Raw genomic sequence first — 288,358 nt, 5'->3', positions numbered from 1 at the left:
CCTGAGGCGAAGACCGGCGTTCCGCTTGGTCTAATGTGGGATCTCCCAGATTTTCCCCTCCGCGGGGACTTGGGAGCGCACCACCGGGCCCCCGCGCTGGAAACGGCCGGAGGCAAAGAGCGCATTAGAGGTGTCACGGATCGGTCTTTTTAAACGGACCGCGGCTGGAAGTTCGCAGGGGAAGAGGCGCTCGGTCTACGGTTCCCGGGCCCGACCCCCTTCGTCTTCTTAAATTGAGAAAACTAACCGTAGGCTCCGGGGGGCGAATCGTAAAACCTTTGCCGACCTCCTCGCACTGCGAGGGGGCCAGGATTTGCGGCTTGTCCGCGTATCGGTCCTACCAAGGACCGCGGCTGGAAGTTCGGTGGTGAGCCCTCGACCTTACGAGATTGGGGGCAAAACCCTTCGTCTTCTGAACATCAGACGGCTCCGGGGGGACGTACCGTAAAACCTATGCCGACCTCCTCGCGCTTTGAGGGGGCCAGGAAATTCTCTTCCATTCTCTTCCCTTAAACGGACGTCCTTTACGCCCGTTCGAAATGCGGCATACCCGGAGCACCAGGGGCAGGCTTCTAATCCGAAATATACCGGCTTTTAGAACGATCCTCCCCGCCACGTGCTCCAGCCTCTATGGCTCGGGGACCCCCCGTAATAGGGGGTCCGCTTGTCCCAGAATCGTTCCGAGGGAGACTTAGCCGATCCGTCGGTCTAATTTCCACCACAGTTTGGGTCCGTTAAAAGGTCCGAGTCGGTGGTGCCTTAGGGTCGGGATCCTATTGAGGGAAGGAACCGGCCCCTAGCCTGCACCGTCCGGGCCTTGAATCGTACATTTTCCAAGTTGTCAAACCCCCGATTGCAGACCCACCTCCGGGGGGTCTCATTCGAAAAGCCTTTCCGCGGTGCGTGTCTCTTCCTCCTTCGTGGGGGTCGAGTTCCACGCGCCACCGACTCTCTCTCTTTCCCCAAGCCGGGTTTGAGTACCAGAGGATCGGCCTGGTTGATCCTGCCAGTATCATATGCTTGTCTCAAAGATTAAGCCATGCAAGTCTAAGTACACACGGGCGTTGGTACAGTGAAACTGCGAATGGCTCATTAAATCAGTTATGGTTCCTTTGATCGCTCCACACGTTACTTGGTATAACTGTGGTAATTCCAGAGCTAATACATGCAAACGAAGCGTTGGAAGTGGGGGTGCCGTTTCGAGGTGGTCGGTGACTGGTTCACCTTCCCCTCGGCGCCCCCCACGGATACGTGCATTTATCAGAACCAAAAAACCCCCTCCCGACTCCGGTCGGGTCCGCTTTGGTGACTCTAGATAACCTTTGGCCGATCGCAGAGCCCTTCGGGGCGGCGACGTCTCATTCGAGTGTCTGCCCTATCAACTTTCGACGGTAGTCTACGGGACTACGTGTGGTGACCACGGGTAACGGGGAATCTGGGTTCGATTCCGGAGAGGGAGCCTGAGAAACGGCTACCACATCCAAGGAAGGCAGCAGGCGCGCAAATTACCCATTCCCGACACGGGGAGGTAGTGACGAAAAATATCGGTGCGAGGCCCCGTTTGAAGGTTTCGGGACCGAAATGAACTCAATCTACGTCCGTGGGTGAGGACCCATTGGAGGGCAAGTCTGGTGCCAGCAGCCGCGGTAATTCCAGCTCCAATAGCGTATGTTAACGTTGCTGCAGTTAAAAAGCTCGTAGTTGGATCCGGGGACGGGTCCCGGCTGCCGGGCCTCTGCCCGTCCGGACTTCGCGGTGGGAAGCTGCCCCTCTCCGGGGTGGGGACCCCCCGCGGGTCTCTGGGTGGAGGTCGCGGGACCTTGTCCCTACTCATCCGGTGTCCTCTGCTCCCTTCCTCCGCGGAGAGGCCCTTAGCTGGGTCGTCCGCCGCGGTGAATACGTGGGGGGCGGAAGGGTCCGGTGCGTTTACTTTGAACAAAACAGAGTGCTCAAAGCAGGCCGAAGCGTGCCTTGAATGGACTGAGCTAGGAATAATGGAATAAGGCCTTCCCATGGGGGGCGAGTCGGAGCTCTTCGGCGAGGCGGCCGGGTGGGGCCGGGGGCGCCCGGGTGTGACGCCCGGCGTTTCTGGCCGCCGCACGGTTCCCCGAGCCGGGGGGGTATCCGACCGCTCTCTTGGTCCTATTTCGTGGGTTTGACGGACCAAAGGTCATGATTAAGAGGGACGGCCGGGGGCATTCGTACCGCACCGAGAGAGGTGAAATTCGTAGACCGGTGCGGGACGGACAAAAGCGAAGGCATTTGCCAAGAATGTTTTCATTAATCAAGAACGAAAGTCGGAGGATCGAAGACGATCAGGTACCGTCGTAGTTCCGACCGTAAACTATGCCGACCCGCGATCCGGCGGCGTTGGGTTAACGACTATGACCCGCCGGGCAGCGTCCGGGAAACCACGAGTCTTTGGGCTCTGGGGGGAGTACGGTTGCAAAGCTGAAACTTAAAGGAATTGACGGAAGGGCACCACCAGGAGTGGAGCTTGCGGCTTAATTTGACTCAACGCGGGGAACCTAACCCGGCCCGGACACGGTAAGGATTGACAGATTGACGGCTCTTTCTCGATTCTGTGGGTGGTGGTGCATGGCCGTTGGTAGTTCGTGGAGCGATTCGTCTGGTCAATTCCGGTAACGAACGAGATCCCATCCTTTAAGTAGTTACACGGCCCCTCTCCTGGGTCGGACTCTATCCCCGAAGGTCCCCGTTCGCGGGGGGTCCCCATCGGGGTGGGGGTGTGGGGGTTTTGGCGGGGGTCCGGTTCTACCCCGGATCGGTTCGGGGGGTGATGCGGTTGACGGGGGTTCAGTTCTGCGTCGAGTGGGTGGCTCCGGCCTCTCCCCTTCGCGTTCGGTTCCCTCCCCGATGCCGTCCGCACCTCGTTCCGCTCTCCGGGTGTGGGTTGTCCGTCCTTCGCCTTCCCTCTCCCCTCCCCGGTGCCCTCCCGCTTACCGCGGGCCTGAAGGTTGGGGTTCGCCCGGTGGGAATCAGCGGTCGGTGGCTAAACTTCTTAGAGCGATTTGTGGCACAGAAGCCACTTGAGAAATGGAGCAATAACAGGTCTGTGATGCCCTTAGAAGTCCGGGGTCGCACGTGAGCTACAATGGCTGGTTCAACATGTAAGTTACCCTACGCCGAGAGGTGCGGGCAATCCTATGAACGCCATTCCCCGCTGGGGACAGGGGATTGCAACTATTCCCCTCGAACGAGGAATTCCAAGTAGGCGCGGGTCACCAGCCCGCGTCGATTAAGTCCCTGCCCTTTGTACACACCGCCCGTCGCTACTACCGATCGGATGCCTCGGTGAGGTCCTCGGACCGTCCCCGGGGCGGCCCTCGAACGGGGGTCGCCTCCGGGCGATGGGAAGTCGATCGAACCCGGACATCTAGAGGGAGTAAAAGTCGTAACAAGGTTTTCGTAGGGGAACCTGCGGAAGGATCAATAACGGTGACCTGGCCGCGGTCGGCGCCCGCCGTCCGTGCCGGTTGTCGAGTCGGACTCGAGAGGCCGAACCTCCCCCCCGGCGGGTACCTTCAAGGTATGGACCGCAGAAGCCTCGTACCTTTCGTTGTCGGCCGACGTGAGTCTCTCCCCCCTCCGGGTGGGTGGACGTAGCGAGCCGGCTTCGGAACTCGGGGTTATGCGAGGACCGCCTTAGGTGCATAGGTACCCCGGTCCGCCCCTCCCGTTCGCGGGGGGAAGAGTGGCGCCGGAGCCGCCCGCCGGGTAGTTAAACCCAAAAAACCATTGATCGTTGAAGGCTTGATTGTGCGTGCGCGAGTCAAAGGGGCTTACTCACCCCCAGGGCGTTGGCCGGTGCTCGCCGGCCTCGCTGGGATCTCCCTGAACCCATCCCCCCGGCACAGGGGGTGGTGGTGGACGGGAGCGTACCGCCGGGCGAAACTCTTTCCCCTCACGGGGTTAGAGCGGAGCTTAAGAGCGCATGCAATACCCCGATGTTGGCTTCGCAGAGACGGACCGTATAATAGTCTAAGGCCGGTGCGCGAGTTGAAGGGGCCTCACGAACCCCGGATGCGTTTAAACACCCGAAGGAGACGGCCGGTGCCCGCCGGTCCTGACTAGGTGGGATCTACCCAGCGCTTCCCCTAAGCGGGGACTTGGGAGCGTACCACCGGGCCTCGCTCATACCCTCCGGGGTGGAGAGCTTGGCTTTGAGCGCACGCCTGAATGCCTTAGACCGGGACCCGTAACGCAGCGAACCAAACCCTGGGCCTCGCCGGGAACGGCGGGTGCCTAGACCCGGTCTCCTAAACCACGTAAGTCTCGGGCACCTACTCGGGCGATCGTCCCGGGCCGTAACTCCTCGGTCCGGTGGTGACGCCCAGGTTCAATGACCTTCCCCCTCCACGGGGGGGAAGGCACCCGGCTTGAAATATTGTCAAACATTGTCTCGTGTTCGAATGGCTTCCTTCGCCCGGCCTGTAACGGGCCGGGCACAAACCCGATACGACTCTTAGCGGTGGATCACTCGGCTCGTGCTTCGATGAAGAACGCAGCCATCTGCGTTAACTAATGTGAATTGCAGGACACAGATCATCGAAATTTCGAACGCATATTGCGGCCGCGGGGGTCCATCCCGCGGCCACGCCTGTCTGAGGGTCGCTTTACCCATCGATCGGTCTCCGCGCCCCCGCTGAGAGAGAGAGACCGCGGCTGGAAGCTCGCAGGGCCTGAAAACGGCCCTTCGTCTTCCCAAACGAAGACTCGGTTCCGAGCCAGTCCACGCGGCCCGTGTTGCGAGAGAGCTCCGTACAGGGAACGGAGGGAGAGCCGAGTAGGTCCGGGTCCACGTCCGTTACGGTCTCTCCCCGAGTCCCGAGCGGGGCTCCGCGCAGTCGGACGCGGGGGTGGCGAGTGCCGATTAAACCCAGCGAGCGGGCGAGTGAGCGGGCGGGCGAGCGGCCGGGGTGGGGGGAGGGTGTCGCGGAGTTCGGCCTCAGGCCGGGCTCTCGCCCCTCGCCCCTAGCCTTCGGCCCTCCGCCTCCGCCCTCGCCCCCGCATAAGAAACCTCTGTGTGCGGCCTCAGATCAGACGAGACGACCCGCTGAACTTAAGCATATCAGTAAGCGGAGGAAAAGAAACTAACAAGGATTCCCTTAGTAGCGGCGAGCGAACAGGGAAGAGCCCAGCGCTGAATCCCACTTTCCCCTGACCGGGGTTGGCCGGGAAATGTAGCGTACGGAAGTCCGTAAGATCCGTCTCGGTGCGGACGCGGGACCAAGTCCTCGCGAACGTGGCTTCTTCCCATAGACGGTGAAAGCCCGGTAGCGAGTCCCGCGTTCCCGCCCGGGTAGGTCGGGCTTCTCGGAGTCGGGTTGCTTGGGAATGCAGCCCAAAGCGGGTGGTAAACTCCATCTAAGGCTAAATACCGGCACGAGACCGATAGCGAACCGAGTACCGTGAGGGAAAGTTGAAACAGGACTTTGAAGAGAGAGTTCAACAGAGCGTGAAACCGTTGAGAGGTAAACGTACGGGGACCGAGAAGACTGCCCCGGGGGATTCAGCCGGGCGGACGGCCCCGCGCTCGTCGGGTTCCGAGGCCGGGGGTGCGAGCGTATCCGGGCGAGAGGGGTGGGGTGCCGACTCCACCGCTCCCCGCTTCGGCTCTGCGCTTCGCCTCTGGACTTCGGGCCTGTCGGGCGTACGGAGGTCCGGCCCCGCCCGGTGTACTTTCCCCGCGTGGTGGTGAGTCGCGACCGGCTCCGGTTAGGCTTGGAAGGGCCCGAGGGTGAAGGTAGGTCCGTCCGGAGAAGGGAGCCCCACGCGGCCCCCGGACACGGGCGTTCCGCTACAGCCCCTCGCTCCGACTTCGCCGATAACGCCGGGGCCGTGGAGCAATGTCCTTTCCGCGTTCTCCCCTCCACCGGGATGGGGATGGGGGCCCCCCCCGATCGTTCGGTCGAAGCGGGCCGGCTGGGCTGTCCTCAGCCCCGGGCTAGGCCCGCTACGGCGATGCGGGGGGTGATCCAGGCCCACAGCACCCGAACGCCTAAGGTCAGCGGCTAAGTTCGGACCCCGAACGACCCGTCTTGAAACACGGACCAAGGAGTCTAACGCGTATGCGAGTCGAAGGGGCCCAGAACCCCGGAGGCGCAACGAAGGTGAAGGCCGGCGCGCGTCGGCTGAGGTGGGATCCGTCCTAACCCTTCGAGGGGGCGGGCGGCGCACCACCGGCCTGCTCTTCCCACGTGCGGAGAGCGGAGCCAGAGCATACGCGGTGGTACCCGAAAGATGGTGAACTATGCCTGGGCAGGGCGAAGCCAGGGGAAACCCTGAGTGGAGGCCCGCAGCGGTCCTGACGTGCAAATCGGTCGTCCGACCTGGGTATAGGGGCGAAAGACTAATCGAACCATCTAGTAGCTGGTTCCCTCCGAAGTTTCCCTCAGGATAGCCGGCGCCGAAACTTCAAGTTTTATCCGGTAAAGAAATGACTGGAGGCCGCGGGGCCGAAACGGGCCTCGCCCTACTCTCAAACTTTAAATGGGTAAGAGGCCCGGCTCGCAGGCTTGGAGCCGGGCATGGAATTGACGGTGCCGAGTGGGCCACTTTTGGTAAGCAGAACTGGTGCTGCGGGATGAACCGAACGCGCGGGTTAAGGCGCCCGACGCAGACGCTCATCAGACCCCAAGAAAGGTGTCGGTTGATATAGACAGCGGGGCGGTGGCCATGGAAGTCGGCATCCGCTAAGGAGTGTGTAACAACTCACCTGCCGAATCAACTGGCCCTGAAAATGGATGGCGCTGGAGCGTCGGGCCCATACCCGGCCGTCGCTGGCGGTACTTGTCTCCCACCCCCCCAAAAGCCAGCGAGAATGAGAGAGAACCGAGACTCATGGGACCGTATGCCGCGACGAGTAGGAGGGGCGCCGCGGTGGCGCAGAAGCCTTTGGCGCGAGCCTGGGTCGAGCCGCCGCGGGTGCAGATCTTGGTGGTAGTAGCAAATATTCAGATGAGAACTTTGAAGGCCGAAGTGGAGAAGGGTTCCACGCCGACAGCGCTTGGCCGTGGGTTAGTCGGTCCTAAGGGATAGGCGAGCGCCGTTCGGAAAATGCTGGGGCGATGGTCTCGTCTGCCTCGCGCTGACCGAAAGGGGATCGGGCCAATATCCCCGTACCTGGGATTGGTGGAGATCGAGCCGCCGAGAGGCGCTCCCGTGGCGGTAACGCAAACGAACCCGGAGACGCCGGTGGGGACCCCGGGGAGGATTCTCTCTCCTTGCTAAAGAGCTGGAGCGCCCTGGAATGGGTTCGACCCCGAGATAGGGGCTCAACGCTCTGAAAGGCGTCGCATGCACTATGCGACGGCCGGGACGTTTCCCATCGGCCCTTGAAAATCCGGGGGAGGTATAGTGAATTTCCCCCCAGGCCGTACCCATATCCGCATCAGGTCTCCAAGGTGAACAGCCTCTGGCGTGTTGGAACAATGTAGGTAAGGGAAGTCGGCAAGACGGATCCGTAACTTCGGGATAAGGATTGGCTCTAATGGCTGAGCTCGGTCGGGCCCGTGTCTGCTGATGCGGGGTCCGAAAGCCCGGTGCTGCCCGTGCGACGGGGAGCTGTTCCCGGTCCACCTTCGGGCCCCCCCCACTGGGTCCTGCGCGCGAGGAAGCGCACGGCGAGAGATTGCCCCCCAGTATCCAAACCCCCGTGAACAAGGCTCCGTCTGTCTGTCGGGGTCGATGAGAGTGGGTCGCGGCGAGCGAGACCTTAAGCCCCGGTGCGTGTCCCCCCTCGGCGGCGGCGCTTAGGGGGCCTCGGTCAGGTCGACGGTAGGGAGCCGGTCGTCGGTGGGATGCCGGCGGGGGAGCGTCCTTCGGGACTAACCTCCGTCGGATGACCGCCTTCGGCCTCCTCTCCCTACCTAAGCCGGGCCGGGCTCCCGACGCCCGTCGCCGGGTGGGCCGCCCCCGGCTAAGCTCGAGCGTCCGGCCCTTCGCTCTCCCCCGATGGGACGCGGAGGGACGCAATGGAACGTAGGTCCGCGTGGGGGGTGCGGTCTCTCGTGCGTGTGTGGACTCGTAGCAGGCCGCCGGTGGTGGGGCTTCGGTGGGTCGGGGCGGTGTCCCTGGAGCCTCGCGCGCCGAGCCTAGGCTCCGTGGATCTCTCGGGCTTATGAGTCTCGCCTCGGGGGGAGACCTCCGGGGCCGGGTCTCTCGGCCGGCACCTAACAGCCGAATTAGAACTGCTGCGGACAAGGGGAATCCGACTGTTTAATTAAAACACAGCATCGTGAAGGCTCTTGGACCGGGTGTTGACACGATGTGAATTCTGCCCAGTGCTCTGAATGTCAAAGTGAAGAAATTCATCGAAGCGCGGGTTAACGGCGGGAGTAACTATGACTCTCTTAAGTTATAGTACGACATACCCTCGGATGTTTCCAAGTGGAGACCTCCGTAGACCCCGGTGATGCGAAGTGACATGCCCGAAGAGTGGTGCCTTCTGGGCTAAGTGAAAATCGAAAGAGGTACTTGGAACCGAGATGGGGGTATGGGACGGAACGATCTTACATCTGAAGCCCGAAGGAAGTGGCGATCCTTCGGGTGAAATTTTGTAAGTTATAGTACGACATACCCTCGGATGTTTCCAAGTGGAGACCTCCGTAGACCCCGGTGATGCGAAGTGACATGCCCGAAGAGTGGTGCCTTCTGGGCTAAGTGAAAATCGAAAGAGGTACTTGGAACCGAGATGGGGGTATGGGACGGAACGATCTTACATCTGAAGCCCGAAGGAAGTGGCGATCCTTCGGGTGAAATTTTGTAAGTTATAGTACGACATACCCTCGGATGTTTCCAAGTGGAGACCTCCGTAGACCCCGGTGATGCGAAGTGACATGCCCGAAGAGTGGTGCCTTCTGGGCTAAGTGAAAATCGAAAGAGGTACTTGGAACCGAGATGGGGGTATGGGACGGAACGATCTTACATCTGAAGCCCGAAGGAAGTGGCGATCCTTCGGGTGAAATTTTGTAAGTTATAGTACGACTTACCCTCGGATGTTTCCAAGTGGAGACCTCCGTAGACCCCGGTGCGATGCGAAATTCATGCCGAAAGAGTGACACCTTGTTGGGCTAAGTGAAAATCGAAACCGGTTCTTGGAACCGAGATGGGGGTATGGGACGGAACGATCTTACATCTGAAGCCCGAAGGAAGTGGCGATCCTTCGGGTGAAATTTTGTAAGTTATAGTACGACTTACCCCTCGTAGACCCCGGTGCGAGGCGAAATTCATGCCCAATGAGAGTGGTTCATTCCTAGGCAATGGATTGATACATTTCTGCGGTAAAGAATGAATGAATACACAATTTGGTTAAACGGCATTTTATTGAAAATGATTGCGGTTCAATGGGGTGTCAAGTCCGGCTTGAATCGAGTGCAGACAGCCGGTTCATCCGTGCTTCCAACAGTTGAGAGCCGGTCAATCCATCGCGGTAGAACCTTTGGGCCGTTGCGGGATCATGGCACATGGCAGTGGTGATATTGGTCCGTTGGTCTAGCGGTAGTGACGAAATCTGTGGGGGAAATATAAGCAAATTTAGCCCCAGGAACTGAAACTGAGATTCGAATAGCCATTTAAGATACATTACCTGATTCGAAACGGCGGTCCTAATCAAATTGAAACCAATTGGGCCATTGAGCCTTGCCCTCCGCCAGGCTGCTCTCAGCATGGTGTTCGGTCGTCGTATTTGCCGCCCCCGGGTTTCGAAAACGTAGCGAGGCTTGACCTCGTAGGCTTGTACCAAACAGTTCAACCAGGAAATCTCCTTAGGCGACAGAGCCACAGGTGCATCCCCGAATGCAGCGTTAGTTTTGTGGGTCCTTACATAAATGATGCACCCCGAATCCAACATTTCCACATTTTCCAGTTCTTCCACTAACATGTTGGTAATCACAACCGATCTGTGGCCGCTAATAACGGCTATGGTTCCCATCAGAAAGCCCTGCAATAGGTTCATGGTGGAATGGCGTAGCGGCGTTTCCTTAGCCAATAGTCTTGGTATAATCTTGTCGGCCTTCGCTAAGAAAATTCTGAAATGATCGCAGGGCGGAATGATTCCCAATTTGAACCGCTTAAAGCGCTGCCGATGGCCGGTTATGTTCCTAGCTATGTCACGGTTCGCCTTGGTGAAACTTAACTTAATGCGTTCAAATTCCTTGGCCGTCAGTCCGGCACTGTTGGGTTTAAATGCGGACAGATACCCCATGTACGCCTTCGCGTCGTATAGCAGCATTTTAATCGAGGTGTCAGCGTAACCGAGAGAGGTTAATTGTTCCAGCCAGCTCCGAACCTTACGGTGGTTCACAAAACTAACGTCCGAATATGCGCACAGTTTTGGGGCACAGTGAATTAGGAACCTGACCGCATGCGACTCCCGTTGCTTTCCGTTCACAATGTCCTTAGCGGTCGGATTGGCCCTAAGGTGATATGAAGCAAACTCAGCGATTGACTTACCGACAAAGGTGTCCTTAAATCGGCTTGGGAGTATCAATCGCCCCTTAGGGGGAACATTGGTTAGCAGCGGTGCGTCCGTGGCGGATTTGGAAGACACTTGGGTCGGGGTCGCAATGCGGCGATCACCGGTGTCGAGGCCAGAGGTGGATGGGTGTTCGTCAGTATCGGTAGGGCCAGTCCCCCGAAATGTGTCCAAGAGAGACAGAGTTCTGGTGCGTTTTGCCGCAGATAAAGCCACATTCAAGGCCAGGCCTTCGAGCGAGTGCTTAGAGCGTAGGTGAGCCGCTAAGCTAACCGGCATTTTTTCGTTGCATATCGGACAGTCCGTGCCTTTCCGACCGTCCCCGGAACGATCAAGAGCAGTAATAAACTGTACCTCATCCGCAGTTAGTCGATGGAACGATCGTAAATGATCCCGGTAGCCATAAACCGCCTGTTCGCAGAGAGAGCAACGCCGCCGAGCCATTGTTGTTTACCCCCGGGGTGAGAGTAATGAACCTAGCCGGTCTTCCGTCTTTTAAACTCCCCGGATCTTTACGTCATCCTAGATAGGGTTAGGACCAATTAATTGGATTTACTTTATTTTATATGGGGAAAATTCGTTCGAGATATGAGTAGATCGACTTACGAGCTCGGGTCTGGAACGAATTAAACTCGTATCTCGAGGTTCCACTGTATTTTGGGGCATATATTTATGGCATGTATTTCCACTAGGCTAGGCTTATGTGTAAGTTTGTCTTATGTCTGGGAATGGAGGTTGACTTCCCTTGACTGTGGAGATAAATGGAATTCAGCTTCACTAACTTCTTCAAGTGAAGGTTAATTTGCTCAGTAAGGATTTTATCATGTGGGCCATGTCTGAAACAAATGAAATGTTTGCCGACATGTCTGAGCAAATGTGCTGTATTGTCATGTCTGTCTCTTAAAAACACTCAACCGTTACACTGCCAGGACTTAGCAGACTCTATCACACTTGCTAACTCTGTCCTCTATCAGTATCTGTTTCTTTCTTTCTTTCTGCTCCTCTCCTACTGTTCTCTCTCTTTCCATGTTTCCTGTTATTTCTTTTTCTTTCGATTGTCTAATTCGCTACTTTTTTTCCACATACCTCTCCCTTTTTTCCTTATCTCTCCTTCTCTATCTCATTGTCTTTTTCTGCTCCTCTCATACTGTTCTGTTTCTTTCCATTTTCCCTATTATTGTTTTGCTTTTTTATTTTCTATTTCTCTCGTCAGTGTCACATCCTCCTAATTTCTTTCTAAATTTTAAATAGTTTTTGTAATTTCTGAATTTCATAATTCTGTACTTTACAATTATAATAGCATGCTGATGCCTTAAATTACTGTAAGCTAGTGTATTTTGCAGTGAATTCTAAAATAAGTAAAACTAACAGAATCTTTTCAAAATCTACATTATTACAAAAAAATTTCCTTAAAATTAAAGACCTTAAACGTGTAAGCAATAATTGAAGTTATACTATAACAGAATTTTCCTCCCCCCAGGTCTATTTATACCCTTCAACCTCACGTAATCTCCGTGACAATCAAGTCGCTAGTCTTGCACTTCCTGCTTGCGTCACTGAGTTGCCAACTGCTACCATGGATCTCGACCTGCTCCCTTCTGACTACGAGCTCTTCTCTCCTTCCCCTACTTGATCGCCCAAACGCCACCCCTGTCATCAGCACTAAGAGACTGCGTTCGGCAGTCGTCGTGCCTGCCTCACTTCAGCTGCTCCTCCGCACACTCTCGTCATTCCCGCTCCACACTCGCAGGTTCTGCGCGCGGACGCCGCTCCTCTCCGATTTTTCCTCCTCCCCAGCGACCTCATCGCCACGACCATCGAGCTTGGCAGCCCTCCTTCACCGTCGGACGAGTACGGCCCGATCCGGCTTCTCCCACTTCTCCGTCCATCTCCGACTGGACCGTGGCGGGCTTCCAGAGAGTGCTCCAAGAGCGCGGTATCCCCTTCGCTCGTTCAGCCAACAAGAGGACCCCCTTTTTTCCCTGTTTTTGGCTTCTACCCCAGAGGATGGGGTCTTTCCCGTTCAACCTACGCCATCGCGCCATGACGTCACTGCACCTGCGACGTGGCGCCGAGGACGCCCCGCAAGGGCCCCCCCTCACCAGCTCAGTGCCACAGATCTGGCTACTGTCTGCACTACTGGGCCCGACCCTGCCCCGACTTCCGTTTTTTCTCGTTTGTCTCCCCTTTTACGTGCTTCTGATCTTCCTGCTCTCTCTCTCCCTGCTACTACTTCTTCCACCTACCCTGTTTTTCCCTTATCATCCCAACCCCCTACCCTTATCATCCCAACCCCCTTCCCCTCACGGGCATGCAGTATCCCGTTGTTTATCATAATGATTCTCTCTCCACAGGTTTTGCAAGTCAACCTCTCGCTCAGGTGCCCCGAGCTCCTGACGTCACATTCTCTCTCTTCACAACTGCTCCAGCTCCTCCTCCTCCCAATGCTCGTGTCTTCAATCCACCCCTGGTGCAGCCTACCTTTCGTCAGCGGATTCTCCAAGGTGCGGACGTTGACCTGTCCTCTCTATTGCTTCCCTCAGCTTCCTGTACAGCACCCCACTCCATTGACATGGGGGATGTGACCCTTTCATTGAAGACTTCAGAGCACAGAGCTTCCAAGCTCCTCACAACTTCCGAATTCACACTCGCATTTTCCATCTATTGCGACGTAGTGTGCTTCTCCTTCCCTGCCCGCAGGCAGGAATTCGACGATTACCTCTCCAACATCCTCGACCTCGCAGTCCGGTTCGGAGGCTCTGGTTTTTACGACTACCATCGGCTCTTCTCCGCACAGGCCACCGCCCGCTTGCAACAGTGGAAAATTCCATCCTACTGGGGTGCACTCGATTTGGAGCTCCACTGCCGCATTTTCGCTGGCTGAACTGCACTTTCCTGCGGGTTGTGCGGCAACCCTTCTCATCCCACTTCTGCGTGCTCCCAGGTCACCCCGGCACCCACTCCGGGCCCTAATTTTTCTTTCATCCCTGACCAGGCCCCCAATCAGCGTATCACCTGTTCTAGCTCCCGTGATGCCCGCGGTAGACGCTTGTTCTTTCTTAATGGCTCCATGATCTGCAATAATTTCAATTCCACTGGCTGCTTTGTATCTTCCTGCAGGTTCCTTCATGTATGCACCTCCTGCGCTCAAGCGCACGCTCGGCCAAGCTGAATCAAGCGGCCGCCTAAGTTCGGTAACAGCTGACTGATCCGTTTTCTCTCCACCCCTGTCAACGTTCCTGAGTTCACAAGCTGCCTCTCGTGCCACCCTGACCCCGCATTTGTATGTTATCTCCTTGATGGTCTATTGTTTGTTTTCTCCCCAGGTTTGGTGGTTCTGCCCGTCTCCTTGTTCCATGCCTCCAACCTTCTCTCTGCTGAATCAGAGCCTGATGTGGTTACGCTTTCCATCGCCTGGGCATTCCCTTGTCTTCCGAGAAAACTATTGACCCCGCTACCTCACTTGAGTTCTTGGGCATCTTTCTGGATTCAGTTTCTTTTCGTGCTTCACTCCCACACGACAAGCTGGCCCGCATTACTGAATTCCTCCCTGAATTTCTTACTTTTCAACGTGTCACCAAATGACAACTCCTCTCCCTTTTGGGGCATCTTAATTTCACCATGAGTGTTGTCCCACAAGGTCGTTCCTTCATCTCTCATTTGCTGCACCTAGCCTTCTCGGCCTCTTCTCTCTCTCAGTTAATCTCCCTGGACCAAGCCTGCGCTTCAGAGCTACAATTCTGGTTGCTCCTCCTCCACAGATGGAATGGCATCTCTTTCTTTTATAATGACGCACTAGCTAACCCAGAGGACGTTTATTAGTTCGTCAACGCAGCCCCGTCCGTGGGGTGTGGAGGTTTTTACAAGGGACACTGGTTCGCATCTGCCTGGCCTGATCAATTCACCCGTCTAGCGCTAGACTGCGGTGACTCCATTGCGCTCCGCAAACTCTTTCCCGCTGTCATTGCTGCAGTTCTTTGGAGACATGAATGGACTGGCCAAGTCATCCTTCTCCATCCAGATAATGAATCAGTCGTTCATATTATTAATAAAGGACGCTCCAGTTCACTCAGTCTCATGCCATTCGTCCGCCGCCTCACTTGGCACTCAGTCATCCATCAATTTCTATTAAAAGCAGTTTACATTCCTGGTCACATTAACCCTATTGCTGACTCTCTGTCTAGATTCCAATTTCACAATTCTTCTCAAATATTTCTCTTTAAACTCCCTTCCCCTATAAGCCCCTATGAACCTCTTACACGCTACCTCTAACACGCTACCTCAACTTAGATTATCTCAAGGTACCTCCCAATCCGATCCATTGTTTACAACTGAATCAGGTTCGGTCGCCACTCGCCACTGGTTTCAGTCCCACTTACGACCAATCAATCAATCAATCAAATTTTATTTATATAGCGCTTTTCACAACAAAAAGTTGTCACAAAGCAGCTTTACAGAGATCCGGGTCCAAGCCTCCTATGAGCAAGCCAGGGGCAACAGTGGCAAGGAAAAACTCCCTCAGCACACGAGGAAGAAACCTTGGAAGGAACCAAGACTCATACGGGGAACCCATCCTCCTCGGGTCGACACCGGAGACACAACAGAGAACAGAAGTAAAAGTGAAATGACCAATGAAGGGGTTATAGTAATATAAATGTAGTATATTAGTGATGATGGAGAAGCAGAAATGAAAATGGTGAGGATGATGATATTAGTGATGTATGAGTCTGATGAAGGAGGAGGTGATCAGGGATTCAGTGTGAGTTAAAATTAGGTGCAGAGTTAATCTGAGATACAACAGCATGGCCAAGCATGATAGTGTAGATGAGACAAGGCCAGGATCTTGTACAGGACACAGGGGCTGGATCAGGGCAACACCTGGAGAGCAGCAGGACATCTCAAAGCATGAGAGAGAGACAGGAGAACGAAAGCCAGACAAAGGGAACAAATAAAAACACAGAGGTTATTAGGGTCATGGTAAAGAACGGGGAAATTTGTCCTGCGAAAAAAGCTTCCACTGGTCAGGCAAGAGAACCCAGCGACAGACAGCGTGTTGGCGGTTACTACAAAGCTAACTAAGAATGCTGTAGCTATGGTGATATGACAGGGTTAACACAGAACAGTGATAATATGAAAACCAGCCCGAACACCAATATAGAAGGAGTAACCTGAAGGTGAGTGATTAACCAAAAGCTTGTTTGAAAAGGTAGGTTTTTAATCTAGATTTAAAGATTGAGAGTGTGTCTGAGCCCCGAACAGTAACCGGAAGGCTATTCCAGAGTTGAGGAGCTTTGTGAGAAAAGGCTCTTCCTCCTGCTGTGTTTTTCTTAATGCGAGGAACAAAGAGTAGATGGGCATCCTGTGAACGAAGTGTACGTGACGGGCGATAAGGTATGAGAAGTTCAGTAAGATACTGCGGGCCTAAACCATTTAGAGATTTATAAGCTAAGAGGAGTATTTTATAGTCAATGCGAAATTTTACAGGTAGCCAGTGTAGGGATGAGAGAACTGGGGTGATATGTTCGAATTTTCTAGCTCTAGTGAGCACCCTGGCTGCTGCATTTTGAACTAACTGAAGCTTGTGTAACGCTTTGCACGAGCTCCCTGCCAGGAGCGCATTGCAGTAGTCTAGACGTGAAGTTATAAAAGCATGCACTAGTTTCTCTGCATCTTTTAATGATAAAATATGCCGAATTTTGGCAATATTGCGTAGGTGGAAGAAGGCGGTTTTGACTGTATTGGATATGTGGGTATCAAATGTGAGAGTCGAATCAAAGGCTACCCCTAAGTTTTTAATGATGGCATTGTGTTTTACTGTTGAATTGTCAATAGCAGCATTTCTGAGTGAATGTATCTGAGTATCTTTACCTAGTAACAAGACCTCAGTTTGATCAGAATTTAACATGAGAAAGTTTTGCATCATCCAGTCTTTAATTTCAGTTAGACATTCTGTTATTTTATGTAGACAAGCAACATCATTGGGTTTGGCTGATATATACAGTTGTGTGTCATCAGCATAACAGTGGAATTGAATCCCATGCTTACGTAGAGTGTGAACATTACAGGGCCAAGCACTGATCCTTGTGGAACACCATATTTAACTAAAGTATGATTAGAGGATTTATTATTCAGATAAACAAATTGGTAACAATCAGATAAATAAGATCTGAACCAAGAGAGGGCAGATCCTTTTATTCCTACCAGATTTTCCAGCCTTTCAAGAAGCATCACATGATCTATAGTATCAAATGCTGCACTAAGGTCAAGCAGCACCAGAATAGATATATAGCCCTTATCATGTGAAAGGAGTAAGTCATTAGTTACTCTTGTTAGAGCCGTTTCTGTGCTGTGATTTGGTCTAAATCCAGACTGAAAAATGTCATGAATGTCATTGTTTTGTAGATAAGAGCACAACTGCTGTGACACGACTTTTTCTAGAATCTTAGCAATAAAAGGGAGGTTTGATATTGGCCTGTAGTTTGCGAGTACGAGAGGGTCAAGATTGGGTTTTTTAATAATTGGTTTGATTACCGCTAGTTTCAGAGGTTTTGGTACATATCCAATGTTGAGTGATGAGTTTATTATTGTGAGCAATGGTCTAATGACTTTAGGTAAAATTTGTTTAAATAATTGTGTTGGTACAGGATCCAGTAAACATGTAGTTGATTTAGATGAGCTAATTAAACTAAGCAAGTCATTTTCATCGACAGAATTCAAGTAGTCTAAGTGCACCTCAGAGCTGGCGGGGGGTTCATCTACGGGAGCCGATGTGACTTTGGACTGATTTTGGATTTTGAGGCGAATGCAATCAATTTTATCATTAAAAAACATCATAAAGTCATTGCTACAGAAATCAGAGGGAACAATGGGGTTGATTTCCTTTTTGTTTCCAATTAGATTTGATACAGTGCTAAAAAGGAATCTAGGGTTGTCTTTGTTGTTTTCTATAAGGGAAGAGATGTACTGTGATTTGGCTTTAGATAAGGCATGTTTGTAGTCGGTGAGGCTGTGCTGCCATGCAATTCGGAAACATTATAGTTTTGTGTGTCTCCATTTACGTTCATGGTTACGAGCAGCTAGTTTTAATGCACGCGTGCTGTCACTGTACCATGGAGCAAGCCTTTTCTCTCTAAATTGTTTGGTCTTGACTGGTGCAACACTATCTAGGTTTGTACACAATAAGTGTTGTAGGTTGTTTGTAATGAGCTCAAGGTCATTTGGGTGAGTTGGAGAAGAAATGGTGGTAAGGTCTGGAAGGTTGTTGATAAAATCACTAACTGTTGAGGATGTTATAGTGCGCTTTCTAATATAGCGTGGTTGTGGACAAATATCAAAGTTTAACGCAATTTCATATGTGATTAGATGGTGATCAGAGATGGTCTCATGTAGCGAGAGATTGGATAGATTCTTTATCTCAATGCCCCGTGTTAACACTAGGTCCAATGTGTGTTTGCATTGATGAGTGGGCCCAGTAACATTCTGAGTGAACCCTAGCGCATCCAAAATTGATTCAAATGCAATTTTAAGTGGATCATGGTCCTTCTCAAAGTGAATATTGAAATCACCAACAATTAAGGCCTTTTCTGATACGATAACTACACTTGAGAGAAAATCAGCAAATTCACAAAGAAATTCTGTATAAGGGCCAGGAGGACGATAGATTGTGATGAGCATAAATGAGTGCTGCCTTTTTGATGCAGTGACTTTAAGAGTAAGTACTTCAAAGGATTTAGTATCATAACTAGATTTTTGTGTTGTGTCAATGGTAGGGTCATAGATTGTGGCTACACCACCACCACGACCAGATGTTCGTGGGCAACTGTAATAGCTGAAGCCAGGGGGAGTGGACTCATTTAGGGCAATGTATTCATTGGCTTTAGCCCATGTTTCGCAGAGACATAATGCATTGAGTTTGTTATCAGTAATAATATCACAGACAGTGAGTGCTTTGGATGTTAGAGATCGTATATTTAAAAGCCCTAATTTAATGCTGGAAGTGCTGAAATATTGCGTTCGCTGCAGTGCCTTGGTGTTAATTCTAATTAGGTTGTTAAAACTGATTTTTGGGCGTTTGTGATAACAAGCTTTGCGGGGAACAGTCTCAATGCTGAAAAATTTATTAGCGTTAATCAGAGTGGGTGATATGGACATGCTACTCATCATACTAGCAGTAGAGAGATGGTCAGGAGGAACATTAGGAATTTTAATATTACTTACCTGCTCGCTATCCATTCCACCTACCTGACTGATGTGACTGGGAATGACCAGTCAGTTCCGGCGCAGAACCACCTTCAAGTTTCTCAGAGAGAACTGCGGATCCTAGACGGCTCGGATGAAGCCCATCCCAACGATACAGGGCCGGATGCTCACGAAAGCACTCCCAGTTGTCGACGTAGTCCACGCCAACAGTGCCGCACCAATCCAGGAGCCAGGAGTGGAGCCCGAAGAGCCTGCTAAATGCCTCGCATCCTCGACGGTAGGTGGGCAGGGGGCCAGAGACGATGATCCTAGCATCCGTCTTCTTCCGAGCGGTATCCAGAAGCGAATGGTAGTGCTCCTTCAGGACCTCGCTGCGGCGGGCGGAGATGTCGTTCGTTCCCACGTGGAGAACGACGGTGCCGAAGTCCTCACGCTGCTGAAGCCCTCACGCTGCCGAAGCGCCGACGGAACATCCAGGACACGTGCGCCTGGGAGACAAGACACGGTTGCATTACTCTTTATCCCCGGCACTTTTAAATGTCTAACTATTGAATCACCAATAATAAGAACACCGTCCTGTTTAGTCTTCGGCGCTGGAGCAGGTGAAGGCCAGGAGCTGAGCACCTCAAACCGGTTGGCAGAAGTGAAGACTGGCTGCGGTGGAGGGGGGGACGGCCTCGGCTTCCCACGCCCACGCTGGCGCTCCCATCCCGGTGCAGGCGTGTAGATGGGTACCCCCGCAAACCGCTGCGGCAGAGGAGCCGGAGAGGCGACGGCCACGTAGGAGGCGTCGCGGGCTGCCTCGAGTCTCATCTTCTCCCGCTGGAGCTCCGTCTGCTTCTCCAAGAGACGCTGAATCCGGCGACCGAGCTGCTCGAGCTCCGCGCCGAGCTCAGAAAGGGCTCGTTCCTCGGCAGGCGCCATGAAGAGAAAAAAATAAATAATGAGAAATAATATGTACGAAAAAAAAATGAAGTTAAGAAGCACGGTGGGTAGGAATGATGAAGACAGCACACTAGGATAAGCAATGCCAAAGAATATGCAATAGAGATTGTAAATAAACGTCTAGAGGACTAAAACAGTGACAAACGGCAAACAATTTCAAATCAAGCACGCGAGTAGTCAACCGGAAGTGACGTCATCCTTCCACGTAGTAATCACATCATTTATACATCCGCACCCATATCCGTGATCTTTTCAAAGCTCACCAACGTATCGCTTCCCTGTAACTTTTGGGGGCCTGGTTCTACACACGCTCAAAACCACTCCGAACTCCATCCCAAATTCCTCTGAGTTCGCCCCCCGTTCCAAACTATAGCCCATGGCCTCCAACTATAGTATGGCCCATACTAGCAAATTGAAGTTATACTATAACAGAATTTTGGGAGTTGGGCCACGCCCACGCTCCTCTCCCCAGGCCTATTTATACCCTTCAACCTCACGTAATCTCTGTGACAATCAAGTCGCTCCCACCTCCTCCCTCTTCTAAATTTAATCTTCTGACGGGGGGCCTGGTTCTACACACGCTCAAAACCGCTCTGAACTCCATCCCAAATTACTCTCAGTTCGCCCCATCCCCCCCCAGGTTCCAAACTATAGGCCGTGGCCCATATTAGCAAATAGAAATGTAAAACTTTAAATAATCAGTTGTTGAGGGTGGTTCTATAGCTACAGTATCTTACAGTTTTTTTCGATTGTTTACACACATTTTCTGAAAGCATGCTGCAAATTCTCAGAACTCTGCACACAAATCAAAAAACACATACAAATTCTGTAAAAACCCTGCAATTCTCCTGAAAAATGAAAATTTACATTCAAAACAATGTTATATCTTCTCAACATGGTATTTTGTTTTCAGATGACACAAACTGTCATATAAATAGACATTAATAAGAACCAGTTGAACATTAATGTGCTCAATGTAAAACACTTTGATGATGCATAATGACTTAGGCCTTTTTTTTTTGTTCAGTGTTACACTTACTGCATACAGTACATAAGTATGTTGTAAAATATTTTAGAATATTGTTTTTATGCTCAGAACACACAAATACACTGTAACAAATATATTATATTTTTCCCACAAATACAATGTACACAGTGTACATCCCAACCAAAACAAAGTTACACATACTGTGGTTTACATACAAAACAAGTAGGAATACATTTCCCAGTCCACCGGCAATACTGTAATACTGTACTCATTGAGTACCTTATTGATATGATATACTATTTTCTAGTGAGAGTAGATTTCTTACCTATTCTCATTTCGGAAAGTCCGGATGATGGACTGCAGTGTACCTGCTCAAATTTGGCTGTACTCTTTGCCCAGCCTCCCTCATTGCTAGACCATGGTTTACCACATAGTCAACCAAAATGGCTCGGATCTCATCAGAGATTACAGTCTTTGGCCTTCCTCATCCTCCCCGTCCTCCTCCTCTTACTCTCACTCCTCTGGCTCTGGCTCTGCCTCTGTTTCCAATGTTGGCATCCATTGCTCCAAAACAGAAGAGCTCACCTGTTGACTTTTCACGCTAAAGCTCTGATTGCTACTTGTAAAACTGTGTTACAGGTGTTTGCCCATGTGAGGAGTCAGTGTGCTTATTAATACAATTAACTTTAGAATTTTGAATAACAGTGTGTTCCTTGTGAAAACAAGATTTTCTTCATGAAAATTTTGCCAAATGCAGAAAATGTATTTATTTATTTATTTTATTTAACGTTACACTGATATTGCACCTTTCTAGAACCCAAGGACGCTTTACAATGAACACTCAACATTCAATCCACACACAAACACACACACACACACACACTGGTGAGAAGTTTTCAGAAAATTGTGTGTAGTGTTTTGAAAATGTTTTTAGAACTGCTATTTTAATATTTTAGTGCTTGTAGTTTAGCAAAATTGTTTCAGATGTTTGGTGCATGAGTTACATGTTCTGGTTATTGTGTCCTAATTAACAGTATTTGTGTGCAAACAGTTGAGAAAAACTGTAACAGTGGATTATTGTGCCTCTGATAGTGTTTATGAAGAATAGGTGGAGTCAGGGACAACTGTAATTGTTGTTGTGATTGACGTAGAAACTTTAGTATCTATAGAGTGAAGCTGAATTTGGCTGTGTTGCTAAGTTAACTTTGAATACTACTAGCCTAACCTTATTCCTGACTTTGCCTGAACACCAACCTGATATCATGGCTGAAACGTACCTATGCTACTAAAAGACCACACCAGCTAAAACGTACATTTAACTACGTTTAACTTGATATGCGCCCCCTAACCTCTAAGGCCGCTTGGAAAACGGCATGCTGAACGAAAACATTCAAGTAGAAGATTATTCAAATTTTTTTAGTGGAAAAATGTCTTTAGAAAATTTTTGCAATCAACTGATATGCCACGTGTATATAAACACAAATAAATGCAGTATACAAAAGCACACACACACACACACACACACACATATATATATATATATATATATATATATATATATATATATATATATATATATATATAATATATAAATATCCCAGTAAACAAGGAACGTCCCTGGACGTTCAAAATAGGTCTAAAAGGAGTCTGTCCATCAAGGACATATTTTAAACGTCAATGGACGTCCAAAATACGCCTAATAGCCGTTTTTTCAATGTCTGTGTTTGGACGTCTTTTCAACTTTCATTTTCAACCTTAAGAGAACATTGATTAGACGACAGTCATTACGCAACGTTGAATCAAAGGCTAAATGTTTACTGGGATATATATATATATATATACTGTTATGAAGGCTGAGGATTCCATATCTGTTTCTACTCGGACCGAATTAGTTGCCGGACCGCAGCGCGCAGAGAGAGACAGAGAGAGAGAGAAAGCACGAGGCAAAGAGAGAGCGCGAAGACGCGAGAGAACGAGCACGTTGGAGGAAAAGAGCACGGCCGCGCTAACATCTGACTGAACCTAGTTATTATCACTGATATGCGTGCCTGACATTATGTGAGTTAGTCGTTATGTTGTTATGTAGTAATCGTTAACTTGTGAAAGGAATAACACATTGTTAAGTCGAGTGAAGTAAGGTTCACCAGGAACCAGTTATGTTTAGCCTGCAGTATATTTTCATGTTAGACATGAGTGTTTACGAGTTCATGGAATGTATTTGGTTAGCATGGGATTTAGTTAATTAATTGTGTGTATTAATGTGGTAGTTATGAACAATCTCTTTTCTCTTTATTTGTTTCTGTAGACCATATCAGAATATCCTCAAATCAGCTACTTATTACCCTCATATCTGCCTCCCATATTCCACCTGCCATATCAATAGACATGTTCATATTAAGTCACCTGTTGACATACTCTCCTGTAAACATTCTGAGTCAGCCTAAGAGGGTGTGAGACTGTATCAAAGGAACAATAATAGTTGTGTGGATGAACTGCCGTTATTCAGTAAACCATCCTAACTTTACACTGACTCTGGTGTCTTCCTGGGCTCTAATAGGCCTTCCCAGTCTGATGTCTATCTATGATTAAGCTAAACCAGTTTGTGGAGTGGGATTGAGATAATCACATCGAAACCTTCACCACACTTGATGGTCCTTCGAGCCGGATAGGCATTACCTGGTATCGTTAACCTCCAATCAGTGTAAAGCACCATGCAGTCAGTCCGCCCTAAACGTCGTCCAGCTTATTTACAAGATTATGGAGTAAATATGGCAGGCTTCAGGGAAAAAACCTCAGTCACTGATGTCATACAGCAGGTGCCGTATGAGTTCTCAGAGCAGCCACTAGTCAACGCTGTCATAAGCCCAGCTTCTGCTACAGATATGAGTCATCTTGCATGCTCCCTGCAATCGAGACGGAACACAACTGTTGATGAATGGCACCTCTCCCCTGAACAGTCCATACGTGAAGCTGACAGTAACTTAAGCCTCCAGTCCCAGCCTCTAGCATATAGTGGTCCCTTCCAAACGATGCATAGGAAGCAAATGGATGAAATTTATCGGGAAAATGCAAAATTGTATGAAACTCAGTGTGCAGTACGAGCCAACATAGCCCGTCTCCAAGCAGCTAGAGAGGACTTAGTAATGCTGATGGAAAGGGCATGCAGTCTTTCAACCAATGTCCAACAGCAGGAGCCCTTGCCAGAAGATGAGGAGTGGCCAGCTCCACCTCCATGGGTTGTCCCTGATGCCGAACCATTTCCTACCCCTACCCTTGACTCCATGGCTCCTTCCCACCAGAATGTTAACCTGGCTACTTCAACTCCTAAAGCAGTTAACAGTGACCGTCACCCAAGACACGTAGAAATAACAGCACCATCTGAAAACAAACGTGCTCCATCCACAACAGATCGTCCCATTTCTGAGGCCCCCCATTTGAGCTCTGAACTTACAACCCGTACTCTCCGTCAACGCATGTTGCCAGCTCCAAATCCCTCTGGAATAGAGCGATATTACAGAGGACCTCAACCAACTATTCCCTACTTTCGTAGTCGAGACCCCAGTGAGTTTGCCCGCCTCAAAATGGCATTAGATAACCTCCTACCACCAGACAGTACAGAGCTTTTCAGTTATCAAGTGTTAGTTGACCATCTAAAGACAGAAGAGGCCTGCCTCATAGCTGACTCCTACCTTCATTCGCCTTCTCCCTATAGTGATACAATCTTAGCCCTTAATGAAAGATTTGGTCAGCCTCACCAGATCGCCCTCAAGAGAATAGCATACATCATGGACTTACCTGATGTGCATGAGGGTTATCCCTCAGCTTTCGAGAAATTCTCCCTCCAGGTTCAATCACTAGTTGGTATGCTTCGAACTTTGGGACCAGAAGGTAGTGTAGAGCTACGGTGCGGGTCTCATGTAGCTAGACTTCTCAATAAGCTTCCATCTAATCGAAGAGCAGATTTCCGCCGCCACCTCCTGCAACATCCAAGCACTCCATACACACTGGAAGGGCTAGCAGAATGGCTGAAGCATGAAGCATGGTGTCAGGATTATGATAGTGAACCTACTAGGAGGGAAAAGCGGACCAGGCCAGTTCTACAGTGAAGTCAATGTCATAAATATAATAGTGCAACCATTCTAATCGGTGTGGAAAATAAAGACTGTCAGTCCAACACTGATGCAAGAGCTCCACCTATGGGCCGAACTAAGTCACATTGTTTCTACTGCCAGAGTACAGAACACCCTTTCAGTCAATGCCTTCATTCTTCAGGGGCCTACTAGTTTGGTGGAGCATGGGTTAACTCCACAACAGTGTCTGCACACTTCAGTTGTCCCAGATGCTGCGGAGCTATTCCAGTGTGTGGAGAAGCTCTGGCGGGTCGACACTGTGCCATTCCAGAAGGAACAAGATTACACCCGTTCCAGACAAGACAATGAAGCCATGGCAATCCTAGAGACAAAGACAATCCGTATCAAGGAAGGTGATATCTACCATTATGCTACACCTCTACTACAAAAACGAAATATGCCTATGCTGCGTTCTTCAGTAGCTGCAGTCTTGCCACGGCTCAGAAGCACAGAGAGGAAGCTCTCTAGAGACCCCCAGTGTGCTGCAGCTTATAACGCTGAAATCCAGAAGCTCCTCCTATCAGGTTCAGTGGTAAAGCTAAAGGACAAGCCTTCTGATGATGAAGAATCATGGTTCATTCCTCATCATGTGGTCTCGCACAACAGCAAGAATCGTATAGTATTTGATTGCTCTTTCCAGACAGGTGGGATTAGCTTAAATGATTCTCTTCTCCCTGGGCCCAGTTTGGGCTCATCACTCCTTGGAGTTCTACTCCGTTTTAGAGAACATGCGGTGGCTATCAGTGGAGATGTACGAGCTATGTTCCATCAAGTCCGTCTCCTTCCAGAGGACAGCACACTCTTGAGGTTCATATGGCGCGACATGAGACGAGAAGATCCGCCTGATATTTATGAATGGAAGGTGTTACCATTTGGAACAACATGTAGCCCATGTTGTGCCATATACGCCATGCAACGTCATGTGCGGGAGAATAGTCAACCGGAAGATGATGTAATGTTTTCCATAGAACGAAGTTTTTACGTTGATAACTGCCTTCAGAGCGTTCCGTCAGCAGTGGAGGCCAAACTGCTGATTGACAAGCTGAGATATTTACTAGCGAGAGGAGGTTTCGAGTTGAGACAGTGGACAAGCAATATGCCATCAGTCATTGGTCACCTACCAACAGAGGCCAGATCGAGTAGCAGTGAGCAGTGGTTGGCACATGGGAAGTCTGAGAGTGAAGAAGGGGCCCTAGGTCTTATTTGGAACTGTCCATCGGACACGCTGATGTACAAGCATCGAGAAAAGCCCCATGGTCCAACTACTATGAGAATCATATATAAAATACTGGCAAGCCAGTACGACCCTTTAGGCTACATTCTTCCATTTGTAACCCGTGCCAAGATCCTAGTGCAACGTTTGTGGGAGAAACATTGCGGGTGGGATGACCCTCTTCTCCCTGGTGATTTGCTGCAGAGTTGGAACCAATGGGAAGAAGAACTCTCTCTTTTACCTAAAATACACCTGCCAAGACCTTATGTGCCACTTGATGTTAAACAGGCAGAAGCCATTAGAGAACTCCACATTTTCTGTGACGCATCAGAGAGAGCATATGGAGCAGTGGCCTATCTCCGTACTGTAGAGTTATCAGGTGCCACACATCTCTCATTTGTGATGGCGCGATCCAGAGTAGCGCCTAAGAGAACACTGTCTATCCCTCGGTTAGAGCTGTGCGCTGGAGTTCAGCTAGCTCGATTGTTACAGGCAGAGTTGACTCTGAAGATACATAGCCGAATATTTTGGTCAGATTCGACTACTGTGTTAGCATGGATCAGTTCTGAATCATGCAGATATAAGGGTTTTGTCGGCACGAGAATAGCTGAGATTCGTGAATTCACAGAAGTTCCAGACTGGAGATACGTACACTCAGAATTGAACCCAGCTGACGATCTCACTAGAGGGAAGGCTTTGATGGAATTGAGTAAACCCAGTAGATGGACCCAAGGACCTCCATTTCTCCTCCAAGGTCCAGATAAATGGCCAGATCCACCAAATGCACCACATGAACTGGACTCCTCAGAACTTTGCCATTCTATGTTTTGTGGTGTTATAATGCCTGCAGCGTTGAGTTATCAGCAGTTCAGGTCCTGGGAGGAACTTATAGAGTCTGTTGTGCAAGAGCAACACGGGGCGGCCAGTGCTGATGGCACCCCCACTGCAGAAGATTATAAGAATGCTGAGATTTCTATTCTGAGGCGGATTCAGAGAGAATGTTTTGGAGAGGAGTTGAGCAGATTGGAGGCTGATAAACCCTTACCTTCTGATAGTCGTTTGCTCACATTATCGCCAGGTCTAGACGGTGCCAGTGGATTAATTAGAGTAGGTGGTCGTCTGAGAAGAGCTATAGAATTAGATGCAACCACTGCGCACCCCATAGTGCTGGACTCAAAACACCCAGCAGTTAAGCTGCTCATTCAGGATTATGATAGTAGACTTCGCCATCCAGGGTCCGAGAGAGTGTATGCAGAGATTAGGCGACGATTTTGGATTCTACGCAGCCGAGAGGCCATTCGTCGTCACCAGCGTGCCTGTGCTGAGTGTCAAAGGTGGAGGGCTAAACCAGCAGTTCCCAGGATGGCGGATTTACCTAAATCCAGGCTACGTTTGTTTAAGCCAGCATTTTATTCCACTGGTACAGACTGCTTTGGACCCCTAATGGTGAAAGTGGGTAGGCGCTTGGAGAAAAGGTGGGGAATCCTTTTTAAGTGTTTGACTACCAAGGCACTACATATTGAGATACTCCACAGCTTGAGTACTGATTCATTTCTGATGTCCCTAAGGAGGTTCATAGCATGGCGTGGGACTCCCATGGAGCTGTGGTCTGATCAAGGCACTAACTTTAAGGGAGGAGAGAAGGAGATAGAGGAGGCGTTTAAATCAATGTCTCCAGAATTACAACGTCTGCTGGCCAAGCAACAGATTGTTTTTAACTTCAACCCCCCTGCGGCGCCTCATTTCGGAGGTGTATGGGAACGGGAGGTTAGATCGATCAAGGAAGCGCTTTACAAGACTATCGGGGCGCAGCCAGTTCAAGAGGAGATTTTGCAAACTGCTCTTCTGGAAGTAGAGGGCATTCTGAATTCCAGACCTTTGGGCTATGTGTCTTCGGATATAGCAGATGCAGACCCGGTAACTCCCAATCTCTTACTAATGGGACGGCTTGATAGTGCTCTGCCACAGGTGATATATCCTGAAACAGCTAATCTCAGTCAACGAAAATGGAGACACGCTCAGGTCCTAGCCGACCATTTCTGGTCCGCCTTCATTCGGCATTACCTTCCCAACCTGCAAGTTCGAGCTAAGTGGTTTAAAGCCTTACCTGGAATACCAGTAGGAGCGGTTGTTCTGATGGTTGATCCTCAACAACCGAGAGCGCAGTGGCCTATGGGTACGGTGGTGAAGGTACACCCTAGCAGAGAGGGTCAAGTGAGGTCTGTGGATGTTCTTATCCGAGGGAAGACCTTTACTAGACCTACAGCCAGACTCATTCCACTTCCTGCAATAACTGATGGAGATAACACTCATAGTACATCCTCTAACCCAGACAGCCTTCCCAGAGAAACAAATCGCAAAGGCGATTTGGGGGCGGCTGTTATGAAGGCTGAGGATTCCGTATCTGTTTCTACTCGGACCGAATTAGTTGCCGGACCGCAGCGCGCAGAGAGACAGAGAGAGAGAGAAAGCACGAGGCAAAGAGAGAGCGCGAAGACGCGAGAGAACGAGCACGTTGGAGGAAAAGAACACGGCTGCGCTAACATCTGACTGAACCTAGTTATTATCACTGATATGCGTGCCTGACATTATGTGAGTTAGTCGTTATGTTGTAATCGTTAACTTGTGAAAGGAATAACACATTGTTAAGTCGAGTGAAGTAAGGTTCACCAGGAACCAGTTATGTTTAGCCTGCAGTATATTTTCATGTTAGACATGAGTGTGTACGAGTTCATGGAATGTATTTGGTTAGCATGGGATTTAGTCAATTAATTGTGTGTATTAATGTGGTAGTTATGAACAATCTCTTTTCTCTTTATTTGTTTCTGTAGACCATATCAGAATATCCTCAAATCAGCTACTTATTACCCTCATATCTGCCTCCCATATTCCACCTGCCATATCAATAGACATGTTCATATTAAGTCACCTGTTGACATACTCTCCTGTAAACATTCTGAGTCAGCCTAAGAGGGTGTGAGACTGTATCAAAGGAACAATAATAGTTGTGTGGATGAACTGCCGTTATTCAGTAAACCATCCTAACTTTACACTGACTCTGGTGTCTTCCTGGGCTCTAATAGGCCTTCCCAGTCTGATGTCTATCTATGATTAAGCTAAACCAGTTTGTGGAGTGGGATTGAGATAATCACATCGAAACCTTCACCACATATACATATATAAAATGTCCTACACAGACAGATGGGAAATGTAGTTTAGTTTCGCGCGCGAGTAAGAGCAACCTGCCGAGTGAATAGATATAGATATATATATGTATGTATACATTCATTCATTATCAGTAACCGCTTATCCAATTCAGGGTCGTGGTGGGTCTAGAGCCTACCTGGAATCATTGGGCATAACTCCTTACAGACAGTCACCCGGAGCGGGAATCAAACCCACAACCTCCAGGTCCCTGGAGCTGTGTGACGGCGACACTACCTGCTGCGCCACCGTGCCGCCCTACACATTTTTCCACTAAAAAAAAGTTAAACAATCTTCTACTTGAATGCTTTGGTTCAGCATGCCGTTTTCCAAGCGGCCTTAGAGGCTAGGGGGCGCATATCAAGTTAAACGTAGTTAAATGTACGTTTTAGCTGGTGTGGTCTTTTAGTAGCATAGGTACATTTCAGCCATGATATCAGGTTGACAGTTTCACATACTGTATATCAGGACCATACATTTTTTCCACCCAGAGAAACATTCTGCTGGGTGATCAGTGTGTCTTTTATTTCACCTTCTCTCTTTCACACACACACAATCTCACAGTGGAATAAAATAGACTAAACAATAGGAGGGAGATACAGAAGGTTGGAGTGAAGACAGGCAAAGTGGCTTTTGAAGCAAAATGGAGCTGAACAGTGACACCCCTCTCACACCCACCCCTCTCTCATATTTTATCTCTGGCTTTCTCGCTCACTCACTTACTCACTCTCTTCTCCCTCTTGATCCTTAATGTACACAATTTCTTATCTCTGCCTTCTGATCTTGTTTTCAGCATGCTGTTCTCTCACCCTCATGATGATTCTGCCTGCTCTAATGCAGTCAGTGTAACACGGCTCTCTGTCCCTGCCCCTTTCCATCTGAATAAAATCCAGAATTTGCAGAGAGACAAAGAGAGAAAAGGCATCTTAATTAACATCACCATAATTATCTCACACTTTCTCCTGAATGCCTTATTAAAAGTACCAGCACACACCCAAGCTAATCACTTGCTTAAGAGACAAGCCTCAATACACTCACTCAGTACACATCGTTCAGCCACTAGTACACTCTGTTCAGTATGGAATAGGCATGGGAATTTTAATGGGAATTATTTTGAATATCCTCATTTTAAAACCAATACCATTCAGCATTTCACTCTCATTCATTCATTCGTTCATTATCTGTAACCGCTAATCCAGTTCAGGGTCACGGTGGGCCCAGAGCCCACCTGGAATCACTGGGCGTAAGGCTCTTGACTCTCATAATAAATCATATTAGTTTAATACCAGATAGAGAGCAATTCAGAGTAGTTACTAGACATTTTAAAGTAGTTACTGACAAGTTCAGAGTGGTTACTAAACATTACACAATAGCTCATTTTTACAGACCAATTCAAGGTAGACCTTGAAAAAATCATAGTAGTTACTGACCAATACACAGTTGTTAAAACTGCTAAAAGAAAGAAAGAATTTTGTATTGGTGATGCAGAGCCTTTTTCTTTTTTCTCTGACCTTTATACTGTCCTTAGTTGTTAACATGTGTGTGTGAAGGAAAACATTTACCTGACCTGAAGTGGAACCAATGGGGGTTTTAAGCACACTGGGGCCTCTGAGATGTTTAAAATAAGTGTGGGTCAGGAGAGGATGAGTCACACTAGTATCTTATCTAATATCAGTTCACTTCTCTTTCTGTCTCTTCATAACGCTATCTTTATCCTGCTCAGCCTTCCTCGCCAGGTATACACCTGCTCTCACCACTGATGTCGGCTGTGTGTGTTGACTGGGCAAGCCTAACTTTGCCACTGCTACTCGTCCACACTCTGTTGGCTTGCTTGCTTTCACTGCTCCTACTACTCCTGTCCACTCTCAGGGAGTGTGACTTATTGCCACTGTTCTTTGCCCTGCATGCCAACAGATGCTTTCCCTACATGTCTTCAGAGAGTGCCCATTTTTCACATTATTGTTAGCTCCTCTTTTTCCTGTCTGACTTACTATACTCATGACAGTCCAGTATTATTTGATGTTATCTTCCAATGCCTATTTGGTTAACCAATATTTATTTATGTAAAATCAAGTGTGTTGGTGATTTTACAAATCCATACGATCAAGAAGAATATCTGGAAACAAACTTTGCACTTCACACACCCTAACAACAAATTTTCACAAGATAAAAAAATATTTTACTGTATTTTTGGATGTGTTAATATTTTTGTATTTATTCTAATTATTTGTACACAGAAGAACCACAATATAAATTATAATTTATAAAAAATCTTAGGCGTCTAAGACTTCTGTGTTTGTGTGTGTAAAAATCTACTCTGAATAATTCTGTTTACACCGGAACCCAGAACCCCATTAGCTTACAGCAACAAATCTATACACCTGCACACTTGTGCACCACACTCACATTGCATGTCACATTATATTTACCCCAATTTACCAGCATGAAATTTGGTAAATTTAAACACATCTAAACATACAAATGCATACAAAGTGAATTTAAGAGCAATTTTACTTAAAAAACAGAGGAGGAACATGACAACTCTATGTATAAAATTTACTACAATAGAATTAAATATCAAAACTGCACAAAATTAGATATGTCACTTTTCTGCCTGTCTCTGCATTACAGTAAATTAGTAAGAAACTGAGGAGGACCATGCCAGCTGCATGTATAAAAGTTACTACAATAGATTTAAATATCAAAACTGCATAAAATAAACATGGCTTCATGTGCTCATGTGGCAGCACTTCATTACAAATAACACACTGGGGTTTACTTAATGCAATAAAAGTAGTGCTTATAACACATCATACTGTGTCAATCAGTCAACATACATTAATGAAACTGCTTTCATATGTATGCGATGACTTTCAGCTGATAGCATGAGGAAATAAACTGTCTGGTAGTTTTTGTGTACATTGTTCTGTAATGCCTACCAGAGGGAAGGAGCTGGAATAAATTGTGTCCAGGGTATGAGGACTCTGTGATGATGTGCACAAGTCCTGAAAGTTTGGCAGAGGAGCACCAATTGTTCTTATTGTTCTCTGCAGTCTGTTCCTGACTTGTTTTGTAGCTGCTCCAAACCAGGTTGTGATAGAAGTGCACAAAGTTCTGTGATCGCAGAGTAAAACTGGGAAGCAGTGGTGAGGGTGTGTCTCCTGAAATCCACTGTCCCTATGGTCTTAAGCATATTCAGTTGTATATTGTTCTGTCCGCATTAATGCACCGTCCATTGATATACAGACTCATCGCTGTCTTGTATGAGTCGGATGACCGTTGTGTCGTCTGCAAACTTAAGTTTAACAGTTGGGTCATTTGATATACAGTCATTGGGGTAGAGGGTGAAGAGCAATGGGGACAGGACACATCCTTGTGCAGCTCCAGTGTTGATTGACTGTATTATGTGGGGCAGTTGACATCTGGCTGGAGTGAGTGAGAGTTCTGAATTGGTCCCTTTCAAAACTGCAGTAGAATGTGTTTAGATTATCAGCCAGGTCTTTGTTTGCCTCAGCAGGGGGTGGTGGTCTCCTGTAATTTGTGATATCTTGCAGGCCTTTCCATACTGATGCAGGATCATTGGCTTAAAACCTGTTTTTCAGATTCTGAGTGTATCTTCTTTTTGCCCGTCTGATGTATTTTGTCAGTGTGTTCCTGGCCTGCTTGTACAAGTCTCTGTGACCACTTCTGTAGGCATCCTCTTTGGCCTGACGAAGCTGCCTTAACTTAGCAGTGAACCATGTCTTTTGTTACTGTATGTGTGGAAGGTCTTGGTTGGCACACACATCTTCACAAATGCTGATTTAAGATGTCACAGTGTCAGTCAGTTTGTCCAGATTTCAGTAGCAGCTTCAAAGACACACCAACTTTCATTAATGTAAAAGCAAATTCCTACCCCTTTAGTTTTTCCTGAAAGCTCCGCTTCACAATCCGTGTGGCAAAAACTGAAAACTGGCAGATTATTCCGCTGTCCAGGATGGATTTGTTAAGCCAAGTTCCAGTGAAATAGAGAGCAGCAGAATGCAGTGTCCTTATTTGTCCTGTTGAGGAGATGTAGCTCATCCATTTTGTTGGATAATAAGCAGAGATTTGCAATTTGAATTGATGTCAGCACAGTTTGGAATTCCCTTTACAAGTGCCTCGGCGTGCTTCTCTCTTTTGCGTCTTTTCCATGTCCTGTAAAGGACCGCTGCAGCTCGTCTCAAGTAGTCTGTGCACTGTACCAAGTCTGCCGGTCGAAGTGCCATCTCATGTAAGTGAGATGTCAAGGACAATATCCTCCTCAGTCCCGAGAGAGGACACGTCAAAAACAAATGATGACACGTTTTTGACGTGTCCTCTCTCGGGACTGAGGAGGATATTGTCCTTGACATCTAAGAAATATGTTTACTACAGCCATTTAAAAGTCACAGTACAATTTTTTTTTAATTGCATGGAGACTTTAAGATATTCAGTGTCCAGTATACTGGACATTTGGAATTAAGGGCATAGACTCCGCATGAGTTTGAAAATTTCAAATATTTATTACTACTAACACAGTATCCAAAGCAAGTGTATTTTCTATGTTAAGTGTTAGGGGAATCATGTAATACATTTTTACAGTAAAAATTACATACTAATATGGAAGTACATATAAACATTTTGCAGTAGATTTCCATTAGTTTAAAACAACTTAATTATCTTATTCATGTTCCTCATTTATCATTATTCAAGTCAACACATTAAGCATCTTGCTTCTATTTTTTTCTTTGATTTCTCTTAGATTTATTTTCATATAATCCATGTAGTATGCACTAAATGTATTTCATAAAAATTTGTTAATAAAAATAGAATTACTAAAACCTCCGGTCAAAATATTCAGCATGTCAGTTTTGCTACATCCAAATTGTTGACAAAATGCAAATTGTTTCTCAATTTGTAGAACCTGTCCCTTGGGATCTGAGTAATGGCTGGAATTTGTACTACTGGTTTGTAACACAATCTAATGCGTGGTAAACGCAAGCATCCCATCACAATGTGTGATTTCAGACTGTGATGTTTTGAGCCCAGGCGGCACGGTGGTGTAGCAGGTAGTGTCGCAGTCACACAGCTCCGGGTGACTGTGAGGAGTGTGGTGTGTTCTCCCTGTGTCTGCGTGGGTTTCGGTGTGTTCTCCCCTTGTCTGCATGGGTTTCCTCCGGGTGACTGTCTGTGAGGAGTTGGTGTGTTCTCCCCTTGTCTGCGTGGGTTTCCTCCGGGTGACTGTCTGTGAGGAGTTGGTGTGTTCTCCCCGTGTCTGCGTGGGTTCCCCCCGGGTGCTCCGGTTTCCTCCCACAGTCCAAAAACACATGTTGATAGGTGGATTAGCGACTCAAACGTGTCCGTAGGTGTGAGTGAATGTGTGTGTCTGTGTTGCTCTGTGAAGGACTGGCGCCCCCTCCAGGGTGTATTCCCGCCTTGCGCCCAATGATTCCAGGTAGGCTCTGGACCCACCGCAACCCTGAATTGGATAAGCGGTTACAGATAATGAATGAATGAATGAATGAATGAATGAATGTTTTGAGCCGTGTACCATTTTGCAAAGCTCGTATGTTAGTTTGGTCACTAACTAGACCCCAAAATTCATCATCAAAGTACTGTTGAAAGTAGTTCTAAAGTGTCCAGTGTTCTCTGTCTGCATCAGGTGTGTACTGTGGATCCACATATGCTGGAACATCAAAAGGTTTGAATGCTGCATGCTTGAATAAGAGCCGTGATTGTCCAGACTGTTCAGCTTCCTGTAAAATATTTCATAAGGACCACCTTAATTTAAAAACAATATTTACAATTACAAATATACAGTGTACATACCCATTTGTTTCTCATGCTTTAAGTGCAGTCTTAGGTTAAATAAAAATGTCCATTAAAATGTATTTTAGACCAGGCTTGGTAATCTGGAGCTGATACCCCCTACTACATAATATGCTTACAATTAACAAAATTGAACAATATTTAAAATTACAATGCCTTTTATTTTAACATTAAGCTAAGTTTGATTTAAGTTACCTCTTCCTTTTCATCTGGCATGTCCTCAGAATCACTGGAGTCCCTATCACTTTCCCTGTCCTGTGTATATTCATCCTCAATACTCTCAACGCTGCAGTCACTATCATCTAGTAACTGAAGAACATCTTCTACTGTTAGGCCTAAACAGACATGAGAAGATAAGCATACCAGGAAATCTATGAACAATAATGTAATATCGATCATAAGATGCACGTACTCGCTATACATAGAATGTTAAAGTCAGCAACATTCCATAGACTAATTCCAAATGTCCATATAGCTGGACATAAATGTTTCGCTCGAAATTTGGGACTGTGAAAATAACTTTCCATTGTTGGTATAATTATTTTTCGTATCAGTATACGTCTAAAATAACATATGTACAAAGACTTTTCAGTTAACAATATGGAATAATGAAGAAAAACTTACGTTTTGTTCGGTCACGAAGGCGGGGTGCGTCTTTCTTAGGTGCTGCCATTTCCAGGACTATTTTCGACAACCAATCAAAAAAACCTAAACGTACTTGACCAACCAATAGAAAGCCGTAGTTGGGCAGAAACACGTAAATGTGGGTGGGACGTTGAAAAACTTGCTGTCGAGTTAAAAAAGCCAGAAAAAAAATGTCCAGCATACTGGACGTTTGGAATGAGGAGGATAAAACAAACTGCAAATTAGCATGTCAAGCTTCACTGTGTGAAAATGCTTTGAATCTTTGGGAACTTTCTGGAGCTTCTTTAGCTTGATGAATGTCATCTTGGTTCATATTCTTTGATATTCTTTCATATTCATTTTCTATATTCTTTGGCTCTTTGAAATCATTGTGGAGAGGCAGGATGAGGGGTGCTGTCCTACCCCTTCCAGTGTGTGTTCCTGCACCCAGTGATTCTGGGTAGGCTCCGGACACACCGCGACCCTGAACTGGATAAACACTTACAGAATATGAATGAATGAAGGAATGGATTAATAATTTAAATGTAAAATATTAGGTAGTGTTCTTACACACAGGATTATTACATAAACTAGTAGATTATTAGAATAAACTTTGCTTTGCTTACAAGGAGCATACAAATAAATATATAAAAATAGAGGTGCTTCAAAAGATTCTTTGAGTAATGCCATAGAGAAACGACAAGTTAACATATTTGGAACTGTTTCTATCTCTGAATTAACAGATTTAGTACAGAAAGTCAGTAAGGCAACAACCTCTCTGCTTGATGTTATGCTCCATAGCTATTTAGAAAGACATTTGATATTTCTGTCCTAAACATCATTAATACTTCCCTAGTCACTGGTACTGTTCTGGGCCTGTTTTAAGCATGCTGTAGTTACACCTCTGCTGAAAAATCATAATATTGATGCTACAGTGGTTAGTAACTATAGGCCAGTTTGTAAATGACCATTTTTAAATTCAATCTGATTTTATCCCTCTGGAGTCTAAGACCTTTCAGCCACTTCTGAGGCTCAAATTCAAATTTCACCTACGTAAAAATTTTGCTCCCAAAAAGCTTTACATGCTTCAGCACAAACCCAGCAACAATAATGTGAGAGAAGTATGTATGTCATTCAACTACTTTTGTTTAAATTAACTTTAAAGATTGACTTCCCAAAAGTCTATTTTCAAAGGTGCTGATATACAGTGAAAAAACACATTGTGAACATTTATTAAGTTTTTTTTAAAGTTCTGAACTTTGTAGACCTGTGTGTTGGCTATATGCAGATGTTTACAGCTTTTTGATATTTTAATTTGTTTTTGTTCTATATTGCTATAAATCTGATGTGACACTGTTTTTCTCAATATCTGTGGCTCACACATTGACTATTCCTGAGATAAGCTCACACCCCCACATTAATCACACATATTTACAAATATTTCAGTCATACGTATCACAATAACTTACACACACTCTACAGGAGAATAATACAATGGTGGCATATTGATAGAGCATTCTTTGAATGTGATGTCCAATGGCTATTTGGACATTTCAGATGGAGTCTGTTCCTCTGCGCAATTACAAAACATTTACCATCAGCTTCAGTAATTCCATCAGTGGAATAGAAGCTAATTGGCGCCAAACATGCGGCAGAAAAACAATTTAAACATATTTCACTTACTAATGTTTACAGCATTAATGTAACAAACAACTATTTTATTCTTTTTATTATGGTTCTGAGCACAGTTCTTTATTCTTTTTCTTCCTTCTTTTTCAGCCATAAAATGAACACAGCCCAAACCGTAAGACCAACAGTGCTAGATGTGCTAGACTGGATGACTGAAATTTGAAGAAACAAGACATTTTGGCAACTTAACAATTTATTAATTTAACAAACAGGAGCCTCAGTAGCGTGTGGAAGAAGCATACACAGCCATGACAGCCTGGCACCTCCTCCTCATGCTGGTCACCAGCCTGGTCACACTGTTGTGGGATGGCATCCCATTCTTCAACCAGCATTTGTTGCATTTGGTGACACTGGCACGAACAGCACGCCCAAGCTGATCCCACAAGTGTTTAATGGGGTTGAGGTCAGGACACTGGCAGGCCATTCTATCCTTTCCACTCCCAAATTCTGGAAGGAGTCTCTGATAAACCCTGCTCTGTGGGGGTGAGCTTTGTCATTTTGGAGGATAGAGTTTGGTCCCAGACTGTGGAGATATGGGATTGCCACTGATTGCAGAATTTCCTCTCTATATCTCTCTGCATTGAGATTGCTTCCAATGATGACAAACCTCGTTTTTCCAGTGAGAGAGATGCCGTCCCCCACCATCACACAAAATATACTGTGTGGCATTGGCAGAGGGGATTTGGCAAATATACAGCTCTACTGCTCCTCCCACAAATGAATGTTCCTTTACAAATGTGGCTTTCCAAGGGTATAAGATTTATTGCCAAGGAGCATTTTTACAACAACAACAACAAAAAAATAACCTACCTAACAAATTTCCTTACTTTTTGTGATATATATATATATATATATTGTGACACTCCAGACGGTGGCGAGGGACCACAGGAGATCAGCACTGAGTTCAGCACTCAGCCATTACTTTTAATGCTAAATAACATAAAGGGTTAACAACGAAAATCTCAGGCGTTCAAAAAAAAAAAAAACACGTGCAACGAGCGCCGACGCCAGTGAATATGCATAAGCTTCTCCTTCTCGAGGACAGCGGGGCGGCGTCCAGGGCGGCGGCCGGCTGCACGTCCACGACAGATCAGTCTGCTCCAGAGAAGAGAAACAGAAAAACAACAGGGGGGAAGAGAGAAAGACGAGAGGGAAATGATTAGATGGATCAGCACAACTCAATCTCCCGTGTCGACCAGTAGTTACCCCTTTTCTTTCTCTCTCTCTCTCTGAGGTCCCTCGGCGACCTTTTATGTCGTCGCTTCCGCCCTGGGAAGTAGGAGGAGCTGGGCCACGTAACCGCCAGGCGCGGGTGGTTTCTCACCCCGCCCTGAGAGGCCGATGGCTGGCGTGGCATGGAGCTGCTGGATTGATGAGACGACCCTTGTCCACAATATATATAGTGTTAATAATCTAATGTCTTCACTCTACTACACTCTACTACTATCTCTGTTATGCCTGGTCCTGACAACCAGTTTGTCTTTAATATCACACCACAAATGTATCTCCCTCACAAAAATACAAGGATTTGCATTTTAATTTATTGATTCAATTTTTACATCCATAAAAACTACTAATAAATATAATTCTATATTGATTTTAATTAATCCATCATTAATTGTAAATCCATTATTAAAAGCTTCAATCTTAAGAATGTACAATGTGGTTAATCACGATTAATTTCAACAAATTGTGTGATGGGTTAATTTTATTAATGATCAACAAATCTAATTATAATACATCCACGGATCATTTGAAATATGACTTTAGTGTGTGAAGATATATTAACGCATATGTTGCTTCTGTCTTATTAACTGTAGTCTAGAGTGCCACACCTGCTTAAGCCTCAGCAACATCATTCACTAAAAAGAATTACACTTTTTTACACAATTTCTTAATATTTTTATGTCAAAGGGTTGCATGAAATTAAATAATCTACATCCAGATATAAAGTGTGAATAAATTATATTTCTGGGTTTAGATTATTCAACGTCATGCATCTCTTTGATATAAAAATAAATAAATAAATATTAGTAAATTAAAAGAGTAATATTTTTTCCAGTGTTGAAATATAGCGTGTTTGATCCCTGATCATGCTTCGGTTATTTGGACTTAAGTTCAATCCAACATAACTCTATGGTTGCTTTGGATAGTTCTGCCTCTCCCACTATTGAAAATGGCAATGACGTTTGGGATCAAATTAAAGGAAACATTTGAAATATGAAAGTTCACAAAATGCTTCTAAATGCTTGTTGTTTTATAAAATCCTCCAATCTCTTTGTATGTCTTGGTCCAAACAGGCTCAGGAGACATTTCTGTATATTGCCCGCTTAGCCATGCCTGATAAATGGCATCTGGAGGACTTTGAATGGTTGAGAGACCTCAAAATGTTAAAAAGTATTAGAAAAGTTGAGGATGTTGCACTTAGATCTTGCTCCTTCAGATGTATTACTTAAGGTGGAAGTCGCCCACTAACTTTAGGATGTAAACAGAAAGTTACTGAAAGTGCTACAAAACAAACAGCTTGAGTTATAAATGAGTTTCTGTCATAATTCAAGTACTGAATAAAAACTAACAGAAAAGTTTGAATTTAACCACGTACTTCTTACTCAAATTACCCTTCTACCTTAAAGGATGCAGAGCTTTTGAATGAAAACAAACAAGTGAGAGTTTGTTTTCCTGTAAGAACATTAGTTTTCCAGAATTATCTATATTGCTTTTAATGTCAGGGATAAATAGCTTCAAACTTTACATTTGAATATACTGGATTTTAATTGAAGTCTTCGTTGTCTTTAAATCAATAGGATAGCTGTTAAACAGAGTCAAATGAAGGTGAATATAATTCCCCAATAAATATAAGTAATATGAGTAAATATAATTTCACTCATGAGTCAATGTCACCACACACACACACACACACATTACCTGTACATGACTGTAATGTTGTACTATTATAAAAATACTCAATTCACCTGGCCTTTACACGCTTACAAGCTGTGGTGAGTGAGTAACCTTTGAATGCCCTTCATTCTGATTTGGGGCATGATCTGTTCAGGACAAGTGAGTAGGGGCAGACAGAGCTGGGCTAGAAGTGAGTAAATGGAATAGAAATGAAAGGAGAAATTGATTTAATATCAGTGTGCTCACGCCACTGCTGCACAGACAGAATACACAAGCTTCAGCCTCTCTCTGTTCTCCTGTTCTTTCCTGGGATTCATATTTGTGTGTGTGTGTATTGACAGCTTCTCTTTGATAGTGAGGAGATCAAGTAATCTTAACACGGTTTATTGATGAGCAGAGTCAAGGATTTCACTTCATGCAGAGAAATAGGTGGACTGAGAAAAGAAAGTAGAGAGAGAGGCAGGGAGGAACATTAAGAGAGACATAAAGAGAGACAGAGAAAGACTGTGAGAAAGAGAGTGAGAAGAGATAAACAAAAACTGATAAAGGGAGAGAAAGAGAACAGGAAAGAATGAGAAGAGGCCAAGTATGAAAACTAGACATTATGACAAACAGATATATGAAGATGGAGAGGAAAGTAAAGAGAAAAGCGTAGTATGAGAAAGACTTTGTCTCAATGAGAATTTGTAAATTTTTGAATAAAAGCATATTTCCAGGATTCATATATTCATTCAGCACACCCTGGACAGAGTGAGGGTAACAAAGTTTATTACACACTCAAATCACTGGATAATTCACAGTCAATCCACCATCATGTAACCATTTTTGGATTATGGGAGAAAATGTGCCTGTGAATATAGTACATGGACTAATATGTGGAGAACATTTTCACAGACTAACTTTTCATAACCAACTTTTCATAGCGATCTAGTGTTTTATATATAAGTATAAAGTAGCAAACAACATTACATTTTTTAATACATTTTTTGGATAAAATGCAGCTCATATACTGGTAACAAGGAAAAAAATATATATACAAAATTTTACTAAAATATTCCCAGGATTCATAATTTTCTAGGAATAAGAAGTGAAAATCAGGCAACCAAGCATGGAACCCTTAAAACTTTCCTTAAACCTAACTTGTAAACCTAAACTTAGCCCTAGACATCAATGTGTAGCTGCCATATTGGGGACCTACAGAGCAAATTCACCAGTGTTAAATCAACACTATTAGTGTTAAATTAACAGTGCTAGTGTAATAATTTAACACTCTCAGGGTTAACACTAATAGTGCTGATTTAACACTGGAGAATTTGCTGTGTAGTTATTACTCAAATACACAATACACTTTAATCCTCGTGTAGATGTTAAAATGAAAGAAATAAAAGTATGGATTCCTGCATACTTGTGTGCACATTTATCTGCACCACGTTTTTAAACAGCTTTATTCTTCAGTCAGTCAGCAGTGGCACTACGACTGCATCTCAAATAGTGCCAAGCTGCTTACATAGTGCACATAGAGCTTAAAACACTAATAAATATTAAACCCAGACAGTAATTAGACAGGCAAACATGAAACTTATATTTATTCATTCATTATCTGTAACCGCTTATCCAATTCAGGGTCGCGGTGGGTCCAGAGCCTACCTGGAATCATTGGGCGCAAGGCGGGAATACACACTACAGGGGCGCCAGTCCTTCACAGGGCAACACAGACACACATTCGCTCACACCTACGGACACTTTTGAGTCGCCAATCCACCTACCAACGTGTGTTTTTGGACTGTGGGAGGAAACCGGAGGAAACCCACGCGGACACGGGGAGAACACACCAACTCCTCACAGACAGTCACCCAGAGCGGGAATCGAACCCACAACCTCCAGGTCCCTGGAGCTGTGTGGCTGCGCCACCGTGCCGCCCCTATGAAACTTATAGATGACCAAAAATTATTTTTTGACATACAATGAAACCATTATTTTGTGACCAACACAGTGCTCTAAGGAGGGTGTAGAGAGACATTTGGGATTTGGACTTAACTTCGTTGTGGCACCACAATGTCACTCACAAGCTGAACTATTTTATTAAGCTTTAAGGCAAACCAGACAAATACATTAGGCAGACAGTGATGATAAAATATTATCCTCCAATAATATATTGACATTTTAGGCATTATACCAAGTCAGATTCACAAGAGATGAAGAAACAAAATACTTGAGAAAACCCTGAATTAAATAATTTATGCTCCATAAAGCAGGTCACACACATGATGGCCCTTTTTGTTTGTTTGTTTTTTTATGGGTTTACATTTAGGTACATCCAGGCCATGAGGAGTTCCTGGAACAAAATGACACTTTAAAAACGTTATTGCCTTCTCTGGATTCCTCCCACGGTCCAAAAACACATGTTGGTGGATTGGTGAGTCAAAATTGTCCATAGGTGTGAGTGGGTGTGTGAGTGTGTTTTCACCCTGTGTAGGACTGGCACCCCCTTAGGGGTGTGTTCCTGCCTTGCACCCAATGGTTCCAGGTTAGCTCCAGACCCACTGTGACCCTGAACTGGAGCGGTTGCAGACTATGAATGAATGAATTATCACTGAAACTCATTTGTAACTTGAGTTGCTTAGTTTTGTAGCATTTTAGGTCTGTGTTTACTTTCGTGCAGTAAGTTGTCTCCCAGATTTTGAGACATTTCCACATTTAGTAATCAGAAACAGCAAAAATAAGTCAATATTACCCACCTATGGGGCAGGAATATAGCAATATCCTCATCACTGTTTGTGCCTTTCAACATTTGGAGTTCTTTCCATTATCTAAAAACTCCAGATGCATTATTTTGCAGTGAGCAGTGAGTGAGAAAGCCTACTAGACTAAGACACTTTTTTTTCCATTTACTGACACTGGGGCATCGTAAACAGCCTGGTTTCAAGCATGGAAACAGACTGGAGAGCAGCAAATGGTCAGAAAACCTCCTCAGAATTTTATATAAAAGTGTTTTTTTATTATTAAAATCTTGAATCTCGCCTTTAAGTGTTTCATGAAGCATCCTTTACACACATACCAGAGTTTCATAAATTCTCAATACCATACATTTATAAATGTTCCTGTCAACAACAGCAGGCCTGAGACTCTGTCCCTACATAAATGTATTTCTTAAATGAATGTTTCATTAATTCCAAGTGCAGCACAGAGTGGTAATTTCACTTAACAACAAAGTACAGATTTATCCCTGGAGCTGATTTCCCCTCCCGCTTTCTTCATTGTGAGTTATCATCGAGCTGAAATAGTTCCACATGCATATATCATTGCACAGTGTGCATTTTCACACACTTCCCATCAATCTTTGTGTCACAATTCCTAGTAAGCTGCCTTCCTGCCCATTGTCTACACATGCAGCTGTCTCAGTAGTCAATGCTCCAAATCCCATCCAGCCCCATAAGACAGATGACTGAGACAATTTAGTTAGTCATGACGTCACTGCTCCTTCTCTCACTTAGCCCTCAGAATCACCTCAGACATCATATTCACTATGGAGGACTAGAGATGGAGACAACTTTTAGGAGTGTTGAAATCAGACTGAAATTTAAATTACAAATATGAACTTTACTTGGTCAGTGAGATTTAAAAACTAATTAGATATTCATAAAATGTGTACCTTATGATTTCTAAATATTCATGGCTATTTCTTTAAGAGAGCTTCCATTCATCTGTGGCACTGTTTTGCTAAATCCACTTAAACTGTCTTTTAGGTACCTGAAAAAAAATTACACTATAAAGTTTTGTGGGAAAAATTTACACAGGAGGATTGCAAGAGAAAATGTACATGTACGTCCATGAAGCGCAAACTTTTTATATGCACTGTAAGAGGGGGAACCATATTGGATACAGGGATTTCCACTGCATAGCACCTACTTTACTCTACTGTACTCTTTGGGGACCTGGTACCTGGTTAATATTCCACTGGAATGTTACCCCACACCTGAAATGTAGCCTGTGACTTTGATCTTTGGAAACCACAACAACAACAGTAGTATATTTAAGCGTTGTTTACTCATAGTGTCTTTGTGTGTTGTTTTTGTTTTTTTGGACTGAACACAGCTCCTTGTCCCAGTTCAGACAGTTCAGTAGAGTTCTCCATTCCTTGTAGCACTGTTCAGCCCTACTGGATTCGTTTGTCAGCCACCAATCCAAAGAACATTTGAACCTCTTCAAAAGACCACAGTGTAATTTTGGAAAGTTCTCAATGAGTATCTGGAAAAAATGAATTGTGATATGTATTGTAACTCACAAATGGCTAGTTTGTGCTGGATGTCTGAACTTCCATGTGATTGGCAAGTCTCACTGACCTGTCAGCACTCTTCAATGTTTACCCATCACAGTTTAGTCCCTACTCGGTTAGCTTGAAGTAGGGATTTAAAAAAGTGGTTTCAGGTGGAAACAAAAAGGTACCATAAAGTGCATAAATACCAATTGTATGGGGGGTGAACAAATTTTTTATTCACATTGTAGGGCTCTTGGGAATGGTCTGTTAGCAAAATTTTTAGTAATTTATATTAAGACCAGGCTGCTTTGTAATCAACGTAAAGCCCACAGTTCAAAGTGGGTTTTTTGTATTTCATGTCACCTGGTGAAATGTGCATGGCTGCAAGCAGGGCTAGAAATTGGTGGTGTAAACGGTCCTCCATTTTGGTTCAGCAATCACATATCTGAAGAGCGTTGGTATTTCAGCAACAGCACATCAGAGGTCACACAGCCAGAGCAGCAGTCCTATTTGTTGGGATGTGAATTCATGTCAAAATTCATCAAAGTTGAATTTGACGTGAAACTTTGCAGTTGAAGTTTGTCTGTCACTGTGAATCTCATTGAAATAAAAGAACATTTGCATGCAAGAATTAAAGGATCCAGTGTGACTATAGCTTAATACATCTTAAAATTTAAAATGACTGTTGATTAAAAAAAGATTTAATCCTCCTCATATTTTCATGGAAAGAGATTTCATTTCCATTTATTGTGAAGCTTCGGGACAGTGTAAATGGCAGTTGACGTGTTCCAATGAACAATATAAGGTCATAGACATATTGTTTACAGATTTACATCTGCATAAGATCCAAAGGCTTTTGAATTAAGTAAGAACTACGAAATACAGGGCCTGAGAAGCAGCTGTACGAGTCATCAGTGTGTGTTATGCTTAAGAAAGCTGGTAGCATTTTAATTCTCATTCTTTATAGTGAACAAGCCACTGCATGATTGTGTAGTATTCTCCTCTTGGGTGCTATATGAAGCACAATGAACAGCCTGTGGGCTGGTGGGCTGACAGGCTATGTGTATGTTAAAGGAAATGCGTCTTGGTGGGGATTATTGTGTTCTGTATATGTGTGCTGAGCAGTGCAATTTATGAGCATCCATTAAGAGCACCCAGTGTTTTTGTCCATTTGCTGCTAATTGAGAAACACTCAAGCCCAGAGCCTGCTTTGTGACTCCCAACTTTAATATACACAAATCTCCCACTGTTTTCTCCATCTCATTACCTGTGTTTGTGTGGAATTGTGTGTTGAAAATTGTGTTTGAAAAGAAGCATGTTGTTAATACACAGATAACATACATTCTATCATAATACCCGCTCTCCTCTCCCTTCTCCCTCATTCTCACTTTCTAATTCTGCCCCTCCCCCTCCTCCCTTTCTTTCCTTCTTCATTTTCTCTCTTTCTTTCTCTCTCTCAATAAATTCCTTGCTCATTTTTCCATATTCCCTTCACCCCTCTCTTGTATTCTCTTGGAGTATGGCCTTGCTTAACATTTTTGCCTCTGATAACAGACAATGGAGCATATGTAAATAGCTGCAAGCAATGAGTGGTCAGAAACAATGGAATTTTTCTTTGTTTGTCTCTCTTAGTTTAATTAGCTCCCTGGCTGTATTGTGGGGATGCAGTTGCTCTATATGTTTCACAGCAATTGGACTCTGAGCATGACAGCATACAGACCTAACGCATCAATATACATCCACAGCCTAACTCAGCTCTGCTCTGTTTTAATTGACAGTGGCGATTTATTCTCTTCCTCTAGAGCCCTGTTCCAATTTTACTACGACACAGCCCCCCAATAATGACACAAAATAAGCTATGGAGTTTTTCTCAGAGAGAGAGAGAGAGAGCCTAGCATGCCGGACCAAGACAGTTTGTTTTGTTGCTCATTTACAGACACTGGGGTTCCATAAACACATTAGGCCAGTTTCCAACACAAAAACAAACTGGAGACAGAGCTGCACTTTATTAGAGTGTGATAAATACAAAAAATTAAGAGAAATTTATTTCACAGAATTTGAGAAAATTCTTCCACAGTTCTACAGCTTCTCTAATGAAGCCGAGTGTCCTCCTCAGAGACACGGGGGAGAGCAGCACTCTGGCAGCAAAGTATATATCTGCCTGCCACACACTCAGGGACAGTGAGTGACCAACACACACACACACACACACACACACACACACAAATGCCCTGTCTGTTTCCATCCTTACACTTCATTTAAGTTGTATTATAATCATTGTTCATTTATTTATTACATTTATTGTTTTAACTGTTTCCTTTATTTTTACAATTATACTAGACTGGTGTTCATTATCATTATTAATAACTATTAACGTCCCATGTTGTTGTATTAATGCTTTGACAACACTGTGTCTGAATATGGTCATGCCAATAAAGCTTATTGAATTGAATTGAGAGAGAGAGCGAGAGAGAGAGAGAGAGAGAGAGAGAGAGACTTACAGACACTTTAAAATATACTGTAAATGTTTCATTTTAAATATTTTCCTTAACCTGTTCACCACTGTTGAATTGTACTGTTATTTTGTAATTATAACACACACACACACACACATATATATATATATATATATATAATTTGGATTTTTTGTCGTTATGCTTGTTCTTGTACTGTTTTGGCACTATTTTTTAACAGTCATGCTAATAGTATTTTGAATCTAGAGAGAGAGAGAGAGAGAGAGAGAGAGAGAGAGAGAGAATTACTCCCAGTAGATGTCAGTAGAACTCTCCAATCGTCCAGGTCTTCTCAGGTATTTCTCTTCACGAAGTGCTCCTTTAACGAGCAGAGGCACCACTGTAACGGCTCGATGTGCAGCTCCTTCACCGGGAGTAACGCCTGCTCTAACCTAGTCTAACTTGTCGTGTTGACAGAGCACGTGATCGGGCGCTCTTTGGAGCTCGTGTTGCTTCGTTTACAAGCAGGGCTAAAACAAGCCCACCAGCATACGCGGCACGCGCCACACTCGTGCCGAGCCCAAACAGTTTGAAATCCCACTCTCAGTCCCAGAAGGAAGATCATCAGCCTCCATTCACTGCTATTTCTTTCCGCTTGTTGATTGACTGTGGAACACTGTCCGTAGTGCTGAAACCAGAGACAATGCATTTTAAACTGGGAACAAGCCAAATATTTTCTGGTCTTAAAGGGGGGTTCAACCAAAATTTAGCCGGCGCGTCCAACTTGGGCTAATTAATCAATTAATTAATTTATTTATTCTTATTAAACAACTGCCAGTAGATGACCACTCCAGCGCGCGTGCACGACAGCACTCGAAACCAACCCTTCGGCCAGTTGCCATTGGCTGACTTTAGAAAGACTGTGTTACGTGTTTGGATTTTAAGATGTCGGGCAGGGAAGGGAATCGCGCCTTTTTTTTTTTTTTTGAAAGGTGGGCTGGCTGTACTATCGTGCGTCTGCGCGCATCGCTCCTTCCCTTCCCCCATCCACCACCCCTCTCCCTCACTCTTCTCTCCAAACTCACGAGGAGCCAGAAGAGCTCAGCCTTCCCGCCACGCAGCCTCTCGAGCAAAATGTCCTCAGACGTGCAGCTGCGTGTCCGAGCGGAGCCACTGACCAGCGGTCAGAGAGAAGCCACAGAGCGCGCGAGGTGCCCCACTGCTTGAGAACGACACCGAGAGAGAGTGAAAGACATAAAGAGCACGTAGGTCAAAACCTGGTTATACCCTTCAACGTTGGTTGTTTGTTGTTTTTTTTTTTTTTTTATAATATACGTGTTGCTGTAGTGTGTACTGATTTACAATCGAAACACAACAGTTTCCGGAGATAGGGCAGAAGCTGCACAGGACGTCTCAGTTCATGTCAATGGCGAAAGACAGACAGACACACACACACACACACACACAGAGAGAGAGAGAGAGAGAGAGAGAGAGAGAGGAATTCTCCGCTTATTCTTCAGAGCTTGTATATGTTGCAGTTGTGTTATTTTATCGTCATTGTTGCTCTGTAGCTTCTGGCTAACAACAATGTCCCCAGTGTAGTAGCAATAAAAGAGGAAACATTCTAGGGAAAGGAGTGTTTAGAGAGAGAGAGAAAGAAAAGAAAGAAGGAAAGAAAGCATGGATCTCATGTCTGTAAACATTTGGCACTAAGGATTTTTTATGAGGGATGGATAGAAGGATATGAAAGAAGTGAATGAGAGAGAGAGAGACGGTCAGAGTAATCGAGGCAAAATAAAGTCGTTGTTTACGGATCAAATTGATGCATTATTATGAAGTGTTTGCTTGGTTTAAATTAATTTTATTGACGTTTCTACTTAGTTCAAAATACTTCACATTACAGTACTAATGAAGTTATAGTATATGAATTAATGGTGCAGCTGGAGAATAGATTTTAATGTTGAATACCGGAGACGATCACGTAAGTTCAGTAATTTGCAAGATCGGAGCACTATAGATGTAAGTTGGCTCAATATTTGGCAATGAATGTGTCTACTGTTGCTTTTACTGATATGCATATTAATGTGAATAACCTAATCTACCTGTTAGAAAGTGCTTAGCATTCAGGTGTGCTTATTACATTTAAGGGGATTATGACTTGACTAATACACATTAATAAAGTAGTAGTAAATTAGCCTATAAACTATAAAATACTATAAACTCATCATGGGAAATGATGAGGAAAACATGAACCGAGCAGTGTGCCTGTATGTGTGTGTGTGTGTTTGTGTGTGTGTAGAATTAACAGTGAAGAGTCCGGTGCGAGCGACGCTCCGTCCAATTCTGACTTTCGCGCAACTTAAAAAGTGAATAGCGTTCAGGTGTCCCACTAGCGCGCTTGTATACACAAACATACACACACACACACACACACACACACACACACACACACACAGTAAGCAGTCCCTCTGCCCGTTAGTGCGTAGTGTGCTGTTGTATGCTGTAAAGGTTCCTAACCCTCCAGAGCTGTTGGTAATCTCTGCCTGACACGGGAAATAACTCTGAAGCATGTTTTAAGCAGGATTTTAGAATGGTGCAGACATCAGCTTCATCACTGGTTGTGTCTGTACTGAGTACGGAGCGGTTGGAAGCCGAGTTCTTGTGTATACGGTGCCACTGGTGTCTCTATGTTACATACATGGAGCTAAGAGTCATCCACACAGACAGCGCAGTGTCCTTGGAACCCCTCTGAGGAGCAGACCTTGAAGATATAAGGAATGATGCCCCTATTTGCATCAGCGTAAAGCCGCACTTTGCCCAATTCTGCGCTGATCAGAGCTGGAGCTTGAGCTCCTCTAAAGGTCTGGAGGAAATATCAGCTTATTGAAGCTTTATTCATATTTAATCCCGGGCTCTCTCACAGAGAGGGTCTCACTTCGATCTGTTAAAAATGATCCATGGGGATGTTGAGGGAAAACACACAATCACTAAGATATGGACAGGTCTATTTGAAACTAACTGTCTTTCTATCTATCTATCTATCTATCTATCTATCTATCTATCTATCTATCTCTATGTGTGTCTGATATATATTTCAGTCGTGACGTCTGGCCATTTTTTGGAGTTGGTCAAACGTTCAGTTTATGTTGATCGTAAACTCCCACAAATACAGGTTCGTGCTTTTGCGCGGTGAGCGTGCTCGCACAGGCACCTCAAACACGTGGCCGCGTTAAGAGCGGGAAATCGTACACATCTAAAGAGGTTGAAAAAGCAGCTCAGACAGATGAGGGGTACTAGAGGAGCTCGCGCACTTCTGCGTTTTTTTGGCCTTAAGTGCTGAAACTGCTTTGCGCGCGTGCCAAGACAGAGTCATCGCTCACAGCTGCTATTCGGAGTGACCCGCCATCCACAGTGGCCAACGTGTGCCTCATTACCTCATTACAGCGGTTAACACCCGCGCTCTGGAGCTCACCGCAGTGAAATTAAACCAAGACTGAGCTAAAAAGCAAGGCGAGTCTGACCACTGCTGATCCGCTTAAAGCCCCATTCTGTTAGGACACAGGGCCACTGACTTGTGTTTGTGTGTGTGTCGTTGTGGGGACCAGAACCAGTTTGCACGTTGACCCAGGGAGGACTTCTTTTTGGGGACCCCATGATGGAAATCAATACTTTTAAAAGGGACTGCATATTTTAATGTTAGTATACATTTAAGTCTGGAGTTAGGTTTAGGGCAACAATATATATGGTTAATGTTTGGGTCTATAAGTCTATACAAATTGAATGGGAGTCCATGTACTGCTCCCATAAATGCATGGAAACAAACATGTGTGCGTATATGTTTCTACTGCAGAGCCCTTAATGCTGTAAGATTTGCATCATTTGGAAGATTTGCACTGAAAAAAAAGCTTAGCCTCGTCAGTAAATGAGAGAGCTGTCTGCCTCCTCCCCTTCCTCCAGAGACGTGAAGCTCGAACAGGTTGCCAGTTTGAGGAGAACTGAATGAACAAGCAAGTGATGAGTTTAAGAACTTGGGTCATAGCTAAGAAGAATGTGCAATAATCAACATATTTACACAGAAAAGTGTTCATCATTTCACTAAAACATCTGTCTACACAAGAAAGGACAAAAAAGTGAACGAGTGGCCGGCGTTTCCCTGCTTTTAAAGCCTGTAGCGTCCAAACCCACCTTAAATATTACGAGTAGACAAGGCTGGTGATACTTATTGATTTTCCCCTCCACCATAAATGTCATTTAGGAGGCAGAACTTCTTATCCATATATTTCGTAGTCAAACATTTCATTCCACCTTACATGTATCCATCTACGAATCTTAATTGGCGTTTTTTGCCAGTTTCTTGAATTCTCTGTTCCATCTTAAGAGCTGATGCAATATGCACATTTTTATAACACACACACCACGGAGAAACACACATGAATCTGTCTCATTTTTTTTTAAACAAACAAAAAATGGTATTTACACCTTTCAATCATGTTGTTATTCACCTTCATATAAAACAAACGTAACACAAAAAACAGTCCTGACACTTTTCAAATGTCACTATGCCTCATTTTCTTTATATAAAGCACAGAACCTATGGCCTTTACTCCTTTTAATCTAATCACAGGCATCTGTACTTCTATATATTTTCAGGAATTATTTGCTGTTACCTGTTCAGGAGGAAATTAGCCAGCTCTGGCTCTGTTCTGTAGTGTTGCTGCTTGTAAACTTCCTCCACTTTTCAAACATAAGGCCGATATTTCCTCTCATTTTACTTCATCTTTGGTCATGGAAATTTTTAGACGGGCTGTGGAGCTTTTGGGTCAGCTAAAATATAACATTAACTGTGTTTGTTCAAGGGTCGCACGGTGGCGCAGCAGGTAGTGTCACAGTCACACAGCTCCAGGTTGTGGGGTTGTGGGTTTGATTCCTGCTCCTGATTACTGTCTGTGAGGAGTTGGTGTGTTCTCCCTTTGACGGTTTGGGTTTCCTCCGGGTGCTCCAGTTTCCTCCCACAGTCCAAAAACACACTTTGGTAGGTGGATTGGCGACTCAAAAAGTGTCTGTAGGTGTGAATGTGTCTGTGTTGCCCTGTGAAGGACTGGCGCCCCCTCCAGGGTGTATTCCCGCCTTGCGCCCAATGGTTCCAGGTAGGCTCTGGACACACCATGACCCTGAATTGGATAAGCGGTTACAGATAATGAATGAATGTGTTTGTTCACTTGGTCATTTCAGGGCTGCAAGACACTATGTTTCTAGAACTGACCACATAGTGGACTGTAAAATGATTGGACAGAGGGTGGAATGAGAGGCAGGGCTTTGGAGGGTGGGATTATAGGAGTTCCCCAACTGATTGCCTTAATTTTTTGAGTTCTGCTAACTTATTTAGGTTTACAATATATTGGAGTTTCATTTCAAGACTAAATCCCTGTAAGAGGATCTCAGGTTTTAGGGAGTCTTTCCTTTTGAGTTTTGGCCCTGTTCAGTGGTTCACAACAGAGAGATTAATATATTCTTTTAGGCTCAATTCCCATAGTTTTTTTTACTGATGTATATATAGAGAGTTTATTTTAAATGTGTCAAGTCCATTTACTGGTTTTCTTTCTGGGTTTGAATCTGGGTTTCTCTCCCGGACATTACACCATCATTTGGAGACAGCAGCTGTGTGAAAATTTCTTAATGAATGGACCAGTAGAAATGCTCCAAAGCTACTTGGAATAAAATCTTTTTATAAATCTCCAGTAAGCATTGTTTATTTCACACATTTTAATACTGACTAATGTATGGTGAGGTGTACATGCAGTTTTTATGAATATGAAGAATAGCATGGTGACTTGATGAGTGATTTTTTTTCCTCCTTCATCCTGTCTGTTTAGAAAGCGTGGCCCATGTTGGAGAGGACACTAAGCTTGTCAAAGCTGATCTCGGCAGTATTTTTGTGATGGTGTAACAGAAGGGGCTTAGCTCCAAATACTGGGGGAGATTCTGTGAACTAGGCTACATGTTTAAGTTCAGCACAATGCCCTTTGGAAAATAAGACCCCTAATATAGCTGGATACCAGTTCACCTCTGGTTATTAAACTTAGAGAAACCATTAATGAGATAAATCCCTCCTGAAATTTCAAATTATAAATGCAAATTCAGGACAAGGACAATGGTGACAGGTAGTGTCCTAGTAGGCTCTGGACCCATTGAGGGTTCTGTATAGAGTGGTTACAGGAGATGAATGAATGAATTCAGGATTAGTTTCAGTCAACAGCCCCCCATTTCATTAATGAGCCTATGAAGAACCCTGTTTTTTAAGAGTGTAGAACTACTGAACAGAACAGGTTTTTCAGTGTTGAAGTTCAGACAAAACTACAGCAAAAGACAATGTTAAACAACATTTACTCTACACTGAAATCACCTTGAGGACAATAGGCAATAGGAGCAAGAGGAAATTGTCTTAGGTTTAAATCAATGGCATGATTTTGCAGCTCCGCTTTTGGAGCTCTATGCAACCCTGCAGTGTTTGGCACGAAATCCCAATCCAACACCTGATCTGGAGTAGATTTGAAGCCTGCAGGTGTCATGTTTACAAAGAAAGTTCCTTGCTCATATGGTACTGTGCATAAATGAAAACCACCTATTTTTATTTAAAAAATGTATTTTATCCAATATGTTTTAAGTAGTTTTTCAGGCTTCTTTGTGTGTGTGTGTGTACTTTTCCTTTGATCACTAAAAAAATTAATGGTTTGTGAATTGGTGGATTGAATCGGAAATTAAATAAATAAGTATTGTTCTCAATCTTTTGAACAGTATGTTCACCTCTCAATCAAATTCAACCTAAACAACAGACACAGTAACAAGATATGGAGGGCCATGGAGAACAATTATTCTTCCCTAAAAGCCTTGTAACATGTGGAATGAGACGTATGAATGGGTCATTATGCTTCAGTACAGACAGGGAGCAGGACTGCTGTCATGTCTCCTGGGCTGTTGCTGGCAGTAGGAGATAATGAAGAGAGTAGTTGTTTGGTATAAGTTAAACTCTGAAGGAAGGTTTAGCTTAAGAGCCATGTGAGCAGATCAAATAGCAAGAAGAAAAACTGCAAAACAACCATGAAACAGGTTTATGTGATGAGGAAAAAAAAATGGGATGAGGTGTATGAAGGATCAGGATTCATTGCCAGAAGCTACTGGGTGTGAAACCTTGACTATAAATAATGTCCTTATATTTATACTCTTTTATCAGCCTGTAGTCTAACAGTTGTCTGCATAAAAGTGGATAAGTTTTTCAACATTCTGACCCACATACTCTCCACTTTGTTAGATACACCTACTTTGTTTGTCCACCTTGTAGATGTAATGTCAGAGACATTAGCTCATCTTTTCCTTCACTGTTTGTATTTGTCATCCTCTAGTCCTTCATCAGTGGACACATGACACTGCTGGCTAGATATTTTTGGTTGGTGGAATATCAGCAGCAGTGACACTGAGGGCTTAAAAAAATCTACCAGCCCTGTTGTGTCTGAGCCACTCGTATTAGCACAACGCACACTAATACCATCACGACCATGTTAGTGTCACTGCAGCTCTGAGTATAATTGATGTATCAACCAAATAATACCAGCTCTGTGATGGTCCTGTGCTTGTCTTGACCATTAAAGAACAATGGGAAAGGAGGCTAACAAAGTATGCAGAGCAATCGGTTCCCTACAGGCGTACATTATATATTGGACCATTTCTATGATGATTTGACAGCATTCAGTGCCAAGCATTAGTAAGGTTTGGGAATACAAGTCATATCAAATGTATGAAATAGGTATGGTGACCTTAATCAAATTTTGGAATGGACAGATAGGCTTTGAGCAGCTAAAAAGGGGGTTTAATGATCAGATTTTCAGCCTCCCACTGACACATTCCTCTGAGCTCTCTGTGTTTCACATCATTACACTCGTCTTTGTTTTATTCTTCTCATATAATTAAAATCGCAGTCTGTCTGCTTGCCTGAGGTAAGGTCACAGTACTATCAATACTGAACAAAAGAGGAGGAAAAAAGAATCTCATTAAGCTTCAACTGAGTGTAGAGCATTGCATGCTGCACTTATCTGTACACATCTGTCACTCAGCATCTTTCTTTTCTGTTATTTTCTTTTTGGCTCTGTATTTAGCTCAACAAAACATGGAGCAGATAAATGGAGATAAAGTGGCATGCACAGGGGAGACTGAAGCCCAAATGGCTTACAGTAGCTCCCCTCTCAGTGCTCCAATATCACGATAAAGATGATAAGCATTAAACCCGAGCACTGCTGAATAAGAAACAATGACATTCAAAATCCTATGACAAAGATAACTTTACACTGACAAATATGGGAGAACCAGCATGCTTAAAGAGCAAAATATACATGATTAGACCTACAGTAAGTGAGAGGGATTATAAGACTAACTCCTGGGCTAGAAAAATAGAAAGGAATTTGAAGTGAAATTATTTAAAGCTCAAGAATATGTGACCAAGAACACAATGTAAGTATAATAAACATTAAAAAAAACCATATTTGAGGTTCAGCTACTTTGGACAAAATTGTGTATGAACAGCAATGTTAATTTTGTCAATGATAACTAGTAATCATCAATTTATTTTTCACAACAAAAACTACAGGACAACCAAATAAAAATAACCATTTGAAGATAAGAACTACGACTAAATATTTTGCACTTTTTAACAAGAAAGGAAAACTAAAAAAAAAATATGACTTACTTTATCAAAAACTGATAAATAACCCATTATTTCTAATTTAGAAACAGAAAATTGCAAGAATGTAAAACGGGAACAGGCTCAGTCTTTTAGCTGTTGCCAGGGCAACAAGAGGGCCGAGTGGTATAGTAAAGAGGAGTCGACTCTCAAAGAATAATTTTTTTGAGTGTCTCACAGGAATTGCTCATATCCACTTTTGGCCAGTGGTTCATAGAATCTAGTCTTTGTCAGTGACATGTGATTTTTGTCTGTGACGTTAAAAGCATGCCATTAGTGCAGTATAGTCACAATGAAAACTGTAAAGAACATAAATTATTTTTAAACAGGCAGCAGTGAGAGCACTATAACTGGAGTATGAACAAAGTGAGAGGACTCCAAACAAAAACAAACTCAGCAAGGATAGAAGGGATTGTTTTTCAAATGTATTTATTTTTATAACAATATTTCTTAAATCTGGAGTGCTGAAATTGCATTGAGTATGTTCGATTAAAAAAGCACATGTTTTAATACCACAGGAATTCATCTGTAAGATGTTTAATTTTGTAGCACTTTTTGTAACCATATTCCTTTCATGCATTTAGCGCTATTATGTAATGTAACTGTAACAGGAATAATAAAAAATACCCATCCCTTTAGAAGGAATAGAGCAACATCTTCCTCGCTTTTCATGCTTTTCAACATTCAGAGGTGTCTCCACCATCCAAACCTCTCCTGATATCATTTGGCCATGGCCAAGAGAAAGAGAAAATATCTGAACCCGTTTGTTTTCCCATTTACTCAGTATAAACAAGAAATCCAGCGCGGTAATAAACAGGAAATGGTGAGGCAACATTCTCTGATTTTTACAAACTTAAAATTTTGAACATGATCTGAGGTTTACTACACTCTAAAAAAAAATTCTACAAAGGGTTATTTGAGCGATGACATAGAAAATACTTTTGGATCTATAAAGAACCATGTTTGTTAAAGAGACCTGTCAGTGTGAAGAATATTTTAAATTTAAAAAAAGAACTTGCTGCATATATTGGCTGACATATTTAATAATAAAAAAAGCTTTAAAAATTCATCATAGCAAAAATGATTCTTCTAATGGTTCTATGACATCGCACATCGCATCTTTTTTGCTTTATTTTAAAGAGTGCAGTTTAGATGGATGTGGGATCACTATTTGGAAACACAAACTATTTGGCCTATGTGTAACAACTGATTTTTAATCATTTTTAAAATGTTTACAACCTAATTAATAACCATTAACAAACAGCTTTTAAACCATTCAAACATTTACAATTAGCAGGTGCTGGTACTGTATAAAATGAAAACTGCAAACCCAGTAAACCCAAACAAACATGGAAAAATAAAGAAGAAAGTCCATCAAGTCAAATAAAACCTGAGTAAATGTACTTTGAACTGGATCGTCTGTCCAATTCAAACCATGAGACAGTTTGGGTTTTCCTCTCAGCAGCTCTCATTCAGGTGAGTAGAGAATGGAATTGTTTAAATATTTTTTTTAAAGCTTTAACTTTTTCTCTATTGATGCAACATTACTGACCCCATTTTAAACCTATTAACTTTCTACACAAACCTAATGTATATGATCTAAGAAGTGAATTAACTTCAGTTTCAGTGTGTGTGTGTGTTTGTCTGTGTGTGTGTGGACCCAGACAGTCTCAGGTGGGTCTATGTTCTATCACTCATCCAGTAATAATGCACCCCGCCAATCCACACACACACACACACACACACACTCACACACACATTATTATACAGGCACTCACAAGCAATCACAGACACAGCAGAGAGCTCCTCTGAAGAACACTTTGACAATCACCCATAAAATGAGAGAAAGTAATTGATGCAGGTTTCAGAGGCACTGTGCTAATGTCTAGTTACATTAAGCACCATATATAACTGCTTAATTGCATTCCTCATATCAAAACATTCATGAGAAGATGTTTATTTAATTATATATTTAGGTTCAATCTTTCGAAAAAAATGATTTCAAGGAGATCTTTCTGAGGAGATAAATTCAAGATAGTGAATGAACATGATGAAACATTCAAATAATAAAAAAAGCATGGGGTTCCCGGTGTTATAAAAATTAATTAATTAATTAATTAAATGTTGCATCGGGTGCTCACCAACTTCAAATTCTACCAAGGGCTATCATAACAACCCCAACCCTTTAACCTAAATAGCACCACAATGACTCAAAATTCTAATTTTCTCCCATCCCCGAAAGAGCCTCACTGAATGAGGGGAGACAGCACAGAAGTAGGAGCAAGATTTATATACTTTATTAAATAATAAAAAAAATCTAAGAAGTTTGTTAGCAGATAGCATCGATAAATAATCCACAAGAGAAAAAAACAAAAAAATAAATACATTCAAATCACAATGGCAATTATACGGGTTGGATCCAATCCCACAATAATGAATAAAGATATTAAAAAATAAATAAATGATAATCACCCCACAACAAACGCACACACACACACACACACACACACACACACATATATATATATATATATATGCCAATATAACCCAATAAAGCAAACAAACAAAAAAAAAAAACACTTCACACTAATTACCACGGTTCAGCTCAAAAACTGCCACAATGATTAAAGTGATAAAACAACAACAAAAAAAATACCCAATAAGGAAAATACAAGAATCAAAAAAAAAACAAAAAAAACCTTGTGAATATTTTGGCCAATACCACCCACTAATCGACTTTCTAGCAATATACTGTTAAATCACAATAGATCTATAAATACTCCTAAAAGACAAGAAATAACTATTCCAATGGCAAGGGAGACGTTAAGCTTTTAGTCAAATAACCCAGAATTAAAAAAAAAACTACAGAAAAAAAAAAAAAATATATATATATAGCTACTGTTGGTATAATATATACCAGCTACTGTTTTCCTTCCTCAAATATATATATATATATATATATATATATATATATATATATATATATATATATATATATATTTGAGGAAGGAAAACAGTAGCTGGTACAGCCACACAGTGACCTGCACACGCTTCGGTACCCACAACTAGGCAATCCTCCACTGGTTATGAGCTTCCATCTGGTACAACGGTCTTTTAGCTGCGTCCCGTGTACACGTTCCAATCACGTCCTTCCCAATGTAATCCGCTGACTGCAGTATGTTTGTTGCATCCCATAATAGCGTGCACACGTAGTGATTTCCAACACACCTCACACCTTTATGGCTCTCGAGGGGTACTCAGCCTACAATATCACGTCCCCAACCAGCAGTAAAAGTTTGCTGCAAGCATCCACCACGCCAGACAAACGCTACTGCGCAGGACATTACCTATAGGCACCTCCCCCGCAAATTAACACACGTCATCCGACATCTGCCTCCACCTTGCAGGCCCAGGCACCAAAAAAAAAAAAAACACAGCACACCCAGAGCCCCCCCAACAGGAGGGAAAATTCCAAGGTTTTCCTTCTGGTGCAACGCTACAGGTCCTACCTGTTACATCCACCCCCCCACAAGTGACCACGTCCCGTGGGCAGACCCTACAGCCAAGGCCTAAAAACATCCTGTATGGACACTACTGCCACATGGGGTGCAGTCTCCAACTCTCCTCCGTTACTGGAACTGAATGTTGCCCTGCTGTGCCCCGAGAAGATCGTCTAACAGGTTCAGAAGAACACCCTTCTCCAGGTGTCTGTTGTAACCCCATATTTTGCTACTACTGGCATATTTGAATCATGAATAATTATTCATAGTATAGGAGAAAACTACAACCTGTGAACCCTGAAGTTTGCTAACTCCATGTGTCAACAGATGTGTCAAATGGTTGCATATCGTCACTGTCTAAAAAAATAAAATAATGTATAATTTTATTTATTTATTTAAATTTATTTATAATAATGATCCCTCTAGGGTGTGTTCCCTGAATTGGATATGGGGTTACAGACAAGGAATTAATGAAAGAATGATTTGAACATGTGCGTGTTCTTTTACAGTGGTCTAAGATTCATGATGAATGAACACAATACAAATGCTCCAAATGAAGAATGGATATCCCTTAAAGTTTTCTCCCACTATAAGCTATTTTTCTTACATAAATGATACTGTAAATTTTATGGTGAACTAACTGTATTAAGTTTTTGACTTGGCAGGAGAAAATCTTGTTTCTCTGATTTTGTTTCTTTGATTCTATGACATAATTTGGAAACTCCAACTGGTTTTTTTTTGTATTAACCAAATGAATCTGGTGCACAACAGTGTGTATTTTGACTTAAAAATTAAGGAATGGTTGAACTTACATAAATAATAAATACAACAAACTTCATAACTACAGAACTAATCTATCCAAATCTGACAATGCATAATATAATAATGCTTAACAAACAACAGCTAAAATGACTATAAACCTTTCAAAGAAAGATAATTTTTGTGAAAATGATATATTAGAACTATACTTAGGACCTGTCCAACCACTGAGGAATCCAGCTCCAGAAATTCCTAAAAATCATACTATCGTAAAAATAAGAAACATAGAGTTGTGCACAACTGTAAACAATATTGCAGTAAATATTGGAACTGAATAGGAACATAAAAAGTACTGTAAATCATTCTTGCACATCCATACATTCCTGTCTGTCTGGCCACATGTTTGCATCGACATCACAGCGAATATCATCCCTTGCAATGCAGCAAGGAAAGTATCTCCTCGAGTGGTGAATCCACCCTCTGCAGGATGCTGCTGTGATGTGATCAAATGCTGCATCCATGGCAACTAACAGGGCCATTTGGGTCTGTGAATGCTGGTCATATACCTTCCACCTCCAGGCAGAGAAAAACTCCTCTATTGCATTAAGGAATGGGGAGTAGGGAGGGAGATATTCCACCAGCAGCCTTTCATATGCTGCAAACCACTGTCTGACCAAATCTGAGTGGTGAAAACGCACATTATCCCAACAAAGTTGTTCAGATGGTCTCCATTTAGACCCCTCTCATTCTCAGGGATTATGTCTCTGTAAAGAGTGTCTAAAAAGTCAGCAAATGTTGTGTGTTGTATGGACCATGATGTGGGATATGGGTGAGGACACTGTTTTCTGTAGCCCTAATTTCATCAGGAATCTGCCTATGTACTTGGCCACTTCTTCCTCTTCCCCTGGTTTGTCCCCTTCCCCTTCCTCCACACATTCTCACCCCTCTTCCATGATGCTGACCTTTCATTTCTGGGTCACTGTATTGACAAAATGGTACACACTATGTCCTGCTTGGTTCGTATATGCTTGCCAGTTGAGGGTTCATGGGATTCAGCTTTGAGGGACTGTGGAGATGTGGCTTATTATTGGTTGCAAACACTCCTCATCAGTGAAAGCTGAGGTTCACCTGAGAGGAATTGATCAATTTAGGAGACATTTTCAGAAAAAAATGATAAAGAAATGCATAAGATTTTCTTGACTGCTTTTGACAACTAGTTCAACATTTTTGTATGTAATGATTCAAACAATTAAATGAGGACTATTAGTGTCACAGGGAAAGACTATTCAGCATTCATAAATATAGTTCATTTTGACTGACATGACATAAGCAAATGATAATGATATAAAACAGCAGAGAATTGTCTGGAAGCAATTGATGCATGTCCAAAAGTATTTGCAATATGTTGGACGGAATGAGAAACTGCTACTATGATGTGCACAAATCAGTCTATCCTGTGGAGGTTGAACTAACAGTTATGAGAATTTTGATCAGAGAAATGCACCAAAGCAACTGAGAAAAACTGTAAATTATATTGTTAGCAGACCTGTAGCTGTTTCAGTAGCAGCTGTTGAGAGAAGATGTGACTCTGGCCTAATTTGATGATTTGCTGCAAAGAAAAGCGTCTTCCAAGCACAGGGAGAATAGATGAGACTTGGTAAATGTCAGTGGTGTTCGAGGAGTGGAAATTGTATGTATAGATGAGTCAAATTTTGAAATACTTGAGTCTAGCCACTACAGACAGTTTATTAGTTTTGCATGAGCGCTTACCCCTGTCAAACACTGAGAACTCATGTCACGGCCTGGAGCTGTTTTGATGGTGGCAAGAGTTAGGAACGTTTACCTAAGTCCAAAGTAATCTCAGAAAAGTCATCATAGAAAACCTCAGAGATACTCTCAGAACTTTGCATCTGCCTTTTATTGCCACAACTTTTGTGTATGCCTAACATTTATAGATCTTTTTTGGGGGGCACTTGTTTCTTAAACAAAACAATATAACAATATTCTTAAATTCCTTTTATTATTTTATTTTTATTAGGAATTAAATGCTATCTAGAAATGATTTAATGTATATGGGAGAATGTTAAAAAACGTTTAATATCTTTCTTGTAAGACTTAATGCCAGTCCAGTAGGGCCATAGCACCTCTTAAAGAGAGACATCAAAACACTAGGAAGAATGAAAGAAAAACATGTTTAATGTCAAATCACTCCATTCTCCCTATGTAGTGCACAACGCTAGTCATGATCGCAGTATAGATTTATAATACATAATCATTTATATCCTTCCTCTGCTATAACTTTCTATGAGGCTAACCAACATCAATGGACAGTTTGTGATCTCCTCCAAGCTTATTGAGCTGTCCAACAACATTGCATTAACAGCACTTTGAAAAGATGGAGTGGTACATTACATGTCTTGGAAGCAACCTTCACTTTTCCAGTTTGTGAGCACTGACTAAAAAAGGAGATCTAGCTAATAGGTTGCAATTGGCTCTCAGAAATAATAATAAAAAAAAATAAACAGAAAAACAGTGCTGTCGCTTTTAAAATCTGCTTTTGTTTGTTTTATATACAAGCTGAATTCCCCTAGCACAAATGTTTGAGCCTGTATGATTACCCTTGTTCATCTGTTCACTGCTTTTGTAAATAAACAACACCATATTGTTTTCATTAATGTGAACTTGGAAATGAACAGAGGACAGGACAGAAGCATATGTCGATCAAAGCTTCTAATTCATTATTGGCAAACAATATGAGTAGCAAGCCAAAAATAATTAGATTAATTAGTACTAATAAAGCTTACAGACTTAGGTCCACTAGTGCAACTGATCTAGAAGTATGCAAGAAAAAAAATCAATCATCCAGTTATTTCTGATATTAAAACTTCTAACCAAGTAAAACCCACTATGTATGCTTATTTATTCATGTAATTATTTATTATATATTTTTATTTTCCTATGTTCAGGATTTCCTAGTGTTCCAGGATTGCACCCAGCAATTCTGACTAGGGTCCAGACCCACCGTGACCTTGAACAGGATAAAGAGATTACAGAGAATGAAAGAACAAACAAATGATGTAATAACTCTTAACTCCAGTTTGCTAGTTATAACAAATTAGCAGTTCAATTCCCTAAAAAATATTTTGTTGTCTCAAAAACATTATCATTTAGATTTTTGAGATGTTTCTTCAGATTTAGGAAGGTGCAAAAATCACTCGAAGCTAAGTACATGTTATATGGTAGAGGAATAAAATCTTGGAGTACAAGGTTGTATTGCTCATTGCGTATAATGGTTTAGTTTTTGTAGTTACTGTAACACTTGTAAAGATCAAAATTAGGTAACGTTTTATTTATGTATTCTCAGAAAGTGTCACTGTCTGTAATCATTAAAACATTTAACAAAGTTTAATAAGTTATCTGTATGGATAAATCTACTAAATATATTTTGTATGTTTAAAATGTGCAACCACATTCTTAAACCACCATTTTCAAAGAACTTTGATGTAACAGAGGCCTCAAAAATCTTACATTTGGCAAGAAATATGATATATTTTTCATTCCAGTTTCTGACACCACATCTTTGTTACCAAGATTGTTTAAGCTCTAACAGTGCTGTGAATCATCCTTCAGCAGCTGGGAAACTTCTGCTGTCCAGTATAGGAATTGCAAAATCTTGTCCCAGGATAAGTGAACTTCAGTGACTTTGATGTTGCCATAGTAACAACATTCAGTCAACTATATCAAGAGAAAGAAATTCCAGAATTTTCATACTGCTAGCTAGAAATGAGAGAAAAAGTTAAGGATTTAAATGAACTTTTACTGCAAAATCCACAGGGCTGTAGTTACTGCTAATATGGCAAGTGATTCCAAATAATTAAGTAATAGTCCAGATTAATGATCTATGCTTCTTTTACATGGTGAAAGGGAAAGAACTGTTTTCAGTATCTCTATTAAAATTTTTCAAAATGTAGCTGAAAAGTCTAGACAGTGGTTTTGTATAAGGAGAGCACAGACTAGTCTGGGAAATACATTGTATATTTGAGGTTAGTGGAGGACAGGGCAGATGAGTGGGAAAACATGTTGTGTTATTGCAGTTGCTGGTGATATATCATGCAAAATTCACAAGGTGGCACTAAGCATGCATTAACAGTGCCAATGGGGCTTGGAATCAAACCAAATCAAATCCAATCAAAATTTATTTATATAGCGCTTTTTACAGTTGATGTTGTCACTGAACAGATAATTTGAATCAAAGCCCAATGCAAGCAAGCCGAAGGCGACAGTGGCAAGGAAAAACTCCCTCAAGGCTGAAGGAAGAAACCTTGTGAGGAACCAAGACTCACAAAAAGGGATCCATCCTCTTTTGATCACACTATTGATAGAAATTTACAGTATCACCACTTAAGTGTCAGTATGCTACAATGTAGCAGTAATAATAATAATAGTGGCATCAATCTGGGGCCACAATAACAGTGCATCAGACTGGAAGCATCAGTCAGAGTGTTGCTAATCTGAGTCCATTTCTACTTGTTGATGGTGGTGGGTAATGGTGAGTGGCTGGCAGCAGTAGATGGAGGTGAGCAGCTGGTCTGGTGTGGACCGCAGGAGAATATGACTTGGTACAGCCTGAGCCACCAGGGAGGCCAGAGTGGAGTTATAGTTAAATGGGCTGTAAAGCATAATTGGAGGGTGGTGGGTCTAGGATGTCTGATTTGATGTTTAGCATACCTAAGGTATCGTGGGCTTAATTCAGTGAGACACTGATAAGGGGTGGTGCCCACCTGATGACCCCTGTGAAGAGCTATGGACTGGGCCCAATGATTAACCTTATCTGTTACGTGTAGCTTGTTGCTGATCGGATCATAAACAGCCACAACAACCCTAGTGGTCTGGGATAGGATTTAAATGGTAAATGATAGATGCTTATGGCCCTGTGTGAAGTTCTAATGGACAGGCACAGAATAATTTACATCTTATCCTGTTAATAATTATAAGAAAAGGCTTCGCTACATTTTAATGTGAGGCTGGCTAGTTCATAGCCTACCCATAATCATTAGATGCGAGGCAGGAACACACTTTGCATCCTTAAAAATACAAGTGCTCCAAAGGGTCCTTTGAGTGATGCCATAGAAGAACCACTTTTGATTCCATACAGAAACATTTTTGCTAATAAATATATATTGGTGAAGAACCTTTAAATCAAGTGTAGTTCCTTTAAACTTTTACAAGGTTCTTCAGGCTCACAAATCTTTTAAACTAACATGGATCTTGACAGAAGCAAAAGAGGTTCCTTTGTGGCATCACTGAAAAACACTTAACTTTCAAGAGTGTGAACCGGGCATCCGTCCACTGAAGACCAATACACTGTCATGCAATCATAGACACAACACACACAAATTCACACAGCTAATCCACCTACAATGTGAGTTTTTGGACTGTGGGAGGACACTAAAGTACATGGAGGAACCCTATAGAGACACAGGCAGAACATGCACAGACATTGTCCCGAAATGGTCAGGTTTCTTTCTTTTTTTCTATTGGTCCATTCATCATTAAAATGAAATGTTTTTTAAAGGCAATAAAGAAATGCTTATTCCACAAAGAGGAGATATGGTTCAGTAATTGTGGTCAAGCCCTTGTAATTAACATTAAATTAAAGCTCAGTTCAAACACCAGTAGATGCTATATAACAGCAATGGGGCCATAAAATGAACAAAAATGTTCATGGGTGACAAAAGACAACACACACACATATGCACAGAGAGAGAGGGGGAGAGAGAGATAGAGGGAGAGGGAGGGAAAGAGAGAGAGAGCTGTCAGTCTGAAGTTTAAACCATTTAGAAGCTCTAACAGGGCCGTCGAGACTGCCCATGAGTGTTTTTGTGAACAAAGATAGACAGCATTTCCCTCAGGAGTTTTTTTTTCTAGCTGTCATGAACACCCAAACACACACCATCTCTCCGGGTGTTACTGTGAAACATTGCAGCAAAAAGACTCTACAGGCTCCTTGATTGTTATTTACCAACCTGCTGCTGCTCAATAATATTGCATAATTAATGAATGTGTGACTTGGTGAGAGTGCATGTGTATGTGTGCGAGGTGACAGAGAAAGAGGAAAAATAATGGAGATAGAGAGAGAAAGGGTAAAATAGGTAGATAAACCACTATTCTTATTGACTGACAGTGAGTAAATGTGCTGGTAAATGATAAATGGAAGCTGCTGTAAATGACTAATTGAGCTGCGGGGTCAAGAGCTGTTGCTAACATAAGCCAGTGAGGTCACAGTGTGGAAGAAAGAAAGATCAGAGTGCAAATACAATTCTCAAGAGGCAAAACCAGAGGCGGGCAGAGTAACCAAAATCCATACTTAATTACAAGTGTAATTTACAAGTAATTACGACTAGGTTACTTGGGTAAAATTTTGAACACAGTGAAAGTAGAAGTTCCCTCCCAAACACTAAATTGTGTAGAAGTCCAAAAGTAGCAGCTCAAAATATTACTTAAATTCTAAGTAAATGTGCATCTTTCTTTATATTAGTGCTACATATTTATTCTTTTTATTTCTATCCATCAGCACCATATAAGAATATTGGAACTGTAATAGGAACTTAATTCTTAATGAAGATGTGAACGTACATGTTATGAATTATGCAATTAATTAATTATTTCATTCATTCATGCCTGTAACCGCTTATCCAATTCAGGATCACAGTGTGTTTGGAGCCTACTGGGCACAAGGCAGGAACACACCCTGGAGGGGGTGCCAGTCCCTCGCAGGGCAACACACACTCACACACATTAACTCACACACCCACACCTAAGGACACTTTTGAGACACCAATCCACCTACCAACATGTGTTTTTGGACTGTGGGAAGAAACTGGGGCACCAAGAGGAAACCCACACAGACACAGGGAGAACACACGAAACTCCTCACAGACAGTCACCCGTAGGAGTGATTGTCCTCCTGCATCAAAGTGTCAGACAGAGTACGCCAATCTCACAGAGGGATCAGAGTCAAATTAGAGAGAAGAGGCAGAGAGGCTAAAGAGGCAGAAAAGGGCTTTTTACTGTGACTGTACCATCCACACTGACAGCCACAGGCAGCATCTTTCAGCCACAACACACTAATTTCCTCAGCACCTAAAACACCCAGAAAGTTTATAATATACCTGACACTTAAATCAGTGTTGTCCTCCCACTCATACTTTAGATTTGTTGCTATTAGTAATTTGCATAGCGTGAAGGGCACCTGCTGTATTCAAATGATGTACTAAACTAAAAATCCATGAACATGGAGATACTTGTTTTTAACTGGACTGCGACGAGATTAGACTGAGACTCTACAGACCTAAACAATGAATTACTTTGTACTTGGTTTTATTTTGCTTGATTGCAAGTACATGCTATATTGTATATGTACATGATGTGAATCACTTTGAGGGAATCCTATACTAATTTAAACACTGATTTGTGAAGATCCCACACCTGTGACACTTGCAGCCTCATGGACCAGGATCAGACCATTAAAGCAGATAAAGCCTAAAGTGACATTAAAGCTCTGCGTTTTGAAACCATCACCTACCATGAACCTGCTGTTAAAACCTTCCTTTTTTTCTGTGGTCTATTTCCACGTCTCCCTCTCCATTCAAGGTTGTAATGGCTGCATCGTGACAGGAGTGTCAGAGATGCAGTAAACTGCACACTAAACTAAACATGGCAGATCAAAGCAATAAAGACATTTAACAACTGACAATTCCAACACCGTTCTTTTATTCCTCCTTGCAGCGGACGGGGATCTGAGAGCACACAGCCTGTGGGCCTGTAGTTTTTATAAAGATCTGCTTTAAAACAGCATCTAAGGAAAAACAGACGGAGAGAGCTGGAGAGAGAGAGAGAGAGAGAGAGAGAGAGAGAGAGAGAGAGAGAGAGAGAGAGAGAAGGATTTGAATAAGTCTGTTGGGTGATGGTTTTATGTTTGTATTTTCTCAAGATTGCAATGGAGGGCACTTTGTACATTATCAACACTACACTACATTACACACACACATTAATTTTTCAAGACATTCAAGACAACATGCCAACTGACTGGCATGTGTTGCCACAGAGGCTGTTTTTGTTCTTTATTTGTGTGTGTGTGTGTGTGTGTGTGTTAGAACATTTTTGGAGGGCACAGTGGTTTTGGGATGGATTTTTTTTTTATCTCATATTTACTGCAGAGAGCTGTTGAGTCATGTAGCCATGTCAGAGACACAGATGCAGCAGCTCCATTGAATGTGATCTGGGCAGAGACTCCAAAGGGCCACAAACAGGGGAAGTGTGTGTGTGTATGACTGGGTGTGTGTGTGTGTGAGAGAGAGAGAGAGAGAGAGAGAGAGAGAGAGAGAGAGAGAGAGAGAGAGGAAAGAAAGAAAGAAAGAAATAAAGAGAGTAGCCCTTCCTCACTCTGACAGCCTGAAATCTCACCACACACACAAACACACACATACATACGATCACTCACATATATTTCCAGAGCACACAGTATCACCTTGCATATGTACCACCCTAGTACACAATAATATAATTCACATACACTGCAATAGTTTACAATACCATCATCCACAGATACTTATGTAGTAGACAAACATTACATATAATACCACACACTCATGCAACAATGATCTACAACCCCAATTACAATGAAGTTGAGACATTGTGTAAAGCAGAAATAAAAGCAGAAAAGATTATTTGCAAATCCTTTTCAACTTATATTCAATTGAATACAATACAAAGACAAGATATTTAAAGTTCAAACTGATAAACTTTATTGTTTTTTTGCAAATATTCACATTTTGAATTTGAGGCCTGCAACACGTTTCAAAAAGTTGGCACAGGGGCAACAAAAGACTGGAAAAGTAGAGCAATGCTAAAAAAAACACCAGGTGAACAGGTTAATTGGAAAAAGGGGAGTGTCATGATTGGGTATAAAGGGAGCATCCCCGAAGGATGGTGTAATGTTCACTACTTTGTGAACAACTGCATGAGTAAATCATCCAACAATTTAAGAACAATGTTTTTCAATGTACAATTGCAAGCGATTTAGGGATTTCATCATCTACAGTCCATAATATCATCAAAAGGATCAGAGAATCTGGAGAAATCTCTGCAAGTATGCAGCAATGCTGAAAACCAACACTGAATTCCTGTGACCTTTGATCCCTTAGGTGGCACTGTATTAAAAACCAACATCATTCTGTAATGAATATTACCACATGGACTCAAGAACACTTCAAAAAACCATTGTGAACACAATTTGTCGCTTCATCTACAAGTACAAGTTAAAACTCTACCATGCAAAGCTAAAGCCATATATCAACAACAGTTGATATATGATGAACTTCCCAAATGATTAAAATGTGTAAAAAAAAAAAGAAAAAGGAAATAAATGTGCTGTAGAAAAGCCGCTCTTCCAGCTTTAAGTTTATTGTTAAATATACAGATGTTTATGTAGCTTTATATCACTTCTCATGAAAAGTTTACACATTTGTCATAAAGCTTTAAGAACACTTATCTACAGTGATTATATATATATATATATATATATATATTTTTATTTTTTTTTTTTACATATTTTAAACAGCACAAAACTCACTTTTTATAATATTAAAAATGCTCAAAATAAATAGTTTTATTTCAGATAGTGCCATTATATACCTTGTCTTATTATAATGTCCTCAAAGATAAGGCAACAGTACTCTGGACAGTGTGCAATTTTATTGTGGAGACTAGAGAACTGTACTCTGGAGAGCTGAATCTGTGTGTGTAGTAACCTCATGAGCTATGTTTGAAGGGGTAATAACCAGAGGTGGGCAGAGTAGCCAAAAATGTACTCAGGTAAGAGTACTGTTACTTTAGAATAATCAAATTCGTTCAAAGTAGTCACCTAATTCATTAACAAGAAGAAAAAGGCAGTCAACCATTGATGTTTTGAAGTGAAGTGCATATTCAGCTTTAACAGCTGGCTCTCACGTTTTGCACTGTGAAGCTGTGCTCTTTTCCACCTGTGTTTGTTGCTGGGATTTTGTGTGGCTCTGTTTGATTGGTGAAACAGAGTCAAACGTTGCTAGTGGCTATATTTGATTGGTGAGATGCAGTTATGTGACAGAGCTTCTGATTTGTTTTGTTATGTCAAGACTTCCAACAAAGATAAATAAGTAGTGTGTAGCGAGCAGAATGTAGTTCAATGTAACAGAGTAAAATTACCACTTGTTCTTGAATATACTCAAATAAAAATAAAAAATACGCTGCATAAAAACTACTCTTATAAGTTATTGTAAGTAGTTTATCCAAAAAGTTACTCAATTAAATGTAACGGTGTAAATGTAGAATGTTACTACCCACCTCTGGTAATAACCTGTGGCTGAATTTTAACTTTAAGTTATTATTCACTATTTGAATTACTACAGAAAATCATTTGATAGTAAAGTTGATTGGTCTTGTAGAACTTTTGGTCTGTGTTTACTTTTATGCAGTTATTTGTCTCCCGAATTTGGAGACATTCCACCTTAAGTAATCTAAAACAGCAAAAATAAGTAATTACCACCCACGTATGGAGCAGGAAATGGAGCAATATCCTCATCTCGATTCATGCCGTTTAACGTTTGGAGTCCTTTCCATTGTCTAAAAAACCAGATGCCTCTGCCATGAACAGAGAGAGAGAGAGAGAGGGAGCATCAGATTGAGGCACTTTGTTATTTTACATTTACAAGTTCTGGGAATTAATAACAACATTAAACCAGTGAGGAAACATCTGAATTAAAAGAAAAGGTATTTTTGATTACAATCGTGTATATCGCCGTGAATAGCCAAAAAATGAACCCTGATTCCCAAAGAGAGAGAGAGAGAGAGAGAGAGAGAGTTCGGGTAAAAGTGGATTTTGTGAGGACAGAATAAAGTATTAGTTAATAGTTTAGTTTAGTAATAGGTTAATCGGATCAAACTCCACTGACAACTATTGCAAAATCAAGTCTTAGACTCTTAAAAATTAAGATGCTACAAAGGGTTCTTTGAGTGATGCCATCAAAGAACCAATTTAGGTACCATAAAGAAGCATTTTTGCTAATACGCTTACATGGGTAAAGAACCTTAAGATCAAGTAATGGATATTTAAACTTTTAAAAGGTTTTTCACACTTCATGTCCCTTAAATTATGAAGGTTCTTTGAAATCCTATGGATTTTAAGAGTTATTTCTTAATTATTGCTTAATTGATTTTAAATGGATTTAAACACTTAAAGTCCCTGCACTGGGGAGGCTGAAACACAGATAGGAGCCTAACCAACCTTCACAGGAAATATGTAAAATATTTATGGCTCCTAAATTATAAACATTACGAGTGAACAATTCGTTGACTCGAAATAACTAAAACGTGCATACAAATTGCAATTTGTTCATTCAAATTAATTAAAACATGTGAATGAAATGTAAATCGTTCACTCAAATTAATTTTTTTTACCCACGTCCCCTACAGGGGTCCGTAGGAATTTCATTTAGTGCAAAGAAATTTTTTTATAAAAGTTTGCTACGGGCAAATGGAGCTGCTATGTATAATTAAGTAAACCAGGTGTTTTTAGTGTTAATTGTTGAGTCTCTGGAGTCTTGAGTATTTTGAAGTCCACATTGTGCCTCAAGTGTTGTCTTGAGCCCTTGGTGTAGAATTGTAGTAGAATTAAGTATTGTTATTCCTGCTAGAAAATAGTAACTAAAAAACATTTTTTTCCCTTATGTGAAATAGCTGTTTGCATAAAGCTGTTGTGTAGAATGTCTTTCTTTAGCATTGTTTTAATCCTGTTACCCGTGATGTAAGTTTACAGCAAACCTGGCTTAACCGTATAGAACAGCAGTGAAAACAAACCGGGGCTTCTCATTAATGTTACACTGACAGCAACATCATTTAGACTATTTAAACCTTTATCATAATCCATATGTTAAAGTGATTTAATGTAATTTATTTATTCAAATAAGTCATATTCGTCCAGAAAAATGTAATATGCCACTGGCCCAGCTTGCCCCCCTAACATTATAACATGTGGGAAATATTTTAATTTTTTTTTATATGCATTTATTTGTATGCTCTGTGACCCAAATCAAACTAAGTATTGGCCCAAGGCACATGATGCCAAACATTTAAATGTATTAGGCCTCCAAAAGGAATTCTAAGTGGAGCAATGCTCTAGGTGACTTTGGGTAAACTATTGTATAACTAACTAAAGTAGTACAGGAATAGCCTGCATATTTTATGGACATGTAGCCCCCTGCCAGTGGATATCCCACACTGATGAAGGCAGGAATATCTAATTATGCAATTAAACACCAAGACTACACTCTATAATAGGAAAAATGTACTTAAATGTGTGCATATACAAGCAGATACATATTGTTTTTTTTTTTTTTTACTGCATGGAAATTAGTGTGATCAGATTGTAATGACTTAACAATTTGAGACCAATCACATGCGTTTTTCATATCACGCATGAAGCTACTCTGCCAGTCAGATCTGTGCATTATTATAAGCACTCTGAGTGAAAAACAGAGGGCATGATCCTAGAGAAGCAAAACAGAAATGTTATAGTTAAGGAGACTGATCACAGGTTGTAATGTTAATGGGAGCTATTATTACCCTTAATATGAAGTCTATTTATGGATAAAGCCCCACCCTTTACCAAAAAAATCCAATTATGTGAAGTCACCACGTGACGTAGTTTTGGAAGCTAGACAACGCCCCAATTACCTCTCCACAGCTCTATTTATACACCTTCACTCTCACTCCATCCCCATGTCGAACAACATCGCATTGCGTTTTGTCTCTCACCCATCCGGCTTTTTCTGCCACCATGGACATCGCTCTCGTCGCCTCCGATGATGAATTATTTTCTGCATCCCCCGGTCCCTCATCTACCAGTTCGCAACCTTCCCCTAGGCTTTGCTCAGTGGTCGAGGTTCCAGCCACTCCTGCTTCGACCACCTTAGGCTCCTGATCCAGCCGCCTCCGAGCTCCGCACTCTGGCTCTAGGCGTTCCTGTCACTCCTTCCCAACCTCTCCTCCTCCTTCTCACCGCTCTCTTTGCTCCAGTCGCCGGACTACTCCTCCCGCCAATTCCGCCTCTCACGGCAGGCCCCGCGTTTCTCCTCCCACTGCTCATGCTGCCGCGGATTGGACAGTGGCCAGACTCCAGAAGGCCTTACGGGATCGCGGCATTTCGTTTTCCCGCTCAGCCAACAAGAAAACACTATTTTCGCTGCTCCAGGCTTCCTCCACCGGCCTCAGGCCCACTGCAGCCCAGCTCACCACTCTCGATCACGACACGCCGGTTCCGCCTCCTCGCCGCAGAGGCCGCCCTCGCCGGCCGCCCCCTGGAGCTTTCACTTTACCTCCCGATCCAGCGATCCTAGCCTCGGACCCTGCAGACGCCGCTGCAGGCCCCGCCCGTTCCCGGGTTTCCGCGTTTTCTCGACTTTCTTCTCCCCTCTCTGCTACCTTTGTTTCGGATTCTCTCTCTCTCCCTCCTTCTACTCTACCTGCCTCTGTCTCTTTTCTTCCTCTTCCGCTGCCCTCCTCTTCTGCCCTTCCCACTTTCTCGACATTTTGACCCCCTTCATCCCACCCCGTCCCTATTCATCCATCCCCTGCTCCCCATTCATCCCAACCCTACCCTATTTCGTCGTCCCAACCATTTACGTTTCCGGCTGCACCTTCTCAGGCCCCTCACCTTCGCTCACTCTCTCTGCCTACAGGTGCTGCTGCTGAACCGTGCCAGCTCCCGGTGCATCGGCCTCAGGACACGTCCTTCTCCTTGGCTTCAGCTCCCTCGGCTCCGCCCCCTCCCAACGCTTGGCTGTTCAATCCACCGCTCGTGCCCCCCAGTCTCAGAGAAAGGATCTTGCAAGGTGCAGACATTGACCTTTCAGGCTTACTATGCTCTTCTTCAGCCCCCGTGGCCCCTCTCACAATCGACATAGGGGTCCTTTCTTTTACACTCAAGGCTGCCGAACCGCAAGCATCAAAGATCCTGAATTCCAGATCAGTTCCAGAATTCGCGCTGGCTTTCTCCATTTACCGCGACATTCTCTGCTCTGCCGTTCCAACCTGTCAGCAGGAACTTGACGACTACTTATCCATCATCCTCGATCTCACCGTTCGCTTCGGGGGTTCTGCCTTTTATGAGTACCATCGGCTATTCTCTGCCCGGGCCGCTGCCCGCCTGCAGCAATGGAACATCGCTTGTTACTGGGGTGCTCTTGATCTAGAACTGTACTGCCGCATCTTTGCAGGTTGCATCACCCCTTCGTGCAATGTGTGCGGCAACCCATCCCATCCCGCCGCATCATGTTCACTTCTCTCATAAACTTCCATTGCTGCTACCCCCACTTCATCCATAGCCACCATCGCACCACGCGTTACAACTTCCAGCTCTCACGATAGATGCGAACGACACCTGTCCTACCTCAATGGCCAGATGATTTGCAACAACTTTAACTCAGGTGGATGTTTCACACCCTCATGCAGATTCCTGCACATCTGCACATACTATGGCCGGGCTCATGCCCGACCCAGCTGTCCCCTCAGGCCACCTAAATTCTAAACAAGGAGGTCTCAGACGGTTGCATGATCGGCCCCTTCTCCACGCCTCCCTTCTCTTCCTTCCACATCAACCTCCCACTTCACCCTGATTTCTGGCACCTTTTTGGCATGCACTTGTGAGGCTCATATTACTTTGCAGTCCGACTGACCTTCAGTTGTAAAAACCCTCGGTCCCACTACTTCACTCGTGTTCCTTGGCATCATCCTGGACTCTGTCCTATTCCAAGCATCCCTCCCACAGGAAAAACAAGACCGCATCATCCAGTTCCTCTCTGACTTTCTTACTCAAGCTAGTTGCAATAAGCATCAGCTCCTCTCTCTGTTGGGTCACCTCAACTTCGCCATGCAAATTATACCCCAAGGTCGTGCTTCCATTTCACACCTCCTTAATCTTGCCTCTTCTGTCTTCTCTCTGTTCCAGGTCGTTAACCTAGAACCCGCTTGTAAATCCGAGCTGAACTTCTGGCTCCTCCTCCTCCGCCACTGGAATGGCATCTCATTCTTCTATAATGATGCTCTTTCCAATCCCAAAGACCTCTCCATATTTACGGATGCCGCTCCATCTACAGGTTTCGGCGGCTACTACGATGGTCACTGGTTTGCATCCCAGTGGCCCTCAGAACTCTCCTCCTTCTCAATCGATGCAGGCGACTCGATCACGTTGAGTGAGTTGTACCCCATCGTGGCCGCTGCAATTCTTTGGGGGCACGAATGGGCATGTCGCGCCATTATCATTCATTCAGACAATGCATCAGTCGTAAATATAATTAACAAAGGGCGTTTGAAGTCACTGCCACTCATGTTCTTTCTCCGCTGTCTCGTTTGGCATTCAGTTATGCACCAATTCATTTTAAAGGCTACTCACATCCCTGGCCATTCCAATCCAATAGCTGATTCACTCTCTCATTTTCAATTTCAGAGATTCAGAGCATTGGCACCTCAATCGGACCTTCATCCCACGCAGAAATCATCTTCCCAATTCACCCCGGCTCCGCCATCTTTCAATCATCTCGCAAGACTTCATCCTCCAGGCCGTAGCACCCAACTCCCTCTCAACATACTGGACTGGCTGGCTAACCTTCAGACGTTTCCATCAACTTCATAACATTCCGTTTCCATGCTTTGATGTCCAAACTACAACCTCTTTCATCACTTTTGCCAGCTTACACTTCACTATCCGGTCATCAACCATCAAAGTCTACCTAGCAGCCATACATTTTTTTTCACAAATTCATCCACGGGTCTCCACATCCCTATTCCCAATACCATCAGGTCACCCTGCTCCTCCAAGGCATCAAAAGGAACGAGCCCAGTTTTCACCCCTGACGCCAGCCTATTACTTCATACATCTTAGAATGCTGTCTCTCCACGCTACGCTCAGGATGATATTTTCCCATTATCTCTCCAACACTTGAAGCCATGTTTATTCTAGCCTTCTTTGGCTTCCTCCGCTGCTCTGAATTCACGGCATCTTCTTCATCCTACAATCCTTCATGCAACCCCAGTCTTACAGATCTTCAAATCTTCAACGCCACTACATTGATCTTCACGATAAAACACAGCAAAACCGACCAATTTGGCAGAACCACCCCTGTATATCTGTTCTAACTGTCTTCCCTACTCAGTCCATTCGAACCACTCCTTCGCCACCTTCGGACCCGTCACACGCAAGCCTCATCTGGACACGAACCGCTTTTCACAACTGAACTTGGATCCATCGCCACTCGCCATTGGTTCCACCTCCATCTTCGTCGCATCCTTTCTCTCAGTGGTTTCAATCCCGCTTACTTCTCTGCTCACTCCTTTAGGATTGGTGCGGCTTCCTCAGCCTCCCACCAAGGAATCCCCGACCACACCGTCCAAGTCCCTGGCCGCTGGTACTCACAAGCCTACCACAGATACATCCGTACCCACGCCCACGATCTGCTCGCGGCCCATGAACGATTGGCAACCGTCTAATTTTGGGGGCACGGCTTTTACGCACACGCCTCCGAGCCACTTTGAACTCTAGCCCAAACCTTCTGAGTTCGCACCCCTCTCCGACGCTTCTCTGGGCGTGGTCTATGCTAAAGTGAAGTCACCACGTGACATAGTTTTGGGAGCTAGACCACGCCACAATTACCTCTCCACAGCTCTATTTATACCCTTCACTCTCACTCCATCCCCATGTCGAACAACATTGCACCCACCACCACCCCATCTCCCCCTTTTTTTCATTCTGACCACTTTAAGGCCAGGGGGGGTGCACGGCTAGTAAATTGTGGTTTATATTTTGTCCAATTTTCAGTGAAAACTGAAAATTGTTAAAATATATTGAATTGTAATTTTCAACATTCAGTTGTTGTTAACTACATAAAAAATATAATGACTACACACTTAAAAGAATGGTTTTCTAAGGACACTTTTTTGACACCAAATATTTTGTTAGTTTGTTACAGTAGAAGAACCGTTTTGGTGCCATATTGAACCCTTTTATAAAGAGTGCTATAAAGAATCATCTATAGCACATACTCCATCAAAGAGAATTCTCCAAAAGAAACCCTCTAGATAAAGAATACTTTAATCAAGCTATGGGTTGTCCAGGTGTTCAGTACAGAACCATTTTCTTGCTGAAGAACTCTTGTAGAACCATCATTTATAAGTGTGTAGGCTGCTTACAATTTAGACACTACACAAATTGGACACTAAATGATGCATTCCGTTTGGAAACGATACGGGAATCATTTGCTCCCTATTTTTTTAGGTCACACATTTATGGCGATGGTTTGGGACAGAAACACACAGTTCTGTATTAGCTGGAGCGAGGGACAGACTCTCCATGGCTCCTTTCATGGATCATCACCTTTATTTAGCCAATCAGGAGCCAGAAATATCTGTCCATCATTCAGTGCTGCATTCAATGGAGTCACAGTCCCTCCTACAGGATGTCCTATATGTTTTGCAGCGGCACTGAGAGCAGCAGGTCAGTGCTGAAAAACTGGGAGCTCTGCTTTTAGACAGAACTAAAGTTAGCACCGTGTCCTGGAGAAACTACATTTCATTCTCCCTCAGCACATCACAGATACATTTTTGAATCAAATAAGTCATTCATTATACATAAAAAAATCACATTTGATAATTTAGTATAGATTAGCAATAACATTACCAACTATTATTAGAGTGTAAGACAAATATGAGTCCTAAATAAGCAATTAATTCTATGACATTTTGACTGGACATATGTAATGAGGACATATATAATGTATTTTAGACTCTTAGACCAATACGATTCTTTTACTTCAAATCTTATTCAAATTAATGAACAATTTACCGTAATACAGTCATTTAAACTTTGCAAAATACATGGTGAGATTCTGCTTTGCCATTGTTCAAACTTACAGGCACTAACAGTCCTGTAGGCTTAATAAATGGCTGACAACAAAAATGTTTTATCAGATTTACTGCAGTCGAAAAAGATTTACAAGTGCATTCTGGTCTTCCGCCTCTGCGTTCCTTATTTTGATTTCAGAAAGTTGGCAACCCTATGGCAGACAGACGTAAGTTTCCCTGCCTGTCTCTTCACGCTTCGCCATCATGTAGAAAGCAGCCAACCATAACCTCAACTCTGACAGTGCCAAGAGAGTGAGAGAGAGAGAGCAAAAAAGAGAGAGTGACAAAGAGAGGAAGAGAAAGACAGAGAGAGAGAGAGACAGAGTGGGGAGAGAGAGAGAGAGAGAGTGGGGAGAGAGAGAGAGGAAGAGAGAGAGAGACTTTGTGTGTTCTCATGTGTGATACTCCTTAGGGTTGGCTCTCTCATCTCTCCTTTCTGAAAGGCAGGAAAGCCCTATTGGTCACACGTGTGTCCACTGGCCTGCTGCCTTTGAAGTGACTGCTCGGCTGTTAGCCAGGAGGACGGCTTCATCTGGACTGTTCTCCCCTTACTTTCAAACACAAACACACTCTCTGACATGTAATTTTGTTTTGGAACTTATTTTTAGTTTAGTCTGGGAGTTTTGAGGGCTTTTTCACTGTGGTAGCAAAGTTTCACTTGATGTAAGCCACAGACTTTCTCACTAGGAGTCAGGCTATTCTCACTGTGGCAGTTTAGACAGAGGAGATGACTAAACCTGAGTCAGCTGCCTTTTAACTGTGTTAGTTGAGATGACCCACACTAAACAGTCAGAGGCCTTCTCTGCATCAAATGTAAAGGTTAAACATTGACCTCCATTACTTTGGTAAATAGTTAGAAAGCTCATTTGCATATTACAGCCTTTTTGAGTATTACATAGCGTGCAAGCCCTATCAGAGGCTCTGTGGTTGCACTGACTGAGTAGGTGAAGAAATGGAGAGATGCAATTCAAGAGAGATAAATTCGATCCAAATATTTAAGGTGGAAATATTCCTGTAGACTGGTGCTCACGGTGTGGTCTATAACAAATAAATATACATAAATAAGGACATATTGTAAGTCGATTACTAAGAATACTAAGAACAGTTTACATCAATTGCTAAGTAACTAATTATGCTCACACACAACTGCTCTTACATCAGCGTACTTAAAGTGAAATAATTGTTAGCCTCTAAATATGCGCTACATTAACCGGCCCAATCACATTTTAGCTGAACAAACCACAATTTTCACCCCGAAATAAACATTATAAAACTCAACATTTAACATATAAAAGGAGTTAGAATGCCTTGTCTACTCACATCTGGATTAAACACACACACCAGCTTGCTTTCAACAGTTGTACCTCCCTAGTGAACACTGAACAGTATTCCTCCTGCACTAGAGTGGAAGCCAGGCTCATATCTTGCCAGCTGTGTATGATATCATGTCATGGTAGGGGGCTTTGGGACACACAGTTTTCTAACTCAAACGACATGAGTGATAACATAAAAACAGAATCCTGCCATTTACAATCAATACAGCTGTCTGCACTGGCCACATGCAGTCAGCCGGTTATGTGACACTCTGTTTCTATTGTTGTGGCACATGGCTGCTTGTATAAACAACTAGTCTAGGATACTTACTTTAGGAAAATTCTGGAGCCGTTTTCTAATTGGTCGGTAGTTGAACAGATTTGACCCTTGTGGTGTAGACACACTGTGCGTCCTGTTCACCCATTTGCTTGCATCACTTACCATTAAGACATAATGTTATCACAGTGGACCAGTTTTGTTAGTAGTACAAACCTAAGCGAAATGGTAAGGATTTTTGGGTAGTGAAGACACTGTGTTAAACAAAAAGATACATCATTTAAATAATCTAATTTTCTGGCATCTATACACAATACACAATGCTTAAATGCAAGGGTTTGTTTATTATTCAAACAATAATACACAAATGTTAGTGCTATAACCTGAAATAGAGGCACTGCCATGCTATAGTTGTAGTCATGATGTATATTGTGTTGATACACACAATATGATGATGAGTATTTGGAGAATGACTCCAGAGCTGTCATGCAGAGCTGGTGAATGAGAGCAGCAAAAATTTAAAAAAGAAAGAAAATGTCTCTGTGCTGACCACAAACCCTGAAAATACACAGAGAATTTTCCTGATTTTATTTCCTGCCAATTTTCTTTTGTTTACAAATGAGAAGGCAGAGAATGGGTTCACTGTTCTGTAACTCTTTCTTTCCTGTGTTCTTTCTTGCTTCTTTACCTCAACACATTAACAGACATCATCACGATTCATGCTGAAATACCTACTATTCTGTTCCAGCTTGGTACAAACCTTTTGGTTCTGGAACTTATTCTTTGCCCCATCCACCTGAATGTCTCTTTCATTCATTGCAAGGTTGGAACTAACTGCGGTATAACATAATATCTTAATAATATTTTTTCAATAAAAAAGTACAAAGGCTCATACAATTAATGTTGTATAATATTTAGCTAAAATGGCCATTGTTGCTACGTGGCTTGGAGACCTCAGGTACACAGGATTCACGCCAAGCTAATCGTTTTTCAATTACAGAGCCCTGCTGAAAGGAGCATGTGTGTACTGATTTGTTGGTGGGCACTGAGCGTGTTTAATATGCTGTTAGCCCTTGCTTCAGCTGATAAACTTTGAGCGGCAACAGAGAAATTAATAAGGGCCTGATAGGATTTGATAGACAAGGCTGATGTGAATTCCGTCAAAATTTTATTTTTATTAACTTGCTGCATATTAAAAGTGTGGCAATAGCAATAGCAATGCCTGGCCAAGTACATCATACAGAGAAGCACAAATGCTCAGGTTTCAACACTGCTGTGTATGGCTCAATCCTCACAAACCATAATCAGAGAGAGAAAGAGTGAGAACTATGCCATATATAGGGATCAATCCCCTATGCCATTTAGGCCACCTGCTTGGACAGTATGAGCTTCCTCCCTCCAGGGCATTACTTCTTTCAAATTATATCTCGTGTCTTCATTGAACTGCTCAGCACGCTTGGAGAACACTAACTGTCATTCCTATTACATAAGTTGACAACAGCAAAAGCTTTCATTACTCTGAGACATCATAACCACCTTGAGAGTAATGTCACTTTCCCACTGCGTTGTACCTACTCTACTCGACTTGGCAAGGTTCTAATCTGCACTTTTGTTTTTCGATTACACAGATTTAGTACCTGTAATCCTGGGGTGGCGCAAGGCAAATGAATGAGATACATAAAGCATGTCAATGTCAATAATTCCTCTTGAAATGTGATTGGACATTTTATTTTATTTTGTTCAAAGCAAGCAAAAAGCTTTATATGTTGGAGTGGGGTGTTGAAAATATTCTAATCTAAAAAAAGAGGGGATGGCAGAAAAGGTTTAGGACCCACAGGGCAAGCCTTGTTTAGTCCAAATAACAATGTGAATACATGATGGTAAAAAGTGCTTAATGTTACCGCTATCATTATTTTGGCTTCTAAAGTCCATGGTTCTCGTTAGAGGTAGTTTTGCGATGTTACCGGCTACATTTCAGGGAAGAGCTGTGCTAATGGAAAAGCGACCAGGTACCATGGACCAAAAAGTGAATAGAGCTAAACAGAGTCGAATAGAGTAGGGCAGTTATATTCCCAGCCACAGATGACAGTGGTATCCTCAGTGTCAGGGCTAAGAGTTAATGCTCTTGTAGTAAGTGAAACAGTCATGCTAATACTAATACTAATACATATACTAATACTAATATATATACCATGCGAATGGGAATTTTGCAAAACATTGCAGGACTGGTAAGGTGGAGACTTTTCATCTGATTTCCCACCTACAAATAACCAGGCCAATAATGATTGGACTACCAGCCACAAAATTTACAAAAACATTCTTAGAAGAATCCTTCGTCTTTGTATTTTGTTCTGAGCTTGTTCTTGGCTTCTACTCCAGTGAATGTCTTACACCCTGCTCCTTGGAAAATTGTAAGGAGGCAGACATCTTTTGCAAAGTTTGTGGTCCCCTGCACAGCCTTAGTAAATCAAATGATGATTTTAGATGCATATTTTAGTCACATCAAAGCACATTTCACACTGTGCCTGCATTTGTACATTCATCATGTCCAAAATCATCCTTCACCACTCTCTCAAAATCTGACAGTCTCTCTCTCTCTCTCTCTCTCTCTCTCTCACACACACAAACACACACACACACACAAGGTGGCAAAAAGATGGAATTGAGCTTAGGGGTCTGATTTGTTCCTTGCATTTTTAGCATGTGTGTGTGTGTGTGTGTGTGTGTGTGTGTGTGAGATGGGCAAGTTGATTGAAGATGTCTGCTTAGGGATCTGACTGCAGTCCTGTGTCTGGAGCATGCTGGGATTGATTAAGCTGTCCCTACTAGCATCCCCCACCACCACCTTCTTTACCCCCTGCTACTGCCCCCCTCCCCACACCCGCCTGTCAACCACTGGAGTTATGACATCATCAGCCCCCTCATAAGGCTCTCCATTGTTTTGAAATGAAAGAACATCAATTTCCTGAGCAGTGCTGCCAGCAGCATGATTTGTGGCTGCTATTATTCTCAGAAAGTGCTGTGGAAAACAGCCAAGGAATGAAGCCGATTCTGAGAGAGAGAGAGAGAGAGAGAGAGAGAGAGAGAGAGAGAGAGAGAGAGAGAGAATGTGTGTAGCACTGTGGCTTTTACCTACCCCCAGCCACTCGATAAACACACCATACCGTCGGCATTGGTCTGCTAATGATATTACACACCTGTGCTCTTGCTGCAGTGTGAGGAACCCTAATTTATAAGCTCTTAGACCTTGGACTTGAAATGAAAAATGTTGGGTCCCTGCTGAATGACTTCCCATAGCATTTTTCTCCAAATTACAAAGCCTTTAATTCTGGGGAATTCATTTCCATTACTTGAGGGCTGGCATCCAGCATAGTTTGGTGAGTTTCGTGCTAAAACTAAATATTAAAAAAAAAATATTCAAACCCTGCTGGACACCATTCCACAAGGACCATAATTGAATACCCTTGATATATTGGATCATGGCTGTGAATAAGCATCCCCTTGGGAAAAACAGAAAGTATACTTACCTTGCAGTAGTTTTAAAGTCCAGTTTTGTTCCCTAAAGGTACATTTTCTTTTCTCCAGAAGGAGAAGTGTATATTTAAGCATTCATTGTAGAGCTATGTTAAATAAAAATAATAAAATATAAGTACTGGAGATGATACAATTATATTCCCTAAATAAACATACTGACTTTGTACACTGGAGTGACAGTTTTGTTGAGTGTAATATGCCACCAACACTGGGAGGCTTAGAACAATTGTGTGATTTCTCTGGGACTTGTGATGTCAGCTAACACTTTTTTATGGACAGGCCATCTCCTTGAAGGAGAGCACTGACATCCCAGGTCTGTCACATCAGCTAGCACCGTGCTATATGATGAGGGTCCAGACTGTGCCATCCCACCCATACTGTGAAGCCAGTTGAGCTCTCTTAGGACTCCTAGCCTCAGAGAGCTGAGGCATCATCACAGATCAAAGTAGCTAAAGCTTAGATCGCTGCACCACTCAGGAGCCCCATTAACACTCACTTAACCAAAGAACCTTCTATACCACTTTTTTGGTAAGGCAACCCATGCACAAAATACTTTTTATCTTTTGCAAGTGCCTCTCTTCAAGATCTACTTTTTGTTCTTTCTTTAGTGAATATGATCTTCAGATAAGTAGAGAGAAGACAGAAATGCAGGTTGAGCTTAGAAGCAGAGGATGGGTTGCTTTGTATCTTTTGGGGTCATATTGTTGCAATCTGATGGCAGAGACAAACTGTATGTATCATGAGTGAGATCTTAGTATTGATTAGGTCACTTGGTAAGTTAAAGATCATGTAGTAATTTCTTTAAAATTTTCCCTCTCATTTGACAAAAGAACCATACACTGAAAGACCTTTGTGGAATATTAGGTGTACAAATACTTATATTTATAAATATTCACCTGCTCTTTTGTCATTTACAGTTTTAAAAATGACCACTGTCATTTTTGTCATTCGTTTCATTCATTCACTGTGTTCAGGGCCTAGGGCTGTGCCATACCGTATTGTTCACAATAATATCGTCATCATTTTTAAAATGATATAAAAAAAATCAATATCAAGATAATTGTGATATTCTGACTTGTTTATGTAATGACTCAGCACAGCAACAATTCTGTGTTTGCTTTGTTATTTACTGTAAAGTTTTAAGGTTACTTTTTGTATAATTGTTTACATTTACATGTACTCGATAAATTTTCTGCACATTGGTTGTGTGGTAGATTTATATGCTACAGTATTGTTTTATACAAAATCTGAATCTTGGCAAGTTACAGTTTACAAAATAAAGGTTTACAGATTTTTTAAAAAATGTTTATTACATTTATACTAAAATAAACCTCTTTTGAATAAATATAACCTTTTTATAACCATTAAATATAACCAGAATAACCCTTTGATATATATTAAATATATTTAATTTACTATAATTAATATTAGTATACCATCAATTTTGTTTCAATAATGTGTTCTTGATACACACTCATGGATATTTTTGAATAACCAATCCACCTACCATTTACACCATATGCAGCAAATTAATCAGAAAAATCAAAGTAAAGCCATATATGCTATACCATGCAAAACTTCTGCAATTGCTGCCCTCTGGGTTTCCCTTCTTCAGTTAGAAACATCTTCAAACAGAAGTGTGCTGACCTGGCAATGGGTGTATTTGTGTTTTGCATTTCCAGCAACTCTGAAGGACTTAAGTACCCAATCGCTTGAGTGATGGTGTTTCTATATTCTGAAAGGAGCTGGTGTTGTAGGTGGAGGTTTGAAGCTGCGGGTGGGGTGGCATTTGTCTGGTTTGGAGCTGCTTGCTTATTCCTGGCATCATGGGTGTTTAGCATAGCACAATGAGGCGTCCGAGTGCGCGAGTTATCAGCCAGACGCAGTCCTCCCTCACCTGAACTGAGGTATTCAATCCCCCTACCTCTGTCCCTTCTCCCCTCAGCCTTTTCTCCCCATCAGCCGTCCACTGGCTCCTCCAGATAAACATTACTCTTTTACGCGTCGGATGCTTGGATTAATGCAGGCCTGGGCTCAGAAGTGGAGGGAAGGCGAGAAGAATGAAGCATTGTGCCTCTAGTCACCACATACTGGTGCCACTGTTGTGTGACTTGATGAATTTTTGGGGTGTGTTTGGCAATAAATGTCAGTGCTAGTGCTAGCATCAAACTCCACCTTCCTTATGCATTCTCTCCTTGGTTCCCCTTGGTTTCAGCTTCACAACTGAGGCCAGAGATCATTAACAAACTAAATTACATTTCCCAGACTGAAGAAATAGCTCTCCCGCATGAACCAAAACATCAACTGTGGTGCTAACAATCGCCACCGGTACAACCAAAGCTTTGCTTGCCAAAGGGGAACAATTAGCATTGGTACATAAATAATTAAGTTCAAAGGCACAGGATGAACACATACTATGATTAGTACCATTAACTGCTATTAAACGCCCCAGACCTCATTCATTAAACAAGCCATAATTGCTCGCTAAATTCTGGTACACATGGAAATTACATGATTGCACTATGTAATACATTTATAGGATCACACTGTGTTGACACATGGCACAAACCAACTCATTATTTATCATTGCTGATAAATATGACTGATACTGGAGCTGTGTGAGAAAAGAATAAATGAGTAATTGTTACATCCAGTGAGTGATGTGACCAAAAGTTATTGTTATCCTATTGTTATGCATAGTAAATATTCTCTGCAATATATTACAAAAACATTGGGGCTCAGTGTTTTACTCTAACCACTTACATTGAATAAATAAGTCATTTTAATTCTTTAAATCAACAAAATGTTTTGTCTTTGTTCTTTGGTGGCAGATCGTGTAATTATTTTTAAATAAAATGAACAAGAAAATCACTGATGACTGTTATATTATGAACAAAATGTGTGCTTCTTTTTTAATTTCTGCATTTTTAGCCCTGCCCTCCATATTTTCTCTACAACACAATCACATGTAAACAAAGACAGTATTATGAAGAACCAAAGCTTCTCCAGACCTTCCAATGACAAGTGTATGTATTTTGGGCTTTCCTGTTTTTGAAATAACAGAAACAACTGGGACAATGGCTATATGGCTGATGGCAATCTGGCCAAAGTAGGCTTACCTAGTTTCTCTTTGCTCTTGTCTACTAGATGAAAATAGGCCTTTGGGAACAAACGTTTTTAGGTATCTGAAATTTGTTAAAATATAAAGGCATGTCAGATACAGTAGACATGGCTGAAAGGACTCAGACCCCAGGGAGTTAAGTCCAGCCTTGCTCTACTGCACTATTTGTTGCCGAAATATACGAATGCACTAATGAAATATAGAATGTAAATACAAAAGACTGGAAATATTCTTAGAGAGAGGGAACATGCCTACCTGGAATTAAGCTGTGAAGCAGTAAAACAGTGAAGATGCAAAGCACAGAGCAGCAACGATGCGAAGCAGAGAATGAATGAAGGCCTCAGACCACGGTACAACACCCACAGCAATCACTACTAAATACACACAAAAATCACCCCGTTACTCCACACATGGTAAACCCACACACATAGGGAAAAATATACTGACACCCATGGTCCTACCTAAAATAATTAACACACAAATCATTGCAGTTGTACCCGAATCCACCACTCCAAACCACACGCCAAGCCAACAACAGGAAGGTCAAGTTCACCCGAAAAGGGGGGGGGGGTGGGGTTGGGGGGCAAGCAGGTCAAACGAATCACTAAGTCCTCCTACTCCCCCTTCTTCTAGGGCTACAGTGACATCCCCCAATTAACCCTTGACATAACCCTTACATGAGTATCATATGGAAATAAATAAAACACAATCTGCCACAGCGGCACATATATTTCCTTATATTCGCAACTCTCCCCTATCTTGAGAGTCGACCTTCCTGCTGGGTCCTAATGCCCCTCCAACTCAACCTCCAGCTGGTTCCTAATATCCCACAGGCTACATTTTTATATGCTTAAAAATACATTATGCTTAATATGTGTAACATGTCCATTTCAGTTATTCCGTGAAATACATGAAAACCAATGGCCCTTCATCAAATTTGCTTAACATCTAAATGGATTGTTTACGGATTTCACTGATCTTTTAATCAGTGATCAAGTTAATCTCTGACATATCTAAACAGTCAAACACATGTCTGGTATAAGTGCATGTAAATGACCATTGTAGGCAGCACTGAAGCTGATTCATCAACTGCGCTCAAATATCCACTTGTTCCCAAATACAAATTAATATATATTTTTAATGTAATTTATAATCTGATGAGACAAAATTTTAAAGAGTAGCAAGACTGCATTAGGAAATAAAGTTCTTAAATTTGAAACCTTGATTTGACAAAGGTTTATGCTTTAATTTGATTACCCAAATGACCATTTTACCAATAAAGATTCTCTTTGTTGATAAGAAAACTGCAAAAATAGCTTACATTTTATTGCTGTGTTGCCAAGCAGCGGTAAAGGTTCATGTCTGTGTTTAGAAACAAATCTGATTACTCACTGACTCACATAGACTCTGAATTTTCTCATTATCAAGCTACTAACAGACTTTTAGGATCACCGCCGAGTTATCAGATTAGTTTGTGCTTATAGATGCACTCTCTATGACTTCAGTGTAATTTGCACATGATGTCATGAAGATCCTGGATTAGTTTTTGTTATAAGTATTAAAAACATTATTTTAAAAAAGTGCAGCTAAAATTTCAATAAAATAATCACATAATCACATGCAAAAATTGATGTAGATTCTGAGGGGCAGACCAGTGAATGCTGCATGGAAGCTGCTTATAAACACTGTCTCCTCTGTGAGACTCCTTCTTTTTCTGGTGTATGCACAATATAAATGAACCAATCTGTGCTGGTTAGAAAAGCTATCCTTGCGGGGAGAATTGGGGAGAAATGGCAGAAATGTAATTTCACCAGCAAGTCACTTACTTTCAGCTTCTCATTTAAAGCCTCTCCTGCGGCTTTGTTTTGCGAACACTGTTTTCTACGACCTTTTAGTACGTATTCCCAATGGCTTAGGAAAGATGTAATTTAACAGGCTTGACTGAGCGTGCTCTCGTTTTTTGGGAATGGTGACTGGAGACTGGGGATGACCCAGTTGTTTTTAGTTATTTGCTCTCATGTTTCCATTACAGAGGAGTACTTCAAGAAAAGGGTATTACAGTCATATACGCAGCTCTGATTGAAGACCAATGTACCTTCACTGTTCAGATCCCTGCCCCTACAACTAACCGTGCCATTATTAAATGTCAGGAAGCATAAATGGCCCTTAAGCTCATGCTTTTGGAACAGTGCTGAGACATCATAGGCTGTCCCATAGGGAATGGAGGCAGGGTAACAAAACTCCAAATAATCATAACTCAGCCATATAGTGCTTTATTTAATTAACAGAAATTTAAACAAACACATGACAAGATATTCGTGTTTCACATGTTTCACATATCCAAATTATGTTAAAGACAAAGGCTATATTTCTGGGGAACTACTGCTTTTTTGTTTGTTCACATTCAGAAACTCAGCATCTTTTAAAATGGAATGGTATTTAGAGAAATAAAACAGTTGTTTGTATGTGGCTAAAGTTAAACTTGTCTGTATATTTTTATTCAATTTTTGAATTACCACATAAACTAATTTGTAACTTTAGTTGTTTAATTTTGTAGCACTTTCAGTCTGTTTTTACTTCCATGCCATTAGCTGTCTCCTGAATTTGGAGTCAGTTCCACTTTAAGCAGTGTTAAGTCTTTGTGTGCAAGTCTCATAATTCAACATTCACCAGCATTTGTAACATAGTTGGAATTGCAAGCTGTTCTGGATAAGAGCAACTGCTATACGGCATAAATGAAAAATAAAATGTAACCCCAAGTTACCCTCTTGCCCTACCTAGAATGTGGGCAAGCTTTAAAATATTTCTCTTATAACTGTGTAGTTACACATCAACAAATCCTATAAAAACTGGTGATATAGTCACTGTTACAGATGGGTTACAGTTGTACAGCTTCTGAAAATGCACATTATGTACCAACATCAGTTTTTACTCATGTAATAATATAAATGTATCGTTGTAGTTACAATGTAATTTCATGAGTAAAAAAAAGTTTGCACTTACAGAAGCTGGACTACATTAATCTGTCTGTAACACTGAATATATAACCAGAAGACTGTACACAGTTGTAATTTATTGTTAATGTGTAACTACACCGCTATTAGAGACACTATATATATATATATATATATAAAGAGGGCCCAATAATGTTGTTACCTAGTGCACAGCAAATTCACCAGTGTTAAATCAACACTATTAGTGTTAACTTAACACTGCGAGTGTTAAATTATTACACTAACAGTGTTAATTTAACACTAATGGTGTTGATTTAACACTGGTAAATTTGCTGTGTGCTATGGCACCCTGTACTGCGTCTACATAAATTATGGCAGTACAAAACTACAGGGATGCCTTTCTACCCTTTTGCTACACCTTGTTTTTTTGGCTATAGATTGTTTTTCTCAATTTGCATTCCATTGTGTTCTTTTATTGATTAACCATTTCAGACAGTGGACTGCTGTAGGTTCGATACCTTATGGGAGCTGGAATGTTCCAGATACAATTGGAAAGCTGATGACCAGTGTAGCAGTACTCGGCACACACGGACCAGTGTGTCTGACACTTAACTACTATTCTACCACATTAAGAGGCACTTCAATCTCTTTTTTTCACACCCATTATCCTCACACATGCAATCAATGCCTCACTTATCTCAGGCTCAGCCTTCAAAAAATCTTTAACATACATACCTTGTTTACATACATACCGGTTTAAAGTTTACTGAAGGAGTAAAAATTGGCATGTGTGGCAAGGCTAGCGATTAAAATTGGTAAACTTCACAGGGATTTCCAATAAGAGTATGCTATTTGTGAAATGCATACTGGGAAATGTAGTGTAAGTAATGAACAACTGGTTGAAAATATATGTGAGAATAGACAAACTACCTTTGTGAAAAACTTTTGTGAAGTACTTTCACAAAATTGTGAAATAGATGTACTTCACAATAGTACTTTGGAATCACTCATTTGTACTAAATCACTACTAATATGTTATTTAAATTATGTTAGTTTACATTTAAAGTCTATTGAGTACACTAATGTAGAGTTACCAGATTGAACTCTAAAAACATGATAAAAGTGTGCTTAAATTATTAATACATTAATAATATCAAGTAAAGTAAAGCTTTTGGACACAAATATAAGCTGCTGTATTCTGCTAAACAAAAATAAAATAATGTTGATTTATAATATTAATTGATTAATTTCTAGTCTCTTTAAATGTATGATTTTAGCAAATATTTTGAAAAGTTTGCATGCATTGATTTTACATTTTGAAGTGGAGGGTAAGTTCCTTTAAACTTTATTTTCGCATTTATAGAATGACCCTTTAAAGAATCATCAGTGCAAATGTAATTTTCTACTAGAAATGTTTCATAAAATTTTTGTCTTTCAGTGTTCTATGTATTGAATATTGAAAGCATATTTGAGTTCTTGAAAAGCACTCGATAAATATAATGTATTATTGTTATTTTTATTATGTGAAGGCCTTACAAGTTCTGGCCATGATTCCTTCCTCTCAGAAGGGTCAAGTAATCATAAAAACTTGTGTGACTTTACATGTGATGTGACATGGACATATATAGACAAAAGTGGAACCCAACAAATCAGCTACTTGTTTAGACAGAGCAGCATTAAAATATGTTTGTTTGGCTGTTAGCTGTAATAATCATGTTTGTTTGTACTTGCTTGGGGATGGAAAGGATGGCAGTTTCCCAGTCCCTAACCTTTGTTTAACCCAGCTTTCTCTTCCTGCTGCTGTGTGGGATCTCCCCTGCTGGGGAACGGCTTGTAGAAGAAAATTAAATTTTAAAGGACTCCTCCCCGGAAATCTTTCATTGTTGATTTAATTATGTCTCCCAGAGCATTCCCCAGATCCTGGCCCTGACCTCTCTATCTCTCTGTAAAATGCATGCTTGCACACACACACACACACACACACACACACGCACACACACACACACACACACACACACAAAGGCTCCTCTGGGGATGCCCAAAATGATGGTTGTGATTTGTTCTAATGGTAGCAGGACTTGCCTCTCTTCTTATTAAAGAATTACTTCAAACAGGTCAATCACAAGTGACTGGCTGCCTGCAGCAGAAACCGAGTTCCAATCAAGTCCAACTGTGATCTATTCAGCAGTGCTATTATTGTTTGTGTAGTGAAATTGCCATTTTTTGTGCTTTCATCAAACTACTCTCTCTATGTGTCTGCTTTATAAATGGCATTTGTAGTTCTGCAAAGATTAAAATAGAATATAGTACAATAATATACCCTAACTAAAGGTACTGAAGACTATTAGGTACTAAAGGTACTATTGAATGTATCACCATAGTGAGTTTTTTTTTTTTGGGAGTGTTTTATAAAATAATCACAGCAGTAATCTTCACAAAATTCATCAAATTGACTAGAAGTACAAAAGAATACAGCTCCAAATTATCACTTAAAAACATCACAGATGATTCTGGGGAACTACTGTTCTCAGAGTAAAATATAATTCCCCTCGTGTTTTCATTCAGAAGCACCACATATTTTAAGGTGGAATGGTATTTTTGAGCAAGAAGCTGATTGTAGATTGTGCATGGCTGATGTTTAACTTGTCTGGAAGTATTAATTCGCTCTTTAAATTATTACAAAAACTCATTTGTAACTTTTGTAGACGTTTAGGTTTGTAGTAGGTCTGTGTTAACTTTCATGGTAAGTTAGCAGTCGGAGTTCCAAGTATAAAAAATGTATTGTATTAAAATCAAACTAAAAATTTGTAGGCTTGTTTAAAATCAAGGATATTAATCAGTATTTTTCGTCTTTAATGCAGTCTTAGGGGTGAGGCTATACACTAGATTTGATTGAATAAGTGAAGTCAGATACTGATGGTGCATGATTAATTTTGGATGTCAAACGCCACTCCAACTCACCCGAAAGTTTTGGAAAGCACTCCATCCCACTAGAGAACTGCTCCACTGCCCAGTGCTGTTGGGCTATATACCCCTACAGGGTCAGAAAAACTGTCACTGTGGTGGTACCTTTTGCTTTAACTGTAGTGAAACCCTCCAAGGTACATAATCAATACCTTTAACTAAAGAACATGGTCATACCTGTTGATTATGTTGATTTCATATGCCTCATTTAATCTCCAGGACTTATATTATGTTCTTTTATTTTACACAGTTCTATAATGAAGTCTTACAAATAATCACCTCTCCTTCTTTAGAAAAGAACGTAATGTATCTTTAAAGAACACACTTGGATTTTACAACCACTGCTGTACCTTTAAAGGTACATTTACACATTTCGTACTGTTTTTTCTGATAGTGTATGCCCATGCCTTATATTGGTCATAATGAACTAATTTGCAGCTGTTTCAAAGCACCCTGTTAAAATAGTCAAATTATTTATATGGAGATTAAACAAACTCTGTGCTTGTTTACTTAAAACATCATACATCAGCAGGAACTGATTACATTCATCTAACTAGCTCTTAATGGGATAAGGCGCTTTATTGAACAATGTATAGACTTGAGACAATCTTTAGTTCTTTAGCACTCTTTAGTGCTTGCCATAGGTACAAGACACAAAACTACTCTGTACACAAAGCAACACCTCCAATCCAAAGACATCTATGATTAAACTAACTAATATGCAACAACAAAGAAATCATTTACAAAGTCTGTCACTGGGGGATTAAAGGGAAAATGCTGGGAGCCATTTTGGTTGGCTATGCTGCCGCCTTATCCTTTAGTCACTGACATTTCAATATATATAAAAGCATTACAAAAATATTTAGATAAGCAAATGACACAGAACCAACATTTAATAGTCTCCTGATATTTTAATGTATTTGAAACAATGAAAAAAGAAGGTAATGAAAAATCACTTTGCCAGTAAAACCTTAATTGGTATTCTCACCCATTTAGTAATGCTAAAGACAGTGGCAACAGAGCTATATAAATTTGATACTGGATTATCCAAATAAAGGCACTAACATAGTTTATTAGGTTTTCATATTAAATTCACTAGAACATTTTATTAATAATAAGGTATGCATTTATTCATAGGAATGAGACTCCACTTTCTAGCTTTCAGTTTGTAGCTGAGAGCCTGTGCTGGTACAGACTGAGGAGTGCAATTTTGCAAATCTTTAGAAAGCAGAATGCCTGTAAGCCCACTGTTCAGTAGCTGGATTGGGAGAAGCTCTGTTGAGCTGTGCTTAAACCTGAATAAACTCACACAGGCTTGATAATGAAGCAGAGAAGAGCTCTTATCCTGCCAGCTCTCACTTTCATTATCATCACGCTTTAACACACTGGGCCAGCATGTCTGTGGGTTTTGTTCTATCTGTGTGTAGCACTGTCTTTTACACACTCACACAGATACACACAAGTGGAGGACAGGAGGGTAAGCACTGTTTAACATTCAGACATAAGTGTAGTGCCTTTTGTTTATCCCCCCAGTGACAAAGGTAGAACACCTGTGTGTGTTTCTGAATATGTTCGTTTGCAGCCTACTGCAGGGTCTTGCTCTCCTCTCTATCTGTGTTAGCTCATTTAGTTAGAGTACTGCACAGTGCTCAGCATACATTATGGCTGATAGCAGAGCAAACAACTGAACAAACAAACAAATCAGATACGCACCCTGACACACACACACATCATGTTTGTGATCCTTCCTTTGTGCTGTATACATCAACATACTCATTGTATAAACACACACACAATATGCTTCATATTAATATTGATATTTATAGTAATCTAGACCTCAGACATGCTCCTTAATTATAATCTGCAGTTTAGTAATGCAAAATAGGACTCTGTACATTCCCCATTATTGGGGTCAGTTATTAATTTGTGTATAAGATCTCCATTAATTCTAGTACTCTATACATTCTCAATCAAGTTCAATTCATTCATTTTCTATAACCGCTTATCCAGTTCAGAGATGCAGGGACACACCCTGGAGGGGGCACCAGTCTTTCACAGGGTGACACACACACACACACACACACACCTACAGACATTTTTGAGTCGCCAATCCACCTACCAGAGCTGGAAAAAAAATGATTAAATATTATAAACAAGACTTTTGACAGTGATTCGGAGGCCAGTGAAGCTGATGATTGGAGCAGCTTTATATTTGAACAGGTGCTTTAATGAAGGCTGAAAGAAGACCCACCTTGTCTGACTCGCTGCCAAAATGCATTAACCTTGGTGGTGCACTTTCAAAATAAAAGTTTGCACACACACACACACACACACACACAAACACAAACACACACATATTAGGGAAAATAATTATTTCATACACTGCTGATTTTGCAAGTTTTCCCACCTGCAAGGAATGGAGAAGTCTGTAATTTTTCACCGTAGGTACAATTGTGAGAGACAGAATCTAAAAAAAAAATTTGAGGCATGATTTTTAAATAATAATTTTGCATTTTATTGTACAAAATAAGTATTTGATACAATAGAAAAACAGAATTTGGTACAGAAACCTTTGTTTGCCATTGCAGAGGTCAGATGTTTCCTGTAGTTCTTGACCAAGTTTGCACACATTACAGCAGGGATTTTGGCCCAGTCCTCCATACAGATCTTTTAGGTTTTGGGGCTGTCACGGGGCAACACTGAGTTTCAGCTCCCTCCAAAGATTTTCTATTGGATTCTGGCCTGGAGACAGTTGGGACAGTGTTCTTGGGGTTGTACTCATCCTTCTTCCTCCAAACAGTCATCTTTTATTTCTTCCATTTTATAATAGTTGTGCCAACAGCTGTTGCCTTCTCACCAACTACTTGGACTGGTTCAGCTCAGCTCACTACAATATCACTAACCTAGCGAGTAAATTACACAGACCCCTAATCTGCTGAATAAACTACTCCAGATAAACTTCTGTCCAAAATAGTTTTCATCTAGTCCGGTCGACCTCTAAACATTTTGCGCTAGATTTTAAACCCACAGTTATGACTTATATGTGCACTGATGTGCTCCTCACTGATGCTAGAAACAGGACTGTTACAGCATTTGATGGGCTCTGATGGGTCACTGGTATATAAATATATATTCATCATTCATTCATTCATTCATTATCTGTAACCGCTTATCCAATTCAGGGTCGCGGTGGATCCAGAGCCAACCTGGAATCATTGGGCGCAAGGCGGGAATACACCCTGGAGGGGGCGCCAGTCCTTCATAGGGCAACACAGACACACACACATTCACTCACACACTCACACCTATGGACACTTTTGATATATATATATATATATATATATATATATATATATATATATATATATATATATATATATATATATATACAGGAGTTAGACAATGAAACTGAAACACCTGTCATTTTAGTGTGGGGGGTTTCATGGCTAAATTGGACCAGCCTGGTGGCCAATCTTCATTAATTGCACATTGCACCAGTAAGAACATGTGCATCCAATGGTTCAAACATTGTATCCTGAAGGCGGTGCTGTGTATCAGGATGACAATGCACCAATACACACAGCAAGACTGGTGAAAGATTGGTTTGATGAACATGAAAGTGAAGTTGAACATCTCCCATGGCCTGGACAGTCACCAGATCTATATATTATTGAGCCACTTTGGGGTGTTTTGGAGGAGCAAGTCAGGAAACGTTTTCCTCCATCAGCATCCTGGCCACTATACTGCAAGAGAATGATCCATTACCCAAATAAAATGTGCTCTGTGGAACAAAGTCAGATCAGCATTTTTGGAACCCCACTGTTCTTCAATGGGGTTTGTTTATAAATTCAACCACCAATTTATTCTTTGGGGTCAGTTTGGAAAGTTTTATTATAAGAAGACAGCTTTACTGGGGTTAATTTAATAATGTTTATAGTGGGACAGTATGCTTTCTTTGTGGGTATTGGTTGAATAACACTTGATTATAGAAAGAACTATATACATAACTCACAGATACCCAATGAAATATTTTTTTGGAGCAATGGGTTTATTATATTTGGTCAGGACAACACACATTCTTCATCAGGGTCAGTTTAGTCATGCTTTATTTTGCAAGTCTATTGAGGCTGTGGTGACCACGTTTTGAGTCTAATTCAGCCAATGGAATTTTATCATCTCTGTTTGGTGTAAACTAAAGATAAATTAAAACACACAGAGGCACATTTCTAAATCCACTGTCAACATGAGTTGGTGCCAGTAGCCACCCACCATAGAAATCAGTGGCGGATACTGGTCTTTGAAGGAGGGGAAGCTCTGAGCGTCCGATGGGCGGGACAAAGCCCAGCATTTATCCAATGACTCGTCTCGTTTCACTGCACTTCGCTGCTTCGCTATTGAACTCCATTTAAAGTACTGTGAAGCTGCGGGAATGATTGAGAGGAAAGTCGCATCTTTACCAGTGATAAGAAGCTGATTCTGAACAAAAGTTGAGCGCGTTGTAGTGCATATTTATTCAATAGAGATAGAAAACTGGGATAGAGAAAGAGACACTAAAACAGAGAGAAACAGAGAAAGCGAAACTAAACAGAAATAAATAAATTACTTAAAGAGAAATAGTGAAAAATACATAGAGACTAAAATAGAAATAGAGAGAAAGAATTAGTCACTGAGCGTAACAAAAAAAGAAGTGAGTAAGAAGTAGAGAGAGGGACAGACCGTGTTTAATATGAGGAAGACAGTGAAAATAGACCTGTGGGTAGACTGATGGATGGGACATCGAAACAAAATAATGGCATATTTAACCATCAGTATCTGAGGCTGGGGACCCTGCTGAGCTACGCTCTACACTGAGACAATGAGAAATAGAAGAAAGAGAGAGAGAGAAAGAGATAATCTCTGCAAAGAGTGATGAAGAACATTCAGGATGACAGGATTGCATTATAGTTCTTTCCTCCAGGGGGTTTACAATGGAGGACTGGGAACAGCAGCTAAAGCAGACTTGGTTCTGAACAGGATTTAAACAGCACTAAAGGGAGATCAACACATGACAAACACATAGAACCCGCTTACACAGTCCTCTCAAAATGGCTTGTGCAGAAATTAGCTGTAGATACATGTATGACGTAAATGACTGAGGACTTTATGATGGATTGTAAGCATAAGAATAGAGGTATATGTAGCTCTCTTATGAAAAATGTGGCAAATAATTACATTTCATTATTTACATTTGTGCTTTAAGTTTGTCCTTTTAGTTTTGCCTAGGGAACAAAAAAGCTCATTTACGGAATTGAAGCAACTAGTCTATAAATTAGCATCAGACCCTATATATTGCTTCCCTATAACACCTCAAATATAATATTATATTATTTTTAACACCTCAGATAGTATTTAATCACAGTTAGACTGGCTTATTTTATGACAAATTGATGAAAGTAACACATGCACTACTTTAGTTGAGTTTGTAGACAACACCCTGAATTACTGAATTCATTTACTTTATTCGAATTTGGAACCAATTAATAGCATTTCAGTTGGGGAATTTTAATTTGATATAAGAGCAAAAATCAGCCACAGAACAAATTCAATTCGTAAGTATTACTTTACATGTTAAATTGTATTAGAACGGCTTCTGCCACTGGCTGAAGTAGTACACTCTCAGAAAAAGGTAAGATGGAGGTAAATCTACTTTTTAAAAGTTTCAAACTGTGGTTTTAAAGTCCAGTTGTGTTCCCTAAAGGTACATTAAATTCTCTTCTCCAGAAGTAGAGGTGATTATTTGTAAAATTTCATTATAGATCTCTGTAAAATAAAATAACATAATATAAGTTCTGGATATAAAATGGGGCATATGAAATCAACACAAATTTTTTTAAAACAATTTTAATACAATAAGTTACAATTTTGTTACCTAACTAAAGGTGCAGAATATGTACTATTAGAAAAGGAGAAAGCATTCAATGTGATGAAGTATGTGATGAAGCTCTTCCAAGAAATGTTGGAACTAACAATGTCAAATGTATTGTGTGTGGGGAGGGAGAGGGAGAGAGAAGGAGAGAGAGAGAGAGAGAGAGAGAGAGAGAGAGAGAGAGAGAGAAATATATTCAATATCCTGATTCTTGTTGATGAATGAATGTGACTCTACAGTCACCCATATATTCCTTATTATATATTAACACGGAGACCCGTGTTAAATAAACTCTGCTGAACTGCATAAGCGGTTACAGATAATGAATGAATGAATGAATGAACGATATCCCATTCATTTTACTGCCTCTATCCAATGAAGATTACTGAGGGGACAGAGTTTTAATCCCCACCCCACCCCACCCCAAAAAAAAAAACAAACTGACATTGTTTAACTTACACACAGTGTACACAATTATTCACTATTCCTTATATTACTATACAGTGAACAGAATTCAGGAGCGTCCCCTCCAGGTAGGATCCGAACCCACCGCGACCCTGGATTGGATAAGTGGTTTCAGACAATGAATGTATGAATGAATGAATTCAGGAGGACATTGAACAATATTTAACATCACATCATACAGGTTTTTTTTTACCAAAGAAAGCAGTGGATTAAGGGTATCCGCTATCCACTAATGTACATGGGTGGTACTCAATGTTTTGGGTTCGTTTGAGTGCAATGATTTTTTTTAACCTCCACCAAAAATTACATAGTAACAGCACATAGCGTTGCTGAACCAGGACTACCAGTGAAAGGCCCTATTCTCCCTTTTACAGGTCAGTGAAGCATTACAAACCTTTTTTATAAATCTCTGAATTGTAGCCATTTTGGCTTTGATCTCTTTCTTCTCCATTCTCGTTTTCATCATTTTTAATCAATAATCTAATTTGTCCACACACACACAAAAAAAAAAAAAAAAAAAAAAAAAAAAAAATGCAAGCAGCAGGTTTGACCCATGTCATCCAGAAGGGAATGGCTGCAGGAAGAAGAGAAATTCAACAGAAACCAGAGTCAGTTTTGTTACAAAGACAACTCTGCCAAAGAGAGCTGGCATTGGGAGCATCAGTGGGGTCAAACACACTAACTGAGGCTCATGCCCACAGGCGAGAAATCAGGGACTAAACACTGTAAAATAATCCTCCGGTCTAAAGCCAAAAAAGGCAGCAGAACTGAAGGCTCTTGGGGGCTGAGCCCAGATTGAGCAAAACACATGTTTTTAATTGGTTTTATTTTGAATTATCCCCATTCCCATTATTAGATTATATTTATCCTCGGCACGCATGCTCTTACATCAGCCACTGGAAAGGGGATTAATGCTGAGATTTTTAAGTGTGGTTCCATCAGCTATGCTCCGCTTTAATATCCTACTCAGCTTATTACCGAGTCCACACACTCAACTCCATGCTAAAAGGATTTAGCGAAATTAAAGCTGCACACATACGCAAACATGCTTTGAGTCAACACACTGGAGCTCTTGGCACAACAGGGACAGGGATTCAGGGACAAGTTCACTATAACACAAGACTACACCTCCATTTAACTGGAAGGAAAACAGGCCCTCTGGTAGAGATATTGCAGAGAGGAAAACAATGATAAAATCTGTGTCACAAAACATAGATCTGTACAGTGAAACACCCTTCCAGATCTAATAAAATCACAAAGAACGTATGTGTACCTGGGGTACTTTAATTCAGGGCAATGGGAAATGCTACAGAAACGCTAAGTAAGATATTTTAATTACTGTATTTATTGGATCTCAAAAAAATCGGCTTGTTTAAAAATGGGTTAACACTTTACATAGATGGTCAGTCTTTGATAGTTATTAGACTATGCAGTAGCAATCAATTGAGATTAAACATGATAAAAACGCTTTTATTGTCACTGTACAAAGTACAGCAAAATTAATCTACGTTTAAACCTTCTGTGACACTAAAGACACATACACTCTAGTGCTCTAGGGGCAGTAAGCACACAAACCTGGAAATTTGGGCAGCCATCTTCAGTTCACAGGGGCTGGTGGAGTTTAGGTTCCTTGATCATGGGCACTTCAGCCGTGGATGTGGAAGGAGAAGACAGCTCTGTTTCTTCACCTCCATACATTTGTACTGTCATAAATGGGAACAATTTATATGTAAACAAGTTCAAGTTCAAAGAAGTTTATTGTCATTTCAGCAGTATACAGTGTTTACAGTACACAGTGAAACGAAATAGCGTTCCTCCAGGACCAAGTGTATTTGTGCTGTAAACGGTAACTGGATGTAACCATGTACCCTTGTTTTTCGTATAACATTTTCAGTCTAACAAACCAGTGTTTTGTGAAGTTGTGTGTGTGGGTGCTTCTTTAGTCCAGTCTCAGTCTCTAGGTGTTTAGGAGTCTGAGAGCATGTGGGAAGAAGCTGTTATGGAGTCTGGATGTGAGGGCTCGAATGCTTCGATACCTTTTTTCCAGACGGCAGTAGGTTGAAGAGTGTGTGTGAAGGGTGTGTGTGATCTCCCACAATGCTGAGTGCTTTGCGGGTGCAGCGAGTGGTGTAAATGTCTGTGATGGAGGGAAGAGACACACCGACAATTTTCTCAGCTGTCCTCACGATCCTCTGGAGGGACTTGCGATCTGCCACAGTGCAGTTCCCAAACCAGACAGTGATGCAGCTGGTCATGACGCTCTCGATGACTCCTCTGTAAAAAGTGGTGAGGATAGGAGGTGGGAGATAAACCTTCTTCAGCCTTCGCAGGAAGTAGAGGCCTTGCTGGGCTTTCTCCTCTCTGTATGCTGACTCGTCGTTCTTACTGATGACACCCACCACAGTCGTGTCATCAGCGAACTTGATGATATGATTTGAGCTGTGCATCGCTGCACAGTCATGGGTCAGCAGTGTGAACAGCAGTGGACTGAGCACGCAGCCCTGGGGGGCTCCAGTGTTCAGTGTGATGGTGCTGGAGGTGTTCCTACCGATCCGGACTGACTGAGGTCTCCCTGAGGTGTTCACGCGCGCACCCCCATCTCCCAGCAGGGCTGCAACTAATGATTATTTTGGTAATCAACAGTTTTTTTTGTTGTTGTTGTTGTTGTTTTTTTTTGATAGTCGCTTAGTTCATACTTTTGATAAATGATGAACAAAAATACTAAAGGGGAAGGGGGAGTTGATGTGCTGCAGCATTTAAAGTGGAATAAGTTGGTGAGTTTGTAATTCTGACTAGATATTTTTGCCTAGATATCTTGTTTTTCTTGAAAAATGAAATGTAATGACTTGACCACACTATTTCTACAGCATTCAGGAGTTAGACAGGCTTTCCGAAAGGTAGGCAATTTGTATACAAAAGTTCCCACAAAGTTTAAAATAGTTTGTCACAAAAAAAGATTGTTTTATTGATTGTTTATTGTGAAAAGTTTTTGCGTAAATAGTGTTCTATACTGCTGTTTTACAGAGGTGGCAATCACTTCTGACCCACAAATTAAAGCTGCTGATCCCCACTCCATGTAAAAGGACTGCTCACTTTCTCCGGAGCCCTGGTCAAAGCCAGTGGTACGCATTGGTCCAAAACAACCGGGGAAATGCCCCATGGTTTGAATTCATGAAGACTACATTAAAACTCTCTATTTGCCACTTTTACACAGAAAATAAACGTATGTTTACTATGGCATGGTGAGAGACTAAATACAGGGCTTTACCAATGTTTTAGGAGCATTTCACCATCCCAGTGGCTCTTCTGTGACTATAAGTGACTTTAAAAATAGAAAGTGAAGTTTAAAACAAGGTGATGTGCTCTAGGTGTAAACAGTAAGGACAGAGCAGCGTGTGTTTGGTTTGGTTGAGTGTAAATGGCTAAAAATAGTAGTTGTATTAGTTTAGAAAAGTAGGAGACTTTGATCTGGATTGTGTGATAAGAACATTTGGTGCTACCAATCATTCATTTTGATCAAATGGTTTTACAGGTGCATCCACAATGAAATTCAGAGTAGACAAATATTTATTATCAACACTGACAACAGCTTTTTGATATCTGTTTGAAATTTAGTGGAAAATATTAACATTTAAAACTCTTAATTATTAAACTTTAGCTAGCCTATAAGACATGTGCTAACTGTAACAAAAGTGATGGCCTTACCACACCCACTCATACTAAAGAATTTTGAGAACTGCCACTTTAAGCAATTATCTGTCTAAATGTAAGCAAAATGTCTGGTGAGACAAGTGATTGATTTACATTGGAAAGAATATTTACTACTGAACATGAAGAATCTCTGCATCCCACTGTATGTCCATCACTTTCTCTATGCATGTATGACTGATGTGGCTCTACAGTGGGAGATATGTAGTTTTATTAAATAAGAGTCAAGTTTGATTCATGAGCAGATAAATATAATGGCGAGCAGCTAGAGACAGCAGCTTCCAGTCCGACAAAAAAAAAAAAAACTTTACTGCTCTGCACTGTATTCCCTCACACACATGCATACACTCAGTGAAAGAGATGGCAAAGATCTTACAAATGTCCCAAAAATGTCAAAATGGAGGGATTAGGTCCCACCAAAGAGCTAAATACATAAAAAAAACATGCACATCAATATGCTCTCATAATAAGTATGAGGATATCTGTATTACTGTTGCCAAAATGAAAAATTTGAAGACACTTCTTATAATTCATTTCAAAATGCACATTTACTGTTAAACCAGATGTTCAGTGGCTCACACTGCTTGTTTTATTTTCCCAAAAAAGCATTTCCAATTGGACAATTAGTTTCAAATAGAACCCATTATTCATCTGTGGAGCAGTTAATGTGTATTCTTTGGTGTGATCGAGCAGCATCCAATACATTTGTGTGTTGAATGAACATGCACAATTACATAAATGTCCCATCTTAAGATACAATGACAAATTGTTCACACAGAACTACACAAGAACAAAAAATGACTCAAACATTTTACTTTCTCTCCATTTTAAATCTGTTTTCTCTTATTTTTTCTCACTCTTCATTCTCTCTGTATCACCTTTTCTCTCTCTCTCTCTCTCTCTCTCTCTCTCTCTCTCTCACTCACTCACTCACTCACACAGTCACTCACTCACTCACACACATACACAGAGTTTTCCAACTGCTCAGTTTGAATGTTTTTGAGTCAGAGCATTTTTTGAAAACCTCCATTTCCTGTGACCAAAATGTGGAATGGATCAGTGACCTGTCAAGTGACATTATGTTACAGCTGGTTATAACTATTAATAACATATTACAGCTATTACGTTTTGACTGGATCAGTAAGTGGATAGTCCATCTGTTATCTGATAAGTGAATGCCGTCATTATTGGACCTGATACAGATATAGGATCAGATCAGGCCCATCTCTAATTCCAGTGACAGACATCAACATGTGGCTTTGTCATACAGCATCAACAAAGGCACATTAAACACAATCACAGATCAAGAAGACATGCGTTTTGTGTGTGTGCATGTGTGGTCATATGAGCTGATCTGTGGAGTTTAATGAGGTTTGTGATTATAGTGATTAAAGCATTATTGCCTTTGGGAGAACCATTAGGCCATTTTCCATCAGAGCAAGTGTCTAAAATCTTCACCTGCTCTTCAGCCTACGTTCACTCCACCTGCTCCCCAGAGCTTCTAAAGCCACATTACATCACCCTCTCTCTCTCTCTCTCTCTCTCTCTCTCTCTCTCTCTGTGTGTGTACGTGTGTTTGTAATTAGCGCTCATACTTAGCCTCAGATAAACAGGCTTTATCAACAGAGCCCATCTCTATCTGCTGCAGATTACTCTCTGTATATATACCAGCTGAATGACCAACAACACCCAACACCCACTCCATTTACACTCTATGCAAACACCCCTCCTGCCACACACACACCCACTCACACTTTACACTTCACCAAAACACGCATCCTCCAAAACCTTCTCCTTTTAAATTTCAGCCAAAACACTCCTCCTCCAACACACTTACTATGAGTATTACTCATAAGTTTGGATGCATAAAATTGATGCAGTAGAACTGCCATCTTCAGCCTGATGCATTTTCATACCACTGAGGTTTTGATTAATTTTGTTAGGCATGTGTGCGTGCGCGCGCGTGCAGATCTGGAGTACACATTACAGCCACACAGGCTTATTAAGAGAGCAACACTAATGGGAACAAAGTGCTGCCTAATTTTAGTTAGTTGGTTCATATGAATTAGTTACTAAACAAGAGATGTCTGATAATTTTATTGAACAGAAGACCAGTTGAGGACCACAGAGAGAGAGAAAGAGAAAAAGAGAGATCCTGTTCATCTCATTCATCGCATCATCACAAGCCAAGTCCTGGCTTGTTTTAGTGCAGAGATTTAAATGTGTTAGCAAAAAAATGTTTTTATGGAACCAAAAATTGCTATGGACCTTTTGTAGCACTTTTATTAGTGTTTAGCTAACAGAGTGTACCTGCTTAGTGGCTTAATGGCTAAAAAAATATTTGCATGAATTTCAAAAGGGAAAAATAGTTCTTGTGACAGCAAAAAATATGACACCATAAGTCTTGGTTTAAAAAAACATGGCTTCAATACTGCATATAATAATTATTGACAACAACTAAAATTTGTCTTGGATAAGCCTTTGCTCTTGATCTTGAAAGTTGCAGCCATGGCTACACTTCTGATGGATGCACAGCAATAAGGGGGTTGGTCTTAAAATGGACGGTTAAATGAATTAATGGCTGAGAGGATGGATGAGTATATAATTAAATCCATGCAGCTGGTAATAGCAGTGCCATGCATGTGGTGTATAGTCTGTTTTGCTGCATTCTTGAAGCCAATGGATTTAGTGGTATACATCAGAGGGTGGTTAAAAAGACTTAAGACAAGCCATATGGGATCCGCTGAACAGAATGCAGAGTTTAGTGTATTTTTAGAGGATTTTGAGTATCGTCATTGCAGAATGATTCACAGTGCTCTACACAGCATGGTTTACATTTACTGGGCAGAAAGGGTTTGATGCTGCATTAGTCACCATACATTGAGCCATCTATGGCTTTCATCTGAAAGGTTCCATGATCTAATTGAAAATTTGGCAGTTCCAGTCCATTCCTTAGAAAGGTGATCAGAGAAATACACGAAGGGCAGACAATCTGCAATTTTCAAGACTTTTTCATTGACTTCCAAGCAGATATGTTGGCATACATCAGAAGTCACCTGGAGTGAGTTTCAATTTTGGGAATGATGAAGCAAGCAGATTCTAAATATACACATGGCATTTCACATTTAAAATTAAACAACCAAACAAGTTAACAAGGTGAGATTTACTGCTATCACCCCTTTTCTTGACATTCATTACAGATGCACTTAAAGGTGACGTTCACAATCTTAATCAAAAACACTCCTCAAAATGTTCTCCCCATTTGATGTTCTCTAGTGTGTTTCCATGCTTAAAATAAGTCTAATGTATCTATGAAGCCCCAGTGTATATGGGTTAAAAATTAATAATAAAATACAATGTGTCTGTTATGCTAGGCTTTCTTTCTCTTTCTCTCCGAGACAGGCATGCAGAGATTTTTAGACATCATAGAGAACTCCAAACCCTGAAAAACACAAACTGAGGTGAGGATATTGCTCTGTTCTGCTCCATAGGTGGGTAATATTGAATCATTTTTACTGTTTCTTGTCACTTAAGCCCTATTTGGATGGGATTAGTTTTAAGTGGGGAGCAGGAGTACTGTAATTTTTCCACAAGATGTAGTACTGTTTATGGTGGATTCACATTGGATAAGCAATCTCTGTGGTTACTTGATTCACACACTGTGGATCAGACACATTGGGAGCTACTGGAGTTTTATACTATGTTCTGAGAACAGCCTGAAAATATCCAGTATTTGACAAGCCTATCTTCTAGTCCTTCATAACAGATAACGGGCGAGAAGATGGCCAAACTTTTACTAATCCTTCATACTGTTATTAGAACTGATATTCTAAACAGTTTAATGGTAACTTAAAAAGACACATGTTCATAATAATGCGTATGAAGCCTACTATCGTGCAGGAAACCTGCCTAAAGCTACCAGAAATGTCTCTTCACTGAATGGTTCTTCAAGTCATTTTGTTCGACCTGAGCTTTTACTTAAACCATAAATGTATCACTAAATGCCTCCTCCAACTCCTCCGTTCTAGAGAAAACTTATGCTCCCACCTTCCAAAATGTCTTGCATTTAAAGTGACACCATACTGGGTTAAAAACAAGTGAACATCAGAATCAAACACGGTAACTCAGAATCAAATACAACAAAACAAATTTTTTTTTTCCTGTTTGGTGAGTGTCAAAGGTATTTCCTGAAACAGGAGTGTGCACTCTGGGAAAATTATGGTATGGCATATTCAGAGACACACCGGTAATAATTACTTTACCCCACGTTCAAAGTTAAAACTAATTCAGTCCGAATAGGGCTTTAAGGTGGAAATGTCTTCAAATTCAAGAATCTGGTAACTGGATTATTTAATTAAGCCAAATCAGCTTAAAAAACAGCTTAGGGTATGTTTTCATTTAATTTGAAGGTCTAGCTGCACTAAAACATGATCAACCTGACAAGCTAGACAACCATGACCAAGCTGGACCATGCTGGTTGACCAGCATGAGCAAGCAGGTTGAGCAGACTGATTGACTAGCATGACCAGCATAATCAAGCTGGCTAAACAGCATGATCAGCACCACCAAGCAAGACCAAAATCAAATGCAACATAAGCTATGCTGGTCAAACAGCTGGTTAACCAGCTAGCTTACCAGTATAGGGTATGTTTTACCTAAATGACTAGCTTTCCAACCACCTTGACCATCAAAGACCAGCTCAAGACATCTAAAACCAGCTACCAGCTAAAGCTAGTCTTAGTGAGTTTCTGTGGTAATTCAAACCATTAATAAAAACGTACATAAAAGTTTAATTTCAAACACGTTCGAACAGTGTTTTTCCCCACTCAAATTTACAGTTTTACCTTAAAAGATGAAAATCTTCTGAACATAACATTTTACCTGATTATGATTCATTCTTTTTTGCCTCAATTCACTGACGAGGCAATATTAAAGCAGGGATATCATTGTTTTTAAATTGCTGGGAGCTTGTCAGTCTCTCTTTTTCAAATGGTGTTATTAACTGACCTGTTATTAATTATTAATGTTATTAATGTTATTAATTCCCCTTTTGGGTCTTGATTCCTTCCAAGGCTTCTGCGGAGTAACAGTATTCGAGCTGGTTATGCTTAATGGTGATTATAACTTATAATAATTATTATTATTATTATTACTGACTTAAATGTCAAAAATATTAACAATTAATTAGAGAGGGAAATATTGTTACCGCTATGTGAGTTCTTCAGGATTTTCAGACTCTCAAGGAACAAACTCCACACACTGTATTATTTCAAATAATGGAAACACTTTATTAAAAGGAAAGATAATAGGTTGATAAACATAGCACAATCATCAAAATCTCACGCAATCAACGCAGGTGAAACCAGTTAGAATTTAGTAATTGGCTAGGCTATATGACTTGTGAATGAGGTGTTGCTAAATGATTTAATTAGGGTATAATTTTACCAAGAGATTTAATTCGATCTCAGCTCTGAAAATGAGGAATTTAGCTTACTTTTTATTTCTTTTGGTTATGATCACAGCCGATGGGTCCAGCAGATTTTTACTCTGTTCTTCCGGTGTTTGACTTGTCACGGCTGAAGTTACGCTGATTAGTGGGGAGAATCCCTCCAGGATGAGTCAGCCACTTTTGGCGTCCTTTAGACGGTGTGACGTCAGTCGGGGATTCCCTTCACAGAGAGCTGCTGGCCTGGCTGGATAAAGGATAAAGTCAAAATAAAAGTTTGATGAGTGTAAGAAGCGTACGAGAGTCGTACGAGAAGAGATCCAGAAGAGTGGAAAAAAAATCAAGAAGCAGAACTGTCTGCAAGAGCAGAGCGACTCCTTTTTCAGATGTGGCGCGGTCACGCCCATTTGGGAGGTCTCTTTTCTCTGATTGGATCCTGGGTCTGAGGTTCACGTGACTTACTTCACGTTTCAGGGAGGAGAGAGAGAGATCACACGTATTTTTGACTAATACGAATAATGAATAGAATATACTTCATACATACTTGAATATAGCATAATGAGTGTACTGGATTACTTTTATCAAACACATATATGTATATCGAGTACATTCTAGATGTTAGAAATTAATTCATCTCTCAAAATGGAGACAGGAATTTATCTTCGTGATTGAAACAGTAATTCACATCACTCGGTTAGTTCGTGGACATTCACCTGAGAATAACAGAGGATAGCATTAATACACATTGCATAAAACATGTTTATAAACAGTGGCCCATATGCGTCCGTTATGTGTTTAGAGGGAGATAGGGCGAAAAGTGATTTCGCAAATGTCCACTTGGGGGCACTGTTGGTCCATGCTGTTTTCTGGTTTGAACTAGGGTTGCGAGAGGTCACCACAAGGCCGTCCTGAGTCATCTGTTTGATTTTTGCGATTAGATAAGGGTGCCATCCCGACGTTGAGGGTAATAAAGCTGGGGGTTCTTTAATCCTAGTTTCTAAGGCTCTGATTGATCTTTTAGGCTTAATGGGGTCATAAACTTGTTTTTTTGTTTTTTTTTCTTTACATTCCTGAAGAAGACGAGGAGTAGTCATCTGGTGTCGTAAGTTTGAAGATGGTCCGGTCCCTCATCCTGAAGTGTTTTCTGCTTAGCCTTTGTTGTCAGACATGGGTATGTGCGTGAGTTTGTGTGTGTGTGTGTTTGTGTGGGGGTGGGGGGGGGGTGCAGAGTCTTTCAATACACACACACTCTGTGGAATGTGGGTCCTGTCCAACTTATCATCAGAGTGGAGAGTCAAGGTTTTAATTTTTCATTTCTTGATCTGGTCCATACTCCACTATACTTCTTCTTTGTGTACTGAGGGTTTTTCCTTGCCACTGTTGCCCTTGACTTGATCATAGGAGGCTTTGACCTGGATCTCTGTAAAGCTGTTATGTGATGATTTTATGTTGTGAAAAGCGCTATATAAATAAAATTTGATTGTAGATGACAGAGGTGGTAGTGTCGCAGTCACACAGCTCCAAGGACCTGGAGGTTGTGTGTTTGATTCCTGCTCTGGGTGACTGTCTGTGATGAGTTGGTGTGTTCTCCCCGTGTCCACATGGGTTTCTTCCGAGTGCTCTGGTTTCCTCCCACACACAAAAACACATGTTTGTAAGTGGATTGGTGACTCAAAAGTGTCCGTAGGTGTGAGTGTGTGTGTTGCCCTGTGAGGAACTGGGGCCCTCTCCAGGGTGTGTTCCTGCCTTGCGCCCAATGATTCCAGGTAGGCTCTGGACCCACCGTGACCCTGAACTGGATAAGCGTTTACAGATTAAGAATGAATGAATGTAGTTGACAGTAGATGCACACACAACAGGAGTCATATTAACAGAACTAAAATAAAAATCAGATGAACAACAGTAAAAGAAAATTGTATATAATAGATTTAAGAAAGGTTATACTGATTAGATGTTCTGAATGTTGATTTTGATTAATTTCTGATTAATTGCTCAGCTTTCGTGTTGAGATTTCAGTTTAAAATAGCATGCTTCAGATCTGGATTATGTTTTTTCATGCTATGTAGATTTAGGAAAGTTGGAAACAATATATATTTGTCAAAAAATAATAATAAAATAATAAATCCTACACAATTATAAAAATATGTTTTAAAAAAAATACAGCACCCTCAATAATTATTAGCACGCCTAATTAAAAACCTTAAAATAAATTATTTTCTTATTGCAGAAGCATAATCTCACTCTGAAAAAAATTTGAAAAAAGCAACCTTCAACTCAAGTGAAAAAAATTTAAGTAAAAATCCTGACTAAGAAATAATTATTTCCCATAAAATGACCTGTTCCACAATTATTGGCACCCTTAACAATGTCTTTGAAATAAATGTATTTGAACCATTTATGTCATTTCTACTGTAGTGTGTAGCGTGGTAACAGTATTTGAATTATTTCTGCTTAATGGTGATTATCAATTATAAATTATTATTATTATTACTGAAATTAGATAATAACAATATTAATAATTTGTCAGAAATTGGGATACTCTTCACGCTAGGGAGTTTCAGGATTTTGAGACTTTATGAATAAACTTTATAAATACACAGTATTATTTCAAATCAAAGAATGCTTTATTAAAAAGGAATAATAATTATTTGATACATAGCATGACCATCAACTCCTAATGAGGATCAACAAAGGTGAAGCCCATCTTCTGGCTTAATAATCGGTTCAGCTATATGACTAATATGTGTTGCTAAATGAAGTAAATTAATATGTAAATTTAGCAAGAGACTTAATAAGACATCAGCTTCTGAAAATTATATTTTTATGAGCTCACGTAACGCAGATCGACCACCGACAGGTACAGCAGTTCGTGAAGTGATGGCAGAGGGTCCAAGCCTGGCCCTCTCGGTTCTCCATGGGAGCTGCTGAGGCTGTTTTAGCTCAGGCGTCATCACGTTATGGGGCAGGACACTTCAAGGTGCCCTCAGAGCGTTGTGACGTCAGTTGAAGAGTTTCCGCTGACTCACTGTCCTGGTGGGAATCTTCCTCAAGGAAGGTGCGTCAAAATAAAAGCTCTCTGTTTTCTCTAATTTTCAGAAGCGACATCTTGAAGTCTGTATCTACCGTTAATATTCTAATTATCGACTAATCTCAGCGGTGGCCCTTATTTTGGCCAAAAATAGGGTTCACCTGCTTTGATCAGCCTTAAAACGAGGCTTTGATTGGGTAAAAAAAAGACAAACATAAAATATGTTTGTTTTATGAAGGTTGTATGAAGATCAGTCTTTTTGTCAGAGTCTCCTTTAGAGTCCACTCCGTCAGCTGAAGAGAAGAAACAGAGGAAGTTGAAAGAGGAAATAAAAAAAGAGACTGTCTTTCTGAGTGAACTCCTGTTTTCTATGTAGTGCCGTTACGCCCACTTCGGAAGTTGCCATTCTTTGATTGGCTACTGGGTTTGGGAAGTACATCGTGACCATCTCAAGTTTCCATTGAAACAAAATGCTTAATGCTGCTTGGGCAAATAAAACATCCTTGAATTAATACCTCGTATATACTTGCATGTTAACATTTTGAGTATACTGATGCAATTACACCAACTATTCTAGTTATTAGAGATTAATTAACATTCTTTTAACTTGAAAAAGGAATTGGTCTTTGTGATTCCGAAATGCACATTAATTCACGTCAAATCAATTCATGACAGTATACCTTCACCTGCAAATAATATATGATAAACAATAATACAACATTACATAAAGCATAACTGGATTCAGAAAAGAAACTGGGATTTTAACTGGGACTGTGTGCTTTGGTCAAATGAAACCAAGATAGAGCTTTTGGCAACAAACACTCTAAGTGGGTCTGGCGTAACACCAAGGATGAGTACGCAGAAAAACACCTCATGTCCACTGTTAAGTATGGGGGAAGCTCAGTGATGCTGTGGGCCTGTTTCTCCTCCAAAGGACCTGGGAACATTGTAAGGATACATGAGATCATGAACTCTTTGGAATATCAGGACATTTTGAGTCAGAATCTGGTGGCCTCTGCCCAAAAACTGAAGATAGGTGGTTGCTGGGTCTTTCAGCAAGATAATGACCCTAAACATGTGGCCAAATCTACTCTAAAATGGTTCACAAGGCACAAAATCAAGCTCCTCTCATGACCATCTCAGTCCCTAGACCTCAACCCAATAGAAAACATGTGGGGTGAGCTGAAGAGGAGAGTGCATAGGAGAAGACCCAAGACTCTGCACGATTTAGAGAGGATGTGCAAAGATCTTGTGAAGAGTTATAGGAGAAGATTAAGTGCTGTCTTATTGGCAAAAGGAGGTTGTACAAAGTACTAACACCAGGGGTGCCAATAATTGTGGCACACATGATTTAATTCAAAAGATTTTTTTCTTAATGTGTGACTTGAACTAAAGCTTAAATTTTTCTCTTTTTTTGCATTGAATTTAATCACACTTCTTAACCTGGGGTGACAATTATGGAGGGCACTGTATTTATCATTTGAAATAAGTATTGCATTCTCAAAGTTTCTTGAACAATAATGTTTTGTACATTATTGTTGGCTGAGCCTCTGCATGCCAGGCAGAGTCTAGAAAATTTTTGGATTATGTCTTTCACACATGCAGCTCACAGAGGTAGATTTTGTGTATCGGGTCCATTCTCAAAATGAAGTATATATGTGGCACAGCACCTGTGCAGCGTAGGCAGGAGAAACTCTGGAACATTTTCCGTCCTCACATGTGCTTACTATGACTTTATACCAGTATTTACTTGGGCGCTACCAGCATAAAGTCAGTGTAATGTCCAGGACGAATGTGGCAGGTGGTTGCATTCTGTCACGGCTGTGCAGGGAGGACGAGGAGACGGAAACACATATCAACACACACAACACCAGACAAGGGAGCACTGAAACAAAGAGACTATATATACAATGAGCATAGACAAGGACCACCTGGGACTGATAATGAGAGGGCAGGACTACAAAGGAGATACTGACGAGAATGCGGAACCAAGGCGAGATTAGGGAGGAGACATGAACAATAACAAACAGCCATGTGCTAAGTGAGCACATGACAGGGAAAACAGACATGACAGGTCAAGGGCGTGACACATTCACACATACAGTTCCACCATGTACTCAGGAACATTTCTGGATTACAGTACATGTGTGAAAGGGGTATTAATGTACTAACACAATATAAACCCAAGGCTTTCAAAAAAGCCAAACACAGGATGTGATGTAACAGTAATCGTGATGCAAGGGAACAGACTATATTAAAAACAAACAATGAGCTGAGGGCAGATGTCCTAATATCTTCACTCTGTAGCATAGCTGCACTGGCCCAGGCAGTGGAGAATATTCTGGCACTGTTTTAACACCTTTTATCCATTTTACCACTTCTCATTCTTTCCAGTTTGTAAAAGCACATATAATCTCTAGAGACCGCTGCAAATCCCACTAGCGATTGATCCATTGGTAAGCAATGGCTATAAGACCATTAGACCAAGATTTGTGACAGTCCTACAATTTCAGAAAAAAGGTACAATACTAGTTTTAAAGTCTTCTCCAGATGGAGAGGTGAGGTAAACTTTCATTATAGAACTGTTAAAAAAAACAAAAGTATGATCTTCTGGGACGGTCGCAGACAGCTTGTAAAAAAATTAATAAATTGAAAAAGAATTAAATAAAAATTAAGAATAATTAATACATATCTAATGTTGTACTTGTCTTTTATCTTGAAATAAAAAACAGACAGAGAGAGAGGAACATGTCAGGCATGGTCCTCCTCAGTTTTTTACTAATGTACTCTGAATGCAGAGATATGCAGAGAAGTGAACTATCTAATTTTGTGGCCTTATTTCTTTTGTGCAGTTTTGATATTTAATTTTATTGTAGTAACTTTTATACATGCAGTTTTCATGTTCCTCCTCGGTTTCTTTAAAATAATTGCTCTTAAATTCACTTTGCATGCATATGTATGTTTAAATATGTTTTTGAAGGCTATTTTTCAAAAATAAATTTGCTTGCTTTGTATTCTGTATAAGTGGGTCGCGACTTAATGACCAAGAGAAAATGTGGGTCCCAGACTCAGACCAGTTGAGAACCCCTGGCTTTGTATTTGTCTTTTTCCTGGCACCACTATGCTCTGTTCCAGTTAGTGCCTTGTTCCCTAAATATAGAACTTTACAGATTTATTAAACATATTTTAGGGGATTCAGCCCTAGTGGTTTGGTGGTATAATTGCTGAGCAATGCAGACACATTATACACACAAGTTAAGTAAATACGCTTCCACTGAGGTAGGCTCTGCTTTGAGTCAACACAGAAGCATAAATCAGCCATTAATCTGTGTTGAATTTTGAAGGTGGTCTTTTAAACCGCATACAGTTCAAAAACTCATTATAAATGCTGGTGTTCTTGGGGACAGAATCATAATGAATGGCCCAAGAAAAATGGTCCAAAATACAAAGTTTTTGGAGAAGCTTCCATTCTAGAGATTCAAGGATTGGTATTAAAGACTAGAATGTGTGTCTGTATTTACAGAACACTGCACACACTCGCATTCAGTCACGCTGTTTTTGAATTTAGAATTTAATGCAGTGATATACCACTGTGTATGATGGTTTTCTTCAGTGTGAATGAAACATGCTATCGATCTGAGCCAGAATCATCCAGAGTGATGTGCTCCATTTTGTTCTTTTCTTTCTGTTTTTTTCCTCCCTCACTGTTTCTAGAGAGTGTTTTTCTGTCTAGGATTGTCTTTGGATCAATTGAAACATTCTCTTGAGCTCACTGGACGTGAAATGTGTGTGTGTGTGTGTGTGTGTGTGTGTGTGTGTGTGTGTGTGTGTGTGTGTGTGTGTGAGTGTGTGTGTGTGGGTGTGTGTGCGTGTGTGTGTACGATAGACAGGGAAAGTAGTATTGATTTCTGTGAGAGGGTCTGGATTGAGGAGTTTGCAGTGACATGTTCCACTCATTGATGCCCTGATGGAAACGCAGGTGAGGACAAGTGCTACATAACAACCAGGAGCATGCACCCACACACAAGCACACACAGGGGACTCTGCTCCAAATTATATATTTACCTAAAGGGCATACTGCAACAGGCATAATGGTGGTCATTTAGCAAGTACACTGCCTTTCAAATCAGAGCACTTTTTTCTATAACAACCCTCTCAGCCAGGTTGTGGCAAAGGTATCAGCATCAGAGATCAGTTCTACAATCTAAAAAAAAAAAGTATCAAAGTATCAAAACTCTCACAGCCTAGTTGGTCCCCTCAAGGGCATATCACCTGTAACGTAAGTTATGGAACAGTAACCATAATCCATTTCACTACAGTAATTAATTAATTAATTCATTCATTCATTCATTGTCTGAAACTGCTTATCCAATTCAGGGTCGCGGTGGGTCTGGAGCCTACCCGGAATCACTGGGCGCAAGGCAGGAACACACTCTGGAGGGGGCGCCAGTCATTCACAGGGCGACACATGCTTACACATTCACTCACACACTCAGACCTACAGACACCTACCAATGTGTGTTTTTGGACCTTGGAAGGAAACCGGAACACCCGTAGGAAACCCACGTGGACACAGGGAAAACACACAAAACTCTTCACAGACAGTCATCCAGAGCGGGACTTGAACCCACTACAGTAATATTCCATTCCATTCCATTATCTGTAACCGCTTATCCAATTTAGGGTCGCGGGGGGTCCAGAGCCTACCTGGAATCATTGGGCGCAAGGCGGGAATACACCCTGGAGGGGACGCCAGTCCTTCACAGGGCAACACAGACACATTCACTCACACACTCACACCTACGGACACTTTCGAGTCGCCAATCCACCTGCAACGTGTGTTTTTGGACTGTGGGAGGAAACCGGAGCACCCGGAGGAAACCCACGCGGACACGGGGAGAACACACCAACTCCTCCACTACAGTAATATACAATAGAATATTTTAAGATGCATTCCTTATCATCTGTCTTGACTTAAAGGGGAGATATTATGCAAAACTCACTTTTTGCATGCTTTTGTATTTCCAGTTGGGTCCACTCCAAGTGCCATTTGAATGGCTCTCTTATTGTGATGTCACAATAAGGAAATTTGCATAGAAGCCACCCTGGCACCATCCCTGTCCTGCATGGGATGGGTGGGGCATAGCCAGCAACAGCTTATTTGCATAAAAGTGACAGAGTCCTTAAACAGCTCATTCTGAAAGGGACTGAAATTGGCAAGAATAGAGATGGTGAGATTTATGTGAAAGTGATTTTGTGCAAAGAACTTCAGGAACATGTTTTGTATAGCCCATAGACATATTCTAACTTGTTTAAAAAGAGGTTTAATATGTCCCATTTAAGTATTTTTTAGGTTTTCCTTTATGTTACAGTGTTTCCTCTAGTTATTATTTTCAGCTGAAGCGACTCCTGAAGTCTCCTCTCACCCACATTCAGCAGTGATTGAGAAATAGTAGGTAGCAGCAGTAAATGCATTTTTACTCTCTACTCATATAAATGAATGAAATACAGCAATTAGCATCACTTATGACATATTATACCAGTGTACTACCTCTTCACACAGTGGAATGGAAATTTTGGTGCTGAAAGATACAAGCTGTGCAGGGTCAGCTGAGGTCAGTGTTCGGAAATTTACACAGAAAGGCAGCCAATCTTTCAGTAAAGAGTCTCATGTTCTCAGGTATTCAATTATTTTTGCAATGTCCTTTTCACCTGAAAAAAAATATCAAATTTAACATTAGCTACCTTATCTTTCTCTCTTCTCTCATCTCCCTGTGTGTATCGTTTTAAAATAAATTTCCTCTGCTGAGGTTTGTAATTGGGATTTCTTGACAGTACACAGCATACTGAAGCAGGGTGGCAGATTGCAGCAGAAACACTGTTAAGACATTGTATATACAGCATGTGGGAAAATGAATGAAAAAACATCTTTACAAAATAAAAACTTCTAAGGAATGACTACTACACTGTTTGCAACTATGGTTAACAAAAATGTACCTGTACTGTATATACTTTTCTTCTGAGAGTGTAAAAAAATATCTTTACAATTTGTCAGTGGATAGAGGGGCCTGAATATTCAGCTTGAGAAACATTAAAGATAGGAAGAATGACTTGAAATCAACAATTTGGTTGTCCATTTGAGTCGATTTTGATCTCTGATCCTATTAGGCCAGGAGTATGTAATCTCAGTCCTAGAGGGCTTCCAATCCTGCATATAGCTGCACCATCTGAACACAACATTTTGGTACATAATAAATAGTTGTGCATAGGTGATAGTAAGATCTAAACATTGTCGCACTGAATGACATTTACACTATCTGCATCCAATAAGTAATGCTACACAACATAAACAGGAAATATTACCTAGATGAACTTGCAGTGACATACAATAAGTCCCTGATGTTTCTCACTTGTAAGTGTTGTATCTTCTAGTATATGTGATGTTACCAAAAAAAAAACTTTTTATAAAATTCTGAGGATGTTTCCTCACCATTTGCTGCTTTCCAGTCAGCTTGACAATTTGTATCTGTTCAGTATGTTAGGTTTTCTATCTCTCTGCACCTAGGAGAGGCGTCAGGAGTTTTTTAGACAACAGAGAGAATTCCAGACATTGAAAAGAACAAACTGAGGATATTGCTCTATTCCTTCTCAATAGGTGGGTAATATTGACATATTTTTGCTGTTTTGGATCACTTAAGGTGGAAATATCTCTAAATTCAGTAGACGGCTAACTGCATTAGCGTATAGGAAACTATTAGTAGTTTTATCCTCTCCAAATACACCATTTCAGTCATTGTAACAAAGTGGGCCTAAACTGTCACTCTGTGAAAAGATGTTTCTGGATGTATGTAGGTTTTGTGATCGATAGCAGGCTACATATGTGTTATAAATGTGTTAGGAGCTACCATTAAAAGATTTATGTCAGTTATAATAACTTTGTTAAAGATTAATAAAGTCTTTGTCATCATCTCGCCCATTAGCTATTTTAAAGGGCCAAAACAAGATCATTAAAGGCTGGATATTTTTTTGTGGGGAGATGTTCTCAGGACGGTGGTGACAGTCTAAATACACTAGTATTTAGCAACATGTCCACTGAATAGTCACATCCATCTCCATTTTTTTCTGTGCGAATCCACCATAAACATTACTGATATCCTGTGGTAAAATAACATTACACCAGCTCCATAGGTAAAACTAATCCCATCCAAATAGGGCTGTAGAGAAAACAATCAAACACCAACGACAAGCTTAAAAATGAACTTTGTGGGTGGTTCCTCCGGTCTGTATGCAAGCAATCATGCATGGTAGATGGCTTTAAACACTTTTTCTGTGTTCAAAGGCTGTGCCAGTCAACATGTTGGAGTAAAGTTGAGCCCTAACTTCCTTTCTGAAGTAACTGCCAATGACACAAACAGTAAGCCTCCAGTTTCCACTGAGAGAGTCCCGTTTCCCTGGCTGCTTCAAGCTCTGTAACTCTGGCAGCCCTAGCTTCACTATGCCCTGGTCCAGAGGCTTTCTTTTTTTTTTTTTTTGCCTCAGGCACTGCCCTTCCAACTCCCAGCATGCCACTCTAAATAGTCATTCCAGCTTTGGCAATTCCTGCTCCCATCCTCCATTACAAATATATTTGCCTCCACATCCTGACATCTCGAAGAGTTCCTGTACTTTGAGCCTAATCTCTCAGCAGTTCAGAAGAGTACCTAGTATACTGAATTGTACACGCATTTGGTTCATGGCACCTGTTGGATTTCCCCTAGCACAGCTCCCCCTTGAAATGTAGCTTGCAACATTCTAAAACACGGTCTCTAATGCGAATCACAAACTTTTGAAACCACAACAACAGTGGCAACAATGTTTAATTTTTTACTCATTGTGTATGAGTAAAAGTTCAGACATCAGTATGTTTTTTAATTTCTTGTTGCACCATCTGGTTCTCGCTGGTGTCCTTCTTAGGCCGCCATTCATAGGAATGTCTGGACCTCTTCAAAAGGCTAGAATGTAATTTTAACTGTTGTGAATCAGATAAAACCATATGTGATCTCTATTGTAGAAGAAAATTCTGCTTAGAAGATTTTATCAAAGTTAGCTCATGCAGGATGTCTGCACTTTGTTGTGTAGAGAAGCCTCTCTGGCCAGTCAGCACTCTGCAAGTTTTATACATGTCATTTACTCCCTACTCTGTACATACTAAAAGCAAGTACGTACTAAAAAAGGTACTTGGCTCCATGTAGCAGGTACCATATTTGCCTAATGGAAAAGTAGAAAATCTAAGTACACTTGAATTGAGTAAGTACCATTTAGTGGAAAAGTGATAGAGTCACAGCCGTTGTCCCTGCACCTCTAGTGACCACATTTACCAGTCCCAGTCACTTATCCAGTTCCTCAGGCTTTTGTCTTTACTGTCCCTGTCCTACTGACCTCTGTCACTGACTCAACCCCTCCAGTCTCTGTTGCTGATCCAGTTTTTTGACCTGCCAGGCAGCTCGAGTTGTTCAGTTCATGGCACATCCTTCCCCGTAGCTTCCATTTCCAGGCCATGCATAGCCCCTTTAACTCGATGGACCCTATATATATAGCTATTTTGCTATTCAGTTTTTTTGTCAGTGCCTCTTTCAGTTGCATTTAAACAGTAATTATGTGACATAGCCATATTCAATATGTTGTTTTATTTTCTAAAGAACCTTTGCTACTCAAATATGTAATCACTTAAGGTTTTCATGCTGACCGATAAATCAATTTTTCTATAAATTTGTCATGGTTTGACCAAAATTTTACCTAGCACCTGCTTTTTTTTCATATTTCTCAATGTATAGCCTTGAAATCATATTCCTACATCAGATATCTTGACACAGATTGTTAGTGTGAGGTGTCTGTTAGTTGAAAACATAAGCATTTTTGATGCTAATTTATTACATGTCATATTACTGTGACAAAATAAATTTGTAGCATCAGACGGACATATTTTTCTTGATATTCTAAGCTCTGGGATGTATGACTGATAAAGTTCTGACAGTCACAGCAGGCCCAGACTTTCAGGAATTTAGTTTAGGGCAAATATGGACAATATCTCAACAAATAAAAAACATTTTGGTACTTTGGCAGTTTTCTCAGATGCTGATAATATTTACAATTATTATTATTATTATAATCTTTTTAAAAAATGATGAAATAATACTTGTTTATTTAGAATACACAAAATAAAGAATTATTTAAGCTTTTTAGTTTATATTTGTTTATCTAATGCAGTGTTATTTGATGTGAAACCTACAAAAACCTTGAAAAACTATAAATTAATAATAGGAATATGTTTTTGCTGATGACTCATATTTTTATGCCCAGAGACAGCGTGGGTTGACGTTATGTGAGTGAAAACGAAACTGAAAGTAAACACCGTCTTTCTTGTCCCTTTGCAGCGTCTTTTTTTCTGATTATAGCGAATATTGTTAGAATCTTTCATGACAAGGACATAAGACAAAAATTTTGAAGGAGCGCCTTGATTTTTAGGTGTTTTTTTCACACTGGATTACTCCCAGAGGCTTCACAGCATCGCGATGAGAGCGCTATTTTTAGAAACGGTAGGATCTGCGCTTTCTAACGGTATACGGAGCTCACAGACGCATTCAGACATTCAAGACTTACAAAGCTGATTATATAAGGTGTGTTTTTCATGCATTTTAACTTTGCTCTGGCTCCCATCACTGTTCTGCAATTCTACATGACCTATGTCATCAAGATTCTTGTGGATTTTAGCTGCTAGAAACTGAACAGTAATAACTCATTCTTAGGTGTAGAAATACATTTTAATATGCTATTGTGAATTTTCTAATTGTAATTCACAATTGTATTTGTATTGTTATTCACAATTAAAACATTTTCCCATTTTATTGTCACCTAACAATAAAAGCGCGAAAGGCACAATTTTTTTTCATATGGCAAAGATGTTTTCTTGTTTTTTACAATATTTACATTATTTTTCCAATTTTCGTGTTTTTATTTATTGATTCACTTTGTGGTTGACACGGTGGCACAGCAGGTAGTGTTGCAGTCACACAGCTCCAGGGACCTGGAGGTAACGGGTTCAAGTCCTACTTCGGGTGACTGTCTGTGAGGAGTTCTCCCTGTGTACGCGTGGGTTTCCTCCGGGTGCTTTGGTTTCCTCCCACGGTTCAAAAACACACATTGGTAGGTGGATTAGTAACTCAAAAGTGTCCATAGGTGTGTGTGTATTTGTCATCTTGTGAAGGACTGCCCCCTCTAGGGTGTTTTCCTGCCTTGCACTCAATGATTCCGGGTGGGCACCAGACCTTACCACGGTAAAGTTAGTTTTCTTTTCGATATTCGGTTTTCCGGCGTCAATAACTTTTCAAAATAAGGTTATATCTGACACAGGGTTAGATATTCTGAATGATACGGACACAGAGAACAATGCACACTGTTTTTATGGACGCTCCGGTGCATTTGAAATATGCTCCTTTTCCTTTCAATAGCTAAAAAACAGACCGTTTTTGACATCGCAACAAAGTGCATTCGTTTCTAGACTCTGTCTACAGAAATGCACACCATCGTCTTTCAGTCTAATTTGCTTAAATACGATTAAATACTTACTTTCCTGTCGCCGCTAACAACAGGTGACAATCTTCAATAGCTTCATTTTCACTGTGTTTATAAACATCAGATTGGGCGTGTTAGATACTTGGAGTGATGGGGAAGAATGCACACCAAATGTGTTTTCATACTGACCTCTCATTAACAGTTAAATTCAGAATTTAGGTCTCTCTCTCTCCCTCTCTCTCTCTCTCTCTGTCTCTCACTCTCTCACACACACACACACACACACACACTCTCACTCACTCACTCAGTCTGTCTCACTCTCAGTCTGTCTCTCACTCTGTTTGTCTGTCTGATCTGATTCACCCAGGAGGGGTCAGGTAGTGAGGACTGTGGACACAGTGAAGAATACCAGAGACTGTGAGAAGTAGTGAAGCAGAAAGCTTTATTTAAAGAGAATGTTAAAGTTCTAACTGTGTAATTCTGATTTTGGAATCTGTTCTTTTAAATGTTAAGCCTTTATTTTTTTAATATAAAGTGTACATTGTGTTTGATATCATGCACATGATTTATTTTATCAATAAAATGATTGATGGATGGAAAAATCTTTTTTTAATGAATTTTTAAATGTATTTTTTAATAACTTTTCAACCAAGTTACATAAGACTTTAAATACAGCTGTGCATTGTAGACATTAATCACACTAATCATGCACACCCTTTGGTTTGTCTGTAAAATTAAATTCTTATTTTTTATTGAATTTTTTAAAATTGAATTTTCAATAACTTTTCAACCAAGTTACATAAGACTTTAAATACAGCTGTGTAGACATTAATCACACTAATCACGCACACCCTTTGGTTTGTCTATAAAATTAAATTCTTATTTTTTATTGAATTTTTAAAATTTTAATTTTCAATAACTTTTCAACCAAGTTATATAAGACTTTAAATTCAACTGTGCATTGTAGACATTAATCACACTAACCATGCACACCCTTTGGTTTGTCTATAAAATTAAATTCTTGATTTTTATTGAATTTTTTAAAATTGAATTTTCAATAACTTTTCAACCAAGTTATATAAGACTTTAAATTCAACTGTGCATTGTAGACATTAATCACACTAACCATGCACACCCTTTGGTTTGTCTATAAAATTAAATTCTTGGTTTTTATTGAATTTTTTAAAATTGAATTTTCAATAACTTTTCAACCAAGTTACATACAAGTTTAAAATCAACTGTGCATTGTAGACTTTAATCACACTAACCATGCACACTCTTTGGTTTGTCTGTAAAATTAAATTCTTATTTTTATTGAAATTTTTAAAATTGAATTTTCAATAACTTTTCAACCAAGTTACATACAAGTTTAAAATCAACTGTGCATTGTAGACATTAATCACACTAACCATGTACACCCTTTGGTTTGCCTGTAAATTTAAATTCTTATTTTTTATTGAATTTTTTAAAATTTAATTTTCAATAACTTTTCAACCAAGTTACATACAAGTTTAAAATCAACTGTGCATTGTAGACATTAATCACACTAACCATGCACACCCTTTGGTTTGTCTGTAAAATTAAATTCTTGGTTTTTATTTAATTTTTTAATTTTTATTTTTCAACAACTTTTCAACCAAGTTATATATGATTTTAAATACAGCTGTGCATTGTAGATATTAATCACACTAATCACGCACACTCTTTGGTTTGTCTGTAAAATTAAATTCTTGTTTTTTATTGAATTTTTTAATTTTTATTTTTCAACAACTTTTCAACCAAGTTATATATGATTTTAAATACAGCTGTGCATTGTAGATATTAATCACACTAACCATGCACACCATTAGTTAGATCATAACTAATCATTAGTTAGATTTTTTTTAATCACATTATTGCTGAGAATTTTTCTAAATATTATTATTATTATTATTATTATTATTATTATTATTATTATTATTATTTTATTGATTCACTGCAGCTTCATGCTAAGTTAAATATGCTAAATACTACTCTTCCAGCACTCATCAGAAGCAAAAAATTTCATCATTTTTACAATGTTTACAATTTTTGTGTCATTGCTTGTCCAGGTTTTTTTTTAAATTAAACATAAACTATAGCACGATGACTAAAACCCCAAACACTACAAAAACATTTATATATGCAACAGTGTTTACCTCTTAAATATATTGCTATATTGTACCGAGTCCAAGATAAAATTGCATCAGCCACAATTCCATGTAAAACAAAAAACCCTTATGTATAGAACTTAGTAATATTTGGACAGGATTACTTTTATATGGAGTCATAAGGTAATGTAATACTTACTGCTGTTTCACAAGGAAATTAGCCCTGTCTAAATCTGCCAATTCAGGTGTTTTTACAGACTGCGCATTCCTGTGTTAGTAAAGATTCTAGCACATTTTATCTACTATAAAATGGGCCATTGAAATAATCCCAGTTTATAGTAATCAGTATGTACTGCCTTGTCAGTAATAGAGACTTTCCTACATCAAATGTACCAGGGGAATATTGATACATATGCTACTCATAAAGGGATATATGCTACATGGCCAAATGTTTGTGGATGCATACTCCATTGAGGCCTCTTAAAGGGGATGTATACAAAGTTAGGGAAATGTTCTATGGTTTCAGAAGCTTAGGTATAAAGCTAACGTATAGGTATAACGGTGCGTTTGAGGCAGAAAAAAACACAGTGTGTATGTAGCATAAGAAAAACTTGTCTGTAAGTTTTGTTTCTCTGTTTGAACTACCACAGAAGCTTATATGTTACTTGTTTGGTTTTGTAGCACTTTTGGTAATGCAGTTAGCCCTCTTCTGATATTGAAGGAATTCCACGTTAAGTAATCTAAAACAGCAAAAATATGTCAATGTTACCCATCTATGGTGCAGGAATAGAGCAATATCCTCCCCTCATTGAGAAAATTGTTTTCAAGCAAATCACTAACTTCTTGACCATATACAGTGACCTAAACAAATTCCAGTCCTGGTTCCGGGCTAACCACAGCTCTAATTGAATAACATTCGCTTAAATACAGAGGCTGGAAAAGAATTCATTCTTAATTCTTGATCTCAGTGCTGCTTTTGATACCACTGACCAACAAAATTCTTATAGACAGACTTGCAAACTGGGATGGACATTCAGTTGGTTTGTTTCATACCTTCAAAGCAGGAACTACTTTGTAGAAATAGAAAATTACATTTCTTAGAATGTGCCAGTGACCTGTGTTGTCACCCAGGGTTCTATTCTTGGTCCACTTCTATTTAATTTAAATACGTGCTTCCTCTTGGCCAGATTTTACAAGACTATGGGCTGTCCTACAACAGCTATGCAGATGATACTCAAATTAACTTGGCCCTATCCATAAATGACTCTCGTCCAGTTGATTCAGTGTGTAAGAGCCTTGAACACATCACTAACTGGATGAGACACAGCTTTCTGAAGTTGAATAAACATAAAACAGAGATTATTCTATTTGGGAAAAGCAATGAGACACAGATTGGCTGCATATCTGGGTTTGAGAGCCCTCAAATCTAAAAGAACTGGCTTGTAACCTTTTGCATATTAATGGACTCATATCGCAGTTTTAGTAGTCATGTTAAAGCGGTTACTAGATCAGCATTTTGCCATCTTAAGACCATCAGTGAGATTAGAGATCTTCTAAGTAAACCAGACCTGGGGAAATGTATTCTTTTATAAAAAAAATTTTCTCCTCTTTTGTGTAAAGCAACCTTGGATATTAGAAAGATGCTATATAAATGTAACTTCTTCTTCTTATTATTATTATTATTATTATTATGGCTTTTATTTCTAGCAGGGATGATTACTGCAATGGTCCCTTAACTGGACTTCCAAAAAAGACCATTAAACAAGTTCAGCTGATTCAAAATGCAGCTGCCAGATTTCTCACTAGGAGCAAAAGAAGAGATCACATCACCCCCAGCCTCAAATCCTTACACTGGATACCAGTCTGTTACAGAATAGACTTTAAAGTGTTATTACTGGTCTACAAATGTCAAATTTTTCAGATCTGCTACAGAGATATGAACCAAGCAGAGCTCTCAGATCTTTAGGAAATAGTCAGTTATTCCTGCCTCAGGTGACATCCAAACACGGAGAAGCAGCCTTTAGCTACTATACCTCTTTTAAATGTCACATTTTAAATGTCACATTCACATTTTATTCTGTAATGGCATTTTAGTTTTTTTTATTTCACTGTATAATTTTAATTGTTTAAATCATTTTAATCAAGTTTTCTTTTATTTTATTTTTTTAATTATTATTTTTTTATTTTACCCATTTACAGACACTGGAGCTTCGTAAAACATAAGACCAGTTTCGAGCACTCAAAAAGTGGAGAGATAGCAAATGGTGAGGAAACATCCTGAAAATGTAATAAAAAATATTTTTTGATTAAAATGTCACTTTTAAGGCCCATTTATGCTTCTGCATTAGCTCGACACAAACATATGCCCTAGCATATGCAAGAGCCCTACGCAGTTGTGGGAATTTATACTTTTGCGATCAACCACTAGAGCTGAATCTGAAAAGCCTTCCTCTACACTATGTTGTACACAATGTACTGGTGTAGTAGTATTAGTTTTATAAGTCTTGAAAGTGCACTATAGGGAGTAGGGCAATTTGGGACAGAGCATACTTGAGGTACCAGGAAATGCACAAATACAAATCCGGCACATTTTTCCCACGTGGCCCTGCTTCTCTTCGAGTTGGGTTTATTACATTTTTTGGAGATATCTGTATTTTTCCTTTTTTCAACATTATTATTTTTTCCGTATTGTCTAAACCATGTCTGAGGAAATTTCTGGTGGTGGTCTGCAGTCTCTGGTGTGGAGAAAACATGTTTGTGTTTCTGGACTTGGTTCAACTTGATCCATGTTTGTCTGACTGCAGACCAATCACAGTCCTCCCAGTAGTTACATTTCTGGAGAGGTGCGCATCAGGATGTGCTGTAGGCTACCACCCCCAGTGCTTGGCAACTGGGCCTAGACATCTGTAGCTCATATACAGTTTTTCATTGTTCATGCTTTTCTGTGGAAATACAAGACACAATATTTGTTCTTAGTGATTTAGCAAAGCATTCTGACTTTCTTCTCTCTCTCTCTTTTTGTGTGTGTGTGTGTGTGTGATTGTGGTGTGTGACTCTACCAATTTTGATCCTGACAGTTATGGACTTGAATCTTTCTGCCTGCTGTGCTTCATGCCACATGGAAAAGCCAGAATAAAGCACTAGGGTACTCGGGTTGACATACAGTGGAAAGCTTTTTGAAGCAGTCATCTGACAGTCAAAGATGCTCCCGTAATAATCCATGCATACAATCCATGCAAAAATATATCAGCTCTGACTCATGCAAATGCCACGTACCACTTCACCCTCCTTTTATGCAACATCTATTTATATCTTCGTCGTGCATTGCAGAATGGTATGGAATATGTTGTCTGTAATCTTTTCCGTACATATTCACCTAAAAAAAATACATATTCACCTAAAAAAATGCTATCAGGCTTAAGATAACATACAGTATGCCTCAGAAAATCTCCCCAGTACAATGTCTTGCATTGGTCTGGGGAGAGTCCATTAAAGTTGGCTCACTCCGATTAAACCAATTCCACCAGTGAAGGATTTTGTACATATTGGGACCCTGTTCACATTTGTCAATTTATATATATATATATATATCAGCTCTGACTCATGCAAATGCCACGTACCACTTCACCCTCCTTTTATGCAACATCTATTTATATCTTCGTCGTGCATTGCAGAATGGTATGGGATATGTTGTCTGTAATCTTTTCCGTACATATTCACCTAAAAAAAATACATATTCACCTAAAAAAATGCTATCAGGCTTAAGATAACATACAATATGCCTCAGAAAATCTCCCCAGTACAATGTCTTGCATTGGTCTGGGGAGAGTCCATTAAAGTTGGCTCACTCCGTACATATTTCAGGGACAAAGACAAAGTATGAAAGTATGAGTATCAAACTAAGAGAAAAAGAAAAGGGAAGTGACTTATTTGTGCTTTTCTTGAGTTCCTGGTTTTAACGAAACAATGATTACTTTAGGATCAAAAAGAAAGAAAAAACGAGACAGAAGCAAGGGAAAAATTGAGAAATTGTCTGCTCCTGGTTGTAATGAGAGGATGACCTCTGTAGGACATTTCCTTCTCTGTAATTAGGTTGTAAATGTCAAGATACAAGTGTTTCTTGTATACGAAGCATTGTGTATATATATATATATATATATATATATATATATATATATATATATATATCTTTATGCAGTAACAGTCTGTACTCTCCAATGAAGACTTGAGCATTAGACATAATAACCTCATGTGCAGAGTATCCAGAGCATCCTAATCCACTGAATGTTTTTCTATGGAGATTATTCTAACTTTGTGTGTACATAGTTGTGTGTCTGAAGTGGGACTATTTAAGAGTAGAAGAATATTGAATTTTATTTGTTCATAATCCTGTGAAAACGCACATATATTTCCACTTTCTAGTGCATGGTACCTACTCGATTTGGCTCAGCTTGCCTCTACATGCTTTTACATATACATGTTTTTTGGGACCTGGTCCCTGGTAACTGTTCCAACAGTACAGCTCCCCCCTTGAAATGCAACCAGTAATGTCTCAAAGCAATATCTCTAACAGGAAACACTGTCTTTGAAATCCACACCAATGGCAGTGGTAATATTAAGCATTGTTTACTCATTGTGTATTAGCACGTTATTTTTTTTTTTTTGGGTCTGAACACAGCTCCATGCAGAACACAGATCAGTGTAGTTTTTCTTCCATGTTGCACATCTGACTTATTGTGCTTTTGAACCTCTTCAAATGCCATAATTTTATGAGCTGTCGTTGTGTATCAGATAAAAACAAATGTGATGTCTACCGTAGCTGTGAGATTATACACAGAGCTAGTTTGTGCTGGAGGTCTGCATTTCATTGTGATTGACAAGTCTCTTTGGCCAGTCAGCACTCTACATCATATTTAGTCCCTACTTGGCTGGCTTGGAGTCAGGGACTAAAAAGTATCCAGTTCCAGGCACAAGGAGCTGAATTCACAAAAGCTTTTCTAAGAAAAAACTTAGGTATCTTAAGATAAACACTAAGAAGATCATAAGAATGTTCTTCAGTGCAGTTCTGAAAAAAAATCTTAAGAACTCACATATTGCTGTCATTATTAAACTTGCTGTTAATTTTAATTAGAAATTCTGCTAAACCTATAATTAGACCAGTGGTGTCCAAATGTGTATATAAAGTCCTATTCAAAGGGTTCATGGAATTAAAAAAAAACTTTTGCTTGTGTGGTTTACATGTAGTTAATTCCATTTTTATTGCTTCCAGTAGTCCTCAGTATTGTGTTTTAAGAAACTTTCAGCCAATCCCAACATGGTGATAATCACAAGTGAATGGAAGTGCCCTAGTGACCAAGAGGATCTCTGCTATTCGCAGTACACAGAAGGCAGGAGTCAAAGCTCCAGTGGAATATATACAAAAACATCTGAGACGAGATATGCAAATACATCTGAAACAAAACCTCAATATATATATATCATGTGTTAAATGAAGACTCATTAGCTGTACTCATCTACCCTTGAAAGAACACACATGTTCAACCAAAGATGGTTAATATAAGGACTAATTCATAGCTCAGGCTACAGGATTTAAAAAATCCTAACCAATGCTGAAAACGTGAGACACACCATATATATAGACATTTTTCACAGATTGTTGTTAGTCCTAAATGTGCCCACATATGATCCGGCCTGAATGAAACAGCGCACCCTTTCTGATCACACACATGGACAGACATCTCCGCTCCTCAAGATGTCACAGGATTTTCTCACAAACTACATCGTAAGAAAAGGCTGGAGTTTCTCACACACAGGGCTCTGTCTGAAACAGAAAGCAGGAGATACCTTGTGCTCATGTGCATTTTCAAATGAAGAGTCACAATAAAGACAGGCTTTAAAAGCAGCAATGTTTCAACACATGTCCACTTGTATACTAATGATTCCTCACCTGAATAATTACAACTTTGAGGATACTGGAGCAAAAACAGGCAACATTTTAAATGAGCATTAAAAATGGACACAGCTTGATACCTTCCTCACTCAGAACACTGCCTCAGTAGATAGCACTCTGGTAGCATTATACACAGCCTAGATGTAAACACACAAAGTGAATGGCGGTGAAATATCCCAGTTCGGTTCTCATTGGATTTTGGTCCTTCAGACATGATATTAACGGTGAGTTTCAAACCCGAGAGTCACCGTCCGTTCCACAGTTCAGGATTCTGAGTTGTTAATAATGAACATGTTTACTATTCCCAACTGGGGCAACGCCGACTGCACTGGGAGGAGTAAAGATTGTATTCTGGACTACAGTTTAATCTGCTAAAATAATCACAAGAAGTTGCCCAATTTTAGGGAGATCGTCAACAAATGTTGGGAGGAGCAAATCAGCCTTAAAATTTCCCCGATTATCTTATAGTGTGGGCCAGGCTTATCAAGAGCATACTCTTGTATTCTGTTCTCTCAGAGTGGAGGATGTACCATGCTTTTTGGCAATTTTTCACTAGATCGTGCTTAGTCGACTTGGCTCTACTGTAATTTAAATAATAAAAAATATTACCTAGTGTTCCTTTTAAGGGATTGTAGTTGAAAGCAAACTTATTTTTAAGCAACTTATTTGCTGGGTCAAAATTATAATGTGTGAGTAAAATTTCTTCCAGTGTTCTAAATAATTTATAAAAGAGCTGCATAGGTGCTGCATGCTTTACTTTGTGGCTTTTATACTTCAGTTCAGGGCACCACTACACACATTCTGCAACAATCTGTTTAAAAGAAAATATACACAATATACACAATAAGAAATGCAAGCTCTGCATCACACGAATTCTTTGGGACAGGACACTTCATTGTGTTCAGCTGCTGTGCCTGGGGGTCCAGCTTTCACTCTGCCCTGAGTTTTGTTTCACTTTTTCTCAGTCACACATCAGCGAGCATGTGGCAGAAATCTGTGGAGTGACATTAGTGCCTGAAAGGGACATGGGCAATTTCATGCAAATTTCAAATCTACAATGAACAATAAAGGAATGGAGGAACAAAACCTCTTACACTGTCCATTTGGGATTTGCATTCCTTTGTTTTAGTTGCTCTGCATACTTGAAATCAATTATAATTATTATTAATTATGGGGATTGGGGAAAATAAATGGGTATATTAGGATGTGTTTTGGGCTGTTTCAACTATGGCTTATTTAACTCTTTATCTGTTCGGATTTAGTTTTTCTAGATGATTATTTCACAGTTAGTACTGTTGATCACTTAAAAGAATTAACTAATTTATCACAGTTTTCTGAAATTAATCATGATTAATTGCATTGTTCCTTCCTTTATGTGTGAAATAAAACAATCAATGTAAGATCAGCATAATGGAATTGCATTTATTAGAAGTGTATATCAATTTAAAAAATATAATCACAAAAATAAAATACAAAACGTCCTTGTATTATATTGGGAAGGAGATAAATGTGTAGTGTGATTATTATTAGCAAACTGGTGACAGGAAACCAATTTTCTCTACTTTATTAGTGTAGTTTTGATGATTTATGAATTTCAATGTATTTTATGTAAAAATGTATGGTTGGTTCTATGAAATGCTCACCTGAAAATGTCCAGGCATGTAGTATGTATTATCAGTATATTCCAGTAAATACATATATATATATATGGCTTGGTGGTTAGCACGTTCGCCTCCTAGCACTGGGATCTTGGGTTCAAGTCCCATCTGGGTGGAGTTTCCATGTTCTCCCCGTGTCTGCGTGGGTTTCCTCCCACAGTCCAAAAACATGGAGGGTAGGTGAATTGGCTTCTGTAATAACTGTCCTGGTTTGTGAGTGAATGTGTGTGTGCCCAGATATGGATTGGCGCTCTGTCCTGGGTGAAATCCTAGCGCCCGATGCAGTCCTCCAGGTGGATGGTCGTTTCTGGTTGAGAGTACGCTGTGCGCGTTTGGCTGCCGCTTCTCGCCTGTGTGTGTGAATTGAGCGTTCTGAGCAGTGTAGATTGTAAAGCGCTATATAAGTGTAACAATAACTAACTATATAATATACCTTTATATGGGCAGGCATATGTTATGGACAAGGAACACAGGTGCATTTTATTGATGGCATTTTGAATGCATAGAGATACACTGATGAGATTCTGTGAGGTGGATGGATTATTTCGGCAAAGGAGAAGTGCTCACTAACAGATTTAGACAAATTTGTGAAAAATATTTTAGAGAAAAAGGCCTTTTGTGTACATAGAAAAAGTCTTATATCTGTAAGGTTAGCTCATGAAAAATGGGAGCAAAAACAAAAGAGTTTTTGTGGACCTGTCAGCAGTAATCTGTAACACTCATAAATCTTGCATATAACCTATTACAACACGTGTACTTTTATTAACAACAGTTTCCCATAGAGGGTGGCACGGTGGCGCAGCAGGTAGTGTTGCAGTCACACAACTCTGGGGACCTGGAGGTTGTGGGTTCGATTCCCGCTCCGGGTGACTGTCTGTGAGAAGTTGGTGTGTTCTCCCTGTGTCCGCGTGGGTTTCCTCCGGGTGCTCCGGTTTCCTCCCACAATCCAAAAACACACGTTGGTAGGCTGATTGACTCAAAAGTGACCATAGGTGTGAGTGTGTGAGTGAATGTGTGTGTGTTGCCCTGTGAAGGACTGGCGTCCCCTCCAGGGTGTATTCCCGCCTTGCGCCCGATGATTCCAGGTAGGCTCTGGACCCACCGTGACCCTGAATTGGATAAGCAGTTACGGATAATGGATGGAGTTTCCCATAGACTTGGATAGATTTCCCATAGATCTCTGCTTCCGTTAGGTTCTAAAAACAAACATTACTTTGAGCACCTGATTAAAACTGGCTCTTTCAGTGAGTTTAAAGGAAACAGTGTGTCCTTTTCAGGTCAGAATGTTTGATCTCCTAACATTGTAGGGATGCTGGAAATCTAGGTGTTTGGATGAAGTCCATAGTTTGAGGAGTCACAAGTAGAAGAGTGATAGAAAATGAAAATAAATAAGAGAGGGACTAGGGAGAGGCGGTGTAGGGGAGACAAATGAAGGAAAGGAAAAGATAGAGGGTTTGGGCAGATCATTAAAAAAACATGCGTTCTCCCCTGGGCCAAGAGACACTTTACACCCCGTCATAGAACAGAGGAGAGCAGTGTGCCAGCTCTGCAGCCTGGCAGCCAGCCATGCCTCAAAACTTACTCTCTCTATGACACATACACTAAATCATTCACAGCACCTTTCTCTTCAAGCAGGGTTATGACACATTCACTGAGCTAACACACTCTCCATGGCCTCTAAAAAACAAGGGCAGAATGGGTGCACACAAACACTTCATCTCTCCTCACTTCACTGTTCTGTGAATGTAGATCAATGTGTTTGTACTCAGAGGAGATAGAAGGTGAAGTTAATTGCACACTAACCTTCCTAATCAGTGAGAACTTTAACACAGATTCAGCATAGATTCCATGTTCGGACTACTATGGAAATACACCGTGGCCTGTTCTGTGTTTGCTCATATCTCTCCCTGATGGTTACTGTCTCACTGTCTTTATACTTCTATTTGCCTAGTGCTCTCCCTCTGTTTGACTTACTCAATCTCTTGATCATCTGTCTCTTTGTCCAGCTCTCTCTCTTTCCACATTTGTATTTAACAATGTGCTTTATAACAACATTTACCAAGTTATTCTTACAGGCATCTTTAAAAAGTCTCTCTCTCTCTCTCTCTCTCTCTCTCTCTCTCTCTCTCTCTCTTTGCAGACAAACTTTTTAGCAACCCCTCACCCACCCCATTCCCCCCTGCTCAAGAGGAGTCCGTTTATTATAGGAAGAGTCCTTCAGGAGCACTTCAGGAGAGACTGGAGCACAGCGGCAGAAAGTTGGATTCTTAGGTGAGGATGGACAGATGGATGGATGGGTGTGTAACTTGATAAGGGATTGACAGTGACAGATATAAAAAAAGGGGAATTTGTTAGGAAATGAATAAATCAGCAGCTAATCTGAAGCTTGAAAATGGCTATGTAAGATAAAACACATTAATAGAATGTTATTACAGTCCATGTGAGTGGGTTGTAATGTGTACACTGTGTGTGCGCGTGTGTGTGCGTGTGCGTGTGTGTTGCATTGCTGTCTTATTCCTCTGACTAATATCCTGTTCTCTACACTATTCCCCATGGTATGTTGTGCTTCAGAATCAATCAGCTTAAACTTTGTCTGCATTCACGCACACACAAACACACACACCCACACACACACACACACAAACCTAGTCTGAAATTCATAAATATTCCCATTCTCTCTGGGCTTGCTTGCCATCACTGCACACATTTCATTTCCTCTGCTTTTCCTTGAGAATCAGCGTTATGCAAATTCCCGGGTTTTGGTTTCATTTAAGCACGACAAAGAAGTGCAAGTGAGCACATACAGCTCCTCTAATGTTCTGTCCCCTACTGCTACACAATCAGGCATGTGGGAACTTCTTATCAGAAAGGCTTCAAGGCCAGCGCTTTGAAGTCTGCGTATACACACACACACACACCACTACTGTTTAAATATTTGGAATCACACTTTTCATCCCTATTCAACCCCATTTTGTTCCAGACACATGTAGAAAAAGAATGGAAATTCTTTTATCCTCAGTTCACTCACTTAACACTGGCCAATCACACGAGAGAATCAGGGTTCACATTCTATAACATTTCAACATGGTTATAGAGTGGTTGGAGTAGCGTATCTGGAACCCTACACTCAGAAAATAAGGTACTTTAGAGGTACATTATTGTCACTAAAGATACACACACTGCAACTATACCTTTAAAGCTACTGCAGTGGTGTTGTAGACCAATTGTGTTCCCTAAAGGTACATTACATTCTCTTCTCCAGAAGGAGAGGTGAATATCTTTTGTTATAGAACTGTGTAAAATAAAATAACATAGTATCAGCAATAAACGTCATGGAAATGAAATGTGGCATATGAAATGAAAACAAATGTAAAATCTACAATTACAATAGACTGAGGTACAAACAGGATTCCAAAAAAGTTGGGACACTAAACAAATTGTGAATAAAAACTGAATACAATGATGTAGGGGTGCCAACATCTAATATTTTATTCAGAATAGAACACAAATCATAGATCAAAACTTTAAACTGAGAGAATGTATCATTTTAAGGGAAAAATATGTTGTTTCAAAATTTCATGGCATCAACAAATCCCAAAAAAGTTGGGACAAGGCCATTTTTTACCACCGTGTGGCATCCCCCCTCCTTCTTACAACACTCAACAGACATCTGGGGACAGAGGAGACCAGTTTCTCAAGTTTAGAAATAGGAATACTCTCCCATTCATGTCTAATACAGGCCTCTAACTGTTCAATCGTCTTGGGCCTTCTTTGTCGCACCTTCCTCTTTATGATGCACCAAATGTTCTCTATAGGTGAAAGATCTGGACTGCAGGCTGGCCATTTCAGTACCCGGATCCTTCTCCTACGTAGCCATGATGTTGTGATAGCTGCAGAATGTGGTCTGGCAATATCTTGTTGAAAAGATAATTAATTATTAGTTATTTTTCATAACTTTAGTATGTACAAAATTTTAGGAATTATTTACACATACACAGGATCATGTATGAGTACAACTGGGTGATCGCAGTCTATCACAGGATGATCTGAAGTTTGGAGACTGGAGGTTCAGGTTTCCTCACATGCATTCAGAAAATCACGGGCTTGTTCATCAGTTTGTCACCAATTCAGTCCATAGCCAGTTCATTCTATACCCAATCCAGTCTAATACCAAATATTATAGGAGGGTCTGATATACACTGGAGAAGTCGGGGAAGGGAATAGGAGGATGAGGAGGAGTAATGGGGATGAAGAAAGAGGGAGATAACGACGGAAGGGTGTTGTAAACTTGTCTTCTGGTGGTTTCAAAGTGAAGAGAGGAGACCAGTCTGGATATAATGCTGTTTATTGAGCGCTCTGGTTGATCCTCAGACTGATCTCAGAATGATCTGGTCACAGGCTGAATCTCAGACTGATCTAATGGTTTGTTAGAGGCACACATCTTTATACGCATTTTACAACTTCACACATGGATTGATCTTTACCTAAAACAGGATCTGGAAGCACCAGGAACTGTCGTAACACATCACTGTCATGAACAAGCCATAACAACCTAGGCCATATACATCATCTGAGTTCCTGGTGCACTGTCGTAAAGTTAACAGCTGTTCTTATCAAAGGTGTTTAAAACAGGGAATGTGTGATCTCTAAAACAGTCCAAAATGTTATAGGAGAAATGGTACAATTCAGATCCAAAGGAAAAAGCAATACAACAAGGGGAAGACAGAGAAAGGGTAGGTGTGATAACCAAAAGAAGGAGGGACAAAGTTTGAAGGGGAAGATAGAGGAAGTAGAAGAGTTTAAGAGTAAAAAACAAGTTGTTTTTTTTCAGATGTAATTGAACATTAGGCTTCAGAGAAAACACCCTTAGAAATAAAAGCATTAGAACAAATGGCCTCTGACCAGCTCCCTCAGACAAATTGCCCTAAAAAAAAAGGCTTGTTATCATCTAGTAACTAGTAATATTTCAAACTACCTTGATTTTAACACATCTTCAATTTAAAATGTAGTGAAGTGTAGTCACCATAATGAAAATAAGACAACGTAGTGTGCAGACAGATTTTGGTCCCCATAACATTATGAATATCTGGATCATTAACACAGAGAGAGAGAGAGAGAGAGAGAGAGAGAGAGAGAGAGAGAGAGAGAGAGAGAGAGAGAGATGCAATCATTGATGGGTCTAAGCTGTCATCAGTTGATTAATTAGAGGCAACTGACTGTTTTGTTTGGGTGTGAACGAGAAAAGTGAGAGCATGAGCATGTGTGTGTGTAGGTGTGGCCTTCAGTAGACAGATAAGGAAGGAGAAGAGTCATATGGATGGATGACTGTCTGTATGATAAGCTTCATTTCTCTGCACTGAGGCAGATACAGAAGGTGCACATTTTTCACCCAGTCACACTCAGTTTTTTTATTTCCTTTTTTTATTTTATTCTCTTAGATTTTTTTCTAATCCTGGTCCTGGTGGGTGTCATTGCATCCCACTCTATTTCCTTTGGCACTAGAAGCATGCCAGTGTCTCCCTGTGGCAGACTGAGGATCAACAGTGACGCACTGCCGTTTACACACATCTATAATTCATCTCTACAGTAAATCCAAAACAAGCCCACAGAGATCAGAGAAGGCTCACACGCAATCACACACAAACACACACACATGCGCGTATGCACATCGTCCTCCTTTTATACCATCAGTCATAACATTTAAGACACCTCTATGTTTCTGCACACATTTTCGATTTTATCAGCTCCACTGTCCACAGGAGTGCTGCATACTTTTTTAGCCCCTTTCACCAACGCCAAGCAGGTATAATTTGGATGGTAGATCATTGTCAGAGCTGCAGTGACATTGGTGTGCTAGTGGTGGTATGTTAGTGTGCTGTGGATCAGACACAGCAGTGCCTTTACATCTAGAAGGTTCAATTACTTAAAAATAATAATAATAATAATAATAAGTTGAATCCTGAACCTAACCCTCAATTTTACATCATTATGTCTGGAAAAAAAACCTGTATTCCCTACACATTTGCAAAAACAAACACAAAACAACACTGATGCATAATTTCTGTTCCAGCTGACTTGTCAACTGAGCCACATGAACCTGAAATTGTTTAATTTACTTGGAACAGCCGGAGGATGGGGGAGCTTTGATGGTCATTTATATATTGTATAACAGATGGCATTCATGCAATGCCAAAGATCAAAAGGTCCAATAGAAAAGAGAAAGAATAAATCAGGTGTCTCGTATTCTCATAAAAGCGCCCAATCATCCACCAGCAGATGCCGAGTTAAAGGTCATTCTATCCTCCATACAGCAGGGAAAACTCCAATACCTGTTTAATAAAACATGACAATAGTAAGGCAGATGATCAGAAGATATTTTTTGATCTGATAGAACATAACAGATGCAAGTTATGGCACTCATTACCAGAAGACCATGCCAACCTGATGACACATAAACATATATTTAATATTTGCAGTGGGATCCCTCCCACCCCGAATGTCTGCCTGCTTGCTCAACTTTATTTATTATAAAGATTGTAGGTTTCTGCATTTCGGTCATGGTGCTGTGATCAGAATAATATCAGTTTCCCTTATACCCAGTTTATCATGTATACCATGAACCCATGATTAGTGACCAATGTTCTTTATTTTTGCACTGGTACTATTAGGCTAATGTAACATACCTGTAATGTAAGAATAAACCCCAACAATGAGCATTTTGATAACTATGATACTACTATAACAAAAATACCACCCACAATCGTTTCTATCCTTGTTTAAAATCAGTCTCTATAGTGTGAATGAAACCTTTCCTCAACCAATCTTACATATACTCGGGGCTCCTCTTCTACCAGAAAACAACACTTATAAAGGCAACTGCATCCTGTCATGAGTTTGTTTACACTGCTGAAAAATAATCTGTGATCTAAGATGTGTGTTTGTGGGTTTATTGTTTTGAGTCACACTGTAAACCCTTAAACAAATAGAATGTGGCTTTGGGTGAAGTTGAATTTGGAGGGATGGTTTTATTTATTTACTTATTTATTTATTTTGGACTTGGTCCTATGCCTTTATATATTGACAACAATGTAGACAATTCTGTTAACTACTGTAACCACATTTTTCAAGGCAAACATCCACCTAATTGTCTTAATTCTGTAGACTTCCTTTTGATTTCTTTGGAAAATAGCTTACTGGTTTAAATAATTGAAGATGTATATAGATAAGTATTAGGTGCTTCATTTTTATCTGAATATTATCTCATCCATGACCTGCCTTTTGCGCATTTTAAATATATTTCTTTTTAGAATATTTTCTATACAGAGAATGGATTTGTGGATTGATGTTGAGGTACCATGACTGTGAGGTAATTGCATGATTGTATTAATGATATAGTAATCATAGAAATGCCCTCTGTGGAAAGGCTATATGCTGTGTTTCTGATATAGACAGCTAGAATTACTTCAGAACTTTAAACAGTTTTATACGGAGAGAAATTGGTGCCAAATTGAATAGCAATCACTACAACAGAACAATGTGAAATGCAATCCACACACATTATTGCTTTTCCAAAATAACATGAAGAATATGTGCCAAAATTTAAAGCAAAACCGCTATCACATTATTGTGTTATACTGGGATAAACAATAGCTATCACTATTGTTTATCCCAGCAAGTATTTCAGTACCAACCCATGAGCCATGAGAGACATGAGACCATGTGACCTTACGTATCCGGAGATGGACAGGGAGCATGTCGCTGACGATGCTTGCCGGCACGACTTCCTGGAGAATGCCAGACATGGGCCTCGTAGGTTGCAGCCGCAGGCGTTCCTTTTCTCCCAAGGCTTTCAGATGCAGCCGTCGGAGCTGGTGGCATTCTGAAGGTCTCTGCGGGGATTCTTTGTCATCACTGATCTGCTTCTCCAAGACAGTCCAAGCAGGTCTCTCCTGGGGCCTCATCTCAGAAGGTCATTCTGATGATGCGTGCGGCCGTCTACTTTGTCATTGCTGGTCTGGAGGCGTTGTCGTCCTTTTGATGGTCAGAGGTCTAAGGTTTCCTTTAGGCTCTGGGTGTGGCGTTGAAATGTCACTAGGATTAAACTATAGCTTTTCTTAAGCTGTAGTTTCTATCTGGACCATGCTTTAAGGGCCCAAGACTGTTTAAGAAAGTCATGAGTCTGACGCCTGCAGATGAGCCTTCAGAGTCATTTCAAAAACCCCGGGTCATTTTACTCTTTAGCCTTGAAAAAGTCTAAAAGAGGAAAGGCCCCAAGTGTCTGGAGCCTTGAAGTGAAGAGTCAAACAGCTGAGAAAGGGGGAAGAAGCCCGTGTCATTTGGCGCCACAGGATTTTAACCAGAGTTTAGGAGACCCGCCTTTAATACCCGACTGGATAGGATTGGAGCCTCTCTTACGCCTGATTGGCTGCTTCCTGTACCTTGGTGGTGACATCAACATATGACACTTGACAAGACAAAGACTTGACCATCCCTGGTGAATGAATATCCCAGGATTCTGAATCATACTTTGCAATATAAAAGTTTATGTTAACACAAAGTAATATCATTCAGACAAACCAAGTTTTACATAATAATTAACCAACTACACACATAGTATGTGGCTACCTTGGTTCTGCATAAATTCATATAAAACAAAAATGATTTTAAACACGTAAATTAGTTCCACCTATTTTGATTGTCAAAATGGAATTAACTTCAAACAGTTGTGCACATATATAACTTCAAATTGTTTTAAACCAATGGGAATTTTTGGTTTGTGATTGTTTGTGAATGTGTGAGAAAATGTGTTTGTGTTTTAATCAAGTTTGAGTCTGTGTGTCTCTTTGCATTTTGCAAAGATTCTCCTCTTGACCCTGGGACCTTGGGTCGTAAACGTCCTGGAGTGAGGTTTTACGAGCCTGCTCTGGATTCTAATCTCAAATTCCAATCTTGGTTTGGAGATGTCTCTGAAAACTAGCAAAACGCTTGGGTATTTAAAATCACATCTTCAGAAAGTCAAAATTTCTTATTAGAAATTAATACACATTCATCATATCCACTACAGCTTTACATCATGAAATGCTTCAGAAATAAATGTCTCATTGAAATATAATACACATGAAATTGCTTTAAACACAGACATACAGAAAACGTGCCATAAAGAAAAACAAATATTCATTACATTCATTTAATGTTGCTGTCTCTTACCAGAAAAAACAACGTGTCGATTTCCATTTAAAGAATAATTTGCTGAATCCGTGTGAGAATTGAACACAAACCACCGAAAGATGAAATCAGCTAAACTGAATTGTATTCCACTGTGTGCCGGTGCGAACATTCATTCATTATCTGTAACCGCTTATCCAGTTCAGGGTCATGGTGTGTCCAGAGCCTGCCTGGAATCATTGGGCGCAAGGCAGGAATACACCCTGGAGGGGGCGCCGGTCCTTCACAGGGCAACACACGCTCACACATTCACTCACACACTCACACCTACGGACACTTTTGAGTTGCCAATCCACCTACCAATGTGTGTTTTTGGACCATGGGAGGAAAACAGAGAACCTGAAAGAAACCCATACGGGCACGGGGAGAACACAGCAAACTCCTCACAGACCGGAGTCACCCGGAGTGGGAATCGAACCCACAACCTCCAGGTCCCCCAGAGTTCTGTGACTGCGACATTACCTGGCGCAGTGAACGTCCCAAAGCAAAATGCAAAGCGGGGGTTGCATTTCAACTGAGAGCAGTGCTGTATTCGCGCCACAATTGAAACGCCATCACTATACAAGCATAGTCCTCTATGCTTATTTGCGGCGTGGTTCTTTAAGGGTTCTAGATTGTGGTTTCTGGATGCCAGGGGGTGTCTAATGTGATATTTATATATAAACAATTACATCGATTCTTAAAGTGAGTCAGTTTGACTGAAATTGCGGTGCAAAATTGGAATGAAATTTATTGGATTTGTCAAACTTTTTTAACAAATAAAAAACTGAAAAGTGGGACGAGCAATATTATTTCGCCCGCTTGCGTTAATAATATTGCACGTCCCACTTTTCAGTTTTTTATTTGTTAAAAACGTTTGACACATCCAATAAATTTCATTCCACTTCACAACTGTGTTCCACTTGTTGTTGATTCTTCACAAAAAATAAAAAAATTAAATCTTGTTGTTAACTTTGCTGTGTTGTGAAGACAGGTGATGGAAAAGAATCTCCGCAGACACGGTTAAAAGTATAAATACATCTTTATTTACCAAAACAGTGTCTTACGGGTTCTTAAGGATCCCGTGAGAGGTTGTGTTCAATTGAGCTCGGGTCTTCTCTCTCTCGCTGGCTCGGATCCTTTCGCCTATATTGTTCTCTCCTTTCCAAATAAGGCAAACATAGAGAATAGTTTACATTTGCATGCACTTAAGGGAGGGTGTAAAATTAATAGTGTCCTGCCTCACTGACAGCTTATCCTAAACATCCCTCTCTGTAACGCACATGCTTATGTTCATATGGCTGAGCATAAAAACACACTGAACATTTCTTAATACTGTCTTACGAGGCCGTCTGATAAATATACCTCATAATTTCCTCCCTTCGAGACTGTTAAAGTCTCGTAAAAATTCAAGCAACCCATACATGTAAATGTCATAACAAATAAGTGATACCTTCCTACACACAATTTTAACATCACTTGCATTATGATGTAACAAAATTTCATGGAGTGTGAGGGCGAAAAAACCTGTCCGGCAGCAATCTTTCTTGAAAATCCTTCAAACATTTTAGACAGGAAAAATTCCCTCAACGATCCCTCTCCTAGGCGATCATAAAATTGTACTTCAATCCAATTAATTTTATTCTATATGTGTAGGGAGTTGACTTAAGTAAATGTATATAAAAATCTCAGAAAATAAAATCAAACCAATGTCCAAATTCAGGCTGGTCGACCCATCGGACCTTCCAGTGGACCTGTCCCTACCTGACACACCCCTTTGGCCCTAACATCGATAAAACAAACAAAAACTCTGAGATTTCAATACACTTACACAGATTACATTTCATCAGTCTATAAATCTTCATAATAAACAGTTGTTACAATTTTTAATATCACTCATATAATAGTTTATCACTATCAAAGATTACTAATAATAAACAATTCAATAGCATTTTTGTCTTCTAATGTGATGTTGATGACATATTGAGCTTCAGCAAGTCTTCACCATTCTGTTTCAAAGTCCTTCTGTTTTATTGTCCTCTTTTGAGTTTTTGGATCCCTGTAGCATTTCAGGAATCTCAAACAACCATCCTCCCTTACAGTGATCTTCCCCCCTTTTTCTTTCTGGAAGAAAGAAACAACAGCCAGTATCTTTTGCAAAAATGACAGATGCAAATAAACATCAAATAAAACTTTAATAATAGTAACATTAATGGATTAATACGTTTAATAAGCTACAGTGTATACCTCATCCTACAATCTTTATACTTGATTATTAAATAATAAACCTAACAAAATAAAAGATAATATCATAAGTGAATGGAAAAATATATAATAGTGGATATTCAAAATGGATATCTTTCTACCAGGTTGTTTTCCAACATTTCCTCCTCATGTTTGTCTGAGTCGGTTCTACTTAATAATGGCATCTGTACTTGATTTCCAGGCATTACAACTCCAACCCATCTCAAAATCATAGCTTTTGCACAAGTTAACAACAGTGTACAAAAACAAAACATTATACACACTGCTAAAAGAGCTGCTCCAAAAACTTGAGCCAACATTGCTCCTAGTGGTCCTAATTTCTCCAATAACCAAGCATTCACAGACCATCCAGCTCCTTTTGATGGACCAAACGCCTCCCTTATATGCTTCAATGCTTCTATAACACTAGTCATATTATCAGAATTATCTGGAATCAAAGTATAACAGGCATCCCCTGTCAGATTCAAAGCTACACATAAACCTCCTTGTTTAGCTAAAATGTAATCCAGAGCCATGTCATGTTTCAACAATGTTAATCTGTGACTTTTTTGAGTATTTGACAAAAACTGAAACCCTCTTATTGTTTCATTAGCAAACCCTTGTAAAGTGTACGTAATATTATCTATATGATCTGCTAAAAATGTCACACCATACCATGGGAATAATCCTATACCCCATTTTTCTCCTATACTGATTCTCCAATGATATGCTTCCAAGTTATGAAACTGAGCCATTTCCCTTTTCTTTCTTCTCACAGAATTACCTTCAGAATTCCCTTCATCAGTTGCTTCAACTTTTTGGAGAGTATAAACCTCATAAGGAAGCTTTAATGTTGCCATATAACAACAGCCTGTCCACCCATATGGTAGAAATATGTATGCTTTATCTCCACAAACCCACCAAATATCCTTAAAATTTCCTATAGTCACATTTACAGGCAAAATGTCATACTGCACCATTAATGTTCTACTATGTTTGCTATCTGGTGTATGAAAATTCACTTTAAACAAAACGTCCTTAGGTTTAGGCTCTTTAAAATTCATCTTATAACGAGCACAATCAGATATTCCCATAAACATCCCCTGTCCATTGTGAGTATCATTGGAACAAAAACAGTCTTTAGTCTTCACAGATTTTACTTCCATCGCATCAGGCCGTGCTGTCAGTATATTTTCATGCTGATTAAGGAAATTCACATATGGTAACTTCATCAACCAAGTACAATTTAATCTAGGTCTAAACAAATGCACTGATAAAGCCATTATTATACCTTCTTCAGAGTTTTGCTGATATATTAACCACGATAAAGCATAAGATTGACACATAGAATGCAATGGTTCTGGTACTGTCTCTAAAATTGATGGCCATGTGCTTGGTGATGGAACTTTCACCACACATGGACCAGTCAACCTCGTACTCATTCTTACGGAATGGGTTATTTGCTGAAACCATAAATTTCTAGATGCCCATGGGTCTGTGATTTGTAACACTGAAGAATCAAATCCATATGCTTTCCATTTTGCTTCTCTTTTCTGTAATGCATGATAATGGTCAGTCATTTCTTCAGATGTCCAGTCAGAATCAAAAAACTCACTCTGCCCTTCTAAAGTGATTTTCTCAGTGGTTACTAAACCCTTTGAATCCATGTCTTCCATTGGGTTTCTAGCTTCAAAAGTCACTTGACTGATATTCACTTCATGCTCCATATTTAACTCTGGACCCTGTGTTATGTTTATTTCCTTCTGCAATGGAAAGAACATTACTTCTGGAGTCTGGGTTACTTTTACAACATTATGTGATCTTGTTATTTTTCCATTTTCAACAGTTGTGCTAGATTCAGATGTACCCGAAGCAGAAGTCATCATTGTCAGTGTAGTACCATTCATCTCCTTTAATAGCATATCTAAAGTAGTAAACCGATTAGTTACATTATTTCCTTTACTTATTTCTGGAGCTAAAGTAATTGGCTTAATTTGTTCTTTAGTAACCTTTAAAGTCATTGCCATAGTGGTTTGGTCCTGAACTCTTTTAATAGATGTAAAAACTTCAATAGGACTCTGGTCCTTTATCATCACTATCACTGTACGAGTTATGTACCCTTCTCTCCACACATTTTGAAATGGCACAAACTTAAGCTCTGGTTCCAAATAAGTACAAGTGTATTCCCCTTGATCTTCCCATGTAACATTACGTAAAAGAATTGAACAATCATCTCTAACTCTGAACCACCTAAAGGCATTAAACAAAAGATACTTTCTCTGGTCATGAGGCAAATGATCAACTTCAGGTCCTGTTAACACCACTTTTTCACCACGACTATTTTTCCACTCAAGAGGACTATTACCCCCTGTATTAAATCTTCCACATTTACAGGGAAGATTAACTGCTTTACCTAATTTAGCTTTAACCACTGTCTTGAAAGGTGATGACGTTGTTGAAATTATCAAAGGCACTAGTGTAGTTAGATGTGTTCCATTTACCCCCTCACTAACTTTCGACACTGAAAAAGTAAAGTTCTTTAAAGTTTCATTCTCTTTAGTTCTCATACCGTTTAGGTCTAACCTTTTTCCGAACTGGTCTTGGACTCTTCTCTTGATCCAAGTCTCTGAACTGTTTTGAAATGGAATTACTGCTTTTTGGAATAGGACCTGCTGTTTCTGGGACATATTGAAATTCAATTTCTCCAAACTTTTTGTCTCGTTTACAATCTGCTGTGTCATGTCTGGCATCATCAGAAATATACACAGAGTCATCAGCATCATCCAAACCAGGGACAATCTCCTCTTCAGGAGATCTACTCTGATTTGTTTCTTGCATGTTATTTTCAACCTCTTTGCAAAATTAATTTCACCATTTTATCCACAAACTCTTTCCCATTATCTGAGGATATTCGATCTGGAAGTCCCCACCTGCTTATGACTTCTCTACACAAAAACTTGGCAACCGTTTGTGCATCTTTACACTTAGTTTATGACCTATTTCCTCACCTGGTGCACTAAGAAGAATATCATCCATGTATTGAATGACAGTACTTTTTAACTTCTGATCTACCCCAACTAAATCATCTTTCAATACTTTATTGAAAATGTGAGGACTATGTTTATATCCCTGTGGTAATCTCTTATACTCATAGAATTGTCCCTTGTAAGTAAACCCAAATAAACCCTGACTTTCTACACTTAGTGGAACACTAAAAAATGCACCACATAAATCTAATACTGTGAAATACTTTGCATCCGGAGGAATTTGGGCTAACAAAACATGTGGATCTGGCACTTCTGCTGGAAAATCTGCGACTACTTCATTTACTGCTCTCAAATCATGTACTAAACGATAAGAGTTATCTGGCTTCTTCACAGGCAACAAAGGTGTATTACTCTGCGGATTCTGTGTTATCTTCAGAACATCTGCCTTCACAAGACCTTCAATTTGTGGTTCGATCCCTTTGATTGCTTCTTCATTCAAAGGATACTGAGGCTTCCACGGAGGTTTTGTTCCTGGTCGGAGTTCAACTTTCACTGGTTGAGCTGACTTCACAAATCCAATGTCAGTGCTATGTTGTGACCATAAACATTTTGGAACACATCGCAGCATTTCCTCTTTCAAAGAGTTTGAATCCATCTTCTCATTGTAAAGTGATTCATGTGTCATCCTGATGACTTGTGGCTGTCCTTGTCCTTGAGCAGTAATCATAATCTTAATAAATCGCTGATCTTCACTCCTCCAGATGGAAAGATTCTCTTTAAGCGGTTTAAAGACAACTTCTTCTGCTTCTGCCATCATTTCACCTATTTGTTTCTGCTCACAATCTTCAGACACCAGCAAAGTCACATGTGGTACACTTTTTCCCATCTCAAACTCTTTATGCAAGTAATCATTTTTGTCTATCTTCATAGCAGCTCCTTGTGGTCCCAAAATTATGCAACATGAACGTAATTCAACTTGCTTTGGTTGATGACTCAGCCATTGTTCTCCATCTGATTGTTCAGCATCCTTAAAGTATTTCAGTGTACAATGAAATGGATACTCTGGAGTCTTTGCATCAGGCATGTTTGCTACAATAAACTTCTCCCACATCTTGGCTGGTTCCAAGAATTCTTTGCTAAGATTTCCAATCCAAAATACTGAAGAAGCTTCAGTCTCTGTTTTCATCATCAGTTGATCAATCATTTCACTCGGCACTTCTACCAGGCAGCCGTCTGGTGTGCATTTTATTGTACAGTTCAGTCTGCACAAAGCATCTCTTCCCAAAAGTGCAATAGGTGTATGTTCTGATACCAGTATGGGTATTGTCGTCTTCAGATGTTTATAGCAGAGCTCAATTGGTTCTGTGAGAGGAATCAGCTGTTTTACTCCCTCAAACCCGATTGTCCGAATCATCTGACCAGACCTGGGGAGGTGTATAGCATCTTCAGGCCGAATACAGGTGAAAGCAGCTCCACTATCTGCCATCATTGTCAATGGTCGATTATTTATTTTCACCTCTATTGTTGGATCTCTCTCCGGCCCTATTGCTACCAGCTGACACCTCCCACACGAGTTCTCCGGGCATCCCTAGAATCCTGGTTCCGGGCCCCTATAAGGGTTCACAGGTCCCTTGATTGACCTTGGTTGTCCTCTGAATCCTCCTCTGAATCCTCCTCTAAAGTATCCCCTGAAGTTTCCTCCTGGCCGGTTGCATTCACGAGCAAAATGACCAAACTGTCCACAATTATAGCACACTTCAGGAGGCTGCTGTTGAAAATTCAGACTGAATCTTCCTGGTCTTCCTCTTCCTAGATTTCCTTGACTTCTTCCTCTCCATGTCTGCACCTGACCAAACACTGGCTGTGGCCAGGGAGTCACTGGAGCAACTGATGCTGACTGGCTCACTTGAGGTTGAGTCTGATCCAGATGTGGTCCTGGCTGATTAGGAGGCTGACTTTGTATGACTACAGCTTGCTTCTTTTCTTTTTTCTTGTTGTCCACCAGTTGTATTTGGTTCAGCTTTCTGAGGGTCTCTTCATCCTGTATTTTCTGATCATGTTCCTTCTTTCTATATAGCTCCACTTGATGGGCTATATGATCTGTATAGACACTCTTTGCCATGCTTCCGAGACCCACTACTTCTGCCAGTTTACTTCTCACTGGTAAGGGTAGTCCCTTCTGTAATTTGGCTCGCAAAATTGACTGTTCCATCTGATTTAAATCTGGATCATTTCCTGTGACATTTCTCCATACCTGATGGACTCTTGACACATAGGCTCTCGGGTTCTCATCTTCTCCCAAAGGCTCAATCAGGATATTGTCAGGATGCACATTGGTTGGAAATGAATCTTTCAATGCTCTCCACATTCGACCTCTGATTGCAGCAAACAGCTCTGGATCATTAACAGCAGTTCTTACATATCGTTCTAGGCCCGCTTTCTGTAGAATTTCTTCCATGGCTGGAACTCCCAGGAGATTTGCTAAAAGTCTCTTTATGTCACCTATTGCTGGCTGCGTTCCCACCAGAAGCTCTTCTAATTTTGAAATCCAAGGATGTGCTCCTTCTTGCAAAGTAGGTAACTTTTCCATGATATCTGACATATCTGTATTTTGCCAAGGCTTGTATTCCAAATTCCGTCCACGGACTATCACTGGACACATCTTTTCAAGTGATTTCCCTTTCCTTGGACGCAAAGTGTATTGTCTTTCAGATTTTTTAGTGTCTTCATTTTTCAGATCCTCCTCATATGTCTGCAACTCTTTCAGTTGTGTCTCCAGTGAGCTAGAAGCATTATCTAAGTTCAATAAACATTGGTCTATACTTTTTTCTACTTCTCTCAAAGCTCTTCGTCTGTCTTCTCCTCTTGTGCTGGATGTTTCGGGAAATAATCCTTTTTCAGAGAAAGATCCCTTACTCTTCACTTACATCATCACTGTCTTCATTCTCTGTTTCATCAGAACTTCCATCTTTTGAGTCCTCTTTCCTTCTACTCACATCTCCTCTTTTTTCTGCTTTAGCTAGCATTCGTCTGATGGCTGGGTCATATCCACCCATGGCCTCCTCCTGGTCACTCAGATCCTCATCTCCAATGGTCCTCCTTCTCATTCTCAGTTCACCTCTAGTCTGCAGACGTCGAGTTTTCTTCTTGCTTTTGGAACTCGGATACAGCTTTATCGTTGTCTCTGCTTGTCCTGTTTCAATGATGCATTCATCTTCGTCTTCAATGTGATAATTTCCTCCTTGACTAATCACTGGAAGCTGAGGATAGGCTTTTTCACTTTTCACTTCCTTCTCATAAGGTGGTGGTGTCTTAACTGAGTCCACATGTGAAAAAGACACATTAACTTCGGCCATCTGTCTTTCGTTTTTTTTCGTAAGTTGGTTAATCGCGTCTACGCTCTTCTCCCTCTTGTCCTTCGCTGCCTTCATCAGTTTCTGACTCTCTTGTTCAAATAATTGGAGAATGCCAAGCTCTATTTCTCTTTTTTCCTTTCGCTTTTCTCCTTGACGCCCTTTTTTCTGTCCTGCTTTATATGTTGATACAAGTACCTCTATTGTTTTAATTACATCTGGGTTAAGTGTCCCCTCTACCGGCCATGGTTGGTCTATGTCAGGCCATCGCTTATAAAATTTTTCTGATATTCTTGCAATGCCTTTTATTAGAGGATTATTTTTCTTAACTATATCAACAGGAGTAACCCCTTTTGAAACATTAGTGCCCATTTTTGGCATAATAATGACTAAATATGTTCCCAACTTACACTTATTAATTATTTCTCTCCCTCTTTTTCCTCTGTTTATATGCCACTATATTACCACAATCAATAAAAATTAATCCCCAATTGAATTTGCCAACTTCAGAGAAATCAAACCTTAATATGCAATACAATTCACAGCACTAAATCCCCTTTACTAAGTGATATAACTACTAAGTGCACCATAAACCTAGATTTATTAAACATTCTTGTAATTAAATCTTGTAATTAAATCTTGTAATTAAAGAATATACAAACTTATATAAGACTCAACAAGCACTTCTAAATATGATTACCACCAAATATTTGCAACCCCATACACTTATAGCAAAGCTTAGATCAGAAACCCCTTTTCAAATAATAATTTTTCTTCATAAACCACGTTGTTAATTCTTTATAATCAAATTATTATCTTAAAAATGAACAACCTGTTGCCAAGCTTTCTTTGAAGAAGTCTGTCATGTTCTATAGCACCAATAATGGACTAAATACAAATAGATAAACAAATCAATGAATTTCCAATTATTACCTTTTAATAATGAGACCTATTAATGATTTAATCTAAATGTATCAATGCAGGTGTTTGTGAAAGAAGTTTGTGGATAAAATGACTGGCCTTTGTGCAGTCTGCTCTGCTATGGGCAAATTTTGACCCCCCTTTTCTCCTCCTGGTCTTCTTCTCACCGTCTCCTTTAAGATTAGAGAGAACTCACACACACACACACACCCCATAGGATAAAAAGACAAATAGAAATTTAATACATTCAGCTTACTTCTTAGTAATTAAACATTCAATATGCTTATTTGTATTTTATTTACCAACATTTAGTTCATTCATAACATTTTTACCCTTCATTCAATATTGTAAACACCTCCAACAAATCTCTTCATTGGCTTGAAGCCTAAACAACCTTAATCTCAACCCCCCTAAAAAGGGTCTAAAGTGATTGATGGCAATAAATTCATCCTTAATGCAGCTTCCTTTAACATCTGGTTCGGCTTAACCAGTTTAGCATAAACATTTCACATACTATTCTATGACCACATGATAGTAAGTTTCCAACCCTGCATCTTGGTTCCTAAGATTAATGTACTATGTTGTACTCTTCACATATAAACATTGCAGTGGTATGTTTAAACCCCAGAAAGCACCAATGCCAAACACTGAGAGTTATCCAATATTCACACATTTGCAGTATTTTTCAATTATCAGTTGGCAGCTAAAAATTATTATTTTTCTCATATAAAGTAACAGTGCTTCACAGAGATCTCAACACCATAGACTATAAAATTCACCCCTTTTTCTGAGCAACTGAAATAACACCATTCCAACACACTTTATTAATTCAATTCTGATTTCCATCTTGTAGCAGCTCTCTCCATATAAGGCCATTCCTCAGTTCCACTGGCCTAAAACAATTACCCCATTCAATGTATCTCAATTTCATCAAACTATTGCATTCAAAGAGAACACAACCAAATTACTGCTCCACCAATTCACTCTCACACACTATGTTAAATTAATCCTCTATTCCCTTTTATTTTAGATCATAAGCACAACACAAGCACCACACCCATAAAAAAATTCAGTTCAAATGCACCCATTCTCAGGAGCTCCAAACCCCTGCACAGCACTATACATCAATATTTTCAGATATGCCCAATAACTATTAGTTTCTATTTAAATCAAAGCAACGTGGCTTTTATCAGTACATCACAAATCAAAGTCCTACCATTTCTCTCTTTTTCAAAAGTGAATTCTAGGCCTTACACACTTGCAGAAAGAGACCCCCCTTGCAAAGCATAAGATTTCAATAAAATTCAATAAAATGAGAGGAACTAGACCCATGATCCCTTTTTTTTTTTTTTTTTCTCAATAAAAAGCCATCATATGGAGATTTCAAAAAAATTTTCTCCTTTTTCTTCAATAACAATTTTCCCTTTAGTTCCCATGATTAAACCTTACAGTTTCCCCAATGTACCCTATTAATTACTCAGCTTTACACCTTGCTCTCCTTTCTCCTATTCTCAGCATCTAAAAACGTCTTTCTGGAGCTCATTGTCTATATTTTCTTAATGTATAGTCTCCAAAAAGCTCATAAAATCGTCTCTCTGGAGCTCATTTTCTACTGTTTTCTTTAATTTACTGTCTCCCAGAAAGCTCATTTATTTTACTTTATATATTTTTACTTTAAAAACGTCTTCCGTTCAGGCTCATTGTCATATATAAACAAACCCCTCATTTTATTGAGGTTCATATTCATTTAAATAACTGTCCTTGAACGAAGCTCATAATTTTTACCATTACAAATTTCTTTCCCTATTAATTTCTAAATCTCTTATTCTTTATCACATTCCCCCTTTTTCTAAAAACACTCCCACAGAAAATTCATGGCTCTTTTACAGCGCAAGGGAGAAACCAGTTCTCCCCCTCACACACTCAATATGCAACCACAGAAGGGAGGGGGTTGATCACTCCCCCTTTTTCTCCCAAAAAAATTCTTTCAGCTGACACACACACATGCACAGCAAGACACTCCTTTTTTCTTAACTCACTAGGCACACACACATAATCCAACATCCTCCAAACAGCGCTTACACACACTCATCATTTTCAACACAATTTCTCATAGTCGACCCATTCACACATTAACAGCATGCTTTTTATTGCCGCCCTTACCTTATTTCCTTATTTCTTATTCCTTATTTTTAATTTATGCTACCTTATGAGGTGTAATAATTCAAAAAGAGGCAGCATCAATACAGTGTTCGTCAACAGTGTTTCGAGTGGGCACCCCTAATTAAATCTCTGCATCACACCTCCAGTTTCTCATCAAACTGACCCAAAAAATCACCTAGTGAATTTTTCAGGATTTGCGGCCTATCCCGCCTCCATGAGGGCTTATTCAAATCAGCGGCTTCCTTTCTTTATTTAACTCTCTTTTCCTCTATTTTCCATATATTTCTCTTTTATTCCTTCTCGTTATCCTTAAAACCTTAAATTCCATTTAACCTTAAATAAATTTTAACCAAATGCCACTGGGCCCAGGGCTTCTCACTATTTCAATATCATCCAATTCCAAAATACTCAAAGCTTACTTTCACGCAATGACTGTGATTCATGTCTTACAGTTTCAAGCAAAAATAGGGCCCTGTTTACCCAAACGTGCATGTCATCATCAGCTCACCTTATCGTTACTAATTAAGCTATTCTACACTTATACTTCAACATTTTCTTTCCTTTTTACTCTTATTAATTATTCCCTTTTATTTCCTTTCTTTATTACAATGACTATAGTTAAAAATTTAGAACGGAGAACTTTATCCAACACCATCAACACAACACTACATACACTATTGAGTCTATTTATGAGTGCAACCTTTTCTGCATCAGACAGCCCAAACACCCAACCAGCGCTCAAATTTGTGAAAATCTCACCTTCTATTTGCCGGCTTTTAAGCGGTAGTTCGAATGCAGGGGTCATCTGAAGCAAACAGGTCACAGCTCAAATCCCATCCTCGTCGCCAAACTTTGTTGTTAACTTTGCTGTGTTGTGAAGACAGGTGATGGAAAAGAATCTCCGCAGACACGGTTAAAAGTATAAATACATCTTTATTTACCAAAACAGTGTCTTACGGGTTCTTAAGGATCCCGTGAGAGGTTGTGTTCAATTGAGCTCGGGTCTTCTCTCTCTCGCTGGCTCGGATCCTTTCGCCTATATTGTTCTCTCCTTTCCAAATAAGGCAAACATAGAGAATAGTTTACATTTGCATGCACTTAAGGGAGGGTGTAAAATTAATAGTGTTCTGCCTCACTGACAGCTTATCCTAAACATCCCTCTCTGTAACGCACATACTTATGTTCATATGGCTGAGCATAAAAACACACTGAACATTTCTTAATACTGTCTTACGAGGCCGTCTGATAAATATACCTCAATCTTTATGTTTGAAGCTTGAAATGTTGCAAAAGGTTGAAAAGTTCAAGGGGGCCAAATACTTTTGCAAGGCACTATATATTCTGTTGTTTCATCAGTGGTCTCTTCCCTGCAGTTACATAAGCATGGCATGTTGGGCTCTGGGTTGCTCTGCAGCAGACGGATGCTGTCATTTGATTGGTTGTCATGTAGGTTATGTTCAAAAACATAGACAGCTAGGGTTAGTTCCCAACCTATACCCCACCACCTCTAACACCCCCCCCCCCCCCCCCCAACTCCAACACCTTAACAACTTGAACGTTAATAATTATCATTATCACAATTATGAAGAACTTAAATTACTGTATGATTCCAGATTCTGTTTAAAAACAGCTGCGCAGTCTGCCTTCCAAGCATCACAGAAAACCAACTGTAACTCAAATGCTTTTGCCATATGTTATGAAATGCACAAGGTCCTTTTCCATGGGCTTCAGAAAGTATCTTTCTTATCTATGCGAAGCATATACAGTGAAATTCTGTCAAAATCATACAGTTGATAGTCAAGAGGTCCCTCTGTTTAATAAGAGTAGAATGGTTTAGGCATTATGGGTATTTTTTGAGAAATCCATATCAGTATTTATTTAATATGAGTTTATGAGAAAAGTACACAGTGAAATTCTGCCAAAATCATACAGTTGATAGCCAAGACGTCCCTGTTTAATGGCAGTGGAAGGGTTTGGGCATTATGGGTGTTTTTTGAGAAATCCATATTGGTAAATATTCAGTATGAGTTTATGAGAAAAGTACACAGTGAAATTCTACCAAAATCATACAGTTGATAGCCAAGAGGTCCCCCTGTTTAATGACAGTGGAATAGCTTAGGCATTATGGGTATTTTTTGAGAAATCCATGTACATATCACAATAGTAGGTATTTAATATGAATTTATGAGAAAAGTATACAGTGAAATCTTACCAAAATCATACAGTTAATAGCCAAGAGATGCCTCTGTTTAATGACAGTGGAATGGTTTAGGCATTATGGGTAGTTTTTGAGAAATCCATATCAGTATGTATTTAATATGACTTTATGAGAAAAGTACACAGTGAAATTCTGCCAAAATCATACAGTTGATAGCCAAGTGGTCCCTCTGTTTAATGACAGTGGAATGGTTTAGTCATTATGGGTATTTTTTGTGAAATCCATATCGGTAGGTATTCAGTATGATTTTATGAGAAAAGTATACAGTGAAATTTTGCCAAAATCATACAGTTGATAGCCAAGAGATCTCTCTGTTTAATGACAGTGGAATGGTTTAGGCATTATGGGTAGTTTTTGAGAAATCCATATACATATCACAATAGTAGGTATTTAATATGAATTCATAAGAAAAGTATACAGTGAAATCTTACCAAAATCATACAGTTAATAGCCAAGAGATGCCTCTGTTTAATGACAGTGGAATGGTTTAGGCATTATGGGTAGTGTTTAAGAAATCCATATCAGTATGTTATGAAGGCTGAGGATTCCGTATCTGTTTCTACTCGGACCGAATTAGTTGCCGGACTGCAGCGCGCAGAGAGAGAGAGAGAGAGAGAGAGAGAGCGCAAAGACGCGAGAGAACGAGCACGTTGGAGGAAAAGAGTGCGGCAGCGCTAACATCTGACTGAACCTTGTTATTATCACTGATATGCGTGCCTGACATTATGTGAGTTAGTCGTTGTGTTGTTATGTAGTAATCGTTAACTTTTGAAAGGAATAACACATTGTTAAGTCGAGTGAAGTAAGGTTCACTAGGAACCAGTTATGTTCAGCCTGCAGTATATTTTCATGTTAGACATGAGTGTTTACGAGTTCATGGAATGTATTTGGTTAGCATGGGATTTAGTTAATTAATTGTGTGTATTAATGTGGTAGTTATGAACAATCTCTTTTCTCTTTATTTGTTTCTGTAGACCATATCAGAATATCCTCAAATCAGCTACTTATTACCCTCATATCTGCCTCCAATATTCCACCTGCCATATCAATAGACATGTTCATATTAAGTCACCTGTTGACATACTCTCCTGAGTCAGCCTAAGAGCCTAAACGTCGTCCAGCTTATTTACAAGATTATGAACTAAATATGGAAGGCTTCTGGGAAAAAACCTCAGTCACTGATGTCATACAGCAGGTGCCGTATGAGGCCACAGAGCAGCCACTAGTCAACGCTGTCATAAGCCCAGCTTCTGCTAGAGATATGAGTCATCTCGCATGCTCCCTGACGGAACACAACTGTTGATGAATGGCACCTCTCCCCTGAACAGTCCATACGTGAAGCTGACAGTAACTTAAGCCTCCAGTCCCAGCCTCTAGCGTATAGTGGTCCCTTCCAAACGATGCATAGGAAGCAAATGGATGAAATTTATCGGGAAAATGCAAAATTGTATGAAACTCAGTGTGCAGTACGAGCCGACATAGCCCGTCTCCAAGCAGCTAGAGAGGACTTAGTAATGCTGATGGAAAGGGCATGCAGTCTTTCAACCAATGTCCAACAGCAGGAGCCCTTGACAGAAGATGAGGAGTGGCCAGCTCCACCTCCATGGGTTGTCCCTGATGCTGAACCATTTCCTACCCCTACCCTTGACTCCATGGCTCCTTCCCACCAGAATGTTAACCTGGCTACTTCAACTCCTAAAGCAGTTAACAGTGACCGTCACCCAAGACACGTAGAAATAACAGCACCATCTGAAAACAAACATGCTCCATCCACAACAGATCGTCTCATTTCTGAGGCCCCCCATTTGAGCTCTGAACTTACAACCCGTACTCTCCGTCAACGCATGTTGCCAGCTCCAAATCCCTCTGGAATAGAGCGATATTACAGAGGACCTCAACCAACCATTCCCTACTTTCGTAGTTGAGACCCCAGTGAGTTTGCCCACCTCAAAATGGCATTAGATAACCTCCTACCACCAGACAGTACAGAGCTTTTCAGGTATCAAGTGTTAGTTGACCATCTAAAGACAGAAGAGGCCTGCCTCATAGCTGACTCCTACCTTCATTCGCCTACTCCCTATAGTGATACAATCTTAGCCCTTAATGAAAGATTTGGTCAGCCTCACTAGATCGCACTCAAGAGAATAGCATACATCATGGACTTACCTGATGTGCATGCGGGTTATCCCTCAGCTTTCAAGAAATTCTCCCTCCAGGTTCAATCACTAGTTGGTATGCTTCGAACTTTGGGACCAGAAGGTAGTGTAGAGCTATGGTGTGGGTCTCATGTAGCTAGACTTCTCAATAAGCTTACATCTAATCGAAGAGCAGATTTCCGCCGCCACCTCCTGTAACATCCAAGCACTCCATACACACTGGAAGGGCTAGCAGAATGGCTGAAGCATGAAGCATGGTGTCAGGATTATGATAGTGAGCCTACTAGGAGGGAAAAGCGGGCCAGGCCAGTTCTACAGGGAAGTCAACATCATAAATATAATAGTGCAACCATTCTAATCGGTGTGGAAAATAAAGACTGTCAGTCCAACACTGATGCAAGAGCTCCACCTATGGGCCGAACTAAGTCACATTGTTTCTACTGCCAGAGTACAGAACACCCTTTTAGTCAATGCCCTGCACTCCAAGCCCTTACAAAACCCCAGCTGGCTGACTGGATACGTCAGACTCCACGATGCTGGCGCTGCGGGCGGCTTCATCAAGCAGCCAAGTGTGACCTGCGCAAACCATGTTCCCTTTGTAAGAGGAGACATTTGCGGATCCTTCATGAAGTCAATAATCGGCCCCGGAGAGGTGGCCAGATCAGAGGTGGAGCCCTGTTCGGAGACTACCCCGACACAGCTGCTCTATTTAAATAAGCCTGTTAGCAATAATCGTGTACTTCTAAAAGTAGTGCGTGTGCTGCTTCACGTTGGAGAAAGTACATTGGATACATTTGCTATTCTAGATGATGGGTCCGAACGTACAATACTCTTACCAGAAGCCACAAGGAAACTTAGGTTAAAGGGAAACCCTGAGAGCCTTAATTTGAGGACTATACGACATGACATTCAAACGCTACATGGATCGTCGGTGTCTTTCCAGATTTCCTCCTTCACACAGCCACGCAAACGCTACCAGATCTCTCAGGCCTTTACCGCCTCTCAGTTGGCCCTAGTAGATCATTCCTATCCTGTATCCAAACTACAAACCCAGTACCGTCACTTAGCCGGCCTTCCACTCCATCCCTTTGAAAGAGCAAAACCCCTTATTTTGATTGGCGCTGACCACCCCCACCTCATAACACCCATTGAACCCGTAAAGTTGGGTCCTCCAGGTGGACCTGCAGCCATCAACACCAGATTAGGATGGGCTCTTCAGGGGCCTACTAGTTTGGTGGAGCAAGGGTTAACTCCACAACAGTGTCTGCACACTTCAGTTGTCCCAGATGCTGCAGAGCTATTCCAGTGTGTGTGCCATTCCAGAAGGAACAAGATTACACCTGTTCCAGACAAGACAATGAAGCCATGGCAATCCTAGAGACAAAGACAATCCGTATCAAGGAAGGTGATATCTACCGTTATGCTACACCTCTACTACGTAAATGAAATATGCCTATGCTGCGTTCTTCAGTAGCTGCAGTCTTGCCACGGCTCAGAAGCACAGAGAGGAAGCTCTCTAGAGACCCCCAGTGTGCCGCAGCTTATAACGCTGAAATCCAGAAGCTCCCCCTATCAGGTTCAGTGGTAAAGCTAAAGGACAAGCCTTCTGATGATGAAGGATCATGGTTCATTCCTCACCATGTGGTCTCGCACAACAGCAAGCATTGTATAGTATTTGATTGCTCTTTCCAGACAGGTGGGATTATCTTAAATGATTCTCTTCTCCCTGGGCCCAGTTTGGGCTCATCACTCCTTGGAGTTCAACTTCGTTTTAGAGAACATGCGGTGGCTATCAGTGGAGATGTACGAGCTATGTTCCATCAGGTCCGTCTCCTTCCAGAGGACAGCACACTCTTGAGGTTCATATGGCGCGACATGAGACGAGAAGATCCACCTGATATTTATGAATGGAAGGTGTTACCATTTGGAACAACATGTAGCCCATGTTGCGCCATATATGCTATGCAACGTCATGTGTGGGAGAATAGTCAACCGGAAGATGATGTAAGGTTTTCCATAGAGCGAAGTTTTTACGTTGATAACTGCCTTCAGAGCGTTCCGTCAGCAGTGGAGGCCAAACTGCTGATTGACAAGCTGAGATCTTTACTAGCGAGAGGAGGTTTCGAGTTGAGACAGTGGACAAGCAATATGCCATCAGTCATTGGTCACCTACCAACAGAGGCCAGATTGAGTAGGAGTGAGCAGTGGTTGGCACATGGGAAGTCTGAGAGTGAAGAAGGGGCCCTAGGTCTTATTTGGAACTGTCCATCGGACTCGCTGATGTACAAGCATCGAGAGAAGACCCATGGTCCAACTACTATGAGAATCATATATAAAATACTGGCAAGCCAGTACGACCCTTTAGGCTACATTCTTCCATTTGTAACCCGTGCCAAGATCCTAGTGCAACGTTTGTGGGAGAAACATCGCGGGTGGGATGACCCTCTTCTCCCTGGTGATTTGCTGCAGAGTTGGAAACAATGGGAAGAAGAGCTATCTCTTTTGCCTAGGATTCACCTGCCAAGACCTTATGTGCCACTTGATGTTAAACAGGCAGAAGCCATTAGAGAACTCCATATTTTCTGTGACGCATCAGAGAGAGCATATGGAGCAGTGGCCTATCTCCGTACTGTAGAGTTATCAGGTGCGACACATCTCTCATTTGTGATGGCGCGATCCAGAGTAGCGGCTAAGAGAACACTGTCTATCCCTCGGTTAGAGCTGTGCGCAGCTGTAAGTGGAGTTCAGCTAGCTCGATTGTTACAGGCAGAGTTGATCCTGAAGATACATAGCAGAATATTTTGGTCAGATTCGACTACTGTGTTAGCATGGATCAGTTCTGAATCATGCAGATATAAGGTTTTTGTCGGCACGAGAATAGCTGAGATTCGTGAATTCACAGAAGTTCCAGACTGGAGATACGTACACTCAGAGTTGAACCCAGCTGACGATCTCACTAGAGGGAAGGCTTTGATGGAACTGAGTAAATCCAGTAGATGGACTCAAGGACCTCCATTTCTCCTCCAAGGTCCAGATAAATGGCCAGATCCACCAAATGCATCACATGAACTGGACTCCTCAGAACTTCGCCGTTCTATGTCATAATGCCTGCAGTGTTGAGTTATCAGCAGTTCAGGTCCTGGGAGGAACTTATAGAGTCTGTTGTGCAAGAGCAACACGGGGCGGCCAGTGCTGATGGCACCCCCACTGCAGAAGATTATAAGAATGCTGAGATTTCTATTCTGAGGCGGATTCAGAGAGAATGTTTTGGAGAGGAGTTGAGCAGATTGGAGGCTGATAAACCCTTACCTTCTGATAGTCGTTTGCTCACATTATCGCCAGGTCTAGACGGTGCCAGTGGATTAATTAGAGTAGGTGGTCGTCTGAGAAGAGCTATAGAATTAGATGCAACCACTGCGCACCCCATAGTGCTGGACTCAAAACACCCAGCAGTTAAGCTGCTCATTCAGGATTATGATAGTAGACTTCGCCATCCAGGGTCCGAGAGAGTGTATGCAGAGATTAGGCGACGATTTTGGATTCTACGCAGCCGAGAGGCCATTCGTCACCAGCGTGCCTGTGCTGAGTGTCAAAGGTGGAGGGCTAAACCAGCAGTTCCCAGGATGGCGGATTTACCTGAATCCAGGCTATGGACCCCTAATGGTGAAAATGGGTAGGCGCTTGGAGAAAAGGTGGGGAATCCTTTTTAAGTGTTTGACCACCAAGGCACTACATATTGAGATACTCCACAGCTTGAGTATTGATTCATTTCTGATGTCCCTAAGGAGGTTCATAGCATGGCGTGGGACTCCCATGGAGCTGTGGTCTGATTAAGGCACTAACTTCAAGGGAGGAGAGAAGGAGATGGAGGAGGCATTCAAATCAATGTCTCCAGAATTACAACGTCTGCTGGCCAAGCAACAGATTGTTTTTAACTTCAATCTCCCTGCAGCGCCTCATGTGGAGGTGTATGGGAACGGGAGGTTAGATCGATCAAGGAAGCGCTTTACAAGACTATCGGGGCGCAGCCAGTTCAAGAGGAGATTTTGCAAACTGCTCTTATGGAAGTAGAAGGCATTCTGAATTCCAGACCTTTGGGCTATGTGTCTTCGGATATAGCGGATGCAGACCCGGTAACTCCTAATCTCTTACTAATGGGACGGCTTGATAGTGCTCTGCCACAGGTGATATATCCTCAAACAGCTAATCTCAGTCAACGAAAATGGAGACACACTCAGGTCCTAGCCGACCATTTCTGGTCTGCCTTCATTCGACATTACCTTCCCAACACACAAGTTCGAGCCAAGTGGTTTAAAGCCTTACTTGGAATACCAGTAGGAGCGGTTGTTCTGATGGTTGATCCTCAACAACCGAGAGCGCAGTGGCCTATGGGTACGGTGGTGAAGGTACACCCCAGCAGAGATGGTCAAGTGAGGTCTGTGGATGTTCTCATCCGAGGGAAGACCTATACTAGACCTACAGCCAGACTCATTCCACTTCCTGCAATAACTGATGGAGACAACACTCATAGTACATCCTCTAACCCAGACAGCCTTCCCAGAGAAACAAATCGCAAAGGCGATTTGGGGGCGGCTGTTATGAAGGCTGAGGATTCCGTATCTGTTTCTACTCGGACCGAATTAGTTGCTGGACCGCAGCGCGCAGAGAGAGAGAGAGAGAGAGAGAGAGAGAGAGAGAGAGAGAGAGAGAGAGAGAGAGAAAGCACGAGGCAAAGAGAGAGCGCGAAGATGCGAGAGAACGAGCACGTTGGAGGAAAAGAGCGCGGCAGCGCTAACATCTGACTGAACCTTGTTATTATCACTGATATGCGTGCCTGACATTATGTGAGTTAGTCGTTGTGTTGTTATGTAGTAATCGTTAACTTTTGAAAGGAATAACACATTGTTAAGTCGAGTGAAGTAAGGTTCACTAGGAACCAGTTATGTTCAGCCTGCAGTATATTTTCATGTTAGACATGAGTGTTTACGAGTTCATGGAATGTATTTGGTTAGCATGGGATTTAGTTAATTAATTGTGTGTATTAATGTGGTAGTTATGAACAATCTCTTTTCTCTTTATTTGTTTCTGTAGACCATATCAGAATATCCTCAAATCAGCTACTTATTACCCTCATATCTGCCTCCAATATTCCACCTGCCATATCAATAGACATGTTCATATTAAGTCACCTGTTGACATACTCTCCTGTAAGCATTCTGAGTCAGCCTAAGAGGGTGTGAGACTGTATCAAAGAAGAGTCTGGATGAGCTGCTGTTATTCAGTAAACCATCCTAAATTTACACTGACTCTGGTGTCTTCCTGGGCTCTAATAGGCCTTCCCAGTCTGATGTCTATCTATGTTTAAGTGAAACCAGTTCTTGGATTGAGATAATAACGTTGAAACCTTCACCACACAGTATGTATTTAATATGACTTTATGAGAAAAGTACACAGTGAAATTCTGCAAAAATCATACAGTTGATAGCTAAGAGGTCCCTCTGTTTAATGACAGTGGAATGGTTTAGGCATTATGGGTATTTTTTGTGAAATCCATATCGGTACGTATTCAGTATAAATTCACGAGAAAATTATACAGTGAGGTACCTCTGTTTAATGACAGTAAAATGTAATCTGTATTTCAAAGCCAATTAAGTGTTTATAGAAAAGTAAAACATACGTAAATACATGAAATAATCATGTAATTTTGCCTCTTTAAAGTGATTTAAAATGAAATATCTTCATAATGGCTTCTTAATTTTAGTCCATTTTAGCACTGCGTGCATTTATTGATGTAGTGACAGAGACATCGCTGCTCAAACGTAGGTTTCAGATTCTCTATCTGTCCCAAAGCGGATGTGGTGTTCTCCACAATGAAAAAACTGTAATAATGCGCCTATATGTGCATTTGGATTTGAAGCGCGGATGACTTGACCGTCAGTTTCCAAAGTGCGGATAGCTTGACCCCAGTCCAAAGTCGGTAGAGGTCTGTTATTGAATTGTGATCGCTTTTCAATTGTGGCACTGCTCTCAGCTGAAATGTGATCCCCGCTTTGCATTTTGCTTGGCACGTTCACAGTGCCACACTTCAAGTGAGCTGATTTCATTTTTTGGTTGTTTGTGTTCAATTCTGACACGAATTCAACATTTTATTCTTTAAATGGAAATTGACACATTATTTTTTTCTGGTAAGAGACAGCGCGACATTAAATCAATGTAATGAATATTTGTTTTTCTTTATGGCACGTTTTCGGCATGTCTGTGTTTAAAAGTAATCTCAAGTATATTGCATTTGAATGAAACATATTCTGAGGTAACTGTATTCAGTTTTGACACTATTCCAGCAGGTAATTTTTAAAATGCAAATCCTCCAGTATTGTTTGTAAATAAAGAGGTCAAGGGACGTGAAAACAATAGTGGTTTTGCTTTTAATTTTGGCACGTATTTTTCATGGTAGTTTGGAAAAGCAATGACGTGTGTGGATTGCATTTCACATTGTTCTGTTGCAGTGATTGCTTTTCAATCTGGCACTAATTGCTTTCCAGAGTTGTAGTCTTGTGCTATGGTTTTGTTTATAATATGACCCTGAAAAGTGGACAGTAAATTACACCCATGCTGAAAAATCTAGATAAGCCATTGGAGTTTTTACATATTTTGCTTTATGCTTTTCTTCTTTTTAAGATGGAGTTTTTATTAATTATCAAGAAAAATATCCCAGAAAACACACACACTTCTCAGGACAGTTTTCAGCTTTGGTGAAATTGAAAAGTGTTTCCTGAAGTTTCTGAACATTTTTATTTCAAATAATTCCTTTTGGTTACTGAAGTTAATTTAGGGTTAAGTTTAGTGTTAATAATTATGTCTATTGTTAGCCAAGTGTGTGTGATATATAGCACAATTTTCTGGTACCAAAATCTGTTTACACACTCACATTGTGGACACATCTGTCTTATGGGGGCAAAAATTTTGTTCCCATTACATAAATCATGACATTTTAAAGAGAAGTGTTAAGGTAAATTAACATTAGGGTAAGCCTTAGGGTAAGGGTTTGGGTAAATGTTAGGGTTATGATGGGATCAGACTACACAAATTTAGCCTGATTTTGGCACGAAACACAGAGAAGAGAAAGAGTGAAGCTGCTACTGCAGCTGTCAGGTGGAAAAACGAAACTGAGGAAATGCTCTTGACATGTTAACACATTACCTTAAGATCTCTTTGCAGGACATACGTTCTATTCTTCTCCTTGAAACAGACAGGAATGTGTCCACAGTTGTGTTTTCTTCTTCTTCTGTTTGGAGCACACATTGCCAGCAGCACTCACAGCGCTTCTGTAGCCATGATTGACAGTTCCTTGACCCGCCCATCTGGGCTAGTAGTAATTATGGCTAAGGTCAGTCTCTATGAATGGAAGAATATGTATTGTCCGATGAATACATGGAGACAAGATTTTGTGTGTGTATAGAGAGCGAGACACAGTAAAAATAATGGTGCTTTTCCACTGCATGGGTCTGGCTCTACACGACTCGGCTCGGCATGCTTAAAGCTTGTTGCTTTTCCACTGGCAGGGCTCCCCCGCAAAATGGAGCAGGTGACATTGTAAAATCCCATCTCAGGAATCACTGGCTTTGAAAACCACAACAACAGTGGTGGTAAGTTAGGCACTGTTTACTCATTGTGTATTTGCATGTTTTAGTTTTTTGGACTGAACACGGCTCCGTGCCCCAGTTCTCACAGATCAGTTTTACTTGTTGCAAGTTCAGCTTTCACTAGAATTTTTTGTCCGCCATCAGCTCAAGGAGCATATAAACCTCTTCAAAACCTCTTGAGGTAAAGTTGCGAGCTGCTGTTGTGAGTCCGATAAAAAATAATGTGAAAGCTACTGTAATTTAAGAGATTTAACAAGCAGCAGTTTGTGATGGATTTGAATGAGCTCTGTATTTCGTGGTGAGACGTGTCACTCAGCACTACCAGTGCCAATCAGCACTCTGCAGGGTTTACACATCATAGTGAGCTGGGACTGAAAACCTACCTGGTTCCAGGGACTAGGTACCAGATTTGGCTAGTGCAAAAGCAAAAGAGCAGTGCAGAGTAGATTTGTGTAGGTTACATGCGGTGGAAAAGCACCATAAAAGTCATACCTCAGGTGAAAGGCAACACTGGGGCAGTGGGTGGCAGGAGGAGTAATAATAGTTTACATTCACTTCATGTTGAAGGGTAATACAGTTCACTCAAAGGTTAGCAGTTAGCCACTGGCCTATTGGTCAGTGCATGTGATAAAACACAGCTCAGGGTTAGTGTAGAACTATCTCCTCCCAAAATCCACAGTCCAGCACTGTGGCACAGATGCAGTACAATAACAGGAAGTTGTGGCAGGGTTTATAAGAGTATTTATACTAAGCCAATTCATTATCCAAATACTGATCTGAGCAACATAAAATGCACACTTGTAAACCAGATCTTCTGAGTGTATACTGGAAGTGTGTTACATGTTTGTTTTCTATTACCATTATGGTCTTTATGGTACTCTTAATGGTATAGTGGTCTAAGCTTTAGGATTTTTGAGCAGTCCATTAGCATTAGCATTAGCAGTTTGGCTCAAATGTGCTACTTTCAAACTTCCATTTTGATTGCCTTGTTGGACTGGGAGCTTCTATGGAGCTAAATCAATCACACATCAATCTGAATTTTGAATATTTGGATTTGTCTGAATATTTTATATTTGGATTATTTTTGTATATAAATATATCAATATAGATATTGAAATTTGAGGTGGTGTAATATTCAGACTTGAAAAATTAAAAAATCAGATTATATAAATAAAATTAAAATCTGATTTAAAAAATACAGACCCATAAATTCAAATCTAAAAAGATTGCAAAAATACAAATGTAGGCCAGATGTCACCACTTCGAAATTTCAAGTGTATGCAATAAAATATAATATATATAAAATATAATAAAAATAAAATATCCAGACAAATATACTTCAAATATTCAGAATTAATTTATTCACTCATCTGTAATTGCTTATACGATTCAGGGTCACGGTGGGTCTGGAGCCTACCTGGAATCATTGGACACAAGGAAGGAACACAGCCTGGAGGGGGCACCAGTCATTCACAGGCCGACACACACTGACAAATTCACTCACACCTATGGAGATGTTTGAGTCACCAATCCACCTACTAACGTGTGTTTTTGGACTGTGGGAGGAAACCGGACCATCTGGAAGAAACCCATGTGGACATGGGGAGAACACACAAAACTCCTCACAGACAGTCACCTGGAGCAGTACTTGAACCCACAACCTCCAGGTCCCTGGATCTGTGTGACTGCGACACTACATGCTGTGCCACCGTGCCACCCCAAATCTTACAGAACTATGCAAAATTCATATTCAAATTGTTATGTCATTAATTTAGCTCCATAAGAGTCATTAGCTGGATAATGGATTGAATTTAGCTTAGACTTAATTAAAAGAAAACCCCATTAGGACACATCAGCTACACTGTCGCAACAGTTACTGGGTAAATCTGGTTGGTTTAAAAGGAAAACCTGTAAACAATTCTGTATATTGAGAAAAGACAATCTATCCATAGTGTATATCCACATGTAAAAGTAAAATTATAAGTATTGGAAAAAATGTTGTTCTATTTAACTGATAGTCTTATATATTATAATATACATTAAAATCAATGTATGAAAAACAAGCCTTATTTTATGTATGGTATTTATATGGAAGTCCAGTATTTTATGATTGTCTCAATTAATTTTATACAGTTTTTTTTTTTTGTACATAGATTAAAGACCAAGTGAGGAATTTAAGCTAAGACTTGTGCTGTTATCCACTACGCTATATCTTTCATGCACTATAATAGTTTTTCACTATGCATCATACACTAGAATTTACTTATTTATTCATTTTTAAATGTCAAACTAGTTTTGTACTTTTTTCCTGAGAGTATAAAAAGATACACACTAATGGTTAGCTTCTAGTACAGGTTTGATTTGAGTCAACAGGTCATCATAGACTGATCATAGAAACTGACATGAATTGTCTGCATCATAGTCTAGAAGCTGAAAAAGCAAAAGAGTATTCAATACACAAATTCAGTATACAAATGTCCTGGTAGAATGGTTCTTTAAGGATGCAAAATGATTGATTCTTTGGCATTGTTTCAAAGAACATAAAGTACTATGCAAAAGTTTTAGTTACTAGATAAATTAGATATAAAACAGTAAGAGTTTTGCTTAAAAAAAAAAAGATAATCTTAGGTGCCTAAGACTTTTTCACAGTAATGTATTTGGTTCTGTTATTTCTGAGCAGAGGGTTAGAGGGTTAGTCTGGACAGACTTTCCTTTTATGAAATGTGCATTTTCACAGCTGTCATATTACTGGTTCTGTTGTGTCTGTGTGTCTGAGGGAATGTGTGTGTGATATGAGGGTTTCACCTGTTGGTGCACCTTCTCATGTACACACTTGTGAGTGATGAAAGTGTGATGTGTTAGTATAGCAGCTGTCTCCCACACTGCCACTCACCTAGCTAATCTCTTACATATTCACACACCCACATGGTAATCTCTTTTACACACACTCATACACCTTCCTCATTGCTGAGTGATAATTATGCATTCACTGCAGCTGCTTGTGGGATGCAGCTAATCGCATTAGCAAATCCCAAGGCAAAAGGGGCGGAATGTAGCAACTTTTGCTGATGAGCTCAAAAGAGCATGGGGTGTGTTCACCAAATTCTACCACTGAGTTTTTTCTGTTTTCTGTGATCTTTCTTTACTTTACCAGGCAATGTTGATCTATCACAGTACTGGCAATACCTAGCAACAGACAAGAGGCAGCCATTACAAGTATACATTTGTCAAGTTTCAAGGTTTACTTTCTTAATTTGGCACAAAAACTTTCAACTCAATATGGCAGTGGCAGTATTCTGAACTACAGGAACTTTACTTGCTTTTGTAGTCACATAGATTTCCCTGGGTCTCATGAAGGTTTTTTGACAGGTCAGTTTTACCAGGCTGCCAGTTTTCCACTCAGGCTTGTGTTCACAATGAACATACTACCTTTTAATTGGCTGTAAATAGCATGGTAAAATGCATCTTAAAATGGGCTTGAGACAACATAATTAGCTGTGTCTCTCTGGGCGGGTGGGATAGTATTCCCTCTACCCACTATTCAGCTTAATTTTAGCTCACATAAAATATTTGGCCATCATTTTTCTGATCCTAGTTGGTTGAGCTGTCTAATGAAGTTGTGTTAGCAGCAGTTTGAAAAGATGTAGTGGGGCATCATGTGTTCAGGAAGGAGCAGGAATTAGTTTTCACTCTTTGGACTAAATTGAGGACTAATTGGTGGGATAATTGATAATAGTCAAACACACATCATACAAGCATATAAAACTTAAAATCCAAAAAGACGGGACCATGTGTAGAATGCAGAGGATAAACACTAAACAAGACAAGCAGGAAACAGATCAAGATACAGATAAACAATACACCTAGAGACAGATAGACACATAAAATGACCAACAAAGCCAATACAAAGGAACAGGGCTTATATACACAGAAGAGGAGAGAAAAGGAGAGAGAAACCTGAGAACAGGAGTCACATCACACAAACGAGGAAGAGTGTCAAGAGAATAGGAGAGACACCTGCGAACATCAGTCACACGACACAGAAGGGGGTGTGGCAGGAGATCACATGAGGAGTCACAAGCACATGTTGGGAACGAGACAAAGCATAAAACAATGATAGAAATCAAAAGACAGGCAGACAAAGCATGAGAGTAAACAAGGGAACAGGGGGGACACAGACAGCAGGAGGACACTACAGGGCAAAAGCGGAAGAGCTGTACACTACCTTTTGCAGTGCATTGTGGTATTGTTTGATTAAACTGAATACTGTTCACTTTTTTGGGGGCAAAAAAAATAGATTTTATAATAAGATTGGAATATAAAGGGAAACAAGTGGACAATTTAACATGAGGAGGGAGAGAATTTCAAAGATGGAAGCAATTCTAGAAAGAGCTTGGTCACTAAATGTCTGAAATGTCAATGACTTGACAGCTACTAAACCTGAGGACTACACTGACGGAGAATAGGTGAGCTTGTATAGGGGAAAAAGCTCAGACAGATAAGGGCAGAGTTTTTGAGAGCCTTAAACATGAGCAGTTGAATTTAGAAGTGGATGCTGTATTTTTCAAGCAAGTGGAAATTTTGAATGATGATTTAATGTGATGAGATGAGCAGGTACAAGTGAGGAGACTAATGATAAAAAATATAAAATAGTCTAAGCAGCTAGAAATGAAAGCATGAATGAGAGATTTCCAAGCAACCGCAGACAGAAGAGAGACCTCCAAAGGTGTTCATTATTGGGCGTGTCTGGCCTGACAAATATTCATCCATGAAAAGTCATTGTCCTTGGTCCACTTTCCATAAAAATTGAGTCCCCTTTTTAACATCTATCAAACATATATTTTTCCTGACCATAAAAAAAGGATTTTCATATTCAAAAGACCACAATGGCCATCATGAAAACATGAATTAAAACTTTATGTATAAGTTTATATATCTAATCGGTGTCCAAAACCTTGTCAATTTAATGTCTTTTAATTGTCTTTGTGCTAAATTGGTTAGCAGAACGATTGGTTTCATTTTAGCAATATTGCAAACAGAAGATATGACAAAAAAAGTTTTCATAAGCATTGTATGAAAATGGATTTAGAGCCAGCGGTATTAAAATTGTTTAAAATTGAGTGCAGATTTGACAGTGTTGAAATATGGAAAAGTTTATAATTGTCTGATTCATGAAGCTTTAGTACGACATGGAAACACATGGAGATGTGAAAGCAGTTGATGAATCAGTATGAGAGCTCCAGACAACCAGCCCTCATTTGCATTTAAAGAATAAAGCATTGCCTACTGAGGGCAAGATTTTCTTTAGTGTGATAGCCTTGCTTATATTTAAAGCAAACACATTAATTGATACATCTGTACAAAAGGCAGGGGTTTCTGGTTTTGCAGTAAGTTTGGAACATTGTAGCATGATATGGCATTTACAATGGCAATGGAGGTAATAATCAGGGCCCCTATGTGGGTCATAGGTGGAGAGCTTGCATGAAGGTACTTGGCTTCCCCCAGTTAGAGCTTGCATGGATGAAATGATGACCCTTACAACTACTATGCTTTGCACATGGTGGTTGCTGGGGAAGTTAAATGATAATCTAAGGTTGGCTAGGCTTAAAGTTAAATCGAGCGAGTCTAGAAGTCTGTCGATTGTCAAGGGATAACTTGTGCAGGAAATTTTTTTGATGGAAGGAGAAATGATCCCTACAGTACTGGAAAGACCAGTGAAGAGTTTAGGTACATGGTATAGTGCAACGCCAAATGATTTAGTTGTGGGACTAAAGGCTGAATAGGTGAAGGCTATTAATAACATTGATAGATCATGTTTGCCAGGGATGTTGATATTGTGGTGTCAGCAGTTTGGCTTACTGCCTTGTATTAGATGGCCGTTGAATGTTTATAAAATAAACACAGAAGTAGAGAGGAAGGAAAGGGTCATGAACAAGGCTATAAGGAAGTGGCTAGGGGTGACGCAGTGTTTAAGAAGTGTGGCATGGTATGGGAGAGGGGTACTGGAGATACCACTAATGAGTTTAGTTGAGGAAATTAACTATACTAAGGTAAGTCGCGAGATGATTTTGTCAGGATTGAAGCAAGCAGCAGGGCCAGTCACAAAAGCAGGAAGGAAGTGGGCTCCAAAATTGGCCTTGCAGGTAGCCAGGAGTTTATTACAGCTAAGGGATGTGATTGGTGAGGTGCAGTGTGGAACAGCAGGCCTTACTGATTCATGAAAACTTTTAGTAAGGCCCAATCACCAGAGAGAAGGCAAATGATGACTAGTTTTATTTGCGAGCAGGAAGAAGTAGCACAGTAGCGTCACAGGAAAAACAAGGCCAGTGGCTTCATTGGGAGAATCTAGAGAAGGAAATGATCACTTGGCAAGAGTTGTGGGCAATGAAAGCAAGTTTAATTAAGTTTTTGCCGGATGTAACTTACGAGGTCCTTCTAACGCCGCAAAATCTTGTACATTGGATAGGTGAAGACCCTAGCTGTAGATTATGTACAGGGGTTGGCATGCTGAAGCATATTCTATCAACTTGTAAGCTTAGTTTCTTCTTTTTTAACAAACATAATATTTTAGACACATTTCAGTCAGGTTTTAGTACACCATAGTACTGAGACTGCTCTTCTTAAAGTATTAAATGACATACTTTTAGCCGTTGATTCAGGAAAGTGTGTTGATTTAATTCTCCTGGACCTAAGTGCATCTTTTGACACAGTTGACCACACCATCCTGTTAGATCACTTGTTGTGTGGTGGCCTCCAGGATTGCATTGAAGTGGTTTGCCTCCTACTTAGAAAATTGAACTTTTTCTGTTAAGATAGGACAGTCTTCCTCTTCCTCTCCTGCATCTATTACTTGTGGTGTACCTCAGGGCTCTATCTTGGGACCCATCCTCTTTTCTTTGTACATGCTCCCTCTGGGGTCAATCTTTCAAAAATATAATGTTTCATATGATCTTACGTAGGTAGTTTCTTTCAACCCCATCATATAATTAAGAGAATACTGTCTTTTAAAGACCTGGAAACAGTTATTAATGCTTTTATCTCTTCCCCTATTGACTATTGTAATTCTCTGTACCTGGGGATATCTCATTCAAGCCTGTTACGATTGCAACTGGTCCAAAATGCAGCTGCTAGACTTTTGACCGGTACTAAGAAAAGGGAGAGAATTACCCTTGTGTTGGCATTGTTGCACTGGCTGCCAGTGAAATACAGAGTTGAATTTAAAGTGTTACTGTTTGTCTTTAAAGTTCTCCATGGCCTGGCTCTGAAATTTATTTCAGATCTTCTTTGTCTTCAATCTACCCCACATGCCCTACGTTCCTCTAACCAATTGCTTTTAGACACCCCTCGTTCTCGGTTGAGGTTCAAAGGAGATTTGGCTTTTGCTGTAGTCGCTCCAAGACTTTGAAACAGTCTCCCACTCTTCATAAAGCAATCCCCTACAATAGTGAAGTTTAAGTCCAATTTGAAAACCTATTTATTTTTCTGTGCCGTTTTGGTACTTTTAAATTATATTAGCCATTTGTTCTGCTTTGGTTTTTGTTGTCTTGCCATCAGTATTTTCTCCACAAAAAATTTTATTGTTAGATTCTTTTACTTTTTATTTCTTTTCTATGTATGTTTTATAATTTTATCTGGTTTTGTTTGTTAGTTGATTTTTATTGTGCAGCACTTTGGCCGACATTCACTGTCTTTTAAAAGTGCTATATAAATAAACATGACTTGACTTAACTAGTTTGTCGCAGGGTCAGTATACATGGAGACATAAACAGTTGCTAAGGGTTTTAGCATGTTTGTTGGACAGCAAACTATTAGAGGTAAATGCAGTGACAAGTGGTTATAGCAATAAAGTGTTTAAGTTTGTGCAGAAGGGGGAACTTATTCAAGAGTGTGCGCAGGCTATAAATATTTGTAGGTGGGTTGAGGCATGAGACTGGAAATTGTTGGTGGATGTAAGTAAAAAAAAAAAAAATGCAGGTCCCAGAGTGCATGGTATTAACTACACTGAGACCAGACATGGTGCTCTGTTCTGAAAGTAAATGGATAGTTTCATTTTCAGTTTTATTTCATAGAGTTAACAGCTCCATTTGGAGATGCAGTAAATAAAGCATTAGAAAGGAAGAAGCTGAATAAGTGAACTTTTGGCGGCTGAGGTGAGGAAACACCAGTGGCAGGCACATGTAAGATCAGTGGAAATAGGTGTTAGGGGATTTGTAGTAAAGTATACCACATCCCTGCTTGTGCAGTTCAGCAACAGTGTCCAAAAACTAAGGGCAGCTGTGAAGGAGTATCAGAAGTAGCTGAAATTTCTAGTCAGTGGTTGTGGATTAGGAGAGCACAGAATTTTTGGGGAAATGCACTGTAGATTTGCTGTTGTGGTGGTTGGCAATATGTATCACATAAAGGGGGCACTGAGCATGCATTAACAGTGTGGATTTATGGTAGTTGATGGTTAAGGGTATGGTAGGGCTGTAATGCTTGGAGGGAGTGGGTCTGGGACACCAGACTTCACTGTTAAGCCTTCTGGAGGTGTCTTGGGCTTAATTCAAAACACAGATGAGGGGACGTGCCTACCTGATGACACCTGTGATAATCTAGCAATGCAGAGGGTGGTTTAGGTACTGATATGGTGGGCTCAATGAGTAACCATAGTTGTTAACAGTAGCTGATTGCTGATCGGATCATAAATGGTCACAATGTCCTTAGTGGGTTGGTGTAGGATATTGTTTTATTTAAATATTGCTAGTTGTAGCTGGTTGCTGATCGGACCATAAATGGCTACAGCAACCTTAGTGTTTAGGTGTAGGTGTTCAACAATGGAATTATGTGGCTGCAAATCATGGTTTCATTCACATAGCTGTAAAAGTCCCAAAGGAAACACAGTTAAACACATCTGAGGGTAAGAACGCCAGTCATCACCATTATAGCCAACCAGTATTAATTCCTCAAAGATGTCAGGCTATTATTTAGTTAATCATAAACTGATTTTGAACACATTAGCTTCAACCAATCAGATTGTAAGAGAAATTTACAACAGCTACATTAGTTTATTTCAGCCAGCCATTGCCATACTGACTGCAAATTGTTTTTGACCCACATTAAAAGTGTTTTGTAAGTTGGTGATGCTGTAAATGTCCAGGCTACTAAAATTATGCTTTGGAGCATGAGTAAAATTAGCATTGTTCTGGTAATGGAGATTTGTAGACCTTCCTCAGTAGCACAATAGTGTAAAGTGGAAAACAAGCTATTTGGCACAAATGGAACAACGTCCAAACACTGATTTTCTGCAACTCAACTTGTTGTACACAGCTGTGCATCAACAGGAGATTTGCTCATTCATTGTATGTCAAAGGTTTGTGAACACCTGCTCAGCCAGCATGAAATGTTGGTTACTAATAGGGAGTTTTTTTATGCTTTACTGAATCAACAGCCACTACTCTTTCAGTTTCTTTAGATTTTGGAAAAATCCTACAATAATTTGATGGTATTTTCTTGCAAGAGTATTGAGGTCAGCTGCCGATACTAGAAGATTATTTGTGGATCATAAGTGCCACTGAAACTCATCCCTTAGCTGCTGGATGGTATTCTATGATTCTACAGAATGCAGTTCCACGGCTTCACATTCCTCAGGCGGGGAGCTTTATCCATGGGTTGCTGTCACATTATATTTATTTATTTATTTATTTATTTATTTATTTTGGTATAGGAGCCATATTGGGGACCAATTTTCTGGTTTCATAGCACAGGAATTATGTAAACAAATGTGAAAGATGGGTAAATGTATCTCATACACAGCTCCTCTGCATGTGCTGGAGAGAGCCTCACAACACTCAAAATCAACTGAGCCGTATAATCTGATCTCGCTGTCCCTGGGAGTGGAAAAGGATTCTTGGAGGATAATGTTGTATCGTGACTTTCTGTCTCAATTATTTCTCTGATTTCTCTGAAAGTGTGAGTGATCAGTGTGAAAGGGTTTTGTGACATAGTGAAGCAGAGGCCGAATTCAAAATGTCTTCCTACACCCTCCATAGGACAGACTGTGAGTAAAAACAATAATGGTTTACATAAGTTCTATGTCGAAAATATTTTTTAGTCTGCTATAAAGTTCACGTTACCCTGTCAAAGTAGTGCACAGTCTGGGTGCAGTATTTTTAGTTTATTATCTGTAACGTGCACTATGTAGTGAGTATGGCTCTTTGGGATGCATCCCAAGCTCTTTTACTGACTGACACAGAAAAATAGACCTCTGTTTAGCAACGTGACATGGATAAATGGGTCAGGGATTGATTTATTTCATTTTAATGTCAAGATGAGGGCTTTAATGTTTTAAAAGACATAGAAACATCAGTTTTTATCTGAGCTGTTTGTTTATAAGCAATGTGCTGCTACTTTACACAGTGACATCACCTGAAACCCGTGGAGGCCCCAAATGGCTGACATTTTGGGTATGGTTAGGTCAGCATAATAAGAAAAATATTCTTCATCCTTTGACTGCTCCTGTCAGGGGTCACCACAGTGGATCACTGATCCACATTTTACCATATTCTTTGGCACAGTTTTACATCAGATACCCATCTTGACACAGCCCCCATTACTTATCTGGGCACACACACTCACACCTATGGACAATTTCCCAGTTGCCAATCCACCTACCAAAGTGTGTTTTTGAACTGTGGGAGGAAATTGGAGCACCCATGGACATGGGGAGAATACACTAAACTCATCAAGACAGTCATCTGGAGCAGGGCTCAAACCCACAACCTCAGCCCCAGGCGCATGGAGCTACAATAGGAAAAATATAAAGTTCATAAAAAAATTACTATTAATATGGATGTAGCATGCTTAGTAAGTCAGTAAACAGTTGTTTTCCAGGCCAGCTACAACAGAGATTGTTGTGCTGAGTGTGTATGTGAGAGTGTGTTAGAATGAAGGATTAGAAAAGCATTTAAATGTGAGGTGCCCCTGCTCCCCTCTCTCTCTATTTCTCTCTCTCTCTCTCTCTCTCTCTCTCTCTCTCTCTCTCTCTCTCTCACTCTGCTCAGAAGAGGAGAGAGAGTGTGCTGTGAGCATAATTTAAGTGACAGGCCTGATAGTGGGTTTAAATCATGCCGGCGCTGCCACATTAGACTGGGGGCAAAAGCTGAATCATAACATCACAGCCCCTCTCCATAATTACAAATTACAGTCAGCCTCTGCCACAGCATCTGCTTTGTGCTCTTGCTCTCTATCACCTGCAGAAATAGCAGCAGGACAAAAAACAATAAACCACGGAAGAAATTCATTCCAGATGTCTTAAATTGTTGAAGATGCCTAGATGCCCTACAGGTTCATTTTTCAGGCGTGTAGTCTGACTGCTACTGCTATCTAGACTCTCAGAAATGAATTAAATAGAATCAATAAAGGTTCTTGAGAGAAATTCTTTTTGTGGTTGGATGGTTCTTTAAAGAACCATTTCTTTAAGTGAGGTGCATACATGCACCACCGTTCCAGAGTAAAGGTATGGAGGTATTTTTGTGCCAAATCAAACAAAACACCCATTACAAATGCAGAACATGACATATTAACACACAGTGTGATTTACAAATACAAAATGTGATTGTTACAATGAAATAAAGTGCGTTTTTTTCAATCGTAAATTTTGGCACAGTTTTACCTGACACACGTGTGTGAGCGGATCCGCAACCAAATGAGAGCTGACTTGTAGCCTTGTAAAATACATTGCCCCTCAAAAGTAAGTGTCGCTCTCTGTTCACTCTATATAATGTGACTGCGCGATATTATGCTGAATTCTGACTTTGGACAGACTCTCTCTTAAGTCATGCAAAAGCGAACACAACTGAACATGCCTGCGATTCCTGTTGTTCCTCTTTAAAAATAAGTGTTGAACTTGATTTAGTAGTTTGGTCAGCTACAGTTCAAAGTATTTGCCTGAGACAATCACTATTAATGCCATCTTTTCAGAGACTCTAAGCAGCACAATCATTATCCAACTTGGCTGTAGTAACAGCTTCTACACTTCAGACAAGGCTTTACATTATATTTCAAAAAATTTTGCTCATGATTTGGTGGCATTATACAATTCATACAAATTATACATATAGGATAAACAGTTAAATGTCTGTGTCCTCAATGGGTGCACCTTTAAAAGGAACACTAGGTTCTAATAGTAATAATAATGATAAGAAGAAGAATTCAATAATTCATTCATTGTCTGTAACCACTTATCCAGTTCAGGGTCTCGGTGGGTCCAGAGCCTACCTGTGAATCACAGGAACACATGCTGGAGGGGGAGCCAGTCCTTCACAGGGCAACACATGCACTCACTTTTGAGATGCCAGTCTACTTACCAACATGTGTTTTTGGACCATGGGAGGAAACCGGAGCATCTGGAGGAAACCCATGCGGACAGGAGGAGAACACAACAAATTCCTCAAGACAATCACCTGGAGCCAGACTCAAACCCCCAACCCCAGATCCCTGGAGCTGTGCGACTGCGACACTACCTCTTGTGCCACCGTGCCTAATAATAATAATAATAATAATAATAATAATTTTTATTTAAAATAGCTTTCAGTATACTCAAGGACAAAAGAGTAAAACTATAACAAATAAAGCAATGAGGAGTAAAAGACAATAAAATAAAATTACAGATTAAGACATGATAAGAGTACAGTAAGAAAATAGAGAGCTACTACAATTGTAATAAAACAACAAGGCAGTGAGACAATAAAACTATACATTAGGAAAAGCAGCCTGAAAAAGAAAAGTTTTTAAATGCTTCATAAAGCTAGAAAGTGATGGGCAGAGGTGAAGGGGGATAGTGTTCCATAACTTTGGGCCTGCAACACTGAAAGCTCTGTCCTCATAGCTGTGTAGTTTGGCAGAAAGGAACAGAGAGCAAATGAGCATCAGCCAACCGAAGTGCACGTGAAGGAGTGTGTCTGGACAACAGAGCAGAGAGGTAGTCAAGAGCCAGACCATGTAAAGATTTAAAAACAGAAATACTCCGTAGTTCATATGGATCTCCCAGATCCTTTATGTTGCTGGTGCTTGCCACTTTCTGTCCACTGCCACCATCAGCGAGTTATGGTAATAACCACATAACCTATTGATAAGAAAATATTTTTATGGAGATTTATGGAGAAAAATGTCAGGCACACTACACAGCTGGGGACAACACCAGATTCCCAAGGAAAACATGCAACTAGGACCTAGGAGACACAGATAAACACATGCATCTTACTTTGGTTATTATTTGCACTGCTAGTTGTGTAGAGTTAAAAAAAAAACATTAGCGGTAGCAGTAATGCGCCCCATAGTGCTGCGTCAGATAAGGTGGAAAGAAAATTACAAAAAGTTGAAATAAAGGCTATAACGGCTTGTTTGGTGTTGTTTCTCTTACAGGTAATAGTGGTAATTGGGGACAGGTACATCTAGCACTATGTAAACTATGTTTTCCATAGTTTACTATTCATTCCATCCTCCACTATAGAGCTCCACTGCATGCTCCTGTGTTTACTTTTTGTGCTCTGTTCTCATTGGCTGTTGACAGGACTCGTTCCTTTTACACTAAGTGATTACGTACAAAGTCAGGTCAAATTAATCACGTTTGATATTCTGCGACTGGTCTGAAACGCGATCTGGAGGCAAAAAATTTGAGTCTAAGCCTCTCACACACTACCTGTCTTTCTCTCCGACTGACAACTCTGACTGCACCAGAGTCTGCAGACTAGAGCCAGCAAGCACAGACTCAGCCCGACTGGCCTAAAAATTATGTAGCTTTACAGTTTGTGAATATTGTGCTTTAACTATTAAAAAAAATGTATTAATTGTATTGTAACTGCTTATTGCGGTGGGTCTGGAGCCTACCCAGAATCACTGGGTGCAAAGCAGGAACACACCTTGGAGGAGGCACCATTCTTTCGCAGGGTAACACACATTCACACTTATGGACACTTTTGAGTCACCAATCCACCTACAAAAGCATGTTTTTTGGACTGTGTGAGGAAACCCACACAGACACGGGGAGAACACACCAAACTCCTCACAGACAGTGATTCAGAGTGGGACTCAAACCCACAACCTCCAGGTCCCTGGAGTTGTGTGACTGCAACACTATCTGCTGTGCCACCGTGCCACCCACTTAAAAAAATGTCAGATAATGACCGGTCATCCTGCTTGTTCGGATATAGGTATCACACTAACCCATCCATGACTTCAGGATTTCAAGTCGATAAAGGAATATGAAGTTCTCCTATGTGCTTGAGCCAAGAACCATTTAAAAGCCTGTTCTTTTGAATGGATGGTGCTATCTTGTAACACATCCTCTGTATCCAAGAGCAAAGCAATGAAACACATAATCAGAATATGCACATCTGTGTTTTGCATATTAAGATGTTCCTGCATGTGAAATCCCAGCCTTGTAAGTGTTACCTATGGCTATAAATAAAAAGCACGGATGTTGCCAAAGCCTGCTGCTGTTGTTCTTCAATGCATTCTGCCAGTTTGCCAACAGAATGGCATTCATATCATAAAGACTTATTGTGATACCAGAAATGTGTTCTCCTCTTAGAATGTGTTTTTTCCCCCTCTCTTTTCTAGGACTAAATATTTCTTGGGATTGTTTTAGGCTTTTAAGTCAGACACTTTATATATATATATATATATATATATATATATATATATATATATATATATATATATATATATATATACATGAAAAAGAATTATATATATATATATATATATATATATATATATATATATATATATATATATATATATATATGCTCCAATTCCTGAGATGGAAGCTCTTTTTCATTAAGTTTCATTTTTTTTGGTTGTAGTTACCAGTAGCTTGGCTAGTGTTTTAAATTTGCCTTATATTCCAGTTTAAAAAAATACTGGCAAGATGAAATGGTTTAATCAAACAAGAGTTTGTCCACAAGCATTTAGAAAAATGCTAACAGAGCAGGATACATACATCAAGTTTCTTCCAGCCACTGAACAATTATTTAATTATTCACACACATTGCCATCTATCCTCTGAAAGACAAAACATGAAAGCAAAGTCGTCTGGGTTGATGAATGCCACTACAGCACTTTCTGCACATCACTTTTGTTTGCATTTTCCAAGATGTGCACCTCTGTGCCTTTCACCATTCCAGTCCAATGAGAGAGGATGACAGAACCAAAAAATAATGAATGAGAGAGAGAGAGAGAGAGAGAGAGAGAGAGAGAGAAGAGAGAGAGAGAAGGAAAGCAGACAAGGGAGTTTGAAAAGCCTTTCTGTTAAAAGTGTTCAGTGACCCAGCACTGACGGCCAGTCTCCACTGCCACTCACCACAATAACCCTGCCATGTCCTGCACTGGCCTGCCCACACACACACTGCATAGATGACTTCCAGTTTTTCTCACATAATAATTATTAGCATCATGCATGCAGTTACAAATCTCCACTGTCCAGTGCTGGGGGAATTTATAGCTCTCTGGCTCATGCATAGTATTGGCTATTGTGCAGCTGATCCAGAACGTTCCATTTCATTTGATGCTTTGTTTTAATAGAGATTATACAAGCTGAATAAACGACTGAAGATATTTGTCCTCAGTCTGTGCATTTTACAATAGGTGAAATTATTAATTATGGACAATTACAATAATAAATAATGAACACATTGTTCTGACCAATTCTTGAATGATATTATATAAAAAAAAACACAATAGTGACTTGCTGCCACTTGCCTCAGATATTTTAGGCTTTACAAAAAGCAAAAATGATTATTTTTAATGAGATTAGTGAAACTGCAAGACATTAATGCCATTAATGCAAAAAATAAATTCAGAAACCACAATGCAGTTGTCCTCTGCTGAAGCTGTGAAAAATATCCACATTGCTGACATTTTCATTCTGCAGCGTCTGAGCGGGACTACTTGTGTGACTGGCCCAAGAGCCCAAGACAAAGGCATAGTTTTCAGCTGTAATCTCAATCCATGGGTTGTAGTCACATGATTTTTGTTTTTGCCATGGACGCCATATTGTGACTGATTGTCTGGTTTCAGAGAGCAGCAATTATGTAAACTAATGGGAAAGTTGGATACATATATCTCATACACAGCTCCTCTCCTTGCACTGGAGAGAGTCTTATAACACTCAGAAGCACAGAAGACCACACACTTCTGTGTTGCATAATGAGGAGAAAAAGAGAAACTAACAGAAAACTGTTTAACTGTCTGATTTTAATGCATTTCTCTGCTCTTGTGACTAAATCGGAGTGAGCTATTAATACACAGATGATATACAAGCTACAGTAATCGTCTTATTTCACTCATGTTTTGTGTTAGTGTGTAAGGGGTCTATAGACAAAATTATGTTGTCTAATTATTTTCCACCAGTTTACAGGATAAATTTGATCCTGCTGTCCCTGCATTATGAGAATGTAACAGAGGATAATGTTTTATTGCGACTCTGTGCCAAAATAATGTATTTGGTTTGGCTTAAAGTGTTAAATAAATTAGATCTCTTTGCCTGAAAGTATGAGCAATCAGTAAGGGACGATTCCATGCCACAGCCAAACCAAGGCTAAATCCCAAATGTCTCCCGTTACCCCCTTACCTGTAATCACTGGGCTCAAGGCAGGGACACACCCTCAAAGGGGTGCCAGTCCTTCGCAGGGTTACACACACTCACATATTCACACTCATTCCAGGTCCCTGGAGCTGTGTGACTGTGACACTACCTGCTGCAAAACCGTGCCGCCCAAATGTAAAATTAACAAACAAATTAATTAAAAAAATGAATTGGACCAATCCATATTTTGCATAGTGTTTCCTCACATAATTAAATCTGATCCTGTGAACTGAAAGAGTGGTATTATGTGATAGATGTTATTTCAGTACATGGTCAAGGCCTGTCCCTGCATCTGGCTTTGGCTATTTCTGCTGTTTATGCATGATCTGGTAAAGCATTGACTTGATTTAAAATCTGTGTCACATCTGAACAAGGTGTCATGCATTTCTTGCATTTAAAGAAAATATGATGGTGAATATCACCACTTCAAACAGTGTGAAAGACTGCTATGAAGGGTTTAAGGCATTAGGCACTCCATTTTCCATCTGTGAGATACCACTGCCCTGCTTCTGTTTTCTACCTTTTTTGGATGCTATACTGGAACACTGCCCAGTTCCAATGCCCTCCCGCCCAACAAATGCTCTTGTCCCCAGAGCCTGTTTATCAGCCCCAGCATGGCACAGTGGAGCACCACAGCAGCGTGACGTGGCTCGATTAATTCAGGCCCAGCTCTGTCACTGCCAGCTCACAGCCAAAACCCACAGCACACTAATATATATGATAATAATCACAGCTCCACACCGCAGCCAGACGTTCTAATATCATTTCTTCTCCGACTTGGCTAGCCAGTGCTTTCTAAGCAAATTCACTGTCCCACTGTTTCTACAGCGCTTGACCTTATTAATGTGACATACACATTGCTCATGAACTACCAATATCTAGATGTAGAAGTGTAAAAGATCTTGACTTGAATCAGTGACTGATTCTTCTATATATTATTAATCAGTGATTTATGGACCTGGATATATCAAAGATTCAGTATTAAACCTATTTTAATTAAACACAATGTAGAGAATAGAGCCTATGTCATTGCTATTTTGGGCTCAGCACTACAGAAACTGGATTATGTAATACACACACACACACACACATACACACTTTTGATATTCCTTTAAATGTGGCTGCCTCCATGTAGGTGTGTCTATGTATAGAGTACAAACTATTTGCCTTTCTATGTGACTTGCACATAAAATAATAATAATAATAATAATAATAATAATAATAATAATAATAATAAAATTCTTGATATCCAAATGTTACAGAAGTGCACAAGAAATAACCCCAGCTTGGCTTTCATTGGTTTACATTTTTTCAAGCATGACGTTAACATCACGTTTCACACCCAGAATTGACTTCCATCCCACGCTACAGAATTCTGAGTCATAAATATTACAATTCACATTCAGGGTGGCCCTGACTGCACTGGGAGAAAATCAGAGAATCTTGGGAGATATCTGTTTACAATCTCCTCCTAAAATCGGGAGACCTCCTGCAACCTTCGGGAGGAGCAAATCAGCCTCAATATTTTGATTATTCTGTAGTGTGGGCCAGGCATTGCACACTGCAGTATCTGCCATTATATTGCATGGTTTTGGTTTAAAGAAACACCTTTATTCTTAGGGAAACTGCTTAAAAAAAAAACCATCCCTCCACTCAGCATCGTGAAAAATCAAGGTGTCCACTCCCAAAGTATCGTTCCTCCAAGCATAGTTGACCTGAAAACAATAAACTGACATTCCATTTTTATTCACTGACGAAAAGTGGAAAATATTTTGCCATATTTCTCATCTTCAAATTATTAAGTTTTGGTTTAGTTTCCATTGTGAGAAAAAGGCTGTCAGTGAAGATTTTTCATCATAGTTTCTGTTAACAAATTTTACACTGTTGCTGATGTTGGATGAATAGTTTTGAATCATCAATGGTCCAGTTCATCCCATCAAATGTTGAGACAAAAAAAAAACATCATCGGAGCCCCCTGTACACTACCTGACTTTCCCTCCAACTAACAATTCCAAATGCACCAGAGTCTGCAGACGAGAGGCAGCTATCACAGACTCAGGCAATCAGGGTTAAAATCTGGCTAAAATAACCTTTTTAATCCAGTTTAAAGCACAGTATCAATGTACATTGTCAGTTAACAACAGGAGTTTCCTCCCGCTTTGTTTCTAATCACAGTGTGATTTGCTTTTCCTCCACCTCACATTACGCTGTGTTGCTGGCCTAGTGACCAGTTTCTTACTTCACTAACTTCTGTTCTCTGTGTAATGACGTCCCTACTGACCCCAAACAACCTTACCCTAAAATATTAATGGCTACCTGCTAAGAGCTGAGGAGAGAAGCCTCTGGTAAAACAGGCACAGGCTTTGTTTATGTGGGGAAAAGAGTGAAAGCAATACCCTGACTGGCATAGCTGTCTCCATTTCAGTGCTATCCTGAGGGCTCAGCTTCAGATCACGAGAGAGAAATGTAGGGAGAGAGGAAAGAGAGAGAAACACAGGTGATAAAAACCCTCCATGGGAGTCTCCTCTGTTCATTTACAGATGGATGGAAATCTCTAGAGGTGTGTGAATGGTATCAGCCAGGGTTCACTATGCAACTTAGATTCAACTGATTTATTTTTCACATTCTAAAGTATAAACTATATGAGCCAGCTGTAGAGTTGCATTGCTTTACTTATTTTTTACTAATAAAGGTTTTCTGCAAAAAAATTAACCCACTATGACTCCTTTCTCGAAAAACATAAACCCCCAGGTTTTGTACATAGAAAAGCACAGATAAACTATACATGATATGTTTTTATGAAATTATCTACAATTGTGGGAAATGCTGTTCTCTCTGGTTTGTTTATGTTCAGAGGTTCAGTGACTTGTGAGACAGGTGTGTTTGGGGAGAAGAAAAAGACTGTTGTTTGTACGTGGCTGAAGTTTAACTAGTCAGTAAGTTTTTCACTGTTTGATGCCACAGAAGCTCATTTGTAACTCGAGCTGTTAAGTTTTGAAGCACATAACCCAGATTGTTGCACCCCTACAATTACTTATTTCTCTGAAGTAGACACTTTTTTATGATTTGATGGTTCTGATTATGTTTACTAATAATAAAATCCATGTTCCAAAATCCCCTATGTACCATGAGTATCAACACATCACAATCAACAACTGTAGAGAAATGAACACAGGGTGAATAAATTATTTAACGCTTTGGCACGGTTTTACCATCCTCAGTCTACTCCCTGTAGACAGAGATGTGAGAGAAGAGAGAGGTAAAAGGAAAGATACTGAGGCGTATTGGAGAGTGGAGAGTGAATGCTTCAGTGGCTAGTGTTGATGCAGTTTGACTGTGCTCAGTACACATGTGGAGCTAACATCGGCTTAAGATGGCTCCAGTGGTTCCAATGTGCTTCTAATTCAATCTATAAAGAGAGAGAGAGAGAGAGAGAGAGAGAGAAAGAAAGAGAGAGAGAGAGAAAGAAAGAGAGAGAGAGCTCCCTCATTAAGCTACTCAGCAGGAGATTAGCAGAAATGCACACAAACAAACAAATCACACACCCTGAACCAAACAAACGACACGGAGAGCTTTTAAACTGCCATTAAAACTCCATTATCTAACTCAAATGAAACACAAGCACAATCATCTTTTGCACCAATATCATCTTTTACAAAGTGTTTACTCCATTTGCCCATTTCCAATTGATCTTTATAAGAAATCCTAATGTGCTTATAATATCAATTTTGAGGCAAAGAGGTCTGATTTGTTTTAATTTACAGTAAATACAGGGTTTCATCCAGTCTCTCTAGAGGCTCATAAACACTCATAAAGTCTAACATGCTTAAACAAGGGGTTAAAAAGGTTTGTCTCAATTTACTTTAGTAACAGCTTCTAACATCTTGAGAAGACTTTAGATATCATTGCTGTCCTAAGAAAAATATAATCATGTCTCAAAATATGGTGGCCGGGAAAGCCCAAATACACTGCAAATTAAAATGAGCTGCAAAAGCACAAAACACATCCATAAAAATGACGACATTTTTCATAAATGACAACATATAGTATGTTCCAGAGCCGGGACCAGGCCGCAGACAGACAGGCTAAACCGACCGTCTGCAAACTGTCTTGAGGCGTCACCCAGGTTCAACTGTATTGAGACTGTGTCTTTCCCCCGAACTAAATGTAAAAGTAGAAAAACAAAATCAGCCTGTTTCAGCAACCTAATCAATATTAAATCATGCACAACACCTAGCAGCAACACCTCAGAACTAAAATTTGGGTTACTCAACATAAGATCACTAAACTCAAAAGCACTCATCGTAAATGATATTATAAGTGATCATAAATTCAATGTTTTCTGTCTCACGGAAATGTGGGTTAGACCAAATCAATATTTAGCACTAAATGAAGCCACCCCCCTAGGCTATAATTATGCACATAGCCCAAGAATATCAGGCAAAAGAGGTGGAGTATGTGTAATTTACCAAAATACCCTAGAAATTAGTCTTAAACAATGTGACACCTTCTCTTCTTTCGAGGTTCTCTCCACTATTATTACAAATCCGGTCACAAAAAAGGACGCATTTTTATTATGCAACATTTACAGACCACCAGGGCCTTACTTAGAATTTCTGAAAGAATTCAGCGATTTTGCTACCTGCTGAACCAGGTTTAACTGGAAAGTCAGCGAGATTTAAAATTAAATCTGATAATTTATTTCTTGCCACTTTTGGACCCAAAAGCAGGACCTCTGTTTTGTTGCTGTATAGAAGGAGGAAGTTACGCAACATCCAGCCTTTCACTTCTTTTACACAGTCCTCTATTTTCTTTAATCTGTGTTTGTCATCGGGCTTGGCTGAAATATACAATTGTGTGTCGTCTGCGTAACAGTGAAAGTTAATGTCATGGTTTCTTATAACTGTGCCTAGCGGTAACATGTATAATGTAAATAATAATGGTCCTAAAATAGAGCCTTGTGGAATTCCAAATCTTACTTTAGAATAATTAGCACGTAGTGTGGGGACCCTATAGCGATTGTCGGGTTTTTTCTTATTATTATTATGGTCCTAACACGTAGTGTAGCTTTTCGCACTCCTCCCTGGAAATGTGTCTTATCAATAAACAACTGATATTTTTGAAGTCTGTATAGACTGTAGGTAAATAATTATCAAAAAAATCTAGAACTTTTGACACGCTGTTGTGGCAGTTATTTAACAAATATGCATGGGTGGGCCTCAATGCACTCTTTGAGCTATAACTACAACAAACTTCACCCAAATCAAACACAACTTGGTACACATATGTACGTCATTACTCTGAAGTAGTGTGCCAAATGTGACCACATTGCACAGAAAGGGGGTGCTACAATTAGACAGCAACTGGTTACACAGGTTATTAATTGATTACACCGCCACCTAGAGATGCAGTACCAGCACAATGAGATAGATATATTCTGAACATCATGGAAAAGGACCTTGTGCATTTTCATAACATATGCCTAAAGCATTTTTGAGTTACAGCTGTTTTTTATGTGATGTTTCAACGGCAAGCTGCACATCTCTATTTAAGCAGAGGCTGCAATCACACAGTAATGAAAGTTCCACATTTCTTTGATAATTACTAAAGTTCAGGTTCTTATGATTCTCATGATACCACATATGTCTATATTGGGTTTTGATCCAAGGACTAGTTCTTGATCAAATATATGTCCGTTATATCTCATTTATACCCACACATGCAGACTCGCTATGCAGATTCCCCCCTCAGCCCCTCCCTCCCCTTCCCCCTGCCAGTCAGAGAGGGCCAGAGGACAGAGACAATTGAAAGCATATCTAAACAAATCAACAATAACATCATGACTGGTTCCTTATTTTTGTTTCAGTGTCCAAATTTTCATTCTCCACTGTCCGAAGGAGCACTTTTACAGTAAGGGGTGCACCTCTTGCTCTGCATACTTTAATTGCTCCCTTTCACATGTTCTTCAATGGTCAGGACACACACACAGCAGATATGCTGCAAATGTATGACCTACTGTCTCTGCCTTTTTTATCTATAATGTGGACCAACAGAGTATGTGTGTGTAACTTTGTAGGCAGTGAGTGGAAACAGGTTTTAAAATTATCCAGCAGCACTGTTCTGTCTGATCCACTCATGAGAGCACAATAAACACTGACATAGCATCACAATGTCAAAATACAATGCTGAGAATGTATGAGCAACTGTGTCTGAATTTATGTCTATAAGTTTGACCAATAACATATATGTATCTCAGTGTGGACAGTGAGTTGACACAGGTGTTAAAATGTCTAGCAGCACTGCTGTGTCTTATCCACTCATAAGAGCACTACACACACTGACCTATCACCACAATGTCAGTGTCACTGCAGTGCTGAGAATTATCCACCACCCATATTAAATATACTTTGTGGATGTCCTGAACATTGGGTCAGAATCCAGGGTGAAATTCCAGAGTCAGTTCTGTGCTCTGTGCTGTCTCTGTAACCCAAGCCCCATGTTCACCTGCCTGCAGAACAGAAATTCACCCACTCATCTACTACCCCTTCTTCTTACAATCCAGATCACCAAGGATCACATTTTAAAGCACTACAAAATCTATATTAAAGTGTGGCTCCTGTATCAGGAACTGTCATATGCTATGCTCCTGCTCTGCAAAGACTGCTCGCTTTCACCCTTCTCTTCAATGGTCTGGACACCCATACCTCCATACAGCAGGTATGACTCAGGTGTTGGCATTTTAAATCCCTCAGCAACACTGCTGGACAGAGAATAGTCCACAACCAAACACTGCCAGCAGAGAGTGTCTTCTGTCAACTGATGACTGACTCGAGTACAAGCTACTCCACATCATATCTGCTGTTTGGGGGTCCTGAACATTAGGGTGAGAAACCAGAGTGCAACTCCAGAGCGACTTCTGTGCTCTATGCTGTCTCTGTCATCCACTACTCCTCCATCTCATGCTACACCTCCAAAGAGATGCCAGAACAGCATGGAACACCTTATAAACACTACACAAACTTCCACAAAAGCCCCTACTATCTCAGGACAGCTCATATGCATAGAACACCTTACAAACACTACACAAACTTCCCCAAAAGCCCCTACTATCTCAGGACAGCTCATATGAATAAAACATCTTACAAACACTAAACAAACTTCCCCAAAAGCCCCTACTATCTCAGGACAGCTCATATGAATAAAACACCTTACAAACACTACACAAACTTCCCCAAAAGCCCCTACTATCTCAGGACAGCTGATATGCATAGAACACCTTACAAACACTACACAAACTTCCCCAAAAGCCCCTACTATCTCAGGACAGCTCATATGCTAGCACATTGTTCTTCTACCAGCGAATACAAGCTTGGACCCCGAGAATTGTCGCTTGCGGCTATATTTATGGTCCTAACACGTAGTGTAGGACCATATTGTAATTGCTCAGATTTTTCTTCTTATTATGGTCCTAACACGTAGTGTAGGACCATATTGTAATTGCTCAGATTTTTCTTCTTATTATTATTATTATTAGGCTTCAGAGCACGAAGTGCAAAGGAAGCCTATTGTTTTTGTTCTGATTTTTAGGGGTTCGAGCACGAAGTGCTTGAAACCCTATTGTGTTTGTTCTGATTTTAATTTGTTATTATTATTATTATTATTCTTTTTCTTTTTCTGCCATAAAACGAATCGCACAGCCCAAACCGTAAGGCCTAGAGACTTGAGACTTGGTCAATAGGTAGTAGTCGGTCTCGCTACTCAGGCGCAAAATATCAGCCCAATTGGCCTCAAGGGGGCGCTACAGCGAAGGAAAACGCTTTCATTAAAAGATTTTCCACCCCGTGTGGCGTAGAGACGAAATCTTTTTTTTCCCTGATTCCTTGGGTCCTGCCGAATCAAAAAGGTACATACAACCACTAAGCTCCGCCTACTTAGATTTTTTGCTATTTTGCATAATTTGCAAAACCTACTTTTGTGTACTCCTCCGTGGATTTTTGTCCAATTTTCTTGAGCTTGGTGTCAAAATGTTCGCAGGAGCCTGTAGTTTAATAATTATCAAAAAAACGTTGAAATTTCGATTCAAGATGGCCGCCATATGCAAATGAACCTCTTCGGCTTATTTTATGTTTTACTTAAAAATCTATAACAAACTCATGGTTTACTCAAATGTGTTTACATTTCATATTCTACTTTCAGACATGATTCTGAGGTAGCTTGTCAAAGGAGAAGCCAATATTCATATAAGGGGCGCTGTAAATGCTTCAAGTTTATATCTCAGCATCCGTAAGGCGGATCGGACCGCCGCTTGGCATGCTGCTTCTATGGGCAAGGCTGTAGAGGGAAAATTAAGGACAACTGGATTCGAGCAAAATTGTGATTGTCATCGACCAATCAGCTGTCATCAGCTGTTTGACAACCTTAACAAGGTCCAATCATCATGGGATTTGACTGGTATGTCCCTGGTAGGCCTCCCTAAGAGCAGAAAAATTGTCATAACGATAGCCACTAGGGGGCGCTATGTCAAGAAAATATTATATATCTCTGTGAAAATTAAGCATATTGACACACAGTTTGCTTCTTTTTATACTCTGCAGAGGGCCTAACAACTTTGTAATTGCAAGTGTTGTCAAAAAATGCTTTGCTTTTTCTCAGTTTCCAAATGTTCAAAATTGAACCTTTTCGAACTAGTCCGTGGAATTTTGCGATATTCCCAAACAGTTGACCTTGTTGGAATCTGCAGAGTCTGTAGGTAAATAATTATCAAAAAAAGTTCAACATTTGGACAAACTTTTGTTGTAATAAAACAATTAATTGAAGCGTGTGGAGCTTTAAACATTCTTTTAGCTATAACTCAAACAAATTAAGTCTAATCAAGACCAACCATGACAGACGTATGTATGGTCCTACCCTGAAGAAGTATGTACAATATGATCAAAATTTACCAAAAGGGGGCGCTACAATTGGACAAAAACTGATTTAATTGGCTTTTTTATGTTATAGCGCCATCTAGGAATGCAGTGGCACGCCAACTTAATTATGACATCTGCTCCTCAGTCTGATCAAGCATGTGAAGTTTTAAAATTTTTGGGGAAAGTGTTTTTGAGTTATAGGTGTATATTAGTGTACACATATTGCAAATATTTGACTTGTGGAATACATGCTAGATCTCTCTTATTGTGAGGGGCCTGTAAGCTACATAGTAATAAAAGTGCAACAATTTTTTCATTCATTCATTATCTGTAACCGCTTATCCAGTTCAGGGTCGCGGTGGGTCCAGAGCCTACCTGGAATCATTGGGCGCAAGGCAACAATTTTTTGATCAGTATTAAAGTTCGGATCCTTAGGATTCAGCTAATACCACATATGTCCATGTTAGGTAAATATCCACATAGGAGTACACGCTCAAATGTTTCTATATGTGCATTCATCCATCCATCCATCCATTATCTGTAACCGCTTATCCAACTTAGGGTCGCGGGGGGTCCAGAGCCTACCTGGAATCATCGGGCGCAAGGCGGGAATACACCCTGGAGGGGACGCCAGACCTTCACAGGGCAAATATGTGCATTCATGGCAGAGCTAAATATATGTGAAAGTAGTTATTTCTCACCAGCAGATGGCAGTCTAAAACTATACATTGTGCTGTTGAACTACAGTGGCTCTGAGACATTATGCAAAATGCAATGTGGAGCAAAGACCATAAGGCCCAGAAACACCTCCCTTGGCAGCAACATCCAGCAGGTGTGAAATGACTCAGCCAAGGAATTGACACTCTTTGGCCAGATGGTGGCGCTATAGCAAAGGGAAAAGCATTGCGGTCTATATCTCCTACACCGTAAGGCCTATAGATGAAATCTTTTTTTTCCCTTATTCCTTGACTTTAGACAAACTAATTTGCTATTGGATCATTTAGCTCAGCCCACTTAGATTTTGAGCTAATTTGCATAATTTGCAAAATATACTTTTGTCAATAAGTCTTTGAATTTTTGACCAATTCCCTTGAGCTTGGTGCCAAAACGTTCACGAGTCTGACCCTAGGTAATTATAGAACGAATGTTGACATTCTGATTCAAGATGGCCGCCATATGCAAATGAACCTCTTCAGCTTATCACAGGTTATACTTGAACATCTCTAACTCCTTCATACTTTGCTCAAATGGGTTCAAATTTCAGATTCTACTTATAGAAATGCTTTTAAAGGTAGCATGTCAGCGATGTAGGCCTATTGCTTCCAAACAGGCCTGTTAAGCGAGAACCCCGTTAATTGCCGCTTGCGGCTATATTTATTATTATTATTATTATTAGGCGTCCGAGCACAAAGTTCAAAGGAAGCCTATTGTTTTTGTTCTGATTTTTATTATTATTCTTCCTAATAAAATTCTGCCTTAAAACGGATTGCACAGCCCAAACCGTAAGGCCTACAGACTTCATATTTGGTCAAAAATTAGTAAACCTTCCGGCTACTCAGGCGCAAAATATCAGCTTGATTGGCCTCAAGGGGGCGCTACAGCGAAAGAAAACGCTTTCATTAAAGGATTTTCCACGCCGTGTGGCGTAGAGACGAAATTTTTGTTTCTTCATGATCCTTGGGTCCCGATGAATCAAAAAGGTCGATACAACCACTAAGCTCCGCCTACTTAGATTTTTTGCTAATTAGCATAATTCGCAAAATCTATTTTCGTGAACTAGTCCCTGGATTTTTGTCTGATCCCCATGACCTTGGTGTCAAAACGTTCACAGCAGTGAGCTGGTCAATAATTATCAAAAACATCCAGACATTTCGAAACAAGATGGCCGACATATGCGAATGAATGTGTACCGTGAATTGCAAATTTTACTCAAACATCTGTAACTCCTTCATGCTTAACTCAAATCTGATGACCTTTCACACGTTGCTTGTAGACATGATTCTGAGGTAGCATGCGTTTGCTGTTGCATGAAATATTATAGGGGGCGCTGTTATAGCTAACAATGTCTTTTGGCTAATATCTCAGGATCTACAAGGCCAATTAAGTTGACATTTGGCATGCTGGTTCTGTCAGCAAGCCTACATATGGGAAATTAAGGACGACTCAATACAGGCACGTTTAACGATGTCAACAGCCAATCAAATTTCAGTTTTATTTCATCATTTTTTTGACAGGCTTAACAATGCCCCATCATCATGGCATTTGCATGGTATGTTCATGGACACACTTTGTATTTGCAGAAAAAATTTCGTGTTGATAGCCACAAAGGGGCGCAACTTATTTTTTAAACATGAAATATGGAATATCTCAGTGAAAATTTAACCTATCGACATGTTAATAGTTTCATAATATACTGTACATAGTGTCTAACAATATTGCAATTGCAACTATTTAAAAAAAATTTATAGATTTTCTTCAATTGTCAGGTATGTGATTATGGAATTTATCGTACTAGTCCGTGAGTTTTGATCCTATCAACACACAATTGGTCTCATTGCAAAGTGTATTGCCTGTAGGTAAATAATTATTTAAAAAATGTTTAGATTTGGACACGCTGTTGCTGCAATACGTCAACAAACACAAGTGGGCGGAGCCCAATGCACTCTTTTAGCTATAACTCTTTCAAACTTCACCCAAATCAAACCAAAATCAGTACACATGTGCAAGGTATTATTCTGAAGAAGTGTATCAATTATGATCAAAATGCACATACAGGGGGCACTACAATTGGAAAAAATGCTTAAAAACAAGTTTTTAATTTGTTATAGCGCCACCTATGGATGCAGTACCAACAAAATGTATTGATCTGTTCTGAAGCACATATGAAAGAAGCTTGTGTTTTTTCATAACATTTGGCAAAAGCATTTTTGACTTACAGCTGTTTATGTGTCATGTTTAGAATGCAAGTTACACACCAGTGCTAAGAAGAGCCTGGATGCCACACAGTAATGAAATTTCAACTTTTTTTTAATAATTATTAAAGTTCAGCTTCTTGTGATTCTGCTGATACCACATATGTCCATATTAAGTCATTAAGCACAGACTAGTACGCGGTCAAACATATGTGAATTATTCTCAGCAATGTATTCAAAGGCATTATTGAAGAGTCCCCCTTCCCCCCTTCTCCTTCTGACATGCTCTCTGCCTCTTATCTCTCTCTCTAACTCTCTCTCTCTCTCTCTCTCTCTCTCTCTCTCTCAGATTCAAATAGCTTTACTAAGAGACAACAGTAGTAAATAATAAAAATAATAATTAAATAATATATTTTTCCAACATTTACAAATTGATATAACATATGAATATATATATATATACATACACACAAGCTGTATATGTGTACCTGTATAGCATATACATACATACTTATTGGGCATATGTTGTAAGTAGTGATGCATGGGTTATACTGAAGTCGGTGCTACCCACTGTCTCTCAGGCAGTGACAGACAGATACACACTGTGCTGTGAAGAGGGCTGAGAGCCCATCATCCAAGGATTATCTTGTCTTATCTTATTATTAACAAAATGTAATGATTTCTTTTGGAGCACATATGAAAGAAGCCTGTGACGTTTCATAACATTTGACAAAATCATTTTTGAGTTACAGCTGTTCATGTATGATATTTTTAAGGCAAGTCACAGAACTCTTTTAGTAGCATCTGGATGCCATGCAGTAATGGAATTCCACATTTTTGTTAATAATCCTTAAGGTTCAGGTTCGTGTGATTCTGCTGATACCAAATATGTGCATATCAGGTCATAATTCAGATTGTAGTTCATGTTCAAATATATGTGGGTAAAGCTCCAACATCACTGCTTGGTTTGATCCACAAGGTCTAGTACAACACACCACCAGTAGATGGCAGTGTTGCACTGTGAATAATCCACCACCCATCTCATAATGCTTAGCAATGGTGCTTGAGGCTCACAGACAGATCAAAATCAGAAATTTTGGATCTCTTAAGCCAGCAGAGAGTATGCAATGTTGTGTAAGATCTCAAAGTGGCAAAAGTAAGCAAATGTATTGCCTACAAAGCGAGGAAGCCGTAAATCGCCGCTTGCGGCTATATTTATTAGGCTTCCGAGCACAAAGTGCAAAGGAAGCCTATTGTTTTTGTTCTGATTTTTATTATTATTCTTCCTAATAAAATTCTGCCTTAAAACGGATCATCGCAAAATATCAGCTTGATCGGCCTCAAGGGGGCGCTACAGCGAAAGAAAACGCTTTCATTAAAGGATTTTCCACGTAGAGACGAAATTTTTGTTTCTACATGATCCTTGGGTCCCGATGAATCAAAAAGGTCGATACAACCACTAAGCTCCGCCTACTTAGATTTTTTGCTAATTAGCATAATTCGCAAAATCTATTTTCGTGAACTAGTCCCTGGATTTTTGTCTGATCCCCATGACCTTGGTGTCAAAACGTTTACAGCAGTGAGCTGGTCAATAATTATCAAAAACATCCAGACATTTCGAAACAAGATGGCCGACATATGCAAATGAATGTGTACCGTGAATTGCAAATTTTACTCAAACATCTGTAACTCCTTCATGCTTAACTCAAATCTGATGACCTTTCACACGTTGCTTGTAGACATGATTCTGAGGTAGCATGCATTTGCTGTTGCATGAAATATTATAGGGGGCGCTGTTATAGCTAACAATGTCTTTTGGCTAATATCTCAGGATCTACAAGGCCAATTAAGTTGACATTTGGCATGCTGGTTCTGTCAGCAAGCCTACATATGGGAAATTAAGGACGACTCAATACAGGCACGTTAAACGATGTCAACAGCCAATCAAATTTCAGTTTTATTTCATAATTTTTTTGACAGGCTTAACAATGCCCAATCATCATGGCATTTGCATGGTATGTTCATGGACACACTTTGTATTTGCAGAAAAAAAATTCGTGTTGATAGCCACAAGGGGGCGCAACTTATTTTTAAAACATTAAATATGGAATATCTCAGTGAAAATTTAACCTATTGACATGTTAATAGTTTCATAATATACTGTACATAGTGTCTAACAATATTGCAATTGCAACTATTTAAAAAAAAATTATAGATTTTCTTCAATTGTCAGGTATGTGATTATGGAATTTATCGTACTAGTCCGTGAGTTTTGATCCTATCAACACACAATTGGTCTCATTGCAAAGTGTATTGTCTGTAGGTAAATAATTATTAAAAAAATGTTTAGATTTGGACACGCTGTTGCTGCAATACGTCAACAAACACAAGTGGGCGGAGCCCGATGCACTCTTTTAGCTATAACTCATTCAAACTTCACCCAAATCAAACCAAAATTAGTACACATATGCAAAGTATTATTCTGAAGAAGTGTATCAATTATGATCAAAATGCACATACAGGGGGCACTACAATTGGAAAAAATGCTTAAAAACAAGTTTTTAATTTGTTATAGCGCCACCTATGGATGCAGTACCAACAAAATGTATTGATCTGTTCTGAAGCACATATGAAAGAAGCATGTGTTTTTTCATAACATTTGGCAAAAGCATTTTTGACTTACAGCTGTTTATGTGTCATGTTTAGAATGCAAGTTACACACCAGTGCTAAGAAGAGCCTGGATGCCACACAGTAATGAAATTTCAACTTTTTTTAATAATTATTAAAGTTCAGGTTCTTGTGATTCTGCTGATACCACATATGTCCATATTAAGTCATTAAGCACAGACTAGTACGCGGTCAAACATATGTGAATTATTCTCAGCAATGTATTCAAAGGCATTATTGAAGAGTCCCCCTTCCCCCCTTCTCCTTCTGACATGCTCTCTGCCTCTTATCTCTCTCTCTAACTCTCTCTCTCTCTCTCTCTCTCTCTCTCTCTCTCTCAGATTCAAATAGCTTTACTAAGAGACAACAGTAGTAAATAATAAAAATAATAATTAAATAATATATTTTTCCAACATTTACAAATTGATATAACATATGAATATATATATATATACATACACACAAGCTGTATATGTGTACCTGTATAGCATATACATACATACTTATTGGGCATATGTTGTAAGTAGTGATGCATGGGTTATACTGAAGTCGGTGCTACCCACTGTCTCTCAGGCAGTGACAGACTGATACACACTGTGCCGTGAAGAGGGCTGAGAGCCCATCATCCAAGGATTATCTTGTCTTATCTTATTATTAACAAAATGTAATGATTTCTTTTGGAGCACATATGAAAGAAGCCTGTGACGTTTCATAACATTTGACAAAATCATTTTTGAGTTACAGCTGTTCATGTATGATATTTTTAAGGCAAGTCACAGAACTCTTTTAGTAGCATCTGGATGCCATGCAGTAATGGAATTCCACATTTTTGTTAATAATCCTTAAGGTTCAGGTTCATGTGATTCTGCTGATACCAAATATGTGCATATCATGTCATAATTCAGATTGTAGTTCATGTTCAAATATATGTGGGTAAAGCTCCAACAGCACTGCTTGGTTTGATCCACAAGGTCTAGTACAACACACCACCACTAGATGGCAGTGTTGCACTGTGAATAATCCACCACCCATCTCATAATGCTTAGCAATGGTGCTTGAGGCTCACAGACAGATCAAAATCAGAAATTTATGATCTCTTAAGTCAGCAGAGAGTATGCAATGTTGTGTATGATCTCAAAGTGGCAAAAGTAAGCAAATTTATTGCCTACAAAGCGAGGAAGCCATAAATCGCCGCTTGCGGCTATATTTATGGGTTCGAGCACGAAGTGCTTGAAACCCTATTGTGTTTGTTCTGATTTTAATTTGTTATTATTATTCTTTTTTTTTTCTGCCATAAAACGAATCGCACAGCCCAAACCGTAAGGCCTAGAGACTTGAGACTTGGTCAATAGGTAGTAGTCGGTCTCGCTACTCAGGCGCAAAATATCAGCCCAATTGGCCTTAAGGGGGCGCTACAGCAAAGGAAAACACTTTCATTAAAAGATCTTCCACCCCGTGTGGCGTAGAGACGAAATCTTTTTTTTCCTTGATTCCTTGGGTCCTGCCAAATCAAAAAGGTACATTCAACCACTAAGCTCCGCCTACTTAGATTTTTTGCTATTTTGCATAATTTGCAAAACCTACTTTTGTGTACTCCTCCGTGGAGTTTTTGTCCAATTTTCTTGAGCTTGGTGTCAAAATGTTCACCGGAGCCTCTAGCTTAATAATTATCAATAAAACTTTGAAATTTCGATTTAAGATGGCCGCCATATGCAAATGAACCTTTTCGGCTTATTTTATGTTTTACTTAAAAATCTATAACAAATTCATGCTTTACTCAGGTGTGTTTACATTTCATATTCAACTTCCAGAAATGATTCTGAGGTAGCTTGTCAAAGGAGAAGCCAATATTCATATAGGGGGCGCTGTAAATGCTTCAAGTTTATATCTCAGCATCCGTAAGGTGGATCGGACCGCCGCTTGGCATGCTGCTTCTATGGGCAAGGCTGTAGAGGGAAAATTAAGGACAACTCGTTTAGAGCAAAATTGTGATTGTCATCGACCAATCAGCTGTCATCAGCTGTTTGACAACCTTCACAAGGTCCAATCATCATGGGATTTAACTGGTATGTCCCTGGTAGGCCTTCCTAAGAGCAGAAAAATTGTCATAACGATAGCCACTAGGGGGCGCTATATCAAGAAAATATTATATATCTCTGTGAAAATTAAGCATATTGACACGCAGTTTGCTTCTTTTTATACTCTGCAGAGGGCCTAACAACTTTGTAATTGCAAGTGTTGTCAAAAAATGCTTTGCTTTTTCTCTGTTTCCAAATGTTCAAAATTGAACCTTTTCGAACTAGTCCTTGGAATTTTGCGATATTCCCAAACAGTTGACCTTGTTGGAATCTGCAGAGTCTGAAGGTAAATAATTATCAAAAAAAGTTCAACATTTGGACAAACTTTTGTTGTAATAAAACAATTAATTGAAGCGTGTGGAGCTTTAAACATTCTTTTAGCTATAACTCAAACAAATTAAGTCTAATCAAGACCAACCATGACAGACGTATGTATGGTCCTACCCTGAAGAAGTATGTACAATATGATCAAAATTTACCAAAAGGGGGCGCTACAATTGGACAAAAACTGATTTAATTGGCTTTTTTATGTTATAGCGCCATCTAGGAATGCAGTGGCACGCCAACTTAATTATGACATCTGCTCCTCAGTCTGATCAAGCATGTGAAGTTTTAAAATTTTTGGGGAAAGTGTTTTTGAGTTATAGGTGTATATTAGTGTACACATATTGCAAATATTTGACTTGTGGAATACATGCTAGATCTCTCTTATTGTGAGGGGCCTGTAAGCTACATAGTAATAAAAGTGCAACAATTTTTTCATTCATTCATTATCTGTAACCGCTTATCCAGTTCAGGGTCGCGGTGGGTCCAGAGCCTACCTGGAATCATTGGGCGCAAGGCAACAATTTTTTGATCAGTATTAAAGTTCGGATCCTTAGGATTCAGCTAATACCACATATGTCCATGTTAGGTAAATATCCACATAGGAGTACACGCTCAAATGTTTCTATATGTGCATTCATCCATCCATCCATCCATTATCTGTAACCGCTTATCCAACTTAGGGTCGCGGGGGGTCCAGAGCCTACCTGGAATCATCGGGCGCAAGGCGGGAATACACCCTGGAGGGGACGCCAGACCTTCACAGGGCAAATATGTGCATTCATGGCAGAGCTAAATATATGTGAAAGTAGTTATTTCTCACCAGCAGATGGCAGTCTAAAACTATACATTGTGCTGTTGAACTACAGTGGCTCTGAGACATTATGCAAAATGCAATGTGGAGCAAAGACCATAAGGCCCAGAAACACCTCCCTTGGCAGCAACATCCAGCAGGTGTGAAATGACTCAGCCAAGGAATTGACACTCTTTGGCCAGATGGTGGCGCTATAGCAAAGGGAAAAGCATTGCGGTCTATATCTCCTACACCGTAAGGCCTATAGATGAAATCTTTTTTTTCCCTTATTCCTTGACTTTAGACAAACTAATTTGCTATTGGATCATTTAGCTCAGCCCACTTAGATTTTGAGCTAATTTGCATAATTTGCAAAATATACTTTTGTCAATAAGTCTTTGAATTTTTGACCAATTCCCTTGAGCTTGGTGCCAAAACGTTCACGAGTCTGACCCTAGGTAATTATAGAACGAATGTTGACATTCTGATTCAAGATGGCCGCCATATGCAAATGAACCTCTTCAGCTTATCACAGGTTATACTTGAACATCTCTAACTCCTTCATACTTTGCTCAAATGGGTTCAAATTTCAGATTCTACTTATAGAAATGCTTTTAAAGGTAGCATGTCAGCGATGTAGGCCTATTGCTTCCAAACAGGCCTGTTAAGCGAGAACCCCGTTAATTGCCGCTTGCGGCTATATTTATTATTATTATTATTATTAGGCGTCCGAGCACAAAGTTCAAAGGAAGCCTATTGTTTTTGTTCTGATTTTTATTATTATTCTTCCTAATAAAATTCTGCCTTAAAACGGATTGCACAGCCCAAACCGTAAGGCCTACAGACTTCATATTTGGTCAAAAATTAGTAAACCTTCCGGCTACTCAGGCGCAAAATATCAGCTTGATTGGCCTCAAGGGGGCGCTACAGCGAAAGAAAACGCTTTCATTAAAGGATTTTCCACGCCGTGTGGCGTAGAGACGAAATTTTTGTTTCTTCATGATCCTTGGGTCCCGATGAATCAAAAAGGTCGATACAACCACTAAGCTCCGCCTACTTAGATTTTTTGCTAATTAGCATAATTCGCAAAATCTATTTTCGTGAACTAGTCCCTGGATTTTTGTCTGATCCCCATGACCTTGGTGTCAAAACGTTCACAGCAGTGAGCTGGTCAATAATTATCAAAAACATCCAGACATTTCGAAACAAGATGGCCGACATATGCGAATGAATGTGTACCGTGAATTGCAAATTTTACTCAAACATCTGTAACTCCTTCATGCTTAACTCAAATCTGATGACCTTTCACACGTTGCTTGTAGACATGATTCTGAGGTAGCATGCGTTTGCTGTTGCATGAAATATTATAGGGGGCGCTGTTATAGCTAACAATGTCTTTTGGCTAATATCTCAGGATCTACAAGGCCAATTAAGTTGACATTTGGCATGCTGGTTCTGTCAGCAAGCCTACATATGGGAAATTAAGGACGACTCAATACAGGCACGTTTAACGATGTCAACAGCCAATCAAATTTCAGTTTTATTTCATCATTTTTTTGACAGGCTTAACAATGCCCCATCATCATGGCATTTGCATGGTATGTTCATGGACACACTTTGTATTTGCAGAAAAAATTTCGTGTTGATAGCCACAAAGGGGCGCAACTTATTTTTTAAACATGAAATATGGAATATCTCAGTGAAAATTTAACCTATCGACATGTTAATAGTTTCATAATATACTGTACATAGTGTCTAACAATATTGCAATTGCAACTATTTAAAAAAAATTTATAGATTTTCTTCAATTGTCAGGTATGTGATTATGGAATTTATCGTACTAGTCCGTGAGTTTTGATCCTATCAACACACAATTGGTCTCATTGCAAAGTGTATTGCCTGTAGGTAAATAATTATTTAAAAAATGTTTAGATTTGGACACGCTGTTGCTGCAATACGTCAACAAACACAAGTGGGCGGAGCCCAATGCACTCTTTTAGCTATAACTCTTTCAAACTTCACCCAAATCAAACCAAAATCAGTACACATGTGCAAGGTATTATTCTGAAGAAGTGTATCAATTATGATCAAAATGCACATACAGGGGGCACTACAATTGGAAAAAATGCTTAAAAACAAGTTTTTAATTTGTTATAGCGCCACCTATGGATGCAGTACCAACAAAATGTATTGATCTGTTCTGAAGCACATATGAAAGAAGCTTGTGTTTTTTCATAACATTTGGCAAAAGCATTTTTGACTTACAGCTGTTTATGTGTCATGTTTAGAATGCAAGTTACACACCAGTGCTAAGAAGAGCCTGGATGCCACACAGTAATGAAATTTCAACTTTTTTTTAATAATTATTAAAGTTCAGCTTCTTGTGATTCTGCTGATACCACATATGTCCATATTAAGTCATTAAGCACAGACTAGTACGCGGTCAAACATATGTGAATTATTCTCAGCAATGTATTCAAAGGCATTATTGAAGAGTCCCCCTTCCCCCCTTCTCCTTCTGACATGCTCTCTGCCTCTTATCTCTCTCTCTAACTCTCTCTCTCTCTCTCTCTCTCTCTCTCTCTCTCTCTCAGATTCAAATAGCTTTACTAAGAGACAACAGTAGTAAATAATAAAAATAATAATTAAATAATATATTTTTCCAACATTTACAAATTGATATAACATATGAATATATATATATATACATACACACAAGCTGTATATGTGTACCTGTATAGCATATACATACATACTTATTGGGCATATGTTGTAAGTAGTGATGCATGGGTTATACTGAAGTCGGTGCTACCCACTGTCTCTCAGGCAGTGACAGACAGATACACACTGTGCTGTGAAGAGGGCTGAGAGCCCATCATCCAAGGATTATCTTGTCTTATCTTATTATTAACAAAATGTAATGATTTCTTTTGGAGCACATATGAAAGAAGCCTGTGACGTTTCATAACATTTGACAAAATCATTTTTGAGTTACAGCTGTTCATGTATGATATTTTTAAGGCAAGTCACAGAACTCTTTTAGTAGCATCTGGATGCCATGCAGTAATGGAATTCCACATTTTTGTTAATAATCCTTAAGGTTCAGGTTCGTGTGATTCTGCTGATACCAAATATGTGCATATCAGGTCATAATTCAGATTGTAGTTCATGTTCAAATATATGTGGGTAAAGCTCCAACATCACTGCTTGGTTTGATCCACAAGGTCTAGTACAACACACCACCAGTAGATGGCAGTGTTGCACTGTGAATAATCCACCACCCATCTCATAATGCTTAGCAATGGTGCTTGAGGCTCACAGACAGATCAAAATCAGAAATTTTGGATCTCTTAAGCCAGCAGAGAGTATGCAATGTTGTGTAAGATCTCAAAGTGGCAAAAGTAAGCAAATGTATTGCCTACAAAGCGAGGAAGCCGTAAATCGCCGCTTGCGGCTATATTTATTAGGCTTCCGAGCACAAAGTGCAAAGGAAGCCTATTGTTTTTGTTCTGATTTTTATTATTATTCTTCCTAATAAAATTCTGCCTTAAAACGGATCATCGCAAAATATCAGCTTGATCGGCCTCAAGGGGGCGCTACAGCGAAAGAAAACGCTTTCATTAAAGGATTTTCCACGTAGAGACGAAATTTTTGTTTCTACATGATCCTTGGGTCCCGATGAATCAAAAAGGTCGATACAACCACTAAGCTCCGCCTACTTAGATTTTTTGCTAATTAGCATAATTCGCAAAATCTATTTTCGTGAACTAGTCCCTGGATTTTTGTCTGATCCCCATGACCTTGGTGTCAAAACGTTTACAGCAGTGAGCTGGTCAATAATTATCAAAAACATCCAGACATTTCGAAACAAGATGGCCGACATATGCAAATGAATGTGTACCGTGAATTGCAAATTTTACTCAAACATCTGTAACTCCTTCATGCTTAACTCAAATCTGATGACCTTTCACACGTTGCTTGTAGACATGATTCTGAGGTAGCATGCATTTGCTGTTGCATGAAATATTATAGGGGGCGCTGTTATAGCTAACAATGTCTTTTGGCTAATATCTCAGGATCTACAAGGCCAATTAAGTTGACATTTGGCATGCTGGTTCTGTCAGCAAGCCTACATATGGGAAATTAAGGACGACTCAATACAGGCACGTTAAACGATGTCAACAGCCAATCAAATTTCAGTTTTATTTCATAATTTTTTTGACAGGCTTAACAATGCCCAATCATCATGGCATTTGCATGGTATGTTCATGGACACACTTTGTATTTGCAGAAAAAAAATTCGTGTTGATAGCCACAAGGGGGCGCAACTTATTTTTAAAACATTAAATATGGAATATCTCAGTGAAAATTTAACCTATTGACATGTTAATAGTTTCATAATATACTGTACATAGTGTCTAACAATATTGCAATTGCAACTATTTAAAAAAAAATTATAGATTTTCTTCAATTGTCAGGTATGTGATTATGGAATTTATCGTACTAGTCCGTGAGTTTTGATCCTATCAACACACAATTGGTCTCATTGCAAAGTGTATTGTCTGTAGGTAAATAATTATTAAAAAAATGTTTAGATTTGGACACGCTGTTGCTGCAATACGTCAACAAACACAAGTGGGCGGAGCCCGATGCACTCTTTTAGCTATAACTCATTCAAACTTCACCCAAATCAAACCAAAATTAGTACACATATGCAAAGTATTATTCTGAAGAAGTGTATCAATTATGATCAAAATGCACATACAGGGGGCACTACAATTGGAAAAAATGCTTAAAAACAAGTTTTTAATTTGTTATAGCGCCACCTATGGATGCAGTACCAACAAAATGTATTGATCTGTTCTGAAGCACATATGAAAGAAGCATGTGTTTTTTCATAACATTTGGCAAAAGCATTTTTGACTTACAGCTGTTTATGTGTCATGTTTAGAATGCAAGTTACACACCAGTGCTAAGAAGAGCCTGGATGCCACACAGTAATGAAATTTCAACTTTTTTTAATAATTATTAAAGTTCAGGTTCTTGTGATTCTGCTGATACCACATATGTCCATATTAAGTCATTAAGCACAGACTAGTACGCGGTCAAACATATGTGAATTATTCTCAGCAATGTATTCAAAGGCATTATTGAAGAGTCCCCCTTCCCCCCTTCTCCTTCTGACATGCTCTCTGCCTCTTATCTCTCTCTCTAACTCTCTCTCTCTCTCTCTCTCTCTCTCTCTCTCTCAGATTCAAATAGCTTTACTAAGAGACAACAGTAGTAAATAATAAAAATAATAATTAAATAATATATTTTTCCAACATTTACAAATTGATATAACATATGAATATATATATATATACATACACACAAGCTGTATATGTGTACCTGTATAGCATATACATACATACTTATTGGGCATATGTTGTAAGTAGTGATGCATGGGTTATACTGAAGTCGGTGCTACCCACTGTCTCTCAGGCAGTGACAGACTGATACACACTGTGCCGTGAAGAGGGCTGAGAGCCCATCATCCAAGGATTATCTTGTCTTATCTTATTATTAACAAAATGTAATGATTTCTTTTGGAGCACATATGAAAGAAGCCTGTGACGTTTCATAACATTTGACAAAATCATTTTTGAGTTACAGCTGTTCATGTATGATATTTTTAAGGCAAGTCACAGAACTCTTTTAGTAGCATCTGGATGCCATGCAGTAATGGAATTCCACATTTTTGTTAATAATCCTTAAGGTTCAGGTTCATGTGATTCTGCTGATACCAAATATGTGCATATCATGTCATAATTCAGATTGTAGTTCATGTTCAAATATATGTGGGTAAAGCTCCAACAGCACTGCTTGGTTTGATCCACAAGGTCTAGTACAACACACCACCACTAGATGGCAGTGTTGCACTGTGAATAATCCACCACCCATCTCATAATGCTTAGCAATGGTGCTTGAGGCTCACAGACAGATCAAAATCAGAAATTTATGATCTCTTAAGTCAGCAGAGAGTATGCAATGTTGTGTATGATCTCAAAGTGGCAAAAGTAAGCAAATTTATTGCCTACAAAGCGAGGAAGCCATAAATCGCCGCTTGCGGCTATATTTATGGGTTCGAGCACGAAGTGCTTGAAACCCTATTGTGTTTGTTCTGATTTTAATTTGTTATTATTATTCTTTTTTTTTTCTGCCATAAAACGAATCGCACAGCCCAAACCGTAAGGCCTAGAGACTTGAGACTTGGTCAATAGGTAGTAGTCGGTCTCGCTACTCAGGCGCAAAATATCAGCCCAATTGGCCTTAAGGGGGCGCTACAGCAAAGGAAAACACTTTCATTAAAAGATCTTCCACCCCGTGTGGCGTAGAGACGAAATCTTTTTTTTCCTTGATTCCTTGGGTCCTGCCAAATCAAAAAGGTACATTCAACCACTAAGCTCCGCCTACTTAGATTTTTTGCTATTTTGCATAATTTGCAAAACCTACTTTTGTGTACTCCTCCGTGGAGTTTTTGTCCAATTTTCTTGAGCTTGGTGTCAAAATGTTCACCGGAGCCTCTAGCTTAATAATTATCAATAAAACTTTGAAATTTCGATTTAAGATGGCCGCCATATGCAAATGAACCTTTTCGGCTTATTTTATGTTTTACTTAAAAATCTATAACAAATTCATGCTTTACTCAGGTGTGTTTACATTTCATATTCAACTTCCAGAAATGATTCTGAGGTAGCTTGTCAAAGGAGAAGCCAATATTCATATAGGGGGCGCTGTAAATGCTTCAAGTTTATATCTCAGCATCCGTAAGGTGGATCGGACCGCCGCTTGGCATGCTGCTTCTATGGGCAAGGCTGTAGAGGGAAAATTAAGGACAACTCGTTTAGAGCAAAATTGTGATTGTCATCGACCAATCAGCTGTCATCAGCTGTTTGACAACCTTCACAAGGTCCAATCATCATGGGATTTAACTGGTATGTCCCTGGTAGGCCTTCCTAAGAGCAGAAAAATTGTCATAACGATAGCCACTAGGGGGCGCTATATCAAGAAAATATTATATATCTCTGTGAAAATTAAGCATATTGACACGCAGTTTGCTTCTTTTTATACTCTGCAGAGGGCCTAACAACTTTGTAATTGCAAGTGTTGTCAAAAAATGCTTTGCTTTTTCTCTGTTTCCAAATGTTCAAAATTGAACCTTTTCGAACTAGTCCTTGGAATTTTGCGATATTCCCAAACAGTTGACCTTGTTGGAATCTGCAGAGTCTGAAGGTAAATAATTATCAAAAAAAGTTCAACATTTGGAAAAACTTTTGTTGTAATAAAACAATTAATTGAATTGTGTGGAGCTTTAAACATTCTTTTAGCTATAACTCAAACAAATTAAGTCCAATCAAGACCAAACGTGACAGACGTATGTATGGTCCTACCCTGAATTTACTAAAAGGGGGCGCTACATTTGGACAAAAACTGATTAAATTGGCTTTTTTATGTTATAGCGCCATCTAGGAATGCAGTTTCACACCAACTTAATTATGACATCTGCTCCTCAGTCTGATCAAGCATGTGAAGTTTTAAAATTTTTGGGGAAAGCGTTTTTGAGTTATAGGTGTATATTAGTGTACACATTTAGCATATATTTGACTTGAGAATACATGCTAGATCTCTCTTATTGTGGGGGGCCTGTAAGCTACATAGTAACAAAAGTGCGACCAATTTTTCATTCATTCATTCATTCATTATCTGTAACCGCTTATCCAGTTCAGGGTTGCGGTGGGTCCAGAGCCTACCTGGAATCATTGGGCGCAAGGCAACAATTTTTTGATCAGTATTAAAGTTCGAATCCTTAGGATTCAGCTAATACCACATATGTCCATGTTAGGTAAATATCCACATAGGAGTACGCGCTCAAATGTTTCTATATGTGCATTCATGGCAGGGCTAAATATACGTGAAAGTAGTTATTTCTCACCAGCAGATGGCAGTCTAAGACTATACATTGTGCTGTTGAACTACAGTGGCTCTGAGACATTATGCAATGTGGAGCAAAGACCATAAGGCTCAGAAACACCTCCCTTGGCAGCAACATCCAGCAGGTGTGAAGTGACTCAGCCAAGGAAAATGACACTCTTTGGCCAGATGGTGGCGCTATAGCAAAGGGAAAAGCATTGCGGTCTATATCTCCTACACCATAAGGCCTATAGATGAAATAATTTTTTTCCCTTATTCCTTGGCTTTAGACAAACTAATTTGCTATTGGATCATTTAGCTCAGCCCACTTAGATTTTGAGCTAATTTGCATAATATGCAAAATATACTTTTGTCAATAAGTCTTTGAATTTTTGACCAATTCCCTTGAGCTTGGTACCAAAACTTTCACATGAGTCTGACCCTAGGTAATTATAGAACGAATGTTGACATTTTGATTCAAGATGGCCGCCATATGCAAATGAACCTCTTCAGCTTATCACAGGTTTTACTTGAACATCTCTAACTCCTTAATACTTTACTCAAATGGGTTCAAATTTCAGATTCTACTTATAGAAATTCTTTTAAAAGTAGCATGTCTGCGATGTAGGCCTATTGCTTCCAAACAGGCCTGTTAAGCGAGAACCCCGTTAATTGCCGCTTGCGGCTATATTTAGGGGTTCGAGCACGAAGTGCTTGAAACCCTATTGTGTTTGTTCTGATTTTAATTAGGGGTCCAAGCACTGCAAGTGCTGGAGCCCTATTGTTTTTGTTCCGTTTTTTCCGCTTTTTTTGTTTTTTTTTGTTTTTCTTCTTTTTCTCCGATGAAACGCGATGGGCAGCCCAAACCGTAGGTCCTACAGACTTGTCATTTGGTCAACTGGTAGTAAACCCTCCCGCTACTCAGGCGCAAAGAATCAACCCAATCAGCCTGATGGTGGCGCTATAGCGACGCGGAACGCGTCGCTCCCTATATCTCCTACCCCGTGTGGCGTAGAGACGAAATTCTTTTTTTCCCAGATTCCTCAGGTCAGACCCTACAAAAAAGCCTCAAGAACCCATAAGCTCTGCCTACTTAGATTTTGAGCTAATTTGCATAATATGTAAAATCGCACAAATTTTTGAGCGCGAACTAGTCTCTGGAAATGTACCCAATATGGACATCTGTGGTATCAGCAGAATCCTAAGAACCTGAACTTTAATAATTATCCAAAAAAAGTTGGAATTTCATCACTGCTTTGCTTCCAGACTCCGCCCAAATACAGGGGTAGAGCTCGTGTTCCAAAAATCAGACAAATACAGCTATAACTCGCAAACACTTTCTCCGAATGTTACAATACTTCACATGCTTGATCCCTATAAGGGCTGGAAGACATGAGTACTTGGTTGTGCAACTGCAAGCCTAGGGGGCGCTATAACAACAAAAAATTTGTTACGCTTCACAGTATTGTCCCATTGACATGCCGCTTGGTATGCATGTAGTGTGTGATGAGCTGACTCAGATTATATGACGATGATGTCATATTCGAAAAAACGTGTCTGCCATCGGCCAATCAAATTTCAGCAGCTGTTTCATGACCTTAACAAGGTCCTATCATCATGACACTTGCATGGTATGTCCATGGCCCCACTTCCTGAGCACATAAAAAGTTTCATAATGATAGCCACTAGGGGGCACAATGCAAATTTTCAACATGCAAATATGGAATATCTCAGCGAAATATAAACATATTGACAAGCAGTTTGCTTTATTTCATACTCTGCAAATTGCCTTACCACATTGCAATTACAACTATTGTCAAAAAATGTATACTTTATCCACAATAGTCAGGTATGTGAAAATGGAGCTTTTCGCACTCCTCCCTGGAAATTTGTCTTATCAATAAACAACTGGTATTTTTGAAGTCCGTATAGACTGTAGGTAAATAATTATCAAAAAAATCTAGAACTTTTGACACGCTTTTGTGGCAGTTATTTAACAAATATGCATGGGCGGGGCTCGATGCACTCTTTGAGCTATAACTACAACAAACTTCACCCAAATCAAACACAGCTTGGTACACATATGTACGTCATTACTCTGAAGTAGTGTGCCAAATGTGACAACATTGCACAGAAAGGGGGCGCTACAATTAGACAGCAACTGGTTGCACAGGTTATTAATTGATTACACCACCACCTAGAGATGCAGTACCAGCAAGATGAGATAGATTTATTCTGAACATCATGGGAAAGGACCTTGTGCATTTTCATAACATATGCCTAAAGCATTTTTGAGTTACAGCTGCTTTTTATGTGATGTTTCAACGGCAAGCTGCACATCTCTATTTAAGCAGAGGCTGCAATCACACAGTAATGAAAGTTCCACATTTTTTTGATAATTACTAAAGTTCAGGTTCTTACGATTCTCATGATACCACATATGTCTATATTGGGTTTTGATCCAAGGACTAGTTCTTGATCAAATATATGTCCGTTATATCTCATTTATACCCACACCTGCAGACTCACTATACCCTCAGCCCCTCCCTCTCCTTCTCACACACAAACTGTCACCTCTCCCCCTCCCCTCCCCCCTGCCAGTCAGAGAGGGCCAGAGGACAGAGACAACTGAAGGCATATCTAAACAAATCAACAATAACATCATGACAGGTTCCTTATGTTTGTTTTAGTGTCCAAGTTTTCAGCTCCACTGGCCGAAGGAGCACTTTACAGAAAGTCAAGCAGGGGTGCACCTCTTGCTCTGCATACTTTCATTGCTCCCTTTCACATGTTCTTCAATGGTCAGGACACCTACAAAGCAGATATGCTGCAAATGTATGACCTACTGTCTCTGCCTTTTTTATCTATAATGTGGACCAACAGAGTATGTGTGTGTAACTGTGTAGGCAGTGAGTGGAAACAGGTTTTAAAATTATCCAGCAGCACTGTTCTGTCTGATCCACTCATAAGAGCACAATAAACACTGACATAGCATCACAATGTCAAAATACAATGCTGAGAATGTATGAGCAACTGTGTCTGAATTTATAAGTTTGACCAATAAAATATATGTATCTCAGTGTGGACAGTGAGTTGACACAGGTGTTAAAATCTCTAGCAGCACTGCTGTGTCTTATCCACTCATAAGAGCACTACACACACTGACCTATCACCACAATGTCAGTGTCACTGCAGTGCTGAGAATTGTCCACCACCCACATTAAATATATTTTGTAGATGTCCTGAACATTGGGTCAGAATCCAAGGTGAAATTCCAGAGTCAGTTCTGTGCTCTGTGCTGTCTCTGTAACCCAAGCCCCATGTTCACCTGCCTGCAGACCAGAAATTCACCCACTCATCTACTACCCCTTCTTCTTACAATCCAGAGCACCAAGGATCACATTTTAAAGCATTACAAAATCTATATTCAAGTGTGGCTCCTGTATCAGGAACTGTCATATGCTACGCTCCTGCTCTGCAAAGACTGCTCGCTTTCACCCTGCTCTTCAGTGGTCTGGACACCCATACCTCCATACAGCAGGTATGACTCAGGTGTTGGCATTTTAAATCCCTCAGCAACACTGCTGGACAGAGAATAGTCCACAACCAAACATTGCCAGCAGAGAGTGTCTTCTGTCAACTGATGACTGACTCGAGTACAAGCTACTCCACATCATATCTGCTGTTTGGGGGTCCTGAACATTAGGGTGAGAAACCAGAGTGCAACTCCAGAGTGACTTCTGTGCTCTATGCTTTCTCTGTCATCCGCTACTCCTCCATCTCATGCTACACCTCCAAAGAGATGCCAGAACAGCATGGAACACCTTATAAACACTACACAAACTTCCCCAAAAGCCCCTATTATCTCAGGACAGCTCTTATGCATAGAACACCTTACAAACACTACACAAACTTCCCCAAAAGCCCCTACTATCTCAGGACAGCTCATATGCATAGAACACGTTACAAACACTACACAAACTTCCCCAAAAGCCCCTACTATCTCAGGACAGCTCATATGCATAGAACACGTTACAAACACTACACAAACTTCCCCAAAAGCCCCTACTATCTCAGGACAGCTCATATGCATAGAACACGTTACAAACACTACACAAACTTCCCCAAAAGCCCCTACTATCTCAGGACAGCTCATATGCATAGAACACGTTACAAACACTACACAAACTTCCCCAAAAGCCCCTACTATCTCAGGACAGCTCATATGCATAGAACACGTTACAAACACTACACAAACTTCCCCAAAAGCCCCTACTATCTCAGGATAGCTCATATGCATAGAACACGTTACAAACACTACACAAACTTCCCCAAAAGCCCCTACTATCTCAGGACAGCTCATATGCATAGAACACCTTACAAACACTACACAAACTTCCCCAAAAGCCCCTACTATCTCAGGACAGCTCATATGCTAGCACATTGTTCTCCTACCAGCGAATACCAGCTTGGACCCCGGGAATTGTCGCTTGCGGGTATATTTTGTTATTATTATTATTCTTTTTCTTTTTCTGCCATTAAACGAATCGCACAGCCCAAACCGTAAGGCCTAGACACTTGAGACTTGGTCAATAGGTAGTAGTCGGTCTCGCTACTCAGGCGCAAAATATCAGCCCAATTGGTCTCAAGGGGGCGCTACAGCGAAGGAAAACGCTTTCATTAAAAGATTTTCCACCCTGTGTGGCGTAGAGACGAAATCTTTTTTTTCCCTGATTCCTTGGGTCCTGCCGAATCAAAAAGGTACATTCTACCACTAAGCTCCGCCTACTTAGATTTTTTGCTATTTTGCATAATTTGCAAAACCTACTTTTGTGTACTCCTCCGTGGATTTTTGTCCAATTTTCTTGAGCTTGTCAAAATGTTCGCAGGAGCCTGTAGTTTAATAATTATCAAAAAAACGTTGAAATTTCGATTCAAGATGGCCGCCATATGCAAATGAACCTCTTCGGCTTATTTTATGTTTTACTTAAAAATCTATAACAAACTCATGGTTTACTCAAATGTGTTTACATTTCATATTCTACTTTCAGACATGATTCTGAGGTAGCTTGTCAAAGGAGAAGCCAATATTCATATAGGGGGCGCTGTAAATGCTTCAAGTTTATATCTCAGCATCCGTAAGGCGGATCGGACCGCCGCTTGGCATGCTGCTTCTATGGGCAAGGCTGTAGAGGGAAAATTAAGGACAACTCGATTTGAGCAAAATTGTCATCGACCAATCAGCTGTCATCAGCTGTTTGACAACCTTAACAAGGTCCAATCATCATGGGATTTGACTGGTATGTCCCTGGGAGGCCTCCCTAAGAGCAGAAAAATTGTCATAACGATAGCCACTAGGGGGCGCTATATCAAGAAAATATTATATATCTCTGTGAAAATTAAGCATATTGACATGCAGTTTGCTTCTTTTTATACTCTGCAGAGGGCCTAACAACTTTGTAATTGCAAGTGTTGTCAAAAAATGCTTTGCTTTTTCTCAGTTTCCAAATGTTCAAAATTGAAGCTTTTCGAACTAGTCCGTGGAATTTTGCGATATTCCCAAACAGTTGACCTTGTTGGAATCTGCAGAGTCTGTAGGTAAATAATTATCAAAAAAAGTTCAACATTTGGACAAACTTTTGTTGTAATAAAACAATTAATTGAAGTGTGGGGAGCTTTAAACATTCTTTTAGCTATAACTCAAACAAATTAAGTCCAATCAAGACCAAACGTGACAGAAGTATGTATGGTCTTGTCCTGAAGACGTATGTACAATATGATCAAAATTTACCAAAAGGGGGCGCTACAATTGGACAAAAACTGATTAAATGGGCTTTTTTATGTTATAGCTCCATCTAGGATTGCAGTGGCACCCCAACTTAATTATGACATCTGGTCCTCAGTCTGATCAAGTATGTGACGTTTTAAAATTTTTGGGGAAAGCATTTTTGAGTTATAGGTGTATATTAGTGTACACATATAGCTTATATTTGACTTGAGGAATACATGCTAGATCTGTGTTATTGGGAGTGGCCTGTAAGCTACATAGTAATAAAAGTGCAACAATTTTTTGTTAAAGTTCAGATCCTTAGGATTCAGCTGATACCGTACATGCCCATGTAAGGTAAATATCCACATAGGAGTACATGCTTAAATCTTTCTGTATGTGCTTTCATGGCTGATCTAAAAATATGGGAAAGTAGTCATTTCTCACCAGCAGATGGCAGTCTAAGACTATACATTGTGCTGTTGAACTACAGTGGCTCTGAGACATTATGCAAAATGCAATGTGGAGCAAAGACCATAAGGCCCAGAAACACCTCCCTTGGCAGCAAGGTCCAGCAGGTGTAAAATGACTCAGCCAAGGAAAATGACATTCTTTGGCCAGATGGTGGCGCTATAGCAAAGGGAAAAGCATTGAGGTCTATATCTCCTACACCGTAAGGCCTAGAGATGAAATCTTTTTGTCCCTTATTCCTTGGCTTAAGACAAACTAATTTGCTGTTGGATCATAAAGCTCAGCCCACTTAGATTTTGAGCTAATTTGCATAATTTGCAAAACATACTTTTGTCAATAAGTCTATGAATTTTTCACCAAGTCCCTTGAGCTTGGTGCCAAAACGTTCACATGAGTCTGACCCTAGGTAATTATAGAATTAATTGACATTTTGATTCATGATGGCAAATGAACCTCTTCAGCTTATCACAGGTTTTACTTGAACATCTCTAACTCCTTCATACTTTGCTCAAATGGGTTCAAATTTAAGATTCTACTTATAGAAATGCTTTTAAAGGTAGCATGGCAGCGATGTAGGCCTATTGCTTCCAAACAGGCCTGTTAAGCGAGAACCCCGTTAATTGCCGCTTGCGGCTATATTTATTATTCTTTTTCTTTTTCTGCCATAAAACGAATCGCACAGCCCAAACCGTAAGGCCTAGAGACTTGAGACTTGGTCAATAGGTAGTAGTCGGTCTCGCTACTCAGGCGCAAAATATCAGCCCAATTGGCCTCAAGGGGGCGCTACAGCGAAGGAAAACGCTTTCATTAAAAGATCTTCCACCCCGTGTGGCGTAGAGACGAAATCTTTTTTTTCCTGGATTCCTTGGGTCCTGCCAAATCAAAAAGGTACATACAACCACTAAGCTCCGCCTACTTAGATTTTTTGCTATTTTGCATAATTTGCAAAACCTACTTTTGTGTACTCCTCCGTGGATTTTTGTCCAATTTTCTTGAGCTTGGTGTCAAAATGTTCGCCGGAGCCTGTAGCTTAATAATTATCAATAAAACTTTGAAATTTCGATTTAAGATGGCCGCCATATGCAAATGAACCTTTTCGGCTTATTTTATGTCTTACTTAAAAATCTATAACAAATTCATGCTTTACTCAAGTGTGTTTACATTTCATATTCAACTTCCAGAAATGATTCTGAGGTAGCTTGTCAAAGGAGAAGCCAATATTCATATAGGGGGCGCTGTAAATGCTTCAAGTTTATATCTCAGCATCCGTAAGGTGGATCGGACCGCCGCTTGGCATGCTGCTTCTATGGGCAAGGCTGTAGAGGGAAAGTTAAGGACCACTTGATTAGAGCAAAATTGTGATTGTCATCGACCAATCAGCTGTCATCAGCTGTTTGACAACCTTCACAAGGTCCAATCATCATGGGATTTAACTGGTATGTCCCTGGTAGGCCTTCCTAAGAGCAGAAAAATTGTCATAATGATAGCCACTAGGGGGCGCTATATCAAGAAAATATTATATATCTCTGTGAAAATTAAGCATATTGACACGCAGTTTGCTTCTTTTTATACTCTGCAGAGGGCCTAACAACTTTGTAATTGCAAGGGTTGTCAAAAACTGCTTTACTTTTTCTCTGTTTCCAAATGTTCAAAATTGAACCTTTTCGAACTAGTCCGTGGAATTTTGCGATATTCCCAAACAGTTGACCTTGTTGGAATCTGAAGAGTCTGAAGGTAAATAATTATCAAAAAAAGTTCAACATTTGGACAAACTTTTGTTGTAATAAAACAATTAATTGAATTGTGTGGAGCTTTAAACATTCTTTTAGCTATAACTCAAACAAATTAAGTCCAATCAAGACCAAACGTGACAGACGTATGTATGGTCCTACCCTGAAGACGTATGTACAATATGATCAAAATTTACCAAAAGGGGGCGATACAATTGGACAAAAACTGATTAAATTGGCTTTTTTTTATGTTATAGCGCCATCTAGGAATGCAGTTTCACACCAACTTAATTATGACATCTGCTCCTCAGTCTGATCAAGCATGTGAAGTTTTAAAATTTTTTCGGAAAGTGTTTTTGAGTTATAGGTGTATATTAGTGTACACATATAGCTTATATTTGACTTGTGGAATACATGCTAGATCTCTCTTATTGTGGGGGGCCTGTAAGCTACATAGTAACAAAAGTGCGACCAATTTTTCATTCATTCATTCATTCATTATCTGTAACCGCTTATCCAGTTCAGGGTTGCGGTGGGTCCAGAGCCTACTTGGAATCATTGGGCGCAAGGCAACAATTTTTTGATCAGTATTAAAGTTCGAATCCTTAGGATTCAGCTAATACCACATATGTCCATGTTAGGTAAATATCCACATAGGAGTACGCGCTCAAATGTTTCTATATGTGCATTCATGGCAGGGCTAAATATACGTGAAAGTAGTTATTTCTCACCAGCAGATGGCAGTCTAAGACTATACATTGTGCTGTTGAACTACAGTGGCTCTGAGACATTATTCAATGTGGAGCAAAGACCATAAGGCTCAGAAACACCTCCCTTGGCAGCAACATCCAGCAGGTGTGAAATGACTCAGCCAAGGAAAATGACACTCTTTGGCCAGATGGTGGCGCTATAGCAAAGGGAAAAGCATTGCGGTCTATATCTCCTACACCATAAGGCCTATAGATGAAATAATTTTTTTCCCTTATTCCTTGGCTTTAGACAAACTAATTTGCTATTGGATCATTTAGCTCAGCCCACTTAGATTTTGAGCTAATTTGCATAATATGCAAAATATACTTTTGTCAATAAGTCTTTGAATTTTTGACCAATTCCCTTGAGCTTGGTACCAAAACTTTCACATGAGTCTGACCCTAGGTAATTATAGAACGAATGTTGACATTTTGATTCAAGATGAGCACATAGACAGTTTCATAACAATAGCCACTAGGAGGCGCAATTCAATTTTTTCAACATGCAAATATGGAATATCTCAACGAAATATAAGCATATTGACAAGCAGTTTGCTTTATTTCATACTCTGCAAATTGCCTTACAACTTTGCAATTACAACTATTGTCAAAAATGCATACTTTATCCACAATAGTCAGGTATGTGAAAATGGAGCTTTTCGCACTCCTCCCTGGAAATTTGTCTTATCAATAAACAACTGGTATTTTTGAAGTCTGTATAGCCTGTAGGTAAATAATTATCAAAAAAATCTAGAACTTTTGACACGCTGTTGTGGCAGTTATTTAACAAATATGCATGGGCGGGCCTCGATGCACTCTTTGAGCTATAACTACAACAAACTTCACCCAAATCAAACACAACTTGGTACACATATGTACGTCATTACTCTGAAGTAGTATGCCAAATGTGACCACATTGCACAGAAAGGGGGCGCTACAATTAGACAGCAACTGGTTGCACGGGTTATTAATTGATTACACCGCCACCTAGAGATGCAGTACCAGCAAGATGAGATAGATATATTCTGAACATCATGGAAAAGGACCTTGTGCATTTTCATAACATATGCCTAAAGCATTTTTGAGTTACAGCTGTTTTTTATATGATGTTTCAACGGCAAGCTGCACATCTCTATTTAAGCAGAGGCTGCAATCACACAGTAATGAAAGTTCCACATTTTTTTGATAATTACTAAAGTTCAGGTTCTTACGATTCTCATGATACCACATATGTCTATATTGGGTTTTGATCCAAGGACTAGTTCTTGATCAAATATATGTCCGTTATATCTCATTTATACCCACCCCTGCAGACTAGCTATGCAGATTCCCCCCTCAGCCCCTCCCTCTCCTTCTCACACACAGACTGTCACCTCTCCCCCTCCCCTCCCCCCTGCCAGTCAGAGAGGGCCAGAGGACAGAGACAATTGAAAACATATCTAAACAAATCAACAATAACATCATGATTGGTTCCCAATTTTGGTTTCAGTGTCCAAGTTTTCAGCTCCACTGTCCGAAGGAGCACTTTACAGAAAGGGGTGCACCTCTTGCTCTGCATACTTTCATTGCTCCCTTTCACATGTTCTTCAATGGTCAGGACACACACACAGCAGATATGCTGCAAATGTATGACCTACTGTCTCTGCCTTTTTTATCTATAATGTGGACCAACAGAGTATGTGTGTGTAACTGTGTAGGCAGTGAGTGGAAACAGGTTTTAAAATTATCCAGCAGCACTGTTCTGTCTGATCCACTCATGAGAGCACAATAAACACTGACATAGCATCACAATGTCAGTGTCACTACAATGCTGAGAATGTATGAGCAACTGTGTCTGAATTTATGTCTATAAGTTTGACCAATAACATATATGTATCTCAGTGTGGACAGTGAGTTGAGGTGTTAAAATGTCTAGCAGCACTGCTGTGTCTTATCCACTCATAAGAGCACTACACACACTGACCTATCACCACAATGTCAGTGTCACTGCAGTGCTGAGAATTATCCACCACCCATATTAAATATACTTTGTGGATGTCCTGAACATTGGGTCAGAATCCAGGGTGAAATTCCAGAGTCAGTTCTGTGCTCTGTGCTGTCTCTGTAACCCAAGCCCCATGTTCACCTGCCTGCAGAACAGAAATTTACCCACTCATCTACTACCCCTTCTTCTTACAATCCAGAGCACCAAGGATCACATTTTAAAGCACTACAAAATCTATATTAAAGTGTGGCTCCTGTATCAGGAACTGTCATATGCTACGCTCCTGCTCTGCAAAGACTGCTCGCTTTCACCCTGCTCTTCAATGGTCTGGACACCCATACCTCCATACAGCAGGTATGACTCAGGTGTTGGCATTTTAAATCCCTCAGCATCACTGCTGGACAGAGAATAGTCCACAACCAAACACTGCCAGCAGAGAGTGTCTTCTGTCCACTGATAACAGACTCGAGTACAAGCCACTCCACATCATATCTGCTGTTTGGGGCTCCTGAACATTAGGGTGAGAAACCAGAGTGCAACTCCAGAGTGACTTCTGTGCTCTATACTGTGTCTGTCATCCGCTACTAATCCATCTCACGCTACACTTCCAAAGAGATGCCAGAACAGCATGGAACACGTTACAAACACTACACAAACTTCCCCAAAAGCCCCTACTATCTCAGGACAGCTCATATGAATAAAACACCTTACAAACACTACACAAACTTCCCCAAAAGCCCCTACGATCTCAGGACAGCTCATATGAATAAAACATCTTACAAACACTACACAAACTTCCCCAAAAGCCCCTACTATCTCAGGACAGCTCATATGAATAAAACATCTTACAAACACTACACAAACTTCCCCAAAAGCCCCTACTATCTCAGGACAGCTCATATGAATAAAACACCTTACAAACACTACACAAACTTCCCCAAAAGCCCCTACTATCTCAGGACAGCTCATATGAATAAAACATCTTACAAACACTAAACAAACTTCCCCAAAAGCCCCTACTATCTCAGGACAGCTCATATGAATAAAACACCTTACAAACACTACACAAACTTCCCCAAAAGCCCCTACTATCTCAGGACAGCTCATATGAATAAAACATCTTACAAACACTAAACAAACTTCCCCAAAAGCCCCTACTATCTCAGGACAGCTCATATGAATAAAACACCTTACAAATACTACACAAACTTCCCCAAAAGCCCCTACTATCTCAGGACAGCTCATATGCTAGCACATTGTTCTTCTACCAGCGAATACCAGCTTGGACCCCGGGAATTGTCGCTTGCGGCTATATTTATTATTCTTTTTCTTTTTCTGCCATAAAACGAATCGCACAGCCCAAACCGTAAGGCCTAGAGACTTGAGACTTGGTCAATAGGTAGTAGTCGGTCTCGCTACTCAGGCGCAAAATATCAGCCCAATTGGCCTCAAGGTGGCGCTACAGTGAAGGAAAACGCTTTCATTAAAAGATTTTCCACCCCGTGTGGCGTAGAGACGAAATCTTTTTTTTCCCTGATTCCTTGGGTCCTGCCGAATCAAAAAGGTACATACAACTACTAAGCTCCGCCTACTTAGTTTTTTTTGCTATTTTGCATAATTTGCAAAACCTACTTTTGTGTACTCCTCCGTGGATTTTTGTCCAATTTTCTTGAGCTTGGTGTCAAAATGTTCGCAGGAGTCTGTAGCTTAATAATTATCAATAAAAATGTGAAATTTCGATTCAAGATGGCCGCCATATGCAAATGAACCTTTTCGGCTTATTTTATGTTTTACTCTATAACAAATTCATGCTTTACTCAAATGTGTTTACATTTCATATTCCACTTTCAGACATGATTCTGAGGTAGCACGTCAAAGGAGAAGCCAATATTCATATAGGGGGCGCTGTAAATGCTTCAAGTTTATATCTCAGCATCCGTAAGGCAGATTGGACCGCCGCTTGGCACGCTGCTTTTATGGGCAAGGCTGTAGAGGGAAAATTAAGGACAACTAGATTCGGGCAAAATTGTGATCGTCATCGACCAATCAGTTGTCTGCAGCTGTTTGACAACCTTAATAAGGTCCAGTCATCATGGGATTTGACTGGTATGTCCCTGGGAGGCCTCCCTAAGAGCAGAAAAATTGTCATAACGATAGCCACTAGGGGACGCTATATCAAGAAAATATTATATATCTCTGTGAAAATTAAGCATATTGACACAGAGTTTAATTCATTTTATACTCTGCAGAGGGCCTAACAACTTTGTAATTGCAAATGTTTGTCAAAAAATGCTTCGTTTTTTCTCAATTTTAAATTGTTCAAAATTGAAGCTTTTCGAACTAGTCCATGGACTTTTGCGATATTCCCAAACAGTTGACCTTGTTGGAATCTGCAGAGTCTGTAGGTAAATAATTATGAAAAAAAGTTCAACATTTGGACAAACTTTTGTTGTAATAAAACAATTAATTGAAGCGTGTGGAGCTTTAAACATTCTTTTAGCTATAACTCAAACAAATTAAGTCTAATCAAGACCAACCGTGACAGACGTATATATGGTCCTACCCTGAAGAAGTATGTACAATATGATCAAAATTTACCAAAAGGGGGAGCTACAATTGGACAAAAACTGATTAAATTGGCTTTTTTATGTTATAGCGCCATCTAGGAATGCAGTTTCACACCAACTTAATTATGACATCTGCTCCTCAGTCTGATCAAGCATGTGAAGTTTTAAAATTTTGGGGGAAAGCGTTTTTGAGTTATAGGTGTATATTAGTGTACACATTTAGCATATATTTGACTTGTAGAATACATGCTAGATCTCTCTTATTGTGAGGGGCCTGTAAGCTACATAGTAATAAAAGTGCAACCATTTTCTCATTCATTCATTCATTCATTATCTGTAACCGCTTATCCAGTTCAGGGTCGCGGTGGGTCCAGAGCCTACCTGAAATCATTGGGCGCAAGGCAACAATTTTTTGATCAGTATTAAAGTTTGGATCCTTAGGATTCAGCTAATACCACATATGTCCATGTTAGATAAGTATCCACATAGGAGTACGCGCGCAAATGTTTCTGTATGTGCATTCATGGCAGGGCTAAACATATGTGAAAGTAGTTATTTCTCACCAGCAGATGGCAGTCTAAAACTATACATTGTGCTGTTGAACTACAGTGGCTCTGAGACATTATGCAATGTGGAGCAAAGACCATAAGGCTCAGAAACACCTCCCTTGGCAGCAACATCCAGCAGGTGTGAAATGACTCAGCCAAGGAAAATGACACTCTTTGGCCAGATGGTGGCGCTATAGCAAAGGGAAAAGCATTGTGGTCTATATCTCCTACACCATAAGGCCTGTAGATGAAATTTTTTTCCCTTATTCCTTGGCTTTAGACAAACTATTTTGCTATTGGATCATTTAGCTCAGCCCACTTAGATTTTGAGCTAATTTGCATAATTTGCAAAATATACTTTTGTCAATAAGTCTTTGAATTTTTGACCAATTCCCTTGAGCTTGGTGCCAAAACTTTCATATGAGTCTGACCCTAGGTAATTATAGAACGAATGTTGACATTTTGATTCAAGATGGCCGCCATATGCAAATGAACCTCTTCAGCTTATCACAGGTTTTACTTGAACATCTCTAACTCCTTCATACTTTACTCAAATGGGTTCAAATTTCAGATTCTACTTATAGAAATGCTTTTAAAGGTAGCATGTCAGCGATGTAGGCCTATTGCTTCCAAACAGGCCTGTTAAGCGAGAACCCCGTTAATTGCCGCTTGCGGCTATATTTATTCTTTTTCTCCTGTAAAAGTCATTGTGCGGAAGAGACCGTAGGTCGTACAGACTTCCCACTTGGAGGGTAGATGTAGTTTATGTGCAACTCGGAGGGCAACAAAAATTACACTGATTGGCCTAATGGTGGCGCTATATCGAAGTGAAACGCGTTTAGGTTCATATCTCCTACACCGTGAGGCGTAGAGACAAAATCTTTTTTTCCACTGATTCTTTGGGTCCTGACAAATCAAAAACGGGTTAATCAAAATTTAATTTTTCCAACGTTATTATCACGCTAATTTGCATAATTTGCAAAACCTACTTTTGCAAACTAGTCCGGGGATTTTTGTCCAATTCTCTTGAGCTTGGTGCCAAAATGTTCGCAGGAGTCTGAAGGTTAATCAAAAAAAGTTTCAATTTGAATTCAATATGGCCGCCATATGCAAATGAACCTCTTCGGCTTATCGTATGTTTTACTTACAAATTTATAACAATTCCATACTTTACTCCAATGTGTTCAAATTTCATATTCTACTTCCAGATATGATTCTGAGGTAGCATGTCAAATGAGGAGCCAAAATTCATATAGGGGGCGCTGTAAATGCTACAAGTGTATATCTCAGCATCCGCAAGGCGGATCGGACTGCCGTTTGGCATGCTGCTTCTGTGGGCAAGGCTATAAGTGGAAAATTAAGGACAATTAGATTCGGGCAAAATTGTGAACGTCATCAGCCAATCAGATGTTAGCACCTGTTTGACTACCTTAAGAAGGTCAGATCATCATGGGATTTGACTGGTATGTTCCTGGGAGCACTCCCTAAGTGCATAAAAATGTTCGTAACGATAGCCACTACGGGGCGCTATATCAAGAAAATATGATATTTCTCAGTGAAAATTAAGCGTATCGACACGCAGTTTACTTCTCTGTATACTCTGCAGAGGGCCTCACAACTTTATAGTTGCAAGTGTTGTCAAAAAATGCATTGTATTTTCTCAATCGCCAGTTGTTTAAAATTGAACTTTTTCGAACTAGTCCGTGGAATTTTGCTCTATTCCCAAATAATTGACCTTGTAAGAATCTGCAGAGCATGTAGGTCAATAATTATCAAAAAAAGTTCAACATTTGGACAAACTTTTGTTGTAATAAATCAATAAATCGAAGTGTGTGGAGCTTTAAACATTCTTTCAGCTGTAACTCAAGCAAATTAAGCCCAAATCAAGACTAAATTTGACATACGTATGTAGGGCCTTACTATGAAGAAGCATATACAATATGACTCCAATCCACCAAAAGGGGGCGCTACAATTGGACAATAACTGATAAAATTAGCTTTTTTGTGTTATAGCGCCATCTAGGATTGCAGTGGCACCACAATTTAATCATGTCATCTGATCCTCATACTGATCAAGCATGTGCAGTTTTGAAATTTTTGGGGAAAGCGTTTTTGAGTTATTGGTGCATTTGTGATTTCTAGAATTCATGCTGGATCTCTATTATTTGGAGGGGCCTGTAAGCCACATAGTGATGAAAGTTCAACATTTTATTGATAATTATTATATGCCAGGTCTTTAGGATTCCACTGATACCACATATGTCCATGTTAGGAAAATATCCATAGAGTAGTACTCCCTTAAACAGTTCTAACATGAAAGACTGTAACTGCTTAGCAACACTATGTTACAGTAGAAAATTCTTTCACCACCAGATAGAACTACAAAACTAAATATTACCCTCACCAGTCAGGAAATACCCTTTGTTATTGTGTGTTTTATTCTGATGTACTGAGTTTCTGATGTTTACACTTGTTTCTCACAGAGTACAGTGTCCCATTTAATGCCTGACATGTTAAAAGGCAAGAGCTGCACTCTGATTGGCTGTAGTGCGAGTACTACGAGTTACAGATTGGCTGTAACCTCCTCCCCCACACCGCCTCCTGCATTTAAATGCCCACCTGCATTTAAATATTTTAGATTTATATATAACTACTCTATAGTGGCCTGTCCAGAGCACAGGTTGCTCTGATAGTGGCCTTCAGCTCTTCTGCATTGTTGGGTCTGGCGTATTGCATCTTACTCTTCACAATACCCTGTAGATTTTCAATGGGGTTAAGGTCAGGCATGTTTGTTGGCCAATAAGAACAGTGAGACCATGGTCCTTAAACCAGGTACTGGTAGTTTTGGCACTGTGTGCAAGTTCTGTTGGAAAATGAAACCTGCATCTCCATAAAGTTGGTCAGAGCAGGAAGCATGAAATGCCCTAAAACATCCCGGTAGACGGATGCATTGATCTTGGCCCTCAGAAAACACAGTGGACCAACTCGAGCAGATGACATGGCAACCCAAACCATCACTAACTGTGGAAACTTTACACTGGCCCAAGTCACACGCTTCTGATGCTGTCTCTTGTTCAAGAGTGGGTTCACACAAGGAATGCGACGCTGAAACCCATGTCTTGCATACATCTGTGCGTGGTGGTTCTTGAAGCGCTGACTCCAGCTGCAGTCCAGTCTTTGAGAATCTCCCTGACATTTTTGAATGGGTTTTATTTAACAATCCTCTACCACATATTTTCCTTCCTTTCTCCTCTCTATTAATGTGCTTGGACACAGAGCTCTGTGAACAGCCAGCATTTTTAGCAATGACCATTTGTGTCTTTGTGCCCTGCTGGTGTAAGGTGTCAATGGTCGTCTTTTGGACAACTGTCAAGTCAGCAGTCTTCCCCATGATTGTGGAGCCTACAGAACTAGACTAAGACACCATTTAAAGGCCTTTGCAGGTGCTTTGAGTTAATTCACTGATTAGAGTGTCGCACCAGTTGTCTTCAATATTGAACCTTTTCACAAAATTCAAATTATAAATTGTCGTTTATAATCATCAAATTAAAATAAATAAACACTTGACATATATCAGTCTGGGAGTAATGAATGAGTATAATATATAAGTTTAACTCTTTGAATAGAATTACGGGAATAAATCAACTTTTTCATGATATTCTAATTTTATGACCAACACCTGTAATATTCAAGTTTATAGTAAGCACTGCTCACACATTATATACCTCACACAAAGACCCTCTTACATCACACACTCAGAAACAAACACACCTCAGAGACTGTAGAACACAAGTCACAAACACAAGCACTTATTACAAATAATCTGACACTGCACATACCTACTTGGCTCAATGTCTAACAATTTTGCCATAGCCACAAATGTCAATACATCCTCTCCCGATCATTTCATACTACAGGAGTTGTCAGATTTGACTTGACTGCCATATTAAGCCAGTTAGTGCTTGAACCCGCAGATAGCCGCTAGCGGCTCTAGTTATTATTATTTTTCTCGACTAAAACTCATTCTGGAGCAAAGACCGTAAGGCCCAGAGCCACCAAAATTTAAGGCAAGGTACAGCTGAGGTGCAATTAGAGATCTATGGAAAATTATACCTATTGGCCTCAAGGTGGCGCTATAGCATTACCAAACGCGTTTACGTCCATATCTCCTAAACCGTATAACGTAGAAACAAAATTCTTTTTTTCTCTGAATCCTTGCATCTAATTGTATCCAAAATGTTAAAAATTCAAAACTTAGCTCTGTCCACAATAAATTTTAGTTAAAATTGATAAATTGTAAAATTTACTTTTGTGAACTAGTCCCTGGATTTTAGTCCATTTCCCTAGAACTTGGTACCAAAATCTTCACAGGTATTCGAAGGTCAGGAATTATCCAAAAAATTTTGAAATTTCGATTCAAAATGGCCGCCATATGCAAATGAACCTCGTCAGCTTTTCATAAATGTTACTTAAAAATTCATAATTATTTCATACTTAACTCAAATGTGTTCAAATTTCATATTACACTTTCAGACATGATTCTGAGGTACCATGTCAAAGGAGAAGCCAATATTCATATAGGGGGCGCTCTAAATGCTACAAATTTATAACTCAACATACGTAAGGCAGATCGGAACCCCCTTTGGCATGCTGCTTCTATCTGCAAGGCTATAAGTGGAAATTTAAGAACAACGCGATTCGGGCAAAATTGTGACTGTCATCGGCCAATTAGATTTCAGCAGCTGTTTGACAACCTTAACAAGGTCCAATCATTATGAGAATTGACTCATATGTCCCTGGTGGCACTTCCTAAGTGCACAAAAATGTATGTAACGATAGCCACTAGGGGGCGCTATATCAAGAAAATTAGATATTTCTCAGCAAAAATTAAGAATATTGACACGCAGTTTTCTTCATTGTATACTCTGCACAGGGCCTAACAACTTTGTAATTGCAAGTGTTGTCAAAAAATGCATCATCTTTTCTCAATAACCAGTTTTTCAAAATTAAACTTTTTTATACTAGTCACTGAATTTTCACTCTGTTCCCAAACAATTGACCTTGTTGGAATCTGCAGAGTCTGTTGATCAGTAATTATCAAAAAAAGTTCAACATTTAGTCAAACCGTTGCCACAATAAATTAATTAATTGAGCCGTGCTGCGATTTATAAATTATTTTAGCTATAGCTTAAACAAACTAAGCCCAATCAAGACCAAACTTGACATAAGTATTTAGGGGCTTACCCTGAAGCATTGTTTATAAAATGACTCAAATCTACCAAAAGGGGACGCTACAATTAGACTTTAATTTGTTATTTGCTGTTTCTGTGTTCATGCTGGATTTCTATTATTGGGAGGGGCATATAAGCCACATGGTGATGAAAGTGTATTGATAACTATTAAAGTTCAGTTCCTTAGGAATCCACTGATACCACATATGTCCATGTTAGTTACATATTCACAGAGCAGTAGACGATTAAATAGTGTGTATGTGCATTTCTAACATGAACTCCTCTGCAGCTCCATGAGTCAAAAGTACACGCTTTCACCACCAGGTGGCAGTCTAAGACCAAATATTGCTTTGTTCATCTACATTCATGAAATCCTATTCATCTGCACAAGTGAAAGGTCATAACATATGAACATAAATATTTATCATAATTGAAAACAGCACTCACCAGTCATAACATGTCTTTTGCTAAACATTATAACAACATCTACAACAATATCTTACACCCAATTTGCTCCCAAAGGCCTCATTGTTGGCTGAGACTGTCAAAGTGCTCTGATGTGGCTTATCCGTGCTAGGACCCGCCATTGCCGCTTGCGGCTATATTTTGAATTTAGATTGTTTACTTTTACGAATTGATAACGTTCCGTTAAGTAAGATTTGAACCATAATAGGGCTGTCCCTGTGATTCCAACCATGTTTTCTAACCTTTCTATGAGAATATTGTGGTCTATTGTATCGAAGGCTGCGCTTAGGTCAAGAAGCACCAACAGGGATATGTGGCCTTGATCAGCGGCAAGAAGAAGATCATTTGTTATCTTGACTAGAGCTGTCTCTGTACTATGATGTTGCCTGAATCCAGATTGGAATTTTTCACATATATGATTCTTATGTAGATATGAACTAAGTTGTTGGGCCACAGCTCTTTCTAAGATCTTGGACAGAAATGGCAAATTAGAAATAGGCCTGTAATTAGACAGTGTACTAGCATCAAGATTTAGTTTCTTGATCATAGGTTTAATAAATGCTAGTTTAAAAGCTTTGGGTACATGGCCCAGACTAAGGGATGAGTTTACTATAGTTAAAAGAGGATCAATAATAGCTGGTAGCACTTCTTTGAGCAACTTTGTGGGAATTGCATCAAGTGTGCAAGTTGTACAGTTTGCGGAGGTGATAATCTTCTCTAGTTCTAATTGTGGGAGTGGGTAAAAGGTTTCAAGTCTTTCTTTTACAGTTACATTATGTTTTATATCATTCACATCGGGTGGCAGCCAGGATGGATTTGATCCTGTGGCTTGAGTTTGTTGTCTAATATTCTCAATTTTATTATTAAAAAAATCCATAAAATCTTTACTGGTGAGAGTTGCTGGAATTAGTTGTTCAGAACCTGCTTGATTTTTTGTAATTCTAGAAAACACACTAAACAGTGCTCTCGGATTATTTTTATTATTGGAGATCAGCGAGGCCAGATATGCTGAGCGAGCTTTAGTGAGGGCATTTCTATACTCTATAAGGCTGTCCTTCCAGGCAGAATGGAACACTTCAAGCTTGGTTGATTGCCATTTCCGCTCTAGTTTTCGTAATGTTTGTTTTAAAGTACGGGTCTTATCATTATACCATGGTGCGAGCTTTTTCTGTCTTATACTTTTATGTTTAAGTGGTGCTACCTTTTCTAAAGTAGATCGACAGGTATTTTCTAGGTAATCAGTTAGTACATCTAGGTCCATTGGGTCTGATGGAGTTGGAACTGAGGTCGATAGTTCTGGTAGGTTTTCTATAAATTGTAGGGCGGTAGATGGTTTTACTATACGCTTTGTAGAATAGCGAGGGTTCTTACATATATTATGGCTAAAACGTAGCTCATATAAAATTAAGTAATGATCGGAGATTGCTGAGGATTGCGGTAAGGTTTTAATTTTGTCAATATTAAGACCTAGTGTCAGAACTAAGTCTAAAGTGTGGCTGCAGTAGTGTGTAGGCCCTGTTACATTTTGAGTAATACCAATAGAGTCTAAGATTGAGGTAAATGCCTTTTTTAGTGGGTCATTTTCCTTCTCAAAATGGATATTGAAATATCCTACAATTATAACTTTATGATTGCACACCGCTAGGTTTGTAGCAAAATTGCTGAATTCTTTCAGAAATTCTAAGTAAGGCCCTGGTGGTCTGTAAATGTTGCATAATAAAAATGCGTCCTTTTTTGTGACCGGATTTGTAATAATAGTGGAGAGAACCTCAAAAGAAGAGAAGGTGTCACATTGTTTAAGACTAATTTCTAGGGTATTTTGGTAAATTACACATACTCCACCTCCTTTGCCTGATATTCTTGGGCTATGTGCATAATTATAGCTTAGGGGGGTGGCTTCATTTAGTGCTAAATATTCATTTGGTCTAACCCACCTTTCCGTGAGACAGAAAACATTGAATTTATGATCACTTATAATATCATTTACGATGAGTGCTTTTGAGTTTAGTGATCTTATGTTGAGTAACCCAAATTTTAGTTCTGAGGTGTTGCTGCTAGGTGTTGTGTATGATTTAATATTGATTAGGTTGCTGAAACAGGCTGATTTTGTTTTTCTACTTTTACATTTAGTTCGGGGGAAAGACACAGTCTCAATACAGTTGAACCTGGGTGACGCCTCAAGACAGTTCGCAGACGGCCGGTTTAGCCTGTCTGTCTGCGGCCTGGTCCCGGCTCTGGATTGTCAGCAGCTATCTAATAAATAAAGGTTTTTTATCTAATTTAAAGGTTTTTTATCTAATAATAAAAAGGTTTTTTTGTTATTTTGAAATAACATTAATTGACTCTCTTTCTAGCTTTATTAAAACACTTTCTTCTTCAGAGTAGTGCAATATGGGGCAGATATTATGCTGAAATATCCAGTGTTATTTTCAGAGTCTGGTTCCAAAGCTGTCCCTCTAAACAGCGTCTCTGTTCACAGTGAGAGTGGTGGCATGAAGTCAAACAAATTTTAGTGAAGAGTAGTCGACTCCCAACAAATAATTTCAAGTGCCATTGCCCTGAAAACAGCTGACATTTTATTCCCTGACAAAAAGTGCAAAACATTTTATCATATTTTATATTTTCAAATGATTATTTTTATTTAGTTCTTATCTTATTTCCGTTGTGAGAAGTAGGTTGTCAGTGAATATTTCTTTTCATAGTTTAGATGAATAATTTTGAATCATCAACACTACAGGTCATCCCTACGTTTCAGGATAAAGCTCCCTCCCAAATCCAGAGAACAAAGTTCTATTGTGCCAAAGCCCAGTGCTAGGGGGCTTTACACCACTCTGACTGACACTTGACATTGGGCATGATAAACTTATGATCATGTGTAGCAGTGGTGGATGCTGGTCTTTCAAGGAGGGGAAGCTCAATTTCGGCCAACATCATAAAATGTGTCGGTTTATTTATACATAAATTCTACCCTCCGTTCCTTTTTAAGAAAATGATCTGTGTCCCTGTCGTAACAACAAGGCCTCTTTTCCAGGCACTTGACTAGTGTCCTCTCAATGGCCAGCAGAGCTAGGCTGCTTAAATAGCCTTGGCCCATGTGAAGTGTGTCCGCCTGTGCTGCCACGGATCTTTACACCAAAGGATCGCTGATTCAGTCATTTCGCTGTCAATCAAAAAGGGATTCAGCCTCAGACTGCTCATCCAATCATCATGCAGAAGCTGAGCATCCGGGCCGGCCAAGGCCAGCCCACTGCCCCATAGACCCCCAGAGACGCTGAGTGTCTGATGGGCGGGACAAAACCCAGCATTTATCCAATGACTCATCTCGTTTCAACAACACGATTACAAACATTACAAGAACAACAAGAGTTACAAACATTTGCATTCAAATCACATATAAATATTATTATACAAGGGCACACTAAATATGCTTTTTTTCCAGTAGATTCTCTGCAGCTTTTGTAGCAGGAAATGCATTAAACACATGCCTGAGGTGGATGTTGTGAAATGTTGCCCAATGCTGCAAACAACTGTCAAGGCACTTAAGATGATGTCTGAGCAATCTGGTGTTACAGTACACAACTAATGTCACTATTAATACTTGTAAGACTCGTCAGTCACCATCGTCCTCAAACACTTTATTTTTCCACTGATGCTATTGTGCTGCTGTCAGCAAAATCATATCCTGCTGAAAAGTGGGGCAGCAGTGTTTTGCCCTAATTTCCATCCCTTCTGTAACTTTCCAGCCAGCTTTAGGAAAGGACAACTTACTACAGAATATATGCTTTTTATGGACTATCAAAAAAACACAGCATTGTACAAGTACATTTCTGACTCCCACTGTACAACCTAAATGTACCTTCAAAAGAAACAACTATTTTTTTAAGGTCCAAATGAATTAATATAGTTTTAATATAATTAAAAAATAATAATAATATTCAGTAGTTACATTTTTTTTGTTAGAAAATGTACGCTTTTATAACCTTTGTATCTCCATACATATTTTGAAAATACCACCTGGTTTTACATTGAAAAACACATGAATATAAATGGCCTCAAATTATTTAAAATGAAATGTATTTACATTAACATTCATTGAAATTAAATATTGCTGTTGGCAACTAAACCTTGTAGCATACGCAGATTATTAAAGAGCTTCTCACCTTAAGCTGCCCACACCATTTTCATAAATCTATAAACAAGTCAAGGTTAAATATCAAAGAAAGAATTGCACAGAGAGTTGCAGAGCATTCCAACATGATCTGAGGGAAACACAGGGGCTTGTAAATGCTCTTATATCGTTGCTGCCCAATGAAAAACATGTACCTTTTTACATTGACTTCCATTGAAAGTGCACTTTTTCTCCTCTTAATGTATTATTTTGGAAATAAAGCTCCATAAATACAGTGGGGTTATTTTGTCCACTAAAACACCCTACCCTCTAAAATGTCATCTGTACTTTCAGGAGACTTTGCTTCATCGTAATTCATAGTTACTTTATGTTCAGTATATTCACTCAAGGCCTTTATGTGCCTGAAGTAGCATTAACAATAGCATTACACAAACACAAAACCCCGATTTTCGAATATTGTGGACCTTATGGTTATGTTTGTTGCCAAAGTTAAGGTCTAGGTTTAGTGGAATTAAGTTTTAAGCCAGGGTTTCCACACATGTAATTCAAACACAACTGGCAAATCCTGAGGCTGCTTTTTATTAAAATGTGCACCTTTTCAAATAGATTGTCTGTAGAGAATGAATGTGGCTTAATTAAATGTAATGATGCCAAAAAGAGCTCCTTGAAGCAATGCCATATAGAAGAACCACTGTACTGTAGGTTCCCTAAAGACACTTTCAAAGATGGCTGATATGTAAGTGTTGAATAGCTCTTTAAAAATTTCTCCAATGATTCTGCTTCACATAATGAAAGTAGTCAATATATTTACACCTAGTATTCAAGATTTTGTCCTAAACCCATTTTAAAACATGGTGTCCTCCATGTGGATCCCTGCTTTATGATGCCTGAGCTTGTTTTCAGACATTGGAATCATGAGTAATATATCTCACTATGGAAAATGCCCTCTGTGTGAGCAACAAAGGAAACAACAATGGCATGTAATTGACAGAACAAGCACAACGGAGATCCAGGTGTTCCTTACTCCCATACATAACCTGGGGGCAGCACTGGAGCACTGGCACCCATCAGTTTCTCGCATGTTCTTCATGCATGAGAACCAGAGTTACATTAGTAGCCTATTAATTCTCTTCCATTTTGTTAGTAGATCACTATGGAAAAGATATGACCAGTCCCTCTATTGCATGACTTGGACTGACCTGCTGTCAGAGGTGATGCATAAGTGACTTGCTCACACAGGAGAAGCCACCCACACAGCTGCTTAGCACCATATCTGTCTGGAATGTCTTGCTGAAAGTCATCTTAGAGAGTAAAGCAGAAGAGTGTGGCTGGTTGGCTGTAAAGAACAGGGAAAAGGAAGCCCAGGACACAAAAATTCTCCTACACTTCCATGATTGAGATGTCAATGTTAAATCACAAAGTCAATGTTAAATCACATACAGGGCATAGACAATGCAGCCTCTGATCTTCATCCAACAAGAAAAGCCATGTAAGTGTACACCCAATCGTGTGTGAATTTTGGGATAGGGCATAAGGGGACCTTAGAAATTTCAGCAAATTATGCACTGATCAACCATAACATTATGACAACTACCTTGTTTCAACACTAACTGCCAATTCTCGCAGCTCTAAATACCACACAGGAGCACTTTGTAGTTCTACAACTACAGACGGTAGTCCATTCTTTGCTCTGCATTCATTATTTGCTCCTGTTCACCTTGTTCTTCAGTGGTCAGGACCACCACAGAGCAGGTATGGGCCAGACCCACAAGATAAGATGGTCCAGGTGGGGTTGGCAGATTTACCCATAGGTTTGGGATAGCATGTCCCTGGGTATTGGCTGGTGCCTCTGTATCCATAGACAGGATTTGAGATGCTTTCACCAGCTGTGGTCCCCTTGGCTAACAGAGAGAAAGACCCAGAATTAAACTGGTTTCCACAAGAGAGAAAATATGCACACCTCCAGAGAATACCTGATGCCCCGTATGTAATGGGAGCAGACTGTTGTGATTGGTCAGTCAGTCACCTGCTAAAGGTGGTGCCATTGGTGATACTTTCATAAACATAGTTTACTGTCTTTGTTTGTGGGTGGTGTAACATTATATAAATAAATAAATAAATGTATAAAATATTTATTCCTATTTTGATCGTTTTTGACACTTCTTGCCTCTGTCTAGTTGTTGATCTGCTGTTATTCCCCTAGCTTACCTAGCAACCGTAGCTTTATCATAGTTGATGTTTAACTTGTCTGTCAGTTTTTTTAATTGTCTAATTTTTCTAACTGGAAGTTTTGAAGCATGTTCTGTCTGTGTTTACTTTCATAAGTCAGTTCCATCTTAAGATAAGATAATTCTTTATTGATCGCGAAGGAAATTGTAGTGTCACATTAATGTACAAATTGCACAAGAGAAGACATACAGAAAGAAATAAATAGTGCAGGGATATATTAGTGGCTTACAGTACTGAGTACTGTATCTCTTGCATATGACAGGTATTGCACTAAGAAGCATAAGTGATAATATATATTACAACACAAGTGATAAATGTCTGTATACATAAATAACAATGTACATGTCAAAAACATTAATTCATTCATTCATTATCTGTAACCGCTTATCCAATTCAGGGTCGCGGTGGGTCCATAGCCTACCTGGAATCATTGGGCGCAAGGCGGGGATACACCCTGGAGGCAGTCCTTTACAGGGCAACACAAACACACACACATTCACTCACACACTCACACCTACGGTCACTTTTGAGTCACCAATCCACCTGCAACGTGTGTTTTTGGACTGTGGGAGGAAACCGGAACACCCGGAGGAAATGTCAAAAACAGAGCAGCATAATTATTATGATGGGTGCATAGTGATAGTATAACTGACAATGTGGACTGGACATGTAACAGTACGGTGCAGTTCAGCATAGCTCAGACAGCAGGAGATCAGTAGTATCCCTGCAGTAAGAAGACCTGTAAAGCCTTATTGCTGTGGGAAGAAACGACCTCACACTCCTTAGCACAGCGCCGCTGTATCAGTCTTCCACTGAACATGCTTCTCTGTTTGTCCACTGTAGTGGGCAGGGGGTGTGAAGTATTGTCCATAATGGCCAGTAGCTTGTTAAGTGTCCGTTTTTCTGCCACCACCTCCAGAGTGTCCAGTTTGACTCCTACAACAGAGCCAGATTTCTTGATAAATTTGTTCAGTTTGTTCAGTGCACTGCTGTTGACAGAGCCAAGGCTTTGCATAAACACCAGATATTTTTTCCAGCATGCAGGCCAGAGAGCTTGCAAATAGTGAGGAACATTCTCTGAATTTTATTAAAAAGTATTGGAACATCAACTTTAAGAATGCCCATAAGCACCAGGCAGGATGTGTCCAATATGTGCCTAAAACCAGTGCAAGCGCCTCAGTACATCAATCCCAGTGTGATTTGTCAGTTCTGGAGCAAAGAATCGTGTAGCACTGGTAAATGTGGCTCTCAGCAGGGGCTGGTGCTTCGTCACCTGTGCCCTTTACTTCCCCTGAGACCCACATGCACATACACTGAGGCAGAATAAACAAAATTCCACTATAAGGCAAGATTATCCACAGTAGCAGAGCTCAATTTTCCCACAAGAGCAGTATGGTTACTGCCCTTTACCTGAGAGTTTGACCTTCACCTGACTGCCTGCATCTCAGCACACATTCCATTCACCTCTTTATACCTGCAGAGCTTGGGGATATGTGAAACACATGCTTTAATGACAGGTCAATGTGGATTTTTGTCAGCTTCTCCCAGATACAATGAATGATCACTGGATTATTAACCCATACCTAGTACACTAACATTGTCCATTTTATCAGCTCTACTGATCATACAGGAGCACTTTGTAGTTCTATAATTGCAGACTGCAGCCCACCTGTTCCTGTGCATACTTTGATGGTATGATAGGATTTGGATGGTGAATCATTCTCAGCACTGCACTGACACTGATGTGGTAGTGGTGTTTTAGTGTGTGTTGTGCTGGACTGAGAATAGGCCACCAACCAAAAATATCCTGCAAACAGCATCCTGTTTCCACTGAAGGACTAGAAGATGACCAACACAAAGTGTGCAATAACAGATGAACTACTGTCTCTGACTTTACAAGGTGGACAGTGATTAAAAACTCAAGCAGCATGGCTGTCTCTCACCCTCTCATACCAGAGCACCAACCAAGGGAACAGTGTCACTGCAGCGCTGAGTATGATCCACCACCCAAATCCCAAACCACCTGCTCTGTGGTGGTTCTGACCATTGAAAAGCAGGATAAAATGGGGATAAGGAAGTATGCAGAGAAACAGATGGACTACACTCTGGAATTGTAGAACTACAAAGTGCTCCTGTATGGTCAATTGAGCTGATAAATTTTACAATAATGTAGATACAACTTAGATGTTCATAAGCCAGTGATCATTCAATGTAATTTAAGTCAGTGGTTTTCAAATTTAGACATCTGAAAATGTACTATGTTCAATGAAAAAAGTCTCATCTCATGAAATCTCATGATTTCATGTGTGAATTACAGAACCTTTTTCAGAGTTTATATAATTCTGTTTAAATAAAATTAATTTGTGTTTTACATAAAAAACGTAGACCTATCAGCTTAAAGATCTGAAGCAGTGCACACCCACAATAAAGAATACTTCCAAATTCCAAGAAGCATCTTGCCATACTCGTTTGTGGAATGCAAAACTAGGTAAGCCATACAAAACTGGGGAAGTACTTAAAGTGTTTATCCCTTCTTAGAGAGATGACCAAGACCAAGTGTCATAACAAAATGGATGCTGAGCCAGACCTGTGATTAATGCTCACTGATCTAGTCCATTTCATTGCATGGCTAGACTCTGTCTTTTTCCTAATTTGGTAAGTGGTTAATGCATATGTATGTCTTCAAGGTTACGAGTTGTGTGTGTGTGTTTCTGTGATATGACTTATAGGTGGTAATTGGAGGTCTTGATTTGATAATGGGTGGTCTAAAACTTTGAGAACCACATGTTTAAATCGAAAAGGTGACGTTCATGATTGTAATCAAAAAACATTTTTTATGAATTCTCTATTCCTGCTCCATAGGTGGGTAATCTTAACTTATTTTTACTTTTTTGGATTACCTAAGGTGGAACTGACCCTAAATTTGGTAGAATGCTAATTGCATGAAAGTAAACACAAAGTGTTACAAATCTGAACAACTAACATACAAAATGAGTTTCTGTGGTAATTCAAATTGTGAATAACAACTTACAGACAAGTTCATCTTCAGCCAGGTACAAACAGCAGTCGTTTATTTTTTCCTCAAACATACAGTTCCGTCTTATAAGATGTGGGCTTCTGAACGTAAAAAAGTGCGAACTGAGGTTCCCCACAATCGCAGACAGTGCCTTTAAGACAGATAATATGATAAACAGTATTGTTACAGACTACTGTAAACTAATTGAAACATGTTATTCTTTATTATTACTTTACTTATATTACTTTGCTCTACTGTCATCCAGGGTTGATTGGGTTCTCCTGTCAAGTGAGGGCTTGGTAGGGAGTGATTATAAGCACAGATTTAAACCCAAATATTGAAGAGGGTTCTCTCTCTCTCTCTCTCTCTCTCTCTCTCTCTCTCTCTCTCTCTCTCTCTCTTACTCAATTGTCCCTTTTAGTCAGAGTCAAAATGCAAGGCCACAGTCAAAAATGGTCATTTTTCTGAGAGATCAAATTTGGACTCAGCCTTCTCTCAAACGGCAGAATGCATTTAAAATAATCTGAATATCTGTCCTCATCTGGCCATAATGGATCTATTCCGTCCTGTCGTAAGACTATGGGAGAAGACAGAATGCCGCTCTTTCAGCCAATTACTTGAAAAGATTAAGCTTACAAAGCAGGGTCATCCTGCTGGTGTGTGGGAAAGAAATGCTGGCATGGGGCAGATGTTCTAAGGTTTATTTGAGTGATCAGCACCACAGATGGACAAGGTTTGGTGTGGGGAATCTGGTGTGTGTGCTTTTGTGTACCAGGAACATATTAATTTGTGAGGACAACAAGGTGGTCTCCACAATGTTAGTCTTTGCATTTGAAGGCTAGCACATGGTCTGAAGGTTAGGATAAGTGTTAGTGTTAGTGTTCAGGTTGTAATAGTTCTGGTTAAGATTAGGGTAAGTCTGTAATCTGCCTTGATTGTAACCGAAGTTGTATGTCATTTAGCCTGACCAGAATGACCAGTCACAATCAGCTTGACCATACAGCCATGTTTTTACTACAAAATGCCCTTAGCATATTATTGTGCTTGTTTGGCCTGTGTAATACTCATTAATAATGGAGTACTATCAAAAAGTCATAGCATAACATATCAATTTATATATAAGGTTGTGTATTTGTGCATTTATTACAACAATTCTGATATTTCAATAGCATTGTTGTAATATTGTTGTAATAATGACCTAAGGTGTCATTTTGGAGGGAAAATAACCATTAATAACCATTAATAACCATTAATCAACCAAAAATCTTAGGATGCTTAAAAAATCTGTTTTATAAAACATTCAGTTAGTTAAAACATTATTTATTTTAACAAACATGTCCACTCAATACACTTTAGAGTGTATATATATATATATATATATATATATATATATATATATATATATATATACATACATACATTTTCTTTTCCGCTTCTCCATTTCAGGGTCGCAGTGGCAACAGGGTGAGCAAAGAAGCCCAGATGTCTCTGTCCCCTGCAACATCCACCAATTCCTCCTGGGGGATCCCAAGGCGTTCCCAGGACAGCCGGGAGATATAATCCCTCCAGCGTGTCCTGGGCCTACCACGGGGCCTCCTTCCAGTTGGACATGCCTGGTATACCTCCAGTGGGAGGCGTCCAGGAGGCATCCTGATCAAATGCCCAAACCACCTCAATTGACTCCTCTCAATGCGAAGGAGCAGCTCCTCCCTTGTCACTGAGCTCCTCACCCGATCACGGAGAGTATGCCCAGCGACCCGTCAGAGAAAACTCATTTCGGCCGATTGTATCCGCGATCTTGTTCTTTCGGTCATTACCCAGAGCTCATGACCATAGGTGAGAGTGGGGACGTAGACTGACCGGTAAATTGAGAGCTTTGCTTTATGGCTCAGCTCTCTCTTCACCACAACGGTGTTGTACAGTGACCGCATTGCTGCAGACGCTGCACATATCCTACGGTCAATCTCACCATCCCTCTTCCCATCACTCGTGAACAAGAACCCGAGATACTTGAACTCCTTCACTTGGGGCAGGTTCTCACCCCTTACCTGAAGGGAGCATGCCATCTGTTTCCGGGAGATAACCATGGCCTCAGACTTGGAGGTGCTGATCCGCATACTGACCGCTTCACACTCGGCTGCAAACTGCTCAAGTGAACGCTGGAGGCCTCCGTGCAAAGAAGCCAGAAGAACAACATCATCCACAAAAAGCAGAGATGCCACCTCCTTAGCTCCTCGATGGAAGCCCTCCTGCCCCAGGCTACGCCGCGCCACCCTGTCCATGAATATCAGGAACAGGAGTGGAAATAAGGCACAGCCCTGACGGAGTCCAATGCCCACACTGAACAAGCTTGACTTACTACCAAGGATGCGAACACAACTCAAACTCTGAGAGTACAAGGACCGTACGGCTCGCCGGAGCGACCCTGGCACCCCATACTCCCGGAGCACCTCCCACAGAATCTCTCAGGGAACACGGTCATATGCCTTCCCCAAATCCACAAAGCATGTGTAGAGTGGAGTAGCAAATTCCCACGCCCCCTCAATCATTTGTGCAAAAGTAAAGAGTTGGTCCATAGTTCCACGGCCAGGACGAAATCCGCATTGTTCCTCCAAAATCCTAGGTTCAACTATCGGACGGATTCTCCTTTCCAGCACCTTGGCATAGACTTTCCCCGGGAGGCTGAGAAGTGTAATGCCACGATAATTGGTACACTTTCTCCGGTCCCCTTTTTTGAAAATAGGAACCACCACCCCGGTTTGCCAATCCAAAGGCACAGTTCCCGAGGCCACATGCGATATTGTATAGGTGTGTCATCCAAGACAGCCCCACAGTATCGAGTGCCTTCAGTAACTCTGGGCGAATCTCATCCACTCCTGGAGCTTTGCCACTGCGAAGCTTTTTCACCACCTCAGTGACTTCAGCCAAGGAAATGGAATCTGACCCCCCAGACACTTCTGGCCCTACCTCCTGCACAGGAGGCATGTCTCTCAGGTTAAGGAGTTCCTCAAAGTGCTCCTTCCAACGCCCAACAATACGCTCAGTCGAGTTCAGAGTTTCACCATCCTTGCTGAGCACAGCTTGAACAGTGACCCCCCTCCCCCTCCTGAGCTGTCGGAGTGTTTTCCAGAAGCTCTTTGAGGCCGCCCGGAAGTCATTCTATATGGCCTCTCCAAACTCCTCCCATGCCATGGATTTTGCTTCAGCAACTGCCACAGCTGCAGCCTTTTTCGCCTGCAGGTACCCATTCGCAGAATCGGAAGTTCCCAGAGCTAGTCAATCTGGAAAAGCCTCCTTCTTCCGCTTGACAGCTTCCCTCACCCCCGGTGTCCACCAACGGGTTCTTGGGTTGCCGCCATAACAGGCACCGGCAAGCTTTTGACCACAGCTACATGCAGCCGCTTCCACGATGGAGGTCCAGAACAGTGTCCATTCAGACTCCATTCCCCCTACCTCCTCCGGAACATGTGAGAAGTTCTCTCGGAGGTGAGAGTTGAAATCCATCCAGACAGAGTCATCTGCCAGCTTTTCCCAGCACACCCTCACTATACGTTTGGGTTTACCAGGTCTGTCCGGCAGCTTTCCTCGCCATCGGATCCAACTCACCACCAGATGGTGATCGGTTGACAGCTCAGCCCCTCTCTTTACCCGAGTGTCCAAAACATATGGCCTCAGGTCAGAAGACACAACCACAAAGTCGATCATTGACCTTTGGCCCAGAGTGCTCTGGTACCAAGTACACTTATGAGCAATCTTATGTTCGAACATGGTGTTCGTTATGGACAAACCATGGCTAGCACAGAAGTCCAACAACATCAGATCACTCGGGTTTAGATCAGGCAGTCTGTTCCTCCCAATCACTCCTCTCCAGGTTTCCCAGTCATTGCCAACGTGAGCATTGAAGTCCCCGAGCAAAACAATAGAGTCAGTGCATGGAATCCCCTCTAGAACTCCAGTCACTGCCTCCAAGAAGGTCGAATACTCTGAGCTGCTGTTCGGTGCATGCGCACACACAACAGTCAAAGTTTTCCTCTCTGCAAGCCGGAGCCGTATTGAGGCGACCCTCTCGTTTACTGGGACAAACTCCAGCTGTACAGGCATCAGCCAGGGACTTGTGAGTATCCCCACACCCGCCCGGCGCCTCTCACCCTGTGCAACCCCTAAGTAGGAGAGAGACCAACCCCTATCGAGGAGTTTGGTTCCAGAGCCTACACTGTGTGTAGAGGTGAGCCTAACTATATCTAGCTGGTATCTCTCAACCTCACGGACCAGCTCTGGCTCTTTCCCCCCCCAGTAGGTCCCGGTAACCCTTTCCCGGGCAGGGTACACTGAATTGTAATGGGTGTACTCAGCTTTTGGATCATGTTTGTCTGGATCTTCACTCCAGACCTGTTCGCCATGGGAGATCCTACTGGGAGCTAACAGCTCCCGACAACATAGCCCTGGAGGTCATGAGACCACACAAGCCCTCCTGCCACGACAAGGCCCTGATCCAGGAAGGTTTGTGTATATATATATATATATATATATATATATATATATATATATATATATATATATATATATATATATACACAAACCGGATTTCATAAAAGTTGGGACACTAAACAAATTGTGAATAAAAACTGAATGCAATGATGTGGAGGTGCCAACATCTAATGTTTTATTCAGAATAGAACACAAATCACAGATCAAAAGTTTAAACTGAGAGAATATATCATTTTAAGGGAAAAATATGTTGTTTCAGAATTTCATAACGTCAACAAATCCCAAAAAAGTTGGGACAAGGCCATTTTTACCAATGTGTGGCATCCCCCCTTCTTCTTACAACACTCAACAGACGTCTGTGGACAGAGGAGACCTGTTTCTCAAATCTAGAAATAGGAATGCTCTCCCATTCATGTCTAATACAGGCCTCTAACTGTTCAATCGTCTTGGGCCTTCTTTGTCGCACCTTCCTCTTTATGATGCGCCAAATGTTCTCTATAGGTGAAAGATCTGGACTGCAGGCTGGCCATTTCAGTACCCGGATCCTTCTCCTACGTAGCCATGATGTTGTGATTGCTGCAGAATATGGTCTGGCATTATCATTTTGAAAAATGCAGGGTCTTCCCTGAAAGAGATGATATCTAGATGGGAGCATATGTTGTTCTATAACCTGAACATAGTTCTCTGCATTAATGGTGCCTTTCCAGACATGCAAGCTGCCCATGCCACAAGCACTCATGCAACCTCATACCATCAGTGATGCAGTGGAGCATTGATAACAACTTGGGTTATCCTTGTCCTCTTTGGTCCAGATGACATGGCGTCCCAGTGTTCCATAAAGAACTTCAAATCATGACTCATCTGACCACAGAACAGTTTTCCATTTTGCCACACTCCATTTTAAAAGACCCCTGGCCCAGTGCAAATGTCTGAGCTTGTGGAGCTTGCTTAGAAATGGCTTCCTCTTTGCACTGTAGAGTTTCAGCTGGCAATGGCGGATGGCACGGTAGATTGTGTTCACTGACAATGCTTTCTGGAAGTATTCCTGAGCCCATTCTGTTATTTCCTTGACAGTGGCATTCCAGTTTAAGGTGCAGTGATGTTTAAGGGCCTGGAGATCACAAGCATCCAGTAGAGTTTTACGGCCTTGACCCTTACGCACAGCAATTGTTCCAGATTCTCTGAATATTTTGATGATGTTATGCATGGTTGATGATGATAACTTAAAAGTCTTTGCTATTTTACGCTGGGTAACACCATTCTGGTATTGCTGCTCTATCTTTCTGTGCAACAATGGTGGAATTGGTGATCCTCTTACCATCTTGGCTTCAGAGAGACACTGACACTCTGAGAAGCTTTTTTTATACCCAGTCATGTTGTCAATTGACCTAATTAGTGTTAATTGGTGTTCCAGCTGTTCGTTATATGCTCAATTTCCTTTTTCCAGCCACTTATTGCTACTTGTCCCAACTGTTTTGGGATTTGTTGACACTGTGAAATTTTAAATCAACATATTTTTCCTTTAAAATGTTACATTTACTCAGATTAAACTTTTGATCTGTCATCTATGTCCTATTACGGATAAAATATTGACATTTGCCATATCCACATCATTGCATTCAGTTTTTATTCACAATTTGTTTAGTGTCCCAACTTTTATGGAATCCGGTTTGTATGTTCCTGGCCTTGGGCCCAGTGATCTCAGACAGTGTCCAGGCACACCTGCAATCTGATCAGAAGAAAAATGGTTAATGATGAATGAATGAATTAATTATTATGGGATTGCTTGGGTGGATTTTTATATTGAGGGAAAGCTTTATTGAATGAAAGGGATTCTTAAATCAAGTTAACATTTAAAGCTTGAAGGGAACACTAAATAAGATTTGGGGGTTTTGCTCATGTGGCTCCACAGTACAGGAGGGCAAGTGAGGATAGGATCGCTGTCCTCTTCCAAAAGTTGCATAGTGCTCTTTCTGCAGTGTTGAGCCCAGAGTTGCCACGAAATATGCTTTGTTCTCCTTATTACAGGTCAGTGGAGCATCACAATGATTTTGAAGCTGTAATATTAAGATAAAAATATTACATATTGTTCCTTTAAATATATACTTCTATGGGACCCCTTTTTTTGGCACTATTATTTTTAAGAGGGCTGCTCTACAAGAAACAGTTTTACTTTTATACATTTTGTTACTGTAACTCATACAGACTTCTTTAAATCCCACTGAAGTGATTACTTTAATAAAATAACACTATTCTCACTGAAGGATGGGTTACACATATTCCATTCCAGCCAAGATTGTGTAATTCCACTACCGACTGGATAGCTGCCAACCCAGCATCAATACCTCAATCTATATCTCACTCTCTCAGTATTTGCTCCCTTCAGTGGCTCACTGGCATCCATAAAAAAAAAAAACACTCCGATAATGCTCACCATGGTGATTTTCCTCTGATATTTATATTTAGAACTGCGTTTGATCTGCATCTTGAAAACTTTCCAGTTCTCTGTATCTCTGAAGAGCTGTGGTCTCTGGAAAGCAGGGGAACGTATCTTTGAAGCATCAGCTTGAGATTCCAGACGTGGTTTAAACTCAGGAAAAAAGTGGCAGTTCCCAGAGATGGGGTAATTTTGTCCGAGACTAGGTCTGATCTTTCCAGGACTAGAAGTCCAATGTTATGGACAATAAATTGCTATTATCTACTGTTGTTGATGGTGCTGAAGCTGGATATATGAGAGAAGCAATGCCTGGGGCTGCTCGCCTACTCAAACACAAAGCAGTGTTTTAACAGGATTACTTCTCCTCTCTCTCTCTCTCTCTGTCTCTCTTTCTCTGTGTGTGTGTGTGAGAGAGAGAGAGAGTGAGAGAGAGATAGTGTGAACGCCATAAACACGAGACCACATTACATCCCTGAGTCACCCCTCTGTGAGATCACACAGCCTCATGGGCTTTAACGGAGCTGACAGCCACATCACTCGCTCATCCCTCTCTCTCTTGCTCCATTTAGCATCACATGCTGCATCAGTCTGGAACATCTTTCTAGGCAAAAGCTCATTAACAGAAGATTACCTGGAATTAATTTTAACACTCATTAATTAAACGTGGTAAACCCTGGATCAGAAAGCCTAAATACATTACTGAAACACAGCAAACACACTCTTATCCACCACACTCCAGGAAAATAATACCTTAACATGGAATTCATGTCATATCTGGTTAATATAACGTCACTGTCCAATGAATAAATAAATAAATAACACATATCTTTTTCTAATTTTATAGAAGTAAAAACCTCCTTAAATTTCAGTGTAAATACTATGCCCGTAAAAGCTGAAATGGGGAGATGAAGTTTTTGGGAAGGAGTTCAGGGTGGCTTAGGAATGTGTATGAAGACTCAGCCCCACTCCTGTCGTTAGATTGATGAATACAAGAAAGGGGTGGAAGTGGGAGCAAGTTATGTTATTACATAACTCCAATTATGGTAACTGTTGTGTAGTATTAGAGAGAATAATTTAGAGAGAATGGGAGAATATTTATATTTTGAAGGAAAAATGATGGAACTCATAATGAAGTTATTTATGAATCATCTCTCTCTCTCTCTCTCTCTCTCTCTCTCTCTCACACACACATACATACACAAAATCTTGATACAACCTTTAGATAGAATAAGATACTTTAAATCATTTAAAAATGTACATATATTGAATAATTTTAATGGATCAATAAGACAATTTTTTAACACAGAACTAGAACTGTTCCATTTAGGAACTACATAGGAGTTAGATTCTTCATCTCGTGGGAGTTTTGTGTACCATTGTTTGCTAAAATTTGGTGGTAAAAATGATCCTTTTATGCAGTGCACCAGTGTCTAGGAAGAATGTCATGAACTGCCACCAGATGCTGGAATCTTGTCCTAGCTTCAGTCCACAAAGACAAACAAAGTGTGATAGGCTTTTGGAGCCTGTCCATCAGATGAGGTGCCTATTACACATTCTCCCCAACCACAAACACTCTGTATACAAACCAAATTCCTTCAGCCTACGCAGCAGAACCACCCCCGCCCCCTGGGCTCTGTCCTTGAGAGCTGAGCTCATATCAGCCTCATCTTACTCGGTTGCCTGTTCTTCAGCTCCTTCACCAACTGGGTTGCCAGGGATTATGCAAATGAGCCAATGTGCAAATCTAAAGTATTTAGTATAGCATATGTATAATTGATGTCGACAGAAAAGTAGGAGGGCAGCTCTGAGGACCCAACTATAATTGGGGATATGCTTCGCAATGGGCTAAAAGCCTGCCTGTTCAGCAGCAGGGAGAAAAACAGGGAGAAGAAGAAAGGTTTTCCACCACTGACTTGTACTCCCTCTGCCTTTTGACAGATTCAGATGTCATGAAAAGCCAGTCCAAAAAAAAAAAAAACCTGCTTGGTAGCACTATGCAGGACATTTGTCAAGTTTCCTGGAACACTTTAAAATGTATAAAATGTGTGTTTTATTTATACTATTAAACTTTTTAGAAAAAAATCAGCATTCATGAATGTTATGTATAATTTATACATTAGACATATCTAAACACTACATTCATTTAAAGGCAACACTTTTTATACAATTCAGATGATGTTCCCTCACCATTTGTTGCAGCTAGTATAATATGTTCACGACGTCCTGGTGTCAGTAAACGAGTAAAAAAAACAAAGCAGCTTGTTCAAACATGCTAGGTTTCTTCTCTCTCTCTCTATCTGCTTATGGCAGAAAAATGGCCTTCAAATGTTGAAAAGGGATGAGATGAGTATATTTCTTTATTCCTTCTCCATAGGTGGATAATAATTAAATATTTTTTACTCTTTCAGATTATTTAGGAAGTAACCCACTCTAAACTTAGGAGACTAAAAACTACATGAAAGAAAACACAGACCAAAAGTGCTACAAAACTAAAGAACTCAAGTGAATAAAAATTTTAATTCAGCTAAAAGTTAAAATTCAGTTAAATACAAACAACAGTTATATTTCTCCTTTGAATATTCTGTTCCACTGTAAAAGATGCAGATTTTGTAGAAGAGTTTGTCCTACCTTTGCTGCAGTAACAGCTTTGACTCTTCGGGGAAGGCTTTAGATGTTTTATAGATTGATTGCATATGGCTACATGAACATTATGAGGTCAGTTACAGATGATGGAAGATTGAGAGTTTCACTGTTATATGCCCCAATGCAGGGAGCTATATAAACCTCTAGCCCAGTCCCCCAAAACACAAACACACACACACACACACACACACACATATTGATAATATACTGTCCCTTAAAATATGGATTCGTGCTGTATTTGGACACTAAAAGACGTTCCCATGTGGGTATTAGTGGACCTGCCTACTCAGGGCCTCCAACAGCTTTGGAAATAAATTTATTTTGGTTGCTAATTTTTTTATACTCTTTGTTATTATAGAAATATTAATATAAAAAATAAAGATTGCGTTTTTTGTGATAAGTTCTGTTTATCTACATGTTGTGTTCTTAATTTCGCTCTCTGTTTTTGAACAGAGAGAGAGGTTGGGATTGAGACTTCTGATTCATTTCCCTAAGAGGTGAGCTTGAAGTTGCCCAAACAGTAAATATGCTGTAGTAATGAAAGCTAGTTACCTACCTAATACACTCTATTTGTAGTCGTCTATATAAAGGATAAGCTGATTGCTGAAAGCACAGGAATTTCAATCAGTGCAGAAGTCATTTTTTAATAAAACAGACAGGGTTTTCTCTGCTACCATAGCAGACCAGTTGGACCAGTATCGGAGCCAGTATAAAATGTCACACGGAAGTGCATAAACGTGGATGTGCACATTAGAGCACTGAAGTTATCAGGCTATCTGTCAACTTGTGGGCAGCAACTAACTTGTAAAATGCACAATGTTAGTTCCAGAAGCAGCCCCTGTCCCTGAGGAACAAAGAGCAGACACAGCTTCTTTTTTGGATGTAGAGGCAGAAGATAGGAGACAAATTGAGCTCCCCAAAGTAGGTGTTTGCTGCAAGCTTATAACCTATTAGCCCCTATTCATAAATATCTAGCTACATTGCCGCTATAGTTGGTGATTAGCATGGGTATAGAAATTGTAAGGCCATTTGCAGCTGCTATAATTTGTTCATTTCTTGAATTTCTATGTTGACCATACAAGCATTCCTGGAAAGATATCACTATATGATATTTATTTTGCAAATATGTAGTACAACATTAAATCATTGTTGTTACATATTCACAAAATATTTATTTTCAACTGTGACACACATCCTCACACCAGAGATGGCCACTCAAGTTAGCAACTCAAGTCACACTTAATTTGCATGCCAAAAAACCTTCAGACTCGAAATGTAACTCATCCATAATGACTCTTGACTCAAAAAATAACACACATGATTTGGGATGTCACCATTCATGAGGGATATTGGTGAGTCAATTGTAAACAGAACAGTGTAGAATGGCTTTAGAGGGAACACTATGGGATATAAGAGAACTGGCATCATGCAACTATGGTGGGAAACTATTTAAAGACATTAACCACATAAAACTTTATAAGTTGTTCCAAACACACTGGGAGAGACTGTTAGTTTACACTAGTGGCTTAACCTTCATTCCAGCAATATACAATACAGTTCTTTTCCATCTCATTACCCTCAGCTAACTCTGGCTTGACTACACCTGATTTAGTGAAATATATATTATACACAACAAAAGTGATATTGGTTTTAGCTCGTTCTATTTGAGATTTGTCACATTTTCTTCTAATTATCAGCTGAATACAAAACAAATAACAAAGTCAATTAAAAAAAGAACAAACAGAAACATGTTTAGAAACAGAAATTGTCATGTTTTGTGATTAAAAGGAAATGTGTATGATTTAAACAGAGAAAAAAGAAGAGTTACTTTCTAATATATTATTTATATAATATAATATAACGTAATATATTTTTTATTACCGCGACCCTGAATGTATGAATGAATGAATGAATGAATTAATTAATTAATTAATATTTTTCAATTATATATACACACAGATCAACTGATCACTGTCCATTCTCTCAGCTAGACTATCCACACAGGATCGCTTGAGTCCACACAGAAGTGTAGCATAAAAATAAACTGCATATTTATTTAGATTAAAAGCAGAACACAATGTTTTGTTCAATATATATATATGTATATATATCTGTATATATATATATATATATATATATATATATATATACACAGTTTACAATTACAATTACAGACTGTAGTCCAGTTTTTGCTGTGCATTGTTCATACTTTATTTGTCCCTATTCGCCAGGACAACAACTTCAATAGTTAGGACAACCACAGGACCACCACAGAGAAGGTATAATTTGGGTAGTGGATCATTCTCAGCTCTGCACTGACACTGATGTGGTGGTGTGTTAGTGTGTGTTGTCCTGGTATGAGTAGATCAGACACAGCACTGTTGGAGTTTTTTAAACACGTGTCCACTAACTATCCACTCTGTTAGACACTTCTACCTCACCTCAACTTGTAGATGTAAAGTCAGAGACAGTAGCTCATCTATTGCTGCATAGTTTGTGTTGGTTGTCCTTCATTAGTTGACACAGGGCTGGTTATTTTAGTTTGTGAACTATTCTCAGTCCAGTAGTGACTCTGAAGCTTTTAAAACTCAAGCAGCCCTGCTGTGTCGGATCCACTCGTATCAGTGCAGCCCACAGTAACTCATCATCACCATGTCATTGTCAATGAATCACCATCCAAATCATTCCTGCACCATTGTGGTCCTGTCGGAGCAGTAGATGGATTAAAGTCTGTAACTGTAGAACTACAAAGTAGTTATATATATATATAAGGTCTTCTATTAATCTAAATATACATGCAGTTTATTTTTTGCTACACTTACCATATAGGCTTTTTGTATGTTATATTGACTTGAAACTTGACCTGGACTCTAGCCTAAAGAGTCTTGAATTGACTTAGACTTGTATTTTGTGACTTGTGAACATCTTTGCCTCACATGCATGTCAGCTCTAAAAAAGTGTAACCAAGCAGTGTCTTTTTCTTAGTGTTTTGTAAGCTGGAGGAAAACTAACCTCAGTTTGTTTTTTGGCCCGCCATGGCCAGAGGGAAACAGCAGATCTAATATAAATGCAATCCTGTGAGTATGATTGCTGATGATTGTGGAATAAGGGGGATAAATGGGTTGTGTCATGTGTCAGCTGACAGTGTGACAGGTTCTATTAGAGACAGCTCAGTTCTGGGAAGGTTGCAGGTCATGAATACGACACTGTGATCAGAGCTCAATTCCCTGGATTAGCTTTCATCAGCACGGCTCAGTCCGGAGAATTTGTAGCAGATCTGGGAAAGCTGCAGGTCATGATCCGACTTTTTCCGTCCAACAACAGCACTGCCCATCATGTACGGTAATGAGGACAGCTGCCATATGGCTGGGGACTGCTGTCCAATTAGTTTAGCAGGATTGATAAAAGTGGAAACACCATGCACAAATGGACTGACAAGCAGCATTTTTTGTTTCTCTATCAAGTCAAACTAATGACTGTTAAGTGTCAGCTAAAATGCAGCACTCAAGATAGTTTCAGGACACTTACTTCTGGAATTCTACTGGTTTAATGTATTTTTTTTTTTTTTACTTTCACAAATATCCCTGCTTTGTCTTCTTCATCTTCATCATAATCCTCAGTATCATCATCTTCATAATTATCTACTCCAGAAGTCTTCAAATATTTGTAATCTTGTCATTTGTAGTCTTCAAATAATAATAATAATAATAATAATAATAATACACAGCTCCAGGGACCTGGAGGTTGTGGGTTCCCACTCAGGGTGACTGTCTGTGAGGAGTTTTGTGTGTTTGTGAGGAGGTGTGTTCTCCCCCTGTCCGTGTGGGTTTCTTCTGTGTGCTCCGGTATCCCACAGTCCAAAAACACACTTTGGTAGGTGGATTGACACTCAGAAGTGTCCATAGGTGTGAGTGTGTGAGTGAATATATTAGTGTGTGTCACCCTGTGAAAGACTGGTGCCTTGCGCCCAATGATTCCGGGTAGGCTCTGGACCCACTGCAACCCTGAACTGGATAATTGGTTACAGACAACAAATGAATGAATGAATGAATGAATGAATGAATGAATAAAAACAGAGGGATACAACATTCAACCAAAAGGGCTGTATCTGTTTCAAATTATGATAGAAGGCAATAATCCATGACTTATTTAATTCTAATATTGATTCTAATAACTTGTTATACATTGTTTTAAAATGTATGAAAATACAGTCTGAATGAACTTTTCAGAATTACAATAATCCCACTCTCTTTAGTAAAATCCAAAATAATAAAACACTTTCATCTTCACCTCTAACAAATGAGGGAAAATAAAATGAAGATTAAAATTTCTGGCTCTGTCTGTAAGGTGCAAAGGGGGGCTGCGTTTAGTGGGGCATGAACAGCTGTCAAACAAGAAATCTACCATAGATTGTCCCATTGTGTGCCACTCAACAGCCTTTGAACGACAGAGCTTTGTACACTGCGTCCTTTAAAGGATGCAGCCCCTAAATTGGGACACACCTATAGTTGCAGCCTATAGTCATACAAGCTGGCCATTTTAATATTCCGGCCTGGTACCTGGATCCAAGGTATAGATTTGACCACGGATCTACTTCAAAGTCACTTTATGCTTAGTGTTATTTTCTTTCTTTTTCATAGGCCTGGTCATACTTTTACTTCTTTTTCTCAGATACACTTCTTCTTCTTCTTCATCTTTATTTCCTCCTCCATCATCTTTTTTCTGCTTCACAATTTTTTCTTGTTATGTTCCATTAAAACCCTGTGATAAAACATCAGTTTTGCAGTATATTTAATATCCCTATCTCCTCTTCATTCATCACTTTAGACCATGCAGCCTCTGCCATTACAGCCATTACATTTTTTTGGCTAATCTGCATAATATGCAAAAACCTTCCTTAGTGAACCAGTCCCTGGCCATTTGCCTGAAATACATCAAAGTGGGGTCTAGAGTTTATCCAAGCAGGCTGTATGACTTAAGAGGGAGACCTTTTGATATTTGTAAACATCAGGGCCAACACAGGCTAATCAAATAGAGCATAAAGTGGATTGTTTGTTTCTCATGAATTCTTAGTTTCACACGAGCAGACAGCATGACCCTCTGAGGTCGCAGAATAGAAAAGCTGAATTCTGGGCAATAAGGGTAATATACCCTATAACTGTTAGTCAATCTGAGTTTTCACACTGCAATGACTGGAGGGATTATTATTGTTTGTAAATATGCAAAAACAATAGGTATGATTTAATTCAGAATTTTCCAAATGAACACCTGATCCAGGTGGGAGTTTGAACACTTATAGGAAATTCAGTATACTACAAAATGGACATTACAGGCCAATATTACAGTGAACTTCTGCTTGTTTTTGCAAGGATCAAATGCATGATTATTTTGTTTATAGTAATTAAAGCAATAATAGGTAATATTTTTAAAATGCAATTACTGGGCTCAGCACTGCAGAAACTGTATTATGTAAATTTTCAAAGAGGGTTGGAAGCAACCACCCTCCTCAATTCCCACTTCTTTTGATTTCAAAACAGGGCTGTAAAAGTAAATTACACTCTGCAAACATACCAAGTCTCACATAGTGTTCCTTTAAGGGTGTAAGAATGTAGATTTAGTCATGATAACTACATTAGCTAGGGCTAAAAACATTGATTGATTCATTCATTTATTGTCTGTAATGACTCATCCAGTTCAGGATGTGTCCTGAGCCTCCCTGGAATCATTGGGTACATGGCAGGAAATCAACCTGGAGGGGGTGTCAGTCCATCACAGGGCAACACACACTCACACATTCACTCACACACTCATATCTATAGACACTTTTCAGTAGCCAATCCACCTACCAGTGATTTCAGACCGTGGGATGGAACCAGAGCACCCAGAGGAAACACACACAGATACGGGGAGAACACACTAAACTCCTCACAGGGTTCAAGCCCCTCTCCGGACCCTGGAGCTATGGGACAGTGATGCTGCCTGTTGCATGACCGCGCCATGGACCAACTTAACACATCACAAAGTACCTTTACAGAAATTGATAGTTAAAACAAAATTTGCTAAGGGCAACAGTGGCAAAGAAAAACCCTCTTGAAGCTGGGGAAAGAAACCTTAGAAGGAGCCAAGACTCACAAGGGGAACCTACCCTCTTTTGACTGAACAAATTATAAATAATGGTTGTAAGATTGTAAAAAGCTCTATACAAATAAATTTGACTTGAATTTGACCATTTACTGGTTCACAGAGCCGTTAGTTCTAGTGTTAGCTAAGTAGAGGAAGAAGCAGTGAGTTTATTGGTGTACATTAGAGTACTATTTCTTTCAAATTAAAGATTTTTTGTTTGTTTGTTTAGTTTTATTTTTAATTACAGATTTAATTCAATATTCCTAGGCAAAACTGCCCCTTGTGTATAGCAGTAGCAACACTGTTTATTTTCACTATTACCAGCATGCACTTCCATACTCTGATTAGTATTTTTTACTGCAATCTATGCCACTAATGTCTCTCTAAAATAATGAACTTAACTGATACATCAATTTTCTGACAAATGTTAACTGCACACACACAGTCTGGGACAGCACCAACTGCAATAGAACAAAGACAACAAAAGGTTGAAAACAATGAAGTGGAACAACTCCAAAGGGGAAATGCTTTATCTCTTTCCTGCTCTTGTCCTTTCTGCACTCTGTTTTTCCCCATTTTCTCTATCGCTCCTAATCTTAATGAATACCCTAGCCCTCCATTTAGGCAGCTCAGCAGTGATACATCACCAGCAGGATGGGGAGAAGGGTTACCAAAGGGGTGACAGTGACGTCACACACACATACACAACTGCCATAATACTCCCCTACAAGGGCATAAGAAAACATCTCCACTCTTTGCTCCTCCCCCTTTTTTCTTCCCTCACTGTCTGCACCAACCCGAGCCATACAGGAATAAAGGGTGACTATGCAGGGCTCAAACATTTACATGTCAGACATTTAGCTTGCAATGTATTGAGCAAAAGCAAACTAAGAGAATGATACAATTCACTTTTACTTCTGTTCTGTTCTCTGTTGTGCTTTCCGGTGTCGACCTGAGGAGGATGGGTTCTCCCATCTCTTGGTTCCTTCCAAGGTTTCTTCCTTGTGTGCTGAGGAAGATTTTCCTTGCCACTGTTGCCCTTGGCTTGCTCATAGGAGACTGGGACCCAGATCTCTGTAAAGCTGCTTTGTGACAAATTTCTGCTCTATATAAATAAAATTTGAAATTAATTGAATTTGAATCAGGTACTTTTTTAGTCCATGCTCATGTCTGGAACGTAAAGACTTAAATAGGTACTAAATGTGAAAGTGTGCCACTTTCAACTTCAAAATTGCCCCAATTACCCTGTACTGTGGGCCAGGCATAATGGTTGTTACTCCTGTGCAGCAGTAACAGCTTTTACTCTTCTAGAAAGGCTTTACTTTCAACTTTGAGCTTGTACAAACTGTGGGTGCGTTGTTGAAAGCCCTTGTCAGAAATACTACACATTTTTAAAGTCATAAAAATCACTTTTTACCTGTGGTGGACAAAGTATACAAACTATGTACAGTACAGATACACATTGTAGGTGAAAAAACTCTGGGTTCCCCAGGCTCTTAATAAAATGTCATTAATTATTCTGACATGGATGAACACAGCAGAAATGGCCAATGATGAAATACAATGAATGCTGCCTCCTGAGTATTAAGCCCAATTTATGCTTCTGTGTTGAACCTCTGCCATAGGCAACGCAGCCTGATGTGCTCCTCTCCAGAAATGTAATTCACTGACTCTAGGCAGACCACAATGACTGTGATTGGTCTGCATTCAGACGAACATGGTTGCTCAAGTCAAGAAGTCCATAAATATTAACTCCTCTACTATACACCCTAAATAGTGCACTTTAAATATTGTGTACTACATATGGTTGAAGAAGATATTGTGGCTTCGGCCACTATGTGGATTAGATGGCCTACACTCGACGTCATTACCCATAAACACCCGGGCTGTAAACAGTCAAATTTTACTGTAATAATTGTTTAAGTGTTTCATTTTATGTAGTGGTTTATGTGGGTCTTGTGCATCGTCGTTTTAGCTTTCATTCTGTGTTGTTGTATGTGGTTAATTTGATTAATTATGTGACTTACCGTTTTCATGTTGTGGTAATGTTTTGGTGTTGTCAGCCACTCTGTCTGTGCAAGGGAGGTTTTTATTCAGGTGGAATACGTGTTATGTTATATATATATAAAATATATAATATAATATAACAATATAAACAATATAAAACTATTTAGAATTAAACTTTTATCATGCTTGTTTTATAAAAACATTTTTTCCACAAATTTTATTTTCTTATAGAGACTAGAATCTGGATTAAGAAGTTTCACTGTATTTTTTACAAAATGAAAATGCTTTGACTAGTCCCTTTCCATGTCCTAAACACCTCAAATTAAAATTCAAATGCTTTGGACCTGTTACACTTTTGTCTCTTATGTGTTTCTGCTCTGCCACATCTCCTGTGTTTACTGTCATGCTTTGTCTTGTTCCCACCATGCGCTGTTTCTTTATGTCAACCATGTGCTTGTGACTCCTCATGTGATCTCCTGCCACACCTCCTGTGTCATGTGACTCTTGTTCCCAGGTGTTATGTATTCCTCTCTAGTTTATAAGCCCTGTCCAGAGTCTCAGTGGTTGTCCACCATTTTAAATTCTCTCTCTTTAAAGTCTGTTTAGCTCGCTCTCTCTCTCTCTCTCTCTCTCTCTCTCTCTCTCTCTCTCTCTCTCTCACTTACTTACTTACTTACTTACTTACTCATTAGGTTTACTTGTTATGTTCTTGATTCTCTGTCTAGGCCTCTCTCTGTCTGGGGGTCTCTGTGTTTAGGTTTAGCTTTAGCTCTCTCTGTTTAGGTTTAGCTTTAGTTGTTAATTTCCTGTCTATCTGTCCAGATCCCTGTGTTTAGTTTCGCTTTCTATGTATCAGTATTTAGTTTAGCTTTCTAGTGCTGTCTGTTTAGTTTGGATTTCTAGGTCTCTCTGTTTAGGTTTTGTCTTGTAATCCTTTTTGTTTTTGTTCAGGTCTGTGTCTAGTGTTTTGTTATGATATTTCATGTTCTTTTGATTAGTTGTTTTTAGTTAATTTATTCTTTGTTTATTTCCATTGTGTCCTTTTCATTTAATAAAAACCTACGCTGCATTTACCTCTGTCTCCCTGGGCACTTACCTTGACAAGACCGTGGTCAAGTGATCATTCTTAATAGCCGAATATGTAAAATCGTGTTGGCAGTTGTAGCTATAGTGCCATACCAACCGGCCATTTTAAAATACTGGCCTGGACCTGGATCCAAAGTCTGGATTTGGTTAATTCTGGTGTAGAGGTTTTTTTGTTTTAAGTTCTCAGTTCAGGAGATAGATCTATTTAGACTGTTGTCCAATACAGGCCAGTCTACAATCTACAAATGTAAGTGGCCCAACTAATGGGTAAATCCTATTTGGCCACTTATCTATTTTTTAAATGTAGCCTCATAAAAGACTGATTTTGTACTGTCCATCCAGGAGTGATAAAGTTAACCTGAAATGATGTATTAATGCAAATGCAGTAAATTTCAGGAAATAATCAGCAGGCCCAGGTCACAGAGCTCTATGGAGTGCTGTCTGAGAGTTGTATGAGGTCAAGTTGAGCTGTGTCTGAGAGTTTCAGGATTTTGATGAGACACTTAAAGCTGTAGGAGTGAAGCCTCTTGATCAGACGAGTGGTGCTATAGCACAGTGACACCTGCTGAGACAGTCTAGGTCAGAACAACAGCAGCACTCATAAACAGCTCCTGGAACTGAGGCTCGCTGAGCTTTTAGACTGACAAGCTCAGTGTAAAGCACAGAATAAACAGCACCATGGTGCTCCTCCTGCAGCCTGACCTTATCAAAAACAATGACACTCGCACCTTATTGTCACTTAAGAATATAATAAATGCGACAAAACAAAGTCCAGATATTTCAGATATACAAAACCCCAGAGAGAGAAATGTCCTACAGCTTTTTTTTTCCCTTTTCCATTTTCTAACATCTAACAGCAATTCGCACTGGGTGTCCATTGCAGGTGTGTGCAGTTCACTTGGGAAGACATGGAAATAAGTGCCCACACACACAGATGAGAAAGTATGATAAAGCTCATCTCTCATTGTCATCCATTATACTGATGGCCGGTTGCAGTAGGACGGCCCCTACACAAAACAGGGCATAGATTATACTATAATAGTCTGTGCCCCTGAGGTGCACATGCGCATATACACACACATTTCCATCTCTTTTGCCATTTTTTGCAAACTACATTTAATGTTTTAAAAACCTTAAGACGGAGTGATGGATTTTTTAACGTTTTTCACACTGACACATCTCTTAAACATGTTCTTTATGGAACCAAAAGTGGTTCTTCTATGTGTGCATATGTCAGACTACCAGCTGTGCACAGTTTGCCCACTATGATCATGTGACTAGTTATGAGTAATGTGTGTGTGTGTGTGTCTGTGTAATGGGCTATTGGTGGGGTGCTACCTCTGTCCTCGGTGCCCCACTGAGTACAGAGTGCCTCCATCTATCAGCCCTCACACCTGAGACACACCACAGGAGAGAGATTAGAGAACAGTGCAGTTCAGCACGGCTCTAACAGCCTGCTCTTGCCACTGAGGGAAATCCTCGCAACCCACACACACACAAAGTAGCCAGCAAAGGCAAATCTCTTACAAATATGCAGGGCATAAGGGTGCTAAGTAAGATTGTGTGTACACTGAATGCTGAAAATCATGTGTATGTGCAAAAGAGAGAGTGGGTTTTCAAGAGTATCTTTGACCTTTCCTCAGACGTGTGGCCTCACTGGAACAGAATATCAACTCTTAACAGCTGCAGTGAGGCAATATAGTTCTCTGAAAGCTTAACATTAGGTCGTATTTTTACCTTAAAATCACAGCTTCAAAATCAGTGTTCCTTCACTGAGCTGTAATAGGGAGAATAGAACCTCTGCTGTTGCTACAGTGGGATCAGCACTGTAGAAACGGCACTATGTAACTCTTGGAGTAGGTTAGGAAACCACATCCACTCCCTCTCCTCCTCTTACTATGACGGGTTTGGCTGCTACCACTTAACTAATTTCAGTAACATTTCAGAAAAGTGCTCTCCAAGCAATCATCCCCCCTGCCCCGGTAGTGTGCTCCACTGCCTTTAGAATACCCTCTAGCCCTCCTCGGACTAAACCTACAGGTAATCAGCTAAAAGGCAGGTGAACAAGCAAACTATAGAAATAGAGAGTATGCATCTTGTCTTCTGTCTGAGTCTGGCCACAGCACCGCATCTACATCACAAGCAATGTCCTCTCAGGCCTGACAGCAAGGAAAGTGCCATCTGGAGTGACATATCCACCCTTGGCAGGCTCCCTCAATGTCCCTCAATGTCCTCCATTGCCTGGAGAAGCAGGATGCGTTGGTGGGGCTGCCAATCAAACACCTTCCACCTCCATGCTGAAAAGAACTCCACAATGGGATTCAGGAATTGAGTATGGTGGAAGGTAAGGCACAGCGAATTGTAGATGATCCAGTTTTGGACCTGAAGAGCCCAGTGGAAACTAACATTGCCCCAGACAACAACATACCTGAACTGCTCTGGTCCCTCCCCTTGGTGATAGGGAATAAGGATGTTGTGCAGTGTGTCAAGGAAGGTGATGTGTGCTGTCTTGTAGGTATCAAGGGTGGCATGATGATGAACAACATTCTGACTTATAGCTGCACATAGTGATGTTACCACCATGCTGCCCAGGAACACAAGGATGATGGCATAGTGTCCTATAATGTTCCTCCCCCTGTGCCTTGTTTTGGCAAGGTTGAAGCCAGCTTCATCAGTGTAAAGGAACTTGTGTTCCACAGCAGCGGCATCTAGCTCCATCACCCTCTGAATCCAAACCTTACAGCATTGTATGACTGTATGAAATATACAAACTACTCAATATTATGTTACACAAGGCAATGGATTACAGCACCAGTGAGAGAATAGCATAAACCCAACTCGGACTCCCAGAATGCACCAGACGCCTAGTCGCACTCGCGTGACATCACACTGGTCAAATTCGCTACTGATCACACAGACCTGTTCACATTTAACCCCTGCTCTCAGTCTCAGTCCTCTGCTGTTTATCCCTGCATAGCAAGTGGTCTCTCATTGTTTGTTTTTCCCGCTGCTGACTCGCTGCTGACCTTTTGCTACGTACTTCAGGTTCTGTTTTTGCTCGCTGTTACTGACACCTGCTTGTGTTTGACTACCCTTTTGGACTTGTGTTTAAATAAACACCTTATACTTTTTTAAGTGTGTGTCTGCTCTCTGTCCGGTCATGACAATGAGTCATATTTCATATTTTTATGAACATTGTGACTCTGGGTTTTATGCAACAGTATCAAAATCAATAATAGAAATGTCTTTTTTTTTTTTTCAAATATCTGTAAATAATAAAAAAATATATCCAGTTTAATCATAAATATGTAGATGTATGCATTAGTTTTTTTTGTAGTTCCTAAGGCCCAATAAATGCTATTAGTATTATTTATATAGTATTATATATAGCTATTTTGGAAATTACTAATTCAAATAGCCTTTCTATTGACCTGGTACTATAAGCTCCTTCTCTACCTTACACTCAGCTAGCAATTCTGAAACACACTTTTAGCCAAACACAGGTTGCCCTGTGTTTCTTTCTGGAATACACTGCCATGCAAGCACAGTACCCATGAACCAATTGCCCAAACCCAACCCCCTCAGGTGAAAACACTTCTGGATAATCTTTACAAATCAGCGCCTGAGTCACAGGTTACCCATCTTGGTTCGCACAACAATGGCCAGACCCAGATGCATCCTAATTCTCCACCCCCCTTTTTTTCATTACAGGACTTTTTATATTTTTGTTTTGTAATATGTTACAGTATATACAGCCTGTGTGTTTCTGTAATGTTCATTCCTATTGTGCTTTATAGTGGTTATGTACTAATTATGCAAAATAGCCTGTATATTTGTGATAATATATGAACGTATTATTATTATGACAGACCATCACCCTAAACGCTCAAATTATGAACTAGTAGTGTTTTCAGTTTATTCCATCAGTGTGTAGTTATGGTGTAGAAAAAGCTGTTGATTGGATGTGTGTGTGGATTTTAATTCACCATTCTGGCAAGAGTTTATAGAGCTTTCGGTGAAGTGTTCGCTTTGTCCAGAAGCGTAAGACATTCGGCATTCAGTTTATATGGCTTGGGCAGCTGTGTGTTAATTTTGGACAAAAGAAGAGATTGTTCCAGAAATTAGGTCTAAGCAAACTCAAAAAACTGTAAAAATAATAAATTGAGGTGGTTTTATAGCATTCATTTTTTTATTGTTTTGTAATGTGGCAAAGCATGTAGTGTCACCATCACACAGCTCCAGGGACCTGGAGGCTGTGGGTTCAAGTCCTGCTCTGGGTGACTGTCTGTGAGGACTGGGTGTGTTCTCCCCGTGTCCCTGTGGGTTTCCTCCGGGTGCTCCTGTTTCCTCCCACAGTCTAAAAACACACGTTGCAGGTGGATTGAACTGTCCATAGGTGTGAATATATGAGTGTGTCTTGCCCTGTGAAGGACTGGTGCGCCCTCCAGGGTGTATTCTCACCTTGCGCCCAGTGATTCCAGGTAGACTGCAGACCCATCATGACCCTGAACTGGATCAGCAGTTACAGACAGTGAATGAAAGTGTGGATACAAAAAAGCCTTACACTTCATGATTTATTTATGGGTTTGCATGTGAGTGTATGTGTGGAAAGTGACAGTAGCAGCTGGAAAGATGTCAAATACTACTGCTGTCTGTCACAAAGAATCAGACTGTGTGTATAAGTCCTTCATGTATTTGCCAATGTATAAGGTTTAACAAATCTTCCTGACTACATACAAGCTTACGCAGACAACTGAGCTCCTTTCTTTGGCTCCTTGTTAACCTTCCAGCATAAAGTACGTGTTCTGAAACAAGGCCACACAAACACACACACAGACATTATATATATATATAATCGATCTTTATGTAAAAGTCATTCTTAAACTTACTGATGCTGCAGAGCATCATTCAATTTTAGATCAGTACAATAAACATGAGTTGTGCTACCGGTGATAATCTATTACCGGCAAAAGTCTGTTTTCTTTTTTTTTAATAACTCAGCAGAATCTCTGAAAAGTCGTGAATCTAGTTGGCCATACTGAGGAGCAGTTTGGACCTAGATATGACATTTCACAAGATCAAAATATCACGACTTAACAAGCGGATATGTGACAAGCCAAATTCAAAACTTGTTCAAAAACTTTCCCCCTCTAGTTTATTATCATATGCTGTGTTACCAGTATTCAATATTGCATTTACTGTGCTTCTGTTTTAAACATGTTTTGTAGTTAGGTGTCTACCTGTACAGATACCTACAGACTGTGTTTGTGGTTGTTCTCAGCAAGCTTTTAAAAGCTCTTCTGGAAGGTCTGTTACTCTCATTACCATAAATGGTAAAACAATTCTACTTAGATCTTTTTGAATTTTTGATTGTTTTGGTGTAGACGTTTAAAATACATTTAAAAACTCAGATGTGATGAATCTGACATCAGAATATTAGTGTAAATTTTACTAAAGATTTTGATAAGGCCCTCTTAAGTTTAAACAGTAAGTATACAGTAAGTATTACAGTCCTTATTTCTCCACAGGTGTCTGCTCATCATTATTTTGACTTTTTGTGTGTCGTTGTCAGTGTTTTCGCAAATGTTAGATCAGTACAATAAACACAATGCCTGTAAACACCATTTTCCTTCCAGTCAGAGTGGAGAAAAAGCCAGGCCATTAACTTGTGTAAAGTGTGTGGGTGTTTCTGCATGTGCTCTTACTTTTAAATATTTCAAGAACAAATATTCGCTTGGTTGGAGAACTGCAGGCCTGACCTACCAAGCCAGGGCCAACAGAAAAGTTAGTATTTTGTAGTGCATTTCACAAAAGCGACCTGTGCTACTTATTTAAACTGAAATTACAGTATGTTATTGAACAGTGTTATTAAGATTTATATAAGGCTTAGAAAAACTGGTAAGGGACACTGTATGACCAAAAGTTGCTGGACACATGAATGTTATTAATGGGTTATTTGTTCCCCTTTGCTGCATTAACATCTTTTCCAGGATGGCTTACTAAATACTGCAACATTTCTGTAAGAGTCTGAATGCATTCAGCTATGAAAGCATTAGTGAGATAGGGTACTGATGTTAGATAAGTTCTGGAATACAAACAGCATTTGAACTCATTGCACAGAACACAGCCCATATATATAATACACACACACACAGACTACCAGTCAAAAAACTGGAGATATCTCCTCATTAATCATTGCTTGAATAGGGCTACTGACTATATATATATATATATGGGTTTGACAATGAAACTGAAACACCTGTCATTTTAGTGTGGGATGTTTCATGGCTAAATTGGACCAGTCTGGTGGCCAATCTTCATTAATTGCACATTGCACTTGCATATGTCATTCCCAAGACAAATTGATGCTGTATTGGCCGCAAAAGGAGGCCCTACACCACACTACTAAATTATTGTGGTCTAAAATGACAGGTGTTTCAGTTTCATTGTCCAACCCCTGTATATATATATATATATATATATATATATATATATATATATATATATATATATAATTTATTATTTATTTATTTACTCTTTTTGTGTGTGAAGGGGAAGCTCGGATGTTTGAGAGACACTACTTACTCACGTCTGTAGTCCAGGAGAAAGGCAGATCGAATCAGATATGAAGGAGCCCTGCTTCATTTATTCTTAGCTTTTTATAACCATACAAATCACATTATACCCACAGAGTAGGCCTGCTGCCCTTACTACAATCCTGCTCCTGTCCTGCTGCTCCACTGACTTGAGTGAATACGGATTTTACTTTCTTATATGGGGAACATATATGATGTGTATCTAGACTCAGCAGCCTTGCATTGAGCCTGATAGAAATTCTTGATTGTGCTTCTTTTATATCACTTCTAAAACCCATTAGACAAAGTGAACTGTACTTTGATCGAACACAGTGTTTTGTGTGTGTGTGTGTGTGTGTGTGTCTTTGAGAGAGTGAGAGAAAGATAGCGAGAGCTGTTTGTTTATAAGGTAAGTTATCTATGTCATGCTCTGTTCTAAAACATTAACTCTATGTGCTTGCATACTAAACATTCTGAGACAGATTGTGAGATAGAGGGAACAACCTATATTATAACACTAGAGAAACTGTCATTTTAAACTGTGTAAATTTACATGTGTGCCTTAGGCCTAACTGTTGAAATTGTATTTTACCATATCATCGGGAAATGGTATATTTCCACTAATCCCGAGTCCTAGCAAATGCCAAAGTCTGTTATATAAAGTAACAAAAATAAGCAATTAGTGTGCATGTTGAATCCAATGATAATTTGAAAACTTACTGTGGAGCTTCTTGTGGTTAATAGGACCTGGTTTAAAAAATACCATTAAGAATAAACATACGTATTATTACTTTTGTCATAGAGATGTCAATATATAGTTATAAGGGTGGAGATATTAGGTGTAAAAATGACTTTAATGGTTTTTTTTGTGTGTGTGTGTGTGTGTGTGTGTGTGTGTGTAACTATAATTGTAATTCAAACTTCAAACATTCTCTCACTTAATTCTCATTGACTGACAATTTTAATTTTATTCAGCAAAAAAATAATTTCAAATTGAACCATAAAATGACAGAAATTGTGTGAGAAAATTTGAATTTTGAATTACAATTTTACATTATACTCAAAAACCTTTTTGTACACCATATACCATAGCTGCCAAAAGAAAAAAAAATTATCTCCGAAATAGTAACTTTAAACTTTCCGTGGAAATCATTGTAAGTACATTTTATTCCAAGAAGTTCTGGAGCATTTCTATTTGTTCATTCATCATAAAACATCACACAATGTGAAGGACAGCTGTTGTGTTCAAATGATGTTTGAGCTAAAAATCCACAAATATGAACATACATGTTTTGTTTTGGACAGCGACAAAATACACCAGTCAACCATAACATTATGACCACCTCCTTCGTTTCTACACTCACTGTCCGTTCCGTTCCACTGACCATACAGGACCACTTTGTACTTTTATAATTACAGACTATAGTCCATTTATTGCTCTGTATACTTTATATCCCTGTTTCACTGTTATTTATTGGTCAGGACCCCTGCAGGACCACCAGAGAGCAGGAATGAATTGGTGTGGTGGAACATTCACTCTAATTTGGACTCAGTGATTTTGGCTGGGCTCCAGACACATCTCAAACCTGAACTGGATAAGCAGTTACAGACAATGGATGAATGAACGAATTTTGGTAAAAATTGAACAAACACATCTATGTGCAGTATGGTCTGAACATACATGTTTCACCCTCTGTGTTGTGTCCTTTTACTTGAATATGATAGTAGTGGTATGCTTTCTATACATTTTCCATGTCCCATCAAGATATAAAAATCACAAATATTAAAAATTATAATATCAATTTATATTAAAAGGAAAGATCTGGTGTGAATTGTTAATCTGAACAGGCAATAGTGGCACTGAGCATCAGAACTTCCATGAAAGTGTCATAGACAGTATAGGATCTGTAACAGTACATTGTGACAACCATATGACAGGACCACAGTGTGCATACAGAGAATAAAAAAAAAAGATTGAACGAATAGAGAGAGAGAGAGAGAGAGAGAGAGAGAGAGAGAGAGAGAGAGGATAGGCCATGGGTGCATCCCAGAGGGCATAGGCAATTTTAAGCTCTAGTGGTCCAGTTCCAGGAACAGTTAAAGTCCAAAAGGCCAACAAAACTTGCTCATACCACCAGTCTCCCAGCTCTAAGTCATCCAGCCTGCCATTCACCACCCAGCTAAGATTGCAACTACAGTTTGTACCAGAAAGCCATTAACAAACTTAAGAGGCAAACATTAATGACAAAGGCAAAAATCAGCAAAAAAAAAAAAAAAAAGAAAAAAAAGTGCGTTCAGTTATATTTACTTTAGGTAGGATTTTGCTTAAGGTCAGCAATAAAAATAGCTCATGGCCTCAGATACTAATATTATACTGTATAATATTATTCATTCATTCATTCATTCATTCATTATCTGTAACCGCTTATCCAGTTCAGGGTCGCGGTGGGTCCAGAGCCTACCAGGAATCATTGGGCGCAAGGCGGGAATACACACTGGAGGGGGCGCCAGTCCTTCACAGGGCAATATAATATTATTTACCAACCTTAAAAGTATGAGTTATAGACTAGTACACAAAATATTAACATACTACTGTTATATACTGTGTTTCTTACTAACAGGACATGATTAACTGTTGCTATGACAACATACGCTGAAGTTCAATCATCTCCCTCCACATTGCATAGTGCACTGTCTATGTCATAAAATAAATTCAGCATTAAAATGCAGTGCATTAAATGTCAGATAATGAAGGGCTTCATACTCCATATAAGCTTCAGGTCCTTTGTCTAATATTGTTAGTGCAGTGTTTGAGTGTAGTAGTGTTAGTTTTATCATTTTTGAAGTGCAGTTTATAGGGCACTGTTTGTGACGGAGGCAACATTTTCCTCACTTTCCTGCCAATCCCATTGAATTGAGGGACAAAAGTGTCCATTAATACCATACTGAAAAATCCACAGTTTCATGCAGTGTGGACTTTTTAATCCACCCTCCTCCAAAAGTCACATAGTGAAGATATTCGGTGCTGAGCCCAGAGTAGCAACAATGGAGGATCTATTCTCCCTATTAAAGCTCAGTGGAGCACCACAATGCTTTTGAAGCTGTAATTTTAAGATAAAACATTATGTATTGTTGTTTTAAATGTGCAATAGGGACACAGCTTCAGTCTCTCAGCTTTAGCTCATCCATCTTGCAACTTGGCAACAAGCTTAAATTGCAGTTACAGTTTGCACCATTAACCCATTAGCAAGCAGTGGAGAGATAAAAACTGTAGAAAATGTCAGCAAGAAGCTGTTTAAGTGTGGAACATTTTAAACTGCATGAACTAGTCGGCAGGAATCCAGAATTTCATAGACTACAGAAAAAGCTAGAAAACCAGCCAGAAAAACAAAGACTCTCAGAAACGTCCAATTAACTTCCTGTACCAAAAACCCATAACAAGCAGAAGAGTGATGTCCACCATAGAAAGCTGCGGAATATCATTGAGGAGATGTTTAAGTGTGGATCATTGTGGTCTGAATGCTGCATGACTGTTTGGAACTATAATGTATGCCTTGCGGGAGGCTGCAAGTGTGAAAGCGCCACTGTAACTAATGTTATGTTATGCTTTCTCTGCCTGGGGGCTGTGCAAGATGTCTACTCACATACACACACACAGAGAGAGCAGCTGGGTGCATGTATGGTAAACCCACAACCATCGTCTGTTTCAGATTTTGTCTTCTACACTAGTCTTTATGGGGCAGGGATAAATGAAGAAAGGGGAGGTGAGAGAGAGAGTGAGTGTGAGAGAGAGAGAGAGAGAGAGAGAGAGAGAGAGAGAGAGAGAGACCAATCCATGCTCTTTCTGGTCACATTTAAATGAAGTGCCAGTGGGATGCAACATTTAAAGCACCACTGGTCAAATTATGTCCATGTTCCTGTTACGTTTCAGCTTAGTATAGTTTTTATTTAAAGTGACATGGGGTAAATAACAGCTCCAAATTCACTGTAGTTTATAAGTGTATGCTGAAAAAAAAAATCTTCACAATGATTAATCATTTGTACAAAATATATATTTTACACTACAATTAGGTTAGAAACACACTAAGTGTTCAGTTTCATTGAAATATAAGTGTTGAGTGTCTGTAGCAAACTTAATGTGTCAAAGTTCAGTTCCACAAATGCAAGTTGCCCTTTTTTGCAGAGGGTGACTGTGTTCGGACTAAAAAACCTGTTCCTTGTTGTGCCCTCCTCATCTTCTCCTGGGAGTGGCCACTTTTGTGACATAGGTGTTTTAGAGTTTTGTCAGTGGAAGTTGGCGAGGACAAGTGAAATGAGGGCTGTCACTTTGTGGGGTGTAGGGGAGTGTCAGAGTGGTCAGGGGGTGGGGGTGTTAGTATTATTAGTTTCCACCATGCAGGATTTGTCATTTAGCCAGCTAACTTACATCCCAAGCTCAGTATTGTCAAATAGGAATGTCCCACGGCTCTTTTTGTATGAGACAGGCTTGACTTTGGGCTTAAGATATCTGGCTAAACAGAGAAATCCTGCTTTGTTGGACTCTGTTGTATTACATAGGAGAAAGAAGCTCTGCTAAAACCCTCTAATAGAGACGTTATGACCTTTATAGCAGTGGCAAATCGGTTTAAAGACCGAAATTCACAAAATGTCTCCAAGCACATCCAAAACACACAGATATGTTTGGCTCCAAATACACAACATGTCCAAATGTTTGTGGATGCATCCTATAATTACTGCACCCAAATCAAAATTCTTTGTCACATACATAGTTATATATGGTACATGTAGCTGTGAAATGCTTTGAGGACTACTATTTCCATGAAAAAATGTCTATAATATAAAAAGAATAAAAGATAACACTGAGGTACAAAATACTAAATAGAAATAAAAAAAAAGCTTTAAAATTATGAAAAACATAAATACTGATACAATAATATAACAATGGAATAATGTACAAAAGGGTATTAAAAAAAGTTATATAAATCTTAAATTATTAAAAAAAATTTAATCTCTAAACATTTTTAAATAAAATATTAAATAAACATACACTCTTAAAAATAAAGGTGCTACAAAGTGTCATTGGCTAAGGGGGTATATGGGCTGTGCACCAGTAGAACCGTTCTCTCTGGAGTAATATAGCTCCATCTAGGTCATTTGCAATGAGTTGGAAAGGTTTTGTTATCCTGAACTGCCGATCCAGCATTAGAACATGAAATATCTAATGTTCTCATGGCTGAATGCTATCAAATCCTCAGTTAAATGAACCTCTCACCGATTTATGAAGGAGTAGTGGATGTTACAACAGCAAAGGGGTACAAAGTACTCTTCTTTTCAGAAGAGACAAGCAGGTGTCCAACCACATTTAGTCAGATGGTGTACTTTCACTCACTTTGGGCAACAGCCCAAAAAGGGAGCAAAACCGTACATAACCCAACAAGCAGAACAAACAATTCTCCGGGAGTAATCAAGGTCAAACACTTGCCTTTTGGCTCTGGTTAAATTGTTTTAAAGACCTTTCAGCAGGAATTATACACACACACACACACACACACACGCACATATATACACACAGAGTGAGAGAGAGAGAAAGAGAGAGGGCACTATCATTTCTCACAGAGCACTTGTAATTTATAGTAAACATTGTAGCACAACATATGAGCTGAATATGGACTAGAATGTATTGTGAGTTTCTTTGTTACTAAGCATGAGCCTTATCAGTGGAAAAGTCTGAAATCAATTGTTTTTCTAGCACTACTTAGTGATCTATATATTACCTCACTGTACGCACAATACTAATGAGGGATTAGCAAACCATTTCAGTCACAGTCTTGACTTGGTCTTGCTTTAATTTAAACTTGTCTTGATTTGATCTCAACCAGCATTAGTTTGGATATTTCTTGGACTCAACCATAGCAGGCTTGTCTACAGCTGTAGTCTGTACACTGTAGTCTAGCTTTGCTCTCACTGAGTTAGTTGTTTATAGGCTTCAAAATGATGTTACATTACAGGAACCAAGAGGTGCGTTAAAGAAATATGCATGGGAATTCTTTGAGTAATACACACCAGTCTATAATCAAAACCACTTACTTTCGGGCTACAAAAATAGTCTTCATGGAAATACCTGCCAAGCTGCTTTGAAAAATCTGCGGATGATGCTGTTTGAATTTCAGAAGCTTCCTGTTGTGTACGTTTGTGTGTATTGACCTTTATTTGGCAGAAATGACAATCATTGAGCAGTACCTGGTTATTATTGTTGAATGAATGCAGGTGCAAATGTGGCTTGGCAGACGTAGAAATCCTTATCTCTGGTAAATAATCCATATATGTATATATGTTATCTCTTTGTGACAGTAATGCTTTATTAACCTCAGTATAAACAAGAGCAGTAAACAAATGGAGAGAGAGAGAGAGAGAGAGAGAGAGAGAGAGAGAGAGAGAGAGAGAGATGGAAAGTAACTGCACTCAAGGCACTTGGTCTATCCCTTAGGGAAATATTAGCTTATTTTATGGATGTTGAGCTAGCCATCAAAATGAGCTGAGGGAACAGAGCCTCATGTCCAGAAGCTACATCACCCCTAAATGACTCCTACTGTCCCTCAGAGATTAACACATCCATACACCACTCCAGACATGGAGGAGGGAGACAGCGAGAGAGGGTTCATGTCAGGTAAATAATAAAAGAGGCTCTAGATGGCCTGTACAAGGACCTGATGAAGAGAGCAGAGAATGAGATTAAAGTCCTTTTAACACATGTAATTTTGCAGTAATTATACAGGAAGGGGTTCATTTTGGACAAATTCTGGTAATCTTGACACAGCAGATTACCTACACAGACCCCTTACCATTAATGACTGGCCTTCAGAGATTAGGTTTCAAGTCTCATTTATAATGTGCACTTAAAATTAACCTAAACAAAAATGATGTACTTAAAGGCCATGTTTGTAATTGTAATAAAACAATTTTTTATAAAGTTCTGAGGATGTTTCCTCACCATTTGCTATCTCTCCATTGCTTGCTTGCTTGAAACAGGTCTAATGTGTTTATGAAGCCCCAGTGTCTGTAAACGGGTAAAGAAAACAGTGTCTCAGTCCAGTATGCTGAGCTTTCTCTCCCTACTCACAGCAGAAAATTGCCTTTTGGAGGTTTTGAGACATTAAAGAGACCTCCAAAATTTGAAAAGCATGAAATGAGATGAGGATATTTTGACCTATTCCTGCTACATAAGATGGGTAATATTTACTTATTTTTGCTGTAAATAGACTTGACTCAAAATGTGAACTGAAGTGGCCTGATAGACTGCAGAGGAAGACCAGCCAGGAGTGAGTTACAGTAATCAAGCTTTGGTATGACTACAAACTGGAAAATCACCGGGGCAAAAATTCAGCCTCCTGAGAAACAAATGGTTGGATCTGCTGGATGTTATACAGTAGGAATCTGTATGACCGGTCCATGATATGTCTTGCGAGCGATGACTGGCCATCCAGAATCACACCGAGGCTTCTTGCATCTCCACACGGAACAATTGAGGAGTTCTCAAATGAGATAGCAAGATCTTGGTGAGGAATGGCCATTACAGGGATGAAAAGCAGCTCAGTCTTGCTAGGTTTGAGCTTCAGGTAGTGAGCTATCATTCAGAAAGCAATGTCAGTAAGACATGACAAGATTCAACTTCAGATGGTGTCAAGGAAAGCATTGTTTGAGTGTCATCAGCATAACAGTGGTAAGAGAAACCATGAGAGGTAATTATATCACCAACAGAATGGGTATACAATGAAAAGAGAAGAGGACCCAGTACAGAGTTTTGAGGGACACCCGTGGAGAGCCTGCATGGAGCAGAAGTAGATCCGTTCCATGTTACCTGGTAAGAGTTATCCTCCAGATAAGACTCGAGGCATTTCCATGCCGAACCAGCAATTCTAAGGTTGTTGAGGACTGACAGGAGAATCTTGTGGTTGACAGTGTCAAAAGCTGCAGAAAGGTCCAGATGTATCAGAACCAATGACAGTTTGGCTGATCTTGCTGCCTGGAGCTTCTCAGTAAGTGCTACATGGGCAGGTTTGGTTGCGTGTGCCCATTTGAATACTGGTTGTAGTCCTGGAGCTGGTTCTGGGTGAGAAAGAGGGACAATTGATTGTAGACTGCACGTTCAAGAAGGAGTGACACTGGTCTGTAGCTACTGAAGTCTGAGGATTCCAGAGTGGGCTTCTTCAGGATGGGAGCCAAACTTGAAGGCCAATGGAACTTGACCAGAAGACAAGGAGCTGTTTGAATGTGATGACAGCAAGTAGGTCCACTGAGATTGACTGGAGCAGTGTTGATGGGATGTGGTCCAGTGTTACATTTACATTTACATTTATGCATTTGGCAGACGCTTTTATCCAAAGCGACTTACAAAAGAGGATCTAACATTCGAACTACAGCACAAATTATACAAAGTCCCTTACATTAAGTGCAATATGGCAGGAAGTAATAAGTGCATTAAAGAAAGACATTCAGTGCAAAAGATACTCTCGGAAGAGCTGGGTTTTCAATGATTTCTTGAATGCAGAGAGGGTTTCTGTTGCTCTGATAGTGCTTGGAAGCTCGTTCCACCAGCGTGGTACCAGAGATGAGAATAGACCTGTATAATAGAATAGACCTGATGAGAACTGACCTGTACGGGGGGTTGGTCGTGTTAGTAGGCGCTCCTTTGAGGAACGGAGAGGGCGGGCGCTAACGTATGGTTTTAAGAGTCTATTGAGGTAGATGGGGGCAGAGCCAGTGAATACTCTGAAGGCCATCATTAGTGATTTGAATTTGATGCGAGCAGCTAAGGGTAGCCAATGCAGCTCAACTAATAGGGGCGTGACATGTGCTCTTTTTGGTTGGTTGAAGACCAGGCATGCTGCCGCATTCAAAAAAAGTTTGCTGGACTTTTGAGTAGCTGTAGGACATTATCTGTGGAAAGGGAGGAAAAGCAGGTTAAAACATTAACAGTATGACAACTACTTGTGGAAGGAGGGGGGGACAGAGGAAAAACACTGCAGGATTTTGTTAACCTTCTCCTCAAAGCAGGTGACAAAATCTTCTGGGGTGAAGGAAGAGGGTGGCAGTGCAGAGTTGGGTTTGAGGAGAGAGGAGAAACTCTGAAGTGGATCAGATGCTGATGCTTCCAGTCTCCCTCTTTAGAAAGACAACTTCACAGAAGTTACTTCATTAGAGAACCTGGAAAGGACAGGTGGGTAGGAATAAAGATCCAAGTCAAGCTGGGATTTCCTCCACCTTCTCTCTGCCTTTCTTAGTTCTCTCTGGTTGCTGCAGAGAACATCTATCAGCCAAGGGGTAGGTAGTGAGGATCTTAGAGGCCTAGAGGACCAATATCATTGGTTCAGACGACTGTCATGTAAGACGAACAGTTTAATAAGCACAACACTTAATTTCCCCTTAATTTGAATACCATTTAATAATTTAACCAATTTATTTTTTTTATTTATGTTGTTGTTTAATCTACTGATTCAGAATCATTTAAAAAAAGAAACAAAAAAGATTTTTCAGACTACCAGAACTTACAGAATAAAAAAAACACATTTAAGCTCAGAACACATTTAATTTTATCACAAAAATAAAGCCTGCAAGCTTTATTTTTGGGACATGGTTTACTGAATAATATCACCATCATTTCTAATAGACTCTCACATGAAAATCAATTAATCCAGCCTCTGATCCATTTGTTACAGGCCTTGTATGTGTGGCTGGTGCAGGCTACTGAATGCTGCATTGATTAGACTCTCTGCCTGAAGTGAGTCCTGCTGGCATTGTTGCGTTATTTTCTTCTTCTTTTTTATGCAGAGACTGCTGGACTTTAGTGTTTTTATTGGGATTAGCTCTGCTTAGCTGCATGCGTAATGCTATGATTAGGGATTTCTGGCACTAGAGATAAGTGAATTTTCAGACAGCTATTCTGTGTTTGGGGGCAGAGCGGCAAATAAGGCCAAGTTTTTAATGGAGAGAGGAAATAAGTGTGTGTGCTGTTAGCACTGCTCAGGCTGATAACCTCATATTTAATATTACTTCAGCCCTGGAACACTCAGGAGGTCACATCTACCAACGTATGATTGTGCATTTGAGTGTGTGATTGAGAGAGAGAGAGAAATTAATCCCAAGGTCAAACTAAGCCCAAAACCCTGCTCTGAAAGCATTTTTATTTTTCCCCATGCTAATCCTGATCTTAAAATTCACCATCAGTAATTGTCAAAACAGCAGCAGTCTTTTGTCAATGCAAAACAATTGGCTTCAAGTGACTTTTATTTTTTATTTATTTATATTTTTCCTGCTTTGGGGGCTTTAATATTACGAGCAAAGGAGCAGAACTGAGCCAGGGAAAGGGCTTAAAGGACAACAGAAAGAAACAGCGCGGAGCAAATATGACAGGCATTTAAACTGACAGTCAAAAACAAAGCTTCAGTTCACAGTTTCAAATGCCACTGCGGGGAAAGTGCTGCTTTATTCAACTTAGTTTTCACACACAAACTTCAGACAAGAGTTACTTGCACGGGAGATGAATCAGCGCCACTCTACTGCAGCTCCAGGCACAGGGACAACAGACAGAAGGAGCACTAGCAGACCATTATGACCTCTACTCTCAACATCCTGAGCCATCAAACACACACACACCATGTGTGCTCTGCAGCTGTGACCTCACACATGAAAGAAGACACTCAGCTAGGCACTTCTGGAGCAGTGGGGGAAAGTCTTCTTAAACTCGCAGGGCACTGTGTCATGTTGTATTAAGAGTTCAGAGTGCACTCCTGTTGACTGATGTACACTCTTAAAAAAAATAGGGTTTTCCAGGGATCTTTAATAAAGATTTAGCACAATGCTTTCTGTATGGAACAAGCTTCATGGAGAAACTGTTTGACAGATTCATGGAAAATGTGGTGTGTGTGGTTCTATATAGCACTAAAAAGTGTTCTTCTGTGCAAAAAGCTGGAATTTGTAACAATAGGAGAAAATTTTTGAGAGCTTTACAGAACCGTTTTCAAACAGGTGCTTCATAAAACCATATTAATTTTTTTCATCAATCTAAAGAACCGTTTACACAGTGAAAGAACATTTCTGAATGGAAACAATTCTATATAGAACACATGGTTCTAACTAGATCCATCGCCTTAACTGAAGAACCGTAGAAGAACCCTATTTTTGAAAAGTATAGTTATAAGGATAGGTGTTGAAAAATTCAACAATTTGCCAAAACGTGCTGCCCTGACCATACAGGAGCACTTTGTAGTTTTACGATTACAGACTGTAGTCCAACTGTTTTTCTGCATGCGTTCTTTTCCCCATTTCACCCTGCTCTTCGATGGTCAAGACCCTCACAGGACCACCACAGAGCAGGTATGAACTGGATCATTCTCAATGCCGCAGTGACACTGATGTGCTGGTGGTGTGTTAGTGTGTGTTGTATGAGTGTAGGAGTGAGTTTGATATTGAGGGGGGCATATTTGCAGAGACAAAGCCTACCCTATAGCCAAAATATTTACTAGCAGAAAAAGTAAGGTAATTTGTGCTTGGTAGATTATATCTTTCATGTAACAATGCTTCTAGGCATTAATCTTGCCATAAAATTGCCTTAAATAGCTGTTAATTTCCCTTTTAAATGGTACTACATTTGTAAGGAACATGCATCTTTGGGATGAGCAGTAGAGCTGAATATGTGGGTTCCGCCCATGAAACATTTGCCAAATCTTCTCTTCCAATGCCAAAGAGCTTATTCTGCTGTTGCTATTGACACTTGTTTTGAACTTCTGGTACCCCCTGATTGGCACCTGATTGGCACTATCTACAGTGGGCCCTGCTACAGTGATCAGTAGGTGTCTGCTCCAAGAATCGGCGTGCCACATTTGACTGATCTGGATAGGGCCCGTGCGATACGGCAACTTCAAGCTGGTGTTCTGCAAAATCAAGTTGTTTCATTATTTGGAGTGAGCCCAACCATCTCAAAATTGAAGGCCAATCTCTATATAATATAGTGCACACAGCCAATCTCCAGGCTCATCAGGCTGCCAGGAGGTTTGTCATGACTGCCCTTCACCGTCAGGCCTTTTTGCGCTGTGGCGGCAACACTGCACTGGAACCTGAACATGTTGAGGAACGTTATGTTCAGCAATTTATCCAGATTCTGCCTACGGTAGGTGCATCGTAGGGTCAAATTTTGGAGAAGATGTGGAAAACACTATGTTGATTACTGCACTGATGCAGTAACATCTTTTTGGAGGAGGCAGTGTGATGGTGTGGGACGGCATCTCCCTCACTGGACAAACGATGCTTGTCATAAAGGAAGCAATCTCAATGCAGAGATATCAAGATGAAATTCTGCAACCAGTGGCAATCCCATATTTCCACAGTCTGGGAACTCTATCCTCCAAGATGACAACACTTGCCCCCACAGAGCAGGGTTTAACAGAGACAACTTCCAGAATTTGGGAGTGGAGAGGAAGGAATGCGCTGCCATCGTCCTGACCTCAATCCCATTGAACAATAGTGGGATCAACTTGAGTGTGCTGTTCGTTCCAGCGTGACCAACACAAACACTTTGGCTGACTTGCGACAAATAGTGGTTGAAGAATGGGATGTCATCCCACCGCAGTGTGTGATCAAGCTGGTGACCAGCATGAGGAGGATGTGCCAGGCTGTTGTGGCTGTGTATGGATCTTCCACACGCTACTGAGGCTCCTGTTTGCAAAATGAATAAATTGTTAAATTGCCAATATTTTGTTTGTTTCTTCAAACTTCAATCATCCAATCCACCAAACACCAAATGAGTCAATGGCAGAATAAGCTGTTTGGCATTGGCAGAGAGGATCTGGCAAATTTTTCATGGGTGCAACCCACATACTCAGCTCTACTGCTCATCCCACAAATGCATGTCCCTTACAAACGTGGCACCATTTAAAAGGGACATTAACAGGCTTTCCAATAGTATAAGATTTATTGCCAAGAAGCAACATATATATATATATATATGGGGCGGTACGGTGCAGCAGGGTAGTGTCACACAGCTCCAGGGACCTGGAGGTTGTGGGTTCGATTCCCGCTCCAGGTGACTGTCAGTGAGGAGTTGGTGTGTTCTCCCTGTGTCCACGTGGGTTTCCTCCGGGTGCTCCGGTTTCCTCCCACAGTCCAAAAACACATGTTGGTACAGCACTCCAGGGTGTATTCCCCGCCTTGCGCCCAATGATTCCAGGTAGGCTCTGGACCCTGAATTGGATAAGCGGTTACAGATAATGAATGAATGAATAAGCAACAAATGTTATACATATATATATATAATATATATATAATGTTTAATAAATAACATTTTTTTTATTCCATCACATTTTTATCCATCTATTGTAGTATATATTTTCAAAGTTCACCATAGCTGTTTTATTGCAATTGCTTTGTATAATTTAATGATCAACTCTTTAGGAAACCTTATCTGAATAAATCTAGGGTTATTTGCCTATGTGAGATTATCTCAGTGATACACATATTATTACTCCAAGCTGAATTCATGCAGCTATTTTTTGAAGCTTATTCATTTAGTTTCTTATTTCATAACCATATTTATTAATGTGAACATCTCCAACAGCAACAACATTTAGCGCTGCTTAAAGCTACATTTTCTCCCTCTTCACCTAAATAGTGCCTGACTGCAGCACTGTTCTGTTTACGCTCTGCCATTGTATCTGTCTACTGACTGAGCGACCAACTGACTGAGCAGCGTGCCGCTGCGCTTATGCATTACGCACTAACCCAGGCGGAACAAAACGTAGTTCCCACTTACTGCGGATCATTTAGACAAGATCTCAATAGTTTAGTTACTTTCTACTGTGTTTCTGTTGATGATATACATTACCCTAAATGAGTGAAGAATCAAAAGTATCAATATTTTGATTTGAGAATCGATTTCCGAGAATAAAGTTCTAGTATTGGAGGTATCAATATTTCAGTACCGATCCGCACATCACTTGCTGAAAAAAGACCTACCTTGTCTGACTCGCAACCATGCCTGACTGACAACATGCGTTAACCTCGGTTGCATACTTTCAAAATAAAAGATTGCGAAAAAAGCATATTTTTTCTCTCCATGGTGTAATTGAATTTTGGGGTACAAATGCAGCTGTTTCTAATTTTTCTTCATCTCCCCAACTCTGTACCACCACAATATGATTAGTGATGCAAGTGGCTCTGGATAAGAGCATCTGTTAAATTCTGTGTTTTGGGGTGAGAGTACTCATATTTATCAAACTTGAGAACATTTAAACACTATTTTTATTACATTACATTGCATTTTACGTGTTTACGTGCTAAAGGTACAGAGTAGGAATCCACAAGGCTGAGGTGTCAGAACATTAGCATACGATTATCTTAAAGGAGCAATCTGTAATACTGACACCAAGTGTTTAAAATTGGAACTACAATACAGATTCAAAATCATGGAGAGAGTCTGCCTCTTCACCCGCCTCTCCAGATGCCACGCTTGACCAGGTTGCCAGTTTTAGGAAAACAGAACTAAACGAACAAGCAAGAAAAGATCTTTGGGGCATCCTTACTCCTTAATTTGTTTAAAACACACATCAATCTGCCTCAATATATTTAAAACAATCAAACTCTGGTATTTACAAAAAAAATATCATATAAAGCACAGTAAACCTTTAAATTGTCACTGTCCTTCACTTTATTTGCATAAAACAAACTATGGCATATGTACCTTTAATCTATACATAGACATATGTACTTGATGACTTCTGAAGAAAAAAAAAAAACTATGTGTATATATATATATATATATATATATATATATATATATATATATATATATATATATATATATTTTTTTTTTTTTTTTTTCTTTTTTTCTTTCACAAGTGACATGTTTAGGAAAAAGACGGAAGTGTGACACCCTCTCACATCCAAAGACACTGTCACAGTTTTTAATCACAAATTATCATTTTGCAAAGATTTAGAAACTTGCAGGTTCACTAATTGCAAGACTGCAACTAGATTCCTCAGTCTCAGAAAAACTGTCACTGTGGTTGTACCCTCAGTACATATTCAGCATGTTTCGTTAAGGGATCATAGCTTAAGGAAACATTCAAAGCTAAAACACTTTTTGAGGAGTGCCCAGTCCGGAGTGGAAATCCTGTGATCCAATTTTAAACACTGCTTAAAGTTTCTGTTTCAATTAATTTTATCCAGCAGATAAATGTCCTGAATAAAGAATTCAAGAAAAAAAATATTCATTTTAGCTGGGGCAACAGGGACTGGTTGATGTGCCATTGTAATCTCAGTCAAAACGATTTAGAATATAAGATCTACAACACATTATATGGTGAATAAAGGGAAATATAATTGCACATCAGGGGTAGCACAGTCATGCTACAGGTAGTGTCGCTGTCACAAAGCACCAGGGTCCTGAGGTTGTGGGTTCAAGCCCTTCTCTGGGTGACTCTGGGTGAGGAGTTTGGTGTGTTCTCCCTGTGTCTGCATGGGTTTCCTCCAGGTGCTCCGGTTTCCTCCCATGGTCCAAAAACACACGTTGGTAGGTGGATTGGCGACTCAAAAGTGTCAAAATAGGTGTGAGTGTGTATCGCTCTGTGAAGGACTGACACCCTCTCCAGGGTGTGTTCTCATCCTGCGACCAGTGATTCCGGGTAGGCTCCGGACCGATGGTTACAGACAATGAATGAATGAATGAATATCTTTGCCTTTCTATTCAAACCTGTACAAAACCCATGTAGGTAGAGAATGGATTCATCAAATATTTATAACAACAGGTTTCTTTGCTCCATGGCATCTGCTTAGCAAGCTATAAGACTCTTAATACAAGCGTATTTGAGACAAGCTCTCGGAAGTCTTAAAGGGGACATGTTATACAATTTTTCACAAGTTAATACAGATCTTTAGAGGTTTAATGGAATGCTTGTGAAAAAGATTCAGCATCATTCTCACCCTGCCTTGTTCAGAAGGATCAATTTCTGTCTGTTTCTTTAAATGAGAACAAGCCACAGTTTACACAATGTAAGGACCCAGTAGGGTTATTTATTTATTTATATTTATATGTGTGTTTGATTCTCTTTTTCTATTTGAATCATTTTCAACTACAACACGTTTTTATCAAAAAGTAATCTTACCTAGTGTTCCTTTAAGGCTGATTTTTCAAGCTGGGTAAGTGTCAGAAATTCACATATTCACCCACAAAGAATGGACTATATTTTATAGGTATTGTATAAATTCTGGGAATTTTTTAGACAAATATATTAGAAATCAATTTAATACCAAGCTAGATCTATGCAGAAATATCATTTTAAATGATATTCAGTTTTCAGTTAATGTGATTTTACTATCTAATTTAATTGTGTCACTGAAGATATAACCCTTGGAATTTGCTTCGTATCATCAGCACATCCATTTTTTCTTTCTAGATAATATTCATAAAACTCATCAACTGCTGTGAGCGCCAGTGAGAAATGCAGCAGGACGAGTGTAGATCAATTCAGCAGCACACTGTTCAGATTTGAATTCATATGCAGACTTTTCAAGCTGGCAACTAAGCTGCATGTAATTTGAGTTAGCCCACGCTATACACACTTTCTTTCCATATACCCTCTAACCACTTGCTCTAGCTCATAATAACAGACGAACCCAAAGGTCAAGATGACTGGTTGTTCTACTACCATCATTTACACTTAGAACTACACTTAGAATTAGTTCTTTATCATATTTTGAGTGATGAATCACAGGTGAGTGGTAATTGCACACACATCTTATTCACAATTCTCTGCATTCTGTTTTGATAAGCACCCTCTTTAACTGGGCTCATTTTCTTTCTGTTCATTAAAGAGGATTTCTCGCAGAGTGTGGGGTATGCCCTACTGCATAATACATTCACACATTATTCTAAGGGAGAAAGAATTAAAGTATATCTCTGTATCTCTCTCTCTCTCTCTCTCTCTCTCTCTCTCTCTCTCTCTCTCTCTCGCTCTCTCTCTCTCTCTCTCCCCCCTCTCTTTCATATGTAGGTGTGCAGCCTTGTGAGCCCTGCTCCTCGTGGACTGTAGAGCTACATCTGAGGCAAGGACAGATGGATGGGATAAACTTAACATTCTGGAACGCCTCCGAGGGCAATGGCACAGATCCGGTGGAAGAGACGAGCCCCTACAAGACGGTGGAGGTGGTCTTCATCGTTCTTGTGGCAGGCTCGCTTAGCCTGGTCACTGTGATCGGGAACATCCTGGTCATGCTCTCCATCAAGGTCAACAGAAGCCTGCAGACAGTCAACAACTACTTTCTGTTCAGTCTTGCGTGCGCTGACCTCATCATTGGTCTCTGCTCCATGAATCTTTACACTGTTTATATTGTGATCGGCTACTGGCCGCTGGGGCCGGTGGTGTGCGACCTGTGGCTTGCTCTGGACTACGTGGTGAGCAACGCCTCGGTCATGAACTTGTTGATTATCAGTTTTGACCGCTACTTTTGCGTCACTAAACCACTGAGCTACCCAGTCAAGAGGACCACAAAGATGGCAGGGATGATGATCGCCGCTGCCTGGGTGCTGTCCTTCATCCTATGGGCTCCTGCCATCCTCTTTTGGCAGTTCATAGTGGGCGGTCGTACCGTGCCTGAGAGAGAGTGCTATATTCAGTTCTTTTCCAATGCTGCTGTCACCTTTGGCACAGCCATCGCAGCCTTCTACTTACCCGTCATCATCATGATGGTCTTGTATTGGCAGATCTCCCGTGCCAGCAAGAGTCGAGTGAAGAAGGACAACCGCAAACCTTCAGGAGCCAACCTTGGGACAGCTTTGCCCAGCCAGGCCCGCAGCAATTTGCCCACCAAGCCTGAAAACAACAACGTCATGCTAGAGGACCCTGACAAGGGTCAAATGCAAAGCACAGAGGAGGTGACCAACCAGCACAACAGTAAGCTGCAGAATGGAAAAGGGCCATCCACTGCCAGTGGGGAGGGTGAGAATGGGGCCAGGGAAAACTGCATTCCTGTGGAAGAGAAAGAAAGTTCCAACGACTCCACTTCTGGGAGCGGGGCGGCAGCAAATCAGAAGGAGGAGGAGGCGGTACCTTCTAGAGCCAATGACAGTCAAGCTCCTCCAAGGCAGTGCACCAAAGCAGGGGGCTCCAAACTCACCTGTATCAAAATCGTCACCAAGTCACCCAAGGGAGACTGCTACACCCCCTCCAGTACCATGGTGGAGATCGTGCCAGCGACAGAGAAGCAAAACCATGTGACACGGAAGATTGTAAAGATGACCAAGCAGCCCCCCAAGAAGAAGAAAGCAGCTCCATCCAGGGAGAAGAAGGTGACCCGCACCATCATGGCCATCCTGGTGGCCTTTGTGGTCACATGGACACCCTACAACGTGATGGTCCTCATCAACACCTTCTGCTCCAGCTGCATCCCCAACACGGTGTGGACCATTGGATACTGGCTCTGCTACATCAACAGCACCATCAACCCGGCATGCTACGCCCTCTGCAATGCCACCTTCAAAAAGACCTTCAAACAGCTCCTGCTCTGTCAGTATAAGAACATCCGCTCGGCCAGATGAGCTCCACTGGGGCCCTCAAGTGGGAATGAATGAATGCTTGTGGAAAGATGGGCGTATAGTACATTCATTATCTGTGCAGTGAATGGGAGCATAAGTGTGGCAACTGAGTGCATCCATGTTTGATGTATTTCTGTATTGTGAGGTTTGTTTTCAATAACCTGTTGTAGCACTTTACACATCAAAGCGATTGCAACTCAGAGAGAATAATAATACTGCAGGCTTTGCATACAGACCAGGAAAGGTATTACTGAGATAATAAAAAAAAGTTAATTATAAATATTAAATATTATGTAATACTTCACTAAATGAGAACATTATAATGCCAGTGATACTAGAAAGCATTTGCAAGACAGTAGTTTGTAATTAACAGGCTGCTATATAAGACATTACTAAGCTGTAGCTAAACAAAGTAAAGCACCTTCAGAACACACTTTATTTTGGCTTGTTAAGCCTTATTAAAGTGTGTTCTAAAAGATACTTTAGTTGTTTTTTACTAAAGTATTAACTTTTAACTAGGGTGAATTAAACATTTTAAAAACATAATAAGTTGTAGACAAAAAATAGGCTACTGACTGTGCTCTTAAAAGACTGAGATTTCACTGAGATAAAAACACAAAAAATATTTAGAAAGTGTATATTACTCATGTCTTATTCCTTAATTAATAAGTAATAAGCAGCCTATTTTTACCAATTACTGGCTACTTAAGGCACACTAAGCACATTACAAGTCTATTATACTTGCAACAATGCTGAAGTGTTACCAAATACTGTATCAAACTATTACAGAAAATAGTGCTTTATATACTGATATATACAAAAGTAAATTTATTTGTCGAAAATATATCAGTGAGGAACATGGCAGAAACTCAATGTTTAATCTAAACAGTACAAGTAGCTGACCTCAGAATTGATTTGAGGGTGCAGTATTAAAAATAGAATCTGCGCTCTTCCGTTCTACACTGATTAAAGGGACAATAGGGCTGACTGAACACTCAAACCTAGAGTTTGGATTTCAGTATAAAATAATAATGTACATACTTGTATATAGCCATGTACAATATATGTTGTTTGGCAGTGTTTATTGGGTGGGGTTAGGTAGCAGGGTAAAGTGTGTGTGTGTGTGTGTGTGTGTGTGTGTGTGTGTGTGTGTGTGTGTGAGAGTGAGTGTGTGTGTGTCAGTCCACACATACAAATGCATATGTGCATTTTAGGGCCCAGACACACCAAACCTTGGTAGTGCCAATTGATTAATAACCCCCTTCCTTCAGCTCACCATAGCCTCATCACCTTTGAAAAATTTTATGCAAACACACCACGAAAAAACATCAGTTGATGAGCAGCTCACACTCAGTTCATGCCTTGCAGCGCTGTACAGTAGGAGGATCTTAATCTGTAAATCTTAAAAAGTATAGCATATGATGTAACGAGTATATATTTGTATATGTGAAAGTAATATTAGCTCCAGTTGGATAAGTAATGGCTGGCTACTTTAGGTGAATAATTATTTGGCATATGTTCATAATAATGATAGAAGAGAAAAAAAATCCATTTGTAGTCCCTGATTTATTATATAGCTGCCAATTTTGTGTGTTTAGTTATAAAAGCAATTTTTATTCACTTGTTGGTTATGATATTCAAACACTGCTCATAAACTCAAACCACATCTCTGCTGATAAATGGTCAGCGTGGTTTGTTTGCTGTAGAAGGTAACCCCACTAACCTCAGGGCCACAGAATGGGGTTCAAATTCCAGTTCAGACAGGAACACCACATAACCATTAAGAGTCCTTGGGCATGATTTCTCGTATTCCAATAGCTTACCTTTGTAAAAGAATTAAATAAAAGAAAGAGTACCTGACAAATACTAATATATATATATATTTTTTTTTTTTTTTTTTTTTACTTTGCTACTTGTATCATTTTGTCTTTCAGAGAGTCATTTGCTTTGTTTCTTTCTTTCCTTTGTATGCTGGTTCTCGGTTCTCTCTCATGGCTTCACTCATCCAAAACAGAGCTGACAAGAGCAGACAAAATCCACCCAGAACCAATGGAGCAGGACCCCCTGCACAAACTACGTGCAATGGTCAGCTGATATTTAACAGTCAACAGTGGTCTTGGTGTGTCCAGGCATTTAAATGGACAGTGTGGTAGGAAACATGAATGAGAGTACTACACTTAATCTACTTATAGGCTTTATGGTAATGATTGCAAGATGATGTATGACTGCCAAAAGGCTGTTTCTATTGGCACTTTTCCATTGCATGGTACCTACTCAACTTGAATAAGCTCTACATGCTTTTCAGTCCCTGGTCCCTGCTTGCTTTTCCCCTAGCACATGATGAAGTCCCAAAAACTATCTCTAACAGGAACTGCGTGCTTTGGAAATCACAGATATAAGCGCTGTTTCCTTGTAGCACTGTTCAGCTTTTACTGAGTTTTTCATCGGCCGTCAATCACAAAAGACCAAGGCATAATATTTACAAACTGTCATTGTAAGTCAGATAAAACCAAATGTGACTGCTGCTGTAACTTGGAGATTTTACAGTTAGTTTGTGTTGGAAGTCTGTATTTGTCAAGTCACTCTGGACAGTCAGTGCTCAGCAAGCTTTAAACACCGTGTTTAGTCCATACTCAGCTTGCTGGGAACCACAAGTGAGCAAGGACTAAAAAAGAGTACCATTCAGTAGAAAAGAAGTGTTACTGTGTGTGTGTGTGTTTCTATGTGTGTGTGTGTGTGTGTGTGTGTGTGTGTGTGTGTGTGTGTGTGTGGTTTGTGTAGCAGTACTGGCTCAGACCTGAGAGAGCTATTGGAGAGCCACTCTGCCATATCCACATGTAAGTTGAGTGCTCAGGCCTCCAGAGATGCAAATTAAAAGCTTTTAAAATGATGATGGAGGAGCAGGGTGAAGAGACTCTTTAATACCAAGCCATTATCATGGGCTTGGGATTTTCTACTTTGGTTTTTTCATAACATATTGTGGGCAATTTTGTGACCCTGTGTCAAATGGGGGCACAGAAACAAAACAAAAAAAGTCTAGAAATAATGCACTGAATTTAGTGCCAATTTGTCTTCGCTTGCTACAGACCCACAAGATGTTACCCATGTCTTCAAGAGACTTTTAACATGGATCCTACTTCAAAAATCAGCCTTCTCATGAAATATGCAGATATGCAAATGAGCGCCTATGCTAGCATGCCGGCAGGAGGGTTTTCATTCATGAAGGCTGCAAGTGGCTGAGGCATACAGCCAGGCTTGCAGGGAACCTGTGACTTTCTCTTTCTCTGTATGTAACAATACGCAAAAGTCTAGGAACTTGGGACTGAGTGCAGACTAAATGGTGCAGAGTCTATGAATAAATGTGTGTGTGTCTGTGTGCGGAATATGTATTAAGAGAAGTGGTGTTCATGTTGGCTTGAGTTTGAATGGTGCGTCGAGAGAATGGTGTGATTGTATTAGTATTGCATAGAGTGCAGTGTTTCACAGTAGTGTGGCTGGTTATCCACAGAGGTGTTGAGTTAGAATGAAGAGTGTGACTGCAGTGGTTTTGGACAGAGGGAAGATTTTGACCCAGAGGTGTTGGGAAGAGTGACAGTATTGAGTCCAGTGGTGTTAAGTAGAGTGATAGGCTGTATCCCAAATGGCGTACTACAATATTGCATCCACTGTCAGAAAAACAGTCACTGTGGTGGTACCTTTTGCTGCCTCTAGTGGTACCTTCAAGGGTACATATTCGATACCTTTTGATAAGGAACCTTATTATTGTACCTTAAAGTTAGGTTGGCATTTCATATGCCCCATTTAATCTCCAGGACGTATATTATGTTCTTTAATTTTACACAGTTCTATAATGAAAGATTGAAAATTATGGTTCTACAAGGGTTCTTTATTAATAGGATTTTTTTTCTATATAGAACCATGAGCATGTGAGTCAGCTGCATTATTAATATAGTGCATTTTCTATCAATCTGTAGAACCCCGTCACAACGCAAATAACACTTTTATCAGGCAAAAGGTTCATTAAGTGTTCAGGGTTCTGTATAGAACCATTTTCTTTAATAAAGGACCCTTCCAGAACCATAAATTTTATGTGTACATGTACTCTTCATACGTTTAGTGTCAATAATGTACCTCTACCATACATACTCCAACCTGCATATTGCCCACTGTATGTAGTATGCAGTACAGTAACAAGTTGTGACAAACAGTGTAGGGTAATACATTCCCTCACATTTACATTCTCCTCAGCTGTATTTGCCTGCAACTAATGTGATCACTACTGTAGCTTGCAAACTAGCAAATGGCTAGTTTTTGCTGGATGTCTGCATTTTGTTCTTTAGACAAGTCTCTTTAGCCAATCAGTGATCTACAATGTTCACACATCACGTTTAGTCCCTATTCGGCTTGCTTGGAACCAGGAGTGAGCCAGGACTACAAAAAAGTACCCAATTCAATGTACAAAATTTGTCTAATAGAAAAGCAAAAGAGTCAAGTAGAGTAGGTAGTGTGTTCTGAGGGTAGTGTTGTTGGGTAGACAAAGGCAAAGGGCCTGATTGTATTGGTGTTGCATCAGGTGTAGTGTTTGATTTTAGTGGCTTTGGGTAGAGTGAAAGGTGATTGTTACTGGTTACAACTCAAGGCTCTTCTGTAACAATTCAAAAAGTGCTGGGTATGAGTGCAGACTAAACAGTGGCCAATGTGTGAGTGTGTGTGATGCATATGTATGAACAGAGGTGGTGCTCATGTTGGCTCAAGTTGCATCACCTGATCCTTCCTCTGTGTGACAGTTCAGACTCATTGTATCTTGCTTGGAGTCGTTTGATCCACAGAGGGAAATGGAATTTCATTCTTGAGCACTAATGTATGAGCCAAGCGGGAATGCATTTGTGAGTGGGCATGTGTGTGTGTGTGTGTGTGTGTTTGTCTTTGTTTGTGATTGAACACCTCGCAATGGGGGTTATTCTAAATCACAGGCCTTGGCCTTGTGAAATAAAAGGGCTAGATATTTTATACATTTCATCATCAAGCAGCACATTCCTTTCAGTGTAGTCCCAGAAAAACACTCCATCTCCCATTTCCTTGTGTATGTCATATTTGAAGTAGAAGTCACAGCAGTAAGATCAATGCCTGAACAACTTCATTAGGTTTCAGAATACATGTGATTCTATTTCTCTATCTCTGTCTCTGTGCTTTGCAGAATTCAAAGTTTTACTGTGTTGGGAAAAAAGTTGGGAAGAATGTCTATGTCTGGAAGAACTCTATGTCTCAGAGGTTAAGATGATAGTGGGGAGATTTGTTTCAGGTTTAAACTGTGCCACTAAATTGGTATAGTGATTGTTTTTATTACTGTTATTATTATTATTATTATTATTATTATTAATAATCTCTGAACTTGTGACTTCAATATTACTATTTCTAAAAATATTATTTCAAAATATGTGACTACATTATATTAGTTTGTGTCAACAATATATGATCTTGTGGACTCAAAACATTATGTTGTGGCCAAATACAGTCTTTGAGGCGTGTAATCACAGAATTAGGAGACATCATCCAATAACACTGAGGTAAAATGCCCTGACCCCACCTCCAAACGGTCTAAATCCCTCTCATGTCAAAATGCGAGTCTGGAAAATCCTCCTGAGCGCAGAAAATGCTAGAGGGAAAAGAGCCCTGCGCGTGAGGGAGACTAAAAGTCGAGAAGGTAAACAACATTAGAGAATGAAAAACAGTTTGAGAACGAGATTATGATTAATACATGCACAAATCCTCTCTCGGTGCTCGCAATATTCACATTTGCGATCACGAGAGGGATATGTACACACGCTAAATGTTGCTAGCAGGTTTATCTTTTGGCCCTGGTGTTTTTGCACCCTCTACTTTAGACATTGATGTGACGCCATACAGTGACTTCAAAATATCATTTAGTGGCCACATCTTACAAAAATACCATGTTACCTTAGTCGCTCTGTAGGTTAGTCTGTGGGGTTTGTCTCAGAGGTTTAGTCTACAGTGAAGGGAATAATTGAAATAACTGGGGTGTTTGAGAGTAGTGATATTATTTGGTGTGGACGGGCTGGTTACATGACAGTTCTTTATTCTGATATTGGTTTTAACATTTAATGTGGCATAAAGTATAATTAATTAGTTTATTTACATATATATCGTATATTAAATATGTGATGATGATGATGATGAAGATGATGGTGATAGTGTGATTTTGGGTGTTTATGGATTTGGCTCAGTCACTGGTTGGAGAAATTAGATCTTGATTTTTGTGATGTGTGGATCATATGTGAAATTTAACCCTTTCCCCATTTTTTATTTTAGTGATATTTTGTGTGATGTCTAATGGTATTCAGAGCTGTATTCAGCAATGCTTTTTGAAGTCCTGGTGATATCAGTATGTTTGGATAGGTGATTTCTGTACATTGTTGTGATTTGTCACTGTATGTTAAAGTTATGGTCACACTGGGTTTGTGTCTGCAAGCTTTCATAACTTTCAAAATTCCATTTATTTCAGTGAGGTTCGCTGTGAAATGTGAAATTCCGGCTGACTAGTTCTGAGCAAATAAATGTTATCTGTAAAGTTTTGCGTCAAGTTCAACTTTGGTGAACTTTGACAGGAGAATTCATGTCCCAAGCCAATAGTGACGCTGTTCTGATTGTGTGACCTCACACATGCTCTGTACTGTCTCTGCCCTGTCTGAGCCAACAAGGAGAAAGCGCTGACTGTTGTGGTTTTAAAACTGGTGATATTATACCTTTATTTTGTGTGGGTTAGAGAATACAACACAAGAAAGTAACAGCAAAAATAGTGCTATTCAGATGTGAAGCTGCTGGACCAAAATGGAGGATGGTTTACAGCATTAATTTCCAGCTGCGCTCACAGCCATGCCCATTTCACTTTGTGACACAAGATAAAAACTCCAGTTTGAACGAGGCTTTAAAGCAGGAATGGCAAACTTTTCAGCTCAAGGGCCACACTGGGATTTAAAAACTGACAGGTGGGCCGAGAGGTGGGGGTTATGGGGAGTGGGAACTAATATACATAAATTACACGTGAAGCCTAAGACACTGGCAACAGTGTTGTTGGTCACCCTATTTTTTCCAGTGTATCACAGTTTGGTGACCAGCAGCACATTCAAACCTTTATTTAGGATTCAACCCAATGAATGATTAATGGATTTTTGAATATAAAATAAATGGCAGACTCATTTAATTATGTGAACGTTTATGCCTGAATGTGATTATGTAATATTTTCTCTTTTTTATATTTATAAAATTATAATTATAACTTATCTTTGATTCTGCTTGGTGTATCACAGTCTAAACAAAACAAATACAGCATTTAAAGCAGCACTTTCAAGAAAAGTTCATTTAATTTAATTTAAAAATTAAAGGTTTATGTGTGACCTCTTAAACCAGCCAAGTGTTTAGATCACACTGGCGTGATCGGTGACTCCAGAGGGGTAGTAGCACTCAACTTAATGGCAAATGTGACAAATGAATATCTGTAATGGACTCAGCTTAAAGTCAGTACAGTTTGGCGCTCACCATCTATTGGACTCATTTAAATGCAGGATATTGCAGGAAACGGGTGAAATTAATGCAGTTTTAGGACAATTTTGTAAATACTGGATAAAACAGTCTAACAGGCCATAGTTTGCCCACCACGGCTTTAAATGCAATGTTCACAATTTTAATCATAAAATATTATTTATTAAATTCTGAAGATATTTCCTCACACTTTGCCGTTCTACCATCTGTCTGCATGCTTAAAACCATTTCAGGTTGGTATGCTGGGCTTTCTGTCTCAGTGCTCATGACAGAGGTTTTTTGGAGTTTTTTAAAATAACGAATATTTCAAACATTGACAAGTATAAACTGAAATGAGAATGAAATGCTATATTCTTTCTCTATATGTGGGCAATTTTGACTAGTATTGACTAATATTGAATAGTAACTTTGAATTTTTGCTGTAGACAGCAGTTTTTTTCCTCAAACATACCTTTCCATGTTAAAAGACGCTGAGCTTCTGAACGTAAACAAAGTAGAGAACAGAAGTTACCCACACTTGTAGATGCTGCCTTTAGGCTTTTCAGAGTAGATTGTTATTTATTTATTTAGTTAGTTAGTTAGTTAGTTAGTTAGTTAGCTAGTTAGTTAGAACCGTTCTTCCCACACAGCAAATTCACCAGTGTTAACTTAACACTGCGAGTTATTACACTAACAGTGTTAATTTAACATTAATGGTGTTGATGTTCACACTGGTGAATTTGCTGTGCAGACAGGAACCACTCTGGAACTTTTTTGTTTAAGAGAGTGGTGTTTCATGGAGTGCAAGGTTTTGGCTTCAGTGTTCGGAACAGGAGGAGACATTGCCGTAAGCGGTTGGATTCAGAGCATTTTGGGTTGGGAAATAACGGAATCTCATGGTAAGATGGATCAGATTAGCTGATGATGCGGAACACTGTGTGAGACTGAAGATTACAAATTACACGCTCAGCATGCTCAGTGCTTGCCTGCTCCACTTACTGTCCCACATGCTTTAATCTCCTCCACCACCAATCCACGTAAAAGCGAAACATTGTTTAAGCAAGCAAGGAACGCTTACAGGGCTTCTGCTATTTATATTAGCGCTTCCATTTTTCCCTTTCTCTATATTCATTCTCTGTATCTCTATCCTTCTATTTGCAGCCTCTTCCCACAGCCTTCCCTTTCCCTCTCAATCCCCCAGGTACTCTCTATCTATATGCTAGACGTACAATTATCTTTCTTCATGTTTCATTATCAGTTTGTCACTTTTCAGTAAATTGATTTTTATCTCATCTCTTCTAGATGTGGTAATTCGACTCTCTGTAGAAACTTTGTAGTCGCTTGCAGATGCACACACACAATCCTGGGTCGAAATGCCTTTTCTTGGAAGTAACCAGGCTTGTGACAGCAGAGGTCCAATTATGATACAGCAATAAAAACTTGGGATTAAAGGAACACCAGATAAGTTTTGGTATTTTTGCTCCTGGGTGCCCCCTATTGTTGCAGAATGCAGTTTACTTTTACAGTACTGTCTTGAAATCAAAGGTGAGAAAGAGTAAGTGGGAGGAAGAGACACGGTGAAAGAAAGGGGTTGGGTTCCTATCCTCCTCCAAAAGTTACATAGTGCAGTTTTTGCAGTGCAGAGTCCAGTGTAGCATCACAGTTATTGTAAAGCTGTAATTTAAGGTAAAAATTACTACCTAGTGTTCCTTTAAAACTTAGGTCTCCAACTAATTAATAAGCATTAAGAAATGAAGAATGGAACATGGTGCTGTCACAGTTCATAATGAAAAGCATCTGATATCACATACTGTTCCTGTTTTGTGGGGCTTTTTAAGCTTTGGATAACAGTATTCACACTGGTAAGTGTCTGGTCGCTTGTTTGTTGTGATGACAGGTTCTTCTCTTCTGGGAGCTCTTTCCACT

The 288,358-nt window shown here is 40.3% G+C and overlaps 1 protein-coding gene and 1 non-coding gene across 3 annotated transcripts; both read left to right on the top strand.

Moving 5' to 3' along the window:
- The first annotated feature begins 4,481 nt into the window (after nt 1-4,481).
- LOC136695754 (5.8S ribosomal RNA) lies at nt 4,482-4,635 on the top strand. Its single transcript, XR_010802352.1, has one exon. It is a non-coding gene; the product is annotated as a 5.8S ribosomal RNA (ribosomal RNA).
- A 43,420-nt stretch (nt 4,636-48,055) lies between these two features.
- Nucleotides 48,056-280,686, top strand: chrm2a (cholinergic receptor, muscarinic 2a). Of its 2 annotated transcripts, XM_066668974.1 has the most exons (4): nt 48,056-48,196; nt 133,056-133,186; nt 163,724-163,807; nt 277,353-280,686. In XM_066668974.1, exon 4 carries the CDS (start codon nt 277,415-277,417, stop codon nt 278,894-278,896), a length of 1,482 nt encoding a protein of 493 aa, XP_066525071.1. In that variant the 5' UTR covers nt 48,056-48,196; nt 133,056-133,186; nt 163,724-163,807; nt 277,353-277,414; the 3' UTR covers nt 278,897-280,686. The 2 variants fall into 2 exon arrangements, with proteins under 2 accessions (XP_066525071.1, XP_066525070.1); XM_066668973.1 differs by lacking the exon at nt 163,724-163,807.
- Nucleotides 280,687-288,358: the final 7,672 nt, after the last annotated feature.

Source organism: Hoplias malabaricus, chromosome 4 (genome assembly GCF_029633855.1).
Source record: "Hoplias malabaricus isolate fHopMal1 chromosome 4, fHopMal1.hap1, whole genome shotgun sequence".
NCBI lineage: Eukaryota > Metazoa > Chordata > Actinopteri > Characiformes > Erythrinidae > Hoplias > Hoplias malabaricus.
The sequence above is the reverse complement of the archived record's forward strand: the minus strand, read 5'-3'. Positions and strand labels throughout refer to the sequence as shown.

Coding starts and splice junctions, on each gene's coding strand:
- chrm2a (XM_066668973.1), top strand. CDS start 277,415: ATGGATGGGATAAACTTAACATTCTGGAACGCCTCCGAGGGCAATGGC.